Source organism: Enhydra lutris, unplaced genomic scaffold (assembly GCF_002288905.1).
Source record: "Enhydra lutris kenyoni isolate GAN:26980312 unplaced genomic scaffold, ASM228890v2 scaffoldscaffold63, whole genome shotgun sequence".
Classification (NCBI taxonomy): domain Eukaryota; kingdom Metazoa; phylum Chordata; class Mammalia; order Carnivora; family Mustelidae; genus Enhydra; species Enhydra lutris.
Window position 1 is genome coordinate 6,274,615 of NW_019154147.1, and position 288,358 is coordinate 6,562,972.

General features: G+C 38.1%; 7 protein-coding genes and 1 pseudogene across 12 annotated transcripts in view; 3 read left to right on the forward strand and 5 right to left on the reverse strand.

The window, feature by feature from the left end:
- The window catches only part of LOC111158830 (akirin 2), a 20,220-nt gene extending 4,571 nt beyond the window's left edge, over nucleotides 1–15,649 (forward strand). The window contains exons 2-5 of the mRNA XM_022521112.1: nucleotides 11,910–12,053; nucleotides 13,729–13,878; nucleotides 14,795–14,866; nucleotides 15,295–15,649. Coding sequence (XP_022376820.1) covers nucleotides 11,910–12,053; nucleotides 13,729–13,878; nucleotides 14,795–14,866; nucleotides 15,295–15,305 — 377 coding nt within the window. The 3' untranslated portion in view covers nucleotides 15,306–15,649. The remainder of the gene's footprint in view (nucleotides 1–11,909; nucleotides 12,054–13,728; nucleotides 13,879–14,794; nucleotides 14,867–15,294) is intronic.
- Nucleotides 15,650–22,457: 6,808 nt separating this feature from the next.
- LOC111158769 (origin recognition complex subunit 3) lies at nucleotides 22,458–84,408 on the reverse strand. Of its 2 annotated transcripts, XM_022521032.1 has the most exons (20): nucleotides 84,339–84,408; nucleotides 80,000–80,054; nucleotides 74,438–74,535; nucleotides 72,404–72,548; nucleotides 69,520–69,624; nucleotides 68,120–68,268; nucleotides 66,530–66,663; nucleotides 64,285–64,444; nucleotides 61,876–61,989; nucleotides 57,901–58,034; nucleotides 57,146–57,209; nucleotides 47,608–47,724; nucleotides 46,659–46,738; nucleotides 34,036–34,169; nucleotides 31,276–31,352; nucleotides 29,918–30,018; nucleotides 25,780–25,921; nucleotides 24,279–24,395; nucleotides 23,453–23,532; nucleotides 22,458–22,881 (listed from the first exon to the last, which is right to left on the reverse strand). In XM_022521032.1, exons 1-20 carry the CDS (start codon nucleotides 84,360–84,362, stop codon nucleotides 22,776–22,778), a joined length of 2,136 nt encoding a protein of 711 aa, XP_022376740.1. In that variant the 5' UTR covers nucleotides 84,363–84,408; the 3' UTR covers nucleotides 22,458–22,775. The 2 variants fall into 2 exon arrangements, with proteins under 2 accessions (XP_022376740.1, XP_022376741.1); XM_022521033.1 differs by lacking the exon at nucleotides 69,520–69,624 and having other exon boundaries at nucleotides 84,339–84,394.
- A 123-nt stretch (nucleotides 84,409–84,531) lies between these two features.
- LOC111158795 (arginyl-tRNA synthetase 2, mitochondrial) lies at nucleotides 84,532–144,364 on the forward strand. 2 transcript variants are annotated; one of them, XM_022521049.1, is made up of 20 exons: nucleotides 84,532–84,610; nucleotides 100,607–100,680; nucleotides 103,242–103,344; nucleotides 104,690–104,773; nucleotides 112,018–112,115; nucleotides 115,315–115,370; nucleotides 117,718–117,801; nucleotides 120,509–120,585; nucleotides 130,666–130,824; nucleotides 131,975–132,081; nucleotides 133,252–133,347; nucleotides 136,957–137,017; nucleotides 138,846–138,922; nucleotides 139,610–139,734; nucleotides 140,295–140,362; nucleotides 140,445–140,554; nucleotides 140,916–141,011; nucleotides 142,156–142,230; nucleotides 143,591–143,654; nucleotides 144,128–144,364. In XM_022521049.1, the coding sequence occupies exons 1-20, from the start codon at nucleotides 84,575–84,577 to the stop codon at nucleotides 144,212–144,214; spliced, it is 1,737 nt and encodes a 578-aa protein (XP_022376757.1). In that variant the 5' UTR covers nucleotides 84,532–84,574; the 3' UTR covers nucleotides 144,215–144,364. The 2 variants fall into 2 exon arrangements, with proteins under 2 accessions (XP_022376757.1, XP_022376756.1); XM_022521048.1 differs by lacking the exons at nucleotides 143,591–143,654; nucleotides 144,128–144,364 and having other exon boundaries at nucleotides 140,916–142,214.
- A 1,266-nt stretch (nucleotides 144,365–145,630) lies between these two features.
- Nucleotides 145,631–173,069, reverse strand: LOC111158796 (solute carrier family 35 member A1). 3 transcript variants are annotated; one of them, XM_022521050.1, is made up of 8 exons: nucleotides 173,004–173,069; nucleotides 171,237–171,414; nucleotides 155,863–156,022; nucleotides 155,541–155,693; nucleotides 151,578–151,644; nucleotides 149,196–149,372; nucleotides 148,620–148,754; nucleotides 145,631–146,562 (listed from the first exon to the last, which is right to left on the reverse strand). In XM_022521050.1, the coding sequence occupies exons 1-8, from the start codon at nucleotides 173,017–173,019 to the stop codon at nucleotides 146,435–146,437; spliced, it is 1,014 nt and encodes a 337-aa protein (XP_022376758.1). In that variant the 5' UTR covers nucleotides 173,020–173,069; the 3' UTR covers nucleotides 145,631–146,434. The 3 variants fall into 3 exon arrangements, with proteins under 3 accessions (XP_022376758.1, XP_022376760.1, XP_022376759.1); XM_022521052.1 differs by lacking the exon at nucleotides 149,196–149,372 and having other exon boundaries at nucleotides 173,004–173,043; XM_022521051.1 differs by lacking the exon at nucleotides 148,620–148,754 and having other exon boundaries at nucleotides 173,004–173,043.
- A 6,544-nt stretch (nucleotides 173,070–179,613) lies between these two features.
- Nucleotides 179,614–213,801, reverse strand: LOC111158836 (cilia and flagella associated protein 206). Its single transcript, XM_022521120.1, has 13 exons — nucleotides 213,655–213,801; nucleotides 211,266–211,378; nucleotides 210,598–210,681; nucleotides 208,684–208,774; nucleotides 206,985–207,173; nucleotides 205,785–205,943; nucleotides 204,116–204,324; nucleotides 196,805–196,924; nucleotides 195,306–195,504; nucleotides 193,472–193,612; nucleotides 190,617–190,810; nucleotides 187,208–187,348; nucleotides 179,614–180,071 (listed from the first exon to the last, which is right to left on the reverse strand). The coding sequence occupies exons 1-13, from the start codon at nucleotides 213,758–213,760 to the stop codon at nucleotides 179,841–179,843; spliced, it is 1,977 nt and encodes a 658-aa protein (XP_022376828.1). The 5' UTR covers nucleotides 213,761–213,801; the 3' UTR covers nucleotides 179,614–179,840.
- A 6,173-nt stretch (nucleotides 213,802–219,974) lies between these two features.
- Nucleotides 219,975–220,364, forward strand: LOC111158783 (annotated as a pseudogene).
- Nucleotides 220,365–263,189: 42,825 nt separating this feature from the next.
- Nucleotides 263,190–283,337, reverse strand: LOC111158820 (chromosome unknown C6orf163 homolog). The gene is made up of 5 exons (XM_022521091.1): nucleotides 282,767–283,337; nucleotides 278,401–278,495; nucleotides 276,919–277,026; nucleotides 270,703–270,905; nucleotides 263,190–263,685 (listed from the first exon to the last, which is right to left on the reverse strand). Exons 1-5 carry the CDS (start codon nucleotides 282,912–282,914, stop codon nucleotides 263,250–263,252), a joined length of 990 nt encoding a protein of 329 aa, XP_022376799.1. The 5' UTR covers nucleotides 282,915–283,337; the 3' UTR covers nucleotides 263,190–263,249.
- Nucleotides 283,338–287,034: 3,697 nt separating this feature from the next.
- Nucleotides 287,035–288,358, reverse strand: part of LOC111158821 (small integral membrane protein 8) — a 10,172-nt gene continuing 8,848 nt past the window's right edge. For both annotated transcript variants that reach the window (XM_022521092.1, XM_022521093.1), the window contains exon 3: nucleotides 287,035–287,480. In XM_022521092.1, the coding sequence (XP_022376800.1) occupies nucleotides 287,322–287,480 (159 nt within the window). In that variant the 3' untranslated portion in view covers nucleotides 287,035–287,321. The remainder of the gene's footprint in view (nucleotides 287,481–288,358) is intronic.

Genomic DNA, 288,358 nt, shown 5'->3' on the forward strand with positions numbered 1-288,358 from the left:
GCAAACAAATGAGATGTCTGTTAGAGGAGGCAGCATTTCACTTCAGATGTCATTTATATTGAGCCAGAAGTGTTTTTAATATTTTGTGGTTATTTAGACAGCTGTTAAATTGCTTCTAGTTTCTCAGTGGATTTGGCAAATAGACTGTTTTTAATGGTCTTTGTACTTCAAATTTTGAATGTGATATTTTACTTAGGACTGTGTATGTAACTGCAGTTATTTCATATTTCTGTGGATTATGCATTTAAGAATCGTGTGAGTTTATGGCCTTTAAAAGCAGAGCACAGTTGTATTCATTACTGAGCTATTTTATTTTGAAAGTAGAAAAATAAAGCTTAACTTGAGCACCGAAACACATAAGGTAAACATGGCTAGGTCCAAGAGTGGTTAGCTCTTCTTTAGTTATAGATGCTAATAGTTACCATGGTTGCCCCAGAAATAATTTGAGACGTAAAATATTTCTTTAGTTCTTGAATGGCTTTACAAGGAAAAAAAAAATTACACTGTGAAAGTACTCAGATCTTTTACTAAGTGTTTGATGGACCGCGGAGGGCACAAATGATCAGAAATCACTTCTGTTTTAAAAGGTTGTGAACAAGAGATTCTGTGGAAGTGCCTAGTTTTGTGGTATTTTTTCTGTTTGAAAACAAACTCTTGATTCTCCCTCCACTTAAATCAGAATGATAACATGGGTTAGGTTTGGACCGCTTGGATAGGTGGGTCATAAAACTAGATAAAAGTATTGGGGTTCTGGTCTTTTTAAATACCTATAACTAATTAACCAGAAAGTTATGGTCTCTGCAATCTTTGCATTAACATTGTGCCAGTGTTGTTGACTCACAGATGTTGTCTATGCATATGTGAAACCACAGTGAATTTCTTGCCTTTGAAAAGACTACTTTGAAAAAGTGTGAAGGGTGGAGTACTTGTTCAAACCTATATGATCCAGTCTGGCATCAGCAGATAGTAAAGAGATCTGTAACAAATGAATAGAGTTCAAGGGGCGCCTGGCTGGCTCAGTGGGTTAAGCCTTTGCCTTCGGCTCAGGTCGTGATCCCGGGGTCCTGGGATCGAGCCCCGCATCGGGCTCTCTGCTTCCCTTCCTCTCTCTCTGCCTGCCTCTCTGCCTACTTGTGATCTCTCTCTGTCAAATAAATAAATAAAATCTTTAAAAAAAATGAATATAGTTCAAGAGATTCATCTTTAATTTTATTGCTCAGCTAACCAATGTTTCTCAACTTCCAAAACACACCTGGGAAATGTGATCTATCAATATCAGTCTTGTAGCAAAGACTCTTAATAGGAATTGCCCCCTGGATTTTGAGGGGTTATGGTGGGTTATATGGGACTTGTATAATCTGCATGTAACCCCAAAGGTATTCTTATCTGCCTACCTTCCCTCTTAGTTAATGTCTTACCACAAAGTTTTAAGAGATTTTTGTCAAATTTATTTGTTGAATTAATCAAGCCCTGGCATTTCCCAAGTTTCTTAGAGATGCTGAAGTTTTATTTTTTATTTTTTATTTTTTTAAGATTTTATTTATTTATTTGACAGATCACAAGTAGGCAGAGAGGGGGAAGCAGGTTCCCTGCTGAGCAAAGAGCCCGATGCGGGGCTCTATTCCAGAACCCTGAGATCATGACCTGAGTCGAAGAGGCTCAACCTAGTGAGACACATAGGCGCCCAGAGATCCTGAAGTTAAAAAAAAAAAAATTCCTTTCTACCCCTTATTCTGTGCCAGTTTTTCTTTTTTACATTGTTTTATGACAATATAGCCACAATATGTGACAACATGTAGATTGTGACCCAAACAAATGAGTAGTAATAAGAAATGAAGCAGTTAGTTTTAAGACTAAACAATACTTTTTCTGGTATTTATTTTGGGCATTTTGATTAGAATTTTGCAGTATGCCAGATTGTGTGATCTTTTTTTGTGATAGTAGGCTTATTTTGGTTAGTAGTGTTTTTTTTTTTTTGTTTTTTGTTTTTTTTTAAAGATTTAATTTATTTATCAGAGATCACAAGTAGGGAGAGAGGCAGGCTGGCAGGGGGTGGGGGAGAAGCAGGCTCCCTGCTGAGCGGAGAGCCCCACGAGGCACTTGACCCCAGATCCTGACATCATGACCCTAGCCGAAGGCAGAGGCTCAGCCCACTGAGCCACCCAAGCACTCCAGTAGTAGTTTTTAACCTTCCAGCACTAGGACTGCTCATAATATGCTTGTAGTTTGTCTTAAGGGTTATAACTTACTTTCCTCCTCCCTTTAAAAAATCAAAAGTCATTAGTTTTTGTTAAATGTCATAGGCAGATTAATCCTGAAATGAACTAGTGCTTTGCAACATTTTGATTTTAGTAAAATTGTAATCTTTGCATTAATAAATCTTTTGGGTTTGACTTAATTTTTAGTTTCTAGGTCTATTCATGTACCTGGTTTTTCTCAACATTATTAAAAATATAAATATTTACTTCAGAAGCCCCTTGTTCAAACTTTTATTGAACCTCATTTGAGTTCCAGATAGTGGTTAACCAAAGAGTTTCTCAAGGGACTGATAGAGCCATCACTGTGGATGCTTTATTACCTAGCTAAACTTGAATAAAAGTATTGTAATCTTTATGCTTTATCAGTATTATCTATTTTAATTCCTTGTGAACATTCATCTGCCTAAGCATTATATCCACCTTCCGCAGCACAAGTATTGAAATTGATTTACTAATCACTTAAAGTGATTGTTTTCTTTAAGCTGAGAGTTGAAGCTTATTTATTGGTTGTTTCTGAAATTGTCTTAGTATATGATGTATATTCTGACTTTGGTTTACCATTCATTTTCATTTCCATTAATGTTAATTCTTAGAACACTGCCTCCAAAATTCAAACTAAACGTTGGAGGGGGGGTGTGTGTGGAAGAATTGGTTTTGTTTCTTTAAAAAAAATATATATGTATATATATATATATATATATACATGTATATATATATACTATATATATATATGTATACATGTATACATACATATATATATATATATATATATATATAAAATACATATGTTGTTGAATTGATCTAGTAATTGAAAAATAGGATGTAGAGTGGAGGGATGCCAGGGTAGTGCAGTTGGTTAAGTGTCTGACTTTTGGTTTTGGCTCAGGTTGTGATCTCAGGGTCCTGAGATTAAGACCTGCCCACCCACCAGAAGGGAGTGGACTTGAGATCTCTCTCCCTCTCCCTACACTTACCACCCCCCCGCCTTGCTAACATATATAACTAAATCTTAAAAAGGAAAGAAGAATGTAGGGTGGAATTTGAAAAATAGCAGAAAGCTAGTTTTTCAAATAGTACTGTTCCTAAACTTTGCCTTGTTATAGAGAATTGCCTTGTTCCTGTTACTAAAATACAATTCTCTGAAAGAAAAACTTTCTAAGTGGTATAATTGGTTAAAAGTACAGGAAGTTTTAGGTTGACATGAGAGAACAGGGGAACCTGATGTTCACTGTAACAGCCATCCTTGGCCCAAGGTGAAATGGTACATTATCAGAGGCTGGCACTGTCGTAATCAGTCCTGTATGTGTGGCAGTGCTGAGCTACCAATTCAGAATAACTCCCCTTTTTAAAACATTAGTAAAACATTTCTGATTAGATACAGATGCCTGTCCTAAGAGGAGGCAGTTTAGAGATGTTGAAGTATTCCTTACATAAATATTTGAATGTAGCATGAAGATTTTTAAATAATTATTCTCATGAGTGATCACAGTTTTAGGGCTCTGGGTAGATGAGAATTATGCACTGCTTTGGTTACTATTGACTTATTAGAGTTTGAAGTTTAAGGGTATGAAGTATCAATAATACTTAGTAATCCCTCTATTCTGACATTCTGATTTTTTAAAAATCAGCTTTCCTCCTTGTGGATTTACTGTAATTTAGGTACTCATAGAATATCAGGTAGGTACTGTAGTAATACAGTACTGGGGAGGGCAGTAGATGTTGAGCTTAAGCCCTGACGTCAGACTTGGCTCTGTCTTGTTCGAGTTGTGTGACCTTTCAGAAGACACTGAAACAAAGCCACATTTTCTTTATCTATACAATAATGCACATGATGACAGTAATACCTGCCTCCTAGGATGGTTGTGAAGATTAAGAGAGAGCATTTCCTGTCCCTGAGTGCTGAAGAAAGTCACAGTGGGGCACCCTCAAATGGGACATTTTATGCTGTCCAGCACTCCTGTCATTTCAGTGAATAACCATGCCTTCAACTTCATGAATAAAATAGAAGCCATCTAATGGCAGCTTCTTCATTTTTCCCAGTACCAATACCACCAATATTTGTGCCTATCCTGTTTTCCTTTTAATATCACTAAGGACGTTTAAATGAGCACTTTACACAGTAAGAGAAAGCTTCCCCTTCTTGAGGGAAATCTACCTTCTTGATTATTTTTCTCTTTCAACTGGACCTTTGCTTGTGGCTTTAAGTATTGTCAAGACTTCCATTATAAAATAATGAAACATCCTTGTTTTCCTCCAGCAGTAATCCAGATTCTTTCACTTGAAAAACAAATTCAGAAAGCTTTCAAATAGCTCTTGTCAAGTCACCAGTGATTTCCTTGCCTTATTATCAATCCTCATCTTGTTTCACCTTCCTTACAGCATTTATACTGTTCTCCCACTCACTTCTTTTTAAATAACTTTTTTTCCTTCTGTGACAACACTTCAGTTTTGATTGCTGTTTTTATCTGCCCATTAAACTTAGGAATAGCTTAGGTTCTAGTTTCAGCTGCACTCCTCTCTAGCTTAATTGCTCCATAGCAATCACATGCATGCTACTGACTTTGTTTTTCACTTACAGACGAAGTTCTAATTTGTATATTTATTCAGATCACTCCTCTCAGTTCCGGTCATGGTGAATTGGACCTTTTATTGTTTTATTTTTTTTTTTAAGATTTTATTTATTTATTTGACACAGAGAGAGAGATCACAAGTAGGCAGAGAGAGGAAGGGAAGCAGGCTCCCTGCCTAGCAGAGAGCCCGATGTGGGGCTCGATCCCAGGACCCTGGGATCATGACCTGAGCCGAAGGCAGAGGCTTTAACCCACTTAGCCACCCAGGTGCCCCTATTGTTTTATCTTTCCAGAAGCCATTGCTTCCCCCAGAAGTCAGGATTTTTGTGGAATGTGTTGACTTTTAAATATTCACAGCTAATTTACACACTATATGGGTTAAACAAAAGATGTCTGTGGACTTCCAGTCACTGGCTTCTGGTATGAAAGGTAGTCTTAATTGCTTTTTTTAAAGCAGATGTAATAGAAAAGTAAATGCATTTGTTCACTGTCAATCACATAACATGAATTTCATATTTTAAGGAAGATGTTTTAGGAAAAATGAATCAGTATATATTTGATGTAATGAGTAAGTTTATTTTGATTTACAATCAAGTTTAAATTGTTTATAGAGTATTTTCTTACTAGAGAGGGACATGTCTAATTTTGAACTACAGAAGCCATGCGGGTTACAATGGCAAATATTTTTGTACTTGAAATAGTCTGCTGTTACTGCTTTCTTTCTTCCTTCCATTTCCCAGAATGTCCAGTAATGAATAAACCAACCACTTCACTTTTTGATTGTCATAGTGGGGGAGTTATTATTTGAAGGAGGGGATAGAATCATGAATGCCCATAGTTCCCAGGCAAGTAATGAAAATGAGTGAAGTAAACTGCATGGGAATTCATGAATTCCAACATTGCTACTGATCTGCAGCATCACCTGGAAACACAGTAGAAGTGCAGAATTTCAGGCTTCATCCCTCATCGTCTACAGTTTAACAGAGTCCCTGGTTGGTGATGTACACTTTAAAGTTTTAGAAGCATTTGAGAATTTCTGCCTGAAAGATAGCATCCATTGTTCAGCTGAATTTTGTACATAGTCCAGTTTTCCTCTCTTAACAGTAGCCAGAAATCTGACTTTTAACTAAAATCATGAACTTTTTAAATGTTGGCATAAATTCATACTTCTTTTTAAAAAGAAGCTTATTCAGGCCAGACATACCTTTGGGCTCAATTTACCCTGTGTATCATCAGTTTGCAATCTCTGGTTTCCAGGTAAACTATAGCTTACCTGTGTGTGGCGGGGGGCGGGGGGGCTTTTAATAAGTAGTTGTAGGAGATGGGTTTGTTCTTCAGCCTGATTGTGGTGCCCTAGAGTCCTCCTCAGGGAATCCACTATCTGTCCTTCTGGACCTTACCTTGTTTTCAGGGCCATGATTAACTGTAATAGAAGCTGGACTATATGTTTTCTGTAGTATGTATATTTTGGGTTTGGGATGGTTCAAGTTCCCCTTTCTCTTCCTTGTTTACTGCTTTTTTGGTTTTCCTAGATTGTAAGCTATTTGAGAAGATACTTAAAGATAGTAAAGAGCTAAACAATAAAAACAACAAAGTTAATATATCCCTTTAAAATCTGGTGTAATAGAAAATAGAGGTATGAAACAATAATTACTGGATATCAGGGAGGAACCTCCTGCTGCATGAGCGTTGTTGGACTCCATGCATTAGTGACTCCCATTGTGCAGTTAATTTGTAAAATTTATACTTAGACTTGCAGCGTTTTAACAGATTGAGTCATCTATTTCAAGTAAGTAATCATTGGCTATTATAGTACCAGTGAAATAATAGAATTTGACCTGTAGTGATTATGATTTTTCTTCCTCTTGTGGGAGGTAAATGAATGCCTCTTTACAGTAAAATATTATGTATTGTAAGCTTAGAATCTAAGTTGCTTCTGAAGCATTGTAGATAATACTCTAATGTTTATATAATTGTGTGCAGGTATATTATGCTTATTAGGATCCATGTTAATCCAAATAGAAATTAAAACTCTAGATATCTAAATTTGACAGTCTTGTGTCAAAATTTGGTTCCAGGTCCCTTTGATGTAGTAGTAATTTTAAAGTGAATTAAAAATGCTGTCAGCTCATTCTTTTTAGTTAGGTAGCTCTTGGCTGAGTAAGAACATTGTCCTTAAGATTCCTTCAAGGAGAACATAAGAACTGTTTTAGATTTCTGGACAGATATCCTGGAAAATAATTTATTTATAAAGATGGGCCTCCATAGCAGCTGTTAATTGTGTATGTTTTAATTTCTAAAGTAGACATGGCAGTGTCTAGTATGTAGTTCAGAAATCTAGATTTGGTTTGCTACTTTATTTGGGGCAGTTCCTTATTTTTAGGTGTTAATGGCTCCTGCAGGTTTTCCATTTCATTTGTGTCCATGCCTAAAACTGATGATCTTTAATGATTAATTAATTTTTAAAAAATATTTTATTTGTCAGAGAGGACACAAGCAGGGAGAGCAGCAGGCGGAGGGAGAAGCAGGCTCTCCCTGCTGTGAGCTCAGGAGCCCAATGCAGATGCTGGACTCCATCCCAGGACTCTGGGATCATGACCTGAGCCAAAAGCAGATGCTTAACCGACTGAGCCACTCAGGTGTCCCTATTTTATTTTTAATCCCACTGTTTGAGTTATCTTTCTAGATGAAGTTTCACTTCATTTTTTTCAAAGATACTCCATAAAGAAATGGCATGTAAGGTACAAAATGTCTTATATTCCTCAACTTAAAACTGTTAATGAGACCTATTATCTTTGATTTACTAATTATGTCAGTAGGAAAAAGGCAAGTCTGTGCAGGTCTGGAGCAGAAGTTTAGTTTCACATGTCACAGATCTCTTTTTTTTTTTTTTAAAGATCTTATTTATTTGACACAGAGAGAGATCACAAGTAGGCAGGGGGAAGCAGACTCTCTTCAGCTGCTCAACAGAGAGCCTGATGTGGGGCTTGATCCCAGGACCCTGAGATCATGAATGAAGGCAGAGGCTTAACCCACTGAGCCACCCAGGCGCCCCCATGTCACAGATTTTTAGATCTATATCCTAGAAAGGCATTTGCTTCTAATTCTGTATTCCTCCCTTTGCTCTCAGTTTCATCTTGTTGCTGTTTCTCTTATCTGTGTCAACAGTTATTAATCCCATCAACTGCTTTCTTCTGTTTGTATTGACCTTATTGTGTCCAGTCTTGCTTAGTAATCAGTGGCAACCAAGAAGAATAAAACAGTTTGGGAGTAGGCTTAATGTTGCCACAAGGCCAGGCTTTTTCTTTTCACATTTACCTAGGTACTTTGCTGTTTTTGTTTCTTTTTTTAAACATTCCAAAGGAGTAAGTGCTGGCTCATTGATAATCTCTCATCTGTTAAGGAGAATTTTATTGGCAATCTTAATGGCATTTGCTAGGTACGGGAATGAAAACGCCTACAGAATTTGTCACAGAAGTTGTTGATACTTTCATATAGACGTAGTACAGTGGAAAAAAGTCTTAGTATTTTATGGTAAAAGGAGGATATAGTTTTTAGGATTTTGAAAAGGGATATAACAGGCATTTGTGGTGTAGTTATGATGATAACTGTGTATTTTGCTCTGATTTGTTGCAAATTCAGTCTATGCACATAAACCAAATAGGAAGGTTGCATTATTAAACTGGAATGTGCAACTGATGTATAAATGAAGCTTCATTTGACTTCCTCTTTAATGGAGCATAAATTGTGTTGGCAACACCATGTCAGATACTACATGTACTTGGGATAAAAATGTCACTTTCCAGTTTGATTAGAGATGGCTAGATTTAAGTAGTTTAAGACTAAGTAGACATTAGAACTTTATTGATGAACAGCAGAAGACCTTTATCCAGCTGGCATAAGAAGCAACTTCAGTCAGCCAGTATCTAGGTTGAGTTTAGAATGTAACTTGTGGAAAATTTCTTGAATTTTCTTGGAAAAAGAAAATTTTCCAAGGAAAAAGAAAAAAAATTTCTTGGGAATTTATCTAAGAGAAATGACTTTATCCACCTGTAGACTTGTACTTGAATATTCATAGTAGCCTTACTCATAATAGCCCCAAATTGGAAGCAATCCAGATGTCCATTAAGAGATTAGATAAAAAGATTGTGTTTGTCTGTGTGTGTATAAATACACACAATGGAGTACTAATTAATAAAGGAAGGACTTACTGATTCATGTAACATTATGATGAATCTCAAAAGCTGAGAACCAGATACCAAAATCTACACTTTTTATGATTCTATTTATATGAAATTTTCAGAAAGGAAAAAAGTTTTTTGAACAGTGAAAGATGTATTAATATTGCAGTGATAATAAAGGTGAAGGTGTGAGTAGGGGCGCGTGGGAATTTTTGGGGGGTGATAAAGTTTTTTATTATGATTATGATGGTTTCAAGACCTATGCATTTGTGAGAAGCTGTCAAATTGTACATTTAAATTGGTGAATTCATTTTGTAAATTATACTTCAAAAATTCCTTAGCTTATTATTTCATCTCTTAAGTATTAGATGGTGTGGAGGTTTACAAAGTTAAATTTTAAAAAAGTTTTACTACATCTTAATCCTAGGCTAGATCTTGTTTGAGACTATCAAATGAACAAATTGAGTTTGTCCAGCTATTATTTTGTTACATCATAGTTGTGCTTTGATTTTTTTGTGAAGCAAAAGGAAGACTAACATAATATTAAGCAGTTGTAAAGAATAAGTCACATAAGAAATGTTAAGGTCAAGTTACTCTGCATCTAGTACATTTGAAGTCTTTGCTTGTGAATAAACTTTAGGATGCTTTATGTACATGGCCCTTTCTTATCAGAATGGTGGTGGCTTTGATCAGAAAGTAGGTAAGTAAGTGAAGCTTGCTGTTAGAGACCAAAACATCATTACTTTTAAAACCTTTTAGAACATTGCTACTAAAGAGTTCTGTTATTTTAAAAAAATGATATCTGTGTTTATCCTGATAGTTTTGCTGGACCCCTTATGAATCTCAGGAAACCCATTTTTATCAAAGTGCTTAATAACTGTTGAGTGCTCAGCCATTTCATTTCACATTGGTAACTTCATTTTTAAATCATAGACTATTTCAAATAAATGGAAAAGGACTGAAAATGACCATTTTAAATATAAACAAGTGTTAAGAGTCTGAAAAGTGTTACAGGTTAAGTATCCCTTACACAACTGTCCAGTGTGTTTCTGTGGTACTTAAGCCACAGATTCATGTATATGTAATAGGTTTGTTTATGCACAAAATTTACATAAATGGAATCTTCTTCATTGGATGTATCTTTTTGCAACTTTTGTTTCTTTTTTTTCCCTCAGTTAAAATAATGAAATTGGCAGAATCTAGAATTTTAAGGGACTGATTGATGTTTCCTCAGAGCCTTCTCTCTCAAAACCCATAGAAGTTCTTCTTACTAGACAAACAATATGATGGGAGAAAAAAGATGAGAATTAAGTATATATCTAAGCAAACCACCAGTATTAAATTTTTTTTAAAAAGGATTAGTTTCATCTTACATAAATTTTTAGACTTCAGCTGAGTTTTCAGGTCATTTTTAAATTAACATATTATAGAATTGATTGCTAAAATTAGACTCCCATTATTATTATTTTTTTTTTTTTAAGATTTTATTTATTTGTCAGAGAGAGAGGGAGAGAGAGCAAGCACAGACAGAATGGCAGGCAGAGGCAGAGGGAGAAGCAGGCTCCCCGTCGAGCAAGGAGCCCGATGTGGGACTCGATCCCAGGATGCTGGGATCATGACCTGGGCCAAAGGCAGCTGCTTAACCAACTGAGCCACCCAGGCGTCCCTAGACTCCCATTATATTTATAAATCATTTTATTGCCTGATCATTTTTGTTTAATTTTGCTTTGGATTGGGATTAATAAATACAGGATGTGTTTTCACATGGATAATCTTGTCTAGGAGATGTGTGGTGAGAAAGTCTGTTTCAAGGGAAGTACACTTGAATCTCGAGGGATTTTCTAGAGAGTCTAAATGGGAACTGTTTTTTTTTTTTTTTTTTTTTTTTTTAAAGCAATGTGGTTTTTTTTTTGTTTTAAGATTTTATTTATTTATTTGACAGACAGAGATCACAAATAGGCAGAGAGGCAGGCAGAGAGAGGGAGAGGAGGAAGCAGGCTCCCCGCTGAGCAGAGAGCCCGATGTGGGGCTCGATCCCAGGACCCTGAGATCATGACCTGAGCCGAAGGCAGAGGCTTAACCCACTGAGCCACCCAGGCGCCCCTAAATGGGAACTGTTTTGACTTAGAACTCTCTCTAAAATGAACCATACTTACCTAAAGGATATGCTTGATAGGATTTTACTGGTTTGGATGATCGTGGTGGAAGATAATGGCACTGTGGTTATAGTGGTCCTTAGTGAGTACCTTTTATGTACCAATCCCTTTACATGGGCTTTTACCCCCAAGATTCAGAACAAAACTTTTCGCTGTTAATACTGTAATAGTCACTGGTTCTGCTGAGTTTAATATTAATGGCCATGACCAATTTAATGTGTGATAATTTTTTATTTCCCATCTACTCTGTCATTTTGTTGACCTACTTGCTGTCAGTTCTCACTGTTTGTGCTTGTATATACATAGTGCTCCCCACTTCTAATTATTTATGGTCTTTGAGAAGACTGTTTAACAGTTCTGTGTGATGAGTAAGGGGCCTTTGAATTTGGGATTTTTAAGAATCTGAGTGAACTGAAGTAAACTAGAAGTTCATAAGACTCCCTTATCTTTACATTTAATGAAAAGCTTAAATTTATCTTTCGCTAATCAGTGCTAAGAAAGAATGGTGTTATAGAATAGCTGAGTTCCGGGTGGTGTGTATGTGCTGTTTCTGAATGAATTCCCCCCATTAATGTTGAAACAAATTCTTCGAGAGCATCAGTTTTCTGGATATTACTTGAAGAGAATATGTTCAGTGGATTAATTGTACTAAGTAATTGTTACTTATTACAATTAGTTACCCTATGTTACCCATCCTTTTTTAAAAATTCATAGTTTTTTTCTTGCCCCCAATTTTTTTTCTAGAACAAATTCTGTACAACATAAAACAAGAGTATAAACGCATGCAGAAGAGAAGACATTTAGAAACTAGTTTCCAACAGACAGATCCATGTTGTACTTCCGAGGCACAACCACATGCATTTCTCCTCAGTGGACCAGCTTCACCAGGTAATAATAAACTTAATAAGTGAAAGGAAATGTTATTTCATATGGGAAAAGGTGATTAAAGTTGTTTTTAATCACTCAAGCTTCTGTTTCTCCCCTTTGGTTTTTAAAAAATATTTTTAAAATAATTCATGATCTCTTAGAATATGGCACAAATTAAGTACTTGGTACCTGGATTCTTACTACTCAGAGATGTCCACCTGGATATAATATTCCCCTAGTGGACTTCACCATAAGTGATATGACTTGTAGCCTTCATTAAGAAAAAAATACTAACAATATACCATGTATTTCTCTGTTAAGTATTGATCTACCTTGCCATGGTTGAATACTATGCTATTTTATGGACTTCCCATAATTATTTAACCATTAATGAAGATAATCAGACTGAATTTCTGGTATTAAAAGCATTTACAAAAATGTCCGTGTACATATACCCTCACACACTTGTTGTATTAGGATAGATTCTCAGAGGTGAAAAGTGGCTCTTCTCTTCAGTAAAATTCTCAGCAAAATAGGTTTCTTGTGACCAAAGTTGCCTACCCTCCTCCTCTTCCCTCCCAACAGGGATAAGAAAACCTGGCAGAATAGAAAAACATTCAAGGGCTGCTGGCTGTCTCAATAGGTAGAGCATTCACCTCTTGATCTCAGGACTGTGAGTTCGAGCTCCATGTTCGGGGTATAGTTTATTTAAAAAAACACACACAACATTCAGAAGCTATAAAATAGTCAAATAAAATTAGAAGATGTATAATTGTTCAAAACTAAATTCTGCAGTACTTACGGGTGAAATGTTAGGGGAGGTGAGAGTAGAGACTTGACTTAAATCAGCAGGAAACTGAAGTTCATCATTCTTTTAGTCCATTTACTTCGATCAATTAACTGGCAGCCTCAACTAACAAAGCTAGGAATTTGAAAGTAAAGATAGCCTTCATAGTTCTAGATTAAAGCTGCTGTACTTTATCTTGTGATAGCTCTAACAAGCATAATTAACTGGTCCCAGCCAGGCAGGTTTCAAAAAACAAGTGAAAAGAGGAAAATGGATAGATACACATAGTAGGACTATTGATAGCAAATAAGTGTATTTGAGTTTGTATAAAAATATTTGCAGCATTGTTAAAATGGATACGTGATGTCATAATCCTGAGTTATCAAAACATTAATTTCTCAGATATTCTTTTCAATAAATGAAGAATGATGTTTTTGGAAAATCAGAGTCCTTTAGTGCTTTAAGAGGAATGCATTCTGAAGAAATCTTTTATATCAAGTATCACTATCTGATTATGATGTGGCTGTTTGATTAATAATCTTTAAGGACTGAACCATAAAATTTAATGTTGAATATTAGGAACATATTCTCAGTATTTATTTTTACCAAGCAGTCTCCTAGCTGTTATCATTAATTAAAAAACAAAAACTTTCTTTTTTTGTATCTTGTTTTGTATCTTGTACTTTTCTCCAGTCACCTTCAGACTTTTTACCTTATAATTTGATCATGTACATTTTGCTTTGTTTTTCTACAGTTGTAAGCTGCTGATAGGACTAAACCTGTTTTAAGACTACTGATAGAAAATGCTTTTATGAACATTGGAAAGATCCAAATGAAACGTCTTTGGTTAGAAGGTACTTTTTATGATGGCTCTAAATCATGTGCTTTTTCTGTTCATGTTTTACATAGGGACTTCATCTGCAGCATCCTCCCCATTAAAAAAAGAACAGCCCTTATTCACTCTACGGCAGGTTGGGATGATCTGTGAACGTTTGTTGAAAGAACGTGAAGAGAAAGTTCGAGAAGAGTATGAAGAAATATTGAACACAAAACTTGCAGGTATGAGATGAGCTTATTTTGGACTCTTCCAGAAGCTCACTGTAAGAAATGCATTATTTTCCACGGTCCTTAATGTCTTAATTCATTACCTTTTCTATCCACTGGTTACAGTATGTTTCCTAAGAACCAGTTGAATTTCAGTTCAAGAAAGGAAATGAGCCTTCCTGTAGCTCCTGGTCCTTCTTAGTGACCTCAAGAAATACTATTAGTTAACCTTGCAGATCAGCAACAGTATTAATGTGAACTGGATTTTTCCTTTGATATTCCATGCTAAAAACTTGACTTTGGCTATTTACCTCAGTTTTGTTTTAGATTTTTAGACTACATCTTTCATGGTAACTTTCCCATCAGCCTAGACACATTTATTGTATATGGTCAGTTAGGATTTTTAGTCCTGATTTTTTAAGCCAGACACTACTGGGTATTGATAAGTATAAGCTTTATTCTAAGTTGTTAAATGAAGGTGCTAATATAGGCAAGGAATTTGCTTAGTTATGTAACATCTTTTTCTGTGACATCTCATTAGGTTACCATGTGGATGTTTTTAGACATACTTTGTTAAGCTTTTGTTTTCCTGTTCATAGATCACTTAAACTTTCAGAGTAGAAAGATACCTTTTTATTTCAAATCCTTTATTTTTAATAGGTTAAGAAATTACTTTTAATAGGTTAAGAAAAGGTTAAGAGGGACAATCTATACATGAGGTCATGTGATTTGGACTAAAATGCAGTTTTTCTGACCAAGTTCTGCTCTTTCTGGTAACACTACTATTATTATTTCTGAGGTTATGTGTTTGATTCAGAGGACCAACTTATTTGTTTCACTGTACATACTAGATTTTTCAGTTTATCTGGCTCTAATACACTGGAGAGTATATTTTGCAGATCATGTAATTGATATGTACCTTTATTTATAGAACAATATGATGCATTTGTGAAGTTTACGCATGATCAAATAATGCGACGATATGGAGAACAGCCTGCTAGTTGTAAGTATTTCATCTTTTTTTAAAAATTTTTTATTTTTTTATTAACATATAATGTATTATTAGCCCCAGGGGTACAGGTCTGTGAATTGCCAGGTTTACACACTTCACAGCACTCACCATAGCGCATACCTTCCCCAGTGTCCATAACCCAACCACCCTCTCCCTACCCCCCACCCCAGTATTTCATCTTAGAACTGAATGCAAAACCATCTTTTAAAAGAGAAGACATTTATTATAATTACCTACATACTCAAGAGAATTTAACAGAAAATAATGGGGAAAAAGGCTGGAGGAAATAGGCAGTAAAATTTTACTAAGGTTTATTTTTGGTTACTTAAATATCTAGGGTAGTGTTGGGATGAAGATCTGGTACGTCTTTGAATTTTGACCTGGACTTTGCACTAATTTTTCTTTTCCTCCCCCTTTAGATGTTTCATGAATCACGTTTTCTGCATTTGTGGGCTGCCTTGTTCCTTGTTGAGTTGTTGCAAGAGGTCCTAATTATGACATGCAGCAATGCCAATACCCCCCTGTGAATACAGGTTATTTCAAGCTTTCGTCAGTGGCAACCACTCTTAGGCAGCAACTGGTTTTGGAAATTTCCCTGATGTCAGTACCATCTGGATGTGGACCTTTGCTACCTGTATTAATGCCAGTGGCCTCATTTGCTGTATCATTACAATTTGGCTTCTTATATTAATATGTTTGAAAAGGATTAAAGCTGGTATTCTAAGAACATGCCCTTCACTGGTTGTGTAAATAAAACTGTAGAATGACACTTCAGATGAAGTTAGTGTGATTTTAATTGTGCACTACAACCAAGCTGTAACCAGTTATTAATAATTTAGATGTAATCCCAGAACATTATTAAGCAAATAGCCTACAGTACTTCCTGTGAAATAGTGAAGGAGGGAGGGCATTTCTGTATTCCAGGACTTCTTGGGGTTTCAGAAAGGGTTTCTAGGATTTTTTTTTCTTAAATTTTCTTATTTTGGGGTAGTTTTTATTTATTCTATCAGTCTTTTTAAACAAATGTTTATTGCTGCATTTTTTTTTTCCCCCAGTGTGTCATTGTTTTACTGCCCTTGTAGTACTGGAATATAGTTGGAAGAATAAAACGTTTACTTCTAATCTGCTTTAATGTATATAGATGGGTAGTATTTGAATAAAGCCAGTGTTTTAAATGTAAGCATTTTCCAGAAATCAATGAAGTTAATTTTCCAATGATTTAAAAATCTTTTCATATACCAAATAATCTAAGTTATGAGCGCTATTTTCAAAAACTGAGTTCTGATTCCAAATTGCTTATAACTGACTGCATGATAGAATGTTACATAATCAGTTTTAACAGCTATAGGATTTTTACCTCCAAGAGAGCAGTATAATCCAAGTCTGTGTTTTAAAGGATGATAGATGAAAGCATGATTCAGCACATTTAATTCCCTTTCCAAACACAGCTTTGTTATAATGAAGTGAGCAAAAAATGCTTTAGTGATTTCTTTTGTTGAATTCTTCTAGCATATTTCCACTAATTAAACCAATCACAAATGTACTAGGGCATATATATTTATAATTGACCTAATTAGTGGGGGAAAAAGGATTGTTTTGCCTTTTTAATTTTGGTGATTATACTTCACCAATTCTTTTGTTTAAACAAGGCCAGGGCTTGAGGGCTTTCACAAGGTGCTCAGATAATTCATATGCCCATTAAATGCTCGAGAAACATTGGTACAGTGCAGGGTAGCCATAAATAAGGTGGATAATTGTACCTAGTTGTTTTTTTTTTTTTTTAAAGATTTAATTTATTTATTTAACAGAGAGAGAGAAAGAGATTACAAGTAGGCAGAGCAGCAGGCAGAGAGGGGAGGAAGCAGGCTCCCTGCCTAGCAGAGAGCCCAATGCGGGGCTCGATCCCAGGACCCTGAGATCATGACCTGAGCCAAAGGCAGAGGCTTAACCCACTGAGCCACCCAGGTGCCCCTGTACCTAGTTTTAATGACTAATTGAGATTCTCAGCCTCAGCACCACTGAGAGTTTGGGCCAGATCACTGTGGTGGGAGTCCTACTGTGCATTATAGGATTAGTTTAGCAGCATCTCTGGCCTCTACCACTAGATGCCAGTAGCACCCTCCAACCTGTGACAACCACAGATGTACTTCCAGATATACTGCCAATGTGGAAGGCTGAGGAAGGAAACAGTCCCTGGTATTTATAGGGGAACGCACGCAATAAGTTGGAATATGGACGAGTGGGAGAAGAATGAATATAAATACATTTTATCCCTTAACCCCAGTAAGGGCAAAAATAATCAACACTCAGTTTTCACATAGACTTAAATTTATGAAAGAGCTGGTTTTTAGACTTGGAGGGCAAGATATACTAAAAGGAAAATCAATACTGGCAATCTCAATGGAGCCACAACTAATAGTTTTAATTCTAAATTCAAGTTGGATCAAGAATAACGTTTTTCTCCACAGCCAAATTTCTGCTTATTATCTTACCAAAAAGTCCTGGCTAATAGGCTACTTACTGGTTATCAGTAACTGTGTGAGGGAATGCCAGAAAATAAAAGATAAAGGCAACCTTTTGGATTTAGTTGTAATTAGATGGACCCAGTAAGTTGAATACTCTAGTCCAAGAACCAACCACAGTTGATCTCCATGAGAAAGATCCTACTAGCTACCTAGGGATTCTAAATTCCCAGAGATCCCTGAAATTGCTTTTTATCAGATAAATAGCTACAGAATTCCATGTGCTAACAGTCATTCTTTTAGTAAAAAGTAGTACTGGTATGGTGCTATACTTAGGTTGCTATGAAGTGTTCAGTAACTCCCTGATTAACAAGGGCATGTGACCAGGTATAATTCTTTGTATTTTTGAGCAAAAATAGGCATATGCAATCTGAGAAGACTAGATATTGGAGATTTAGAATATCAAAATTATCTTTGACCTAGGGCAAGAACTTCTCTAAAGAAAATGGTAAATAAATAGGACATTGTGTCAGCAATATAAACTGGAGAGCTATTAGGAAAAATTCCCAGGTTCCAATCTTAGACTGCTTTAGAAGTGTGGAGGAGAGGACTGTTGGAATCTGTTTAGGTGATCTAAGTACCCAAGGCTGGAAACAATTCTTTGTCTCATTTGGGTTTTCTTTAATCCCTTACTTCAATTTTATATAGTAGCTGGTGTTAATAAGCAAATATTCTTCTAAAGCACCTAATAGCATGTCCCTTGTCTATTCCTAGACATGACTTTGCAGTTCTCTGTTCCTACATTTGCCCTAGGTAAGGAGCGTTAGATTCAAGCCCCTGTATCTTTCAAAGACAGTGTTTTCTCTGTACTACATCTATTTTCTACTAGATCATTACCCAAAGCACAGAAACATGCTATTTAAAAAATCTCCTGAGGGGTGCCTGGGTGGCTCAGATACTTCAGCATCTGCCTACAGCTCAGGTCATGATCCCAGGCCCGGGTTGGGTGCCCTGCTCAGTGGGGAGCCTGCTTCTCTCTCTTCCTCTGCCATTCCTTCCACTTGTGCTTTCTGGCTCTGTCAAATAAGTAAAATCTTAAAAAAAATCTCTTGAGGGGTCCCTGGGTGGTACACAGTTGGTTAATGTCTTGGTTTCAGTTCAGGTCATGATCTTGGGGTCCTGAGATTAAGCCCTGAGTCAGGCTCTGAGCTCAGTGAGGAGTCTGCTAGAGTTTCTCTCTCTTCCTCTGCTCCTCCCTGTGCTTGCTCACTCTAAAATAAGTCTTAAAAAAAAAAAAAACACAAAACCTTGATCCTCCGATCCCTCTACTAGTTACTACTATATTTTTCTGCCCTATAACCTTTACAGCAAAAGTCAAGAATTTTCTTACCTTCCTCTGTTGCCTCTTTTCACCATCTTCTTTTATTAGGGAAAAAAATTCATAGAAAAGCTAAAAGGACAATCCAGTGATCTACTTAAAGTGAAAAACTGTTTTGCCATATTTATTTCATATGTATATATTTTAAACTTTCAAAGTGCACATGATTCATCTAAGAATAAGGTGGTTTTCTTATATAGATACCATTATTCCACTTAAAATACCTAATTTAATAAGCAGTCCATATTTAGATTTTTCTCATTTGTTCCCCAAATGTCATTTGCAGCTTTTTATTCTCCCCGAAACAGGATTTGATCAACTGTGTTTCTGAAACAGCTAGACCTTTTGGCTTCTTGAATGTTTGTGATGTCAGTAATTCAACTTATATCGCTCTTAGCTCCCTGTAATAACTAAAAGTTAGGTCTAATGTTTTTATTCAAACCTTTTTGTAAGAGTACATCCAATGCTATGGTCTTCATTTACATCACATAATGTATACCTTTCCCAGGACTACTGATAGTTTGGACATTTGTTACGTCATCTGATACCTGTTCCCTATCAGACATTTCTCCACTGTTCTATTAACCACAAATGATTTACACATTGCTAAATCTACATTTGACCTTGAAACACTCTTCAGTTGGCTTGTAAGATACCACATTTGCCTTGTAAGATACCACATTTGCCTGATTTTCCTCCTAATTTATTGGCTGCTCCTTCTTGGTCTATCTGGTTCTTCTATGTAACTGTTTTTCCTTTTCCCTGCTCTCAATTTCCCAAGTGTTAAAACGTATGTGTCCCAGAGTTTGGCCTTGGGCTCCTTGCCTCCTCTTTTCATACTCAGTTTGGTGATCATATCTAATCATAGAGATGTAAGATTATATTCACCTCTCTATGGAGACATTTCCACTTGGATATCTAATAGAGGTCTCAGAACTTGGGTCTAAAACCAAACTTATTTTTGCCTCTTAAACTGTCCCTCCTGATCATCATCCCCAATCAGTTAATGGCATCTCTATTCTAGTTTCTCAGCCAAAAAACAGTCCATCTAATCTTGGTTCCATGTGAAGTCTCACCATCTATATTATATGATCATGTCCTATTCAGTGATTGCCTAATTGGTCCTTGTTGCATCTGTATCTCATCACCTGGGATATCCCACCCAGTCTGTTCTCATACAGAGTGATTGTTTAAAGGTCTAAGTCTTTTACTGAGAGGGCTTCCTAAGTAAAAAAGACTTAGTGGTCTACAGGGCCCTAAATTACATGTACTCCACCCCACTTTATTTAATTCTAGTCTCACCTGTTCACCCTGCCTATCCCTCACTGGCCAATTTTTGAGTTCTTCAAAAACTTACCTCAATGAGACTTGTTGTGACCACTGTTTAAACTGTAGCATGATATCCTGGTTTTTGTTTTTTGTTTTTGTTTTTTTCCTGTAGCATACTATATAATCATCTGTTCTGCTCCCTCTGCTAGAATGCAATGAGGGCAAAGATCTTTGTTCATGGAAGCGTACAGTGCCTGGAATAGTGCCTCAAGCATGGTATGTGCTCAGTAAATAGTTTCTGAATGAATTTCAAATTACTTCAGGGTTTTCAGATTAGTAGTTCATTGAACAGAGATTTAGTGGATCAGAATATCCCATTTGTAAAATATTTTGGAAGAGGTTTTGGATGAGGTTTGGATGTAAAGTATTAAGAAATAGACACAGAATTGAGACGACTCTTAAAACAGGGCTGGCTTTGAGGGGTTTGTGCTCCATAATCATCACAACAAATGGGCTTCATGACCTTTAATTTTGTAGCATTTTTGGGTATTCACTATAAAAACAGAAGAGTTTCTATCCTGCTCTCTTGCCTAATCTTTAGTAAGAAAAAGTGGTTCACTATATGATAATGCATTTTGGGAGTATGAATGCAACTAAGTGCCCAGCAGGGCTACTACTACTTGGCAGGGCTACTACTACTTGGTGTGCCTCAGAGGTCAGTCTGGTCTGTAGGAAGCCAGTTCCTCTGACTCTTAACTGTGTAAGCATTTTGCTATACAAATCTTGCTGAAATTCGTAGTTTTGGGTTTTTTTTTTTTTAATTTTATTTATTATTTATTTGACAGAGGTCACAAGTAGGCAGAGAGGCAGACAGAGAGAGAAGGAGGGAAGCAGGCTCCTGCTGAGCAGAAAGCCTGATATGGGGCTCGATCCCAGGACCCTGGGATCATGACCTGAGCCGAAGGCAGAGACTTTAACTCACTGAGCCACCCAGGCACCCCAAATTCATAGTTTCTAATCACAGTTTTCTCTGGTGCCTACTGGGCACCATTTGAAAGCTGGAAAAAATCACATTGTAGACATTGATGGTGTCTTCATATTAACAAGCAAGAATATTGGAAAACCTTTCCCATCGCCGAATGCCTCACTTAAATAGGCAACAGATGGAAGATGCTCTAAGTCACTTATAAGTTCTTTTCCCCAGATTTTATTAACTGTTAATCAAAAATGAAACACGTGAGAGGACACTTGACTGGAGGGGAAGGACTATAGAATATTGAAAAAAAAAATACAGAGCGAGTTGCTGTGAAGATAAGTCATGGAGACTTCACAGAATAGAAATGGATTCTCTGTTATAATCATACCCATTTGGCAGAGGCCTTTAACACATGGATTCCAAAGTGTCAAAAGCCTCTATTTGTCCAGTTTCTTCCTATATGGTGGTGATGTTTGTGTTTGCATATCATAAACTTTATTTCAAAGCTGATAGCTCTTTGTGCACATATGTACATGTATTTACTGCTCAGTAAGAAATCCTGGCACCTTTTAGATGAAGATGAGAAGATATTTAGCTCAGAGTAATGCTGTTTTGGTAATTGTCTTTCTCAGAGCTCTACAGGGCTAGATGCTTTCTCTTCTGGCATGCGGTTCTTTATTTCTGGTACCTTGGGATTTCCCTCTTTTTGAGCCTGGCAACATCTGACAATTTGTTTTTGGAGCAGGAAAAGGGGAAAGCAGCAGTTAACCACTAATGTTGTCTCAGCCCATCATGTTGCCAGAGGACAAAGATGCTCTATACTATATATGTCCTTTACACTCCGGAAGTGAGGTTTAAGCTATCAAATTTCTTCATAATAAATTTTAAAATAATTAATTATACATTAAATCTGTCCTCAAAGCCCATACACAAAAAGGCCTACAATTACATAGCACTAATGTTTGCGACCCAAAATAGTCCTTAATGAATTTGGATGTTTTCCTTGCGGTCATATCTGCGTGATAATTTTGGTAAGTTAGTGAATATTCAAAGATATATCCCAGAATTCTCATGGGAGTAGAATATTAAATAATGCACTTGGGGGTATCTTTGTTTCACTAACTTGATGAGTTCTTGTCATGAAGAGATCCATCCAGATGTCATTTCATTTGGGTTTTACTTTTTCCTCATTTGGATTTTTTAATATTGAGATGTAATTTGTAAAGGTCTTAGAGGCTGTACAACTCCATGATGGGTCATCCTAAAGTAGAATATTTACTGCCTTTAAGCATAAAGGTAAAGAGCTTGGGATTTTTTAAGTTTTTAGGCTAAAAACAATGGGGCAGCAGAGGCAGTTTTAGAACCTATATAGTCACCTAGGAGAAATCAACCTGTAGGATATTTATCTTACTTACTACACAACTTAATAAAGAGAGGAATGCCAGTCCAAGAAGCTGGGGGAGCAAGAATGAGGGATAGTAAATCAAGTGTAACACCTGGATAAAGGAATTTATTACCATTGTAAACTATGTATGCTCAAGAACAATTTATAATTTAGTAATGACTATGAAGATTACAGTGATAATGTGGGAGAGGTTTTAGTTACAATGTAAGCATGTCATTTGCTGGGTTCTGAAGTACTCCAAAGGTGTCTTGATATATTCCTGTTTGGGGTTAACAGTCTACTTTCTGATCAGACAGTACACAAGTATTACACGCTTCTTGCCAGCAGTCTTCTGGTGGTATGTAAATATGACTGGTCTCCTTTTCTCTCTTAAGCTTAATGTGGTATTTCTGGCTTCATTCACTGGCTTTCTAGCAGCCTCCCCATGTTAGCCTCGCCACATGGTCAGTCTTCTGTTTGGTAGGTTTTATAAATCCTAAAAGTTCTAGTTCAGAAACAGCTCTAATAAACCGAGCACTGGAGGCTATGGCTAAGGAAATTCACCATGTTACGTTTTTTGACATAAAGAAGTTAAAGTCTCAATGTTAAAACATGCTTTGTTAAACTGAAGTACAGTTCAAATACATATGCTAAATTAAACTATAATCCTTACTAGAAAACATCAATGTAATTACAATCCACTTTCATTAAGACATGAATGGTAAAGTACCTAACGCTTACCTAATTCTAATTTTTCATAACACTATGAAAACTGCTTCCCCTTTAACTTCTAAAAGTATATAATCACCATAGAAAAATATAGAGAATTTAAAAATGACAGTTTTTGGACATTTTTGCTGAATTCTGGAGTATGACCTTGATAGAAGTTTTAGACCAAATATTTTATATTTGGTCTCATTTTAGATTAAATTTGGAATGGGTTTTTAGAAACAAGTTATTCTGGGATGATATGTATTAGTATTAGTATTAACAAGTAATAAGATTGTTTGGAAAAAGCCTTTATAAATCTATTGTTGGTCTAGAGAAACTATAAACTTATATTCCATGTATACTCAGACATTACAGAACTGGTTTGTTAAAAGGATACTGGATAATTTCATTCCTTTCTTCTGAGGTTACAGAACTTGCATCCATTTTTTCAGCAGCTGTCACAACTGTTGCAAAGGCCTTTTCAGAGATGAGACAGAAGAAAACAAAAATCTTTACCATTGCCAGATATTTTATATTGCACTTGATGACTCTAAGGAGCCAGGTCAAGCTGCTGGAACTGATAGCTGGCATTTTTTAAATATTCCACCAAATTTCAGATTCTCAAAACTTCTCATTCTTAGAAGGTGCCAATTACACATATTTTTAAAAGATGACATCTGTTAAGGCCTTCAACAAAGTTAACTTTGTAATACTCTTCTGAGGATGGAAAGAAATTACTTATCTTAGTCTTCCATTGCCTTGCCAAGTATTCATTGTACTTCCTGATTGCTAAATCTGTTGTACAGTTACTCCGATATTTTTTTCTTTTTTGTGATAAAGGAAAAGCTAGTTAATAATACACCTTTGTTTTGTGGAAAAACAGAACCAACCTAAACTGTATAGTTTTTGCTTACTGTTAACTGTGGGGTTAGATCATGTACTTATTTTGACCTGGCATGAATGCAGAATTGGCTTGGTTGAGGAGTGTGGAATGAGAGTGCAGGGGACTTGGAGTGAGACTATTGAGCAGTTAGCTACTTTTCTGGAAGAGATTTTACAATGTGAGGTGATTTATGCTTCCCAAACAAAAGAAAAGGGCATTAAAAACAGAAAAGAAAAAAAAAGATGAAAAGATGAGTTCCAAAGTCCCCAAAGTATAAGAACCCTAGCAGAACTGTCACCGATGATTAGACAAATAGCTTACTCTGTTCGCCATGACCTACCTCTGACCAGTCCACAAGGTTGATTAGCCTGCTACACTCTAGGTGCAGTTTATATGCTATGCAGATGTCTGGGGCGACATTTGGAATGCAGCCTTCTTCACTCTTCAGTGCTTCATTCTAAAAACAACAGTAAACTTAGATGACTACTTTTTAGAGATGATCAGGAACAGAAGCAGACATTAATGAATCCCCAAACTAATTTAGTAAGCCAGTAAATGAAGTCCTTTTGGTTTCCTTTATTTAGTGAGTTGTGTCTGCTCCCCAATAGTTACCTAGTTCTTGTTTAGAATTAGGTCTTTGTTATAATCCCCTTAGTTCCTGATCACTAGAAGAATACCTGGGATCAGAAGAAAAGCCCATTTTTCATTTTAAGCAAATTATTAATTTTTTATTTTAATTATACACTATTAATTTCTGAGGCTCTACTGTATTTCTGGTTTCTGTAAAAAGTTTATGGACTTCCTGGGGATTTTCAGTAAAATGCCACTTCCAACATTTGTGATTATAGCAATAATTACAGCCTATTAATACCAACACATCACTACCAAGGCTCTAAGTTAGCTCTCCGAGAAAAGACTAGGTTGTCAAATGCTGCAGATCCTAAATAATCCCTATAAAAACAATCAGTGTGTGTGTGTTTTTAAAGACTGATTTATTTGGCAGTGGGGCGGGGAGCAGTGGGCAGAGGGAGAAGGAGAAAATCCTCAAGGAGACCTTGGACTGGGTGTGAAGCCCAACTCACAACCCTCAGATCACGACCTGAGAGGAAATCAAGAGTGATTACTTCACCGACTGAGCCAGCCAGGGGTCCCAACAATCGGTGTTTTTTTAAATTTATTCAAAATCCATGGTTATTGAGAAAGTGTCTCACACATACATACACACAGAGATTGTAATATATCCTCCTAAAGACTCCTAAAATCGCACCAGATCTCTTCTGTGACCTTCCATTAAAGAGAAGAATTTTAATTTGTGGTTTATATAATAAAAATATTTTGTGCTTTAAATATAAAATTATTCAAGCTCTCCACTACCACCATCATTGAAAACCACTGACTTATATTTTCCTATTCAGTATTAGCTTGTAATGCTTATGAGCATGCTAACTTGGGTGCCTTTTTGGAATAGGAAACCAGTACACTGGAACATTCTTCGTAGATTTTATGGAGTCTAAATAATTTTTTGAAAAAACCTGAAACGGGCGCTGGGGTGGCTCAGGGGGTTAAAGCCTCTGCCTTCGGCTCAAATCATGATCCCAGGGTCCTGGGATCAAGCCCTGCATCTGGCCTCTCTGCTCAGCAGGGAGCTGCTTCCTCCTCTCTCTCTCTGCCTACTTGTGACCTCTGTCAAATAAATAAAATCTTAAAAAACAAACCTGAAACAGGTATAATCCTGTACTGCCAACTCCCTAGTCGTTAGGACTGCAAATCTACAGTATTTTTGTGGTGAATAAAGCCTGGGGTGTGAACTAAACTTCCAGAGTGATGAATCTGCTTCTTACCTTGAGATAATAATAAGGGTTGTTGAGCGCAGTGTGGAGGGCGATTCTTGGCGCCGCGTTCAGATGCTCCCGCAGGGTGTGGGCGGCGCTGAAGTACACCACCTCGTGCAGGGGCTGTGTGTCTGGTGGCAGAAGGTATTCTCTGAAACAGCCAAAGTGAGGTGTCCGTTTTTAAATAAGCACACATTTATGTTCAGTATAACATCTTTGTCAATCCTCTATGGAAGACTGAGCAACGAACTTAAAAAGCAAAATCAACAACCAGAAACAAACAAATGAAACAAAAGCCAAAGAGCAAAGTTAGTACAGGTTCACTCAGAATTGTACCTCTTCCATGTAGTTTGTAAAACTCACGTTCACTTGAGTTTATGAAACCGTATTTTAGTTCTCAGTTAAACCTTTAGGAACGAATGCACCTAAGTCACACTTCTGCTCAAAACCTTAAAGCCAGAATTTCTTAAGAGTATTAATGAATACTTTCTTAAAGTAATTATTTAGAAAACTCAGATAGCCACATTCCTTACCACAGCAGACATTTAACTCTCGACAGTGTTTAAAACACGCCTCAGACCTAGAATTAAGAATTTAGGAAATTCTTTTTGGATCACAGAAAATGTTTTAATTGATATGTTTCACAGAAATGGTACCTGGAAGGTTTTTGTATGTTAGAATTAAATTTTACTTTAAGAAGGCAGAAAAGGCTATAACTTTTAGCTTTAGAATATTGGAAAACAAATTGTTCATTAAAATTTCAGTTAAATCACTGTAACTCGGGTTTTTTCTCCAATTTATGAGTTAGTTGACAACCTAATTTTAATGAAATCTGAACTTAGGAAATAAAGCATTAAAAAGTTCACTTTCAGTGTCTAACGAGCCCATGAGTTTGCCTGTGCCACGACAGTGACATCACTCTTGGGTAGCCTGGAGGGAGGAAATTGGAAGGGAGAAACTTCGGCAAACACAACCCGAAGGTAAGAGTAATATGTCGCGGGGAGCCTGGGTGGCTCAGTGGGTTAAAGCCTCTGCCTTCGGCTCAGGTCATGATCCCAGGGTCCTGGGATCGAGCCCCGCATCGGGCTCTCTGCTCAGCGGGGAGCCTGCTTCCTCCTCTCTCTCTGCCTGCCTCTCTGCCTACTTGTGATCTCTATCTGTCAAATGAATAAATAAAAAAATCTTTAAAAAAAAAAAAAAGAGTAATATGTCGCTAGCTTGAGTAAAGTAGTTAACTCATATGCCTTCATAAAGATTTGGGGCTTAGTCCAGTACTGGGCTTTAAATATTTTGGCCACATGATGGATTTCTGTCAGCTCCTTTTCCCACCAAGTGCAGGCAGAACAAAGCAGCTGCCTCAGCCCATGCACCAGGAAAATTACCGTCTTCCTCTGGATCCTAGATTTTTCCCATCTTGGGAGAAAATCCCACTCCACTTGTTCCACCTGTGTGGTCAGTGGCTTTGAGGAAGAGAGGAAGAGGAGAGGTATTAACCATGTACCTCACTCCTCCCCATCTCAAGAGAACTCCTGGCCCCTTGCTCATTTCCACTTGTAAATGCTGCTGCTCCTTCTCTAGAGTTAAGCAGAATAAAGCCCACTTGCAAAAAAGCATATGGTTTGACTTGGCCCTAAGGATTCAGCATTCTATACCATATATACCATTCTATACCAATTCTATACCAATACTATAGCATTCTATAGTACTGCTAACTAACCTCTTACTCAAGATTAAGTTAATTTAGCGGTAGCCTATAACATGGGTTTTGTAACATCAACCGCCTCCCTAGCCAGCTAGCTACCCATTTGTAATTTCTGACTGTAAACTATTCTATACCAACCTCAGGCTGTTTCTTCCCAATCACTATAATGACTGTCATTAAAAGACCCCATTGAAGTCCTGCTATGTAATAAGGACTGGAAATCAAACAAGGCAAGCAGAGTCAACTTCAGAAAAATTATCTCACATTTGTACTCTCTGCCCTCTTTAGCATCTTTAATGTTTAGAAATTTAGGTAATTCCTGAGGCAAAAGGACTTTCTGGATCTCATCGAAGAACCTCCATCAGAGGCAAAATAAAATATTTGCCTATGTTTTGTTCACACTGGCTGCTACATTAGTTGGCCACCACCAGTGACAAAACATCACACATGAGAATTTGTGTCCAACTGCAAATGCGGAGATGAGCAGAGATCTCCTGCAGCTTACCTGCTGTGAGAAGAAGTAAGCAATGAGCCCAGCACTAGAGCACTGCATGGTGCTCATTTTGGATTCAGATCAGAGTTCACAAACAAAAGAGAGATGGTTCTGAGGAAAATGGGTAGGGACCACTTAGTATCAACAAGGGCTGCAAAGCTGAAGCTTGTATTTTGATGAAAACAGTAATGCAGAAAGTAGCACTTTTATTCTCTGTTCTCAGGAGTTTCATCAAGAGCTGCTCACAGTGAGCCGGGAAGCCTGGCTCTTGGAGTCTATTGCTTGTATTTATCTTTAATGAACATCTTTTCTCCAGGGCTCTAAGCTCTGTTCAAACACCTGTGATGTGGCCTCCTTGGAGAAAGTCAGGAGAGATGGAGAGGCACTTCTGTTGGTCATCTCCAGACCAGGACTGTGTGACTTTCCCTAAGTCCGAGCTTCTCTCTGGGTTTTAGCTGCCACATGTCTCCTTAGGTCTGTTTTAGCTCTAACATGCTACAATCCCAATCTCTTCCTGCCTGGGAGAGTCAATCTTGATAAAATAGTAAATCCTGGTATGGAAAACTCTATGATTTCACAACACAGCACAATTTAGTCATGCTCACCTTTATTCAGTAACTTCTCAGAAAGGTTAAAAAGTCACACACAGGTGGAAGATCATGGTCAAAGAGCAAAAGGAATGGTTGTCTGATTTCAGAGCCTTCAATTTTGGATTTGCGGGAATTCAGAAAGGAACCTGGCATCTGGCCTACAAATTAAGCTAAAATACACTATAATTTTTTTCAGCAATAGCAATGGTCACAAGTTGGTAAAAGAAAGGAGCCAGATACTTGGGCAAGAAACTACAAGAACAGGAAAGCCCAGCAGGGCAAGGTTAACTGTATGAGTTCTAAAAGGTCAATTCTGGCCAGGACACAGTTCAGCATATTGCATTGCATCACTCATACATGCCACATTTCTCACTTTAACCTTCCTTTTGTCACACTTGGTTGATCATCTGGACCTCCTCCATGGCATTAGTAATTTCTCTCCAGTGATTAGGAACAATGAGCCTGTTCCTACACTGTCCTAGAAATGGAAGTTTTCACTTTTAAGAGGACAGGTAATTTATCAGAAAACTACTCTGTCTTCAGTGACTGAGCTGTTCTTTTCAGTACTTGATTATATTCAGTGCCTAGCCTGCTGTTCGAACTGCTGTTAAAACACAAAAGCAGCAATGACAAATAAATTTTTTCCTATTTTTTAACTATTAAATCATTTTGTTTTTCACATTTCTCTTTTTCCTATAGCACGTCCCAACTGCTCGAAAGGCAGCCTTTAGGTGGGTAATTTCACACACCTACATAAAACTGCCTTTTGGGAAATCTGTGAATTAGAATGATCTGGGTTTCCCAAAAAGGAATCCTATTTTAAAATACAGGCAGAGCTAATGGACTTCTAAATTACTATGAGTACATTTCCCAACATGAAGGTAGTCCTCATAAGAGGCACTGCTATTCCTTAGAATGAAAGTCCTTTACTCGGGATAAAAGAGGACATTATGGCTAGCCTACTCTGTCTTCTGGGCTTGGCCCAGATCCAGCATTCTCCCAGCAAAGACAGAACAAGGATAAAGTGCAATGCAAACATTCTGTTACTAGAAAGGGGAAAGAACACTCACTTTCTGTTTCCACTCCCATCCCACCCCCCAGCTCCAGCCTAATGAACTAGATCAAATTTGAATTGTGTTCTTCAACTGGCAATAAAGGATTGAACTAGTCATTTGATCAGACATCTTAATAAGGATGAAAAATGAATCAAAATTACAATTCTCAGCTGTACAGAGGGACCTGAAAAGAATAAAGCCTAATCTAATTTAGGAGAAAGTGCCCTGGACTGGCTATGGACAGCTGTCACTCCAGTGTTGTTGGGAAAACAGCCTGACTTTTAGCTTTTAAGAGCAACAGACTCACCTCACCAGACTTTCAATGAAGTTGACAACTTTTTCTCTGAGTACTTCAAACCTGGTCTGCTTCTTACTTGTTCTTCTTAATTCCTTCATTTCCAATAAGGACTATGAATGAAAGAACATATTCTTTTTGGTGATTCTGCAACAGAAAAGTCCTCACAGGGAGTGCTAGGTCCATAAACAGAATGTGTAGAGAACGAATCAGATCAAAATGGGTTTTGATTTTTAAGGTCTAGAAAGAATCCCTCCTAAGTGTCTTGCTTCAAATATGTATCAAGTAGATTTTCAGGAAAAGAGAAAAAGGATAGCTCACTTTATTGCTATCATGGTAGAGTGCCACCAATCCACAACCCCATTACTTCAGTTAAGAGAAAGACTTAACACTCAGAGAAAGGCAATTATCATATGATCTCTCTGATATGAGGAATTTGAGAGGCAGGGCAGGGGGTTGTGGGGGGAAGAGGGAGAGAAAAATGAAACAAGATGGGACCAGGGAGGGAGACAAACCATAGGAGACTCTTAATCTCAGGAAACAAACTGAGGGTTGCTGGAGGGGAGGGGGATGGGAGGAATGGGGTGGCTGGGTGATGGACACTGGGGAGGGTATATGCTATGGTGAGTGCTGTGAAATGTGTAAGCCTGATGATTCACAGACCTGTATCCTTGAAACAAATAATACATTATATGTTAATAAAAAATAAAAATAAAGAAGAGACTTAAAAGAAAAAGAAACAAAAACAGCCTTAGCCTTTGTCCATCTAAATAGAATAAATTCAATGTGTTCTGTCTTGCTTTGAAAGCTTATTCTACATTTATCATAACTTGGTATTATGATACAAAGAAGGTTCTTTGCTTTGACAAAGAAGATCATAAACTTAGAAATATCTGAAAAAGATTATGTTGGACATACTGTGGCTCAGTTTCTCCTCTCTACTGAATATGCATTTTAAAAAAATCAAGAAAAGTATCTAAAATTAATGGATTAGGCTCTTTTGGGTTTCTCTGACCAAACAACAACAACAAAAAAATACATCAGATAAATAATTAGATTCCTTTTGGCAACAGTGTTCCCATTTTTTCCTTACTAGTAGTTGATTCTTTTTTTCTCTCTGAGGCTAAAGAACAGTTCCCCCCTATGTTGGCTAGTAAATTCCTCTCCAGTAAATTCCACCCTTCATAAATACAGAGTGAGGATGGCAATGGACCAGATAAACAGGATGCTCAATTTATAAGTGAGTTACAAAATCTGCTTTGTTGCTGGTTGTGGTTTAAAAATTAAAAAGAAAAACATTTAGGCAGAGCTAATCTAGAGCACACACTGAAAAAAAGGAGTGCCAAGATGCAGTTGGAAGGAGAAGTTACCTTCTGAAGATGATAGAGGTCTGTCTTCTGAAGCCCCTTTGGCTGTGACCCAGAAATATCTTCTTCTTCTTTGGCTTCTAATTTTTAATAGAAAACCAATATATAGCAACTAGGGTAAATCCAGTCAAGTCAAAGAGAACAAGTATTTCTACTACTCCAAGGGAAATAAAGTTTCATCTATTTTTTTCCAATGTGGCAAGGTATCAAGGTCACATCAAATTAACGATTTCCCCCAGAAGCTGAAGGTCTATAAATATTACATAATTATGTCGCAGAGATGGCTTCAACAAACCAGCAACTGAATTTTAAAAACATGACCACAATGAAAGCAAAACAAAGGTACATACAAAACCCCATAAGCCAAGAGCAAAAAACTCCAATTCTTTGTGCTGTTATAAATGGCTTTTTAAGAAACAAATTTAAACTGTGTTCCTTTGATTATGCCAAGACTGTAAACAACACAAACACACACCCTGCAAACCCAGCCTCAACCTTCCAATTCACTATTTTTGACACAAGGCTACTTGAGTATGAAAGAGGTAGTGTGTAAAAGACTTGAAATAATCTACTAAAACAAAGTGCACTATAGTTCTTTTGGCAAAAGGAACAGAAAACCATATCTGGTAAAAGGTGTAGTTGTGCTTCTAGAGGGCATGAGGCTCTAAGAAACACTTTCCTCGTAAGGGCAGGTGTTAGGAACCTCACACTCACATGGCTTATTTGGACCAAATCTAAGACAACAGGATGCGACTGCAGAATCTGCATCATTCTCAGTCAATTTCGCCATGATGGGTAATTTCTGGCTCAAGAAAGATACAATTTAAGATTAAAATATCTAATAAATTCTTTGTCCCATTTCATTATCACATAGCAGAGCCTTAAAAATAAATCTGATATGACATTCTGACCTACTTAACGCTCCAAATGTAATTTTAAACCCAGACTATAAAATGTAGCAAGTGTTAAGGAACCAGAAATAGCATACAGCCAAATATTTGTACTTGTCCAATGTGGGGAGTTTAATTTCACTTTATTATTAACAATGTGTCATTTTGAGAATAAAGAAATACAGATATTTCTTCAAGACATTGGTTTTGCTCCAACTTGTAAAATTCTTTACCTTTCGAATGGTAATGATCTTAACCTCCAAACTTTCTATTTCTAAAAGCTGCATTCCTTTATTATTTAGTATGCCACAGAATTTGTTTCACCAACTTGTTAATTTATTGTGATATCTGAAGTTTTAATTTAGACAAATCTGAGTCCAATTTTGTAAAAGACTGAAATTTACCTAATTTACTTATATTAAGTCTTTTACCTAATTTGTGTCCTTAAGGGTGTCCCCTCACTGTCCTAGTGGCCACGGTTAAGGGGCATTTAAATTATGAATGAGGGAAAACAAAACAAAACAATGAGTTGGTTTAAGAGAGGTGGGCTCTAGCCGGGGCACTAGCACTACCTACCTGTGGGATCCAGAGCAAGTTACATTCTCTTCCTGGGCTTTAGTTTCTGTTTGTAACCAAACTCAATGCTCTCTATGATACTAATTTCTAGTCCTTTAAAATTTTATGACTTGAAAAATGGCTTGGCTCATGCTGTACTGCAAAAGAGCAGCGCCTACAAAGAACCTGAAGCAAACCCTCTTACTATTGTTCTTCCTCATTCTGGCTGCTCAGGTCACTCCAGGCAAGCAAACTGTCTCTTCGTCTTCCACTGACTAAGCACTCATCAGGTACCTAGCATGGCAGCTGTGGACAGATATGGAGGGAGTTCGGCAAAAGCAGTTTCCTTTAACCCAAAGGATTCTCAAGACAAAGGAACCCTTGCCAAACAGAGAGAGGATTGATACAGACATTCCAAGCGAAGTATTTTCACCATGCCACGTCCCATCTATGGGCTTACATACCAAGCTGCCTCTTTCCCTCACCTCCCAAATTACAATTTCCCTCTAGGGGGAAGTAAAGGGTGCACACTTGTTTTGTTTGTTTTACCAAAAGAATGCCATCCTTTAGTGCCAGAAAAGAGCAAGAGCCCATGAATGGTCAGGATCAATCCATGGTGCCCTATCAGAACACAAAAGTCTGGCTACATTAGAAAACAGAACCTGATTACCTATACACAATCAGGCTACGCCTGCACTCAGCAAACAGAAATGATGGCGTGGCAGTCAGGCATAATCAAGGAAACTATAACACTCCAACACTGGGGGATGCCAGGCTGCCTCAGTTCGTTTAGGACTGAAAGACTCCACTTTTCATAAATCCGATTAAAGCCGACCTCGTGCATATTTTGGTAATCAGCATACCAATGAGCCTCATTGCTGTGAAAGTGGTTCACAGCTATTATTTTTCAGGCTTACAAATGATTTATGCAGTGTTTTTGAAATCTATAAAGAACTTGATTGAAATGCTTAAGAAAAAACATCTAAAAGGAATCCTTAATTATGATGCCCTGCTACTCTCTCCAATCTTTTTGATTTCTTTTTGTTTTTTTAAAGGTAAGTCCTCTAAACTGTCTGTCTGGAGGAAGAATTCTTTTTTTCCTGCCCATTTGATGCTTTTATTGTTTAAACCAGATCTGGAAGAGAACGATTTGCCTTATTTGTACTGGTCAGGATATGACATTCTGAGGGTTGGTATGCTGACTGTGAACTACTTCTATCTCTTCATCTCTGAAACATCAAAAAGTGGGATTTTTCCATGTTATTTTATTTAAATGACTGTCATAACCAGTAGAATTGGCAAGATATTATATTCTCACCATCAAGACTCTGAAACTGGGCCAGAAACTCCTCTATTCTCTTTGCTGTGCTCCCAAGCTGCTTTTCAGAAGAGGACTTAAAAACCTGGAAACATTTCTGAAGTATGGCCATCAGTTCATCCTTTGCCAACATCCTGGAACAGAATCAGTGACAGGAGATATACTATAACTGGAAAATTAATATACTTAAAAAACACTGTCTGCATATTAAATGTTTCGATGGTGTAAATTCTTCACTAGTAGCTACCAAATTTGGGGGAAGAGATCTTCTTCAACATACGTGACATTTCAGAAATATTTAGAAAAGTTCTCATGATGAAACCCAACTTAGAAAATGTACAGCGTTCCGTGCTCACAGCCTGACAGCAGCACGTACACTACGTTTGTAATATGGACCAAGCTACTAAACTCCTCTGACCCTTGGTTTCCTTATCTATAAAATGGAAATAAGAATTCACGTATCTCACAGGTTAGACAGAAGCTTAAAAATTAAGTGAGAAGATGCATTTGAAGACTCTAGCACAGTGCTTACCACCTAGTAGACATTTAAGGTTAATGTTCCTTTCCTTCAGCTCTAAGTATGAGACAGAATGTCTGCTGAGGATACAACACACAGGCTACATTAAAGTTTGTTTGAAAGGATAAAAAAAAAAATCACAATCATTTCTCTAATTATTACCATTTTAGTTATATTTTACATCTTCTATGGGCTTTATGAACATCAGTCAGTAAATCCACTAAACTTTAAAAGAGGTAAGCAATTCTCTGTGTTTTATATAGCACAGGTGGAATGGTTGTATAACTCATTTAAGTCCACAGAGGAGATCTTTGTTAGAAACGGAGAGAACACAGATCTTCTAAAATTAGGATCCCGTTCTCAGAATCATTAGGATATCTCCACTAAGATCATATTCAGTAACAGAATGAAATGGAATTAGGTCAATATTAGTAATCATTAAGTGCCATGACACAAGTATAAAAATTATTCTCAGCAAATGGACCTAAGTAACGAAGACTATGATGAGTGTAAGTTCTTACATTAATCATGAAGGAACACTCAGACAGATCCAGAATGTGGGCCATTCTACAAGATAACCATCTTAGGTTTGACATTTTTCATAATAAAAAACCTGGGAAAAATACTAATATTACTAAGTTAGCTAAAAGATATAAAACTAAGGGGCGCCTGGGTGGCTCAGTGATTAAATGTCTGCCTTCAGCTCCGGTCACGATCCCAGGGTCCTAAGATCGAGCCCCGCACTGGGCTCCCTGCTTGGCGGGAAGCCTGCTCTCCATCTTCCACTCCCACTGCTTGTGTTCCCTCTCTTGCTGCCTCCCTCTGTCAAATAAATAAAATCTTAAAAAAAAAAAAAAGTATAAAGCTAAGTAGACTAAGACTATTGAGAAATTAAGCTGATTACTTCAACTAAAATTTAAACCCAAACCTAAAAATTAAAAAAATGTCAAATAGCCAATAAATATGGAAACTGGTAGGTAGGAGTGGACAAAAGTAAACTTCTGCCCAGTTTTAAGAAAAAGTACAAAATCTTCTCTTTCCTCCTTCCACAACAATAAAATATTTATCCAAAGTATTAGTAATCTTTATCTGGGAATGAAAGGCAACTAACAGGTCGAAGAAAATTAAGCCAACACATTTACTTCTTAATTACATTCGACATGATTTAAAATGTCTAGCTTTCTGTTGCCTAGATGGAATTAAATTGTTGAGAGTTAACTCAAAGTCAGATACACTTGAACAATCTGTTATACATAACCTTTAGCCCTACTCAAATAGCCAAGATCAGCATTTTCCAGGTCCAAGGAACCACCGGCACAGGCTTGCTGGGAGGGGCAGCAACCTGAGAACTAGCGGCCCAGGCTGTAGGCAGCCACACCTGGCATCTGTCTGCAGCTTAGAGAAGGGAGTACTGAGGTAGGCAAAGCCCAGCCCATTACTCACTCTCAGAGCACAAGAAAAATGGCATTAAGTCATATAATTTCGAAATCAAACTTTATAGTCATAACTTTTAATGTGGCATTTGCTTGGATGGGGTAGATCCTTCACTTCAGATGTAAACTTCTAGGAATTCAGAAAGTTATTACTCTTTTTATTATTAGCCAAAGACAATGGTCTCGTAGTTTCCAGAGTAGCAAAAGATCTTACACTTATCCAAGTACTCTTTGGTTTAGTATTAAACAAGACTTGAAGTAAGGCTAATTAGAGCTAATAATGTGATCAACACAATAAAATCATTAATTAAATTTTTTCAACCTAATTATACGTACACAAAATCAGCATAAACCTGCCTATCATCACTATTATCTAACATCATTCTAGAGTCTAGTTGCTACAACAAATTAAGAAAAAAGAAGTGGTACAAGCATTAGAAAGGAAGATGCAATTTATTATTTGCACACAATGTTGACTGTAAGGTTAGGAAATCTAAAAGAACTAAGTATTAAAGAGTGTGAAGGATGCATGGGTGTAGGACATGTATACACATACACCTGTGTCAGGGTCTCACATGTACATGTAATGCATTTGATACAGAACTATGTAATGGAAAAAGGGGCATGCTCAAAATGGCAACAAAAACTATAGAAAACGCAGCAATGTATTTTACAACAACTATGTAACACATATAACAAAAAGAAAGCCCTGAATAAATGGACATTTTTAAGTTCTAACCCCCAATACTGTATAGAAACAAATTCATTCCAAATTAATCTATACCTTTAATACATTTTGAAACAAAATTCCAGTGGGTATTTCTTTAAAACCCAACAAAATTATTCTAAAACATATCTGCAAAAATAATCATTCCTAAAAAGGGGGAACAATGTGTATATACTTGAGTGTGTGTAGTAGGGCTATGAATTTATCAAAAGGGGTAAGATACAGCGATTAAAATCAGACAGTACTTTGTAGGAATGGACAGGCAATAGTGAGAGTAAGAGTCTATAAAGAGCTTGAGGACCATATGGGAATTTGATCCCACAGCATTTCTAATCATGGGATAGGATGTACTGGAAATAACTAGTTTGAGAAAAAGAGATTACTACACCTCTTATTACATCTATTTCAGAGAGAATAAAAATGCACATATGACATGGGGGTGGGGAAAGAAGCAGTCCATCAATTGTAAGATACTAGAAGAAAATAAAGATATTTAACCCTTGTAATATCTAGGATCAGAAAGAGTGTGGGGAAACAAATACTGACATATTGCTGGCACAAGTGTACCTTGGAAAAATACTGTTATTTTAGACCCAGAAAGTCTGTATGTAGGTATGTACTCTGTGGAAATAATTATACAAACATATCAAATTATTCAGCCTTGGTGACTACTGTTAACAGTGAAGAATTAGAAAGAACCTAAATACAAACTGATCTGAACCAAGTCTGGCTTGGCATCCACGTACCACACCTCAAGATACAGTGTCCATGGTAGACTATTAAATGCAAAACACGTAACTACCACAACAAAAACCAACCAAATTCCACAAAAATCCAAAATTGTGTAACATCAAATACAGTATGACTTAATACCTGTTGGTGCCTGGAAAAAAATCTGAAAAGTACAAATTGCAAATGGTAAATGATGGCCTTTGAAGTTATAAAACACAAATGGCAGTATCTGAAAAGCACTGTTATGTTTTCATTTAGATTATTATTAGAATGACTCCAACCAGCACTTTGGACAAACCAAACTTAACTGAACAAAACTAACTAAAAACTAAAAAATGAAAATTTTATTCCTGAAAGCTTGTTAATATATACTAGCACCCCAAATACAAAATTAAGGATTAAGTCTAGCCACTAGACCAGCATTTTTCAAACTGAGTTTTCAAAATGGGTTTTAACAATTAGGTAAGTCATAAAACCCTTACTTCTTTCCTTCCCTCCTCCCTTCAGTGAACACTTATTAAATGCCTACTACACACCAGGCACTGTTCTGGGCATTTGGGATTCATCTCATGAAGACCCCTGTCTTCATGAAACTCATATTCTAGCAAAGGGTTGAGGGGGAGGGGTGTGGGTAGGGCACAGACGACAAACAGTATCTATCTACCTCATATTACTATATATATGCTAAAAATTGGTATTACATACAATTAAGGGGGGGGAAAGTTGGGAGAGGAGTAGATGGGTTTCAATTTTAAAATGATTACTAGGCCTCACTGAGAAGATGACATTTGACCAAACATGAGAAGGAGGCGAGAGAGTCAGCCATATAAAATACTTGGCAGAGAAAACAATTCCTGCAAAGGTCCTACACTGAGTGTATGTCTGCATGTTCAAGAACATGGCAGCCAAGGTGTCTGAAGTGGAAAGAGAGATGACCAAGCAGTAGGAAATGAAATAAGAGAGGTAATGAAGGGCTAGATCATGCAGGGTCATTATGGTACAGACTGTGGCTTTTACTCTGAGTAAAACGGGGAGTTAATGGAGACTTTTGAGCTAAGGAGTGATATGTATTTTAGAAGGACTGAGCTAACAGCTGTTTTGAGAAAAAACTGTAGGGGAACATGTATGGAAGCCAGGGAAACCAATTCTGCGATTTTCCAGGTAAGAGAACAGTGACTTGGATAGTGGTGATACCAGTGAGGGAAGGTGGCGAGAGGAGGTTTGATTCTTGATACATTTTGAAGGCAGAACCCAAGTTTTTGGTTTTCAACAATGAGAAGGATAAAAAGACCACTGAAAGATTTTAAGTTTAAAGGGAAGATCAGGCGTTCAGTTTTGAACATGTTACCATTGAGATGTATTTTGGGTATGTAAGTGGAGACTTTAAATGGGTACATGGAGTAACAGACTTGCAGTCATAAGAAAAGTGGGCTTTCGAGTAAGCTCTAGCACACTGTAATGTTAAGGTATCAGGGAGAAGAGAAACTACCAAAGAAGACTGAGAAGGAGCATGCAGCCAGGTAGGAGAAAAACCGAGTCTGGGTCCTGAAAGTCATTAAGGGAAGGCGTGATGAACTGTGTTAATGCTGATAACAGGTTAACACAAATGAAGATGTAGAACTGACCATTAGCTTTAGGAACATCAAGGTCACCAGTGACCTTAATCAAAGTAGTCTAATAATAGAGCGCAAAATCCAAATCAGTTAAAAAGAGAATGAGGAGAGAGGAACTAGAGACAGTGTGACAATGCTTTTGAATTCTGGCAGATCCCATTTAGCATTTAGCTTTAAAAGAAAAAGAATAAAATCGAAAAAAAAGTATCAGAATTAAAAAGTGTGAAAGCCACCCCACTAAAGACAAAGGAAAAAGCACATTAGGATAGGTCACATTAATGCTGAAAAAGAGCTATTTAACTTTAAACAACCTGATTAAGTGATTTTTTTATCACCATCAGGTAAATGATTCAAAAAAGGCTTGTGATACTTAATGTGTTAAAAGCTTTATGGGTTGTCATAAAAAAAAGTTTCCTTAACTAAGAAAGGGAATCATTTAGCAATCATTAAAAACAATCATCCTTGAGGGCAATGAGTGTTCTGCCTCATCATGCAGAAAGCCAATAATTCCTGGTTAAGTACTGATTATATAAATGTCTGATTGAGAACAGGCAATAAGGAGAAACTGGCCAATCCATGGCTAATGCAAAAATCCTCTAAATAATGAGTTCTCAGGCTTTAAACAGACATTTTCATTAATCAGCTTCAAAAATTCAAACCTGCAAATGTATCGATGAAGACTAGAAGAAAACAAAATAGCTTACCAAAAAACCATACTCACAGAGATTATCTTCTTCAAAGACAACACAACAAAGCATCTGATATGGTAACAAGTGAAACAGAAACCAAAAATATGCATAATTCCTCCCAACCTTGACATTTCATGTTAGATGCTACTTCCTTTGAGAAACTGCTTGACCTCCTCAGTGAAGGTTCACTGTCCAGCCTGTTAGCTCCTTAGCACCTGAGACCTCACCCACCACGGCACTTCTTACTCTGTATTCTAACTGCCTACTTGGCCACCTTAATCTCTCACTTGACCAAAATTCAGTGTAGGTAAGGACTAGGGTCATCTTTGTAATTAGATCAGTGGTTCCACATGGCAAGCATTTAAAAAAACCTTTTTTGAATGGATGAACAAGGCAATGGCCATACACTGATAGTTTGACCTTAGGCCTTAGGGAACAATAGTTTCTCTACTGACAAATTGGTTCAGGTAGGGGAGCACTCAGAAGTTATAGTGCCCTTTGTGGGAACTATGCTCTTTTATGTATGTCAAAACGAATAAATTAAATTATATCATATGGTTAGAAACAACTTTAGTAAACTAAAATACATACATACCTTATGATGCACTACTTTTTAATTTTTATATATCATATTTATTTATATTTCTTTTTAAAAGAAAAAAGTTGTCAAATTAAATTTGATTAGCTATTTCTGAGTTTTTAAAGTAACATTTCTTAGCTACCTGTTCATTTTCTAGCAGAATAGTACAACACCAAATGTTTGATAAAAACTTAAAATAAATTTTCAGATCTTTTTTGTCTCTTAAAAAAGCCACTGCTCACTACTAGCAGTGGAGGACCTTGTTTCATTTCAGAACCAATCTGAGATCACTTCCCTCAAGCCATCTAGCTTCTCCACCAATAAAGCCTTTTCTTTTCCTTTGATGGCTTCATTTTTCCCCTCAATTTTGCATACTCCATTCTTATTCCCCTTTATTTTCTAGAACAGTGTTTCTCAAAGTGTGGTCCTTTGGACTGATTACGTGTCCAAATGTGACGGAGTGCTTGTTCAATGCAGATTCCTTCTGCCCCACAGCCAGGTTCCCAAGAGATTCCGAATCTCTGCGGAGAGGGCAAAGGAATACATGTTTTCTACACCTCCGCTGATTCTTATGCACACTAAGGCCTGAAAATCAGTACTGTAAATACCACGACTATCAACATCTTTTGCTACAAAATGAGCTTCAACAATTCAGCTGTTTGATTTTACCCCAAGTGTACACATGACTGTGGAGGACCTCATGTGACGCCAGTTCAGAACTGGCAATCCTTGTTCTAAGAAAGAAATTACATTTTAACTGTACAGTCTCATATAACTGCTGCATGGACAAACTTTGATCCTCAAAAGTTAAATTATGCTATTGAGGAAGCATCCCCAAGACTGTGGAGCTGTGCTGTGTTTCCTGACAACAACTTCAAATGTCATCTAAAGCTGATCTGCAAAATCAGGAAACAGTGCATTATTTAGATTCCAAATCTCTAGTCTCTTTGAACTAAAGTGATCAAATGTTAATATTATTACTTGGGTCATGTTTTTTTAACTCAATGAAAGCTGAGCTGACCTGCTAATATATTACTGTTTAACTCAAAAGCCTTACTCAGAAATCAGAGTAATTTCTTTCAGCCTAAAGTAAATTCCTTCAGCTGTCAATCAACTCCAGTTTACAAATCTGTTTCTATAGCAAACTTGTAAGGTTACACTTGGGATAAGCGGACTAGACACTGTAGCTCCTTTCATTTAGAGGTCGACACTCTGTGCCAAGATGCCTCATGTTAGAGTAGAACAGGGGTTTTTGTCCACAGATGCTTGCTTGACTGGTTCACTTTAGTATCTGTGCTGTGTTCTGAACATGAACTACTGGCCACAAACCCACAGAAATTACTTTTTATATACCTCTCAAATAATTGGAATAGGGCTGAAAAATGGACTTGACTTTGAAGATTCAGATTTAAATTCCAGCTCTGTCAACTGCAGAAAAGGTACTCAATGTTTCTGTCTCTGGTTTCCTTATTTGGAAGAAAATGAGATAATCTTTGATGAGTAATTCTCAATTATAGGGCAAGGGGCAGAATAAATTCCCTAAGACGGGCACACTTGTCATTTCCCTCAAGCCAAGGATCACTGCCACAGCAACGCATGGTAACTGATGTGCAATCGCAGTATTCTTCAGGTCCAGGTATTCCATTGTGTTCCTGTAAGTCAGGGACTTTATGACTTTTGTCAACCCTTAAAACCTTATTACTGAAGCAAGGATTTTTGAATTTTAAGAGTCTGAAAAATTCTTCATCAAGTGTTTGATTTCGTTAAGAAATTTTCTCCAACAGAAAGGCAAATTTTTCCTCTTAAGTTCTTTCACAGCTGACCACAAAAAGCCCAGGGTACTCACCTAGCTCACTGCTGTGTTAGCAACATTTTTACCACTTCCTGTTTGCAAATGGTGTTTTAAGTGAAATATATCCTTATATAATGATACATGCTCAAGTGAAAAATTAACCAACTCATATCCTGTATGGGGATGTGGTCTTCATGCTCCAAGAGTTGACTGAAAGAAGAAAGTCTATGGGAGACATGTGGAACCAATGCACTCATGTCAAATTATGACCTATTATAAAGACATACCTGCATGCTTCCCGCATGCACACCAATGTCTATTGCACACATTTTAAAAGTAACTGTGACATAAAATTCTGTCTTTTCCTACTAATGAATACGTGACATTTCCCCCATTATAAATACCTTGTAAATACATTTTAAAATTGAGATAATTAGGGGAGCCTGGGTGGCTCAGTTGGTTAAGCACCTGCCTTCAGCTCAGGTCATGATCCCAGGGTCCTGGAATTGAGCCCTGTGTAGGGCTCCCTGCTCAGCGGGGAGTCTGCCTCTCCCTCTCCGTCTGCTCCTCCCCTCTGCTTCTGAGCTTTCTCTCTATCTCTCTCCAATAAATCTTAAAAAAATAAAAATAAAAAAATAAAATTGAGGTTAACATGTTAATGTGTACAACATAAATGATTTGATATTTGTATACACTGTGGAATGATTACCATAAGTCCAGTTAACATCCATCATCACACAGTTATACAAACTTTTAAGATCTACTCTCTTAGCAACTTCCAGGTATGCACTACAGTGGTATTAATTACAATCATACTATACATTACATCCCCAGGGCTGCTTTATTCTACAACTGGAAGTCTGTATCCTTTGACCGCCTTCACACATTTTGCCTACCCTGCACCTCTGACAAGCACTAATCTGTTCTCAGTATGGAGTTCAATGTTATGGCAGGACTTCCTTCTTTTTAAGGCTGAATAACATTTGTGTGTATGTGTGTATGTTTCTTTATCCATTCATCAACTGATGGACACTAGTATCCATCGGTGCTGATATCTTTTTGAAATAGCATTTTCATTTCTTTCAGATAAATAACCAGAAGTGAAATTGCTAGGTCAAATGGTAGTTCTATTTTTAATTTTTTGAGGAATCTCCACACCGTTTTCTATAATGACTGCACCAATTTACATCTCCACCAATTGGGCACAAGTATTCCTAACAATTTGTGAGATGTGGGGTGTTACATCCTAATAGGTGTGAGGTGTTATTTCACTCACTATGGTTTTGATTTGCATTTCTCTGGTGATTAGTGATGCTAAGGCATCTTTTCATGTACCTGTTGGCTATCTGTACATCTTCTTCAGAAAAATGTCTGTTCAGATTAGATCCTCTTCCCATTTTTTAATCCACTGTTTTTTTCTATTGAGTAGGAATTCTTTATGTATTTTACATATTAATCCCTTCTCAGATGTATGATTTGCTAACACTTTCTCCCATTTGATAGGTTGCCTTTTCATTTTGTTGATGTTTTCTCCTTCACTCTGTAGAAGCTTTTCAGTTTGATATAGTCTCATTTGCTTATTTTTCCTTTTGGTGTCAAAGCCCAAATATCATTGCCAAAACCAATGTCAAGGACTTCACTTATGTTTTCTTCTAGTTTTGTGGTTTCAAGTCTATGTCCAAGGCTTTAACCCATTTTTGAGTTGATTTTTATGAATAATGTAAGAAAGTAATCCAGTTTCCCTAATACCATTTGTTGAAGAGATTGTCCTTGCTCCATTATATATTCTTGTCTCCTCTGTCATAAATTGTCCATACATGTGTGGATTTATGTCTGGGCTCTCCATTTTATTCATCTATGTGTCTTTTTTTAAGTCAATGCTATACTCTTTTGACTACTACAGCTTTGTAATATTGTTTGAAATCAAGAAGCATAATGCCTCCCCACCGGTGTTCTCAAGATTGCTTTGGCTATTCTTTTGTGGTTCCACACAAATAGCAGGAATTAATACTTTTTAATGGTCACAAAATATTTCATCAAGTTAATCTATGGTTAAACATGTCAGTTTCCAGATAAAAAGGATTTTTCAAGAGAAATACTGCATTTAAGGAACTTAACAAAAAAATCAAGTTGGAAATGTTACTAGACTGTTTCTAGAAATAGCGCCTTAGTTTTTCTTCCCAAGTGACATTCAGTGATCATTTTCATCTTATTTTCTCTCATGACTTGAACTGTTTGAAGATAGATGATGAGAATGTCTGGTTTCCTATATTCAGATGATTCCGACTTAGAATGCCTAAACTGACAAGTGTCCCTGATTCCTTGTCCACAACCAATCTGCACAAAAGGGAAAAGAAATCCAGTCTGGGGAGATTTTCAGATTCTTGTAGTGCCCGGACTCTAACCTGTCCTTGCTGCACCTGCCATATTTTATCCTTAGTGCTTTTTTATTCCTATGTTTCTGACCTCAGCTTAGCCAGATGACTGAAACTTCACTTTCTATTTGTTGTTTCTGCTTTATTCAGATCCCCAAATCCGTATTTTAGATCTTAGCAAAGAACAATGGAAGATACAATAGCTGTGAAGTCAGATCTGGAATAGAATTCTGGTTCCATCAACAGCTAAGAGATCTCAGGCAAATCATCTAAGCCCTATGAGTGCTTCAGTATCCTGAGTTGTAAAGTTTGGATAATAGTATGTACACAAAGGTGTGCTTACATTATTAGGAAAATGTACTGGAAGTTCCCAACACAGTGCCTGACACACTGCAAGCCTTCATAAACAGTCGTTATGACTGTCACCATTACTATTATTGCTCATGTTTTCTTACTCTAGTTTGGAACTGGCCTTGGCATTCTTGATCCTTGAATTGTATCCCAAGATTACCAATGCCAGAAAGTACAGAAAGAAAAGAACAAGCCCCTCTCTGACAAAGGAATCTATGAATTTGAGAATACTCAACTGAGAAAGGAAGACAATCAATAATCACAAAGATTAAAGAGGAAACTCAGCAAGAATCAACTGGGTGTTGAGACAGGCATGTTGACTGAATAAAAAGCAAACAAAGTCTCAGTTGACATATAGAAATACACAGAAATCTCTTACTGGCATTTTAAAAAACGAAATAAAACACAGCTTTTCAGGGGCAATCTAGTTTCCATGGGGAGTTATTTTTCCAGATAGCATAAAATTAGCTTCCTATCTTACGCTGCACCTGCTAGATCACTAACATTTGTATTATTAAGTCTCTGGACTTAAAGTGCTTTCAATGTGACTTTTCCTCCTACTGTGCCCATCTGTTCTTTTCTTGTGGGCCCAGAGGAAGCCAAGACTTAATAAATATTCAGTTCTCAGACTCTTCTTTAAATGATATTTTCATATAAGCATTTATATTCACTGAGGAAAATTTTAAGTCTGTGGGCAGAAACTTAACTCACATTTGATTTCCCTTTTCTCATTATACAAGTGCACATTAAGACTAAAAAGTCACCATATATATAAGAAATAAAGCCAAGAAAAACAAATGACTATTAACTTTAAAAGCAAATTTGTCAGGGTGGTAAGTGATCTCTGCTTTCTGATAATACCACCAAGAAAGCTTACTATTCACATAATATTAGGTAAATAATTTATGATATCCAGTGTTCATGCAGACAGGGCCATCTCAGATGGGCCAATACCATCTAAGATGGCCAATGCTTCATTATTGCTCCTCATATAGTTCAGCAGTGACTGCCTTCACAGGATGCATTTTACCCAGCAATGCTGCTCCTCCACCCATCCTGGTCAGGGCCATGGTGAGCTCTATTTTCCCTGCCAAGACATCAAGCCAGTAAGATTAAAATTATCCATACCTGGTGCTCCTGGGCAGTGCAGCTGGTTAATCATCTGGCCCTTGGTTTTGGCTCAAGTCATGATCTTAGGGTCAGAGATTGAGCCCCACGTTGGGCTCCACGCTCAGCTCAGAGTCTGCTTAAGACTCTCGTTCCCTCTTCCCCTTCCTCACCACACTCCACCCACTCTCTCCGCCTCTCTAAAATAAATATAAGTAAAGATTTCACTGTTGTTTCTATCTGTGTTCTTACCAGCTGTAGCAGAAAATATCACAAATGATTAACTTTCTTCATGTACCCTGTTCTCTGAATTCTTTGTCTTACTGAGATAGGTATCTGCAAATGCCTCTCTAGCACCTATCCAAGGCAACAATTCTTGATGCACTTTATGCACTCTAAAATAAATAAATAAATCTTTTTTAAAAATAAAAGTATCCATACCTAACCTAAGCTCTCCTTAGGTAGTGTCAGTAGTTAAACACTCCTTTTACTTTAAAAATCACAAGTTCAAAAACAAGGTACAACCAGCAAAGAAATGGATGGTTGTTACATTAAAAACATCATAAACCACAGACATAAATTCAACATATATACAGATATTAGACACAACATGGCTACTTATGAAACCCCTTGCAGGCAGAATTCTGGAGGAGGCTGTTACTTATTGGCAGGCTTACAGCAGACAAAAAGAAAACAGACCCAACTACCTTAGCAGCTGGAAGGCTGACACATACTCCTCTGAATCCCATATGTTCTTTTCTAAACAAGTGCAGTACAGCTCTCTGATCTGTAAGTAAAAAGTACACTTGTAAGGAACCAAAAGTGATGTACTAAATTGTACACTACTCATTTGGCAAAATCATCAATGATCAAGACAAAAAATAAATCTTATTAAAAACAACCATTTTCTTTAGATGACTACAGACTGGGCATATATCACATAGTCAGGCTTTTTAAGAATAGTATTTACATAAAAGCAAAATGAGACTATATTGGGATTGGCTGATATCACTGATCACACTGCGATAAGAAAGCAATAAACTTGGTATGTGATTATTAAAGAGAACGCTTGATGGCAGAAATCATCTTTAAATAAATTATTCCTGTGTATTTATATTTGTTCTCTAAGTGTCTGAGTGAAGGATGCAAAGATTTAAGAATATAGAATTACCCAATAACATCCACTCTACAGATGGTTCACAGGTTTCTGGTATGACACAAAGGCCAGTGGAGCATAATTCTGCAAGCACAGAAGTGCTGCCTCCCTTTCAGTTTCTGGTGTAATGCAAGGCTAACCATTAAGCATTCTCAAACAGATTCTTTCCTCTATTTCAGTAAGGTGAGGGATCAGCTCTCTTGGTATACGTGACAAGGAAGCATGAAAGAAAAAAAGTTAAAATGCTTTAGGACAAATACAGTGCAGAGAGGCAACACCACTGGGATTCATGTGGCTGTTTCTAGTTGCGGCCATCAGAACAAAAAATATTGTTTCAATTACCAGTAATGTGTACAGCTGGAATGGATTTAGACTGTGCGTTCAGTGCATGATTTGGATCCATTTCAAATTCTGATGCCTGAACTGAATACTGCTGAAATCAAAGCAAGAAACTACTAATATTCTGACTGCAGAGATTCTAAAGACGAAGTTTTGGTTACCTGTCGACCCAACGGATACTTGGGAAGAGAAGAGGTGAACTGATGAAGACATCTCAAAACCAGGAAGTAATTTGAATGGTAAACATGTAAGTTTTCGAGTAATGATTGTGTCTCCGCCTTAAAAAAAAAAAAATCACAGAACACATTATGAATACATAAGTCAGTAATTAAAAGAATAAAATCTACTTGATGAATATGTATAATTTCTGGAAAACTGACGAGAGAAGACTCAGAAGTACAAATTAACCTCCTCAATTTTGAGAATCAGTAATGCACACAAAATCCAGGACAAAGGCTGGGCATCTCTGACTTAGTACCAAGTCTGGGGGTATCTTACACACACCAAAACTAATACCGCAGTTTCCCTCTGTCTACTGCACTGCCATTGTAACTAGGTTCCCAGAAATATAAGTGTCCAAAAATGCACCTTGCTAGATGCCTGCCTGTGCCAGTCAGCTGCTGTGTGCCACAGCAAGGCAGGCCCATCATCCTCTACCTTGTTGACATCAGAAGGGTGAGGAGGTCACCAGGGAGTGCAATACCAATATAATTAACAGTTCTGAGGTTCCACTTACGGTCTATGCTTTTCTGAAAGTACTGGAAGAACTGTGTTTCAAAGGGAAGAAAGGAAGACTACAGAAGAAACACCAACAGGTGATTCTGATAAATCCCTGCCTTTTGTTGAGAATTCCAATACTGGCTTTATTCAGTCTACCATTAAGAAAAATAGGAAAATGAGAAATCCTGAAGCCACTAAGCTTCATAATTTATACTTCAACAAGTATAATATGAGAGTGTCTTAAGAAACTGATAGAATAACTAATCTCACAAATCAGTTTCAAAAGGGTTTTTTGGGAGCTGTGTGGAATGGAGTATTATGTTTTCTAGAACCTTCTGAAATAGACTTTAAACATTTAGAAATGACTTTAAAACATCACCTCCTAGCAACATCCACGTATTTCTCAGACCTCAAATACTTCTATAACTGCTTCATCCTGTAACATTTTCTTAAGAGGATTATGATCTGTGTGGTCTTCACATTTTTTTTCTTCTCTAAGAAGTCAGTGAAGGACTTTTACTGCTGGGCTAGGTTTTTCTACCCCAGTAAAATCTTGCAGATACCCATTATTTTTAGCAGTCAAGCATGCAGAAAGTAACACCTAGATATCAACAAATTCAAGCAAACCCAACCTATATAAAGCAACAAATCTGATATATTTTCCTAAACTCTAATACACTTAGAAATCAATTCCTTCACCAGCAAGCTAGGTTATTACCTGGAAGCACAGGGCAAATGAAAGAAAAGCTTTTAGTACCAAAATGCTTCTCCTCCCAGTATTTGAGTTAGTTGGCAATTTCAAAAATCTAGGTTTCCTATTGTAACAAAGGGCATTTTAACCACCATTGGGAAAGTACATTTTAATTCTAATTTTACAAGCTATAACATAGAGGGCGCATAAAGCCACTAATTGTTTGCCTTAATGTATGCCTAAAAAGCTTTTAAACAAAGAAAGTATTCTGGAGAGAAATGAATCTATGAATAATAATCGCTCCTCATGCTTCTCCCACTACCTATTACTTTTGCTTTGTGGAGTGACTGCATGCACAGATAATGGGTGATGCAGTAGAACTGAATTCACTGGGATGAGGAGAGAAAAGAAATACCTGACACTGTGCGGGTAATGTTGCACCCAGGAACTATGCCTTGGGTAAGGGGAAGATGAGGACTATGCACAGGCTCTTTTCCCAGATGGTCTCAGTCCCTGCATGCTTCTATGTGATATCCCTGTGTCCATGGAATTCTAGCGCTTCACACATGTTCTGTTCTGTTCACAGAGCACAGCAAACTATTTCACCGGATGCTCAACTGAGGAAATGGAGTTCTCATTCCAACAGTGGAAATAAAACTGTCTATGCCAGACTTCATTAGAGACGATCTGTTATATCCTACTAAGGGATTTTCAGGAGTTATTTTGACCATCTCACACTTTCATCTTATGCTCTGACTTTGGGACCTACTCCCTATATAAGTAAAGATTTCACTGTTGTTTCTATCTGTGTTCTTACCAGCTGTAGCAGAAAGTATCACAAATGATTAACTTTCTTCATGTACCCTGTTCTCTGAATTCTTTGTCTTACTGAGATACGTATCTGCAAATGCCTCTCTAGCACCTATCCAAGGCAATAATTCTTGATGCACTTTATGAATACTTCATAGGTTGTGACGCTGAGAAAATTCTCCACTCAATACATTACTGCAGCATCACACTATGCATATGTAAAAACAAAGCCTGCGGAAATAGTAATCCTCCTTTCCATTCATTTTCTCCTCTAGCATTATTGTTATACACTGGCCATAGTTGCCACTGTTTAATTTCATAACTGTATTTAGGATGATTCTTCTCAGAGATACACTTTGCCTAGTAATATTATTTCCCAAAGAGATATACTTTCTTGTATTCTTGAAACACAAGAACTTGTAGTCTTTCCTTCTCTGACAAAGAGATGTGAACCAAAAGGTATTTCTCTTATATCAAATAATCCAATACTCCTTGCTCATCCACAAACATCCAGGCACGCTCCAACCTCAGGTCCTTTACACTTGCGGTCTGTCGGGAATTCCCTTCCTCCAGATTCCTGCATGGCAAGCCCTGCAACCTCCTTTAGTCTATAAATTCACCTTCTCAGTAAGGTGAATTTAAAATGTCAATGTTGTAGGGCCATGTGGGTGGCTTAGTCTGTTACGCGTCTGCCTTCAGCTCAGGTCACGATCCCAGGGTCCTGGGATCTAACTCCAAGTTGGGCTCCCTGCACAGTAGGGAGCCTGCTTCTCCTTCTGCTATTCCCCCCACTTGTGTGCTCTCTCTCTGTCAAATACATACATACATACATACATACATACATACATACATACTTTAAAAAAAGAAGTCAATGTTATCTTGCTGGATTTGGGCCACATTTACTAATTTTTCAACAAAAGTCAAAAGTCTGAATTTGTAAGTAAAATGTCTCAATTTGTATAGTTAGCTTGGGTTTTTATTTTTTTATTCTTAATTTTTATTTTTTTAAAGACTTTATTTATTTGACAGAAAGAGATCACAAGTAGGCAGAGAGGCAGGCAGAGAGACAGAGGGAAGCAGGCTCCCCGCCGAGCAGGTAGCCCGATGTGGGGCTTGCTTCTGGGACTCGAGGATCATGACCTGAGCTGAAGGCAGAGGCCTTAACCCACTGAGCCACTCAGGTGCCCCAATAAATAAAATCTTTAAAAAAACACCACCACCACCACCACTATGGACCTACTAAAAAAAAAACCACATTAATATCACACTGTGGTTGCCACTCAATGTATTACTATACATTTTATATGTATAATACATTACTCTACACCCTTTTAAATCAGCCATCTCCAATCACATCAATCCTGTCTGCTATTCAGTCAAAATCATTCACGTATTATTGTTTACTAATACGACAAGGCCTCTGTTGTTACAGAGCTTGTTACTTCCTTTGGAGGGGAAACCAATGACTATGTAAACTTAAATATATACATGGTAAAGAAAATACCATCAGATAGAGTTACATTTACCATGATGCTTAGTTTTTACAATTCTCTTCTAATTTTCATAGTATTTATCACTTTTGTGTCCAGATCTTAGGTACAGGGTGAAGAGTAACCCCAAGAAGATTTAAAGTATGTAATAAAGGCTGTACATTTTTATAATGTTCTTTCAATCAATTCACTCATAACTAAACACTTGCAAAACAAACATTGGATTTTAGGAAGAGGTATCAGCTGTCCAAAAACACAGCACTTTTTCAGTCATCCTCTTGCTAGAATTAAGCATTATTTTTCTCGTTAGAGGAATTTTGGCTGACAGCATTTGGTTCTCAGTGTCTTCTCATGTGACAGCTACCTAATGCAGTGCCAAACCACAGCTCTCCCCCAGCTCTAGCGTGGCGGGAGCACTCATCCTCTCATCTGCCTGGCTCTCCCTGTTCAGTAGCACTTGATGATCTGAGCTGCCACTTCCCACCCCATTACTGGGCTAAGGCCTCGCTCATCTGATCACAAGTAGTAGTTCGTTTTGCAGTCATTTTCTTCCTTTCTTCTCTTCTCCTTTTATTATTTTTTTCTAATAGATTCTAATAGATTTTCCCCTCCTCTTGCCCTTCTTTTCTAAAGAAATCAGAACAAAGAGGTGGAAGCAAAGGTAAAAGGCAGGTTTCCATCAAACTCATGACCTAATTCTGTGCCTTTTGATCATGAATCACCACAAAAAGCATATTAAATGGTGAAAAGAAATTCTTGCTCTACCACTGACTTGCTCTGTGACCTTAGTTTACTTCCTCTCTCTTGGCTGCAGTTCTTCATTTGCAAAATGAGCATACTGAATCAAGTTATCTTTCTAATAGGAATAGATTACAATTCTAAAGGGTCTGAGACTTACTTCCTACTCTCAACCAATTTAAAATCTAGCTCGGTACATACGGAATAGATATGTAAAACATTAACAAGTCAGAATAATAAAACTTCCAACTGTCACTGGCAAGGGATTGGATCTAAATTTTCTACATAGCATGAAGTTGAATTCTTTAAGGGTTGAAACCAAGCCAAAAAGCTTTAGGGAAGATTTGAATAAAAATATACAAACTGATTTTCTTATATGAAATACATGAAATTAGTCATTTGTTAAATATACTCAGCATAATGTAACTTCTTGACAAGACAGGATCAACATGAATAGGAAATCATTATTGAGAGTGTGACTGGTGTAAACAGCCCATGATTAAAATGGACCTAATCCTAGCTATGGTGCTGGAACTAACTTTTTTTTAAAAAAGTCTTTTGAAAATAGTGTGTGTGTGTGTGTGTGTGTTTATGTGTCTATGTAAATGACATTGGTATATATCCATATTCATATACAATACACACCTGTGTCTATTTGGTGGGAAGAAAGGGGATATTTCCTGTTCTGGCTTGAACATGAGCAGCAACATGCAGTGCCGCATGACACCCGGCTGCCGGGCTCTAAAGGGCAAATCTGCCTCAGACCACGTGGTTTTCTCTTGTAAATCAACTTTGCTGTTAACTTGCTACAGTATTTGAAAAGCCTATTGCTCATTTCTCGAACAACAATAATATAGAACCTCGGGCACCTTCTCATCAACTTACACTAATTCTTCTCAACAACTTATTCTTCAATGAAGTGTCACAGACAATGTGAGGCTTTGATGTCAGGTCTGGGTATTAATGACAGTTAGATAGGCAAGTTAATTTATCATTTTGTGACTCTCCTCAGTTACACAAAGGGATAAAAACATCTGTCATATGCAGTGGCTGTGACTCAAAATGAAACAATGCATAAAAACTATCTCTACTAATTGGGAAAAGCTGTTAATATTCTATTCCCCCAAAACATTTGTTCACAGAAAGAAAAAGAATTTCTCACTATTCAAAAAAATTTCCAGTATTTCAAGGCCCTATGTTTCTTACTACCAGATAATAATTATGCAAATGTGGTATGAGGCCACAATCTTCTTCAAAGCTCTCCTTAATTTTGGACTTGAAACAAAATTTCAGGCATAAGCGATAATAAAAGTCATATCTTTGTAATTACGAAGAATTTGAAAGTTCTGTTTAAGGCATTTGACAGCTTAATTTCTCATGAACAACTGTTTCTTAAGTTAAAGTTTTAAGTTAAAAAACAAAAAAACCTTGATTACTAGAGCAACGCTATGAGGCAAAAACACGATAAAATTACATCCAGGAACTGCTCCTGCTATTCCACCTAAAACCCATAGTAACAATTTACCTATCTTCAATTAAACATATGCACTAAAATAACATTTTAATGAGGAATCTAAATAATTTAACTCGTAAGAAAAAAATTACTACTAATGTGTTTAACGAACAAGTAAATAAAATCACAGTGTTTTAGAGCCAAAAGAAACTTTAAAGACTATCTGGTAAAACTTCTACCATAGGATTTGAAAGCTACTGAGTCATTAGTGGGAGCTTGTGCAAGCCTATTTGGCTTAAACTCAGAAAAACTTGATAACTGTCAGAAGACACTTTTTGGCCACTGTATCCAGATGCACTGAACATCACTCACGAGACAGACTACTTAGAAATGAAAGAACACACACAGTCTTTAGTCTTTTGTCAGCTATACATGGTCTTCCAAGGTTGTGCCTTTGTTGAACTTCCAAGTGAATCTTCTACAAAGGTTTTATGGTTTAGTCAGCTGAATTTTTAAATTTAAAAGTATACTCTCAAAAAACCCATGATGTTTATGAAATACAAAGTTGGCATAAAGTTTAAAAGCTGTAACTATGAAACTGAGTGTCCATAATTCTAAAGGAGTTTAAGGTTTTTTTTTAACATCTTGAGTCCAGTCAGAGGATAACTGAGATGAGTCATTTAAGTTAAGTGAGAATTTAGATTAGTTCTAATTTAAGAAAACAAGGTAAGGGAAAAAATAAACATTTCCTTCTAGACAATCAGTTCAATTCAAGTGGTTATCAAAGAAGGTCTTCAGACCAGCAGCATCAGCACTACCTGGAACCTTGCTAGAAACACAAATTCTTGGGGCCCACCTCTGAGCTACAAAAGTAGAAACTCTGGGAATGGAAATCAGTGTTTCAACAAGCCCTATGTGATTCTGATACACGCTAAAGTTTGAGAGCCACTGGTTTAGTTCATCAGGGTGGAGAGCAAAGTAGAATCTCAGGGCAGAAAGAATCTAGATACAAATATACTCTGAGGTCTAGGTCTTCAGAATCTGAGCACAGAAAATTGGTACAAAGTGACAAATTTCACAGTAGGCATGTCAATATAACTACATAATCTATACAACCATGTAACACAAGAGTATTACATATAATATGTATAACAATACGTAATATATAAAACTGTATTGATCTTAATTTTTATTATAGTGAAAAGTAATAACAATATTTATGATTACCTTTATAAACATTTCATTATGTATTTATTTTTAACTCACTCTCATTTACTGAACAGACTTTGACTATCACTAACCCTATGAGGAAATCACACTAGGAACTACTGTCCCATTATTGAGGCTTAAATAGGAGGAGTGATTTTTCTAAGATAAACCTGGCTAAGGAGTAGCTGGAATTGAAATCCAATATTACTGAGGCCAAAATCAGGATCTTCCCCAATATCATGTCATATCATATTATTATCATGCAGTTTTTTCTAATTTCTTTTACAGTGGAAAAATACATATAAAACTTGATTATGGGGGCACCTGGGTGGCTCAGTGGGTTAAGCCTCTGCCTTCCGCTCAGGTCATGATCCCAGGGTCCTAGGATCTAACCCCAAGTTGGGCTCCCTGCTCGGTGGGGAGTCTGCTTCTCCCTCTTCCTTGGTCCCTCCCCGCGACACATGCTCTCTTCTTCTCTCTCTCTTAAATAAAATCTTTAAAAAAATTGATTGTGTTTTAAAATAAGCTATAGAGAGAAAGCATTATAAGAATAAAATATACAAAGATTACTTTCACTCTAAACTATAAAAATCAATAGATAATGAATTATTTTCACAGATCTCATCTGTCCTTTGAATTTAGCAGGTAACCTGCCCGTAACTTTCTTAGGATAAAGATACAAATCCTTGTGCACCTTCATATTTCTCACTATGTAAATCTCAAGAAAATATACCTTTAACAAAGTATGCAATCCTAAAATGAATACAGCAAAGGTAATAATGGACAGCGCTGCTAAGTGCACTAGGAACAAGTACAGTATAAATAAATGCTCAGAAAATACATGAAAAGTTACTGAGAAGCACAGATAAATATCAAGATTTTTCTACAACAGACCAACCTAGAGATTCTCTCCCTTTATCATCTCAATGGTTAAAGGTACTCTTTAAAAATCTATTCCTGGCTTCTGAAAATATACTCTCACAGGAAATGCACTTAGTAACTAGTGGACTCAGCAGAGAGCTAATCCTTCTAATCTTAAAACTCAGTAAACATGCACACATCCCTTTCCACTGGTTTTACCAGAACAGCCTGCACTAGGATTTGAAAACTTCTTATTCTGCTCTAAAAAGGCTATAGAGATTATTAAAGTGATTATCAAGCCCAGTCTAGAAGTGATTTTTTAATATGGGCCAGCGTGGATTCCGCATTAGAAATAATGTTTCAAAAGCCAATGTCCAGTGTCATATTGTATGTCAATTATACCTCAATTATAAAAAAGTCATTCTTAATTTTTTTTTAAAAGATTTTATCTATTTATTTGACAGAAGGAGACACAGTGAAAGAGGGAACACAAGCAGGGGGAGCGGCAGAGGGAGAGGGAAAAGAAGAAGCAGGCCTCCCACCGAGCGGGGAGCCCAACGTGGGGCTCAATCCCAGGACCCTGGGATCATGACCCGAGCAGAACGCAGACACCTAACGACTGAGCCACCCAGGCGCCCCAGGCCATTCTTAGTATTTTTTGAGAATTTACAAAAAAGGAGGTAAGTCAGTATTCAGAGCTATACAGCACACATACCCTCTAGGAACTAACATTCTTCCGTTCAAAATTTGAAGATACACATAGGACTAGGGCTACTTCAATCTCATCTCAATTTTATTATAATTTTCTACAACTTCTTTCCTCAAAAAAGGCATGAAGAGTATGAAAACAAAGGTGACACTACACATTTCTAGTTGTCCATCATTAAGGGACTTACTAAGTAAAATGAAGGTCCATTCATTCCATAGAGTACTATACCACTCTCAACATTGATATGGAATGATTTCCAAGATGAAGTGCAAAACAAAACAAGGTGCAGAGCAGCGTATACAATATACTTATCTTCTGTTAAAATAGGGAATTCCCACAGTACATAATGTTACTTGTGTATATGAAGAATATTTCTGGAATGATGCATAAGAAACTAGTAACACTGACTATATCTAGCAAGGGGAAGTGGGTGGTTGAAGGATAAAGGTGTGAGGAGCTGTTTTATCTTTGCCTTTTGAATTATGTACCATGCCCAAGTATCATTTATTCAAGAAAGGAAAAAAACCCTCCTTCTTTTGCTATTCCCTATGTTGAATTGCTAACTCTTAATTTTCTAAGTTCATCACTTCTTTCCTGGCAGTGTATAATCAATATATAATGGTACCTTTTCAAGTCAAATCAATAGCCACTTAGCAGTGGGTCCCTAAAGTACATGGCTTCTATATGCCTTTATTTATGACAGCTTTTAAAAGAACACTAAAATGAGATTACCTGCAGATTCCAAGACTGCTATGTGGAAACAAAGTTGAGATCTAAAAATATTTTCGAATTACACCTGTAGTTAACACTTTTTCCTCAATAAAAAAGGTCATCTTAGAACTAAAGTTTTGTGTCACCTTCAAGTCACATTCCTATGATTATGAAGACCCACTAACTCACTGTGAAAAGCATATTAGGATGGACAGATATGTTTTATAAATTCACTGAATAAACATTATGTATATTTTGTTTCTCATGAAGAAAAAAGAATAAAACTGAAATGCATCCACATTCCTACCTTCAAAGATCTCTCATCAGTCAATAGTGCAATTTGCTTTTCTGAAGATTGCTTTTCCACGTACCTAAAATTTTCACCATACCATATACCAAGAGAGAAAATTAAACATTCTAAAGATCTGAATATCATATAGGAAAAAGAACTACTTAGGTGGTCACATTCTTTCATTTATTCTCAAAAATAAACTCAAGATAACAGTCATGGTTTAATGGTAATTTCTAACTCCTTAAATCAGCTAGACTTCATAATCTAAGGATCGAATCATAAACAAAAGTCATAAACTCCAGAATCAGGAAATGTTATTTATAAAAGTAACCCTGGAGGGGCGCCTGGGTGGCTCAGTGGGTTAAGCCGCTGCCTTCGGCTCAGGTCATGATCTCAGAGTCCTGGGATCGAGCCCCGCATCGGGCTCTCTACTCTCTAGGGGAGCCTGCTTCCTCCTCTCTCTCTGCCTGCCTCTCTGCCTGCTTGTGATCTCTCTGTCAAATAAATAAATAAAATCTTAAAAAAACAAACAAAAAAAAAGTAACCCTGGAGAACATGCAAATCATGTCCCTTTGTAAAAATATTTTTCTTTATGCTAAAATTTCAAAACCAACAAAGAAATCTCACAAGCGGAAACAGAGGATTTTATTGTGCTCTAAATAAAAAGGTTATTTTTCTTTTCCCCACTTCAAAAATAGCTAGATCTGAGATCCTTTATTTTACCCCAACCTCTATTATAAGATGTGTTAAATATGCACTTCTCTTTTTACCTCCTAAATGATGGAAGACGTCGGATGTTTTCACATTGATTATCTGATAAAAAATTTATTCTTCTCTTGGCTTCTGGGAGATTACAGCATAGAACACTGAGGGGCTGGGAGTAGAAATGTTCTAATAGAGAAAGCTGAAAGAAATGTGAAGATTAAAAAAAATGTGAAGATTAAATATATTTGTCATATTTTGGCAGTAAATCTTTTGCCCTTTGTCTACTCACTTTTAAGGTTTTGTTTTTCTTTTAAACAGTAAAAGTATGGCACTAATATATCTAATAATGTCATAATAACACTGCAAACAATGCATAAATCATTCTGTATCTTTAATATTTTAAGATTCCGATATTGTGGACAAGATCAGAAAACTGTAATCTCTGAAGTATAAACCAGAAGAAACCAATATAAATGGATAGATTAGCTCTCTACAAAAGCAACTTACTTACAATAACAGTAAATGTTATGGGGATGGGACTGGGGTGTGGCCTCAGAGTCTAACAGATGCCCAAATACTCACAAGAAAACACTCATCTAAAAACAGTGAACAAATCTGGTCTGCTGAATAAATAAAAACATTACAATGGTAGAAGCTTTGCCTACTGATAAAAAAGAAAAATGAAAAATGAGGTATGGCTAAAGAAAATATACCTTTTTAAACTGAATTTTATTTCATGAGAAAAAAATGCTACAGTATCTGGTAGTAAGTGTTATAGTAACTAGAACGCTGTGGTCTCTATAGTACAAGGGGGAATGATTTTCCAGATTCTACTGTAATTCCTAAGATATATCTCACAAGACTATCCAAACGTTAAAAACTCTAAGCAACCTTCTCATGACCAATTTGGTTTAGTTTTTATACCTTGATACCAGAGAAACAGTTCCCTAGATACGGGACACACACATTCTTGGACTGGAAAATAAAATTTCCCATTACAAATGAACAAATTAACATGCTGGCTTACATACTTGTATTAAGGTATTCGAGCTTGATCCTTCCTGGGTAAACTGATAATGAATTTCTGAGCCTATAAAGCTGAGGACTAGATACCCAAGGCTAGAGGAAATCCTCTAAAATAGTTCATTCTGGAGGAAGTATAAGGTTGTAAGGCAGAGCCAGCTTAACTAAGAAACAAACACCAAACAGAAAGTAATCGTTCGTGCCAAGTGCTAAATTATTTATGCACATATTAGCAAAATCACATTTCTTATATTTTCCAGTGATATTGTGATAATATTTATTCCAGTGTTAACATCACTTTTTAAACATCAGAAAAGTAAAAACCAAACATGGAGAAGGAATGGGAGGAAGTCACATGAGTTATAGTAGAGCTGTAAGTTAAGAACCCAGTATCACTTCATTACTTTGTCCAAGTGTGTTCTCAACATCTAGGTCAACCAACAAGTTGGTTAACATATTCATCCAATGAAGGAAAACTTAAACATTTAAAGAATGATTATATGCCCTACTGTACCTCCTAAAGAAATCAGGACTTACACATATTTCCTACCGATGATTAAGAAAACTGGCCAAATGGGGTCTTAATGGCTCTACCACTTATTAGCTGTGTGACCACGGCCATGCTTCTTAACCGGTTTCTTCACATGCAAAACTGAGGGTATTAGTACCCATTAATGAAACAATGTAAATACTTAGTAATGTGCCCAGTATACAAAAGAGGTGCTCAGTAAATTATGAGGAACCTATAAAATCATCTAATCTGATCCCCTATTTTATAGATGAGAAAACTGAGACCCAGACAGATTACATAATTTGGTTATAATGTCCTCTTCTTCACTTGCTTTCTCAATGTGGAGACTACAGTTTCTATTTCCTAAAACTCTTCTCCTGACTTCAGTGTTACTCTGCTTTCTATTGCTTTTCCTTATTTAGTCTCCTTTTCTATTGCTCTCTCATTAGCTTGCTGTCAGGTTCTAATCTTGGTCCTTTCCTCACTCCTCTGGGTGATGCCTCATCCTCATTACCTGACTTCACCCACCACCTTTTAATGATAAATCCTAAATATATCTATTTTTTGTTTCAGATCCTTCTTCTGAGTGCCAAATCTTTCTATCCAACATACCCGAAATTAACCATATACAAAAAGAAACATATCCTTTTCTAATTGGCTCTTCGCTTTTTATTAACATGTATACTAAATAAATGGTACCAACCTCCAATCCATTTGCCAAGCTAGAACCTGTGTGTGTGTCACCTATGCTCCTCTCTGCCACAACCTATCACCCACTTAATCACCAGGTTCAGTCGATTCTAGCTCAACCTCAAATCTGTTTCCTCCTCTCATTCCACTATCACTACCTTAAGTTAGCCCTTGTTTTATCTTGTCTAGAAAACTGTAATAGTCCTTAAACAGATCTCTCTCCCTGTACTGCTCAGCCTTTACCTAATGCACTTCCCATTTTAACCTGGTGAGCCCCTATTCTTTAGGCTATACTTCTGTTCTCTTATGGACTCTCTAAGCACGTTTCTTTCATAGCACTGACTACTGAGAACTGTAATTATGAGTTTCCTCTTCTGCCTCCTTCACTAAACAAACAAGCAATTTGAAGGCCGAGATTTCCTTGTCCTCTGTTAAAAAAAAAAAAAAAGTCCCTTTCTCCTTACCCACAAATATTAAGAATCACTGGAGTGCACAGGGAAGGACGGGAAGGAGCATAGATCTTGGCTTACAGTAGGCTTGTAAATAAATACTTTTGAGTAAAGAAATGAATGAAATAAAATGTATGAGAGAGGCCAGTTAGAAATGTATTTCTCAGTATCATTTAATTTCACACATTGGTAAGGTAAATGTTTTGTTGCTTTAAAATACTCTTTTTTAAAAAGTCAAGTTGAGGGGCACCTGGGTGGCTCAGTCAGTTGAGCATCTGACTCTTGATTTTGGCTCAGGTCATTATCTCAGAGTCCTGGGATCAAGTCCCAGTTGTTGGGATTCCCACTCAGTGGGGAGTCTACTTGTCTCCTTCTCCCTCTACCCTTACCCCTGCTCTCACAAGCACACACTCTCTCTCTTAAATAGATCTTAAAAAACAAAACAAAACAAAACAAAACTCAAGTTGAAAAAAAGATACGTATTAGCCATAAGAGAGCACTGCAGTTTTATATGGAGGAAAATATGTATGAGAAATAATTTACAACGTTAAGGCACTACACAAATGTGAGGTATTACCATATTGTACTTCTACACTGAATATTACTAACGTACTGGTTTCAGGAAACTTGACAAAACTGGCATGTATTTATAATGACTATATTTTGCTAAAGTATTTTAGGTAGTTGCCAAGAGAAGGAATTAACTTTTAAATAACTGGATAATGGGGTCCTTTTTTAGATTAGAACAGATGTTATGAAGAAGCTGAGTTCACAAATTTTCTTCTGGCAATTCAAGAAACCTCAGTCAAAATGTATTCCCAATACATAAGAATATAAATGAATAAACACAGATATATGTGCAAGGGAGAGCAAACGATGGCCCCCATCTATTTTGTATGGCCCAAGAGCTACAAATGTTTTTCATACCTTTAACTGGTTATTTAAAAAGAAGAAAAGAATATCCAACAGAGTTGTAGCATACAGCAAAAACATTTAATATCTGAATCTTTACAGAAAGTTTGCTGATCCCTTATATATAGCATCTCTTAGGTAGAAAGTATGTAAGCTTTCAACAGAATCTAAAAAAAAAAAAGTCCCTTTCTCCTTACCCCCAAATATTAAGAATCACTGGAGTGCAGGAGGGGAAGGAAGGTGTCTTTCCATTTTTGACATCCTAATGAGTGCAATTCTCTACATTTTGCTGCAAGGTAACAAAGGAATGATAGAACCTAGAATAATATAACTGGAATTATTTTAGAATTTGCCATTTAAAATGCCTTATCACATTAAATAGTTTGAATATGCAAATTAATGCAAATTAGTTAGAATCAGCTTATGAACTTTCATACCCATTAGTGTCTTCTCACCTGAAGTCCTTTTATAAAGTTTTGAATTGAGAAATCATGATACAAAAAGATGTTGGTCAGAATCTGTAACACTTTTTCACTTAGTTTAAAGGGAAACTGAGTTGTAAGAAGTAGCTGAAAGAGACAAAAGGGGAAGAAGATACACTCCTTATTAGTCTTTACTCTTCATCAGTATCTAGTATACATAATGAGGCAAGGAATGATACTATGACATATAACTATGAAAGCTATAATAGTAGCTAAGCTTCTTTTTTAGATCAAATTATCGACCAAAACTTTAAATTAATTTACACAACAGTCACAAACCAAAAAAAAAAAGCTATTCATACTATATCTTCAGAATCAAAAATATCCATCCATCATCTTCCACCCAATTGCTAATTTAAAAAAATACAATCTATTAACTATACAATCCCTTTTCTCCTACCAAAAGCCACTGAAGAAGCTATAGGTTTTGGCAATTCTTTTTTTTTTTTTTTTTTTTTAAGATTTTATTTTTTATTTGACAGACAGAGATCACAAGTAGGCAGAGAGGCAGGCAGAAAGACAGGGGGAAGCAGGCTCCCTGCTGAGCAAAGAGCCTGATGCGGGGCTCGATCCCAGGACCCTGGGATGACCTGAGCCGAAGGCAGAGGCTTAACCCACTGAGCCACCCAGATGCCCCGGTTTTGGCAATCTTATTATAAGACTTCTTTTTCATCTCTACTGATACACAGTACTGAAGAGTAACACACTAAGTACCGTTGAATGAAAAACACCAAAATAACAGATGTCTATTAAAAAAATGTAAAATAGCTGAATTTGTGCTAATTTTCAATGGTTTATAGCAAAGAATTTACCTCTGAAAATGAAAAGTCATACTAGGCTTTTAAAACAGAAACAGTTATAGAAGGCCAAATGCATTTGGCCACAACTAATTTCATTTTTTAAAAAATTTATTTATTTGAGAGAGAGAAAGACAGAGAAAACAAGTTACAGCATGGGGAGGAGGGGCAGAGAGAGAGAGAATTCCAAATAGATGCCACGCGGAGCACAGAGCCTGACGCGGGGCTTGATCCCATGACCCTGAAATCACCACCTAAACCGAAACCAAGAGTTGGATGCTTAACCAACTGCACCACCCAGGCATCCCAACCAAGCAATTTTAAATACTGTAGCTGGAAAAATTTTCCCCAAAGTATCAGTACATTAATGGATACCACCTTCATGGGAAAAAGATGAAGAAGCAGTTAGTAAATAAATGGAAGGTTGTCAGGTGCCTGGGTGGCTCAGTTGGTTAAAGGTCTGCATTGTCTCAGGTCATGATCTCTGGGCCCTCAGACAGAGTCCCGCATCAGGCTCCCTGCTTAGCAGGGAGTCTGCTTCTCCCCCTGCCTCTGCCCCTTGGCCCCTGCTTGTGAGCTTTCTTGCTCTCTTTCTCTCAAATAAATTTATAAAAAAAAAAAAACAAAAAAAACCTTTAAAAAAAAAATGGAGGGTTGTCATTACCTTCACAAGCAGCACAAGGCACACCTTAAAAGAGCTGAGCCTAGGGGCACCTGGGTGGCTCAGTGGGTTAAAGCCTCTGCCTTTGGCTCAGGTCATGATCCCAGGGTCCTGGGATCAAGCCCCACATCAGGCTTTCTGCTCAGCAGGGAGCCTGCTTCCTCCTCTCTCTCTGCCTGCCTCTCTGCCTACTTGTGATCTCTGTCAAATAAATAAATAAAATCTTTAAAAAAAAAAAAAAAGAGCTGAGCCTAGCAAACAACTTGTGGAAGGTCATTACTAATTCAGGTAGAAACTCAGAACTAATACTAACTTAGGTAGAAAAATAGAGCTAAAGTCTAAGAAGTGTTAGTATTTATTTTCTGTCAAGAGTAGCAATGACGGGAAAGAGTCCATTAAAAATTACAAATTATTTTACACAAAACAGAAGAGTCAAAACATTGTTACTGTTCTTGGGAAGTCATTAAATTCTATTAAAAAGTATTAAAAACGTAGAATTTCCCATTGAGTAATGACTGATTCACAGGTAGGTAGATATAGTAAGATACAATCATTCTTTTTATAAAGCTTGTATTTTGGGGTGTCAGCTCAGGTCACAATCTCAGAGTACTGGGTTCGAGCCCCGCATCAGGCTCTCTGCTCAGTGGAGAGTTTGCTTCTCCCACTGCCACTCCCTCTGTGCTCTCTCTCTCTCTAGCTTTCTCTCAAATAAATAAACAAATCTAAAAAAAAAAAAAAAACTTTATATTTTATCTGAAGAGGCAATACTGTACCCTATTAAAATCATTACATACAAAGAAAAGTGAAGATATGTTCAATATCATATTCTGAGAGATGAAGAATGTTATCACTAACATTTATATTTATAATCTATTCTTGGCAGTCTTTTCATCCTATTTCACTGATACAGTTTTTCCTTTTTACCTTATCAAGTACTGTAGTCAGATGCTCCTTGCAGGACAAAGACTGGAATAGTTCTATGCACAAAAGAGATGAAACTGCATGAGGAAGCAACCGATGGATGATAATAGGAGATGTGGCAATTCCAAAAATGAGTATTAGTGGAAATTCATGTAGATGTTGACTAGTTTTCAAAGGAAAATATAGAAGTGGGATTTCATTAGGAAGTATATTTCAATACATCAAATTTCAAATTAAGACCTTTATTTGAACGCATACAGTGTAAGACACTGCTGAGGAGTTATCATTCCAAATACTCAAATTTTCTAGGTCACACAGTCCCCTCTATTAAAGTAATATAGTTCTTTCCCACACATTCTAACTCTGAAACTGCTCTATTAACAGATCCTCTCATTTTCTACATAAGTATACAGAGGTCCAGATGGATCACATGCCTCCCTGTAAGGTTATACAATCTCAAATGTTAGAAGAGTTAGGTATCATTCAAATTAACCTCTCAAAGTTTGAGCCCTACCTACAGTCCTCCTAACAGACATCCAGCCTACGCTTTGAGAGTTCAGTGACATGTAATACACAAACTTTCAAGGTAACTTATTCTATTTATCCACATCTCTATCAGACACCAAGTCACCCAACCATAAATAACAGCTAAGAGTTAGGAAACTTTCCTTACACATATGTAAGACGTATTTTTAAAGGATACCATTTAAAAATGTTACATCCTTTCCTTGAATTCTTAACTCAAACTTATTGGACATGATTTATTTTGAGCATTACCAGTATGAACACAAATGACTTCCACAGAGTTAAAACAGAACAATCTTTGAGAGCTATTGTGGGTCTGAGCCCTTTGTATCATGGCTGATGACTTTGCCTGTTCTTGCCTATTGGCTACTGTTTTTCGGTATTATAGCAATACCCAGTTCTACCTTCACAAAAGTACAGTGCCTGGATTCTGTTACTGTTGTACATTCTTCCACACCTCCTCACATTCTTGCCACAACTTTGTGGCAAAAGTAGCCACAAATTTAAGCTCCAAAAAAGAACAACTCTTCTGTCACTTTCTTATTCTGCATTTTTTTAAAAGACTTTATTTATTTATTGACAGAGAGATCACGAGTAGGCAGAGAGGCAGGAAGAGAGAGAGGAGGAAGCAGGCTCCCCGCCAAGCAGAGAGCCCAATGCGGGGCTTGATCCCAGGACCTTGGGATCATGATCCGAGGCCCAACCCACTGAGACACCCAGGTGCCCCTCTTATTCTGCATTTTTAAAGCATGTAAAGCAGTTTGGTTTTAGCATTAAGAGAAGTCTTAGGATTTAGAAATCTTAGTTTCAATAGGGAAAAAAAGACACCATTAAAATAGGAATTACAAGTATATTAGTAAATTGTAATACAATATAGCTTTAGGCAAATGTAGCTATAACTATCAAGTAAGTTTATATATAGAAAAAGTCAGAATAAATTACATCCTTAAAAATGTACCATGGGGGGGGCGCCTGGGTGGCTCAGTGGGTTAAAGCCTCTGCCTCCAGCTCAGGTCATGATCCCAGGGTCCTGGGATCCAGCCCCACATCCGGCTTTCTGCTCAGCAGGGAGCCTGCTTCCCCTCCTCTCTCCCTGCCTGCCTCTCTGCCTACTTGTGACCTGTCTCAAATAAATAAACAAAATATTTTTTTAAAAAAATGTACCATGGGAAATACAAGTCACTGGATTTTAAATAGGGTTAGTTACTTTAATTATGAATCTCACAGGACTGCCTTGAAAGTCCAATGAGACCATGAAAGTAGTTTCTCACTGTAAGTATTATATAAGATAATGTTATTTAGAAAACGTACTTGCTCAGAAGAGCTATATGTAATTCAGAGCTTCTAAGGGTGCATAGGTATCAGAAAATAAGACCTGACAAACAGATCTCAATCTGGAGTAGTTTATCCACTTAATGCAAAAGTAAAAGACAGATGACCTTGGTGAGAAAACTACATTTTATACTGCCTTACATGCCAATTAAAAACTGTTTAACTTTAGTCTTTTGATCTCCTTCTGGGGTAAAAAAGCAAATGAAAATCTGATAGGAGGTCTTTGAACATTGAATTACAAGGAATTTGTAATCAGTCTGGTTTCTATCCAATTGGTATTAAGATTAAAATGTCATTCATTTTCTCTGGAAAAGGTGCTCTTCAAGTTAAAAGTTATATGTTTCCTTAATAAAAAGAATTTTATGTAAAAGCCACGTGTTATATGATCTACCTGCTAATAATTATGAAGTCCTGCAGTACTTTTGTGGTGAAGCTTTCCATATCCTTTAAGATAAGCACAACAGGAGGAGACTGCCATTGGCTAGAAGAAGTCCTCTTTTTCCTTGGCATTTTTGGATCTGTCTTCTTTTAAGCCATTGTGAAAAGAAGGAGTTAACAGTAAGCCTTACCACCCAAACGATGCTACAATGCCACACGTTGATATATCTTCCTTTATATTTTACGGTAAAGCTGTTCCTTTTATTTCTCCCACATAATAAAAAGAAACTCATTTCAACAGTTACTAGCAGAATCTTTCTGTGTCTGACATGGGAATAATAACCAAGAAGAAAAAGTTTCAGTAAAATCTATAACTCATATGAAATATTTATTTCTGCTATCTGAGAAAACGACAGAAAAAAGCACTGGGAGAAGACTTTCCATAGATTATCTTTTCTGTTAATAGAATGTTTTATTTTGCTTTGCTTTAAGGTGAAAACAAGTATTTTTAAATAAAAAGCACAATAAACTACTCGCTGCTCTGCTACTGTTAAACTTCAAGTTGAAAAGCATCTTTAATATCATCTGGTCCAATCCCGATCTTTTAAAGACATCTGACATAAACTGAATGTACATTTGATATCTACAAAATTTAAAATTGTGGATCAAATTAAGATATTATGATAAGCATTAGACCCAATTTTATCCCTATATAAAGCAAAATGAAAACTTCACTTATGAGTGACTTCAGCAAATACCTTTATCAGAAGTCGCCACAGTATTTTTTTCCCATACTCTGGCTACAAAGCATCGTGAACTGCAGCTGTGGTTCTATGGTGCAGTTCTCTGTGAATCACCTAGGTGATCCATTTTCACCAGGGACTGTCATGGTAGAATGAACTTCTTTTTAGCTATCTATTTGTTGAATATACTTTACTTATAAGACCATTTATTCCTAAGAATTCTAAATGTGGAACAAATTAGGTTTTTTAAAAAATGACTATTTCTCATTGGACTAAGTTGACAGTGGACACTGGCAGAATAGTTCTACTGCACAAAAGCAAATATTGAGGGACCTAAGAGATAATACATTAGAGTTATAGCCATTGTCACAGAGACAGAATCTAGAGCAGAACCAATTCCTGACATTGTTTTTGTCGCTAGATGACATTCACCCGCAAATAAAATGGCTTTGTAAGAACTGAAACACTTATCAGGAATTAGACTGCATACTGATAAAAGAATACTTTTAGGGGCGCCTGGGTGGCCCAGTGGGTTAAAGCCTCTGCCTTCAGCTCAGGTCATGATCCCAGGGCCCTGGGATTGAGCCCCACATCAGGCTCTCTGCTCAGCAGGGAGCCTGCTTCCTCCTCTCTCTCTGCCTGCCTCTCGGCCTACTTGTGATCTCTGCCTGTCAAATAAATAATTTAAAAAAAATACTTTTAATTTCTAACAGCCTTATGAAAAATAAGTAGCTACTATTAATAGCTGCAAAGCATAAGCATATTCTTATTAGAACAAAACAGTGCTATGTTTAATATAATTCTAAGCCTTTTCAATCATATGCCAATTTCCAGAGAGAAAATTGTCAGTTTACACTTACCTGTGTGACATTCATATACCAGCTAGAAAGAGAATCCATTGAACAATGTGTCCTTTTCTGGGCAACCTGAATACTTCCCTCTTTGGAGTCCTCATCTACACAGCAGCCCATCAACTGTGAAGCCAGCTTTTGCAAAAAATGTTTTATATCTGCAGAATAGGTAAAAAAATGTAAGAAAGCTTATCTCTCTTTAAAACAAATATGAAATAGCTGAAAGTTCTTGATCAGTATATACATTTGGGTAGGATGTATTTTTCTATACTTAACATTAACATAACACTTAACATATTTACTGTTAATGTTCGTTAGTATCTTCTCTTTAATATTTAAATTTCACTAATTCAGACTAACACTAAGCCAAAGTTTATGTTTATTGTCCACAATAAAAGTGTTACCTAAGCAAATGTGTAAACATGAAAATTATGAGAAACAATCTATATTTAAATCACACTAGACAGTGAAAGGTTTTTTGTTTTTTTTAATTTTTAAATTTTTATTTAGTTATTTATTTATTTATAAAGATTTTATTTATTTATTTGACAGAGATCACAAGTAGGCAGAGAGAGAGGGGAAGCAGGCTCCCTGTTGAGCAGAGAGCCTGATGTGGGGTTTGATCCCAGGACTCTGGGATCATGACCTGAGACGAAGGTAGAGGCTTAACCCACTGAGCCACCCAGGCACCCTGACAGTGAAAGGTTTTTAAGGCCCCTAAAAAAAAAAATCAGAAGTGTTATTTACATTAAGTTATTTTACTGATTATAAACCTTCCTTAGAGTCATTTTAAAAGATGTCCTAGGGGCTTTTATTTAATCAGTTCTAGTCAGTTTATGATTATGAAAGTAATATAAGCACATAAAGTCCTTATGTCAGTTGAAATCTAAGCCCCTTTTACTCCATTTTACATCCTTTATGACTCAATGGCTTCGTATACCTAAGATTGGCTCTGGTGATGGACTATTTTTTACCATGCTGGTCTTTCAGAGTAGAACAACAGGGTGATTTTGAGGCTGTGAATATGAACCTCTACAGTCGGACTAAATAAGAGCTGCCAAATCCCCAATCCTTAATTCTCAGCTCCCTGTCCCAAACTTTCCAACTTATTCAAATTTTACTGCGTTAAGGAACACATCTCATAAAATGCCTAGACTATTGCTGACTGTGAAGTTAATCTGGCAGGATGGAGCTAGAATAAATGAAGTAAGAGGTAGCAAAGAGTCCTGCAACAGTCATGATTACTGCCATAGGCAATAAACCTCACCCTGCCAAAAATGTAGCGCCATGCTCTTCCCACAAATGAAAAGGGATAAAGAAAGCTAGAGAGAGAGAGAGAGAGAGAGAGAGAGAGAAATACAGAAGGTCAGAAGAGTTCTAACAGCTCACCAAGATTATTTATTCTGTACCTGGACAATCTTTAGCTTGCAATGAGACTACATACGGAGTGACATTATTCTGAAGGGCTTCTGTTAGACTTCTGAATGTTAAATCATGATCTGTTACATTCACACCTATGGAATAATAGATCATTATTACACCATCATTTGTATTATTAACAATTTAACAACCAACAAGGCTAACACATCCAGTGAATTACTAAAAGTACTTTTAAATACAATTAGTAACAGAAACTGAAAAAATATATACTGCATAAATGAAGAGACCTCCACTGACAATAGATACCTGGAGGCATACATAATATTTATTTGTCAGAAAGGGTATATTGCACAACTTCTCTTTAAAAAAAAAGTTACTGGGCGCCTGGGTGGCAGAGTGGGTTAAAGCCTCTGCCTTCGGCTCAGGTCATGATCTCAGGGTCCTGGGATTGAGCCCCACATCAGGTTCTCTGCTCAGTGGGGAGCCTGCTTCCTCCTCTCTCTCTGTGCCTGCCTCTCTGCTTACTTGTGATCTCTCTCTGTCAAATAAATAAATAAAAATCTTAAAAAAAAAATAAAATAAAAAAATTTTAAAAAAGTTACTGAGGATATGTAGTTAACCCCTCAATACATCTCAGGATGTTACTCTGTCAAATTCATAAAGAACTCTTAAAATAATGATTCAAAACTAAGTGATATGTATTCCAGGCTCACTGTGACCCTAACTTAACAAGCGAGGAAAATCTAATCAGTAACACTATTAATGATTGTTGTAGTAAATATAATAGGTTAAGTATACAGTAAGCTAATTTCTAAGGGAAGAGCCTAAAAACGAATAAAACTTTAGGTCCTTTAGGTATTTACTAAGCCGCTCATGTTCTCATTTCCACAAATCAGAGTTTAGTGTTGAGCATGCAGTTATCTGAGTTAAGTGTAATTTCCCAGCTACACTGGAAAAAAATCCTGACTGATACTTTCCTTGACATCACAATCTGTGATTTCTAGAAAGTGCTTTGGCACTTAGGTGCCAACAGCAAACATATCGAAACTGGTTGATAATTGGTACTATAAAACTTCAACTAGCTAGAAGAAAAACAAAAACAAAAGATTCAGAATCCAGGCCACAAAGAAACAAAAAATTTTTTCCTAGGAGAGCCAATAAATGAAAATGCTGGCAGGTTATTTTTAAATGGACATATACCTTTTTAAAAATAGAAAATGTACAACTGTGCTTAAGCATTCTTTGACTATAGATTTTTTTTTTTACAGTATCAAAATGATATTCCTAGCAAGCATTATGGTCTATGATTGCGATACTGCAACTCTGAAGGAATTTGGGAGGTTAGCAAAACCAGGTTTAGCTCATCTTTCATTGACTGACTTTACAAGCTATTTAACATTCTGTTGCTTAAAACAATGGACTAGAAACAAAAAATCAACAATGTCGTTAACTAGGAAAATGTTCTCAGACAACTGACTTTGAAATACAACATTTCCACTACCTTCTCTTTCCCTTTTGGCAGTAGGCAGAGAAGGGACTTAAACAGTGCTCTCAACAACCTATCAAGCCATTGCTCTTGACGATGTTTTCCCCACTCTACCTCCAATTATTATAACCTGGCATGGAGAAACAAAGCACCAAACAGTACAATCCGGTCATCACTGCACATCAGTTTCTCATCCATAAATGGAAAGGGTTTTGAAATTAAGTAAAGCTGCATTGAAAAGCTGTTCAAATTATAAAAATTATATAAAATTATTATAAAAATCATTCCCTGTGTGTTGTTACTCATACTCGTCCTGGGATCAGCAGTACAGGCATCAGCATGAGGGCGATTATAAATGTAAAGTTTCAGGCCCCACCTCAGACCTACTGACAAAAACCTGCATTTACTAAAATCCCTTGGAGGCTTTTGTAGGTACACTGAATTTTGACTAAGTAGTGCACTGAAAATCAGGAATGAGATCTAGGTAATGAACAGTATTTTATTTTTTTAAAGATTTTATTTATTTGACAGACAGAGATCACAAATAGAGAGGCAGGCAGAGAAGCAGGCTCCCTGCTGAGCAGAGAGCCCAATGAGGGGCTTGATCTCAGGACTCTGAGATCATGACCCGAGCTGAAGGCAGAGGCTTAACCCACTGAGCCACCTAGGCACCCCGGTAATGAACAGTATTAAAGGCAGTATTAAACAATAAAATAAGTCCTTATCTCAGTGCCCGATAGTTCAACACACCTTGCATAAATAACAAATTGTAAGTGCAATGAAGAGTACATTTGAAATCCAAATAAATCCAACTTTCTTTCTAAAAGGAATAAGGAAATTTGCTAGTATTCCAAAGAAATTTTTTTCCATTATCCCTCAACCAGATGTTTCGTTAAGATGGGACATTAATGATGGATATTTAAGTGCCTAAGAAATTTACAATCTGCAATTTGAAAGCAGTTTATATATAATTCATCTAAACCCTGTTCTAAACAATTTAAAATAGTACTATAAAACAATCTAATATTAATAAACTAAGAACAGGGAAATCAAATTAAGGTCATAGATAATTCCACTGAAGAGACAACTAAAAAAAAAAAATCTATTTACCCACCAGTGTTTATTACGGAATTCAAATTTCATATATTCTCATAAAATAACTAAAAAGAGTAACACAAATATACTTCCTCTTCATTTTTCTGACAAAAAAGGTGAGGAGGAAACTAGCTAATCCTGGATCAATTTCTCTTCATTTACTGATGTATGATCAATATAAAGAACTTTTATTGGTTTTGAAAGTATATAAAGCTAACTATAATTAGTTTAATTCTTTAAGAGACAAAACAGGTTTATCAAACTAGGTTATTCTCCATTATTCTCAACAACAAAACCACTAATTATAAAAACAAACATACACCCATACATACCTAGAATAAGAGCAGCAGTTGGAATTTCTCTGAGTTTTATCTGACAGCCCCAGTCTCTTGAATTCTTCTGAAATCCAGAACAAGACTTTTGCAGAAATTCAATTAGACTATTGAACAGGTTTTTATTTAATTCCTCTTGTAGTTGCTATGAAGAAAACACAAAACTTTATGAATTATTATTAGTAGTAATCTGATGCATCTTTCTAACTTTGGCAAAGAAAACTGTCATGAATTCCAAGGATTACATGTAAAATGATTATTAGATGGAAGAAATTTTTTTTATTTAATTTTTTTTTTTAAAGATTTTATTTATTTATTTGACAGACAGAGATCACAAGTAGTCAGAGAGGCAGGCAGAGAGAGAGAGGAGGAAGCAGGCTCCCTGCCGAGCAGAGAGCCCGACGTGGGGCTCGATCCCAGGACCCTGAGATCATGACCTGAGCCGAAAGCAGAGGCTTTAACCCACTGAGCCACCCAGGCGACCCTAGATGGAAGAAATTTTTAAAAAAAGTTTTTTCCTTAAATCTCCAGTCTTTAGTACTTTGGACTCCCTCACTAAAAAAAACTCATTTAGTCATTCAACAAACATCTACTAACCACCTTACAAATGAAAGGTAGTCTTTATCCTAAAAAAATGGGGGACAAAACTGAGCAAGAACATTTACAATTAAAATACATTGGGTAGAGTGCTATGACAAAAGAACAGCACCACTCAACTTAAGCTGAGGAGGTGACATATTTGAGTCAAAACATTAGAGCAGGGGATGGAGGAGGTGATCATATGAGGAGGAAAGTTAGAAGGAATGGGGTGTAGAAGAAGCAAGGAAGGAAGCACCAAGTACCTGGGGAACCACAGTCAGAGCTAAGCATCAAGAACGTGAGAAGTGGTAGGGAATGAGCCTGGACAAATAAGCAAGGGGCTAGGCCTATAAAATTATACTTGATGTTAAAAAGTTAGGATTTTAGCCTGTGGGGAGAACCACTGAAGGAATGTGAAGTAGAGACTGATTCCATCAGGGTTAAGATGCGTGAATCAGACAGCACTGTGAAGGGGATGGGGGAAGCTGTACTGGCAGTGAGGTGGGAAAACTCCTGCAGCCTGCCACAGGAAGGACTTTTCATCCCAAGTCATTGGCCATGAGTTGGCCAATGGTGCCATAGGGACTTAGTGACAGACCTGCGGGGTTTGACATCAATGGCAGAGACAACAGTTAGGAGGATCATCATGATCCAGGTTAAGAAATGAAGGCCTAAACTGGAAAGCACAAACTCAAACACTTTCAAGGGTCACCTGGAATACATAAATGAGCAAAGTCCTAGGTGGAAAGCAATAAAGAGTAGTGGGAAATAGTAATAAACAAAGTCCATAACCCTCCCACAAGCATTAACAAAACAAAAAAAAAAATACAACACTGTATTGGTCAAACAAAACAAGTTCACTCAAGATGTTGACCCTAGAGCTACAAATCTGCCATAGCAGAGAAATTATTTCAGAGCTGGAATACAAAGAACATAGGAACTGGACAAGGATGAGGGAATGAAGTAGTTTAAAAATAGCTTGACTTCTTACTTATATAACTGAATGGATAATTTATTTTTTCCTTAAGATTTTATTTATTTATTAGAGAAACAGAGAAAGCATAAGCAGGGGGGACTAGCAGGCAGAGAGAGAAGCAGGCTCCCTGCTGAGCAAGGAGCCCAATGTGGGACTCAATCCCAGGACCCTGGGATCATGATCTGAGTCAAAGGCAGACAATTAACTGACTGAGCCACCCAGGCATCCCTAAATTTAAAGAGCGCCACCACTTAAAAACTGTGAGGACTGGCAGCTATTAAAAGTATATGTCCCAGTACCTGAAGCTATGCTTACTACTTGGAACATGAGTGATTTTTTAGAACATACATATTATACTAAACTAGCATTACCTATGTTTCATCAATAGTCTTGAAAATTGATGGAAAGGAAGATGGAAAGGAACAAATCTGAGATTTACATTATTAGAGAAATACGAAGTCATTAAGAAAAGTATTCACCTCAGTTTCAGATTTCATCTGTTGCCATATCAACTGATAAGTTTCAAATCGAAGCTTACCATCCTCAGACTCATTTTTCCCTTTATTAAAATAGTCCCCTAAAAACACAGAAAGAAATAGGTCAGTTTCTTTTTTATATAATAAAAGTTAGAAAATCTCTGTGCAAAGTCACACAGTAAGGGATGGGACTAAAATATTTATCAAAAATACATATATTTGGAGACAGGTAACATTCAGTATCCTTTATATTTAATTTTATTTATGTCTTGTATTTTTATTATAGTAATTGTATCTATAAGATTAAAATATCTTTAATTTTTAGGTTATATTTCTATCATGTACTTCTCTATCATGTACTTAAATTGTTAACAGCATTTAATGGATTTGGTTTGAGACAAAAACATTTAATATTAACATATTTTCATTATTTGAAAGCCTTGTATACTTTGCTTCATATATTTGCTCTGAACTCTCCTTTATGAAATGATTCTTACCATGATTCTTGTTCTTTTATTCAATTGACACAGATTAGCCCAGCCTTCTATTTAGTCTGTCTATATTATTTTATATGCTTTTTAATGTTTTCCTCCAAATGGTTAGCCATTCATCAAAACACAATTTATCAAAATACCAGTGGTTTTCAAATTTCTCAAACCACGATCCACATTAAGGAATACATTTTATATCATAATTCAATACACAGATGTTTAACAGAAACAAAAACAAAAGTTCCACAAAATAACACTTATCATGTGATGGCAAATGTTTTCTATTCTTTTTTTAAAACTATTATGACTAGGTTGATTTCATGACGCACACTTGGGCTTTAACCTTCAGTATGAAAACATTCACTTATTAAATAATCCATCATGTCTCCCACTGATTTGAGGTGCTCTTTTATCTCAGTATTTAAAAATGCACTTGCAACTATTTTCTAACTTCTTTTTTTCTACTGAATCCAAGTCTAGTCCCACAGCTGTCCTGAACTATCTGAAATCATTAAATGATTGGAGCTTGCAGTACATTCACATACGGAATAATTCTAGGTCTCCCTCTTACCACCACACATAATCATTCTTCTTCAAATTATTTTAAGCCATTCTTTCAAATAAATTTTGCCATTGCTAAAAAATAATTAAAATAGTATTTTGACTGGATAAAATAAAATGGGTAGGTTGATTTGGGAAGAAATGATATTTATAATCTGTTAGAAAATCTACATCCAAAGCACTACAGGTTTCTTCTTTTAATCAAATATTTTACATTCCTTGTAGTTTTCTATTCTCTTATATTTCTTATTGTTTACTGCTAGGTATTTCATTGTAACAACTACAACTTTTAAAGAATTCAGTGAAAATACATATTTTGTTCCTGATTTCACTGAGAAGCCACTATCATTCTACCATCAAGTTTTAATGTTGGCTGGTAATTTGGAATAGATTCCCTTTTAGGTTAAGGAACTTTGTTTCTGTTCATCGTTGACTCAGAATTTTAGGCAAATAGTTTTTAAATTTATCAAAAGCCTCAGAATATACCGAAGTCATTGTATGGTAAAAAGATAAGAGAGGCGCCTTGGTGGCTCAGTGGGTTAAAACCTCTTCCTTCAGCTCAGGTCGTGATCTCAGGGTCCTAGGATCGAGCCTCGCATCGGACTCTCTGCTCGGTGGGGAGCCTGCTTCCCTCTCACTCTCTGCCTACTTGTGATCTCTGTCTGCCAAATAAATAGATAAACTTTACAAAAAAGGGAAATATACCATTATTAAGAGACAAAGCAGGATAATAAGGTAACCTTAAATAGAACAAAAAGTCATTTTACTTTGATAATGAGGAAAACCATATAAAATGTTAAAATAGCAAATCAAGACATTCATTTTTTACTTGCTATAATGTGGCACCAAAATACTAACCAAAAAACTGTCAGAAACTGGGAAGTAACAGCAGCAGGACAATTCAACTTGTTACCATGACTTCTCTCAGCCATTTATAGATCAGGAAGGTAAAAAACCAATCAGCATTGAGAAGATCTACAGAATACAAGCTCTCAGTTGACAGGTTCCATCCTGCTCCTACGCAATGCTTGACTTCAACGCAAACATCTCCTACAGGGCCAGGGCCACCATCCATCTCAGTCTCTCCAGACCACTCTCTCTCTCCAGGTCCTGCCCAGTCATTTTCATGGATGTACAGTCATCCATAGAACACAGACAAGAGGCAGAGTTACCAGTCTTCTCTTAGATATGTATCCAAGTGTCTTCAAGTCAGGGGACAGATGGTGGGCAAAATGCAGGGCATCTTCCTACTTCTTTAGGCAATCTATTTCAAGAATTGAAGCCAGTGAAGGCAAGTGCTAAAATCTGGATATGTTTTCCTTATTCCTACACCATCTGTTTTATAATCAGGGTCAATTCCTCTAAGATTCTCATATTGGAACAGTATCTATTGGTCTTAGGTCAGCCCAATTAAAACAAAACAAAACTAATGTACTTAAAAGCAAAGTTCAAATTATACAATTAAATATATTAGGTTTACTAATACTAAAACTCTGAACAAATCTTAATAAATTATAGCTGAAATTCAACAGAAAAAGTTCTAAGGAAACACTCACCTCATATTATGAGACATAGTACGAAGTAATGGTTAGACCAGAGGTTCTGGAATCAGACAACTGGGTTCAATACTAGCACTATCACTGAGAAAGTTCTAAGTATCCTCATATTTTAACGGAGATACTTATAATAGATTCCTCACAGTGTGCTGAGAGGATTAAACAAAGTAACACATACACAGGGCTTAGAACAACCTCGCACATAATAAAAACTCAATAAATCCTAGCAATTTCATTAGTTGTAATGATATCGCTGGTAATACTAGATGTCATTTCACGCTCTGTATCCTTCATAGATAATGGGAAATGAAACTTGAATTTTCTCTAAAAATGAACTACTTCGAGTTTAGCAGTCTTTAACATTAAAGAAATATGTTCACAAGTCCATCACTTAAAAATACTTTAAATTGTAGCTATTCTTTGTTCACTATTTCTAAGTCTATCACTGTCACTTTTTATTGGGGAGGAAGCAGGGAATACAGAAAGTTTCATGTTTCTTTGAGACTAAGGCTAAGAAAGTGTAGAACTTAAGATAATGGTTTATTCTGTTAAGGAGAAAATGGATTCTTATTATAAATCATATTCCCTACCCTCTGGTCCCCTCAATATGAACCATCATTTTATTATTTGCTCCTTGAGCACAGGTTTCTTATCTAGCTGGTCCCAAACTGAAGGAATAACACCCTAAGATCTGCATCATGCGATGATTTGGAAAAATCCTATTCAATAACTACACGTTCTTTATTTCCTTAGCCATATAACAATATAGTTCAGTTTTTCTTTTTTAATTCAAAGCTAGTACATACATATGCTTAATTCCACATAATTTTTCCATCAGAATTAATTTTTACAGTACTGAATATTAAGTGTAAAGAATAAGCCTGTGAGGAACTTTTAGGTTTCCTTTTCTAATTTAAATTTAATTAACATATAGTGTATTATTAGTTTCAGAGGTATAGTTCAGTGATTCATCAGCTGCACAGAACACCCAGTGCTCATTAATGCCCATCACCCAGTTACCCCATCCCTCCACCCTCCTCCCCTCCTGAATGCCCATCACCCAGTTACCCCATCCCTCCACCCCCCTTCCCTTCAGCAACCCTCAGTTTGCTTCCTATGCTTAAGAGTCTCTTATGGTTCGTCTCCCTCTCTTATTTCATCGTCTTATTTTTCCCAGGTTTCTTCTACTAACCAGAATCATGCTGTATGTACTGTTCTTTGATGTGCTTGTTGGAGACTCAGCCTAGCACACTCCTTTGAATCCATTATATAGTCCACAGAATTAGTGTCTTTGTTCAAGTTGCTTCATTCTGCTGTTATAATTTTGCCCACTTTTGTACACAAACTTGAGCACAGGGGCTGGAATTTGGGGAAAGAGTGCCAGTTTGACCCTTGACAATCTGAAGTGTATGAAGGCATGGTAACTTGGCATTGAGCAGGTGGCAGGCCGAGTCTGATGACTCGGGCAGGAGTTCAGCAGGACTGTGAATTTGGGTTCCACAGGCCAATGGCATCATGTGTGACAGGGACATTGCTTGTTTGCTTTTAACTTTTGTTTTTCTGGGAAATTTTATCCCTCCTTCTATTCTAAATGAAAGCCTTGCTAGATGGAGTATTGTTGGCTATAGATTTTTTTCCTTTTAGCACTTGGAATTTATCATGCCACTCCCGTCTGGCCTGCAAACTTTCTGCTGAAAAACCCAGCTATTATTTCTTCAGACAAATCTTCTGCCCCTTTTCTCGCTCTTCTCCTTGTGGGATCCCTATCATGCGACTGATGCTTGACAGTGTCGCTGAGTTTCCTGGATCTATTCTCATTCTGCGTATTTTTTTTTTCCCCTGTGAGCAGCTTTTAAAAAATTACTAACATCTAGGTACCGCTCCCAGAGATTCTGATTCAACTGGTCTGAGATGGGGTCTGGGCATTAGTATCTTTAAAAAGTTCCCCAAGTTGAAATCTAAATATGGTCAATAGATTATACCAATGTTAAGTTTCCTGGCTGTGATAACTGTCACCAGTTACCCAAAATATTACCACTGAAGATTACTGGGTAAAGCGTACAAGGAACTCTCTACACTTTCTTACAGCTATATATGAAAATCCAATTATATCCAAAAAAACCCAAACACAATTTTTTTTTATAAGTTCCCCAAGTGATTCCAATCTGCACCTACAATTGAAAACCAGTACTATACACATTTTCTGGCAGTAATGTCATGATTTGTTTGAAAAAGTCAATTCTTTCTAGTATGACCACCAAACAGGTTATCTGGAAATGAATGAAGAAGGTGAAAAAAAAAACAGTATTTTTTTTTACGTTTAATTTCATTGAGAAATAATTTACAAATGATAAAATATGACTGTTTTAACAGTTTAATGTGTCCTAACAAAAGTATATACTTGCATAACTGTTTCCTTGATCTAGAAAACATTTCCATAAGTCGAAAAAAGTTTCTCTTGTCCTTTTGTAGTCAACTTCCCCTACCAACACTCCAGGAAATCACTGACATTTTTAAGACTGTCTCTCTCTGTTTTTTAAATTTCCTTCTGAGTTAACCTTATTACTTTATTTTATTTATATACGTTTTTAAGTAAGCTCTATGCCGAATGTGGAACGTGGGGCTTAAACTCACAACCTGGAGATCAAGGGTCACACACTTTACCATCTGACCATCCAGGCACCCCTAAGACAATCAAACTCTTTTGAAAAACAGGGACATATCCTTTGAAGAAAATCTACTCTCTAATTTGCCCTTTGAAGGTATATTTGGATTCCCTTTTAGACTGAAAGTCTGGGATGTACCTTATCCCTTTCACTACACCTTGGAACACAACTGTTACATCAAGAAGGTAAGTCAGTCAAATTTAGACAAGAGAATTACTAATTTAACTAGGGTTAGGTAAATTTAAGACTTAGGGGAGGAAAATTAGCCAATTCGATATTAAGACATCTTACCTACTGGCACAGAGATCTTTCTCTTCTTGAAGTTTGGCTTAAACACAAAGCAGCCCTTAAAAAAATAAAAGAAAGGAAGAAAAAAGCATAAAGTCAAAGTATCCAAGGAACAGATAAATCCAATTAACCAAATATTTTATGGATAAGCAGATTTTTTTAAAAAGGCATTTCTTTAAAGTGCTGAGAAATTCTCTTTTATCTGAATTACAGCAGGAAAATTCTTTTTTTAAAAAGATTTATTTATTTGTTGAAACAAGATGGGATTGGGAGGGAGACAAACCATAAGTGACTCTTAATCTCACAAAACAAACTGAGGGTTGATGGGGGGAGGGGGGTTTGGAGAGGGGGGTGGGGTTATGGACATTGGGGAGGGTGTGTGCTATGGTGAGTGCTGTGAAGTGTGTAAACCTGGCGATTCACAGACCTGTACCCCTGGGGATAAAAATATATTATATGTTTATAAAAAATAAAATTTAATTAAAAAAAAAGATTTATTTATTTGTTTCTTTGTGGAGCGTGTATGAGTGCAGAAGCAGTGCGGAGGAGCAGAGGGAGAGCCAGAGAGAATCCCAAGCAGCTCCCTGCTGAGTGGAGACCGGAAAGAGGGGCTCAATCCCAGGACCCTGAGATTATGACCTGAGCTGAAATCAAGAATTAGAGGCTTAACCCACTGAGTCACCCAGGTGCCCCTAGCAAGAAAATTCTAAATAAGGGGACTATCCATTTCTTTCTCCTCCTTCCCATGGGATGCTCATCTTCGATTTTACTCTCAGGGAGCTAATCTAAATGACAAAGAAAATATAAACTGATGAAATTTAAACCCAGAAAGGTTCCATTTTTATAAAACCCAGAGAAGGAAGAACATAAGTACTATTAAAACGAATAACACTCTCTCAAAAGAAGTATTTAATTAAACTTCAAGTATCCATAACGTGGTCAGGACATAGATAATTTGGCTATTGTTTCATCTTATATACCTTCTTTATCTGATAAGTCTTATTCATCTGCGCTGGGAAACCTTCCTCAGTTCTCTAGTTAGAATTATTCCTTTCCCTAAGATCTCACAACACTTAAAGGCCTTTATTTTGTTTTGTTTTAAATCACTTTCACTGTATATCACAGTTATTTAAGGGTCTGTCTCACCAAGTAGTTTGTGAGTGCCTTCAGAGCACAGGCTGCATATAATCCATAATTATTTCCTCACTGTCTAGGACAGGCATTAGCATATATATTAGGCAATCAGTATATGGAATGAATGCTTGCCAAGTAATTTTCCTGGTAATCTCCTAGCTACATTTAGCTTCATGTTATTATTTGGCTAGTGATACATAGCCCCCAAGCTACTGGTCCTACATTTATTCTACCAATCCTAAAACCATGCACCATGTATGGCTTCTTAAAGACTACCATTTTTATGGAAAATGAAAGAAAGAATGAAAAAAATATACCTAGAAAAAGTCATCTCAGGACAGTGCTAAAGAAAGCTAGGCAAATATAAAGTGGCCATTTGGATAACAGGATCCAAAATAAGTTCTGTGCCTTATACTCTTGCATCTGCAACGAGTGAACTATTGAAATACCCATTCACATTTAGAAAAATCTTGTAGTACCACAACAAGCTTGTCATTGACTCCCTTCTATATCCACCTGCAATTCATAAAGGAAAAGGAGCTAAGAAGGAGTGAGATATACAAGGGCCCAGAATAGATCCTAAGGTATGGCAGGTAGTAATATGGTTAACCACTTTGAACTGCTGATCAAAATGATGGTATTTGAGAGAGAAGCATTCTAGGAGGAGAGCTAACAGGTAGAAAATATGACAAGGAAAAGGAAGTTTAGATAGGTTAAAAAAAAAAAAAAAGCTAGCAGTTCTATGAGCTCCTGAAATAGTCCTTAAAGAATCTTACTGATACAAGTTCCCCTTCATAATCATCTCAATACAAGCATTTCTATTATAATGCCATAAATGCTTTCCTGAACAATATCTCACAATTCTTGCAAGATATACAAAAATATGAGCCTTATGCAATGAAAAGGATTAGACAGCAGACCTCTCATCAAAACCTATGGAACTTTACAACCAGCACAAAACAGAAACAGTACCATTCCTAATAAAAAATACTAGTGTAAGAGAACTGCAACTACCTTCATTTTGACCTAAAACTCTCCAATAATTAAGTTCTTCTTTATAGCTTATCTTTTTTTTTTAAGATTTTATTTATTCATTTGAGAGAGAGAACACAAGGAGGGGGGGTGGGAGAGAGAGAGAAGCAGACCCTGTCAGGGAGCCTGACATAGGGGTCAATTCCAGGACCTGGAGACCATGACCTGAGCCAAAGGCAGGTAGGTGGCTAACCATCTGAGCCACCTAGGCACCCCATCCAGCTGATCTCTTAACTCAGGCAAAAGTTCCAGTGGGCACAGCTTCTCCTGATGGTAATGGAAACTAACCACTCAATCAATAAGGTCTGTCCTGAGACAGCAAGACCCCGCCCACGACTGACTCCAAGACAAAGATCAACCTGACCTCTACTGCCCTCCTTTGTCCTACACCTTTCTCACATAAACCTGGAAATATTTTCAGCACTTTGCAGACCATCTTTGAGACTCTAGGCTGCTGTCAGAATTCTCAGTGCTGGCCTCACTGAAACAAATTCCGCTTTCTTTCTTTTTCTTTCTTTTTTTTTGGTGAGTGAAGTGATAGAACTTTATTAAGTAAAGACACAGAAAAATCTCCCAAGAGTGAGAGGGGTACCAATAGGGTTGCCAACAAGGACCTTTAGGGTTGGTCTTTCATAGAAAGCTAACCAGGGAACATAAATCTTTTTAAAATCTCTACTGGTAACACCATCAATGGCTTATTTCTTTTTAGGGGTTGGTTATTATTTGTTGGTCACAGGTGATTATCATAAAGCACCCCCGCCCCGCCCCAGCACGTCTAGAGCGGGGTGGTCCTCCACCCCATTCCTTTCTAGTTTCCCTACCACTCATTTCTCCGATTTAGGATTTTGTCGGTAGCGAGGGGCTGAAGGTGGTCTGTTTGGGACCCTGGAGTCAGGTGCTCTTTCACCCCTGTAACCAGGTTACACAAGCACAGTTAAACCTCTTCTGGCATTTGCACCTAGCATCATAGTCAATATACTATAGACTTAAGCTCTATAGCTTTAAGTTCCCCTTTGATACTAGTCTCAGAAGGCACACTTTCCCATAATTCTAGTTTAATTTTAATCAGAATTAAAGATCATATCCATGGCAGAGCCCTCTAATCTACTGTTTTAACGTAAGGAGAAATGAGTTTGTAGTTTTTTCATCTACATTCTCAACTTTATCACAGCTTGACTTCAGCAGCTCCTGGCTGCACTCACAGTATTACTAACGGTCTTACTTGGGTCTGTAGCAGTGCTGTACAACTGAACTTTTGGTAATGAAGGAGAAATATCATGTCTCTGCACTAATATGGTAGTCACCACCACATGTGGTTACTGAGCACTTGAAATCTGGCTAGTAAAACTGAGAATATGAATTTCTTATTTAATTTTAATTAAAACTGAAATAGCCACATGTGGCTACTGGCTACTTATATTAGACAATTTATCTTCTTACCAACCACACTATCACGTCTTCCTGAAAGCCCTGACCATGTAAGGTAGCCCATATGAGGTCTATGTGGTCTCCTCCCACACACACACACACACACACACACACACAACTTTTTCATTCTCATTTTTCACAAGGTTTCCTCTCTGATTATACTAATATTTCAACTTCTTTGATAGGTCATCTTATTTCTATCCTCTGGGCCAAAGAACATGTCATTCCCTATGCTAGAACAGTCTCCCTACCCCCAATCCTTTGCCGAACTGCTACTTTTTTCAGGTCTCAGCTAAAATGTCCCTTTCTCCAAAAGGCTTTCCCAGACCCCAGGCATTCTGCTAACACTTAACCACAATTTGTTATCATCAGCTCATCTGTGTTTAATGTCTTTTTTGAGCGCAGTCTATTTTGTTTACCACTCTATCTCGTACCTAATGGAATGCTTGCTGCACATTTATAAGAAAGAAAAAGGAAGGGACAGGGGGGCACATCCTCGGGGGATTCGACCTCCACAAACCAGAACTTAAAAGTCCTCCCGGCCAAAACAACTAAGGCTGGTCGGTGTCTTCGCTCCCCGAGCAAAACTGACCTCAACTGCATCTAGAGTAAGGACGCTTCGGCTCAGCCCGCCACTCTCTCCCCTTAAGCCTGTTCACTGAGGCCTACGTAACCTCTGCTACATCCCTTTTCCAAAAGAGAAAGAGGCGAGGGCCGAGTCTAGTGGGCGTACCTCCTCCCCACGTACCTTGGACACCGAAGAGGTGGCCATGGTCCTAGCGGCCCGCGGGATTTGCAGCTGCACTCAGGATTTCCCGCGCTCCCTTGCGGCAGCAGGGCAGAGGTTAGTGGCGGGCCACGCGGCTTCCTGATTGGTTGGCAGAATCCTCCTCGTGAGCTTCCGGCGCGCATAGGCGGGGCGTACAGAGGAGGGCGGGGCGAGGATTGGGCCAGGAGGTTGATGCGAGTTTCGTGGAGGCGGTCATGGCTTGTGGCTTCCGCAGGTCCATCGCCTGTCAGGTACGGCCGGGAACTGGCAGAAGGAGCGGAACCCCCACCCCGGGTCAGCCCTCAGTCAGCGAGAGGGGGATTCCACGAAAACCCTGTTTCGGTCGCCTTCTCCCTCTTCTCTGGAGCTGCTCGAGCTGTGGAGGCAGACCAGGTGGGGGGTCAGCCATGCAACCCAAATCTGTTTTTCAAGGTGAAAAGTAAATCCTGAAAAGCAGATGTTGCTTTCCTCAGTCCTTTCCACCTCAGAGATTTATAAGCTTGACCCTAGTGGAAAGTCATTGGGCCATGGTTAGAATCCTTTAGAAATTAGTGTTCCTTACAATTAGTGAAATTGCTAATGGATCTGAATCTTCATTCGAAAGGATCTCATTTAAAAACTGGTCATTTGTCTTGCAGTCATTTTGGTCGTCTGTCCTAGCATTCTTTTTAGTAACTCCAAAGGCAACGTGAGAGGCTGTTTTTCTTGATTCAGAGTCCTCTATGTGAACAGCTCTGTAATAAAAGGAATAAAACACGTCAACATTAGATTTCAGCAAAAACAATTTTTGAAATTCATCGGCCCCTTTTGGAATTTTGCACAGAAACTTTCTATTGACAAACCCATTTCCTTTTTTATTAATGGACATATTAGTGGACGTATTCTGCCTGGTATATAATTTCCCTCAGCTCATTTTTATAGTATTTCTGGACTTCCGTGGGAAAATTCCTCTAACGTGTCTTTGTGCTTATAGTCGTATTGCCCCATCCAATGCCGGCTTCTCAGATACCACCCAGGACCTTCTGATAGGACAAAGCTGAGTTTATGGTTTACTGGGGTAAGAAAGAATACTTCAACAGAGTGTGGTAATTTCTGGGAAGTCAAGATCAGATTTTTCTTGAGAATCTGAAGTATGGTTTAAGGCTGGTCTTCCAGTGGCCCAGGGTGAGAGGGCAGGGGAGTGGAGGCGATGGCTTGATTACATACTGATCTTCACAGAAGGCAAGGGAGTGCAAAGAATCTTAGGGTACAAAACTGCTGGTGCTTTTTCTTGAAGAATTGGTTTTTCAGCAAGTTCTGTAATGAATAATCAAGCTATTTGTCTGGGCAGGAGTTACAATCAAGACCAAGAAACAGTAAAGTCATTCTAATGTAGACAGTAGGATATATCCAGAGTAGGTAGTTTTGGACCTCAGTGTCCAGCTGTGTTTGGAGGGGGAGAGGTAAGATGGTTTCCTTTCTCACCCTATAGGTCAAAATAATGCCAGGACCAGAAACATTTTGTGTTTAGTTTTGCAAAGGCTGTATTCTTCCTTGTAAAGAAGTTAAGTTGGAGAAACAGGAACTGGTATGTAGTGTGTATTTGTGCTAGTTGCTTTACATTCACATTTAAGCCCCATGATGACCCTATGACATAGAAGTATTAACCTTATACAGTTGAACAGACTGAGATCCAGAGATTAAAAACCTACCCAAGGCTAGGTCATGGTCAGTAAATTGAAGAGATGGTTTATGAACAGGGGTCTAACTTCAAAATCAGCCCTTTCCTGTATGTTGTGCTATCAGTTTATGAAGACAAGAAGCACAATCTGATCATTAAACAGAATATAATAGATTTCTCTGGCAACATAAACTAAGCAAATACATATTTCTCCAAACATGGAGTCATTGAAGGATGACCTGAAATGAAGTTAAATAAAAATATGTACAATACATATCTTTATGAATAAGGATCGTTTGCTAGTTTAGGAGTGAAGGAATGTATTACATGACATGGCACATTCACTCAGCAAATTTTTACAATGAATCTACATTTTTCTAAGCACTATCATCAGTCCCAAGGTTTAAAGTGAGTAGAATATGGCTTCTGTCCTGGCATGGCTCTGGACTAACTTGTGGAAGCACATGTATAAACAGTTAATTGCAATACAGTCTGTAACCAGTGTATTAGAAATGTGTGAAGTGCTAAGGGAATATGGAGAAGACAGCTTCCAAATGTCAGGGAATGCTTTGTGGAAAAGGTAATATGGGGCCTCAGTCCTGAAGGAAGGATGGATAGGAGTGTGTACCAGTAGTAGGGTGAGAGCTTGGGGTGTGGTAGGGTATTCCAAGAACATCATATGTGTGGACAACAGACCCATGAGAGAGCGTGGTGTATGTTCACGGAACCACAGTATTTGGATAGGACTGAAATTTAGAGTATGCCTCTTGGGCCTCACTTCAGCAAGTCCTTTGGACTCGTATCTTCAAAATAATATCTTGAATCTTTCCATTCTTTTCCATCCCTGTTGCCCTTTCCTTTCCTCACCCCAAACCCAGCTACTATTATCACCTATGTCATTTGCTTATAACAGCATTCTGATGGGTCTGCTTCCATCCTTGCCCTACTTTAAATACATCCTCCTTATAGCAAAAAAAGTGACTTCTCAAATGTAAAATCATGTCACTTACTATTTAAAACTGCATTGCAAAACTATACCAGAACCTTAACATCTTTCTTTCCAACATCCATTCATACCACCCTATTCTTCCTTTCTGCAAGATCCTAGCCCCACTGTAATTTTGCTTTTCTAACAAAGCAAGGTCTTTCCATTCCCATTGCATAGATGATTCCCTGTGCCTTAAAGGAAATGATTTTATATCATGACCCTTTGTGCTAGATGGAAGTTTCACAAAACAGTACTTAAAATGTATGTGCATTCTTTTCTGTACTACATTTTTCAGAAAATCCTGGTTGGGACTCACTGAATTTATTCCCAACTGACAACCTGTAGTTTGAAAGGTGTGTCCTCCCGTTGCTCTCTATCTCAGACCCTTGTTTGCTTCCATCATAGCATCTATAAGAGTTAATAATTATTTCATTTGCTAATTATTATTAGGGAATTCGTTATTTTGTTTTATTTTCCTTGTTTTGGTGTGTTTTCTTTACAGGCTTCATGAAGACAGCATGTTTTATTCACTATCACCAGCAGAGTGCCTGAAACAAAAGGCTGTTTATACATATTTAAAGAATAAGTCAACTGTTGTGATGTAATATAAAGTTTGCAGCTTCACCAAATGAGTTCATAATTTTAAAGCTGTGAGATAAAAAAAAGTGGAAAGGACTGAAATCCATTTGTGTGACTGACTCACTCTTGGCAGGTTAATTAACCCGTCAGCTATAAAATAATGGTATTGAGTCCAAGTTTACAGGATTGTTGCAAGGATTAATGATGATGATGAAGAAAACAATAATAACTATTGTTTGTGGAATATCTCACTTGTACCATGCAGTTTTGCTGAACTTCATGGGGCTATTGATAAGATCTAATGACATGTTAACAGAAAGTGCATAGAATCAAGAACTGTGAGGGGTTTGTGACTTTACCCTACTAGTCTATCACAGTTCCATAGGTGGTGGCAGAAAACGTGAGTTCCCTGGGTGAGAGAAAAGGATTATTCACAGCAATAGTAGTAGACAGAGTGTCAGCATTTTCTTTTATCAGTTCCCCAGGCCACTCTTTTAACCACAGGGTGATGTGAAGAAGGTCAGATAGATGATATGTGCACAGGCCAGGTGCTCTGTCACATAGAAGAGGGATCCTTGAGGCTTTGAGGATGGGTAGTAAGCATGTTTCCCTTTGCTCTAGACTGGGACACTATTTCTGTCTTACAAATCTGTTTGCTATATGAGCATCCTTGAAAAAATTTTATGCCTGCTTACAAGACATGCAGAAACTAGGAATCCCAAAGAAATTTGTCTCCTGTCACTTAGGACAGTGGTGTGCACACAAAGTGTATTTGATATTATCATGTTTAATCTTTTCAGTCATCCTATTTGTAGCGTTGTCTCCGTTTCTTAGAGGAGGACACTGACACTCAGGAAGATGAATAACTTACTGAGCAACAAAATTGTCGAGTTGAACTACTAACCCAGCTTTTTGACTCAAAGCTCGAATTCTCTTTATTATGTAGAAAAACCTTTGTAAAATGTTCCCCACTGTATTTGGCTCAGAAACATAATAATGGAATGTAGATTGTTTCTTCAGTTCCTTTTCATTTAGATTTTGATGTTAAGTTTAAAACATCCAGCTGAAGGGCGGAAGTGTGGCTCATTCATTTGAGCATTGGACTTGATTTCAGCTGATCTCAGGGTTTTGAGTTCAAGCCCTGTGTTGGGTTCCACACTAGTTGTGTGGAGCCTACTTAAAAAAATAAATAAATCCAGGGAGTTCTTTTATTTATTTATTTATGTTACTTTTAATTTTGAGTGTCAGAATTACAGAAAAGTTGTGATAATAGTGCAAAGAACTCCATGTACTTTCTTACCCAGAGCCACCAATTATTAACATTTTACCACATTTGCTTCATCATTCTATCTATATATATTTCCTGTATCACTTGAGAGTGGGTTTCATAAAGCATGCTCCCTTAACCTGTCAATACCTAATTGTTTACTTCTTTTTTTTTTTTAAGATTTTATTTATTATTTATTTGACAGAGGGAGAGAGATCACAAGAAGGCAGAGAGGCAGGCAGAGAGAGAGAGGAAAGCAAGCTCCCTGCTAAGCAGAGAGCCCGATGCGGGGCTCGATCCCAGGACCCTGAGACCATGACCTGAGCCGAAGGCAGAGGCTTAACCCACTGAGCCACCCAGGCACCCTAATTGTTTACTTCTAAGAACAAGGCTTATCTTACCCAGCATGGTATAGTCATTAGATTCACATAATACCATATAATACTTTGATTTAGTGTATACTCCATTCCAGTTTTGCTAATTTTTTTTCAGTATTTTTGTCCAGTATAGGATCACAAGCTGCGTTTAGTTGTTGTATCTTAAGTGGCCGGAAGCTCTTCTCATTAGTTTATATTTACATAATGTGCTAGAAGAGGTATACTGCTAACTGTCTTACTGAATAGAAGACAGGATTCCTTGACTGCTGATGAGTTCTGTTAGATTTCAGGTGTGGCCTCAAGGAGCAATTAAATTTGATGACCAGTTGTCATCTAGTAAAAGCTGAAATAGTTGTGTGGGGAAGATACTCATCCGCATTCGGGTGAACAACTGGACTGACTGAATGGTCTAAATGTATATTTCGCTTCTAACCTGTTCTCACAGGCCCACCAGCATTCAGTTCTGCTTAAAACTGTAAGTTCTTCAAGAGCTGTGCTAAATTTCTTTCATTATAGATACTTGGTAATAACTTGTCTTCCAAGTCTTTTGGAAAGTTCTCTTCTGAACTCTAAAGGTTCTGTTGTTACCTGGTTTGCTGCCAGTTTGAGTCTGAGTTAAACCAGACCTGTATCTGAAGAAAGTCTGTACAGTGTGGGAGTGTTTGTGCGTTGGCTCTTGGTGGCAGATTTGTACACCAGACCTGGTTACATCAGAATCAGAAGTAAGGAATAATCAGGGATAATAGACAATTTAAGTAATTTAAGATCTGGAAGAGTGAATAACATTTTAAGAATTTTAAGACTTGTGGCCTGTAGACTGTCATATGGGTTAAAATGCAGAGCTAGGGGAGCCTGGGTGGCTCGTTGATTAAACATCTGCCTTTGGATCAGGTCATGATCTCAGGGTCCTGGGATTGCACCACATGTTGCGGGGGGTGTCCCTGCTCTGTGGGGAGTCTGCCTCTTCCTTTGCCTCTGTTCCTCCTCCGGCTCACATTCTCTCTCTCACAAATAAATAAGTAAAATATTTTTTAAAATGCAGAGATAATTTTCATATGAAATGCCAGTTTTGCTACCTATATGTCTGATTGCTAAGGCATAAGGATCTCTTTTTCATTAGCAAAATTAGATTTATTTAAAGATTTTGCTTATTTATTTGACGGAGAGAGCAAGAGAGCACAAGCAGGGGGAACAGCAGAGGGAAAGGGAGCAGCAGACTCCCTGCTGAGCAGGGAGCCCGCTGTGGGACTTGATCCCGGCACCCTGGGATATGACCTGAGCTGAAGGCACTTAATCCACTGGTGCCCGAAAAATCTGATATTTTGTTAAATTACCAGAGACTTTGATCTTGAACCTAGCAAGTTTAACTCCTAATTGAATTTAGAACCTGTCTAGAACCAGAATGAGAGGATTTTTTTTGGCTTTGTGTTCAGTACTTGGATATTTGGGGTACAAATTGTGTGTGCCTAATGGAAAAGGAATGGTTGATTAACATCCTGGTTAATTAGTGTGCTTTCTCATATTGGGTACCCTGGAAGTCAGAGTCTGTTAGGATCTCTGATGTTACGTTGCCAGATCTAAGATTTATAATTGTGTCTGGTACATTGTAAGCACTGAATACGTATTAGTCATTATTATATTACACATTAGAATCTCTGATCTTAGGTTCCCAAACCAGATCTGGCTTATGTGGATTTTCATTTTTTATACTCTCTTAAATGTTCTCTTTCAAACCTCAGATTTCCTCCTTATTCATTTGTGTTAGTTTGTTTGTCAAGGAATGTTCTTAATATTTTGTGGATTTTATTTCTTTGTTAAAATTTTGAGTTTTATTGTTGTGGTCTTATCTTCATTGAGTAATTTTTAGCATATTTTATTCTGTAAAATTTTTTTCTTTTCTTTTTTCTTTCATCTGTAAAACTTTTTTTTACTGTTCAAGTAGGTAGTTATCAATAGGCCCATGTTTTATTCGTTGGTAGTCCTAGGTCCCAATGCCCGGAGAAACAACTTTTTCTGAAGGGGAAAGAAGAAATCCTATAGTTAAGGAAAGTTGTAGGCCACACTCTCATCAGAGAAAGCACTAAATCCGAGCTCAGAGACAGTTAAAGACAGTCTTACTATTTCCAAAATAATTCACGACCTGTAAGAACCTGGTGAATTAAAAACCATGCTCTCTGACATTTGACCACTTGACAGTAGTTCTTAATTTTTCTTTCTTTTTTTTTTTTGTGCCCCACCTATTTGAAAGATATTCCTATAATTAAAAACACTCACTAGCCTGGGCCCTGAGTGGTAACTAAGCAGCTGTTCCCAAGCCTAGTTTATAGACTGGAATCACCTGAGAAGCATTAAAAAATACCATAGCCCAGGCCCATTGGTCTGGGTGACATAGGGGCCTTGAAGTTCAAAAAATCATCAGGTGGTTCTGATGTTCCTTTAGGCTTGATAACCAGTAACCAAGGATGACCAGGAGACAGAAAGGTATAGTGTCGCAGCACATATGGTTGCCACACTTTACTGCACACTGGAATTAACCAGAGAACTTTTTAATATCCCGTTACCCAGTCACACCAGAATATTGCATGTGGAAGTCAGGCATCAGTGAGCTCTAAAAATCCTTGGGTCATTCCAACGCGCAGCAAAATGTGGGAACCACAAGTATAATGATTAAGAATGTTGACTGTGGAAGACATAACGGGTTTAAATCCAGCCTTTCCTTTGATAGGTATATAAGTTCTCTGTGCCTCCTCTGTAAAATCTGGAAAATTAGTTACCTTTTAGTCTTGTCATTAGAATTCAATGAATTAATGTGTAGTGTTTAGAATTGTTTATAGTAAAAAAAGAATTGTATATAGAGTTTAGGATTGTATTTGGTACACTGTATACATTCAATAAATGATAGTCATTGTTACATTATGTCCTCAGAATTCTGAAGTCACGGTATTTTGAACCCCTTTTCCACCCTACTACAATCCCAGAGGCTTTATGAAGGGGACCTAATTATTATCCGTTATCCAGGTGAACGTTTTAACCCCACCTGAAGTGAGGTAACCAGAAAGCTACGTATCTGAATCATACAACTTAATTTCCAATAGGAATCTTTTTTTTTAAAGATTTTATTTATTTATTTGACAGACAGAGATCACAAGTAGGCAGAGAGGCAGGCAGAGAGAGAGGAAGGGAAGCAGGCTCCCTGCCGAGCAGAGAGCCCGACACGGGGCTCGATCCCAGGACCCTGGGATCATGACCTGAGCCGAAGGCAGAGGCTTTAACCCACTGAGCCACCCAGGCGCCCCTCCAATAGGAATCTTTTTAACAGTACTTTTATAAAGTTGTGCTCTGGTAAAGAAAAAACATGCCTCATTTTTGCAAAAATAACTGTGGGGTCATTGTAAAGAATTAAACCAGAAAGGTAAAAGAATTAAAAAAAAGAAAAAGAAAAAACCGTCCCCCATAAATAATCATTACTAACATTGGTTGACCTTTATTTTATATAATATTTCTTTGCGGATATACAGGCACAATAGAAGGAATACTGGATGGATAGGTTTTTATTACAAAAATTCGGCATATTGTAATGAGATTTTATTTTGAGGTGCTTTTTTTTTTTTTTAAGTTTTCTGATAGAAAATGTCCAACTGCTGGGGTGCCTGGGTGGCTCAGTTGGTAAGTGTCTGCCTTCCGCCCAAGTCATGATCTCAGGGTCCTGGCATCAAGCCCCTTCTTGGGTTTCCTGCTCAATAGGGCGTCTGCTTCTCTCTCCCTGTGCCCCTCCCTTCTGCTCATGTTCTCTCTCAGATAAATAAAATCTTTCAAAGTAAAAGAAAAATGTCCAACTACGAAATGTATAATAGTATTGATTCCCTATGTACCCATGACCAAAATGCTATTTTAAATTAAAAATATTGTTTTGCTTGAGTTTAAAGAAAAATAAATTAAAAAATGTAATTCATAGAGTTATTGCTTTATTTCTGAAATGAGTCCTCTACTTTATGAAATGAGATTTTGAAAAACATTACAGTTTGTTTTGGTTTAAGATTTGTTTGAGAGAGCAAAAGAAAGAGAGCAAGCGCGCAAGCATTGGGAATGGCAGGAGGAGAGAAGCAGACTCCCCACTGAGCAGGGAGCCTGATGCAGGCCTCAATCCCAGGACTCTGGGATCATGATCTGAACTGAAGGCAGATGCTTAATCAACTGAGCCACCTACCCGCCCTGAAAAACATTACAATTTGAAGTCTTTTAAAAATTTTTTGATTATTTCAAGGGCGCCTGGGCTTAGGTCATGATTTCAAGGTCCTGGTGATATGGTTTTTGGAATACAGGTGAGGTTCAGTGGGTGGAGATCTGGAGTCTACAACCAAGAAAGAACTCTTGAAACGTCTTTGGTGCAAAATGGTGGTTTTATTAAAGCATAGGGACAGGACCCGTGGGCAGAAAGAGCTGCGGTACCAGGATTTTGAGGAGTGGCTGATTATACTCAGCAGCTGGGGAAGTAAAGAAAAAGAGAGGTTTGCAAGACAACTTTCACGTGCTAAAGAGGACCCACGTAGGAGATACCAGAGGTCTTGCCACCATCAAGTTGAGGTTGTTTTCCCCCTCTAGCAAGGTAGATCCTTAAAATAGGTGGGAGATTCCTGGCAGAATGTTACACTCATGTCACCTGGGAGTGGGGGTGGGTGGTGGGGGGAAGGTGCAAGTGTCTGCTTAGCTTTGTCTTCAGCTAGCCTTCTGCTTCCTCATTATTGGGTTGGGCCTCATGTTGGGCTCCTTGCTCAGCAGGGAGTCTGCTTCACCCTCTCCCTCTCTACCACCGCCAAACATGCGCACATACATTCTCACTCTCTCAAATAAAATCTTTAAAAATTTTGATATTTCGTATTTAGATGGTATCAACACTTGCCATTAGACGTGAGGATGTTTTTGTAGTTGGTATAACTTTCCTCTGCATTTCTTAATTTGGGTACCTTTCTCAAAGTGTGTAACACTTACTGTCTGTTAACCATATCTGCACAACTTATTCCCTATGCATTTTATTTTTCTAAGATTTATTTATTTTAGAGAGAGACAGAGGGGGAGGGTGTGGAGAGGACAGAGGGAGGGGAAAAAGAATCTCAAGCAGACACCCCGCTGAGTGCAGAGCCCAAGACTCTAAGATCATGACCTGAGCTGAAACTCAAGGAGTCAAGACACTTAACCGACTGTGCCACCCAGGTGCTCCTCCTATGCATTTTATATTGAATTGGGTAAGATGCTTACCACCAGTCCTGTTCCTAAGGTATGGCTTAATTGGCTGGATTTCTTTATAAGCAGATTTTTCAGAAGAGCTCATAGTACTTTTTTTTTTAACTTGGTTCTTTTTCTCTTTATTTTTTTTTAAGATTTTATTTATTTGAGAGAGAAAGATCACAAGTAGTCAGAGAAGCAGGCTTCCTGCCAAGCTCCCTGACAAGCAGAAAGAGCCAGTCTGAGGGCTTGATTCCACGACCCTGGGACCACAACCCCAACCGAAGGCAGACACTTAACTGACTGAGCCATCCATGCACTCATAACTTATTTATGTTTTGTTTTGTTGTTTTTGTTTTGAAGAAATTTTGACTTCTTAGATAAAATAACCCTAGAAGTATCAAAAGGTGGTTTAAATCATTAGAAAATTAGCATGTTTATGGGGCACTGGGGTGGCTCAGTTGATTAGATTAAGTGTTGGCCTCTTAGCTCAATTCAGGATCTCATGGGACCTAGGATCAGCCTCAGGTGGCCCCACACCCAGCTCAGGAGGGAGTCTGTTTGAGCTTCTCTCCCTCTGTCCCTCCCCCAACATGGGTCCCTGTGCTCCCTCTCTAAAATAAGTCTTAAAAAAAAAAAAAAAAAAACACGTTTAGAAGTAATATCAGAAATCTTCATTTTAGAAATAAGGCAGTAACACCAGATTATCTAGTTCTGAATCAATTTTCCAAAGACAGATATGGCGGATGCAAATGCATACAAACAATGTTATTTTAAAGTTTAGCAATTTTCATATGTTGGCAATTCAGATTAAAACACAGGTGAGCAAGTGAAACTAAACATATCGCTTTACAACTTTTCCTGTGAAGCATCTAGTCCTATATAATATCATTGCTAAGTTATTCATTTTAACCAGATCATGATCTTTGTGGTTAGGTAATATGGCTACAAAGTAAACTGCATTTGTTTCATCCCTGGAGTTTTCTTGGTTGGGTGCTTTATTTTTTGAAATTTCATAACTTAAGCAGGATGTATCTGTGTTGAGTTTTCCAAATTATATTTTCCTGACATAGTAGTTATTTTGATTTGTAGCCTTTTTTTGTAAAGATCTTATTTATTTATTTGAGAGAGAGTGAGAGAGAGCATGAGAGGGGTGGGTTATCGGGAGGAGCAGATTCCCCACTGAGCAGGGAGCCTGACTTGGGACTTGATCCTGGGACTCTAGGATCATGACCTGAGCCAAAGGCAGTCATTTGACCGAGCCACACAGGTACCCCAGATTTTCTTTTTTTAACAAAATATTTAATCATGGAGAAAATTATAGTTATTATGTACCCATCACCCAGTTTAAAAAACTGTTACCATTAAAATCTTCTGGGTACCCATCCCTGGCTGCAAACTCTTTCCTCCCGTGTGAGGTTTTGTGTTCATTGTATCTGTGCATGTCACTACCTATGAATGTATCCCTAGATAGTATTCTTTTACAAGTTAATAAAATTTATGTGAGTAGTAGTCAAAGTGTAATCATCCTTTTACAACTTGGGTTTTTTGTTTCTTAGGCTCAATTTAAAAAAAAAAAAAGATCTATCCATAATTGTGCATGGAGATCTAGTTCTTTTATTTTACTGTTGGGTGTCATTGCAGCAGTATGCCACAATTTAAATTTGGTCCCTTATTTCAGGGATATTTTCCCTTTTATTGACTGTTAGGCCCTCCCATCACTTTGGTCACACTTCTGGTACCCGCTGCTGCTTGTGTGACCGCGTGTGCTTCCAGTCACTTACTGCGAATAGCACCTCATCTAGTCTAAAAGCCTGCTGGTTCCAGCCTATACTCAGCTCAATGTGGCAGTTAACATCCTCAAGAACAGCTCTCAGTCCATGGGGAATGGAAGCTCTTGCTTCCTGTTTTTGGGTAGACCATTTTATTAGACCTTGTGTGTGCTTGGAAAATTAAGCCCCAGGGCATACAGCAGTAACCTTGTCAGCACAATCTTAACTTTTCCTCCTTCCTTCTCACGCTTCTCAGTCTGTCACTTGAACCCTCAGGAATCGCCTCCCAAATAAATTACCTGCGCAAAGTTCTTTTCTCAGGCCGTGCTTCTGGGGGAGCTGAGATCTCTATCTAAGAATACTTTTTCTTTTTCTTGGCTTTTGTTCCTTCGTCTCTATACCTTGTGACAAGAGAGACCAAGAAGCCCTGCTCTATACAAGACTGCTCCATTCTTTAGAACCTTCTGCATGTTTTCTTGGCTATCACTTTTTGAAGAGTGTGGCTTTGGTTTTTTTCTCTTTATCATTATGGTATATACTGCTGGAGAACCACTGTACCTATCTTCCTGTCTGCTTGCTTTCCTGCTCTTTTTCTGCTTTAGGGACACCAGTTATCATAAGGTTGGATTATCTTATACCCAATTTTATTTCTTTTTCTCTGATTGCTTTCAATTTATGTTTTTTTTTAATCTGTATTCTCTGATTATCGTAGGCCTCTGTGTCATTATTTTCAGTTATGAATGTTTCTTAATTCTATAATAAAAACGTTTAATCATCAACTTGTCTATTTAATTTTTAGACTCCCTTTTATCTTTTTCTTTCAGTTCTTACTGTATTCACAAATCTTGAAGCACTTTTGATGAATACCTTTATATTCATTTGGTTGTATTTTTCTAGACAAGAGTTCTTTGATCTTTTGTCCTTCCCTCTCTTCTCCTCTCCCCCACTTCCAGTTTGTCTGCTTGTTTTCCCTATTTTTCATCTTGCACATGCCTGACAGTCCTGCCCACACTTTGTTTGTTCCTGCATTGTGTGGGTGACTTCACTCTCCATGTGAGATTTGTTCTTGGCCCACGTTGCTTTTGTGATTACAAAAATATAAATTCAAAGGCTTTTCCACGCTTGTCTCTCCGGTAGGTTCTGGTGACATGTATATATTATTCCTGAACTCTGACCTGACATACTAAATTTTGCTTAGGTAGCTCTGATATTTTTTCACCTTCCTGTAAAAGTTCCTCCTCTGATTCTTGCTGCCCATACAAAACCATATCGAGATCTCCATTTAATTGGGGAATGTGTTGTTGTTTTCATTGGAGAGAACTTTAGTGTGCTGCCCTAGAATCTTCATTTCTGAAAAGTACAGAATTCACTTCTCCGTTTTACTCCTTCTCTCCCACAGCTCTGTAGCCTCTCCCTCCAATCACAGATGAAAAAAATAATGGGATTCATTTTTTTCCTCTTCAGCTTGGAGTATTGATGAGAATTGTTAATTCAAGTTAAGAGGCTTGCCAAACAAGGCTGCTCCATTCTTCTTCACAAGTTGTGGTTTGTCTCCTTGGCTGTCCCTTTTGAAGTTTGTAACTTTGGACTGTGCCTATCCTGTTTGTTGCTGGAGAACCAACCAACCAATCTGCCTATGTATGACCTACCTTCCTTTCCTTTCTCTATTCTTTCTTCCACCCTTTCCATTTTAATTTGATAATGGGTGGAAGTTGGGAGTTGGGAGATAATGTAAAGAAGGCTTCATTCCCCTACTTATCCCAGAGTCTTTTAAGGTTTTTTAAATTTGTTTTGTTTTTAATTATGGGAAAATACATACAACATAAAATTTACCATTTTAAGTATTTTTAAGTGTGCAGTTCAGTGGCATTAAGTCCACTAACATGGCTATGCAACCATCACCACCAACCCTATCCAGACTCTTCATTTGTAAAACTGAAACTCTCTGCTCCTTGTAACCAGTGACTCTCCATTTCTCCTTTTCCATCAGTCTTTTTATTTTGGTTTTCTAACTTACATCATATAAATATGTTTCTGTGCCTTTGGGAAACTGCTATTGAAGATATTTTCTATTTTGATATTTAAATTTTCGTGAATATAACTTGGTCTTAGAATTTACTTTTAGGAAAAGTTTGTTGCCAGGCAGCACTGTATTATATAGTTAGATTCCTTTTTGTACCTTGGTTGCCAAAAAGCATAGTAACTATCTTGACCTTGAGTTTTCTGGTATGATTTTATACCTCCATTTCATTTTTATGTGTTAATTCCCCTCAGAGCCTTTTTTTGGAGCAACAGAGATATAATAAAAGAAATAAGCAATTCTTTTGAAGATTTTATTTATTTGAGAGAGAGCGAGAGAGAGCACAAGGGGTTGGGGTGGCTGAGGGGGAGAGAGGAGGAGACTCCCCTACCAGGCAGGGACCCCAGGATCATGACCCGAGCCAAAGACTGGCTGGCACTTAACCCGCTGAGCCACCCAAGCACCCCAGAAATAAGCACTTTTTAAGTAATTTTTAGTTCATATTGGAAACAGAATTTTTTGTGTGTTGCTCATTTGGATGTAAACATTTTATTACCGAAGTTCAAAACTTATTTGTCAGCTGAAAAACGTTAAAATTGACCTATATAACTAAGTTTTGTATTGTTTTGTTTTCCAGCAGACTTTATATTTAAGATAGGCATAAAATCTTAGTGGTTATGGTAAGTTTGGGAGACGTTATGTCTGTTAGGGTCCGTGACCAAAGGAGAGAGACTGATACAAAGCGAAGGACAAGCAAAGCTTTATTTCGCGCCAAGCATCGAAAATCAAACCTGCTGGTCAGGGCCGCCTCTTACAGAGAGAGTGACGACTCCCTGCCTCACAGACTAACTTTTATAGAGCAAAGGCCATGTGGTTGAGCCTGGCCACACACAGGTGGCCAATGAGATTGCAGCACACAGAGAAAGCTGCACAGTCATGCTAGGTCACACACGGGTGGCCAATTGAATTACGATTCACCCCATAGTAACTATTTGAACTAGCCTATCACTTTGGTCAGAATTGGCGCCCAAAAGGCAGGGCCCACATTCCTTGGTAGCTAGGGAGACAGTATGCGCGCTCCACTGATTGGATGTCTCCACCTGGCCCGACTCATCCCTGGTATTTGGGCTCTGTTATCTCCACCTGACCTGAACCGCCCTTGTATTTGGGCTCTGTTATCAGGGACTGGTTGACCATATTTTACTGGTTTCCCGGACTTGCTTTTAAGTAAATTCCCCTGGAGGGGGGCAGGGGGCAGGGTCAATTTAAGTTTTACTGCATAAACAACAAAATCACTGCTTAACCGAGATGAAATCGCTCTGGCTAAGTAGGCCCTTACAATGTCCAAAATAAAACCTTAATTTTAAAAGAAGAAGAGAATATTTATCACATGCTTATTGTGTGACACATTTTTCTTAATCCTTATAAGAACGCTTTTTTTTTTTTTAAGAGTTTGTATTTATTTATTGAGAGAGAATGAGAGAAAGCATCAGAGTGGGGAGGGTCAGAGGGAGAAGCAGACTCCTTGCTGATCATGGAGCCGAATGAAGGACTCAGTCCTGGGACTCCAGGATCATGATCTGAGCGGAAGGCAGTCACTTAACCAACTGAGTCAACAAGGTGTCTGAGAACCCTAGTTTAATAGATTATCCCCATTTTTCATACGTGAAAGCTTAAGCTCATTTATGTAAGATGGCTTTCCCTTGGACTTATAGCTAGTAAAAGTGGACCTGGAATTTGAATCATTTTTTTCTTTTTTCTAAAAGAAATTTTAATAGAACCTCTCTTATTGGTGTACCTATATTGGCAAGAACTCTTTGTAATATAAACATGAACTGTTACAGCCTTTATTCTATAAATGTGGTGGAAATGTTTATCCACTCCTAGGAAAATGGCCTAAGGAAATAACCTTTTTTGTAGAGGCTTTTGTAATGCAGTTTCCAATGACTAGAATTTAAAAATGAAGACTGTACTCTGAGACATGAATTCAAAAATCAACATATACTAAGGGGCACCTGGGTGGCTTAGTTGATAGGGCATCTGACTTTTCATTTCAGCTCAGGTCATGATCTTAGGGTCGTGAGATCCATCCCTGTGTGGGGCTCTGCACCAAGTTGGAGCCTGCTTAAGATTCTCTCTCTCTCTCTCTCTCTCTCATAGTTTTGGGTTTTTCAGAATGTCAGGTAAATAAAATCATATACTATATAGTCTGTTAACAGAGTTGGGTTTTTGTCACTTAGCATAGTGCATTTGAGGCTTATTTAAGTTAAGTATCTGAATATTCTTTTTGTTGAGTAGTATTGCGTTGAATCTGGTACAAATTATTAACAATCTTGCCTTTTTTTTTTTTTTAATGTTCAGCTTTCCAGAGTGTTAGATCTTCCACCAGAAAACTTGATCAAGGCAATATCTGCAGTTCCAATTTCCAGAAAAGAGTTAAGTATTTGTAACAACTTAAAATGTTGCTGACTTTGTCACTATGCAAAAAAAAAAAAAAAAAAAAAGTTCAATTTACAGAATAGACCTTGAAATAAACCATAAAATACGTTGTAACCTGTTATTCCCATTCACTTAAATAGTGAAATAAAATCTGTATTTTACCTATTTTGACATGGCACATTAAATTAGTACTCTTATGGTGTTTGATGTTTATGCTATTAATGATAATTATGGCAAAGTCTTTAAGGAAAATTAGGAACAAGGTCAAAATTTAATTCTGTGACAGCAAATAAAAGGACTAATATTGCAGTTAAAATTTCAGGGTTTTGGGGGGTGCCTTGGTGGCTCAGTCAGTTGGGCATCTGCCTTCAGCTCCAGTCGTGATCCCAGAGTCCCTGCTCAGCGGAGAGTCTGCTTCTCCCTCTCCCTCTGCCCCTCCCCCTGCTTCTCTCTCTCACTCACTCTCTTAAAAAAAAAAATTTTTTTTTTCAGGGTTTTTGAAGGGATTTTAGAGATTATACACTATCTGATGCTTGAAAACTCTAGTGCTGTATTTACCTACCAGGGTTTTTTGTGGTTTTCAGGTTTTTTTGTTTGATTCCATTTGAGAACGCCTGGTGATAGAAAACATATAACCCTTAGTTCCTTTCTTGGATACAGGAAGATATCTTTTATGAGATTGGTCCTTCTGACTGATGCTTCTTTACCATTTGGCTAAAAAAAAATATGTACTTGGATAAAATGCCCTCTCAGTTAATTAATAATGACAAGAAATTAGCTACATAGTAGGCATTTAAGCCCAAAGCTTTGGGAAGATATAATTATCATTACCATTATGTCTGAATATTTTGTCTCCTTAACTTTGTCAGGATTTCAGGAGAGGGTAGGATGAAGATTATTGTTCCAGGAATAGACAAAGAGTAAGTGGAAGAGGAAGAGAAAGGCTACATTTGGCCTTGTTGAAAGAAAGCATCTTTAAAGTGTCCTGCTGCAGCTTACTTTACATTGAGTTCTAAGAACAAAGGCAACCACAGACCAAGGGGATCTTGTAATTACTCATCTATTAAGGTTATATTTGAAGCCATTTACCTATTTCATAAAATCTATAAATGGCATTTTGCATAATAATAAAATAATAATGAAAATCCCTGCTTTTTATTTTATGTGTCAGGGGCCTTTAATAAGCTAAACAATCTTGGCCCATCTTTTTTTTTTTTTAAGATATTATTTATTTATCTGACAGAGAACTAGAGAGCATAGATAGAGCATCAGGGAGAGGGAAAAGCAGGCTCTCCACTGAGCAGGGAGCCCGATGTTGGGCTCCATCTCAGGACCCTGGGCTGATGACCTGAACCCAAGACAGCTGCTTAACCGACTGAGCCATCCAGGTGCCCCTTGGCCCATCTTTTGAAAAAGATTTTCTTTACCTGCCTGGAGCTCCTTTGGGCAGTTCTACTTTAATGATACTATATTTCACTATACCTTTGGTTTATAGAGAATAAATATTGGGAAGGATCTCAAGAAAAGTATTTTTTTCTTCTCTCTCTCTCTCTCTCTCTCTCTCTATATATATATATATATATTTTTTTTTTTTTGGAGAGTGAATACATGAGTGGGGTGGCAGGGGTGAGGGAGAGCGCAGAGAGAAAAGGAGAGGAGAATCCCAAGCAGTCTCCGTGTCTAGCTCAGAGCTGACACTGGACTCAGTCCCACAACCCTAATATCATGACCTGAGCCAGAATCAAGAGCAGACACCCAGCTGACTGCGCCACCCATGTGCCTCAAGGCTCAAGAAAATTCATAATGGTCTTTGTTGACCAGGTGGCTTAATGTGATGTAAAACAGATATCATAAGATATTTTAGGCATATCCCTGAATGTCAAGAGTGATAAAAATGAAGTCATTTGTACCCCCTCTAAAATAGGTCCTTTTGTTTCAGTGGCAGTGGGTTAAACAGTGGTTTAATCACTTACTGTGCCCATGGAATCTCATTTTCTAGTTCCCTTTTTTTTTTTTTCTTTTAAAGATTTATTTATTTATTTATTTGGCAGACACAGCAAGTGTTACCACAAGCAGGGGAAGAGGGAGAGGGAGAAGCAGCCTCCCACCAAGCAGGGAGACAGACATGGGGCTCAATCCCAGGACCCCAGGATCATACCTGAGCCGAAGGCAGCCACTTAACAGCTGAGCCACCCAGGCGCCCCCTCTAGTTCCTTATTAAATGTCAAAAGATGTTTTAGCTGGGTAATTACCTAGATGTTTATACATCAGTTAAATTTTTTATTACACTTTGAACTACCTATCTCACAGAGATATAATAAAGTTACAGTTAGGTATTAGAAGAGGAATAGAAGATGAAGAACTTTAGAAGATAAAGTTCTAAATAAATACAAGTTGATATTTCTAATTTCTTTGCTTTATATTTTTAAAGCAAAACCTTTTCCTTCTGATAAAATTGTATTGAAGAATCCATAATGGTTAGTTGTTACTGTTGTTGTTACACTAGTAATGTTTTTAAGATATTATAGCTTTTTCCTATTTTGTTTTCTGTCTTTAGAGAAGTAGCTGATTTTCAGCTCTCTGTGGATTCTCTATTGGAAAACAACAATGACCATTCAAGACCAGATATTCAAGTTCAAGCCACAAGACTGGCAGAGAAGGTACTTCAGCACTATTATCTTTTTTAGACATTATAACAAACTTAGTAAAGAAGAAAAAACTCTGCAGGCTATCTCAGGCATAATAATGAATTTAATAGTGTTTTTTTTGTTCAAGGCACCTTGGAAAATACAATTTAAATTCATTTTAGCCATGTGCTATAAGGTTAAGATGATTTTTCAAATTAGCTATAAAGCATTCCTCTTGAGCTGACATTGTTCAATTTTTTGATTAACTACTTACAGGAGGACTGACGTGTTAATTAAATTTACAGATTGAAGCTGGATGGACTTCTGAATTTAAGAGAACAAGCTTGATAAATTAGAGCAGTGGGTTGCAATTTTTAAAATGAGTTTCTGAGAAGATGAGCATTAAAATATGAGAAAAAATGATTAGGTGTAAATAGAATCATGATTACAGAGAAGAAGTGGCTAGATAATTTAATAAACTCATTCATTTCTAATTTCTCTGTTGGGTTTGGTATCTAAAAGGGGAATTGAAAGGATTGTAGAGAATGACCAAATCTAAATTACTAATGTAATACCATAAAAAACAGGGGTTTTAAAATATGGTTATTACATGTGACACAGGCTTCTGGGCACACTGAAGGATTGGAACAATGAAAGTCACTATCATAGAAAAAGATGTGTAAAGAATGAGTATAATCAAAGAGCTTTGGTAGCTGAGTAAATATTTATTTGATCAGAAAATCAACCTAGATTTTTATCAGGAAGTACACGAGGAGTAGAATTGTTCTGATTATGGTATTTAGTTCCTTCTCCCATATCCTGTGAGTCTCAAATATAAAGACTAGTGATTCCTCAGTGAAAACAGGTATCTCTTCAAGTTTCACGGATATATCAGGTGCTTAGAAATCTAGTTGGTTAAAATTTTAAGGTATATTCAATGAAGACCAAGTATTTAAATGATACCTATTTTTTGTGTGGGTACAAGTGCTGGCGGCGTAGGGCCTGACAGAATTAAATGTCCTGTGGCTCTCTGCAAGGTGGGTGAGATAAAAAGAGTTCACTGCATGTCAGGGCACATCAGGTGGGAGGTGAAGTGATACTGGCTTCCTTCCTTGTGAGGTGGAGAATTTGAAGTGAGAGAATGGGAAAGAAGAAGAGATTCTGAAGATAGAGTAGTATTCTAGGCTAGAAAAGGAGGAAACTTGTCAAGTGATAGAATTGAACAGATTGTCATTATATCCAGACCTGGGCCTTAGCCAGAGATATGATGCACCTGCTGCGTTTGGACTCCAAAGTGATAGTATTAAAACTACAAATATCATTACACTTGTTTTATAATATATTTAATTTTACTTGATTTTTTTTTTAATCTTTTCAGCTAAAATGTGATACAGTGGTGAGCGAAATCAGCACTGGTCAAGGGACTGTAAATTTCAAAATTAACAGAGAACTATTAACAAAGGTAAGAATGGATTATGTTCCAGCTATGCACCTTTACTCAGTCTGATTTAGCTACAGTGGTTTTCCCCCAGTTCTTAAACGTCGCCTCCTCTTGCCTCAAAACCTTACCCATTCTGATTCTCCTTCCTGGAGTGCCACCCCAGGTTAACTCCTGCTTACCCTTCAGTTCTTGATATTTCCTGGGCTGTGCCTTTCTGTCCCCTTTGTTTATGTGCTCTACCGTCAGTGGGTAGCTCTCCTTTGCAGAACTTATCATAGTTGGTATTATACATCTTTTTATTTGATTAATGCCTCTTGCCCTTTAAACTAATTTCTGTTAGGGCTTATAGCATCTGTTTTTCTCTCTGTTGGATCCGCAGCTCCTAGCACAGTGCCTGGCATGCAGTAGGTGTGAGATAACTATTATTGAATAAATTAATGGACTCTATATTGAATACCCAAAAAGTACTGCTCGTTTTGGCTCTCTGGTAGTCTGTAATCTGTTGGTAGCATGAGATTTATACAGATGAAACTATAAGATAGCTTATTCTTTTAATAAAACAAGTATTAAAACAAAAGTTGGATTGATACAATAAGCATAAGAAAGATAAGAAAACTCAGGATGGCCTGGAAGAGTTGGAGAAATGACATAAAGGAACTGGGTCTCGTGTAAGACTGGAGGACAGGTAATCCTGGATAGGCAGTGGTATGAGATCTTTCGTTGAGAGTTTCATCTCAGTTGAAATTGAAAATTTATCATAATGCATGCTTTAGGCTGTTATTTTGTTTTGTTTTTTAAGAAATACTGGTTTTGAGTTGGTTAGAAATGCTGCAGTCTTGAATTGAAAATTACTATAAAACCAAAATTTCTAATATAATTTCTCACCAAGATTATACAGATTATAGACATTTGCCCATCTGCCCTATCAGTCTTCCAAGGGAGAGTTCGTGTTAATATGTTTGCCTCTAGATCCTTGAATTTTTTTCTTTTATCTTTTTATCCTTCGTACTTCAAAGAGAGATAATTAACCAAAATCAGTCACAAGGACAAAAAGGAAATTTGTTTTGAGCTTGTTGAAAAGTGTCTGCAGTCTGTTAGGCTCTTGGTTGGTAACATTTCATGTCAATTTAGTAAACCATTGAGTCTAATTTACCATTTCTACATTAGTACTCTTTCTTCCGATTATGATCCCAAGTATATTTTTTTAAGATTTTATTTATTGGGGCACCTATGTGGCTCAGTCAGTTAAGCATCTGCTTTCGGCTCAGGTCATGATCCCAGGGCCCAGGAATCAAGCCCCATGTTGGGCTCCCTACTCAGTGGAGAGCCTGCTTTTCCCTTTCCCTCTGCCCCTCCCCCTTCCTGTGCTCCCATGCACTTGAACACTCTCTCTCTCAAATAAATGGTAAGTAGATAAATAGTTATTTATTAGAGATAATATTTATTTGTTAGACGGCATGAGTGGGAGGAGGACCCCAAGACTCTGAGATCATGACCTGAACCAAAATCAGGCAGTTAACTGACTGAGCCACCCAGGTGCCCCAACAATCTCGATTTTTTTTTTTTTTCAAAGATTTTATTTATTTATTTGACAGAGAGAGAGAGATCACAAGTAGGCAGAGAGGCAGACAGAGAGAGGGGGAAGCAGGCTCCCTGCTGAGCAGAAAGCCCGATGCGGGGCTCGATTCCAGGACCCCAGGATCATGACCCGAGCTGAAGGCAGAGGCTTTAACCCACTAAGCCACCCAGGCGCCCCAACAGTCTCGATTTTTATAGAAGCAGAAATGCAGCTCCCCACAGTGCCCACCAAACTTCAGTCTAATTCATAGGCAGCAGTATTTTACCTCTTTTATTTTCCCTGAGATGGGAAAATGTACTAGTAGATGATGTTGCTTTACAGCCAGCTTGACTGAAAGAGATGTGTTTTATATATCAAGCAAGGCATGTGTTTACTTCTTTTAAAATGTCAGTGGCCAAAAAAAAAATAAATAAAATAAAATAAAATGTCAGTGGCCACGAATTTTCATGCTTTATTATTACAGTGAACAAGCTATGAGATTTTCTCTGATTTAAGAATGCACACTAGCTTGCTTATTAAAAGTATTCCCAGATCCTTCTCAGTTGACAACACAGGGACAAGATCTAGGGCTTTGAGGTCTGGCTACTCTTTATCACCTGGAAATCCTCCCTCACTGTAGCCTTGAATGCCTGGATCTTAGTGTGATTTTTATTAAAGGAACAAGCAGATTGCTCACAGTAGCCCTGCTCATACATCCTAAACTAGTGAACACCCATAGTCAGAAAAAGGAATATTGAATGTGCCTGGTTAAAAGTTACAGTTTTTTAATGATAAGCCTTGTTTGCTCAAAACTTAAATTCTTCTACATCTGGCTTCATTATTTTCAGGTTTTAAAGAATGGTCATTTGCATGTATAATGAATTTTTCAGATCACATCAGGAAAAAAATTCAACCCTTTGGGACCGTTATTAATACATATTTTTACATATTAAAGTCATCAAGATTGACATGTAGCCAGTGACCTGTGTCCGAAACTTACTTTTCAAGCAGGGAATTATGAATTTGTCATTGCTTACACATGTACAAACTTAGCCTTGCATAAAACGTATCTGTTTACGCATTGCAATTGAATTAACACTGGCAGCCCCAGGAATTGATTAAATGTTAGCTTAAGTTTGGATCACTAACTGCGGCAGTATAATGTCTTTGTGTAAATCATCCTCAAACATAGGAGACTAGAATGTGAAATTAAAGACAGTAGGAACTGCCAAATCATTGGAACTAGATAATGAATTTTTCAAAACCATAAGGTGGTATGACCAATTCATACATCGTGAAGAGCTGTCAGTTTGGTGTCAAGCTTCTGCCTGTCAGTAGCTTACAGATGACTTTCAAAAGTAATTTAAGGGGCGCCTGGTGGCTCAGTGGGTTAAAGCCTCTGCCTTCGGCTCAGGTCATGATCCCAGGGTCCTGGGATCGAGCCCCGCATCGGGCTCTCTGCTCTGCGGGGAGCCTGCTTCCTCCTCTCTCTCTCTCTGCCTGCCTCTCTGCCTACTTTTGATCTCTGTCAAAAAAAAAAAAAAAAAAGAGTAATTTAAAATAATAGTTAATTCATTTAAGGGGAGAAAAAAAAATATGAGTTTAACTAAAAAGGAAAAAGGCAAACAAAATCCTCTTTTTTTAGTTGTGCCTTAAAAGTACACAATGGATAACATCATTTTTATTTTACATGTATACCTGTATTTTTTCATTTGCCAGATTCAACTTTGCATGCTCTATTAAAAAAACTTAAGGAAAAAAAGAAAAAGAGATACTAATTTAAATGGCTCTGATTCTGCTCATTATTTTGCTAACTGAGATTAAGCCAGAAGGCAATAGACGCATTCAAGTCACATGTCGTGCCAAGTGGCTGCGCACATGGAAGGAATGAATGATTAAACTCTTTTCAAGGATTGACCAAAAAACAAATAGGTAGTAGTAGCTTCTGTAGAAGTTCTTATAAGAGCATCTTATATTTTAACGTACTTAACGAGGAGTAGATGGACCTCTAGCTTATTCATCTATCGGAATATCAAGGAACTTTACTAGCTCACTGACATTCTATAGTTTAAAGCTTTTGCCACAATTTAATAAACTTTCTGTTTATTATTTGCCACAGACTATGTTACTGAAATCTAAAGATAAAGTGGCATGTGTTCTGCCCTCAAGGAGCTTATGATCTAAAAGAAAAGCATAAAAAATATCAGTGTAATGTGTAGTGGATATGATAATGTGATGCATGATACAGTGGAGGCATGTGTAAGCCGCAATCCAATGTAAAGAAAGGTACACGTAAGTCTAACTTGAGGAGTGAAGAGGTAATCTTCAACTGGGCAAAAGTGGATGCCACTCTTAATATCGGGGTTGTGGATTCAAGCCTCATGTTTGGTGTAGACAGTCCTTTTTTTTTTTTAAATAAAGATTTTATTTATTATTTGATACAGAGAGAGAGAGAGAAACAGTAGGAGAGGGAGAGGGAGAAACAGACTCCCACTGAGCCGGGAGTGACGTGGGGTGCGATCCCAGGACCCCAGGATCATGACCTGAGCTGAAGGCAGACACTCAACTGACTGAGCCACCCAGACACCTGGGTATAGACATTACTTAAAAACAAAAAAAAATTTTTTTTTAATCTTTAAAAAAAAAAAAGAAAAGACAGCTATATCTGGGAGATATAAATGCAGGCATTCAGGCAGAGAAGATAGCCTGGGCCAGAGTACAGAAGGTCAAGAACATGGCATTGTCTGGAAATCAGTGGTGATAGAGTATGGTTCACACATAGGATGACATGGGGGAGGGTATGAAATTATACAGTGTGAAGGGCCTTATATGCCCTGCGTTAGAATTTCAGCTTTTTCCTCTGTCATCATTTTCCATGGTGTGTTATGTGTACCACAGGTGGTATGCTTGATAATTTTTTAGTATTACACTAATAAAATTCACCTCATTTTAATATTGTATATTTATTACCAAAAAAATAAGACCCTAATACTTCTACCTTATGGTTTTTACGGATGTTATAATGTGCCATTTAACAAACCAGTTTTCTTAAAATTATGAAACAAAGGCAAAATGCATGTAAAGTAAAAAACCAGAAATTGATAAAATCTTTTAGATGTCTTGGAATTATTGAAGGGTTTAAGTAGAACATAGATCTAATTAAATTTACATGTTATATAAGGAGATAGTTATGTATTATTGTTTTGTTGTTTTTGTAGTGGTATAGCTGACGGATGATGAGGTTCTAAACAGGACAGAGGGGATAACTATAACGATAGGCAGTGGCAGGTGCAGGATTTGGTGATTAATAGGTGGTTGATTATGAAGTTTGAGGGAAAAGGGTAAATCTTAGGTACTCCCGGGTCTTTGACTTGGTTAGCTGGGTGAGGCGGTAAAGTTCATGTAGATGGAGACTGCAGAAGGAAGAGGAGTATATTCCATTGCACATCTCAGGCACTTCAGATCTTGGAGTTGGACATACCAGTCTGTGGCACAGGAAATATTTTATTAGGTAAGTAGTAGTTGAAGTCTTAGGACTTTATACCTAGGGGACGTATGAAGTAAGGAGCTAGAAGCAAGAAGGAAGCACAGCATAGGGAGTGGGGCAGCAGGCAGTGGAAAAGGAGCCTGCAAAGGAAACTGAGAAGTAGAAGTCAGTAGAGCTTAATACCCTTAAAACCAAGGAGGGTCAGTGGTTGCAAGGAGAGTAGTCATCAGCTAAGCTGATGTTAGAAAAGTAGTCGCCCTGGGGAGGGCGGGTTAGGGTGGATGATCAAAAGGGACTCTAGACTTTTGCCTTATTCGTTTAATTTTTTTTTTATTTTACAAAAAAATGTACTCATAAAAGTAGTACTGCATTAAACAATTTAAGCATTCAGTTAGGTGTGGCATTCTTTTTTTTTTTTTTTAAGATTTTATTTATTCATTTATGAGAGAAAAAGCACAATGAGGGAGGAGGGGCAAACGGAGAGGAGAGGGAGAAGCAGGCTCCCCGCCTAGCACGAGCCCGATGTGGGGCTCCATCCCAAAACCCTGAGATCATGACCTGACCTGAAGGCAGACACTTAACTGACTGAACCACCCACGGGCCCCAGGTGTGGCATTTCTCATTCTAATTTTGAGAGCCCTTAGAGTGAATAGTAGAAAAGGAAGCTCTAGGTAGCAGAGGGATCAGATTGTCAATGGAAGGTTTAGAAGTGGGGCATGTAAGATAGTCCTTCATTAAAGTTGCTTTTTTTGTTTGTGCTAGAGAAATATCAATGAACTAAGGGTCATTTTTTCAGGGAGAGCTTAACTTCCTATGATTGCCTTTTGTGGAATCTACCATCCATTACATATAAAGGGATGGAAAGTGACATGGATGGGTAGAATGTTAACTTCAGAATAATCTGACTCTGAATTCCTCCTCACTAATATTTACCTACCTACTTGCAGCCTTGTCAGCTATTGTCTTGGAGTAAATAATTAACATTTAATGGGCCCCTGAGGTATAACAGGCACTGTTCTCTTTAATGTCTCTATATGTTAATCCTTTCTTTCTGTGTCCTACTATATAGTGTGAGTGAAAGGAATATTATTTCTTCTGTCCTTGTACAACTACATACTGTTTCTGAACCTTAGTTTTTACATCTATTAAATGGGAAATGTCCATTTTTAAGATTGTGAGGCTTAAAGATAACATAAAAGCATCTGGACTTTAACCGAGCACTTTGTATGCTTCTTAAAAGTATTGCTTTGCTACCTCCTGCTGCTTTGTCTGCCTTTTCCATTAAGTGAGCATCTTAATAAACTCTTAAGATAGTAAAATTCTTCACATTGTAAACTACATATTTAGGACTCAGAATCCAGTTTGTGAAGTAAAACCAATGTAAGAGTAAATAGCCCATTACAGTAAATTCAAACCCCTAACTAAAAAATAAATACATTTATAAATAAACACATCACACCATTAGCAAAAAACAAAGTATGAATTTTGTGAACCATATAACCTATGTACATTTCTAGAAATGAACCTGGAATATGTTTCGGTTGTTTCTGTTAGTTTTCCTTGTTTTTTGTATATGTAGCCAGTAGGCATTTGAATTAAAATTTTTTATTTGTTTTCTACCATTTCTTGTGATCCTTAGTAATACAAAAGTAGCAGTGGCATGCAGTAGTTAACACATTAGCTATGGCGTGAAAAAGGTTTTGCCATGTAGCCTAATAGAGTATGATGGTGAGAAAGTTAACTTCTCTGTGCTTCTCTTTCCTCATTCATAAAAAATAATACTTATCTCCTAGGGTTGTTGTGAGGAATAAGTGAGTTAATACATAGGAAATGCTCAGAACAGTGCCCAGCGTATAGTACGCATTCAATAAGTATTAGATGCTCCTTCTGGTTTTGGTGTTACTATTTGCTGTGGGACTTTCAACAGTTATTTAACCTCCCTAAACTTAAGTTTCTTTATCTGTATAATATCTATATCATTGGTTCCTGTAAGAATGAATATAGGTGATGTATAAAAAGGGCACAGAGCCCCCATAGATGTTAGTTCTGGTTATTACTGTTTTGACTAGCATTAGCAACAGAACATGGTGGTGCTGACAATGCTGTGAAATTCTGAGATCTGTAAATTAGAATGAGTAAATGAAGTAATTAAGAAAATCGCAATTTTTTTTCTGTAAATTCCATGTAAATTCTGTAAATTCCATGTGTTTTACTTTTCAGACAGTACTACAACAAGTAATCAATGATGGCTCAAAATATGGATTAAAAAGCGAGCTTTTCTCTGGTCTTCCCCAGAAGAAGATCGTGGTTGAATTCAGGTGAGTGCCTACTCATTTTATGTGTTGGTTAGTCAAGGTAGCTGGGCAGGTAAGTGTTTTACCATTATCATCTGGGGCCTCAGGATATAACACATGGAAAAACAGAAAACCAGTGAGATTATATTATTTTCTTAATATTACAGTGAACTGATCACTGTACCATGAATAAAAATTTTAGACTCCAATAAAAAAAAGTCTGGTGATTATGGGTTTTTTTAATTAAGTATTTAATAGTTAACTTTTTTTTTTAGAAGAAGTACTTATTCCATCTTTGTAGACTCTTAAAGCCGAGGTAATGGTTACTACCATATTAAGAATTTTAAAGTAATGTGATTACCAGAGAACAAAGCCTTTGTAGTATTTGTAATGTATATTTTTTAAATTACAGAAAACTAGTTTTAAGTTTTAATATGCCTCTAAATAATTCTCATTACTTCCTGTTGCACTGTCAGTATATCTGTCTAATTTTTGAGCTGTTTTTAGGCAACCAAAACAGAAAGGGAGTACTTTCAGAGATAGCTGACCGGTTGACAGCTCATGGAAAAGATCAGAGATACTATATTGTAATTTTATTTGCCTTCCTAAAAGTGAACGAGTCTTGATGAACTGTTTCCCCATTTGGAAAGTTAGAACTTGCTGTACCCTTTTATTTTCTTAACTATATATTCCTGTGGAGAATTTTTTAAAAAATGATGAGGGAATTATTTCAGATTTCCTAATTCTTTATTATGACTTATTGTGGTAACAGACTTAGTTATGGTCAGCACCCAGATAACCAGAGGCAAGAGAAGGTTTTATATATTCCTCACTTGTACTGTCTCTGCCACTCTCAAAAAAGACAGACTCTCTGAGATTCAGTAAACTTGTTTATGGTAAGGACTGATGGTGAGTAAACTCATGCTCCTATGGAGTAAACAGATATTATGGATAAATCTTATACTACCATTACACCCCAATCATATTTTAAGTTGAGTTTAGACATTAGTTGTATCACAGAGAGGAGAGGGACTTCATGAGGTCATCTTCACACCAGAGAGGAATTGCATGAAGGCCATCCCTCAAAGAAAGTTGCCTGCTCTTTTCCCTCAAAGAAAGTTGTATAACAAGCTACTCTAACATTTAATACAGGAATTGACAAATTTCAGCACATGGGCAAAATCCAACCTGCCATATGTTTTTGTAAATAAAGTTTTATTGGAACTAGGCTTGCACTTTCATTTACATGTTGACTACAGTGGCTGCTTTCTCATACTACAGTGGCAGTTGAGTAGAATTGAATGGAACAGTTGAGATAGAGATCAGGTGGCCCACAAGCCTAAAATATTTACTGTCTGATTCTTTAAGGAAAAGTGTATCAACTCATGACTAGTGTCTTGAGACAACCATTTTAATGTTCATGACCCTGTAGCTCTTGAAATCATGGATGGCTTAGCGCAGTGGTTCTTTGACTTGCATGTTGTCATTTGTAGTTCTGGTCATGTAGAGACTGTACTGGGGCTAGAAATCCAGGTGACTCATTTACTTGTCTGGCAGCTTACCTGAGGGCTGGCCAGGCATCTCTCTCTCTCCTCAGTGTCTCTCAGCTGCCTTATTATTTTTATTTCATAGTATTTTATTGTCATTTTTTTAAAAACAACTTTGTAGGAAACAGCACAGAGGATCATAGGGGAAGAGAGGGGAAACTGAACAGGAAGTTATCAGAGAGAGAAAAACCGTAAGGGACTCTTAACTAGGGAACAAACTGAGGGTTGCTGGAGGGGAGGTAGATGGAGAGGATGGGGTAATTGGGTGATGGGCATTAAAGAGGGTATGTGAAATAATGAGCACTGGGTGTTACACACAGCTGATAAATTGTTGAACACTACATCTGAAACTAATGATGTACTATATGTTGGCTGATTGAATTTAAATAAAAACATCTGTTACCATGAATAATTTAAATTAAAAAATAAAATCTACTTTATTCTGCTTATTTTGGTCCTCCTTTTCTTGTTTCTTAACGAGAACCTTAGGTTACTTACTGGTTTGAAACCTTTCTTCTTTTCTAATACATTCCACGCTATAGATTTCTCTGCTTTAGCTCACAGATTTGCTATTTAATTTGCTAGGGGTAAACTTGTTTGTTCTCATTCTGTCAGGGATCACAGTCCTTCACCATCCAGTTTATAAAACTAGTGTTTCATATATTTTTCTGGTTTTATGGTTGTTTAAGGCAGAAGGGTAAATCCCATCCTTATTATTCTGTCTTGGTGGGAAGTGGAAGATTCCTTGTTTTTTAACCTATAGAAGGACATTTGCTTTCTTCCTCAATAATGATTAAATGAGCATTCTTGTAGTGTCATAATTTCACAATTGTGCACATACTAATATAGCATCAAGTATTTAAATTATAATATCCTTTATATAAGTCTTTAGAAATAGATCAAATTAAGTTCTCATTTTACTACTTTTATCTAGCTGTGTTCAAGTTAACTTATTATTTTCTAATATTGAGAAACCTGTGTTAAATTTTCAGACATATGCAGAACATAACAGTATAATTAAGTCCCATATCCTTTTCACCAGATTCAAGAGTCGTCAAGATATTGCCACATTTGCTTCATTATCCTTTTTCCATGTTGCTTTAGTCCCCTCATCTGTAAAGTAAGAGATGAGGGCACCTTAGCTCGCAACTCTTAGGAGAATTAAATGGGTTAATGTATGTAAAGTGCATGAAACTGTGCCTGTCAGGTAGTGAGTGCTCTAGAAACATTTGCTGTTGTCAAATTATCGATTACAACTTTTGATAGATAATACCCAATGTAAACAAAATTTCTTTGGGGTCAGTAATTTTTTAGAGGATAAAGAGTTTACATCTAGTACACAAAGTTTAATTCCTAATAATCTGCATTGTTTTTGTGTCAGAAAAATATCTCTGAATTTCTTCATCCTTTTTATCAATCCTTAAATGTATCTTTCCTAAGTGTGCCATTCTCTGTGTATGGTACTACCTCATGAGTGACAGGATCAATTTCACTAAGGATGATTCTTTCTGAGTTCTAATTTATCATTGCTCTAAATTTCTAATTTTTCACTTATCTTTGCCCTAAATTACCAAAGGCCTTAATCCCCAATTGTGTTAAACTGTGGAGGCATGACCTAGTTGATTTTAGAACTCTTGTTCTTAGAACAGAAATATAACTTTTGGAATTACTTGCAGTTCACCCAACGTTGCCAAAAAATTTCATGTTGGACATTTGCGTTCTACCATCATAGGTAAGTGTCATTAGTTTCATACAAAACACGACTTTGGGGCAGTATTTTATAATGCATTCTAATGGTTTAATGCTTAAATAACAATAAGACAAAAAACAAAGTTCAAATTTATATGAGCTTGATGCTAATTAAATATTACATAAAATGGGAAAAATTGGTTTAGAAGTAAAAAAAAAAAATCGTTTCAAAACCAAAAGGTTAACTCAAACTGATTTTAACTGTTAGGTTTGTTAATAATTTTAACTTTTTAAAAATATGTATGCATATAAAGAAGATCTGAAAGATGCAAAATGAAGATAGTTACATGGGGATGATAATAATCCCCCCAGGTTTTTGGTTCATATACTTTGTTTTAAAAAAAGAAACGGTGTTATATATTAATTATATCTCAATTAAAAAAGAAGCTCAGTCTCAATCATTTGAGTACTAACTGGAGCATTCAAGAGTGGAAATTGAAATAAGACTGTTCTAAGAAAGATTGCTATTGTACTTCATAGTTGTAATGCTTCAGTGTAGATGTATATGCTAAGATTTTCATTTATTTAAAACATGATGTGATGCAGTAGCCCAGTTTGAAACTGCAGTTAGAATTGAAAGAGACTTTGAAGTTTCTCATCCAGTGTTATCTTCTGGTATGCAAATCTATTACATGCTTGAGGGAGAGTCATTTAACCTGTCATTTGAATACTTTTAAGAGTTGAAGCAGCCCTTACTTTGTGGCATAGATCATTAATGAACTAGAGTCACCTGTCATTGTTGGAAAGATCTTGTGGGGCATTTTAAGAGAGAAAATGACAGGACTTGATTTTAAAAAGAATATAAAAAACATACTATATATGAAAAGCTACTTACTCAGGCCAAAAATAAATGATGGACAGAGCATAGTAAAGTTGTTTGAAAGTTGTTAAGGAAAATTTTGGACCAGGAAGAGAGAATACTGGGAATTCATTTACCATGTCTGAAGTTTTCATGTATTAGTTCAGTTAATTTCACAACAGTCCTATTTGTTAAACCTGTTAACTGTGGTCTATGGAAACTCATATGCCAAAAGTAAATTTTCCAAAATCATTCCAAAAGCCTAGGTTTGTGTCATTTGGTTGGTTTGTAGGATAATAAGTTGCTAATTTAAAAATTAATTAAAAATAGGAATATAGTTTGAGTAGCAGCTGAAGAAGGTTGCTGTTGGAACTACGTATGTAGACTGCGAAAGTCTAAAAGTAGGGAAGCTAGAAAAGTAGCTGTTGTAATTTAAGTCAGATATGTATATTGGTGAAGGATTATTTGCAGAAAACTAAATCCACTGTTGGAAAAGCAAGCAAGGATTTATTACAGGATACTGAATAGTTTGCAAAGTTGTTGGAAGTGCTGAAGAAGTTTTGGATTAAGTAACCTAAATGACTCCCAAAATCGTACCATAGAGCTTGGTCATGAAGAGAGCTTCTGCCTTTTCTGCAGTCCCTTCCTGTGGCAACCATGCTATCACAGTCACAGGAAGCTGCCATTAGACCTGTCAGGCTTTCTAGAATTCATATTAGCAAAAAAGGCAGCCCCATATCCTTTCAGTTCCCGTGGAAGTCATATGACAGGATACTGTGCTCTCTACTAGTGATGCCACCAAAAAAAAAAAAAAAAAAAGCCTCCACACTCCACAGCTATGCTTATCAGGAAAAAATAGAAGTAGCTCCCCCTTTCACTTCATTTCTGCCTTCTAAGTCTCATGCACAGTGTATCTGAATGCCCAAACGTAAATGACTCCTGAAACCCTAACTGCAGGAGCTTCTGAGAAATGGAATTTTTAGGTTTCCAGCCTCTGCAGCAGGGGAGGGCACACTAGGAGAGTGGAGTGGATGCTGAATGTCAAACCAGTGTCAGCAGTATAAGAAGATGAAGTTCTTGAACTCCCTGGTACTCTTAGGGAGCAGGCATGAGGAGACAGACTTAAGTGATTCAAAGAAGGAAGAGTGAGCTATCAAGAAAAGACACAGTATGGCTCAGGCTCTTTAAGGCTTAGCCAAATTATTTCTTGTTAATTACTGAGATTCTGTTCTTTTCTGTCTTTGAAATTGTTATTCTAACTTGTATTCCCAACTCCCATGGATGTTGCTGAAAATACTGTTGTTGTGAAAATTGTGAGATTCTTTGGAATAACTAACTGCCCCCAAAATAATTCTCTACTCCCTTTCCTAATGTAGATGAAAACACCATAATGAATATTTTAGTAAAAAAAATCGAGTTGGTAAATTTTGTCAAAAAAAATTTTCTGTGTTACGCTTTGATAATACAGAAGCACATGGTTCTTATGCCAAAATGGATAACAAGAATGAGAAACTATTTTGTTGATTACTAGGAAATTTTATAGCAAATCTCGAAGAAGCATTAGGACATCAAGTAACCAGAATAAATTACCTTGGAGATTGGGGCATGCAGTTTGGTAAGTAAGTCTGAGATTTTATCTTTCATTTCACTGTTAAGTTTAATTTCTTTTAATATTACTTGATCCTGACAGAATATAGGCAGAATCCATGGATAAACTAGTGCCTCCTACCTTTTTTTTTTTTCATGGCTCTTTTGCATAAAGATTGTTTTCTATTTGTTAGAGTAATTCTCACTACACAGATAAGTTTGAGAGAAGAAACTTCACACATTCAGAGAAATACCTAAAAAATACAGGCTTTTGTGGTTTTATTAAAGAAAAGTAGCTTACATTTGTCAAATGCAGAAGTGAATGTACCAGGAAAGCAGTAAGTCTAGCTATATATACCCTTCTCAACTACAGCCCTGCCATTTTTAGAACAAGTGAAGTCCAGCCTCCCTGGGCCATCATACATGGAGGGTTATCTGTTAGACACTGAGCCAGTGGCATAGAGGAAAAAGAAAGTGGAATACTTTGGCTCCTTCTTAAATTGTACAGTGGCAGGGGGTCAGAAAGGAGTAAGACCCAAACAACTGAATGCCGTAAATTATCTGTAATGCCGTGAGTTTACTCAGAACCATTCCTTGCTCATAATAACACCAGTAATCAAGGAAGGGCAAGATAAAACGAAGTTGCTAAGGTAGTAAAGTACTGGTAGTAGCATGTGAAATGCGAGCTTTTCAAAACCTTTGGCAACTACTGTGTGTGTTTTAAGATCCAGCCCTTGTGTCACACAGATAGACCCTTGCCTCCATCTCACATCACTATGTTTCTAGTATCCAGCTGTACTCAGATATGCTTGTATGTAGTCTGTTCTTAATTTGTGTGCTTCTCTCCCCTGCTAGCTGATATATTCCTTGAAGGCATGGACTGTGTCTTCATTATTTTTGTGTCCATAGTGCATGGCATATAAGAAGAACTAAGAGTGATGAATGAATCTGTCGTGGGAAGTATTTTATAGTACTAATCCAAAAGAAAGACTAGATAATATTTTAAAGCTTCTATAAAGTGCGGCGTGCACTGCCAGTTCTAAAGTTCACCGATACTGTTATGTTCTGTCGTATCTAGTGAAATGAAATCAGTTTCCAAAAGACAGATTTATCATGATCTTCTCTTTCATTTCAGTTAATAAAAATCTCTTTTAGACTCTAAAAAGGGTAGAACTTAAACCAGTTATCAGTGCCATTAGTATTCATTGTGGGGGAATCAGAAAACATGCCCTGCATTTTAAAGACCCACCTGCAGTTCACAACAGCTGGTAGTCAGAGGTTTAGGCTTGAGGCTCAACAGTCAGATTTAATAGATGGTATCCACTTTACATTAGTTTAACCGATTTATGCATTTCGCAGGCATTAGCAAATATGGTGATTATGGTATTCTTTAATTTTAGCTTCAGGATTTTATTATTGCAGTGTTTCTCTAAAGGACTGCTATGGTTAATGATCTGTCACCATTTCCATTATAACCATCATTGTTGAAGAGTTTTAAATTTGGGCTGTTTCAGCTATCTCCTATTGAAAGTTGGCAGATAGTTTCTAAGCACAAAATTAGTTTTTGAAAATATATTAGGTTGAATGTTAAATGGAGATTGGCCTTTACTTTTCCTATTTCCATTTTTTAGATACTCTGGGCATCTTTCCACATTCTGCTCCCAAGACCCTGAATCATAATCACATTTGTTTCTGCTTAAAGTGAATAGGGCTGGTACATTTTTCTTTCATCCTTCTATTCTGTCTAAAGCTCCAAAATATTTTATATCTTCATGTTCAGTAGCATCCTGCTTTCTGCTGAGCCTCTATAGAAAAATAATCATCAGCAAGGCCCCCAACAATAGCTTCTTTAGATCTGAAGCTTAGTAACTGATAGAGTTGTAGAAACAGATTGGTTTTTAAAATAATTAAACAACCTTTTGTTGTTCTTGACCCCAGGCTGCATATATCCTTTCAAACTGAAATCGTGGTCGTCTTTTAGCAAGAATATCTTAAGAATATAAGTACTCATTGTCTGTTACCTCAATTATTATTTAAAAAAAAACTAAGATTCAAATTAACACTAACCCTGAATGCTGGAACTTATCATCAGAGACCCAAAAAACCCCAAAAAACCATTGACAAATAAGAGACAAATACATGGCCAGATAAAAAAGAATTTTGTTGATTGGCCACCTTGAATGGGAGAGGTAATCAGGTATGTTTTGAGTTTTATCTTTTATTATTTTCCTTCAGTCATTGGTTTAAGAACTAATATTAGAACACCAAGCCAATTTCTACCTTTGTTTTATTTTAACACCTACAAGTTTAGTAAGAAAGTTCTGAAATCACTTCCCATTAATTTGTTTTCAGAAATTTTAAACATCCAGTTTCTAGCATCATGATGTCCTTCCCTAGGAGAGCTGTTTTATTATGTCTGCTAGGGAAGTGTTAGGCACTGTTAGTACAAAGACAAGTTAGTCCTAGACTCTACCTTTTATGAGTTCATAATCTATTGGTGTCTGTGAAGTTAATTGCAGTGATCTATTCAATATAGTGAATTTGTGGTTTGGAACATTGAATTGAACTTACATGAGTTTATGGGGTAGCTGAAGATGATAGCGTATGTTTGCAGCACTCTCAGGACATATAATTATGAGAGCTTGATCTTTTGATACAACTGAACCTGTTCCCTGCCATGTCTGTTCTCTACTATGCCATTTTATAATGTTTTCATTTATGGATTATTGTGATAGGTCTTCTGGGAACTGGCTTCCAGCTGTTTGGCTATGAAGAAAAACTTCAGTCCAATCCTTTACAGCATCTCTTTGAAGTAAGTTGGCAAGAAAGAAGAGTGGAAAATGTCTTAACTTTGTATTTTCAGAGTACTATGCAGATTAATTTTTAATCCCAGAGGTTTTAAAAAACCTTCCTTAAAACAGGGAACTGAAACAATTGAAAATGTTTTTAGTTTACTAGGGAGTTCTTTTCCTTTTCATATCCAAGTGTTTGTCTTTTATTTCTGTTTTAGTTGATTTGGGACAGTATTTCTCTAGATATAGAGTTGTCTTAGAATAAACACGTAAGACAATAGCTTCAACACAAATTTCTTTAATTTTTTCATCAGTTGCTATGTAACTGTAGCTGCCTTCATGGCAATAACTATAATTCATTTAGAATTGAAAAACTTGAGTATATACTTTTTCCTCTTGGTCAGCTGTGGTTGGGAGGGTACACATGTTTCTCTGAATTTGTGTGTGCTTTTTTTCAAAAGCTCCTCCTGGCTTTTGCCCAGTGTGAACTCCTTCCTTTTCTGCCTCATTTAGTCCTTGGGTACTTTGATTCTTGTCCTCAGTTTTTCCTGAAGTTCATTAGTAAAGGTCTTTCTGTCCAATTAATCTCCAGGGATGTGTTTCCTTTTCATCATCCTAGTTGTTACCTCTGCTGCTTCTGGACCTCACAAAAAGAAACACCAGTACAACATTAGCTGTGTTGGTGCTGTACGGGGAATCGACTAAAGCTCTCATTCCTGTGTGTGAGGAAGAGCACTTAGCAAAATAATGCTTTGCTTCTCTAGCCAGTGCTATCAAGAATGCTTCATCATTTTCCTTTTTTTTTTTTTAAGATTTTATTTATTTGACAGACATCACAAGTAGGTAGAGAGGCAGGCAGAGAGGGGTAGGAGTAAGCAGGCTCCTTGTCAAGCCTGATGCCGGGCTCGATCCCAAGACCCTGAGATCATGACCTGAGCCAAAAGCAGAGGCTTAAAATCCATTGAGCCACCCAGGTGCCCCCATCATTTTCCTTTTTGATAAGTGATTTTTCTCCTATGGCTTTGTAGTTAAATTTAAGAAAAATCACATTGTAATGCTTAAAGATCTTTAAGGGTTTATAATTACCTCCTGAGTCTGGGCCTGCACTGTACTATAAATGTCTACGTTTTGATTTAGAAAAGTAATCAAAAAGATTTTTTTTCTCTTTTCCATTGAGTTTTACTGATAAGCAAGAGTTTTAAAATTAATAATTCTTTATGGATGTTCATAAGTAAAGCATGCCACCTTCGTGCCTGGAATTTTTATTGTATTATTTTCAAAACTTGGAAATGGCAAGTATTTTTTTTACCACAAGGTTAATGAACCTTTCTTCAGCTCTGGGCCAACAGAGACACTGATGCCACAGAAAATACAAATACTTGCTCAGAGCTCTTTTGTCATTAGGAGAACATTTTTAAGAATTTAGAGTACATTTGAGTACTCTAAAATTTGAGAGTTCCTATTTTCCTCTTTCTCCCACGCTACCTCAGGGGTTTTATTTAATCCTGAAAATAGTAAGTCATTGTTGCTCATAATATTTTAAATATTTTAGTAAAGTCTGTTTCAACTCCATAGAAACTTAAATGTATGTTTCTTTCTATTCAGTGTACTACAGATCCCCAGGGTTTTGAGACTCATAAAAAGCGGGAGATTGCACCTCTATATAGAGGTTGTTAATTGATGGATGCACATAAGGAAGGAACAAGGGCAGAGGCACTTCTGTGAATACCTGAAACCTCGAGGAACAGTGACATTGCTTTCATTAAGTCTTCTTTTGCCTAGAAGCTTCATAGGGAAGCAACATGTATAAACAAAAGAGAACAAGTCTAATACACCCACCTTGCTGTTTATAATAAAAGAGAGAAATCCATTAGGTGCTAACTGGCTCTCTTCCTCCTTCCTTTGCAGGACAGAAAAAAAATGCAGAGCCTAAAGTGGCAGCCACCAGGTTATTTTATCTTTGTACTAATTTTTGCAGACCCAGTTTTCATTTTAAAATTATAATTGTCATTACAGATTACCTTCAACAAAAACATGTAGCATAAATGAGGAATTTTTTTTTCTTTCTCTTTTCTGAGCTTTAGGCATATATTAATAAATTATTTTAGCCTGTTCCTAAAAGAAAACCTGTACCTTGGTTGGATCCCTGGTTTTTCCCTTGTGAAATTATAGTTAGTTGTAAGCTTTTTGAGAGGAAGGACCATGTTTTCCTCATATTTTATTGCCAGCCCCATACATTATGCTTTGTGGTTAAATTTTGAGTGAATTTGATCTTATGGATCTTTTTGTCCCTTTATCTTCTATTTAAACTCTTCACAGTGTAGGGAAAGAGAGTACATACCTCAATATCATAAAAGCCATTTATGAAAAACCCACAATTCTAGATTTCATTCTAGAATTCATTCTAGATGGGGAAAAACAGAGAGCTTTTCCCCTAAGTTCAGGAACATGGCAGGGATGTCCACTCTCACTACGGCTGTTCAACATAGTACTGGAAGTCCTAGCCTCAGTGGTCAGACATCAAAAGAAAGAAAAGCATCCAAATTGGCAAAGATATTGAACTCCCACTCTTTGCCAATGATGTGATATTTTATGTGGAAAACCCAAAAGATTCCGCTTAAAAATTGCTAGAACTCATACAGGAAATCAGTAAAGTGGCAGGATATAAAATCAGTATGCAGAAATCAGTGCATTTCTATATACCAACAACAAGACAGAAGAAAGAGAAATTAAGGAGTCAATCCCATTTATGTTTCCACCCAAAACCATTAGATACCTAGGAATAAACCTAACCAAAGAGGCAAAGGATCTGTACTCAGAAAATCATAGAACACTCATGAAAGAAATTGAGGAATACACAAAGAAATGGAAAAACGTTCCATGTTTATGGATTGGAAGAACAAATATTGTGAAAATGTCTGTGCTACCTAGAGCGGTGTACATATTCAGTGGAATCCCTATCAAAACACCATCAACTTTTTTCACAGAACTGGAACAAATAATCCTAAAATTTGTATGGAACCAGAAAAGATCCCAGATAGTCAAAGGAATCTTAACAAAGAAAACCAAAGCTGGTGGCATCACAGTCTGGACTTCAGCTGTAATCATTAAGTTGTGTAATATAAAACCTATTGTGTAGCTCTAGGGAAGAACTAACTATTGTAGGATACAGTAGTTACCATTCCTCAGAACCTGACTTCATTATGTAGTGTACTGATGAAGAACCCAAGGGCTAGACCCAGGATTCTAGCATAGGCAGTCTGGCTCCCAAGTACTCACTGCATTGCCATGCCCTCCACTGGCATTATAGAATGCCTTTGTGGCCCTTCATTTCCATTGGTTGTAATTACTTACATAACATTTTCCTTTTTCCCATCCTCAGATTGCTGTACCAGGAACACAATTGATAGTTTACTTGTCACGGTTTCAACCTTCCGGAGTATCTGTTTTGAATTTGGCTGTGGCCATCCAGTGGCCATTTGTGGCCTGCCTCCCTCTGAATGGCACCATGATCAGTATCCCCCAGGTTCAGTTTCTCAGTTTTTGTATATAGAAATTACAGAATAAGTTTAGTATTTCCTTTCTAAGATGAAAATATTTAACACCTATAATCATTTCTCTACTGAATTCCATTTTTTTGCTTTGCTTCATTACAGTTTTTCTGTGTACTAAAGTCATTTTGTTCCCCATGATGTCTGGCTGTATTGTGTGTGGACTTGGGACTTCTGTTGATCAACATGTAAAACCTTTTATTTAGATTTGTTGTCATGAAATGGAGAAAGTGGTTTTAGAATAGTTTATCCTGGGTGGCTCAGTGGGTTAAGGCCTCTGCCTTCGGCTCAGGTCATGATCCCAGGGTCCTGGGATCGAGACCCACATCGGGCTCTCTGCTCTGCGGGGAGCCTGCTTCCTCCGCTCTCTCTCTCTGCCTGCCTCTCTGCCTACTTGTGATCTCTGTCTGTTGAATAAATAAATACAATCTTTAAAAAAAAAAAAAAAGAATAGTTTATCCTCCCTGAATTAGCTAATAAGTTAAATAACTAATATATTTACTCTTTAGAATTCACAGTATTGGTCAAAAAACCATAAAAGCTTTGGAACATGTATCAAAAAGCCTTTCCACTTTCAAAAAGTAATTCTTTTGGTAAAAAGTTAATAAGTGTTAAATCCAAATCCTGAGTATTTGGATGTCATCATTTGCTTTTTTACCTGTTCTAATGATAACTTTTCTCAAAGTAATTTCTCTAGGTTTCTCCTAGGTTTAAACTACTTAAATGGACCTCCGGGCACCAGGGTGGCTGAGTTGGTTAAGCATCTGACTCTTGATTTTGGCTCAGATGGTAATCTCAGAGTTGTGAGATCTACCTCCGTATCAGGTGCCTGCTTAAAATTCTCCCTCTGGGGACACCTGGGTGGCTCAATGGGTTAAGCCTCTGCTTTCGGCTCAGGTCATGGTGGAGCCCGGCATCAGGCTCTCTGCTCAGCAGGGAGCCTGCTTCTCACTCTCTCTGCCTGCCTCTTTGCCTACTTGTGATTTCTCTCCTGTCAAATAAATAAATAAAATCTTTGGGGGAAAAAAAAAGATTCTCCCTCTGCCTCTCTCTCTCTCTCTCTCTCAAAAAAAAAAAAAAAAAAAAACATACTTGAATGGACCTTGGTAACATCTAACACTGTTTTAAGAAGGTATAATCCAGTTGTTTTTTTTTGTTTGTTTTTTTTTTTGCTACAGAAGTTTTTAGGACTTGACTCATTGCATGTTGCTTATTAATAATGGATTTTGATAACCATAAAAATGACTCTGAAATATGAGCAGCCTCTCATAGAAAAAATATTATGCCAGTAAGTATGCATTAGCACTATATCCTATCACTGGCATTCATAAAGGTAACCTGATATATTAACACAATAGTAGAAATTTTCTCTTAAGTTCATAATGACCCCGGAAGTATTTGTTATTTTACCCTTCCCCTTTTTTAAAATGATTTGAGATAATTACAGTGATGGGCATTTAATTAAAAAAATAGAAATTCAGAGGATAATATATTAATATATTACTAGGTAGCAGTATATTAGAGGTTTGACCCTGAGTTTCCCCATATAAGTAGCAAAAAAAAAGTGTGTAGAAAATAGGGCAAGATCAAAACCCCAAATTCATGAGTGATAATAATTACTTGCTGTCACCTTTTTAAATGTGGAATCGTATCTGTCTGTCAAGAGACCATATTTTTCCTAGCTTTAGATTCTCAAAAAAAAAAAAAGTTTCTCAAACTTAAGAAAATAATTCAAGACTAAATCAATTCTAGACATAGGGGATTATTTATGCAGTTAGAAACTTTTATAGACTTGAATTCAAGAGTTCTTTATTGGTCAGGTCACGTTACTTTTCTTCAGAGAATGGGACTGTTACATTGGTGTGTATTTTACTCATTATAATGCGTGAAAGAAATAGCTCCTAAATTATAAGCCTAATTGAATTTGAACCCAGCCACACTTTGACAGTGGTTTTAAGAGTCAGCTTAAGTCTTTGTTGAGTGTTTCTCATCTCCAAATCATAAAGTTCCCCAGGCTCTAATGTGCATCTCAGGATGGGCATGGAGGCCTTTCCTTGTCTTCAGTTCACAGTGGTCTTCACTGATATACCCAGTATCCAAGGCTATGTAATGACCTGGAGACACACAGCTCTGCTTATATGACCAGCTTCGCCTGGGAGATCCTAGCTGTGGCCCAATTCTACAGGCCTAGAGATCAGCCTCCCTGTGTGGGGATACTGCAAACCATTTCCCTCAGAGGGCCCCCTGCCACCCCAGCAACAGCTTTTTTTTTTTTCCCCCTTCCCCTGGGGCTGTTTCCCCATCCCCTCGTCAATCTAGGCAATTCTCCTTTCCTCTTTCCTGGCAGCATTTCTGCTCTACCATTGCTCTTGACCATCTTCCCCAAAGCCACTAGCCTTTATCCCTAAACCTTACCCTTCTAAGGGTTACTACAGTGTCCATTGTCCTCTGAGAGTGTTGTTAGAACAAGGATGGGAATACTGAGCAAGGCCAGAGTACATGTTAATAGCTCAGTAATTATCACACCTCGTTGAAATGTGCAAAAACCTTTTTTTTTCAGCATGAGAAATGTGTAATACTGTGTACTATTACCTAATAAACACAAGAAGTTAATTGTTATCACCCTTGAATAAAGGGATAAGATGTCATGGATATTAATAAAAACAAAGAATAAAAATAGGACATTCCAAATATTGAAAGAAGATGAATAGGTAGTAAAATGCTAATTATATACTGATAATGACATACTAAGGAGACATACTAATGACATACAAGGAGAAACTTGATAATCACTTCAAGTTATTTTTTTAAATCTAGCAAGTTTTGATTTTATTATTAACTGATATATTGATCTTTTAAATTATAACTATTATTTGTTTGAATTTCTTTAATATTTAGTTTAACACAGTTCTATAAGAAATTTCTCATCAAGAAGCAGCATTAAACTAACAAAGAGCTTGTTTTAGTTATAATCATGAATTCATTTTTTTTTTCCTAAAAAATGAGATAGAAATTAAATGCATTTTAAGGTAGAGGACAAATACACAGTTAACAGTGTCTTTAGACCTGTTTAGAGTCTAATTAATGCTAACCATTCTTAGCAGTTATTCTTTGTTTTAAACAAAAATAATCAGGGTTAGGGTTAGAGCCCTGTACCAAAGAATAAACTGTGTCTGTGTTGATAATGGTATTCTGGAATCAAATTTAAGACATTAAAGGATATTATATGCTATTTTATTTTTTGCACTTATATCTTTACATATGGACAGATTTTCTCAAGAGCTGACTATAGTTATCTTAATCAGTTAAATTAGAAATAAAATGTCATGTGCTTTTTGGGAATACCAGCATCTAGAAATAGTGAAAAGGGTATTATTCCTTTAAAGTCTTAAATAGTTAATTCTATAAAGGAAATAGAGCTCATTTTTGCATTCTGGTAACTAAAAAATTATTTCCATCCTCAAGAACATTTTGCCTAAGCCACATTCTTATTATTAGATCCAAATTTGAAATTTCCTTTTTATTCCTTTTGTGTTTATACCTAGCCTCAAAAGGAAGCTATCTTGAAAATACATACATTTTTTTTTAATGCATACATTCTAAGCCTAAAAAGCTTGTGGTAACTAAATTTAAAACTGTCTGTAACTTCAGAAATATGTAGTATTAAATTTATCTTGTGAAGGAAAATGCATTTTCTTTCTAAAATGGTGATGAATGTTAATAATTACAGTTTTATATTGTGCATTTACAGGCAGATTGTTAAGTGCTAATTAAGGGTCTTCTATTGTTCTGCTTGATAGTGTCAGTTGATTTTCAGTAATGTTTGGTTTATAACTGCAAATTGCTGAAATGCCAAGATTCCTCAAGTATAAGTGAGGGTTTGGTTTTGTTTATTTTGTTTTAATGATTTCTATTTTAAGTTTTAAGAAAGGGAAGAGACTCTGGTAAAGTTTTTTTCTAAAAATACTCTTATCAGTAGTTCACATGCATATTCGATTTTTAAATGTTGGCTATGAGTGTAGAGTCCTAGATTTAAAAGAAAAAAAGCCATTTCTGAAAATAAGGATATTTTATATATGTTTGCTTTTAAATGGTGTATGAACATGGGTGTGTGGTGGGTGGGTGGGTGGGTGTGTGAGAGAGATTTTGAACCACAAATCATAGAGACCTATGTATGCCTTTGTTCCTATAGGCTGAAGTGTTGAACAGGTGTCACTAGGTAGATAGGTCATTCAAAAGTCAAGAGGTTTGCAGTTCACTATCTTACAGTGACTCTGTTTTTCCACACCTTGCCAAAATCATCTTCTGTTCTTATTCTGGACTTATTTCATGGGAGCACATGGAAATTAATTTCCTATGATATGTGTGTCTGGTCTCCGAAGACCACCACCAAGTTTGGTAACTCATTAAGAGGACTCACAGGACTACACGTATAGTTGTACTCACAGCTATGATTTATTACAGCAAAAGGTTGCAAAGCAACATCAGTAAAGGGAAAGGCACATGTGGTAAAGTCTGTTGGAAACCAGGTCCAAGCATCTGAGAGTCTTTTCCTAGTGGAGTCACATAGGATACACGCAGGTCCTCCTGCAACAAACTGCGACAATATGCATGAAATGTTGTCTGCCAGGGAAGCTCATCAGATGCTCCGTGCCCCAAGTTTCTATTGGAGTTTGATCATGTAGGCACCCTCTGCTTAGCATGTTCTAAAATGCCAAACTCCCAGAAGCAAAGCAAGTGTTTAGCATAAACTGTATTGTTTTCATAGTTTAAGCACAGTGACCTGCTCGGTGGAAACATTTCCCAAATCCAAGTTCCCAGATGCCAGCCAAGGGCTAACCTTGCAAACAGGACATTTTAAGGATAGCAGTCTCGGGTCTGCTATATATTAACTCTTTCTGCACAAGGTGCTTTAAAGAGGAAAAAAAAGGAGGTAGTTTTAACTTTTGGAGGGAATATTTATTAATCTCTGCCATTCCAGTAATTAACACAAGCCATCTAATGAAAAGTAAGGCATTTGACCCTGACATAAATGTTTAATCTCCTGTTCTTTTGTTGGTAGTATCTGGTGGGTATAAACCACATTACAGTTGTCCCATTGTTCTCTCCAGCAATAAAATCATTTTATCTGCCATTGATATTTTGATGATATTACTGTAATAGTTTAGATGCCTCATGTTTCTTTGGTAATTTATTTGCCAATTTTTATTACTTTTGTGCTACTTTAATAGCTTTCTGGAAAAAAAATATAAGGAGAGTAAATTTATCATTCATGTTTTATCCTGTAAGTAAAATCTTTTGTTTTTTTTTGAGAGGAGGAGAGAGAGGGGAAGGGAGGGGGAGAGACAATCTTAAGCAGGCTCCACACCTAGCGCAGAGCCTGACTCAGGGCTCCATCTGACAACCCTGAGACCACCACCTGAGCCGAAATTAAGAGTTGGATCCTTAACCAGCTGAGCCACCCAGGCGCCCCCAGAAGTAAAATCTTTACAGTCTATATGTGTAACTTCAGTACTACTTGAGGTGCAAAGTTGATGTTTCAATATCATTTATAAACTTGCATTTTGGAGACTGGAATACTTTTAACTAAATTGTGAACACAGAATCATAGAATTGGAAGAGCCCTTAATAAGCAGTCCAACTCCATTCCTGTCATTGGGTGGGGGCAGAACTAAACCAGCCAAGACAGATGCAAAAATACTCCAGAAGTAAGTGGTCCACATAGCTCTCAGGAGCCCAAGTGGGAGTGTAAGTAAGCCAACTATCCAAAGGTCTGACTAGATCACCTATTTTGTTATTCTTGCAGATTTAGAGAACAGTTCTAAAAATCTTTCTTAAAACAACTGCTGGATCAATCTTTGGCCTTGTCTTAGCCAGATTGAACCATTCTGCTTTCTTTGACCTTTTCTCAGATAAGTTGCAGCAATAATAATTTGACTTTTTTGTTAAAAAAAGAAGAAATGCAGGGCGCCTGGGTGGCTCAGTAGGTTAAAGCCTCTGCCTTTGGCTCAGGTCATGATCCCAGGGTCCTTGGATCGAGGCCCGCATCAGGCTCTCTGCTCAGCGGGGAGCCTGCATCCTCCTCTCTCTCTGCATGCCTCTCTGCCTACTTGTGATCTCTCTCTCTGTCAAATAAATAAATAAAATCTTTAAAAAAAAAAAAATGCTAACTTAATCTAACCCAGGCATCTGTGAACTTGGAAGGGAAGAAAAAAATTAAGCATTTTATTTTCCCTAACTTTGATCAGGTATTAGCATTTTCTTCCATTATTTCATCACAATTTAAAAAAAATAATAATGAGATAACTATTTTAGTGTATTATTTCCTTTATAAGCATATATATTTTACTTTATGCATTTAGGAACATTTTGAGAAGGGGTCTATAGGGTTCAGTAAAGGACCATGGCAAAAGAATAAAGAAAGGTTACAATCTGACGAGGGCAGTTGGCTAACCTTTAAATGAAAATTCTCAGGACTGTGTTTTGTTTTTTTCCATTGAAGGTAACAGTGACTAATGTACTTCATTTAATGTACTGTTGTGCTTTTAGGTTTATGTACAAGTTAATAAAGAAGCAGCAGATGATAAAAATATAGCAAAATCTGCACATGAGTTCTTCCAGCGATTAGAACTGGGTGACACGCAAGCACTTGCACTGTGGCAGAAATTTTGGGACCTCAGCGTAGAAGAATACATGCGGATTTACAAGGTGCCTCCCTGCTCTCCTGCTCTCCTGCTCTCCTGTGATGGGGTGCAGCTCTTGACGGTACTATCGAGTAGTGAAGTTGCTTCCTTTTTTTTTTTTTTAAATAGGCTCCACAGCCAACATGGGGCTTGAACTCAGGACCCTAAGATCAAGAGCCATCTGCTCTACTGCCTGAGCCAGCCGGGGGCTGTATAAACTTACTTTTAAAGCTTGTGTTTTAAAACTAGATTTGTCATTCAGTTGCAAATTGGGATTCAAATACTGTTCTTTGGGCTGGAATTTAGAACCTCAAAAAAAAAAAAAAATCCTGTGAACTTCACAGGCAAACACCAGGTGGCTTCTGGTATTTGTTTCAGTCTGGCTTCTCTTTTCTCTCTTCTGTTCATTCCCTCACTTTTTCTTAATCGTTTTTTTCCCCTTTCACTTCCTTAGGGCTGTATGTGATGCATTTAATAAACATTTTAGGGGGTGGGAAAAATAAACAGCGAATAAAGAAAATACAAGTCTTTCTGCCATGGACTTTATGGTCCAGCATGGAGACAGCAAATTAACCAAATTAAAGACAATGGAAATTGAGCAACATACTCAGTCTGTTAGGTGGGAATGATGCTATGGAGAAAAATGAAGCAGGGAAGGGGAGGCAGAGTACGCTGTCTGTGGGTGGAATGAAAAGAATTGAATTAAAGAAACCCATACAGCTGGAGTAAGGAAGCAGGGCAAAGAGCAGAAGGAGAGGAGCTTAAAGAGGTTGTAGTGTGGGGCATGGTGTGGGACATTCTCCAGGGCTGTCCATCTAGCTTCTTGCTGCGATGGAGATGTTCTGTGATGTGCTGTCCAGCACGCCACTAGCCTTGGGTGGCTCTCGGGCACGTGAAGCGTGAATAGTGTTACTAAGAGACTAAATTTTCAATTTTATTTAATTTGAATACCCACATGGGCCTCGTAGCTGCCATATCAGATAGCCCATTACTATTGTAGGACTTGACTGATGTAGGAGGAGTTATTAGAAGGTTTGATGGTGAAGAGTGACCTGATCTTTATCTAATTTCTTGTTTTCCCCATCTGTGTAACAGACTGTAGAGTAGCCCATTTTATCTGAGGGCAAGGTAATAGGACATTTAAGTAACTTTCTTTTGTTTCTGAACCCTTTTAGCGTCTAGGAGTACACTTTGATGAATACTCTGGAGAATCATTTTATCGTGAAAAATCTCAAGAAGTCTTGAAGTTGCTGGACAGTAAAGGACTCCTACAGAAAACAGTGTATGGTTGGGTTACTATTCTTTAGTAAAGTTATTTCTTCTTTGAAAAAAATTGGTATTGGTATAGTCTTTCAGGACAATAGAATGTGGCATGCAACCTTCCTGGCATTTTTTTATAGTGCTTTTTGCTGTTCAAAGTACTTTTCTACATATAGTCTGCTGCTGCCATGACAAAATCCTGGTAGGCAGGAAGAAAAGCTGTTACCTGCTCTTCACATGTGCAGAAACTGAAGCACAGAAAGTACAAGCAACTGGCCTCCTGTCACACAAGCTGATCATGATATAACTGGAAAAAGGAACTTACTCAACCCTGCGTTTTATTAAAAAAAAAAAATACTGTGTTCAGAATGGATTTAAGGCACCTTATCTAAATAGGTAGAACACAAACTTTTGAAAGAGTAAAATGAGGAAATCCGGAAGCAGGGGCAGAAAAACTAATAGGGAATCAGGAATGATAATGGCATGTCATATAACACATATTGGGATGCTGTTTCCTTACTGAAGAAAATTTCTAATTGAACTTTGAGCTTCCTGTCAGCCAAACAAAAAGAAATAGTACTGGTCATAGGCGCCCAGGCATCTGTAAAAAAAGCAAACCAGTTGCTTAGAAGTGCCAGTTTTCATAGTACCAGAGAGTACTTTGTCTCATCATCTTTATGAGGAAGTAATGGATGATGTGGTTCATAACACCCTCAGTAATGTCTGTTAAGGCAGATTCTTAGCTTGCCATATACAGATTCTAATTTTTGATAAGATAGGGATGACAGTAACAAAATTCCGTGGTTTATTATGCAAGTATTTTTTGGCATGTTAAAAATTAACCCAGTATTTAACTCTGTAATTTGAACTAGAAGAATATGTTTCATGGTTAAACTGCGGTTGAAATCTCATTTTTCAACTGGGGATGTTAAAGACTTACCTAAGTGCCCTATGCAGAGCTACAGAGTTTAGAAAGGTAGGATAACCAAAAATTAATGACATCGTACCTACCCAATCCTAATAGACTCATGGTTAGATTCCTTCTTGTTTTTCTTCATTGTTGGTTATACTGCTTGTTGTTACTTAAGTTATAAAAAATAGCTTCTGGTTTGCCAAAGATAATGTTATAGATACTGTACTTTTAAAGGTCTTAATTTATTGTTTCTTCAGAGTTACCTTTTCATATTTTTAGACGAGGAACAGCTATAGTGGATCTTTCTGGGAATGGTGACCCCTCCTCAATCTGTACCGTAATGCGGAGTGATGGGACTTCTCTCTACGCAACCAGGTTTGTAACTAACGTGGAGCTCAACATCAGAATGCATATGGCTTCATGTTCTTTATTGTAGCGTCAGTGCTAAAACAATCATTTTATCCTCAAAGCTGTTATTAAATCCTAGTTTCTAAATCTCTTGCTATCATCACTTCAAAAAATATTTATTGGATTTCTATTTATTGCCAGTTATAGTTCCTGGAAAGTTTTGATACCGTCAGGAAAGTGACTGAAGAAACTATTTACAATTAGTTAAACATCATAGGATTTCCACAGTTGAATACATTGTTCTACAAACTGTAAAACTGAGATACCTTATAATTAACTATAAATATTTTCCAGTTGCACATTGGCAGGAAATGTATACTAGAAGGTGGTCATAGTGGCTCAGTGGTGTCCTCACTCTGTTAAGACCGCCTTAAATATTAGTCCTCATTCTGACAGTGGTAAAATAGGCCAAGGGAGAAGTAGGCCATGTGGAAAGGAACAGTCTCTGTTAATCAGTAAGATTGGATTTATCAAGCACACTTATATCTGGGACAAAGCCAATAGGAAGAAGATAGGACCATAAAAAAGGCACACAAGCAGCACGGCCATACTCAGGCTCTTCTGGCAGAAGGCTATGGTGTCTTCCAGGCTGGAGTTTTATATTGGATCATAAACCCACTTTCACAGCATAGTTAAAGAAATGATATTGACTGCTCTTATTAACTACTGCCATTTGTTCCAGACAGCTTTATACAACTCTCTGATTGCCTTAGAAAATTGATCCCTTACTTTGTTACTTTTTCTACATTTCCCTTCATCAGTTCCATACAGGTGGAGTTAGGAAGTAAGAAGAACCCATGTATGTAAGAAGTACATTTCTTTTTGTAGATTAAAAAATAATAGTAGAAAAATATTTTGTGCCAGCCAGTTATTGCTGGACAGATTACCTAAAGAAATCCTTGAGCAATGGCTTTAAGAAATGTTTCCACTCAGATGAGACACTCCATGTCATAATGATTATAGCTGTCCTGATTTAGTTATCTTTTTTGGGCTAGCCTTCATTAGGTCTAGATTTTTCTGTGTATTTATCTTAATACCTATACTGTCTTTTCTCTTTGGGAGAATAATTGTGTTTTTTGCCACTTGTTGAAATGTTTGATTTTTCATCTCTAACTTTAGTTTCTGTGCTTATCAGTGGGTTCCTTATAGAATGCAGCTATATATGTGGATGTGAATTATAGGAGTTTGTTAGAATAGACAGAAGTGCGGGAGAATATTGACAAGAGCTCGGGATGAGGCTGGAGATCTAGAGTTTTGTCTTAAGACCACAACTACCACTTACCCTCCCTGAGCCATGGGTTCCTACTTTGGAACAAGAGGCATGAACTAAATGACCTGGCATTCCTTCCTGCTTTCAAATTCAGGTTCTACAGACTCAGCTTAAAGCTTTTTCGTGTATTCTTTTTTTTTTTTTCATTGGATCAAAAAGGCTTCTCTTTGTTTTTTCCTTGGCTCAAACCAAAAATCCAATAGGGGTATATATTTGTGGTTTCATCTGGGAGATAATCTATACTGGTGTTTCACAACCTTTTTTTCCTTTTTTTCATTATAGCCCTGCTCTCAGGAGCCTTTTTAGCCAATTTTCCTACTTCCCCACCTCATGAAATTTTATTACAGATACCCTATATATCTGTGATATAGCATGCATGTATGTGCTTTATATGTAAAAAGAATAAGATTTGGGGGTGCCTGGGTGGCACAGTCAGTTAAGCATTTGACTCTTGGTTTTGGCTCAGGTTGTGATCTCAGGGTTGTGAGATTGAGCCCTGAATTGGCTCTGCAGTCAGTGCAGAGTCTGCTCAAGAGACATACTCCCAGTCCTTCTGCCCACCCACGTGCCACTTGCACGTATTCGCTCTCTCTCTCTCAAAATAAATAAATCTTAAAAAAAATAAAAAGGTAAGATTTTGTTGTTCCTCAACAGCCAGTTTTTGTCTCTGTTGCTAATGCATTGCTCTATGTTATATCAGAATTACAAGGTGGGAACTAAAGACATTTTGATGATCCCCAACACTTCAAAAGATCTGAGAACTTTTTAAGTCTTCCCAATGTTATATTGTTAACCAGAAATAGTTTTCATTTTAAATTTCAGTATTCTCATAGTCGACTTGAAATTTCATAGTTTATGACTTGTTTTTTCATTATTTCATACTAGATGCAAACTGAGTCTTTCATACTTAGAGAAAGAAGGGTTGAGTTTTTGTCAAAGGACTTTATGGTCTTTCACATTGCTTTAGAAGGTATTGCTTATGACTGATTGGAGACCTTGAAAGTCCTTCATAGTATTAACAGAAGGGTAGCTAAAAGATAGTAGTATAGCTGCCACATTATTTGTGTTCTGAATATGTTCTTTTTTAAAAAGATTTTATTTATTAATTTGACAGAGAGAGGTATAGTGAGAGAGGGAACACAGGCAGGGGGAGTGGGAGAGGCAGAAGCAGGCTTCCAGCAGAGCAGAGAGCCCGATGATCCCAGGACCCTGGCTAGGATCATGACCTGAGCTGAAGGCAGACACTTAACGAGTGAACCCACCCAGGCGCCCCTTGAATATGTTCTTTTTTTTTTTAGATTTTATTTATTTGTCAGAGAGAGAGATCACAAGTAGGCAGAGAGGCAGACAGAGACAGAGGGAGAAGCAGGCTCCCCGCCGAGCAAGGAGCCCAATATGGGACTCAATCCCAGGACGCTGGGATCATGACCTGAGCCGAAGGCAGCTGCTTAGCCAACTGAGCCACCCAGGCGTCCCCCCTTGAATATGTTCTTTAAGAAAGTGTACTGCAGGGACGCCTGGGTGGTTCAGTTTGTTGAGCGGCTGCCTTCGGTTCAGGTCGTGATCCTAGGGTCCTGGGATCGAGTCCCACATCTGGCTCCTGGCTCAGCAGAGAGCTTGCTTCTCCCTCCCACTCTGCCTGCTGCTCTCCCTGCTTGTACTCTCCCTCTCTGTTAAATGAATAAATAAAACCTTAAAAAATTTTTTTCTTAAAAAAAAAAGTTTTGCTGCAGGGTGCCTGGGTGGCTCAGTGGGTTAAAGCCTCTGCCTTCAGCTCAGGTCATGATCCCAGGGTCCTGGGATCAAGCCCTGCATCGGGCTCTCTGCTCCTTGGGGAGAATGCTTCTCCCTCTGCCTCTGCCTCTCTCTGTCTCTCTTTCTATCTCTCTTTGTCTCTCATGAATAAATAAATAGAATTTTTTTTAAAAAGCATACTGCAGAAAAGTGACACTTAGGTAATTCTTTCCAGTAGAGGCTTAATTAACAAATCATTAAGCATTTACCTACAGGTACTTTGCCTGGAGTTATTTTAGTTAGTACTACCACTCCCAGAGCTTATATTTATTTATTTATTTTTTTAATCTTTCCACAGTACTTTTATTATTGCTTTTCCCCAAGCTATTTTTACTACTATTACTTTATATCAAAGTATGGTATTGGGATTATGTAATCATGGGTCGTATACCTTAGGCATGGGATAGTAGGACTTCTTAATTAGAAAAGCCTCATTAATATTAAATAGTTAAAGCAAATTTTTACCCAGATCTGCTTAGTAACTCTTAATCTATGGCCATTTTTTTTTTCAGAGATCTTGCTGCTGCTATAGATCGAATGGACAAGTACAATTTTGATGCAATGATTTATGTGGTAAGTAATCACAATAAAAAACAGAAGATTATGATCTCTACCTCATGAAAACTGCAAAGATGGAAATTATATACCATGTTGAAAAACTTTGGAAAATAATTTTGTCAAAATATAAAAGGAATTCACTGTTAAGTTTATTTAAGGTGGAAACCACTATGTTAAAAACAAAAGTGAAAACATTCACATTGCTTCATGATTAAAAAAAAAAATTACTCAAATCAGGAAAATGGTTATATGAAATGAATATGTACAGGTTACCATAATGTACTTTTTAAAAAGTAACTTTAGGGACGCCTGGGTGGCTCAGTTGGTTAAGCAGCTGCCTTCGGCTCGGGTCATGATCCCAGCGTCCTGGGATCGAGCCCCACATCGGGCTCCTTGCTCATCAGGGAGCCTGCTTCTTCCTCTGCCTCTGCCTGCCATTCTGTCTGCCTGTGCTTGCTCTCTCTCCCTCTCTCTCTCTGACAAATAGATAAATAAAATCTTTAAAAAATAAATAAATAAATAAAAATAAAAAGTAACTTTATTTTTTAAAGATTTTATTTATTTATTTGACAGAGAGACATAGCGAGAGAGGGACGTAAGCAGGGGGAGTGGAGAGGGAGAAGCAGGCTTCCCCTGAGCAGGGAGCCTCAATCACAGCTCAATCCCAGGACCCCAGGATCATGACCTGAGCCGAAGGCATACACTTAAGGACTGAGCCACCCAGGTGCCCCAACTTTTTATTTTAAATATTTAAGCCTCGTGAGTTTTAGAATAGTACAGAGTTTCCATGGACCCTTCACCCAAGCCTTCTCCGAAGATAGTATCTTCCATAACCATAGTACTTTGTCTTTACCAGGAAACTGACATTGGTAAAGACCTTAGTTAAATTCCACCAGTTTGGGTGCACCTGGGTGGCTCAGTCAGTTAAGCATCTGACTCTTGATTTTGGCTCAGGTCATGATCTCAGGGTCCTGAGATTGGGCCCCACATCGGGCTCTGCTGCTTCTTTCCCACTCTTTCCCTTTGCCCCTCACCCCGCTTGCGCACACTCTCTCTCCCCATCTCTAAAATAAATAAGAAAAATCTTTTAAAAAATTCCACCAAGTTTTACATGTGCTTATGTGTTGGCCTAATATGTTGGGGTGGGGGTTGTGAAATTGTGTCATGTGTAGATAATGTAACCATCATAACATTCGGAATAGACAACTGTTCCATCATGAAATAAACTCCCTCTTGGTGACCACTTAATAATTGCCCTTTATCCCCTACCGTAACCCCTAGCAACCATTGCTCTGTTCTCCATCACAACAGTGTTGACACTATGAAAATGTTACATAAATAGAATCACAGTAGGTAATCTTGAGATTGGCTCTTCTCACTCAGCATAGTGAATGCCTTGAGACCCACCCAGGCTGTTGTGTGCACCACTAGTTTGTTCTTTTATTGCTGAGGGTTACTCTGTGGTCTCTTCCCTTTCCTTCCTCTCCAGGTGCCACCTCCCTTTCCCCTAAGAAAAAAAGTTGCCATTAAATAACTTATTAGAGCTGAGCTTCATCCTTCTTGGGGATAAAGGTCATGATAGCTGAAGGAGAAAGAATTTAAATAGAATACTCAAGAGATTAAAGTTCATCTTCCCTCATAATTCAGTGAAGTGCTACAGATCTTACTTTCTTCTCTTGTAGAGCACTCAGTTTAGACCTTCTGCTGCTGGCATCTTCTTTGTGTACTTACTTAAAATACATCAGTGGACAATGAATCTAGTGTGTCAAAACTCAAATATTTTTATTTAATCCCCACCTATTTTTGTAGGTTAACTTGTCACTTAAATTTTTTTTTCCCCAAGACAGATAAAGGGCAAAAAAAGCATTTTCAGCAAGTGTTCCAGATGCTGCAGATCATGGGATATGACTGGGCAGAAAGGTAATGTCCGCATGGTTTGTAACTGTCTGCTCACGATCGTTAAGGATTTGTTAGGTCAGCCAAGTCCCAAAATATACCAAGTTGTTGAAGGTCATCATTCAGATTTCACTTCTTTATTTCAGGGTATTAGTGTAGAAGCAGATTTTTTTTTTACATTAATTTATGTCCTGGTTATATTCATTTCTAACTTATAAACATTTAATAAATATCTTTATTAGACATCTGCTCTCAGTGGCTTGATTTCCAAAATTCTTAATCCCTCGTTTTTATCCACCAAGACAACTAGTAATTTAATCAGCTCTTAGTGATTATCTCTATAAAATGAAGCTGTGTGTTTAACATCTTTTGTGGCATATGATAAATCGCATCCTATTTATTTATTTATTTTTAAAGATTTTATTTATTTATTTGACAGAGATCACAGGTAGGCAGAGAGGCAGGCAGAGAGAGAGAGGAGGAAGCAGGCTCCCCGCCGAGCAGAGAGCCTGATGCGGGGCTCGATCCCAGGACCCCGACATCATGATCTGAGCTGAAGGCAGAGGCTTTAACCCACTGAGCCACCCAGGCACCCCCACATCCTATTTGTTAATTTTGAAAAGTCCTTATATGAGAGTTGAAGTTTGGACTGTTCTCTGAAAGTGTATAATTATATACTTGGATCATCTGTTCTTTTCTCTTCCATTTCAGGTGCCAGCACGTGCCCTTTGGAGTGGTACAGGGAATGAAGACTCGAAGAGGAAATGTTACTTTTCTGGAAGATGTTCTAAATGAGATTCGATCGAGGATGCTCCAGAACATGGCTTCTATTAAGAGTGAATTCACTTTATTGTTGCGGTCATAACTTAGACGCCCCTTGGATGTTTTGTGGGACTTTGGTGCCATGCAGTTTATTTTGACCATCATCCCTCTCTTCACTTTCCCTAACCTTGTCAAAAATAGCTTGCACTAATTAGAGATGCCAGAGGTTTTAGACTTGCCGCTTGGTGTCATTCAGTTTGATAATCTGAATTGATATGACCCTAGGCCTCTTTTCATGGGCAGCTTCAGCCTTGTCATTCCACTCTTGGGGTGGTTATGTGAAATTCCCATGTTATGTAATAGGAAACAGGTCACAAGTTCTCATGACTTTGTTTAACCTTGGAAAAGTAAGTACCAGCTTTATCTAATGTCTCATAAGGGATATTTATGAGAAATGTGAATTTGTGTTTCTTAGCTTTATCCAAGGTAAATTAGCCTAAATGAGGAAAGTAAATTGCCTGCCGTGAAGCTATTTGTTCTTACTGGCAGCATATATTTTTGGCAGATTTTATCAGAATCCCTGATTCTCTGCGGTTCTGTGTAAGTTAAAGATAGCTGCCTCTGTCTGTTCCAGCCACCAGAGAACTGGAGAACCCACAGGAGACTGCAGAGAGGGTTGGACTCGCCGCACTCATTATTCAGGTCTGTTATGATTGCCTCCTGTGAGACCCTTCTGTTTGCTAGAACAAACCCCAGTGCTAAAAATGTATTCTTGTCATTCTAGGACTTCAGAGGTTTACTCTTATCTGACTATCAGTTCAGCTGGGATCGTGTTTTCCAGAGTCGTGGGGACACAGGCGTCTTCTTGCAGTACACGCATGCCCGCCTCCACAGGTGAAGGGCATCTGCTGGGAAACGCTGAGCCTCCCCAGGGTGGGACTGGGCTGGTGTGCTCTGAAGATCCAAGGTCCTGTTTGCTGGGCTTCTCCAATATCTCACATCCAAAACTAGTTAGAAGTATAGTGGACCACCTGTTAGGTTTGGTTTTTAAAATACTTACTGAGCATCTCTGTCAGAGGTGCTTTTATGTATGTTGCCTTCTTTAGTACTCAGAATAACGCTGCCAGAGAATATGCTCCCATTTTCAGGGGGAGAAACAGAGTTAGGAAAAATTGAGGCATTGTGACAAACTTGCAGTTATATGTCCTTGGATGACTTGTTTAATCCTTTATTGTTTTTAAACTTTTGAAAACAGTTTGGAAGAGACTTTTGGATGTGGTTATCTAAATGATTTCAACACTGCTTGTTTACAAGAGCCACAGTCTGTTTCCATTCTCCAGCATCTTCTCAGGTATGATTTTCTAGTCTTATTGAGTCTGCACCTGCTTAGTGAAATGACTGTTGATGGTTTGCTGACCACTGACGTGAACAAGCCAGTAGCTAGCTCCTGGCCCCCTGCCACCAGTACCTGCCCTTTGAGGGAAGACAAAGGAGGACACCGTCAAGGTCAGTCCTTGGGACTTAAAAATATCACTGCTGAATCACTGCAGGTGCCTGACATCCTCTGGGTCATGGAATGAGAATGGAAACCTGATAAAAGCATCAACTTTTAGTTTTGGGAAGGATCATCTTCTCCTCCCCCTCTTGGACAAGTGAAGGAAACCTCTGCCTGCGTGCGGCTTCCATGAAACTGTTGAGTTCCTCATCTGCCTCATGGTTTCCGTTGACAGTCTCAAATACATACCTACTTGGTGCCCCGACACTGAGCAAGAGATCACGCCTTTAAGCTCTTACAAGCATTGTTGGTGAAGCTAGACTTGTCAGGAGATACTAATCTCTGGAAAGGATGTGGGTAGTTAGCAAGGCACTTTTCTCTGATCACCACACAGTGGTCAGTGGCTCCCTTCTGGGATCAGAGGGGTCCGTTTTCTCACCTTTGACTGATTTGTTAGAAAATAAGCCAACCTGGTTTTCTGGCATTGAAGGTAGACTCTGTTTTGCTAGTTTCTGTTTTGCTAGTTTCTAGATTATGTTCCTAACATGGCTGTAAGCTTTATATGTTCAATTTAATAGCCTGAGTCATTGATCTAGGCTAGGCCCAAGAGATATCAAAATGATTTAGAAAGTACCTGCCATCAAGGGATTTGTAAGAAAGATGTGCCTTTACCTTCAAACGCACACAAGGTCTTTTTTCATGTACCTTCTACTCTTCTTTTAGAGAGAGCAAGAGCACGCATGGGGCAGAGGGAGAGAGAGAGAAACTTAAACAGGCTCCATGCTGGGCATGGAACCTGATACAGGGCACGGTCTCACCACCCGAAGATCATGACCTGAGCCGAAACCAAGAGTCAGATGCTCAACCAACTGAGACACCCAGGCACCCCATACCTTCTACTCTTACTGGTGTTTAGTCAACCTTACATTGAAGATCTTAACATCTTAGCTTAGTAGTCTTAGTCTTCCCTTGCCCACTGCTCCTGTTGTGTTTCTTTTAGGTTCGACGAGGTGCTTTATAGATCATCTCAGGACCTTCAACCCAGGCACATTGTCAGTTATCTTCTAACTCTAAGGTACTTCATAACCTTGCTGTTTTCAGGTATTGAAGACATGGGAGACCTGATCTGACAAAGGACCTTTCTTTCTTCTAAAGTTTTCCTATAAACAAACCCCTTGGCCTAAAAAGTGAAATGCCTTAAGTTGAATTAAGGAATTCTTGCTTCATCTTTGCAAATCAGCAGTTAATATTTATTCGTTCAGTGATACAAGGTGCAGTCATTACAGTCTGGTGGAACCAACAGCTTTGTCACAGGTAGTTACATAACAGCACAAATGTGTTAGGATAGAGTGGACCTAAGAGACTATGTTCGGGCACTCAGTGCAGCCTTGATGGAGGAGAAGGGGCTTCTCGGAGAAGAGGCATCAGTATTAATCAGGAGAAGCAAGGTGGCAGAAAAGGAAGAAAAAGCCCAGATTTGCTCATGCTACATTAATGGAACTAGACGCATGGTCCTGGGAGGGGTGAGAAATTTTAGTGTATAAAGCCCTTTTGCATGTATTAAGGCATTTCAGCTTATTTTCAGGGCATTGGAGTCCATAAAAAGACTTTGAATAGAGACACAGAAAAATCGGTGAGCTAGAAGGGTAGAGGATGAATTGGAGGGCAAATCAGTTTAATAGGAATTTCATACTAGCTGTTTCAGAAGCTCTGACTATAAGGTATTTTCTAGAGCAATGTTTGTATCTTTCCATAAACCTATTTAAGGAAATACTTGCTTTTACTCAAGATTTACTGAAATCAGATTTATTGGTACTGTTTTCTTGATTATCCTTTTTACCTGTCTTCCCCAGATTTAAGTATTTTTTTTTCCTTTAAACTCTATAGTCACAGAGAAATAAAGAAGCCAGAAAGTCTAATTAAATGTCTGTTAATCATTGAAATTAATGTTGGAAGCATCATTTCTCTGGCATATTATTCTGTTTGCTGCTTCTACCTAAATAGAAGAGATACTTTAGAGAAGAGGGGCCAGTGTGTGTGCAGCTGCCCAATAACTAATCTTTACCCTTCCTCCTCACCGTACAGAGGGGGAATGTCCATGCCATGTTATAGCTTTCATCCTAAAAGATACCTGAATGAGAAAAACTAATTTTTAGAAAGGAATCCCCTATCTTTATGAAGGAGTGAAATCATAATCTTAAGTTCTTGAGATATTACAACCAAAATCTAAAGTTGGAGTTTAATGTGTTTTACTTTTCCTGTTATAGAAAAGCAGATGAATTCAAGTCTCAACTTTCAGTGTTGCACACATCCTTTACTGGCCCTGGGCTTTGATTTCCTTAAGTTGAGGGAGTAAGATACCAAGGTTATGTGTTATAACAGGAAATTGCTACTGGTCTTCATTTTCATCTTCTCTGGTCTGTCTTCCATTTCAGTCATCTTGCAGCTATGGCACACAAGACACTGCTTATAAAAGACAGTCCTCCCGAAGTGGCTGGGGTATGTCAAGTGTTTTCTGTGTAATCTCTACATCCTCTTAATATTACTGAGTCAATTTTGTAAGTGTTCCTAAAATAGCATCTTGTGGTTCAGCTACAGTAGTGTTCTTATGGACTCAAGTGGTAATTAGAATTGGACTGAAACAATCAGTTTATATACTTTCCAACACTGGACTATGAAACACATCTTCCTAGGTCAAGTGTTCAAGTGAAGAGTTCCCCTTATCTGAAGTTAGACTTTGAATAAGATAATGAATGATCCTGTCACTCTCACTCCCCAGCTCTTGGGTACCAGTCATATTATAAGGGATGCTAGGAATTTGTCTTTCCTCACCAACAGCAAACCCTGAAGCACTCTGAGATACTGTTCCTACTTTAAATTAGAAGAAAGTTAAAATTACTTTTGAAAATGTTCTTTATTCACTTATAATTAGCCTGTTAGTGAATTTAATCATTCTTTGTTTTATTTCTTAGGCGAGACTTCATCTTTTCAGAGCTGTGCGTTCTGTCCTAGCCAATGGAATGAAACTTCTTGGAATAATACCTGTATGTAGGATGTAATTTCTAATTAAAATAGCTTTCTAAATATGAAGTGAATTCTAGTTATCTATTCTTAGATGCCTTGTTTAGAATTTAAACTGTTATTCTGTATCAGAATCTATATTTTAGTAAGCCTAAGTGATTTATCAACTTATTAACTCTTTTATCTAAAAAAAAAAATCATTTGAGTTCCCTCCTGATCAGTAAGTACAAAACAGTTTTATAAAACTAACTCAAAACTTTTAAAATTCATTGCAGTCTATTGGGGATAAAAGATTAGATTTTAAGCTCCAGCTTGAGGTTTTCACAGCATCATTCTTTCAGAAACTGTTCTTGTAAGTGAGATTATCTCATGTTTGCATCAGATAAAATTGATAAAAGCAATTTCAGTTTTCTTATAATAATGGCTGGCTCTGAATCAATTTAGGGAGACTGAATTAAGCCTTTTTGCCTATACAGCTGACAGCCACTCCCAGAGAACAGATCTCATACTTTTCTTTCATTGATCTGTAAAGGTAACTCTTACTGCATGAACTTGGGAACGGAATAGATTTGAATGACAGGGAATTATTTGTACACATATTATACTAGGATCTTTTTATAAAAATTTGTCCCATCAGTTAAACCATAATTTGAAATGGAATTTCTTAAGCCATCTCTTCCGTGTACCTGCATATTGGTCAGGGATATTTTGTGTGATTTGTTCAGGTAACATAAGTTGATGTGGTCTGTTCAGTCAGTATGGCCATCCTCATCTGCCAGTATTCCCATTCAGACTGCTATCACTTATCGTAAATGCTGCTACTAGAAGTCTTCTGAATATTAGTGACAATCTACTTTTACGAATAGAGAAGGAAATTATCATGAACCAACACTTCTGTAGTTGAATGAAGATAGTTTTATATTGGCAAGTGGTACACCTTCTTAGTCCTAGAAAAGACTCATCCACGCAGTCTCAATTTTAAATATGTAGCTTCCAGATTACTAATTTTTACTCAAAGTATCATTATTTCCTTAGCACAAACCAGCCACGGAATAAAAATGTACAATTGGGACATGTTTTTCATGTCCTGTATCCTTCTCCACTTGTTTGGAGATCATATCCAGATCTGTGGTAGCCACCTCATTTGAATTCACCCCTCTGAATCTTGAGTGAAATGACATAGGGACAGTGAAGATTAGGGCCTAGTGTCTGCAGAAGCAGCTCCCTGAAAAGACTGTACATTATCTCCTGCAGCCTAGAGCCCTACTGCCCCGATTGCCGTCCTTATAAACTCCGGTTTTCACTGACGAAGACCAGCCCAGAGTTGGTTTATATGCAACCAAAGAACCCTAAAATTCCAACACAGAAAAAATGAAAAATTTAATATTTTTGGTTGTTTTACATTTTGCATTATCTTAATGGTTATAATCACAATACAAAAAGTGATACAGATTTCATATAAATAAATTAAGTTTATTGCTGAATTTTCCCATTAACATTATAGAAAATTTTTTAAAAACACAGAAATTTCACAAATTGACAGCCCAATAGTTTTAAACATACTGTATAAAAAAAAGTACAAAAGTGACATTAGAAATATTTTTTGAAGAAAAGTAGATCATCTAACCGCAAAGAAACATGAATCCAGACAATGAATGGCACAAATACAGCACTTACAGAAGTACTCATTCACCACCTAGAAGTCATTGTCCGCATTATGAAATAGATTCAGTTTGAGAAGTTACACATTCAGTTTGCTTCTGAACTAGCCTATCTTGGTTTTGCCTGTCTTTTGTAAGAAAAGAGCTAGGTCATTACTGCTGCTGGGATGAAATACTGTACATGAATTGGAGAACAAGGAGGGAATGGTCCTTCTCCCCTGGTACCAGAACAAGAAAACAGTTCGTACAGAAATGGCTTTGGCACTTGAACCTTTAACCTTGTCCCAAACCTTGTTACTTGAATATTGTATCCTCACGTGATTTTTTTTTTTTTTAAACACCACACCTCTCCATACTTTTTATATACATTATATGTACAATAGTAAAATTCTTTCATTCTAAAACAAAACAGCTTGACCCAAAACAGGCCATATTAAGTCTTTGTAGCAATTCACTCAGATAGTTTTCCTCTTAGTTCTTATGACACGGTTAACATATTGTTTTTTTGTTTAAGCTACCTTCTGGGATTGACTTAAGGCTCTAGTTTAATGCAGATAGTTTCTTTAGTCTTGGTAGGAATCTCTTTTGAGGCTGAAATCACGTACCACCAACTCTCTCTTTTGAAGCTATTTCTCCTTGTTGGATGGATGTAGTGTCTTGTCTGGGTAATCCATAGAGATATATAGAAACACATACAAGAAGAGTGCCCAGGGCAAAGGTGAGTGCTGAAAAGAATGGAAAAAAAAAAGGCTTAATATGTATTTGTGTCCTTAAGATTATATAACGATAATCAATTTTAAATTTTGAAATTTTAAATTTAAAATGTTTAAATCTTTCAATTATAGGTCTGTAGCATTAGATCATATGGGAAATAGATCTAAGTGTTCTATTTTTATGACGGTAAGGTTTAGAAAGATAATCAACTCTAGCTACCCATCCCTCAAGCCATCCTTCCTCCACCCTCACCCTTATCTAACCCCCAAAAAAGGTACAATCAAGGGACTGACTACGTGCTTTTCAAGAACACAGGTATGCCTGTCCTGGACCACTGACAAAGACTGTACTAACTTCTCTATATGCTAATTTAAAGAAAAGCAATGGAATATGGCTTTTCCATGGTACTAAAAACCTGCAGAAGTTTAGAGTTAAAGGTGGTTGAGCAGAATTCCAGGTTAAATGACCAATGACTCAAACCAGTGAAGATCTCTGAATAAGAGATGAGGTGGTGATTTACTGAGTACAATTCCATTTTCTGTTAGCTTTTTTTTAAAATTCCTAATCCTGAAAATCAGGACATAAGAAATTACAGCTTGTCTAAAACTTGACAAGTAAGCATTTTATGTATAAAGTGTCGGACACTGCTCACCGGGGAGCCTGCTTCTCCCTCTCCCTCTGCCTACCACTCCGCCTGCTTGTGCTTGCTCTCTGTCCAGTTAAATAAAATCTTCCAAAAAAAACAAATCTTCCCAAAAAAGCTGAGCAGGGAGCCTGATGCGGGCTTGATCCCAGGACCCTGGGATCATGACCTGAGCCATAAGGCAAATGCTTAATGACTGAGCCACCTAGCACCCCAGAATAAATAAAATCTTAAAAAAAAAAAAATAAAGGAAGACTGCTAAGATGTTCTAGTTAATTTCCTTGACCATCAATAAGGACACTGACTGAAAGCATAAGGATTTGTTGAGCTAAGGAAGGATCAGAACTACAATTAAAAGTTCACCCAAGTCAGGTAAGAAATACATCTATGAAGGACCTATGAATACTGATACTGGAATGGTAAGTGGTTGGCCTCCTACAGAATACTTACTATGTGCCATGCACCATTCTAAGCACTTCACCTGAAACAACCCTAGCAGACTGCCAGTCCCATTGTACAGATGAAGAAACTAAGCCACAGGTTAAGTAACTTCCTCAAGGCTGCACAACTAAAAAATGGTATAGGCAGGATGTAAACCATACTATAAGATGGTTTTTTAAGATTACAAGCTTGGCATTCCTCTATTTGCATTTATATCAAGAATGAATTTTAAAATCAAACATAAATATAGGTCAGGTTTCTTTTAACATCAATATTTAACAACTGAGTATAAGTGATCGGTAAAGAAAATGATTATTACGGCACCATGGAATGTTAAATCAACATCACTGCCTAAACAATTCAGAAGCCAACTTAATGCTGGGTGCAGGCTATAAGAATATATACTAGAAGGACTAGCACAGTGAGGGTGCCAGAAAGCCAGCTACAGTAATGAAATTTGTATTAATTACATATTAAATGAAACAAAGATATTTTTAATTAAGATTTGGAATTTGCGTCAAACTAATTTATACCCAAGGCCAAAAGTTAGGAGGGTCCAAACTCAGTTCTGTTCTTTCTTTATCATGGAGAGCCTTGTTTGGGGAATGATTCCTCGCAGTAGTGCAGTGACAGTGAAGTCCTTGTACTCATTTCCCCACATAGCTAACCACACTGTATTCACCCAAAAGTAAGAAGTACTCAAGCTGTCTTGGATCTCAAACCTGGGAAATGGGGAGCTTCTGACTATGAAAGAACTCCTCCGTAGCCTTCTCACTTTCGGTAGAAACAGCACCCGCCCCAGCATAAGCTCGCGGACCGCTGCAACTACCTCAGTACTGCTGACCCACGTCCCATACAACTAGAAACTAAAAGAATTTCGGTAAACGCTATATGACCAGCTGCCATATTTAAGAGTAGATGAAGTGAATCAACAAGTGGGAAGCTCTTCTACGTTAAAAACTTCAAATACAAATGAAGACATACTTATCTGTAACCCAAAAAGCATCACTGAAGCAATAGTAGAAAGGACAATGGCGGCTGCTGCAGAAAAGCCCTTCATGATATTGTCTGTGTACTTGACCACAACAGAAGTGTAGAGGCCTCCAACACTTGCAAGAACTTGTATACACAAAGAAATAAAATCTTAACACTCAAATAATGAAACATTCTATGATGTTGAGGCAATTTTCACCCCCAGAGATGTCATACTAATTTACCTAGGAAAATACTATTTTCCTTGCAAGTAGCCATCTGAGAGAGTTTGTACTAAAATCGAGTAATAGTTCCTACAAAATAACATTGTTTTTCACATGCCCAGAGGGCTATGTGGTCTACTACTAAATTGTACACATTTATTGCTAACACATTAGATACTTCTCATTGTGAAGGCAAAATTGCTTTGGGATAGCTATGCCACAAAAGTCAGTCAATAAAACCAAAATTACATTTTCAAACCGGTGTTCACAGTACCAGAGGAATAATTTCAAAATGCTATAAAGGCTTAAAACAACTTTTTCTGAAAAAAGGACTACCCAGAACTTTTAATTCCTGGATACTTACAAATGACAAACCAGACATAATATGTGTAACCAAAGAAAAATCCTTTTTCGTTAATTTCAGCTCCATCTGACAAGTAGACGCCAACTAATGTCACAACAATCCCTGATAGATACATCTGAATGTTTCTCACCCAAAGGGAAGTATCTGAACTCTTTAATACTTTTTCAAAATATACTCCTGAAAAAAAAAGATAGGCAAATATGAAAGATACTACTAAAAATTAATTTAAAATGCCTCTCATTTAGAATAACAATAACACAGGTATGATAATATAAAGTATGTGATTCAGAGAACAAACATCAAATGCATATTTATTTTGTTGGTTGTGACGTGGCATATAAAACATTAGCAATGTATATTTTTATAGAGCATATAAATTTAATAACTAAGGAAACTTTCCAACCCACATTTAACAGGAGACTCAAATTATTGTTAAGAACAGTTTCTGCCTTTATCATAGCAGTAAGATAGATCACAGCAGCTCTCTGTTAATGCCAATTAAGAGACTTGCTCTGGTCAGCTGGAAAACTATTAGAGTCAATTATCTTAATCATATCCCTGTAATATCTGCCCAGTAATGAAAACTCCCAGCTCTGCAAAATAACCTATATAATCACCACTTGGGATTTTTTCAGAGTAACACAACCAAAATAAAATTTAAATAAAACTTGCTGAGTGAAGCCATTTTCCTTTAAAGTACGGTTCCACAAGCCAAGTTCATACACAATGTCGGAAGGACCATAAACTCCCTAAGTAATACATTTTGTGTCTCCATACATTTTCTTGGGGTTGAGGTCCATAGTGTTTTCCAGATACTCCAAAAGAGCAAATGACTCCTCACCACATATACCCCAAATCACATACCACTGCTCTAAGTTTTATACTTAGGGGGTATATGGGGACATCAAAGATTTTCATTAAAAATACCATGTTAATTACAGACTTAAAAACTGCCAAATAATAACTAAAAATTCTAATGAAAAACAAGATTGTTTTTTGATAAATGTGTGTTAAACAAAGCCAGAAAATGGACAAACATATAATGGCTATTCCTATTCCCATGTTTTAATATTCTATCTGGGAAACCCACTTAATAATTACGTGCTCAGTTATTCCAAGCATAAAGGAATATTAAACCACCCACCATTTCCTAAGTTGTGTATTGAAAGGTTGAACTGAAGAGAATGCTGGACACAAACATTTATTTATTCACAGTAGTGCCAAAAGTCTAGTAGTGTATTTTTTGGGTAACTCAGTTTTTGTTTCTAATTTGCTGGTTCCTAGAATACAAATTTAGCATGACACTATCATTAAGTATATTCTTGAACTTGGATTTTTTTCCCTTATCACATGTAGAGCAATATTTCACTTCCATATCCTGCCTACTTTCTAGTAAAAAGAATCCTAACTCTTGAAATAGCACAAATAAAGATTAATAATAAAAACACAGCTATAACTAATACACTCTTTATTAAAAAGAACTTTCAGGGGCACCTGAGTGGCTCAGTCAGTTGAGTGGCTGCATTCGCCTCAGGTCATGATCCCAGGGTCCTGGAATCGAGCCCTTCATTGCATTCAGCTCCCTGCTCAGTGGAAGCCTGCTTCTCCCTCTCCCATTTCCCTGCTTGTGTGCCGTCTCTCTGTGTCAACTAAATAAAATCTTCTTAAAAAATTTTTAAAAAAAGAACTTTCAGGCTTTTCTCTGTTAGAACTATTTCTAAAAACACATATTGCACTTGACATTCATACCTTGTCTCTTGGTTAAGTGGAGGATTTCTTGTCCCTACACATAAAAGACTCTGGACTCTCATGTTTATTTGATGTTAGTGACTCTGGTTCTCCTCCCTCCCTTTTTGGCTGTTTCTTATATGTGTTAATTTTTCTGAGGTGTTCTCCACCCCAGCCCCCCTTTTCTCCCTACTCCATAATTCCTAATCTGTTAAAGCAGAGGAAGAACTTGAGGTTAACAGGGAAAATCAGATACTGAGCTGGTAACATATACCCTTTAAGGAATCTTGCCTGAAGAAAGTGCCACTTCCAGGAAAATGGAAAGAGGTACTTAAGCTTTCTCACTGCTAACTTCCTCCATTTTCAGAGGTTTCTGTTCATTTACTTTTGGGTTCTTAGCTGGACGGAGGATGGTAAGCATGACGTATGTTCTTAGGTAACTAAGTATGAAATCGGGCTGAGGTCTGAACTGAAACACTGCCATTCCATATATTTCCTGAAAGTAAGTAACAACTGGCACAAAACTCAGTAAGTAGGAGAATAAGCCTATGGGAATAAAATTGTTACAATGAAATAAGATAAACTAGATCCCTACTTAGAGCTTAATGTTTTTTAAAAAATTTAACAGACTAAAACAATACATTTATGATTTACCTGCAAATCCTGAGCACAATACAGCAATAGCTACAGCACCAAACCCTAATAAGGGATTCTGTTCCACCTGCAATAATAATGTTTTGAAAGTTATTAGTGACTAACAAATAAATTCATCTAAGAGAGTAAACAAATGACTACAAAAATCTGTGTTATGTTTCTCTGGAAAGGATATGCCACATCAGACACAGCTATCCTATAGAATAAAACAGAAACAAAGAAAAGGCCATCCCAGAGATTAACCAAAGCACTTAAGATACAAAATGTGTCCCCCAAACTGTAGCCATGGTGAATACTTACCAGAACACATGTGCCTGTTTCCTAACAGCAATAGGTACCCTAGCACAGCAGTTTGCATAGTCAGTCTGTCACTTAATTTTAACTTCTGCCACCACCCTCAGGGCCCTGATAGCCTCAACCATGGAAATGATAACAGTTTACCTCATTTATTCCCTAACATATTACATCCGTAACAGGATGACATAACGACTTTTAAGCTTTCCTACTTTACTGAATTTTTATCAAATGCTAACACCTTACTTGCTTTGTACTAGATATACTTCTTATATACTAAATGAATAAAAAGGAAGATAATAGGGGCGCCTGAGTGGCTCAGTGGTTTAAAGCCTCTGCTTTTGGCTCAGATTATGATCCCAGGGTCCTGGGATCGAGCCCCACATTGGGCTCTCTGCTCAGCATGGAGCCTGCTTCCCCTTCTCTCTCTCTCTGCCTACCTCTCTGCCTACTTGTGATCTCTCTCAAACAAATAAATAAAAAAATCTTTAAAAAAAAAAGGAAGATAATAGGGACACCTGGGTGACCCAGTTGGTTAAGTGTCTGCCTTTGGCTTGGGTTGTGATCCCAGGGTCCTAGGCTGGAGTTCCCCCATCAGCAGGGAGCCTGCTTCTCCTGCCTGCAGCTCCCTCTATTTGTGTTCTCTCTCTCTCTCTCAAAAAAAAAAGAAAGAAAAAAATGAAGATACACAGTTCTGGTTCTTAAGTAGTTCATGGATAGGAGAAATTGACAAGTGAATATAATCATAATTCTGTGCTAAAAGATACATGTGTATGTGCCCTAACATTTCAACTTTATTTCCTCTTTCTTCCCTAAACTAATCCTCGGGCTTTCATCAGTCTTTCCTCAGAAGTAAATACTATCTCAATAGTAACACTGAAACTAAAGAGCTGAGATACAGGACTATACTATGACAAGAACATACCTTATTCAGAATATAAGAGAGTATCGCTTTTTGTTAAATGAGAGAGAAAGCTTGGTAATAAGTGACTGCAGCTGTTACTGCTACTGTAGATTACCAACAAAATGCTAGAACAGAAGACTTAACTTGAGTTTAATGAGGATGCCTGGGGGCTCAGTCAGTTAAGTGTCCGACTCTTGATTTCGGCTTAGATCATGATCTCAGTGTGGTGAGATTGAACCCCGTGTGGAGCCTGCTTAAGATTCTCTCTCTCCCTCTGCAACCCCCCACTGCATGCATGCGCTCTCTCTAAAAAAAAGTTTAATGGCCACCACTGGAACACAATATGGCTTCCCTAAAACTGAGACATACCAAATTTCCTTATGAAGGGATTCCTGGTTAGTGTAAGTGATGAGGGGATTCCATAAAGACAGTGTTTTGCAAGAAATCTGACAGGTTTACATAGTATTTTTGTGAACAAGACAAATGTAGTGAGAGTAGCAGTACAAGTCTATTTAGAGTTGAGTGAATTCTCATACAGCAAAGTGCTAACAGAATAAAATCAAGCTAGACCAACAACCAATACCAGCTTAACCAGGTACATGAATGAGCTACCTTAGAAATATCCACCAGGCACACTTGGGTCTTAGTTGACGGCACCTCTAGCCAGTATCTTGATTACAACCTTTAAGAGACCTCAAGCCAGAACAGCCTCAACTAATGCACCCTCAAGTTCCTGGCAGGCCCTTTAAAAACTATGAGAGGGAAGATTTATTAAGCAAGAGGGAAAAAAGTCCAGCTAAAGAGAGATCTAAAAGTATAGCCACAGAACTCTTGTCCTGTCCTAAATTTTCAGAGAAGACCTAAAGACACATTTCTCAAATCTGTAGAACACATAACATGCAAAAAACCTAGTAATGGATAATAAAGTCTGGAAAGACCTCAAAGACCTGAACACTGAACCAAAACTAACAATAAGTTAAAAATATCCTGCATTTTGATTTAGAAGCCCACTGCACATAACACATTAGCAATAAACTATATGTGTGTGAAACAACTTTGTGTATAGTCAGTTACAGAATGGCTATCCTCTCCGCAAAACCTACAGGCTAATTTAACAAGTCTCTAGTATTCAGAACAAAGGAAGGACTTCACAAGTTACACCTCACACTGTTCAGTCAACATCTAGAGACAGTGGGAAGTTTTAAGACTACTGAGGAACAAAAACAAATGAATGCACCTAGAAGAGAAATACAAGGTAAGTACTGAGGCAAGCCAAGGATCAAGAAATCTTTAGAAACTATTACAGAAAGAAATGGGCAACTGGGTGGCTCAGTCGGTTGAGTGTCAGACTCCGTGCTCTTCTCCCTCTGCCTCTCCTCATGTGCTCTCTCTCTCAAATAAATAAAATCTTAAGCAAAAAAACAAAGCTGCCTCAATGGGGAGGAAAAAAAGACTTGGACAGTGGTGGTATGACAATGTCCTCAAACATTCAAAGGATCATTATATGGAGCTAAAAGGAATTTGAATTATTCTGAAAAGAATAAAAACAATAAGGCAGTTACAAGAAACTACACTTTGCTTAAAATATTAAAGAACTTTATATAGTGACCCAAAAGTAGGAAAGCTGCCCTATACTCTGCTTTAGCTTACTGAGCTTTTCACATGTGTTAGCTGTATGACATAGACCTAACATCTTTTCTAACGGTGTGAAGTATTAAAGTTCATATTAAACTTCTGTTTGCCTTACTTCCCAATAAATTGTTTCTCTGAGGGTCTAAAACTGAATTAAATGTGCGGTGAATATTTGGTCACTATCTTGAAATACCACCAAGAATATATGCATGTTTAAATATCATGTCAAAATAATAAATACTCATCTAAACCTCATTTTCCGGGGTGGGAGGGGGACCTCCACCTAGTTTTAGGCTTTAGACTTCCTACTTGCACAAGCTCTCTTGTTCCTCCCCAGTCTCCTTATATGTACAGGAGAACTGTGGTCTTTTATTTGCTAAAAGGTAAAGAGTATTTGGCTGTAGAGGGAAACTCCAAAAAGGTTATTCACTGGAGTTCCACTTCCTAATTTTCTCTGGGAAAATAATCTATAAAGTATGTTACACTTTAAAAAGAGATCAGGTATGTAACTTAACATTTAACTCTTAAACTGAAAATTAGGAAGGCACTTTTGGCCCTATTTTAGTCACTGATTATCAGTAAAAACTCTACTACCCCATAATCCCTACCACTGACAGTGGGAGTATGTACAAAAAGATTAAAAAAAAACAAAACTTGAGTTGAGGGAAGAGATGAAAATTAGATGGAGAAAACCTTGCTCAGCATTCTTTACCAGATGTCTAAAAGAGGCCTGTGAGTTCTGAACATACAAACTATGGAAACTGGCACAAGTCTAGTCACAGGTTAGCTGTTCAGTGTGTAACTTTGGACAAGTTACTTTACTTCTGTGGACTTCAATTTTGTCCCCATAAAACAAAGGGGGTTGGTTATATTAAGGTACCTTGCATCTCTAACATATTTTATGCATATTCCCCTCCAGAAGACTAAAGGGGGCAGAGAAAAGACCAACGAGTCATATTATCTTTCATTATCATAAGGGAGTAAAAATAAGAAAAGCCTATCTGTAGGGCAAAGGTTATTTTCAGTCAAAGAAATGGAATTGTGCTACATTCATCAATGTGACTGTCTAAAGCGTTACAAGACTTATTAAAGAAGTCTTCTAGTTTAGTTATGGGGAGCATTTTGTTTCTTACCACAACTTTTGTAGCCTGGGCTGGTTCCCACTGTACAAGTATGACTCCACCACACAGCATAAAAACTGAAACCCACTGTAATTTGCTGAGTGTCCGGTTTAACATTAAAACAGTGCATAAAGCAGTGCAGGGAATCTTCAACTGATAGGTCACCTAGAAACAAAACAATGAACTGATGAACGCGTTAACAGTCTCTGACACAAATACTTGATATTAACAGAATTATGGAGAAAAAAATATAAAGTGATAAAGCATTAATAAAAATCTTTAACCGTAAATTTTTAAGATTCTACACTTTTCGTTGTCCTTTACCTCCACTTACCTGGTATACTGCTGCATCCAGATTGCTAAGAGCTAGGAAAGCCATATTGTTCTGAACAGCATACACTAATGATGGCACACTTAACTTCATCAGTTCCTTGGGGCTCCCCAAGACATTTTCTCTTAAAGATGCCTTGAATCTACCAGGACTACCAGTTTCTCTTTGAAAACAAAAGGGTGAGAAAGAAAATTAAAGAGCATCTACTTCTTTTTTAAGATTTTATTCTTAAATAATCTCTACACCCAATATGGGGCTCAAATTCACAATCCTGAGATCAAGAGTCACCTGCTCTACCAACTGAGCCAACCAGGCGCTCCAACAGTGTCCTTTTGATAAGCTTCCTTCACACACAGAATAGCTGTATTATGTTAGGTCCATTGATGTAATTTAGCAAATTTATTTTGTTTTTATAATTTTCAACTAATGTTAGATTCAAAGAAACATGCCAACAACTGCATAAAAGGAAAACAATTACAAGTTTGATCTGGGAATATGACAATTAGGTTTACCATCATCAACCTCTGGTCAAAGCTCCAGGAGTTTTGTTTTTTTTTTAAAGATTTTATTTTATTTGACAGAGATTACAAGTAGAGAGGCAGGCAGAGAGAGGAAGGGAAGCAGGCTCCCGCTGAGCAGAGAGCCCGATGTGGGGCTCCATCCCAGGACCCTGAGATCATGACCTGAGCCGAAGGCAGAGGCTTTAACCCACTGAGCCACCCAGGCGCCCCAAAGCTCCAGGAGTTTTTAAGCATATTAAATAAGACAGGAATCCAGAATTGCTGATATTACCTATAAAAATTTAAACCCTCCCACTTTAACTGCCATTATATCAAGTTCACCCTTGTTATTTTAATTAGGTTGCATATCTATTTTTAAAGGTTTTTTTAAATTATAATAGATCTAAATTAAAACAAGAGAAAGGGTTTTGTACTTAGGGAAGTCACTTGAAATAGGAACTAAGCAATTCAGGTCAATATTCTTTGTAAATTAGAGCAGTGCTTATGAAACAGACAATAAATCGAAGCATATTCCCATAAAACTGAAGTAACTATAAATTTGCAGGAAATAATTTGCTAATACCAACAAAAGTAAACTATATTTAATATACAGAAAGTTTGCTACTTGATGCAGAGTGATTATACATGCTCTTAACTATTCTTATTTGTTCCTCAGGAGGAACAAGCTAATGTGGTTATTTCCCCTCTGGAAAATTTCCTGGGGAAAAAAAAAAAAAGTTTTGTAATAGCATCAGCAGCAAAAAAGGGTTTTTAACAAAAGGGTCCTAACTGCAGTTCACAACATCCTTAAGAGACAGGACCATGATATTTCTGTGGGGAGAAAGATCTGTTTCAACTCAAAGCTAGTAACAGTCACAGTGAACCTCTACTATGTTAACAGGATCAACAGTTATTAACTGAATTTTGTCATATTTAAATACTGCAAAAATAATTACACATATTCTGAAGGAGAGCAAAAAGTCCACAATGTCAAACTCATTACCTATGCCTATCCACTGTAGTACACCCCCAAGAAAATGCTTAAGTATGACAGGAAATTTGGCCTAGGTCATGAAAACAAAAGACATCCTTCTTCGTTACAGGTCTTCCTCTGTTGCCAAATTCAACACGCTCTGCACCACAGTGGTGCATCTATATGAAAAGGAACGCACACAACCTGGGGGGAGACTACAAACTCTTCCAGAAGAAGGAGAGAATCCCAAAAAGAGCACTACTGAGAAAAATAACAATAACACATCTTCCAGAAACACTAGTAGTCATTTACGGTTCTACTATTAAACAAAAATAATCAATTCTAAATATACTACAGCCTTGAATATACTATAAAAAGGACCATATAAAAACCAAAGGCGATTTTTTCTTCCATTTTCCTGCTCTGATGTTTGCTTAGAAGTCAAATCCTTTACTAAGTACCTTTTGTTAAAAGCAAATGTATTGCGATGCCTGGGTTGCTCAGTCAAGTGACTGCCTTCATCTCAGGGTCCTGGGATCAAGCCCCACGTCAGGCTCCCTGCTCAGCGGGGAACCTGCTACGCCCTCTCCCTCTGCAGCTCCCCTTGCTTGTGCTCTCTCATTCTCTCTCAAATGAATAAATAAAATCTTTAAAAAAACCCACAAAACTAAATGTATTAAATTCAATTCTATAAAATGATATTGCTAGATAAGAAAAAGAGCAGGTATAATCAAAAAGCACATACAAAATTTCTTTAGATATAGTCTCCCAGTAAATTTCATATTTGAACAATTTGTTTTGATTTTTATCACTGTTATAGAATCTATGTGCAACCTTTTGTTACCCGAAGAAATTCTGCTGCTGCCTCCCCCCACCGCCTCCCCCACCCTCAAATTTCCTAACAACCACTGAAACCAATTCTTTCTGAACTACGTTTGGTCAAAAAGTAGGCCTCATTCTTCCAGCTTCTGACATGACAAGAACTACTAGGAGGTATAATCAATTCCTTGGCTAGTTACCAAGGCACTGTGCAAAATGGAACACAGAAGTTACTCATGAGCTTAAAGTTAAATCTTATTTATAAATTTCTTATCATCTGTAAAGTTAAATATGATTAACTCACATAAAGGACTTTGAGGCCTAGATATAAAAACCAATAATGAGGCTATTTGAGGACAAAAATACCCATCATACAAGGGACATGACTTTTTTTTTCCTTCCTATAACCCTAAACCCATTACAACATGGGTACAAAGAGGCAGTCAAAAATGTAAAACCCAGTGTTACAGACTATATTAGAACAACAGTATTTCTGGTCTTCTGGAAGAGTGACTGACAAACAGTAGGAAAGTTTGAAAGGAAACAAACAAAAGGAAGTCCAAAAGGTTAAGTAAATATTTGGATCTAACGTTACATGTAGTAATAAGTTATGAAAAAATATAAACCAAATTTTAGCAATAAAAAGAAAATGTAAACCCAGCAGGAGAAACAGAATAGGAATGGATAATCTATAATGTAATAAGTATTTGATGGCTATATTATTCTAGGTAATAATAAAAAATAATTAAAATAATAATTTTTCTGGAGTAAAATATTTTCTCCAGTCTTACATAGTGCATTTGCTTTATTACTATCCACACCCAAACTATAGTACATTTACACATCCTGCTAGGTTTACTTAGTCTTTATAGACTGGTGAATAGCAAACAATAAAAAGTTGACTTTGTTCTAAGACAATGTAAAAGCTTTGCACTTCCTTTTCTTCATCCCACAAGTGACAAATTTAAATAAAAACTACCACTTTTAATAGCTATGATAGCATTTAGTAATGCATACAGCTAACTGGTAATTTTCCTGTGAACTGCTGTAGTAACTGGTTTGAAAAACCAAAATATTTTAAATGTTATACTGTTTTATGTTTCAATCAGATTATAACTTAGAAACTGGTAATTTATAATTCAAATAATTTTTAAAATCAACTTAATCACATATAGAACTTTTGCAACATCAAACTGCAAATCTGTCCCAACCCCCCAAAATAGGATTTAGTAATTTCCTCTTCAATTTAAAAGTGATCTGATGTAATCATACAGATGCACAGCAGTATATGTAGAAAGACGCAAACAACCTTGGGGCACATGGGTGGCCCCAGTTGGCAAGCAGCTGCCGTTGGGTCCTGGGATGAACCCCTAGCCCCACATGGGGCTCCCTGCTCAGCGGGAAGCCTGCTTCTCCCTCTCCCACTCCCCTGCTCATGTTCCCTCTCTTGCTCAAATAAATGTCTCTGTCAAATAAATAGAATCTTTAAAAAAATGAAATAAAATGAACTGCAAAAATCCAAATGCCCATCAGCAGAGCTTAGTATATGCAATACATCTTAGCACAATACAATACCTGTAATAGAACACCATGCTGCTCTTAAGAAGAATGAGACATGTCTATGAACTGACATGGAACAACCTCTAAGATAAAATATTTAAGCAAGGGGGAAAAAAGTTAAGTGGAGCACAGCGTATATCAGGTATATATGCAAAGTACATGTAATTAAAATTCACCAATTAGACCATGTAAATTTTAAATCTTACTGAAGCAGCCATTCATTAATTCCTCCCTGCACTCCTTTTCTTTCAGTTCTAGCTCACTGCAATAAGTATAATTTCATATTCCAAAAATTACTGTAAATTATAAGTAAAATCAACAAGGATGGGAAAACCTAAAATTAATTATAAACAAAACCTGTCAGTTTTTTAAATGAATAACAAAATTACACAAAAAAGAGAAGTAACCCAAGTATTTTAAGAAAGTCTTTTTTACTATGTGCTCTAAAACTAAAGGCAAAAAGAACTACATAAAAATACTGAACTTTAGTTTTTTTTACAGCTGTATGTTAGAAACTGAATCTATTTATGTACCTGAAGATTGAGCAAATAAATATCTTAAGGATAATGGAAGCTAGACTTGTCACCATTAAGGAAGTACACAAATATGAAAAGGGAAGTTTAAAATAAACTCTGGTATTAGATCAGAATTATAGGTATCAAAAAATCTATAACTCATGTTATACCCCCAGACATATGCATATACATACAAAAGTACAGAAATAGGTGTATATGGACACACATATGTATATTTCCTGCCTCTACTGAAGGGGCCAAGAAGCAACGATACCCCAGAAGCAACGGGCATACCTAGTGTCTAGATTATGTGATTTAGTGATTTAGTGATTCTAAATATCACTCTCCAAAAAAAGAAAAAAAAGGAACAAGGCTTCTTTGAGAAATGTACGATTTCAGGGCTGGGGCAGGTAAAGTAGAAGATAAGCCTTAAATATCTTCCTATGCTAAATAAACTGCTCAAGGATTGATGAAAATATGAAAGAAAAAAGAAAACAGGAAGAAGCGTAAGAAGATCCCACTGCCCTGAGATAATTTTAGCATCAAAATAAATAATGATAATGTATTCCAACCCATACAATGAATCCATGAATATACATTCTGTGTGTGTGAGAGAGACAGAAAGAAAGGGAAAGCTTCTTAGAGTAGAAGGTCAACTAATAAAAGTACAAGGAGTGATGGAATTAAGAAATTACCATTTGGCAACATCAATGGGTAATAATCTAAGTGAAACTGATAGGAAAAATGGTATTGACTTAGCTATGAAGTATCTCTCCACAAGATATTCATTAATTACAAAGAGAAAATTGACAACTTTATGTGGAGAAAGCCAGAAGGCACTTTCATCAAATCAAAATAAAATTACCAGCGATGGGCAAATAGATTGCATGCCTGATGATACAATGCATTGAGGACACATCATTTCTGTGATATTTCTAACCACAAAAACAAAAAATACAACTAAATTTAATCATAAAAAGCTTTCAATAAACATAAACTGAGGGACATACAGACTATGCTCTTCAACAATGTCAAAGACATGAAAAAAAGAAAGATGGAAGAACTGCCCCAAATTAAAGGAAGCTAGAGATATCACAACTAAATGTCTTCTTTCACTACTAAAGGACATTAGGGCAATTGGCAAAATTACCTAAGGTCTGTCAATTAAATAACAGTATTGTATAAATACTGATATCCCAATTTGGGTATCTTATGATTAGGTAACAGAATGTCACTGTTTTCAGGAAATATGCGCTAAAATTTAGGGACAAAGGGGCATCTTATTTAAAACTTCTTCTCAAATAGTTTGGGGGAAAAATGCACAAATATATACAGAGAAAGAATATAAAATATGCATGGGCAAAATGTTGGCATTCAGAAATAAAAAATAAGAGAAAAAGCAAAAAATAAAATTGAAAATTACTGAAATGTCTAACAATGCTACCACTTTCTTATCTTTGTCCTAGCTAATCAAAAACTACTCAATTATTTCACTGTTCTGGAAGACTGGTAATTTGAAAATTAGAGATCAGGGAACATCTTCTAATCCTATCACTGCCAATCACTTTCTAGGTATCTTTGGCAAATAAATCTTTCCTCAGACTAAGATTTCTCATCACAGAAGATGAAATTATACCTACAACTAAAAGAGAGGTACAAGACTGAAAATGAAAACTGGCTGTATTTACCTGCATGTTTCCCTCTGAGGGGAGACAGGAAAGAATGTTTCCGTAACACCATCGCTCTGGCAGCCCGCCACTCTCAACAGCAACAACCCTGAATGTCTGAATGCAGCAAATTTAGTTGCTGCAATCTTAAAAGATGTTTGGCCTTTTACATAACACATTTTGACAGTGATTAACAGATTGTATTCTAGAGTGTAGTTTCTTGCTTTCTAAAGAAAAGAAGTTAGATATCGGCTCATTGTGTTTTCAATAACTCATTTTTCACAACAGTGCTAAAAAGAAGCACTATTCTTGGTTTTTCTAAGGCGTTTTAGCTTACAACATTATACATTGTAGCCATATTTTCCACATTTAATGCCCAGTTTTCTTGGAGACCACACCAAAGTATGCATTTCTCTGCCTCCTGTTCTCTTACCACAATCTGAAAGATGTGTTTTTACTATTTTCCTGAAGAAATGTAAGTTTAACCCATGGTCGTTGCTGCCCCAATACATATTGCACTACTCACCAAAGCAAATCTGTTTCCTTTAAAAAGTTAAATATCCTAAACATATCACACAGAAAGTTTCAAGTGAATTTCACTTACAATTTATTTTTTACTATATATAAATTGGGCAAAGAAAAGATTTGCAATTAAAATTAAGCTGTTGTCTTCCATTGTTTCAGCAAGTCAGCCATACCCTCCAGACTATAAAAGTTTTTTATCAAATAATACCCATGCTTCAGGGGATGCAACCTCAATACTACTACCCCAGGAAAGGGGAAAAGGAAGAGAAAGAACCAGAGAGAATGGGGTCTCTGCCATGTGACCTGCATTGCCAACATGACTTCTTCTTTTTTTTTTTTTTTTAATTTTATTTTTTATAAACATATAATATATTTTTATCCCCAGGGGTACAGGTCTGTGAATCGCCAGGTTTACACACTTCACAGCACTCACCATAGCACATACCCTCCCCAATGTCCATAACCCCACCCCCCTTCTCCCAACCCCACCTCCCCCCAGCAACCCTCAGTTTGTTTTGTGACATTAAGAGTCACTTATGGTTTGTCTCCCTCCCAATCCCATATTGTTTCATTTACTCTTCTATCCCAATAGGATTCCCTAGGTATACAAACTCCCTACCACCTCAAATCCTGAGAAACTGCCCATTCATTTAAAACATGAGTCTGGAACCTTGCTGATCCATTTGGTCAGGTAAAATTTATTAGGCAGAGATTATATTAATTAGTCCCTTATCAGTCTCAAAGTTCTGACAAAGAGATGAGTGACTAGACTTTAGATCTCCAAAGCTCACCAGGAACCATCTCTGGAGCAACTGCCTCTGCTTAAATTCTTAGGACCTAAATATTCTAATTTACCTAATTTGGGCACTTGGTTGAAGTTACGCTTACCTTAGTCTGCTTAACTTAACTCATAAAATTGTAGGACACTGCCTCAAACCAGACTCTTGTTATTTTTAAAATAAGCTGACTTCCGTTCATCTAAACATACTGCACCCAGTATTGTGTTCCTCTTTATGTAGGTTCTGTGGTTTCTGGTTGTTTGGTCCAAGAAATAGGAATCCTTAAGGTATATGGAGTTAAAGGGCATTGAAAATGAGAATACTTTTATGAGATTACTCTCTTTTGACAATCTCTTCTAATCCCATGAGATTAAATACTCAATGTGATAAAGACATCCATATTTATTTCTCCAGCCCAGACCTCTCTTCTGTGTTCCAGACTCATCCATGCAACCTCCTATTCTCCATAGCCCACTTGGATGTCTCAGAGGCACTAAAAACTCTATATTGTATCTACCCAAAATTAAATTATTGATATCCCCTTCCCTAAAATCTGCTTTTCTTCCTGCCTCAGAAAAAAGTAACTCTATTTACCCAGTTTTTTCGTATGAAGAAACCTGGATAGGATTCTTATCTCCTCCCTTCCTCACCTACTGTACTTGATCCTCATTATGCGTGAGTTCTGTATGTGCGAATCTGCCTATTTGCTAAAGTGTATTTGCAACCCCAAAATCAATATTCTCGCCGCTCTTACAATCACAGGCAGACATGTACAGAGAGGCCAAAAATGTGAGTTGCCTTGCTTAATACACACATTCCCAGCTGAGGTAAAAAAAAAAAAAAAAAAAGACAACGTTCTGCCTTCTTGTTTCAGCTTTCATACTGTAAGCAAATGTAGTCTATTTAGTGCCACGTTTTCCACATTTTGGGGCTTTCTGGTGGTAATTCTGCTGTTTAAAATGGCCCCCAAACATACTATCCAAATCCAAGATAGCTGTAATGTGCCTTAAGGAGAAAATACATGTTAGATAAGATTTCTTTAGGCATGACTTACAGTGCTATTGGCTCTGAGCTCAAAGCTAAAAGATTAACATATATTAAATAAGATGTCTTTAAACAGGAGCACACATAAAACAAGGTTATATACTGACTGGTTGATGAAAATGTTGTGACGTGAGGCTCCCAGGAACCTAACACTGTTTTCCCCTAGGAGCACTAGATCAATATTCACTCCTTCAGTGTCTATGGTGACTTCATAGAACATAACTACTATGAAAAATACAGATCGACTGTGTATCCAAACCCACCACCAAGTCCTACAGATTCTCCTTCCAGAACACAACTCAGATCCATTAGCTTCTCTTCATTCTGGGTTGTCATAGTAGGCCATTATGTCTAGCCTCTAATAAGCTTCCTTACTTCCAACTCTTGGCACTCTTCTAATCCATTCTCTCAGAGATCAATGTGACTCTTAAAGCAAAATGGATTGCCGTGGTTAGTCCCTGAATTAAACCATTCTATTATTTCCAAATGCATCTAAATCCAAAATTCTTCACAGACCATGCATGGACTTACTCTTGACACCTTGCAGACCTCACCTGCTTCATCTTAGCACCACTCCCTTCTCACAACACTGCAGACGTACTGATTTGCTGCTGTTGTTACTTAAGAGTCAAGAATTTTTCTGCCTTGGGGACTTGAAATACACTGTTTTCTCTGCCTTCTCTATTCTCTTTTCCTACACAACTCCTACTCAATCTTCAGGTCTAGGTTTAAATGTAACTTTCTCAGAGAGAAAGCCTTCCAACCCAAATGGAAACCCTCTATTATACTTACTTACAGTATCCTCTATTTATCCTTAACACCACAAATTTATTATTTGCTTAATATCTGGTTTTTTACTAGACTATAAGCTCCATGGGGACAGAACGATGCCTTTGTAGTTTTGCAACTATACTTCTTACATCTGAAACAGTGTTGAGCACAGAACTAGGGCTTGATAAATGACTGAATGAATAAATGAATGCACCTGACTGTCTCATTACATCTTTTAATAACACACTGAAACAGACATAAGTATGACCATGTTTAAAATGTTTGAAGGGAAACATATTGTTTGGATATGGCAGTGATCTGTTTCTCTGTAAGTGAACCTTAATTATGAGCAAGACACTAAGAATTTCGAGAAATTTCCTGAGTCTCTGTCCCTATCTCTACATAGTATAAAATGATACGTACTTTAACAATTAGCCATGACTAAACTTATTACTGAGCAAAGAGCATTACTGTAGAGACCATACTAAATAAACAAACAGCTGAAGATTGATCTATGAGGTAAAGCTCTGCATAGTTCAGATAAAACTGAAGTTCAGAAATAATATTTATGTCAACTCAATAAAATTACTACACTTTATCATAGGGATAAAGACTGGGAAGAAGGGAAGAAGGCTGTACTTCCCTTAATAATTTTTTTTTATTATTCTCCATTTAAATAGTAGTTCAGGTTTTTTTCCTTTTCCTGCCCTCCAAAATTTTCAAATCAGAATTTGGTAACATGTCTACTTTTTACATTAACTTTATTTTCACAATATGGGAGAAATTTTACTTTATCACCAGGATCTAATTTTTTCTTACTTTTTCTTCTCTGAAGAGAAGATTTTTAAGATATAAACTTTTAGTTAATTCTAATATAATTCTTTCACATTCTCCCACAATGTCCTGAAATTGTTATCCTCTCTGAAGTGATAAAGGATTGCTTCTAATTTGAAAACAAAATCTAATCTCTTACCACAAATATTTTCTGATATTTTAAGTTTCTCCATCACAGAAAATAAAGCAGTAATATCCAACCTGTACTTTTGACAAACTATATAACATCCTATTTGCCTCTGAACCACTTTAAGTTACCAGTCTTAATAAGTGTACAAAGAAATGACAGAATGAAGAGTATCTAGAAAATCTTTTACTTCTTTGCAAACCTCACATGATTAAATAAAAAAGACAAATATAAAGTTATTGGGTCTTTCATTTGCTGCAACGCTTAACTGTTCAATTCATTTTTAGCAGCCCAGAGTCTGGCCATGTATTTTTTTTTTTTAATAAAGATTTTATTTATTTGTCAGAGAGAGAGGGAGAGCGAGTGAGCACAGGCAGACAAAATGGCAGGCAGAGGGAGAGGGAGGAGCAGGCTCCCCGCCGAGCAAGGAGCCCGATGTGGGACTCGATCCCAGGACGCTGGGATCATGACCTGAGCCGAAGGCAGCTGCTTAATCAACTGAGCCACCCAGGCATCCCCTGGCCATGTATTTTATTCGTCTTTTCCATATCCCAAACTGTTTCCAACTGGGAACAGTTATTAACAGCTTATTAATATAAGCCAGTTGTCCCTTCAAGATCTAGAACCAACTTTGAACATTTTCACTGGGTATCTTTCCCAGATAGCTGGGCTTTAGTTTCATTATCAAGGGTCTCATCACATACTGCTAAAGAAGCACCAGCAGTGTCCTTTCATTTCATTTTGTAAAGATCAATCTGTGACTTCCTACATTGAAATTATTCTCCTTTCTCTTTCACTTTTTTACCATTCTAAGAAATGGGCATTCTTACTATTCTAAGTAAATTGTTTATTCCAAAAAATAAAATATTTTCTTGTTATGAATAGCAGGTATTTAGTTTCTCCCAACGTGTTTTGAATAAGCATATGAAAATTTACTAACATATTCTCCATAAAAATTATATTCACTTTAAAATCCAGCAATTTCGGGGTGCCTGGGTAGCTCAGTGGGTTAAAGCCTCTTGCCTTCGGCTCAGGTCATGATCCCAGGGTCCTGGGATCAAGCCCCGCATCGGGCTCTCTGCTCAGTGGGGAGCCTGCTTCTCCCACTGTCTGCTGCTCCCCCTGCTTGTGCTCTGTCTCTGGAACGCTTCCGATATCTGTATATTTGTCTTAAAAGAAGCCAAGCCTTAGGATTTTATTAAACTCTTAGATTGTTATGTAGAAGTTGTTGTAGAGTTTTAAACGAGATTTTTGCCTCTGGAACGCTGCCTTTTAAAGGTACAATAAGACCTCCCGTTTACCTGGCATTATCCAGAATGAAGAAAGCCTAATTCCCACAAAAAGGAATCTTGTTAAGAAACTGTTAAAGGAAAAGCATTTGACAAAGTACAGCATCCCTTCCTGATCAAAACTCTTCAAAGTGTAGGGATAGAGGGCACATACCTCAATATTATCAAAGCCATCTATGAAAAACCCACCGCAAATATCATTCTCAATGGAGAAAAACTGAAAGCTTTTCCGCTAAGGTCAGGAACACGGCAGGGATGTCCGTTATCACCACTGCTATTCAACATAGTACTAGAAGTCCTAGCTTCAGCAATCAGACAACAAAAGGAAATTAAAGGCATCCAAATCGGCAAAGAAGAAGTCAAACTATCACTCTTCGCAGATGATATGATACTATATGTGGAAAACCCAAAAGACTCCACTCCAAAACTGCTAGAACTTGTACAGGAATTCAGTAAAGTGTCAGGATATAAAATCAATGCACAGAAATCAATTGCATTTCTCTACACCAACAACAAGACAGAAGAAAGAGAAATTAAGGAGTCAATCCCATTTACAATTGCACCCAAAACTATAAGATACCTAGGAATAAATCTAACCAAAGAGACTAAGAATCTATACACAGAAAACTATAAAGTACTCATGAAAGAAATTGAGGAAGACACAAAGAAATGGAAAAATGTTCCATGCTCCTGGATTGGAAGAATAAATATTGTGAAAATGTCTATGCTACCTAAAGCAATCTACACATTTAATGCAATTCCTATCAAAGTACCATCCATTTTTTTCAAAGAAATGGAACAAATAATCCTAAAGTTTATATGGAACCAGAAAAGACCTCGAATAGCCAAAGCAATATTGAAAAAGAAAGCCAAAGTTGGTGGCATCACAATTCCGGACTTCAAGCTCTATTACAAAGCTGTCATCATCAAGACAGCATGGTACTGGCACAAAAACAGACACATAGATCAATGGAACAGAATAGAGAGCCCAGAAATAGACCCTCAACTCTATGGTCAACTAATCTTCGACAAAGCAGGAAAGAATGTCCAATGGAAAAAAGACAGCCTCTTCAACAAATGGTGTTGGGAAAATTGGACAGCCACATGCAGAAAAATGAAATTGGATCATTTCCTTACACCACACACGAAAATAGACTCAAAATGGATGAAGGATCTCAATGTGAGAAAGGAATCCATCAAAATCCTTGAGGAGAACACAGGCAGCAACCTCTTCGACCTCAGCCGCAGCAACATCTTCCTAGGAACATCGCCAAAGGCAAGGGAAGCAAGGGCAAAAATGAACTATTGGGATTTCATCAAGATCAAAAGCTTTTGCACAGCAAAGGAAACAGTCAACAAAACCAAAAGACAACTGACAGAATGGGAGAAGATATTTGCAAATGACATATCAGATAAAGGGCTAGTGTCCAAAATCTATAAAGAACTTAGCAAACTCAACACCCAAAGAACAAAATCCAATCAAGAAATGGGCAGAGGACATGAACAGACATTTCTGCAAAGAGGACATCCGGATGGCCAACAGACACATGAAAAAGTGCTCCACATCACTCGGCATCAGGGAAATACAAATCAAAACCACAATGAGATACCACCTCACACCAGTCAGAATGGCTAAAATTAACAAGTCAGGAAATGACAGATGCTGGCGAGGATGCGGAGAAAGGGGAACCCTCCTACACTGTTGGTGGGAATGCAAGCTGGTAAAACCACTCTGGAAAACAGCATGGAGGTTCCTCAAAATGTTGAAAATAGAACTACCCTATGACCCAGCAATTGCACTGCTGGGTATTTACCCTAAAGATACAAACGGAGTGATCCGAAGGGGCACGTGCACCCGAATGTTTATAGCAGCAATGTCTACAATAGCCAAACTATGGAAAGAACCTAGATGTCCATCAACAGACGAATGGATAAAGAAGAGGTGGTATACATACACAATGGAATACTATGCAGCCATCAAAAGAAATGAAATCTTGCCATTTGCGACGACGTGGATGGAACTAGAGGGTATCATGCTTAGCAAAATAAGTCAATCAGAGAAAGGCAACTATCATATGATCTCCCTGATATGAGGGAGAGGAGATGCAACATGGTGGGTTAAGGGGGTAGGAGAAGAGTAAATGAAACAAGATGGGATTGGGAGGGAGACAAACCATAAGTGACTCTTTAATCTCACAAAACAAACTGAGGGTTAATGGGGGGAGGGGGGTTGGGGGGGTGGGATTATGGACATTGGGGAGGGTATGTGCTATGATGAGTGCTGTGAAGTGTGTAAACCTGGCGATTCACAGACCTGTACCCCTGGGGATAAAAATATATTATATGTTTATAAAAAATAAAATTAAAAAAAAAAAAAAGAAAGAAAGAAACTGTTAAAGGTCTGAGATTTCACCCTACTTGCAACCTAACAAGTTAAGCTGCCACAGTATCACAGCCCAAAGAATTAATTTTTTTAAAGATTTTATTTAGTTGAGGGTTTATTTTATTGAGAGTGCATGTGTGCCCTAGAGACACAGAGAGCACGCATGCACACCAACAGAGGAGAGGGACAGTCTGAGAGGGAGAAGCAGACTCCCTGCTGTGAGATGGCAACCTGAGCAGAAGGCAGACACTAAACTGACTGAGCCACCCAGGTGCCCCGAAACTCAAAATATATTAAAGCTTGCCACCATGTGGCCCCAAGTTATTTTTCTCTTCCTTTCTCCCTCCACAAACCACTTTTAGAGTATTTTTTCACATGATTTATGTCATCGTGTGTGTATTTACTGGCTTATTTTCTCTCTTCTAAGCCTAAGCTCCAAGCAAGGAGAAACCATATCTCTTTCATTCAGACTCATATATTCAACACCTTTTATAAAACCATAACACAGAAATCAATAAGTATTTGTTAAATGAAATTTAAAAGTGCTTATATGAAATTTGTTTCTGTCTAAAAGCTCACACACACGCTATTCCTCACTGGTACCCTGCTCTCACGAACTCACATCTTGAAACCTATATGAATTCTCACCTGCCATATGACCCAGAAGGGTCCGCATCTCATAAATCTTTCCCCAATGCTATATCCTACAGAATTTTACTTAGTTCTCACAACCCTATATTATTTTCTGCAATTAAAAAATAAAGAAATTAAAGCTTAGAGAGGTTAAGAGATGTGTGCAAACTCATAATCCCAGTGCATCTAGGTTTTAAAATTAAGTCTGTGTCATTCCAAAGCCCCTATTCCTAAACCTCTCTTACACTGCATCCTTAGCTAAAATGAGTCTCATACGATGTTACGCATTCAAAGCCCAGTGCTGCCACATACTAATAAAAGTGAGCAATAATAATAATGAGTGAGTACTAATATTGAGGAACCTCAGATGCTGTACAGGTAAAACAGGGGTATAGTTACCTTAAAAATGTATACAGATTAAATTACATGATTTATATGAAAAGCACTTAGCACCATGCCTAGCACTTATAATGCAAAACATGCAAGAAACATTAACTATTATTATCATACATGCCTCTAAAACAGAAGTCAGTCATTCTTTTCTGTGAGGGTCAGATGGTAAATATTTTAGGTTTTGGGAGCCACACAGTTTCTGCTGCAACAAAAAGAGGCAGAAAACAGGGTTTGGCCCAAAGGTCATAATTTGTCAGCCCCCGGTTTAGAGCAGAGTTCTGCAACCTCAGCACTACTAATACGTGGGGCAGGATGATTCTCTGTTGCAGAGGGCTGTTCTGTGCATTGTAGAAAGTTCGGCAGCATCCTCAGCCTCCACCCAGCAGATGCCAGTAGCATCACCCAAGTGGACACAACCAAACAAGATCTCCTGTGGAGCAAAACTGCCCAAGTTGAGAAACACAACTCTAGAACAATTAAATGTAGCTTGAATTTTCTAATAAAGGAATACCTTAACTAAGTGGAAAATTAACAATTTAACATACTAAAAAATATTTATACTCACTTAGCTAAAATGCCCACACTTAGCAGTAACTTTATAACTTCTGTGATACACACGGCTGTGGTTGAAAAGTAGAGTTCTCTGTCTGATGTCCTTGTGTATCTTAAAGCTATGGTATAAGCTGCGGCCACCAGGGTCATCACTGCCAAGCAGTATAACTTGAATAATAAACTGACATTTTCTGGAAAATATGTGCAACAAAGGTATTATTTAGTAAACAGCAGTATGTATATAGAAGTTAATCTAATGTTATACCTCAAAATGCTTCCCAATTTCAAGCACAAAATATTTTTTAAAACCCATGGCATTTAAAAATTTATTTCAAAACAATACTTTCCAAATACATGAACATAAACACGCACACATAAAACACAGCTAACTTTAAATAAGGTAAGCAAAGATTTTGTTCCTGAGAATGCCACAACTGCAAGATTATGTAGCATACTGACACTAATTTGGGATATAATAAATTACATATATTTCTTTCATTTAAAAGAGAAGATATATTTCAATATATCTTTATAATATAATGTTAGCATGATACATTTATAGTGGGCATATAAGACTTTTGACTAACGCACAACAAATACTTAGTGACATTAAACCTACACCTGTAAATTACTGCAATTTACAGTATTTATTTCAGATGAATTCTGTTATTTTGAAGTTTTGTCCATCATTAATCTTGCTGTCCCCATCCTATGTTATTAATCAAAACAGTTCTATTATTTCCTGTGTTGCTACAAAAAGACTCTTAAGGTTGGACTTACTTGAAATGGGAGAATGCCTACAATGCCCCTGGGCAGGGCTTTATAATAAACGTGGGTTCCCCAACCAGGAAAATAACTTGGCACCCATGCAGAAAAATACCCTTTAAATATTTGTTTAACATTTATTCAGAGCTGAAGCTAAATGTTCTGTGCGAGAGGGTGGAGAAGGAATCCGGGTGTCGCCCAACCTGTCCTAGCTACAGCTCTGAGGTCCAGAAATTCAGGTCTGTTCCTAACTTACTTACCCCACTCAGCAAAACAAAGTGCTTCGGGGTTATTCAGAAGCAATCTCATGAAAAGGCAATTAGTCATCAGATATGATTAATGTGCCATCCCTGGGGGGAAAGCGGTGGATCTCGCCCTCCACCCAAAATATCAATGTGTTCCTTCTAACCACGTACAACATTCTCCAGGGAAGGAACTCTGTTAACAACTGCTTTCTCCATCTCGTTAAGGTTTCAGCGCTGTTTTAATGCCCCAGTGATGTTTTCTGTGGCTGTTACAGGGACCAGCCGCTGCTTGGGCTCCGCGCCCGGAGCATGCCCTTAAGCCTCTGAGCATCCGTAGGGCAGAAGGCGCAGAAAAGACCGCAGCCGCGACGACCCCGGCCCGGACAGAGTACAGTCCTGCCTGTCGCGGGGTGATGCGGGTCCAGCCCCGGACCTGCGCTCCGGCCCCTCTCCCTGTCCGCCGCAGCCCGAGCTTGTCTGAATTTGGTTCCCACCCACTGCAAGCTCGTCGGGGCAGGAGCGGTCTCGGGCAGCCAAACGGCCCAAAGCGGAGTCCGGCTAGGGCAAGACAGCCGCAGCAGGAGGCTGTCTGCCCCGCGCCGCCCTAGCAGGCGGCCGCGCCGGCTCACACCACAGAGCGACTCCAAATAAACTCCTCCTGCCCGAAGCCTCCGCCTGGCCCCGGGAGCCCCGCGGGAGCGGACAGGTGGTGACGTTCGCGCGCCACCGCCCCCCGCGGGCTCCCCCGTCCTGGCGGCCCCCAACCTCACCTCTTGGGGCAGCCATGGTTCCCCGACAGCCCCGCGCGGAACTGACGCACACCCCCTCCGCGCGCAGTCCTCGGGACACCCGAGACCGCCTCCTTGTGGTCATAGAGACGAAAATCATTCGGCCTAGAGCGCCTCGTCGGCCGACCGTCAGCCAACTTCCTGCCCAGCCTGGCACCAAGATTAGGCTCAGCAATCCGAGCTACCCCCGAAAATGGGAAGACCCGGATGGAGGAGAGGCCTTTACGGTCTAGTCTGTGCTGACAAGTGCATAAAACTCGAGTCGAAGGCGTCATTCTGTAAACTACATCTCCCGGCCGGCTAAGGAAGCCGAGTCAAGGGAGCAGAGCGTTGCCTTCTGGGAATTGTAGTCCTCACCAAGGAGATGTGGCAGCAAATAGGACTTGGGTTAAGAGTTAGTGATTTACGCCTGTCCAAGCTGTTTAGAAACCCTCAGAACCCGTAAAGTAATCGAAACTACTGTCGGCAACTTTCGTAACTTCCACCTTGCTCATTACTTTGTATTGTTACCTCTTACTTAAACTTGACATGATTTATGTTATTTTTCAGAAGTCTTGCGGCTGTGTCCTTATTGTCAGCATTGTCATTGATTATATTTACTTGGCCAGACATTCTAACTACATGATCTTCTCACAACAAAAGGGCTTCAAAAATGTCAGACGTGTCAACAGGCATTTACTTCAACCGCTATAATCTTCACTTTCACTGTAGATATTAGCATAAGCGATGCTAGAAATAATTCATTGGCAAAATGAAAGGCTTTCCGGATATCACGCGGATTGGTTAAAAATACTATAAAGGTACATCAGTCCTTATAGAAACAGGGATACAAGAATCTGAGAGACCCAGAAGCGTACACCTCCTGTAGCACCATCTTTCCCTAAAATCACTTTTTAGAGGTTTGAGTGATTGTTGTACACAATTGCCTTATCATTAGATATGCATACACGCAGATAAATCTAGTCTACTAAAATTATTGGAAAAATTTGCATAACTTATTAGCATCACATTACTATTAGAAGAAGCTTTGTAGAGTCGGACATTTGATTAATCTCATTTTGGAACACTGTTGGACCTTCCCTCTATGGGGTTGTGTGTGTGCTCACTGTTCCTTCTTACCTCTTCTTGTAATTGGTACATTCACTATTGCATATGTTCTTACACATACACTTAAAAAACTCACGGCCTTCTCTGAAATTAATTTTAATAATAGAAAACATTCCAACATACATTCCTTCTTTTATTTTATAACTACAGCTTTGTACAGTTTATCTCTTCCCATTTTGGAGTATCATTATGGGGGCGCCTGGGTGGCTTAGTGGGTTAAAGCCTCGGCCTTCGGCTCAGGTCATGATCCCAGGGTCCTAGGATCGAGCCCGGCATTGGGCTTTCTGCTCAGCGGGGTGTCTGCTTCCTTCTCTCTCTCTGCCTGCCTCTCTGCCTACTTGTGATCTCTGTCAAATAAATAAATAAAATCTTTTTAAAAAATGGAGTATCATTATGGTCTCAACTTAATTAAATTTAATTATTCTCCTTTTGATGCTCAAGTTATGCCAATATGGCCCTTGTAAGCCTACTTCTTTCTTTACTTCTGCACAAGGTTTTTAAAGCATTCTTTATTTCTGGCAACAAGAGGTTCCAGCCAAACTTAATATTTCCCTGTCCTAGGTCATAGAATCAACTACACTTCAAGGAACTATGGTTCTTTCTGGTAGAGAATAGTATCTCTCTCTCTCTCTCTCACACACACACACAAACTGATTATAATTAGGGTGGTAGGTAAAAGGCTGTTGGGCTATTTTTTGTGACATTTCTGGTTCATATAACATATGCTACTGAATCCTACTTTTCTTAATAAATTTTAATTGCCCAAAAGACTTCCTACTCCATTGGCATGAACCTTGACTAGATTTTGATGTCTTCTAACCTGTTCAGCCCAAGACCACTAGGGACAAACCTACATTTAGAGAGAATCAGGATTACTGACCCATTCCAATGAGGGAAATCTCACACCAGAGAAATTGTGTGGTATGTCTCGGGAACAAAGAGTTATAAAATCTGGGAGATGGTTAGACTTGGGTGAAATTTAAAGGAAGCAGTGTTTTGATAGATTTGAAGCAGAGCTGTTTATAAAGAAGTCAACATCAGATCTGGACTGAAGAACAGTGTCAGGATCCTGTTTCTCAAAAACAACAAAGTTACAGGACGTGGACTATCATGTTCAGGAGCCCCTGAAACGAAGGCTTTGCTTCAAGGTTGGAAATTGAGGCCACTTCCTTGTGTCAAAGCAAAAACGGGCCTGTCATTCCTACTGACAACAATTTCAATAACAAGGTTCCTAACAGCGGATGCTTTCAGAGAACAAAATGTTTCACTGCGTTAAAAAGTAGACACTCAGTAGAGGGTGTGGTTATCATACTGTACTAAGCATGCCCTTCAGAGAAATATTATTTCCTGTTACCTTTCCAGCTGGCGTTTCTGTTTATTATCCCAGCCCAATGAATGGCCAGCAGATATTTGCACTCTTTACATTTGAGCTAAATTTTACTTATTCATTCTGAATTTTCCTCAGTCTTGGAGGAAAATCTAGTGACTTAGTGTGCTTCTCTTAGGTATGACTGGCCTTCTCTACAGCTGTGGTTATTGCAAGAAGCAGTCATCTTCAACATGTGAACCATAGGGTCATTTTTGCCCTATGATGAACTAACCTGACATGTCTCAAACAGCTACTGCTATCGCCACCTGAAACCCTGATGTTCCCGACTGTCATTACCAAGCTGCAATATTTGCCTTGAAATCCTGCTCACTTCTATATCTGATCAGACATCAGAGCTACCCTAGTCTCAATGAATTATATAAAAGGAAGCCATTTCTCTATCCATTGGTACTAAAGTACAGCTGTAGCCTGTAAAGTAAGCAATACCAAAAGGCTTAAGGAAATTATATTTAAATTCAAGGATGTAGCTACATAACAGATTATTAAAAGTGGTGAAGTTTCAAGTACAGTAAATCATTAACCATAAAGAACATTTAGGCAAATGCAGACACCTAAACATAATTGTTCCCATGACAATTAAAGCATATGTTTCTCATTCTGCTATTAAGAAAATTACATCCCAATTTGCTAGGTTAGTATTTTAAAACAATTCTTTCCTATGGTGTAATATTACTAAAGACACACCAAAAAGAACTGTTGCATTTGAGAAAGTTAAAAAATACAAGGAGACAATGTAAAATTCAATGTCTAGACTTAAAGAGCAAAACATGAGTAACACATCTAAACATTTCTTATTGGAGCTTAAAGCTCCCTTGCCTCTGCTTCCTTTTTTAGCCACCATAATCTCGTTTTTCCTGCCAAGCAGTACTGATTTGTAGTCTGTACATATTTCTACCATTTTCTGCTTCCTACAATTTTACTTCTACTCAAGCCAACTCTATTAAAACGGAGCTCAGCAGTTGCCTACTCCATTGACCTTTTCTCGTTTCTCATCCTCTTCTGTTTATCCATCAGACATTGACTGAAAGCCATAATGTGCCAAGCATTATTCAAGGCACTGACTGAGAACTTGAAACCAGAAAGTGGGCAGAGTGAGGATGGTAGTGTGGCAGAATGAGACACTGGAGACTCCCTCCTTTCTTGGCTAACATTAACCAAGCACTTAACCATGTAAATGCTTTGCATGGGTTAACTCATTCAATCCTCTTGCCAGCCCAATGGGTTAGGAACTGTTAGTATCCCAATTTTCATGATGGAAAAACTGTAGCAGAGAAATATTAAGTAACACAGCTAATAAGTAGTAGACCTTGACCTTACTTCCTTGACCACAGAGATTCCTTTATGTCTTTTTCTACTACTCTGACTGCTCGTTGTTCTCATTTTGTCTCTTCCTCCTCATTCTATTCCCATTCCCTTGGGGATAATGTCCCAAATTACCTTTGTCCGGTTCAAATTCCAGTCACCTCTGCTTTATTATTTTTGTCATCCCTTAGACACAATTTTTCTAGCACTGAATGTGTTCTCTTTTTTGATCAACCAGCTCCTCTTCCCAATTATCCCCTGTCTCCTAGGGCAGACACCCTGAGATCATACTGTGATTTGTTCTTCCTTTTCCTGAGATGTTCTATCTTATTCATTAAATCTCACATTTGCCCTTCATGTCATCCATAATCCCATGCCCTAATTCTTGCAACAGCTTCCTAGTCATCTCCCCAAACATAGCATCTCCCTCCCACAATCAGTATTCTGTTCAAGAATCTGCAATGGTTTCCTAATGTCTGACTACAGACAGGCAACATATTCCTCTGTCTGGCTTTCAATGTTCTCCAAAAACTATACTAACATGACTTATCCAAATTTATTTCTCACCACCTCTCAAAAAATAATCTTTTTCCTCCGTTCCTCTCTCTCTTCTTTTCCAAAGACTACTCTGCTGCTGAGCTCCTTATCAATTCCCACCTTGACTATTAAAATAATGACTCGACCAATATCCTGCCTCCAGTTTGTGCTTTCATTTATTCCCTTTTTCTTCCTTCATTCACTGACCAACATACTATACAAATGCCAGGTATAAAAGTGGCTAGAATACTGTTCAAATCTCAAGAAATTTACAGTCTAACAGAGAAAATACAGATGACCACATGTATACCTATTGACTTTAAGTACAATACTAAGGGAATAAATAAAATCTAGCCAAAATCCAAGGGAAAAAGCAATTCATTCTCCCCAAGGTGATGGGAGAAAACCTTCACTGTAAAGGTAAAATCCAATCAGCCTGTTTGAGGACAAACATAATCTCGTAGGGGTGCCTGTGGAATACATTCCAGGCAACAGTGAAAAGCAAGAGCAGAGGATGATGGTATTAAAGACAATGACATAGTTGAAGAGTTTGGTTCGACTTCCCTCATACGTACAGTGTAGGGAGATAGCAAGAGAGGAGCACCAAAGGAAACTGGAAGATAAATGGATATATTCTGAAAAGTCTTACATCATATGTAAGGGAGTTGTTCCATTATCACCTCTGTAATAGAAACGAGTCTTGGTAGGTGTTTAAGTGAGGGAAGCAAAAATTGGGAGAAAGAGACAGGGTGACGGTGATTAGATTTATATGTTAGAGACATGCCAATGAATCAGGTAATAGGACTAAGTCCTAAACAATAGCAGTGGTGGTGAAAACAGAAAGACACAGACAATTCAAACCAAATCAACAGAGCTTGATGACTTATTAAATGTAGGTGTATTAGGACAAAGGCAGTTAAGAAGTTTTAAATGTCTGCTACTGAGTAGACAGTGAGGCCTTTGTACAAAGGGAGGAACAAGTCTGTCTGAGAAAATGAGTTTGGCCTGCAATCTGCTGAAATGGGTGTGACCATCTGAGGAGGGTTCCAGCATGTGGCGGGATCTTTAGAGAGCACCAGAGCTTGGGTGAAGGGTCAAGATCCCAGCGGAGGGCCCTTTGGTCTAGCTCCCTTCATTCTGGTTCTGTTGTACTTACCAGGCAACCTTCTGATACTAAATTGAGCTTTTCAAACTGGGTGTGGTATTTTTATTATTTGGAAATTTTATTTTCAGCCTTAACTTGATAACCCAGAATTATGACTCTCCAGCCATCCTTTTCCGTGTTTAGGAATCTTGCAGAATCGAACGAGGGTGGACGGAACAGATAAAATAAAACACCTGATGTTGTAAATTTCAGTGTTGTCTCTCATCCTCCCACCACCTGCAAGGCCAGATCCCTGCCACCCACCCCTACCCCCCGCTCCAGGCCTTGCCTCAACAGCCAGGCAGCCTATCTTTAACATCATTTTTAAACTACAGATATGAAAATCATGAACACTGAGAAGTAGGTCTCTTCGAAGTTTACCTTTATGATATATGTGGAAAATGGATTTTGAAACATATTCATATTATAAATAACATTTAACCTACATAGAAAATGAATTATGAAAGCACCTTAAAAAGTCACCAAGGCAGGAAAAAATATATTAAATATAAACGATCCCCTTGTCATTAAAGCATGTTTAATGGTCCCTCCACCTGGGAGTCTTTATTGTCCGGGAGTTGGTATTAGAAGTATGTAAGACAGTAATAAAACAATAGCTCTAAAATTCAGGTACCAATAAAACACATGGGCCCTAAACACAACTGCCAGTGGGCTCAGGCCGATAAGGCAAGGCAGCAGTAACAGGGACTGGACATGCCTGGCCTATGAAAGAGCACAGCTGATCCTCACAGGAATGTTAGTCAAGTACTGTCAAATATTCTGATTTTTTTTCCAGTGGGCCAGAAATCCAGATTTTATGTAAAATTTCCAGATTTTTAAAATTCATGTGGACCTCTGCTCTAATTATTCCAAATTAGAGAGGTCTTATTATACCTCAATTTAATCCATGTTAACATTCAATAACTAATGAGGCTGCAAATATTGACTAGACTTTAAAATTGTAATGTTTAACATTAAATAGGATTTTAGAAATAAATAAACTTCTATCTCAGTCATAATCTTATAAATATATTAATATCTAAAGAGCATTACAATTTCAGTCCTCAATGTCGCCAAACTTTTTCTGGCAAATAAAAGCTGAGTGGACAGAGTTTTACTTTTCAATTTTAATAGAACGCAAAATGTGTTACAGGAAACAACTTCTAGTTTTCTGTAGTAGGTTGACAGTGAATACACACGAGAATCCAGAAAACACTCACACAACTGATGAATGTGCCAGACCCACAAAATTAACTAATTTTCAGGGACGCAAAGATACTTGTCAATATTGGCCTCCGGTCATAACTTAGTAGATCTCCTTTGAAAATTCACTCTGTAACTATGTCTCATCAACAGCTCTAGTTAAGTTCACCTTGACCCCAGAGGTGACTTTACCCTGTCCTCCACGGAGACCAGCTATATAAATCTGGGGCCTGGGCACTCGACTGCTGCCTTCTCTCTTAGACTGCGTGCCAGCATCCTTGGGTGGGTACACCTGTGAACAATTTTCTCTTCTCATGTGACTGAGATCAGTTTGTACTGAGTGAGTAGCTTTCTGACGCAAATTGGCCTAAAAAGAAAGAGAATATACAGGAATTAGCCCATCTCTAAAGAACAAATATCAGCCTAATCTTTTTTTCTCAATCCGCAAAGAAATTAGCCCTCCAACACAGCATTTTTCTACAAAACATTAAAACATTAGAAAAACTAGAGCATTATAAAATCCTTTGCCAAGATGTAGAAAAATACATGAAAGGTTGAAAATGGGCCCAAAGAAAGAACATGCAGATTCAAACTTAACAGTGAGCTCAATTATTTATTAGTATAATCTTCTAATTCCTTCACTATTATACTTTGAGATTCATACCACTTGGATTTTTCTGCCATGCTTGGTTTATTGTTTTAAAAGATAAAAATTTAAGATTTCCTTTGTCTTTTTTAAATGGATCTCACCCAAAACTTTTCATATAAAAAGTTCTAATGTCTTTAGGTTATATTTTACAGTATTCTACCTCTTGCTTACTCTTTTCATGGATTACTAGTAAATATGAAGTTAAACAGATTACTCAGGCTGGGAAGCAAAGAGGAGTTTAGAAAGAGGAAACTAGGATTTGCTGAAGCAATGAGGAAGTCCAAGGGAAAAACTCAGAAGCATTAGAGCCTGTGAGTTAAAAAGTAAAGACCTGGAATGAGAGGAAACATTTCAGATTTTGAGACACTGTGGGTAAGTGAGAACTGAAACCATTTTCCCCCCACACTAAGTTTTCTGTCTACATTAATATGACTTCACTATTCCATTATCCTCATTAGCAGGATTTTACCATTCCAAGAGACCCCTGCCAAAGCAAATAACTTGACTGTTCACTACAGAACATCCTGAAAGACACACCTTCTGTCCTAAGCATCAATACAGGTATTACGCCCTAACATTCTTTGCACCCCTGCCCCATAAATCTTCACCCCCGATTCCCATCAATGCTGAGCTCCTTTTTCATGATCTTTACCCAATCCAATTCAAGCCTTCATCCCATCCCCTGACCTACCCTTGGCATTGAAAGACCTGCCTTCCACACAATACTTCCCATTCTCAATAAATTTTGACCTTCCTCTTCCCCCTCAAGACACTTCCAAGGCTCTCCTGAGATGGTGGTTCCTACTACAGCTTTAAGTAATATACTCAGTTTTGTCCTATCAACAGGATGTACCAGTAATATATGGGGAGCTGGCATTCAACATGATCCACTAGGTCTCCAGTGGGAAACAGAGTGAAGTGGAGACTGAGGAATGGGAAGAGAGGGCTTAATCAGTATGCAGTGCAGCCCCACTGAACACCCCAATCTCTCCGCATTTCTAGTCCAGACTTATGTTGGCACCTCTACCTCTCATATTCAATCCAGCCATCACTCCCCCTTCCCCTTTGCCTATTCATACCTCAGACCAACTTCAAATGTCACTGAAGTCAACTTTTTTTTAATTTAATTTTTTGTGTGTTCCAAAATTCATTGTTTAAGCACCACACCCAGTGCTCCATGCACTACATACCCTCCTTGATACCCACCACCAGGCTCACCCAATCCCCCACCCCTCTCCCCCCAAAACCCTCAGTTTGTTTCTCAGAGTCCACAGTCTGTCACGGTTTGTCCCCCCCTCTGATTTCCCCCATCTTACTTCTCCTCTCCATCTTCCAATGTCCTCCATGTTATTCCTTATGCTCCACAAGTAAGTGAAACCATATGATAATTGACTATCTCTGCTTGACTTATTTCACTCAGCATAATCTCCTCCAGTCCCATCCATGTTGATACAAAAGTTGGGTATTCATCCTTTCTGATGGAGGCATAATACTCCATTGTATATATGGACCACATCTTCTTTATCCATTCATCTGCTGAAGGACATCTTGGTTCTTTCCACAGTTTGGCAACTGTGCCCATTGCTGCTATGAACACTGGGGTACATATGGCCCTTCTTTTCACTACATCTGTATCTTGGGGTAAATACCTAGTAGTGCAACTGCAGGGTCATAGGGTAGCTCTATTTTTAATTTTTTGAGGAATCTCCACACTGTTTTCCAAAGTGGCTGCACCAACTTGCATTCCCATCAACAGTGTAAGAGGGTTCCCCTTTCTCCACATCCTTTCCAACACTTGTTGTTTCCTGTCTTGTTGATTTTGGCCATTCTAACTGGTTTAAGGTGATATCTCAATATGGTTTTGATTTGAATCTCCCTGATGACTAATAATGATGAACACTTTTCCATGTGTCTGTTAGCCATTTGTATGTCTTCTTTGGAGAAGTGTCTTTTCATGTCTTCTGCCCATTTTCTGACATGATTATCTGTTTTGGGGGTGTTGAGTTTGAGGAGTTCTTTATAGATCTTGGATATTAACCCTTTGTCTGTACTGTCATTTCCAAATATCTTCTCCCATTCCGTGGATTGCCTCTTGGTTTTGTTGACTGTTACCCTTGCTGTGCAGAAACTTTTGATTTTGATGAAGTCCCAAAAGTTCATTTTCGCTTTTGTTTCCTTTACCTTTGGGGACATGCCTTGAAAGAAGTTGCTGTGGCCGATGTCGAAGAGGTTACTGCCTATGTTTTCCTCTAGCATTTTGATAGATTCCTGCCTCATATTGAGGTCTTTTATCCATTTCGAGTTTATCTTTGTGTATGGTGTGAGAGAATGGTCGAGTTTCATTCTTCTATACTTAGCTGTCCAGTTTTTCCAGCACCATTTGTTAAAGAGATTTTTTTCCAGTGGATTTTTTTTCCTGCTTTGTTGAAGATTATTTGACCATAGAGTTGAGGGTCCATATCTGGGCTCTCTACTCTGTTCCACTGGTCTATGTGTCCATTTTTGTGCCAGTACCATGCTGTCTTGGTGATCATAGCTTTGTAGTAAAGCTTGAAATCAGGCAACGTGATGCCCCCAGCTTTGTTTTTCTTTTTCAACATTTCCTTAGCAATTCAGGGTCTCTTTTGGTTCCATACAAATTTTAGGATTTTTTGTTCCAACTCATTATTGTAGGGGATCTTAACACTCCAGTCTCAGTAATAGACAGATGATCCAAGCAGAAAATCAATAAAGAAACAAGAGCATTCAATGACACATTGGACTAGATGGACCTCATAGATATATATAGAACATCCCACCCTAAAACAATAGAATACTCATTCTTCTTGAGTGTACATGGAACTTTCTCCAGAATAGATCACATACTTGGTCACAAATCAGGGCTCAACCAATACCAAAAGACTAAGATTATTCCCTGCATATTCTCAGACCACAATGCTTTGAAACTGGAACTCAACCACAAGAAAAAAGTATGGAGGGAATTCAAACACTTGGAAGTAAAAGATCATCCTGCTTAAGAATGTTTGGATCAACTGGGAAATCAAAGAAGAACTTAAACAATTCATGGAAAACAATGAGGATGAAGGCATATTGCTCCAAAATCTATGGGATACATCGAAGGCGGTCCTATGGGTGAAATACATAGCCATCCAAGCCTCCCTCAAAAAAAATGAAAAACCCTGAATACACCAACTCTCTTTACGCTTTAAAGAACTGGAGAATCAACAACAAATTAAGCCAACCCCACATACAAGAGAGGAAATAATCAAGATTAGAGCAGAGATCATTGAGATAGAAACTACAGATATAGTAGAACACATCAACGAAACCAGAAGCTGGTTTTTTGAAAGAATCAATAGGGTTGATAAACCACTGGCCAAACTGATCCAAAAGAAAAGAGAGAGGACCCAAATTCATAAAATGATGAATGAAAAGGGAGCGAACATGACTAATACCATGGAAATAGAAACAATCATCAGAAATTATTATCAACAGTTATATGCCAGTAAGTTAAGCAACCTAGATGAAATGGATGCATTCCTAGAAACCTATAAACTTCCAAAACTGAATCAGGAAAAAATTGACAACCCGAATAGACCAATATCTAGTAACGAGATTGAAGCAGTGATCAAAAGCCTCCCAAAAAACAAGGGTAACTGGGTGGCTCAGTCGTTAAGCATCTCCCTTTGGCTCAGGTCATGATCCCAGGGTCCTGGGATCAAGTCCCACAACCGGCTCCTGGCTCAGCAGAGAGCTTGCTTCTCCCTCCTACTCTACCTGCTGCTCCCCCTGTTTGTATTCTCCCTCTCTGTTAAATGAATAAATAAAACCTTAAAAAAAAAAAAAACTCCCAAAAAACAAGACCCCAGGACCTGATGGATTCCCTGGGGAATTCTACCAATCATTCAAAGAAGAAATAATACCTTTTCTCCTGAAGTTATTTGAAAAAATAGAAACAGAAAGAAAACTTCCAGACCCTTTTTATGAAGCCAGCATCACCCTAATCCCCAAACCGGGCAAAGACCCCACCAAAAAGGAGAATTTCAGACCAATATCTCTGATGAATATGGATGCCAAGATTCTCAACAAGATCCTAGCTAACAGGATCCAACAGTACATTAAAAAGATTATCCACCATGACCAGGTGGGATTTATCCATGGGATGCAAGGGTGGTTCAACATTTGCAAATCAAACAATTAATGTGATAGAACAAATCAATAAGAGAAGAGAGAAAAACCACATGGTCCTCTCAATTGATCCAGAAAAAGCATCTGACAAGATACAGCATCCATTCCTGATTAAAACCCTTCAAAATATAGGGATAGAGGGAACATTCCTGAACTTCATAAAATCTATCTATGAAAAACCCACAGTGAATATCATCCTCAATGGGGAAAAGCTGACGGCCTTTCCTTTGAGATCAGGAAAACAACAAGGATGCCCACTCTCACCACTGTTGTTCAACATAGTACTAGAAGTCCTAGCAACAGCAGACAACAAAAAGAAATAAAAGGTATTCAACTTGGCAAAGAAGAAGTCAAACCCTCTCTCTTCGCAGATGACATGATACTTTAATTGGAAAACCCCAAAGACTCCACCCCCAAACTACTAGAACTCATACAGCAATTCAGTAATGTGGCAGGATACAAAATCGATGTACAGAAATCAGTTGATTTCTTATATAACAATGAAAATACAGAAAGGGAAATTAGAGAATCGATTCCATTTACTATAGCACCAAGAACTATAAGATACCTGGGAGTAAACCTAACCAAAGAGGTAAAGGATCTGTACTCGAGGAACTACAGAAAACTCAAGAAAGGAACTGAAGAAGACACAAAAAGATGGAAGAGCATGCCATGCTCATGGATCAGAAGAATAAACATTGTTAAAATGTCTATATTGCCTATCCTTTCTATACTGTCCATACTGCCTATACTTTCAATGTCATCCCAATCAAAATTCCATCGGTATTTTTCAAAGAGCTGGAAGTAAACTTTTATTTCACTTCTGTTATACTACTTACCAAGAGGTACTGAAATATTTTTAGCGTATCAATGTCACTTGCTAGAAGATTAGCTTCTGAAGAACGAAGTAGGGATATCTATGTTACCTTGCATATGTCCGTTGGGCTCCAGTGAGTTTAGTAAATAACAGAAAAGAACATGGAGATGGAGCTTCATGAACTACAGAAGAGTAACTGATAGCAATATTAATGGAACAAAAAGGAAGCTAATCCTTCCTCATCCCAGGAAATCAAGGGACTGAAAAGCTGCCACCAGAAAGGGGGGCAAGAAAAATGTCAAGGTTGGTGAAAAGCCTATAAAACACTGCATATACAAACGGACAAAGGCTATACCTTGTAAAACGATAGAACTCTCCCCCACAACCTCTGTAGCCATAGCTATCAGCACAGAACAGGCAGGACTTGGCCAGCTTCCCTATTTTTTTGCTGCCTCCACCTTTCAATTAAGGACCAACCTGAGAAAGCCAATGATACCCACCAAACTAATCACATAAGATCCCCCATTTTGTGTTAGCCCACCTCCAGTTTCCCCATGTCAACAACCTCTAATCAGAAAACTCTTTAAACCCTTCCCCTATTTTTTCACTATCAAGCTCTCCCTCTTCTCCCACCTGCTTTGGAGCTTCTGCCAACTACAGGTGATGGTGCTTGACTCCCTTGCTATAGGAAACTTTGAATAAATAGCCTCTGTTCCCATTTTGGTAAGTCTTTGTTTATTTCCACACCTGATTTCAATCGAAGAGATGGACAAAATATACTAAGAAAAGGCTACAGATGTGAAAGAGTTTCCTTCATACTCTAAATACTTGTTTAAAATGACGAGGTACTGTAGAAAGAGTTAATGGGAGGAATTCCACGGAGTCAGACATGGATGAGAGTTTCAAAGCCATGCTTTGAGGGCAGGCACCTCTTATAATTAACATGACTGAGAATCAGAAGGATAAGAGAGCTCAGTGCGTGTAGGGAAGATGTTGACAACAAGAGGGGACACTATCTGGGATATAATAGAGGTAAAATTCTGCTCCTCAAAAAAACAAAAACAAAAACAAACAAAAAAAACCCACAAGGGTATACTTCCATGATTAGAGGAAGCTGAGAGTGCTTTAAATACTAGACCCTCATAGATTAGCACAATAGATGGGTATAGAAAGAGAGAATGAGCAACTACCATTGTTGTAGTTACTGGATGGTATAATTTGAGAATAGTTTCATCCTTCTCTATATGCTAAAAATTAGAAGACAAGCTTACAAGGTAAAGCTGGCAAATTTATATGCAAAGAACTCTGTATACAACTCATTAGTTTATATAAATAATTTAAATTACTAGCTCTATGAGTAATGATACATTAGAGTTCCCCAACCTCTAGCTCTCGGCCTTAGTGCCATCTTCTTGGAAAACCCTGCACCAAGCAAGCCAAGTGGAGGAAGAAGCAATGTGGAGGCTGAAGTGAGAAAGATGAGGCAGAGGTCCAAGTAAACAGCTAGGTTGTACACCCATGGAAGCCACAGGAATAGACATAAGGAAAGCCAGAAGCCAGGGACGCTGGTACAAATTGTTGGACTGCGTGCTGACTTTCTAGAACTTGATTCAGTGGATCTAGAATATCCATTGCCATTAGATCACAACAATCACCTTTGAGAGACCTACCTAGCTCATACCAAAACTGTCCCTTTTGGTCCTATGCCGTGGACCTGTGACTTGTAGGACTAATTCTGTTTTCGTATGTGGCTGAAAGTAACATATATACAATAAATCATCTCTTCCACTGTCTTAAAGAAAAAAAAATCCCAAACCTATAAATAATTTTAGAAAATATTGTTACAAACCAATTTTATAGCTTTTCTTCTTAATTCCCATTCATTCCACTCATATGATCTCACAATTGTTGGTGGCAATATGTGCGTATCCGTCTGTGTGCTACTTTCAGACATTGTAATTGGTTTTATATGTTTGTCAACATCCTTCATCTAAAGAAATGAAGTTTTGTAATTAGTACTTATTTAAAAAAATAAGCATTACTTAGGGATAACTAAAAATATTTAGCTATGACAAAAAGATTAGAAAAACAAGAATTTTTAAACATGGAATATACTCATAAAGACAGCAGAGAAAATAAGCCTGTAGTAGTGAACTAAATGAGATACCTTTCCTGGGCATTATGGATTTCTTTGTACCTGACTTTGTGAAGTTAATATGGGAGGTATACTTTGGAAGGGGAAAACCAAATGTCACTCATTCCTAAGTCAAATGCCCCTCTCAAAATTGGTAGCATAAGCGAATAGTTTGTTGAAAACTGACAGTTTAAAATAGCCATTAAATATTAAATATGAATCACATTTGTTTAAAGTATCAAAACATCTTTAGGATATATCTTTTTTTAATGATAGTTGATGATGGGATTTTTAAAGTTTATTTATTTATAATCTCTACACCCAGTGTGGGGTTCAAACTCATGACCCCAAGAAGAGAATCCCCTGCTCTACTGACTAAGCCAGGCAGGAGCCCCTAGCATATATCTTGAACCCAAACTATGCATACTCAGCATATTATCCAAGGTGGATATTTCGATTTTCTGCTGTGTCACTCACAACCTCACTGTTAAAATATTAAATATTAATTCCAGGCTAAACAAGATATGATTATACTGTATATGAAATTGCTGGAGGGGGTGGTAGATGTCCAAAGAACTCAGATCACAGTAAAGAGAAGGGAGAGAAGACTGGCTTTTTTTTTTTAATTCTAGTATAACAGTGTTATATATTTGTTTCAGCTGTAGAATACAGTGACTCAATAATTCTAAACATTACTCAGTGCTGCTCACGATAAGCTTTACTCTTGATCCCCTTCACCTATTTCACCCATCCCCCCACCCACCTCTGCTCTGACAACCACCAGATTGTTCTCTATATTTAAGAGTCTGTCCTTTTTTCTCTTTTTCCATTATTTTTGTCTCTTAAACTCCATACATGAATGAAATCATATGGTATTTATCTTTCTCTAACTGACCTATTTCACTTAGCCTAATATCCTCTTGATTCAACCATGTTGCAGCAAATGGCAAGATTTTATTCTTTTTTATGGCTCAGTAATATTCCTGTATATATATATGTGCCACATCTCCTGTATCCATCCATTCAAGATTAGCTTCTTACTCCAAGGGGCACCTGGATGGCTCAGTTGGTTAAGCATCTGCCTTCAGTTTGAGTCATGATCTCAGAGGCCTGGGATCAAACCCCTTATTGGGCTTCCTGCTCAGCAGGAAGTCTGCCTCTCCTTCCCCATTTGCCTCCCCCGCCACCCCCACTCACGCTCTTTCTCTCACTCTCTCAATGAAGAAGAACTTAAAAAAAAATTCTTATTCCAAATCAAGCAACAGATAATCATTGATTGCCCTACCATTTAACATATCATTTTTGCCTTCAAAATGATGTTATGATATAATTAGAGAGATAAAAACATGCTGCAAGATGATTAGCAATATAATAGAATTCAAGTAAATGGCTAGTAAATAATTATAAGAACTACAGCTCTGAAATATGAAAGTCACTGAGGAAGAGCTGGGAATTAAATATATAGAAAGGGAAAAACAAGACCAATTAAATGGCTGGGGGAGGGGAGGAATTGTTCTTTAATGGAAAACTATGCATTATCTACTTATAGCACACCTTTCTGATGATCTGATTCTAGCCTTTCACTGTCTTCGAGGAATCTTACAAGTCTGTAAGTTATATATAAGTGGTAGCAAGGCCAAATAATTCTTGTCTATAGACACCCAAATTCATAATTCCTTCAAGGTTTTTTAAATAGAACTTGGCAATATAATTTTCAAATTTATAATGGAAAGTCAAGAGTCAAGTATAGCCAAGATACTTTAGAGAGGAAAGAGTGGGAGAACTTAGTCAACAGGTATTGAAACTTATAATAAAGCTCTAATAAGATATAAGTAGGAATTTTTTTTAACTGAAAAATTGAATAGAGAACCTAAAAATTACGTCTGTGCGTATAAGACACTGTAGATGTAGGGAAACGACAGAGTATTGAACAAATAATCTGGTACAATTCACTACTCAAATGGAAAAAAAATTAAAATTAGATCTTCACCTCCCCCTAAACATAAAAATCAAATCCAAGTCAATTAAAAACTTGGGTGTGAAAGGTAAATCCAGATTCATTGCAAGACAATGTAGCAGAATATTTTTATGATCTAAGATACTTGAGGATTTCTTAAACAAGACAGAAAAGTTAAAGACAGAGAAAAAAGATTAATAAAATACATAACTTTCATTTGTGAAAAGACACCACAAAAGAATAAAAAATATAAAACTGGAAAAGCCTAGGCCAGTGGAACGCAGTCGAGAGCCTAGGAACAAAACCCTTTCCGTAGGAGAATTGTTAATTCAATGGAGGTGTCGTCACACTGAGTGGCATCGTACTGAAAAGCATATATTATTATTATCATTACCAGTCACTGCTGGGATCATGTACAGTTTTAGAAGTAGGCAGAGTAAAAAATATAACTAAAACCATTATGTTTTATTAAGACATACTTAATGAAACTACTAATTACTTTTAAAAAAACTAAGTAACAGGTACTTCTTATGGATGGGACAACCCAATATAATAAACACGAAAAATTATTGATCATTTCACTTGATTATTTTAATGCAATTCCAGTTAAAATCTCGGGAAGATTTTGGGGGGGAAGTCGGCAAATTTATTAAGAAAATTACATGGATATATAAAGATTTATGCCTGACTATCTAAGACAATTTTGAAAAAGTAAAAGGGAAAGGAAAGAGGTTACCCTCTCAGGTAATAAGATACACTAGGAAGCAATAGTAAGGAAAGCAGCATGGTACAGAGTGCGGAGTGCAGAGACAGACACACAGACCTGTTCTCTTACAGCTCTAAGTTATCACCTGTGTTATCTGTGCTAAGCTTCTTTAATTTTAGATAAGAAAATACTATAGTTTCAATTATTTATCTAAATGTAGTATTTCTCTTTCAGAGTTTTCCAGTCTAATTCATCAATTTGACTCCTTCACTTGTTTTCCTTATTTTCTATGGATTTCATTAGTGTCCCTCTTCCGGGATGAATCTCTTTCTGACAGTGTTAGCGGCCCTCTTCGGAGCCTGTCTCTGCCTGGACTTAGGAACCATTTTACAACAAAGTCTAACTTTAAGTTAACTGTACTTTTAAAAGTCATAAATTCTTAAAATACCAACTATGCTAACCTGAGAATATGGAATGAGGGTTTCGAACTGTTGATGAAGTTCCAGGAGCTGAATTAATTCTGCATTTTTTTTGGCCTTTTCTCTAATTAAACCAATATAGTTTTCAGGATTTTCTGCAAATAAGTATGCAGCATCTCTGGTATTGAAAGTGTAATACTTTTCTTTATATTTCAAAATCCCAATTGCTGGATTTCCTGAAAATTAAGAAAAGGAAACGAATTAGGCATAAAATATTAAGTGATTCTATGTTTGTAATACATCCATAAAACCATCCCCATATACTGCATATTTAACATATGACTTACACTTTTCATTTTGCTAAAATGGTACAATTTGCAATTTTAAATAATACATTTTATTAAATGATATTTTATGTGAAATTCATTTAAATTAATCTTAAACTATGGTTTATATAAAAATTTGCTATCCAGATATAAGATGTTTGAAAATCTTTTATGAGAACCACTTAGACATTTGATGGTTTTTTCAAATCTCCTTTAACTAAACTACTACAAGCATTGTTTTAAAAGTAATTCTATAAAAACGATAAAGACAGGACATCTTTTTCAAAATACAGGTTTCTTCTTCTTCTGTTTTTATTTAAGATTTTTTATTAAGTAATCTCTACATCTAACGAGGGGCTTGAACTCACAACCCCAAGATCAGGAGTCCCATGCTCCACCAATCAAGCCAGCCAGGTGCCCCCAATACAAGTTTCTATGTTAAGAGGTATTTCCCACTGTGAACAAATACTACATAAAATAGGAATTATTAAATATCCACATAATTGGTAAGAGATAGTAATACTGTCTTACTTATTTTTTCACGTGTTCAACAAAATGTATTGGCCCTATTCCTGGCATTAAGGATATAAAAGAAAACAAAGTTCCTGATCTCAGTAAATCAACAAATATACCATAGGCCAGAGAGTACTGCAGATAAAAAAAAAAAAAATTAAGCATCAAGCCAGCTAAACACATGGTAAAAGAGGGTGAGGTTGATATTTTAGATCGGGTGATCTAGGAAGGCTGAATAAAATGAAGGAGCAAGGTAGGTAGCTGTATGGGGGATAGAGTTTTCCAAGTTGAGGGAATAGCAAGGCAAAGGCTCTGAGGTGAAAATGTGTCTGGAATGTTCAAGAATAGCCAGAAGGCCAGTGGGGCTGGAATAGTGAGCAAGGGAGATTGGCTGGCAATGAAATCAGTGATGTCATGTGCAGAGGACCTCAACTGGTAAGCCACAGTGTCGCCTTGGGGTTTAAGCCACGTGGTCTGCAGTCCTGAACAGGAGGGATGTCCTACAGAATTCCTTTGAGGTAGTGCAGATTGCTGCTGCCCAGAAAATAATGTAGTAAATATAAATAATGTAGTAAACAAAGTTATCAGGACTCAGAGAGGATTCTGACACTCACAAGCCCTTCTACTTTCTTATTTCTCTCTTTTTATTAGAATCCTAGTTAGTAAGCTGGAAGGGTCCAAATAGACCTAGACTAGAAACCAGGCTCTCCTGAATCTTAGTCCATAGATTTTCCAACCACATCATGCTGACTGTTGTGGTCCTACAGCCATGTTTCTCTGTGTTTGTATCTCTCATGACTCCCTTCCCTTCTTATCTGGGCTGGATGCATGGATGGAGGGGGAAAGGGAAGAGAAGGGAAGGGAAGGGAAGGGAAGGGGAGGGAAGAGGAGAGGAGGGGAGGTGAGAAACCATCTATATTTGTCCTGTTTTACTCCTTCATGGCTCTTGACTGTTTCCTCCCCAGTATCAGTGATCCTCATGGGGCCTCCGAATACTATTCTCTCAGCTCCCTATGGTAAACCTTCTGTTATTGCCATTACGAAAAATCTAATAACAAAAAATGAGCCAGTATGTGTGTTCTCTAGCCTATGTATACACACAATTCCAAGAAATCCTTCTAATAAAAAAGCAATAAACAATTATGAAATATAAAAAAAGAAATAACAAAGAACAGAGAAAAGGAAGAGGTTAATGATGTAAGGTAAATTAGAAATAATTTTATCAGGGATGGCTGGGTGGCTCAGTCGGTTAAGTATCTGCCTTCTGCTCAGGTCATGATCCTAGGGTCCTTGGACTGAGCCCCGCATCAGGCTCCCTGCTCAGCAGAGAGTCTGCTTCTCCCTCTGCTCCTCCCCCTGCTTGTGCTTTCTTTCACTCTCTCTCAAATAAATAAATACATACATAAATACATAAATAAATAATTTTGTCAAACTCTTTTCACTCTAGCCCTAGCTGACTTTTTATTTCCAATTCATAGAGCACTTTTTGGGTAATAATTTCTGGCTTACTCTTTGTTTTGAGGAAGCTCTCGTAATATATACATCACAGAGAGATTTTATTTGATAAAATACTTGCCATTTCCTTAGACAGATCTGACTTATGCAGGAATCCTGATTTGTCAATGGACTGTAACCATAAAGTGACAGTGTATTATTTAATAGACATAACCAGCTAAATTAGTGTTGCTCTTTCAAGTAATTACTTTGGAAGATGATCTACTTTAGCAATGCCCTGTGAATTTCTGTAATCCTTCATTGGACCTATGAGTCATCAGTCCTTTTATGATACTGTGGCATCCATATTTCATTATACACACATTCCATCACTTATCATTTGTAGCCCCATTTCTTGGTTATGTCAGTCTACCAGATCATTCTGTGAGTACTTCAAAGATGAAGATGGTCTGGATCATCTTTGCAGCTCCTTTCTTAGTTCATCATCAGATCCCACAAAATTTTAAAAAGTGAGTAAGTAAAAAAAAAAAAAGTGACAACAATAGCACTTTATTCAAAGAAAAAAATGCGGAAGTGAAAGTAACATTATTTCCAACAATATACCTGGAAGGAGAAGACCATCTGTTGTAGCAAATGTATAAGGACAAAATCCACGACACTGAATTAACAACTTATCAAAATTTGCTGTTGTTTCTGGGAAAAGCCATTCTTGTTTTCTGAAATCTACCAGATGTACTCTATCTTCTAAAATGAAAGAGGACAAGAACAACTTCAATCAACGAGAAGAGTAAACAACCCAAGGAAATGAGCAGAAAAGACTGGCTGCTATGTGACTAAAATAGAGAGGGATCAACTTCATTCAAGACAGCAGAGCTCTCGTAATATACGAGGTGGCCAAATACTTTGAATGTGGTGCTCATATAATACTAGGACTATTGCTTCTTGAAACAACAGAGAACGTTCTGAGCAGAAAGATTCAAGGAAATATCTCTCAGTAACTTACTTTTGATAACAAGGTATCAATTTTTATCCTTTACACTTTATAAAATTCTTCCTAATGGTGGTTAGCTTACTTATTTACATGTGATAAACACATTGTCTAAATTTTTTTCTCCAAACAAAAACACGTACTTATAAAACTAATCTTCAAGGATCTTCATTCTTGCAATCCTACTACGCTTCTGGGCGGGGCTCTGTATCAAAACAGCGATGCCACAGATGTCTTTGTGGCACAACTAGAAGTAAATGCCAACGGTGGGGGAAGATAAACCTTCTTCTTTTTTCCTGATATGAATGAAATCCTCAAAACAGTGATGAGATGTGGCAAGTGTTAATTAAATTCTTTTAGAAGAATATTAGGTCTCTCAGTTCACTGGGATCAGTAACGTGATAGTGTCCTTTTGAATATAAAGTTGCAGCATATGGGGGAAACGACATATTAACTCCAAGATTGTTTTGCCAATGTGGTTGAGTTTAATACCTACTGTTGAAGTGACTTGAACTTTTCAATTTCATGTTGTATCTGTGTAGATATGTTATTTTAATAAAAGAAAAGGAGTAGAAAAAACTTGAACTGGAAGGATGCCTTTGAGTCTCTCTAATTCAGTTTTTAGGTTTTTTTTTTATTCTAATAGTTTAAGAATGGAAATAAGCACATCATTTTTATTTTCCACTTTTACAAAATTTGAATTTGAAAAGGAAATTTAGGGAGTAAATTATCTAGTTTCATTTTCTGGGAAAACCTTTCTAGGCAACAACTCCCAGACTCTATTTTGGCATTTCTCATGAACTTCAGGTTGCCTGTAACTAAGACAGAAGACACCAAAAAAGTAAAAAGCAGTTTGTTAATAATGACAGCCTTTCCATAAGAATCAGTGCATCTCTTAAAGGGTCTAAAATAAGCTCAAATTTACAGGGATAAAATTCACTGATTTATAAGTTTCAGCCTGACTCTGAGGAAGATATATGGCAAATAGCACTCCAAAGAAATATAGCTTTACTTGCAACAAATATGGCAAGGATTAATATCCTTTCCTACTATGAATCAACAATAATAAAATCATTAAGACTAAAATAGAAACGCATAGACAAGGAACATCACTATCAACTAAAACACTGACAATAACATTAAGAATGGTTATTATGGGATAGTAAGGTACTCAGTTCATATATTTTCTGTCTTCTGCATTTTCTATGATGAACATTAGTATTCTTTTAATCAAGAAAGATGCTTAATACCTTATCAAAAAGATAGAGCATGATAATTTTACTTTTTTTTTTCTTTAAATAAACTGCACCCAACGTGAAGCTTGAACTCATGACCTTGAGATTCAGGGTCCCATGCTCATCAGACTGAGGCCACAAAGTGCCCAAACCATGAAAATTTTAAAACAAAAGAGTGACTTCATTCTAGAGACAATTTGAAGATTTCTATTACCCAGGTGTTCTTTCACTCTAGACACATCAGTTTTCACAGTCAGCCCATCAAGAAGATTCTGCATGACCTTCTCAGGAAAGAGTAGTTCATGAGCACCCAGGAATGGTTCAAGGTGAGTTGTTAAATTACTGAGGACACTAATCAAAACAATTTCATCCTGGAAGCTAGTCCACAGGTTGGAAAGTGCAATGAAGATGGGCTGCAGAAGAGAAAGCAATGTTCAAAATGTAATCGTCTCATAAAATTATAAATCACGGTACTCATAACCAATTTGTGTTTATAAAGAAATAATTCTTCCTGAAGACAAGTCAAAGTCTCCTGAGGCTAAACAATAAAATCTACATAGCAACTGGACTCCTAAATTATGAGAGAAAGAAATCTTATATTTTATTTCAAAGCATTTTATCTTAGAGTGTTCATCATAAAGTTAATTTACCCAAAAAAGCCAAATATTTATGGACGCTTGACCTCAAAGAGTCAAGGGGAAATAGCTTTTTTTTTTAAAAAAAAAAAAAAAGGCTAAATATGACTCATTACTCTTAGATTTCTCTGGCTCAATCATGATTCAAAAGAACCTGGAAAATCTAGAGATACATCTTAGGGCATAGCTCGTGAGCTGCAAGTCAAAGATTTTAGGTCGGTGAGATAAAGTTTCTCATTCATATTAAAGGTCACTGACTTACAGAACAAACATAAGGAAATTAATCAGGCCCTACTAATAAGTGAAAAACTTAGCCTTTGTTTCTTGGTTTTTAAAACCTAATTATTAGAACTGGCTACAGAAAATTATCAGAGCCTCACAATGCTCTATAAAATACTGCATCTCTATAAAATACTGTATCTTACACCTCCTTCGGGCTACCGGATTTGCCCATAAGATGGTACAGATAATCAGAAAGTCAGTATACGTATAGGCCTGGTAAACACAGTGATTATCCTCTGTCTCTTCATAAAGGTCACAAGTTACACCACCTCTTTGCTGAAGGCAATTTTTTTTAAAGATTTTATTTATTTACTTGACAGAGATCACAAATAGGCAGAGAGGCAGGCAGAGAGGGGGAAGCAGGCTCCCTGCTGAGCAGAGAGCCCTACTCGGGGCTCGACCCCAGGACCCTGGGAACATGACCTGAGCCGAAGGCAGAGTCTTTAACCCACGGAGCCACCCAGGCGCCCCTGAAGGCAATTTGTAACCAGCCACTGTGAACATGTTTTCAACGCTGCATTACGGATCCATTCTGTTGCCACAGCCTTTACTGATACTATGGCTACTTTAATACATATCTGCATCTCTTTTAGTAGCAATTGCCTGCAAGGGGGATTCTCTCATCTGACTTACACTACTACTACAAAATAACCATAAAGAATGGGGTCAACATGTATAAAACAAATATTCTATTTTTAGTAATTAAATCTAATTATAATTACCTCTGATTCACTTGTATAGGATTCAAAGGTATACTCACCCTTAAGCAAGGTCAAAGTTGATGGCAAATACTTACAAAGACTTGTGATGTTGGGACAGCTGTCTTTGATTTTACAATCATTTTTAATTGTTCCAGTTGGGCTCCTAACTGCTTTATCATCAGTTCTACTTCTTGAGCACAGGTAATTATATCTGACTGCAAAGACAACATAATTTACATTAATGTTTTTATAATTTCACTATAAAAATCATGTGTTTTAAGCCCTACATGTCCTGAAGGTAAGCACAATGAGGGCAGAAATTCTCTTCTCCCTCATATCCTGAAAGCAAGAACAGTAGGTGCATATGGATGGTGCTCCAGAAACATCTGTTGGATGGATGAATCTTTTGAAATACAATGGCTACGATTCTTCAAAAGGAATCCTTTTTCTTCACGTATTCTCTGATACGCAGTATAATTGCATTCCTGAGAAGCAGATCCTCTGACCCAGATTTTGCACAGCTATTATTTTCCCATTCCTCAATAACAAAATGAATAAAGTGTTCCTCTGAAAACTATTTTGATACAAGGATTTTTAAAAATTACATCTAAGAGTGCAGAAAATCTTAAAAATCACATCACTGAAAGAAAAATAATGTATTTCTGATGTGACAATAGTAATCTGAAATTAAGGCATTAGGCTGACTCTGAAATAATTAGTAACGTGTATTCTTACTGTGTGCTAAGTATCATATTGAATACTTATAAGTATAAAAAAAAGGGTGAGTATAAATAGAAAAACCAAGATACTGAAGAGTGACTAAATTGCCCAAGGACACAGTTGAATAAGGGGTGGAATCATGGTTCTGTCCCAGACCGTCGGAAGCCAGAGGCCAGCTCTTACCCCTTATTTTGTACTGCCTGAGACATGACCAGAAATGGCAGTGGTATGGGCTTATCAGTACAGTGCAAAAGAGTGACAATTACTCGAAGAGAAAAAAATGCATTTGAGTCTTCAGACACTTGTAGTCAAACCACAGGGTTTACTAGACTATTTTTAAGCAACAAGTAATTACTTCATAAAAATATCAAATATTATTGTATTTCAACTAACAAAATTTTTTATTCACCAATGTAACATGCATCCTGTTTTAATTTTACCCATACTATTCTTTAAGCCTCTCCCTTCCCCTTGCTTCAGGCTCCATGTAATTCTGTCTATTCCATCTAGTAAGTTTCTCATCTACCCCATTGAATTTTTCCCCTTCTTTGTTAGTTATGTTTTAGAAATCAAATATGAAAATGGCACCCTTAAAGTCTCTTTAGATTTGTGCAACAGCAATAAGAAACAGAAATAAATCTGCATAAGCTCTTCAAAGTAAAATTACATTCAACACATAACTTCTTTAAGCCTATAACTAAAGGTACTTCCTCCCTGGAGCTATGTTTTCTTTCTTTCTTTCTTTTTTAAAATATTTTATTTATTTATTTGACAGACAGAGATCACAAGTAGGCAGAGAGGCAGGCAGAGAAAGAGGGGGAATCATGCTCCCTGCTGAGCAGAGAGCCCAATGCAGGGCCCAAACCCAGGACCCTGAGACCATGACCTGAGCCAAAGGCAGAAGCTAAACCCACTGAGCCACCCAGGTGTCCCTGGAGCTATGTTTTCAGGTACTCAGAGAGGAAGCACAAGGAAGTTTTTTGTTTTTGTTTTTGTTTTTTACTTTTCCTGATAATGACCTAAAACAATCATTCTGTTTACATTTAGCAAGAACTCATTCACTGGGCGAAGATATTTGCAAACAACATATCAGATAAAGGGTTAGTGTCCAAAATCTATAAAGAATTATCAAACTCAACACCCAAAGAGCAAATAATCCAATCAAGAAATGGGCAGAGGACATGAACAGACATTTCTGCAAAGAAGACATCCAAATGGCCAACAGACACATGAAAAAGGGCTCCACATCACTCGGCATCAGGGAAATACAAATCAAAACCACAATGAGATACCACCTCACACCAGTCAGAATGGCTAAAATTAACAAGTCAGGGAATGACAGATGCTGGCAAGGATGCGGAGAAAGGGGAACCCTCCTACACTGTTGGTGGGAATGCAAGCTGGTGCAACCATTCTGGAAAATAGCATGGAGGTTCCTCAAAAAGTTGAAAATAGAGCTACCCTATGACCCAGCAATCACACTACTGGGTATTTACCCCAAAGATACAAATGAAGTGATCCAAAGGGACACCTGTACTCCAGTATTTATAGCAGCAATATATACAATGGAATACTATGCAGTCATCAAAAGAAATGAAATCTTGGCATTTGTGATGACGTGGATGTGATGACGTGGATGGAACTAGAGGGTATTATGCTGAGTGAAATAAGTCAATTGGAGAAAGACAATTATCATATGATCTCCCTGATATAAGGAAGTTGAGAGGCAACATAGGGGGCTTGGCGGGTAGGAAAGGAATAAATGAAACAAGATGGGATCAGGAGGAGACAAACCATAAGAGACTCTTAATCTCACAAAACAAACTGAGGGTTGCTGGGGGGAGGCGGGTAGGGAGAGGGTGGTTGGGTTATGGACATTGGGGAAGGTATGTGCTATGGTGAGTTTTTTGTTGTGAAGTGTGTAAACCTGCCGATTCACAGACCTGTACCCCTGGGGCTAATAATACATTATATGTTAATAAAAATTTTAAAAATTAAAAAAAAAGAACTCATTCACAACTAGGTGTTGAAATATGTGTGTGTGTGTGTGTGTGTGTGTGTGTGTGTGTATGAAATACACACATATAATGGAATGTTATTCAGCCATAAGAAAGAAGGAAACACTGCCACTTGTGACAACATGGATAGACCTTGAGGGTATTATGCTAAGTGAAATAGGTCAGAGAAAGATAAATACTGAATGATCTTTCGTATATGTGGGATCTAAAAAACTAAAAATAAGAAAAAAATCCAGTATCATAAATACAGAAAACAGACTGGTAGTTGCCACAGGCATGAGGTGGGGGTGGGTGAAATGGGTGAGAGGGGTGAAAAGGTACAAACTTCCAGTTATAAGATAAATAGGTCCTGGGGATATAACGTAACAGGATGGTGACTACAGTTAATAATTCTGCATTGTATATTTGAAAATTGCTAAAAGAGTAAATCTTAAGTGTTCTTATCACACACAAAAAATTTTGTAACTGTGTGGTGAAGAATGTTTTTGCAATATATGCATATACTGAATCAGTACATTGTACAACTAAAACCAATATGTTATGTGTCAATGATATCTCAATAAAAAAGCCAGTTTCATTTAAGAATATCTTTGATGATGCAGTAAAAGTATTAATTTTATTAAATCTTGATCCTAAGTACAAGCTTTTTAATAATCAGTGCGATGAGATGAAAGTACCTATAAAACACTTCTGCTGGGGCGCCTGGGTGGCTCAGTGGGTTAAAGCCGCTGCCTTCGGCTCGGGTCATGATCCCAGGATCCTGGGATCGAGCCCCGAGTCGGGCTCTCTGCTCAGCAGGGAGCCTGCTTCCCTTCCTCTCTCTCTCTGCCTGCCTCTCTGCCTACTTGTGATCTCTGTCTGTCAAATAAATAAATAAAATCTTAAAAAAAAAAAAAACACTTCTGCTGCATATTAAAATGCATAGTTCTCTTGAGGGACTGAATTTTGAGCCAAACCAGCATTTTTCCCCCAGCAGAACATCATTTTTACTTCAAAGAGCAAATGACCAACAAACTCTGACTTTTGACCCTTAGAAATTTGGCAGATATTTTCTTGAAAGAAAATGAAATGAGTCTGTCACTTCAGGGAAACAACGGCTTTTGTTGCCAAAGATAAAATTTGTATTTTGAAAAACTTATATCTGCCACCTTGAAATTGACAACATCCTAACACATATTGCTAATGAGATCATTTGTAAAAAATAATAATAACAATAATAAGATTGAAATTAGTCCTCTAGGAATGCTATCACTTTTAAAAAAAAAACTTTTTCATAAAAAATTTTTTTTTCATAATGTGGTAAAAAAAAAAATGCTTGAGGAAAAAAAGCATGTGATGCCACCATGGTCCTTCCCCATTCCCTTTTATTTATTTTTTTTTTAAAGATTTTGTTTATTTATTTGTCAGAGAGAGAGAGGGAGAGAGAGCAAGCACAGGCAGACAGAATGGCAGGCAGAGGCAGAGGGAGAAGCAGGCTCCCTGATGAGCAAGGAGCCCGATGTGGGACTCGATCCCAGGACACTGGGATCATGACCTGAGCCAAAGGCAGCTGCTTAACCAACTGAGCCACCCAGGCGTCCCCCCATTCCCTTTTAATTGATAAATTTCTGATACTTTGTTCCATGGACATTTCAACAAGTCTAAAACAAGTACCAATTCCACCTGATTTTTTTTTACTTGCATTATCAGAAAAAAACCAAGAAAGTCCAGGGTTGTCTTGGTTTTCAATAGTCCAGTCCTATTCTGTGAATAGGCCCTGCAGACAAAGCTTAGGGAGAAGTCTACAAAAGTCTTGACTTACAGGGTTTTTTTGTTTGTTTGTTTGTTTTTTATTTATTTAACAGACAGAGATCACAAGTAGGCATACAGACAGGCCGAGAGAGAGGAAGGGAAGCAGGCTCACCACTGAGCAGAGAGCCTGATGTGGGGCTCGATCCCAGGACCCCGAGATCATGACCTGAGCTGAAGACAGAGGCTTAACCCACTGAGCCACCCAGGCACCCCTTGACTTACAGGTTTTAAGAAATGTTATGTGGCAAATACAGCATTTACTTGCACCATCACAATAAGCAGCTTTTCCTGTCTTTGGTGACTGCCTTGCACTTTAAAAGCCCACAGAGGATGGAATTCTGTTCTCTCAGCTAAGTCAACAAGACTGATCCCCCATCCCTCTTCTCTTTCACAATATCTGAATTTGTTTACTGCAGCAAGGTCCTAATTGAAAGAAAATAAAATCACTAACTACCCTACACAGGCCATAATTAAATTTTTTAAAAATGTTTACATAAGCTGCATGTAGTATTGGCAAAAGAAAATTTTTAAATCAAAGTCAACCCTTCAAAAAGCTGTATTAATATATTTGTTCAAATAATGTGACTTAAAAAAAAAGAATATTCACAGACACGAAAAATTCTCAGCGCAACATAAACGGACATATTTTATAACCTAGAGATAATACTGATTAAACCAACATCCATCGTGTAACTGTAACCTTAACTGTAACTAAGGTGGATTGATGGGAGAAGATTGAATACTTAAAAAAAAAACACAGAAGAAACACTGATTAAGCCAAAAAGAGTCAGATGATGAAGAGAACTCATTCTGACCCTGAAAGATGTTAGCAAGAAATAGTCATGAAGAGGGGAGAGATCAGCAACAACTTTCTCAACAGTATAAGCAGCAAAGGGCTTAGAAATGAGACACTGTCTAGAAAAATAAGAGCTCTCCAGTTCGTACTCCTACAGAGATAAAATCAGAGCTGCTCTGCTAAAGCCCTCACGATGATGCTGGTGGCATTAATAACCACTATCAGCATCAACATGATCGACAATTTATTGGGACCTTAACTACATGCCAGAAACTGGTTTACCTTACTTAGATAGTGTCAACTATCAATAACCCCATTTTACAGATGTGGAAACCAAGACACAGAGAAGTTACGCGATTTCATCAAGGACACAGATTTAGTAAGCAGCAAAGTTAGGATGAGGACCCATGCATTCTGGTTGCAGAGCCCACACTTGTCACTTATACCCTATACTCACTGTCCCTCTAGCTGAGAATGAGAACTCCAATGAGACTTTCAGACTGGAAGTTAGCTGAATATGCCCCATGATTGAAAGCTCTGAGACAATATGATTTAACATCCTTATGTTATGAGTGACGGTGTCCAAAGGTTCCTTTTTCTGATATCTCTTCCCAACACAGATTGTAAAATCCTTGGGCACCTGGGTGGCTCAGTTGGTTAAGCATCTGCCCTCAGCTTAGGTACTGATCCCAGGGTCCTGAGATTGAGCCCCACATCAGGCTGCCCAGTCAGTAGGGAGCCTACATCCCTGCTTGTTCTCTCTCACTATCTCTGTCACTATCTGTCTCTTTCTCTCTCTCAAAAAAATGAATAAGATCTTTTAAATAAAACTGACTGGAAAATCCTCTTAGTGTCTGACTAGTTATACAAGGCTGATGGCCACAACTCAGTGGTGGAGGCACACTTTCCCAAAAGAATGATTTGGTTTAGAACAGCTGATCTAGGGTCCTCATTTTTGAAGGCAACTGGATAGTGGGACAGCTGTGAGGACCACCTCCTAGTTTGTTGCAATGAAGTCATGTCACCCGGATTTTTATCTTTCTATTCTTTACAGTGGAGGGAAGGAGGCAGATCAAGTGCATCTAGAAGCAGTAACAAGTCATAAAGATACAAGTTAAAAACACATCCTGCTCTATCTTCCAAGACGTTAGTATTGACTCATATAAAGTCAGTCCACTGATCCTGAGTCTCACAGTTACTGGAAGGTAGAGGTTGTGTAAAGGTAAACAGTGACCCGTGGGATGAATGTGTTAATTAACTTGATGGGAGAAATTGCTTTCACAAGGTAGACATACATCAAATCATCACATTGTACACTTTGAATATCTTACAGTGTGCCAATTACACTTCAATAAACTAGAAACAAACAAACAAACAAAACACCAAAGAACAAAAACGTTGACTGATAGGAACAGAGCTTGCTGCCAAGAGGTAGTAACAGACCGTGTCCCCTAGAACCTTAGGGTGGAATGGGGTTGTTCCTTGATGAAAAGGTCCCTCAATCCTTTCATCTAGATACCTGTTTTGTATTTTGGGGATTCTGTGCAAGTTTCCATCTGAAAGAAAGTGTTCTGCCACTTTTTTAAAAAGTTTAAAAATCATCACTTTACCAAATTCTCTAACTATTTGGGGATACTGTTTGGCTTGCTCCTTAGATCTAAAAATATCAGCAATAAAAATCTTTTCAACCAACTTTTACAACAACAAATAATTACATAAATATTATTTGGGTGCCAACTATCAGCCCCAAAATACATTAGACACTTGCTCCGTGTGAAAGCGATGCAGTATTACTTAGACACATACACACAACTGCTTAACCCCAGCATGAGAGCAGTCATTCCACTGGGCACTGAAGAAAATCAACAACTAGAAATCAATTCCTACCAGCATTTTCCATTAAAATAAAAATCCAACTTCCCCATTTCTAATTCTGTTCCTGGCCTGTAGATGCATTATAAACTGAGCAGTTACGAAGGCTACAGCCTTTAGCAATGACCTGATTCTGCCTTTCGTGTAGGTCCGTAACCTATAAAGTGGTTGCCATGTATGGAAAAGGCCAAATCCTGACACTCACTCACCAGAATGATCTGCAGGAAGATCTCATACTGCCGCACATTGTACAGTGCTTCTTTTAACATGGACGGCTGAAGCTCCATGCTCAGGAGTGGGTTGCTGGCCGCCTTCTCAAGGATGGCCGTGTAGCGGTATGCCTGGTCCTGGGCAGTCTGAAGTTGGCAGTCGATGTGCTGCGTGGTGGCTTGAATTGCTTCGCGCAGAATGGCCGGCACTGGTTTTAAAAGGAAAACAAGAGATGTGAAAGAATCTACAAAAAGAAGCCTAGAAAGTGATCATAACTTGAGCATTACATTGAGTTCGTTTTTTTCTTTTTCCCCTCAACCAAATGAATAATAACAAGACATGTATTTCATGTGTTTCTTCCCACACCATGAAGGAAAGAGGGGGAGGGGGGGGACACCTGTCTGAACAAAAGCTATTGTCAGAATGATAACCAAAAGTTAGCAGGATCAGCTTTTGCCATTAAAATACAGAAGAATGTAAAGAACAGATGGGCTTTGGTATTATCTGCTACTGACCTTGGGTCTGTAGAAAAGATGTATTTTGTGATCAGGATACTGAAAAATAACAGAATAGTCTAGCAAGATAGGGAACTTTATAAAGAATGGGAACTTGACTTTCTAGAACTGTTTTAAAAATAGAAAAACTGACCCTATTACACTAGACAAGTGATCTAGTACAGACGTTAACACCTTATCAGTGGGCCTATGTAAGAAGTCCCTTCTCCTGAGCCCCTGATCAAATACTTCATGAGTGATTTCAAACTCATAGTGATGAATGCATTAAGTATAGAAGAGCACAGTAAATGCTCCTGCATTCGCAGATTTGCAAATATCTCCTCTTGAACCTTTCCATTCCATTAGCTGCATCAAGCACTCTTCTCTTCTCAGGGTGATTTTTATTTTTAAATATTTTATTTATTTATTTGATCACAAGTAGGCAGAGAGGCAGGCAGAGAGAGAGGAGGAAGCAGGCTCCCTGCCGAGCAGAGAGCCCGATGCGGGACTCGCTCCCAGGACACTGAGATCATGACCTGAGCCGAAGGCAGAGGCTTTAACCCACTGAGCCAGCCAGGTGCCCCTGATTTTTATTTTTAGATCACTGAGTTTTACTCCCTTTTGGTTATTTGACTTCAAATAAAGAACACAGAGCCCAACGAAGTGGAGGGGCTGGCCTTCAGGCATGTCCCTCATTCCTTCCACTGATTCACTCTCCCACACTACCTTCCTGGTGTTATAATTCTGCAAGCCTTGCTTCACAGAATTAAAAATTACTATCCATTATGAACAGTAACTGTACCTAAGGTAGAGTCAAAACTGCATACCTGAGAGGCACCTGGGCCACTCAGTCAGTTAAGCATCCAACTCTTGACCTCAGCTCAGGTCATGATCTCAGGGTCATGAGGTTGAATCCCACGTTGGGCTCTGTGCTGAGTGTGGAGCCTGCTTAGGATTTGCTCCCTCTCCCTCTCCCTCTGCCCCTCCCCCTGCTCAAATGCACTCTCTCTCCCTCTCTAAAAAAAAAAAAAAAAAATTGTTATAATTTAATTTAGAGACCCTGAATACCTTAAATCTAAGAATGCCAGTGAAATACTGTGCATTATTTTCCTCACTGTGCAAGTTAGATTTTAAACCTACATAACCTGCAGACTTAACCTAATGATATACCTACAGTCATCAATGCCTTCTCCTCCCTTTCCACAGTCTCGGTTAAATAAGCGAATCCCTGTAACAATCATGGTGAATTCTTTTAGTTGGTGTTCTTTGTCCTTCTTAGAAAGTGTTAGAAATGTCCCAAGCTCAGCCTGAGGAAAAATGCTCTGCAGGGCAGCTGAAACAAACCACAAAAAGCACAACAAAATGGTAGAATAAAGATACCAGAACTTAAATCACAGGTTGCTTTCAGCAGAAAGTTTAGAGGGGTGTCTTTATAGAGCTACTTACCTGATTCTTGAAATTGTTGATACCTCGTTACAGAATACATAGCAAAATTTATCACATATCAAAGCTGGGCTACGGAAAATAATGCCACTGCCTTGGGTCTCTTTTCAATAATTAAGCACCCATCAGTAATGTTTTGACGATGGGCATTAAAACAAGTTTTCTAATTAGGATTCTGAGGAGAAAAATCACTGTTTTAAAATAATTGTGGAGGAAAGCCATTAAAAGGCTAGAAATCTTGCCTATTCCTTACCTTAAATTAATAAAGTGGGCAAATACTTCCTAAGAATGCAACGGTGTCTCTTTCCATCATCTGTTTTAGGTGACAGATGCGACTCCTTTAATCAATACGAAATCTCCCTTTCCAGGGGTCCCCATTCCCCAGCCAGCCTGGTACTCTTAAAGACATTTATTTATTTGTTTGTTTGTTTATTTATTTATTTATCTGACAGAGAGAATGAGATATCACAAGTAGGCAGACAGGCAGGCGGGGGCGGGGGGGTTGGGGGGCGGGGACAGACTCCCTGCTGAGCAGAGAGCCTGACCTGGGGCTTGATCCCTGGACCCTGAGATCATGAGATCATGACCTGAGCTGAAGGCAGAGGTTTAACCCACTGAGCCACCCAGGCGCCCCTGGCCTGGTATTCTTAACCGCATTGTCAGTGTTTCTCTCATAAGGAGTGATGGGTCCCTGGATATGTGCAGCTCTAAGAAAACTAACAACACACATCTTCCAGAGCTGCTGCTTGGGTTTTAGAGCTAATACATGGTGGAAAAGGAGTCTAAGTTCTAACCTCTTACTTGTGCTGATTTTTTTTTTCCAGATAAAAAGGGAACCTCGGTCTTCAATACTTTGAATTTAACATCTTTTATAAGACACAATGTTCACACCTTTTTAATATGTGGAATGGAAATTATCTAGGTTTTTTACCTGTTGCCTCTCTGACAATCCTGATATCAGTAGGAGATCCCAGCCCGGAGCGCAGTAACACATAGCTGACAATCTTTCGGTAGAGGCTTTCCAATTCTTCTCTGGCACATGCTCTGTTATCTGTAATTTCTCTCATGACGGAGCCTAACCTAGACTCCAAGACTCGGTGGTGTTCTTCAAGAAATTCCTCTAAATTTGGCAAAAGACAATGTTCCATATATTTGATTTACAAATCTCACGTAAGAAAGTAGGACCAGAGAAGAAAATGTCTTGGGTATGGCAATTCTATGACACAAAGACAAGTATTTTCTTAAGGTGTACTAATCAGAATAAAAAACACACAGTGGCCAGCAAGGAACTTCAAGGCAACAATCTAGTAGGAAAGATTGACTGCGGCCCTTTAAATGGCATACTTTGTCAAAGTACCTAAGACTTTCAACATATGAACCAAACAGTTATATCTAAAAAGGCTGAAACCTCCTAATGAAGCAGAAAGTATAGAAAGCAATTTATAATATATAAATTTCCACATTATAATATATAAAATTCCACATATAAAATATGCATTTCCACATTATAAACACATACAGTAAAAATATACGTAGTATACAGATATTTACACATAACGTTCCAAGCACAAGTGGTATTATATGCAAGCACATACAGTAGAAATACACATGTATGTAGTGTAAATCTTCCTGTTCAATTATGGGTATTTTTATTTTAGTTCTAGGTAAATTTCCTTTGAATAGCATTATTGGTGATACGACGTGGCATCAAGAACTGTTTCCCTCTCCCCTCTGCATGATATGACGAGGTCTGGCCATAGGTGTGGCAGGAGCCACAATCTACCAGCAGTACAATTCTTGCAGTTAATTCAGTAAGACACCCCATTTTACTATTTCAAGGGCAATAATTCACGTATCAACCATGCACCGTTCACACCTATACTCTTACAACAAAAGCAGCTGAGAACCTTATGCAAATTTTAAAAATCTAAATTACAATTTCATCAATTCCATGATTACTTACCACTTTAACATCTCATTAGTATTAAGGAAAAAAGCAAGACATGGAATGTATGAAAGGAGCATAACTGGAAGTTCAGTACATGGAGGGAAAAAAGGACAACAAAAATCACCAAACGGTTAGTAACGATTGCATTACAGTGGGGCCAAGGCTGTCTAGGCCATAGAGGAATTTATTTTCCTTTTCCTCTTGTTGCCAGTGTGTCTTTGATATATGTATTAAACTATTTACCTAAGGAAATATGTTCTAATCTGAAATTTTCCATCATTCTTTTCATTTTGGTATAGTTTTCTAATTTAAGTAAGCATTATAAAATAATAATATAAACCAAAAGATACCAACAAGTTAGAAACTTTTTACTTCAATCGGCTGGTTGTTTTCATTTCTAATTATTGTGTATTATTAATGATATAACATTTAAAACATAATAGACTTGGAAACATAACTATTATAGCATAGTAATTACAATTTACTTTGAACACTCACACAAACCATTGGTGTTTTCTCATTTAGCATTTCCACCTTCACTGTATTCTTCAAAGTTGGAAAAAATTTCAAAAGATAGATTAAAAAATTAAATTGTTCATTCTTAACAAAGTAAAGCCTTTATTCCCTGAAATACAATAGGAATCTTTCAAAAAGGGTATCAAAATGGGTAGATATATGTTACCTCGACTTGTATAATTCATATCAAAGTAGACTTGCATCTTAATGGTGTCCAGGGATGGATTTTTACTATCCAACAGCCGAGACACACAAAGCTAGAAGAGAGTACCCATGAATGTTTCTAGTCATATTTTCTGAAATACTCATAAGTATTTTTTAAAGTTATTTTTCAAAAAAAAATTAAGAGAAACATCAAAGCAATGGTTTCTGTTATTTATCCACCAAAAATCCCTTTTATTATTATTTTCTCTTTGAGGACTTCATGCTTCATAGTTTACCCAACAGACAACATTTATTGAGTAATAAGTTATTTCCCTGAGATCAGTAAGATCACCAGAGGCAGGTGGCTAACAGCCTAGCCAAAGGCAGGAAACTTGACATCTTGGTTAGTCTAGGCCACCTGAATGTGGGTAAGTGCTCCACGAAGCTTACGCTCCTGTCTAGAGCTTACCGAGAGCTCCTCACTACGATTTGAGCCTTGAACAGCACTTCTTTGCTGATTCGGAGGATTACTTGCATTTTATGAAAAGCTGTTCTGCTCACAAAATTTCTCTAGCTTTGTCTTCTATTTCAAACAGTCGTCCTCTGGTCTTGTTTTCTCCCACTTTTCATCCCACATAGAAGGCTCATTCCACTTCTCCGCTGTGTCCCTTCAGATTAGACGAACAACCTGATATTTTCTTTTCTTTCCTCTCCTCCCCTCCCTTTCCCGTCTCACCCCTTAGGCTTTGTATCTACAGCTGGCAGGCACATCAGCACCCACCCCCTCAATGCACCTCCCTGAGCACCAACCAGGCGTTTTCTGGAGGGGGGGATGGAACGCAAGAGTGAGGCCTGGACACTGCGCCTTTATGGAGCCCGTCCGTGCACAAGGACTGTTCTAAACACAGACTTTACAAATAAAAAATTAGTTCGTCCACATGATTTTTTTAAAAAGATTTTATTTGTTTATTTGAGAGAGAGAGATTGAGTGACAGAGCAGGAGCAGGGTGGAGGGGCGAGGGAGAAGCCGTCTCCCCGTTAAGCCTTTGACTTCCAGCTCAGGTCATGATCTCAGGGTCCTGGAATCAAGTCCTGTGTTGGGCACTAGTCCCTCTACTCTTCTCCCTGCTCATGCTCTCTCTCAAATAAATAAATGAAATCTTGGGGGAAAAAAAAGTGAAAAAACTAATGTCATCTAAAATTCCTGCCTTTTTTGGGTCTTAAAATTGGTTTTCAGACACAAATCCTTGATTTCTTACTGAATTATTGGCTGTGGCTTCAGTGTTTCCTTTCGAATTGAAAAACAGAAATGACATTGAATCAGTAATTATCTGAATCTTAATTTAGTGCTATGTAATTTTATAGCATACGACAAGTCAGTTAATGTTCTCAGTGTAACATTAGATTAATAAAAAGATGTCTTGAAACTACAGGGGCAGACACTGCTCCCTGCCAGTATCCATACCCATCCTTCCTTAAGAACAGCCCCAATTTGGACTGGGGTAAATATTTGTTCAGCTGAAAAAAGAAAAGGAAAATCAACGTCCCAGGCCTGCTTACAGTATCATTCTGATCCATAAACATAAGGAGATGAGAAAACTTCTGAAAAAGCGATTACTTTCTGAATAGAAAGTGACAGACCCAACTGGCACACACATTTTGCCCTATGTTCTTTACCCTCATACCTATGGAGAGGTGGAGTAGCTATCTTGTAACCATGAGAGAAGAGCCGTATGCACAAAAGTGACCCAGGAAGCCAAGAAAAACCACTTATGCATCTCTAGGCTTTATGAGAAACAATAAATCTCACATTCGCCTGCACCACTGGTTCGTAGGGTTTTCTATCATGAGGCTGAAGGCAATAATGGCTCATACAAATATTGTATTCAGAATTACAAATAAATAATTTAAAATTTGAGAATTGTTGTATAATCACCTTAACAAGTTTCTGTACATCACTTTTCACGAGGGGTCTATCCATGTTAAAGCCATTACTTGGGTCTAAGACAACAGCTTTCACCTAAGAATAGGAAAGAACCTATTAAATAATTTTATTTCACATAATTATGAAACTAGTTTGTTTCCATTTTTTAAATTGTCTCCTGATTACTCAGGGTTCGACTATTCAGCTGATTTTCTTATTATCCAATTCATCAGCACCTTCATTAGAGGTTGAAGGAAGCAATAACCATCAAATTTGATTATGGTGTTCAAAAAATTATATGGAGAAATAAATTGAAAGCAGTGACTAGATTTTAAATTGGGAAACTATTTGAATATTTTATCATATTTTTATTATGTACTGTTAAACCAAAAGCAAGAATAGAGAGACCAAGGCAGTGAGTAATTTTTACAACAGTGAACAAAAATACATGTTACAACAATATTATCAATACTTCTAAAATGATTTAGAAGATCGGTCTCTATAAATCTAGAATGATATGCTTCATAGAAAAAATATTTTTCACTAATTTGTCCAACCATCTCAATATGTTTTCAACTGAATAACATTTAGGAAAGCTTCAAAAAATTTTAAGAGGGAAATGGGGACCACTTAAACCTATTTTTTAATAAAGCAGTAGTTCAAAAAATATTCATTCTTACCACAAAAGCAGCCAGAGTTTCAGAAACAATCTCTCCATGGCCTGCACATTCTTGTCCTATTTCTCGAATGATATTCTTTATAACACTTTCTGCCTGAGTGGGAGGCATCCTGGCTAAATAAAACAATGATTTTTTTTAAAAAATTGTATTTATATGTGATTTTTTTCCTTGTTAGATTTCTCATTATATTTGTAAAGAGTCATACTATTATTAACTAACTAGTATTTATTAGCATTTAGAAAAATTAAAAAACTGTTCTATATTTATTAAAATGAAGGAGTTTGTTGATGACAGAAAGAGCAACCAGGACTTCACATCGGGACTGAAATATTTCCTATTTTGTGAAAATGACCTAAGTAGAGCCATTTTTAAAACAGAGCTGGGCATTGTCCTCTTTTCTAAATCTTTGAACTAACCTAAACTGCCAACATTCCAAGAAGTCAGCAAGAGCAAGATAATCCTGGTTGAAAAGCATGATAAATAGAAACTTTTTGACTTGCGACTACTTTACCTGACCAATAACTGAAATACAAATCTAGCCCTGCTTGTCAGCACCAATGAGCTCTTCTTAAAAACAGCTTACTTAAACTTTTTTCTTCCATAAAACCCCTGAGTCCTGTGGAGGCCAAGAAAAACAAGGCTGTACCCACCTCGAGTCTAGCCCAATTTCTAGAGACAAATAACTCAGTTCCTTAAGCCCTAATGTCACCCTCCCCTCCATAAACAAAACTGAAGGAGGCGGAGGTAGAAGGAAAAGTAAATAAAGTTAAATTTCTTCTAAACCCAAATCTCACTAACAAGGACGCTTGATAGCAAGAATGTGACATTCCACCAGGAAACTCCCAATTGTCTTCATGCTAGTGCCTCATTAAAGGGAAAAACGGCCTTGACTTGATAGTAGCCAGGCCTTCAATATCCTGACAGTCTTCTTTACCCTGATAGCCCTTCTGAGCACCCCCTTTGTCCTCACCCACCACCGAGTCCACCCCTACTCTGCTTTTAAAAACTCTGACTGTGGTCTGGCTCGGGGTCCAAGTCCCTACTCCGTTGTGTCGGGTATACTTGGGCCCAGGCTTAAGCTTGTCAAATAAACCCTAGTGTGATTGCATCGGTGCTTGGCTCCTTGGCGGTCTCTCCGAGGCAAAAACTCGGGCATAACAAGTCCACCTCCTTGAATTGGCACATTATTTGGGTTTCTACTTAAATCTGTACATTCCCAACTGCGGTCCTTTTATGGCAAATAACCACTTTGCCTCTTGAAGTGGTTTCTGGTTTTTAGGTTGACATTTTAAATGATTTTTTAAATGATAGTAGTCACCAAAAGCATATTTATATCGTGATTTTTTTTCAAATGGAATGACTAAACCGTATTGGGGAGGTAGATTTAATGGGACTCTTGGAATATGGGACTCTTGGAAAAGAATTCTTGCTGAGATCATCTAAATTCTCATTCCTGCACAACCAAGTTGGAGTCTGGATTTCTAACTAAAAACATAAAATAAAAAAATAATAATAATTAAGCATATTATGTGAAATATGAAAATTCTGAAAGATGAACTCGTAGTTATTAAATCCATCTACTACAAATCAGTAAAGGGTGGTACGTCTTAAGGACAGAGTTTCCCGATCTTTCTAAGCATCAGTAACTGAGCTTTCTAAGCATCAGTAACTGAGGAAGTCCCTGCAGAGTCCTGTAGAGTCCCTGTAGAGAATAACAAAGGCAATCCGGGTAGATAGAGCGAACTCTCAGCATTATTAGCGTCCAGATAAGGTAGCACCTGGCATTTTGTCCAGTAGAACCAGACTGCCTGGGATTCGTGGTGACCTGATCATTTACTAGCTGAAACCCTGGGTATTTTGTTCCCCTCTCTGTGAGCCGGTTTCCTCTGAAAAATTGAATATGACTACTTCGCTCTCCCCAGAGTTGTCCCAAGTGAGTTCCACACACCTAGTGGTTAAAATAGTGCGTGGCAAAAAGTTAGCGCTTAAACCGGCAGCTTGCACCAAGTACTGTGTTAGCCGCGCGGGTGCGCGTCCATGTGTGCGCGTTCGCGAGCGAGGCCAGGCACTGCGTAGGGGGTGGCAACTGACTCCCCTGGGGACCCTTCCCCACCCCACTTCTGCCCCTCTCCGGATTTCTGGCCTTTGCGGTGCAAGCGGCGCCCAGCAGCGAGTTGGAGGTCCGATCTGCGGCCCTGGGCACCCCTGGGCGGAAACAGAGGTTGTTTCCGCCCAGTGCTGGCGCGGAGAAAGGAATTCTGACCGACAGTTAAGTCTCAACCGAGGCTGCACGGGGTCTCCAAGCCACGGGGGCTCTGCCTTCTCCCCACGCTCCCTCCTCTCGCGGTACACCTCGGGCGGAAGGGCGCAGAGCCCCGAGTGGGCTCACCTTGGCTTAAAGAGTTAGAGCCCAGTCTATCCGATTCTTTCCCTCTGCCGGGCTTTGCGCTGCCTTGGGGCAGGCTGCGGTTTTTCCGTGGGGGCCCAGTAACCATGGAGATAGGACGCTGGGGACGGAATGGGTGGGGCCGGCATGGGCGGGGCCAACATGGGGAGGCGCGGCTGGGCCCAAACTCCAGAGGATGGGCAAGAATTTTTTAAAAAACAGAAACAAACAAAAACATGGAAGGTCCCAAACCCCAGGTAGAGAAAGACAGGTTCACTACCGGTTAGTGGTTAAGGGTGTCAAACACAAGATTTCTTAATGATATTTACTTGTGAGAAAATTAATAAAGAGGAGCCTCACTAAAAGCAGACTTGGGAGGCTGGAAGGGGAGCCTGGAAGGGGGAGCCCCTACCACTCCACATTAAATTATAGGAAGAATTGTCAATTACACACCCCAACAAAAGAATCCTCAAAACGAAAGAATCATCAATTACAGGCCTGAACAGGGAAATACATATATAGTAGCCTATAAGAAATTGACTACCCCTGCAACTCCGCCAATGAGGAACCTTCATCCCCCTGAACTCTTCCTTTTCTCCATGGACTTTTATTGAAAACAACCCCTTCCAACTTTCTCTTTCTTCTCAACAAAGGAACGTTCCTTTCCTTTGTTGGATTTGCCTATGGTTTTGTGTAACTCTCTTGTTCCAAATTGCAGTTGTCTGTTATTCCTAAAAAAAAATTTTTTTTGCTAGTAAACCAACTGGCAGCTTTATTTTTAAGGTTAACACTTGCTGGTGTGGGAACCTATATAGTCTTTAAAAGGGAGCCAGGGGGAGGCACGAGCCAGTTTGGAGAGGATGGGAAAATTGAGAGGTTGTATTGTTGAATGGAGTTTATATAAAAGTATCTTGTTTTAAAAAACAAAAGCAAGGGGCACCTGGGTGACTCAGTCAGCTAAGTGTCTGCCTTCAGCGGCGGTCCTGGGACGGATATGTATTGGACTCCCTGCCCCTCCCCCACGCTTTTCCCTCTTCCTGTGCCTGCTGCTCGATATGCCTGTGCTCTCCAGAGGGCGGCTCTCTCTCAAATAAATAAATAAAATCTTTTAAAAAGTAAACTGTATTAAAAAAAAAAAAAAAAGCAAAAATGATCACTATTTAATTTCATCTCCCGTTCCAAGAAATCTGTAACAAGATGGTGTAAGATGCTGGAAGAGAAAACCGCACATTCAGGAAGTACACGATAAGGACCACACCCTGACTGGAGTTGAGATAATGAGGTTTCATTCCTTAACAGTAAGGTTCATTAGGTCCACCTACTAACCCGAAGTAACAGGGGATTAAACCTGCACCAGAAACCAGTATCAACAAAGTTCTATTTTTAAACCAGCTATTGCCAGTAAATTTTCTCAAACAGCAGAGGAATACAGTTGACCTTTGAACATCCTGGGGGTTAGATGCCCTGACACCTGCCTGCCTGTCCCACCCCGAACCCCCTACCCCGGCATGGAAAAATGGTATATAACTTTGACTCCCCCAAAACTTAATTACTAATAGCCTACTATTAACCAGAAGCTTACTGATAGCATAAACAATCAATTAACACATCTTACATGTTGTATATATTATATACTACATTCTTATAATAAAGTAAGCTAGAGCAAAAAATATTAAGAAAATCATAAGGAAAAAACCTTTACAGAGCTGTAGTATATTTATAAAAAGAATCCGAATATAAGTGGACATGCATAGTTCAAACCCATGGTGTTCAAGTGTGAACTGTACAGAATATACCTTGCTTAAGGACATCCTCAGGTTACTAGGAAATGAATAAACACAAAAATGCACAAGTCATAGTATAAAAGGATCTTAAGTTATTTTTCCCCTTCTAGAAAATTTTCCTACAAGGTAGATGAAGCTTGTGCAAAAACAGATGTGTGGAGTAGCAAGATGCATAATAGCAAAACATTAGAAATCTAAACACCTGATATTTAAGGAATGTTGATAAAGGGAAATATTAGGCAGATATTAAAAATAATGTGAACAAAAACCTTAAGAGTTTGTCTTATAATTTTAAGAGCCAAATGCAAAATGTATATCCAGTATGACCTCAATTATATTCCTATATATGCATATGTAATATACACATATATAAAGTGTATTAATCATTTACTAGTATAATTAACAGTATTTGGATCTGAGTAAGGGTAAGTTATTATTCATTTGATTTTATTTACTATTTGAGGATGGCTAAGTTATTATTTTTTATGTCTTTATACCTTTCTAGTATTTCTAGATTTTCTATAATGAATATATATTATCTATAAAACAAAATGAAGAAAAAAATAATGGGGGGGAGGTGCTAGCTATTTGTAGAGACTGCGTCCAATCTGGAAATTCTGAATACACAAGGTAAAACAACCAAAAAGAAAGTGAAACAGCAAAATTTTAAGTGGTGATATCTAGGCAATGAGATCATGGCTGTTATCTTCTTTATAGTTTAAGATATCTGCCAAAATGTCTTTCATGAGCATATATTACTTATAAATTAGAATATTAAATATTTTTAAGATGTTAAGAATAATATCATCATGTTAAGTATAATTTTAGATGAATAGGCAAATCCTGGCACAAATATTTCCTGAATGTGTCTGATGCTGCTCACTGCCCATTTAATATCAATTTTCTTTTCTTTCTTACTAAACCTGCTTGTGCGATTGCATTGTGAAGGACAGTGTTCTGTGCTGAAAAGAAAAGAACAGGGTATCTCATCCCCCTTTCAGCTAGGGGTGGTGGCATGTGATAGGATACTGGCAGGTGAAATACAAGTGAGTCACTGGATAGGGTGTCAGAGAAAGCCCCATTCATTTTATGTCTGTCTCCTTTCCTTTTCTTCGTGCTTGAAATGAGAATGTAGTAGCTAAAATTCCAGCCTTATGGTGAACAAGAAGATGAGGACCACACCTTAAGGAGGGTGGAACAAAAACCGCAAAGGAGCCTGGGTCTCTTCCCATATTATAGAGCATCCGTATCAGTCTTCTTGACTAGCTACCTCTGGACTTCCCATTACATCAGAGAAAATAAACCTCTACCTCATTAAGCCATTGTTATTTAGGTTTTCTGCTACATTCAGCCAAATTCAAACCCTAACTGCTACCTACAACAGATATGCCTTTAGAAATATTATTTAGCCTTTTGTGCTACACTGAATCAGTGATTCTAATTCCTCACCCACCCTGGCATGCACATCCTTACTATGGACTTGTATTCTTCCTCCCCCTTTGACTTTGAGCTTAGCTATAGGACTTGCTTTGCCCCATGAGATATGTGGAAGTGACAACTGTGCCAAGTTCAAAGCCAAGGCCTTTAGAGACCCCACATTTCTTCTTTCCTTCTTGAACCTGTGTCACTGCCGTGAGAAGAACACAACTTGACTAACTCTTCCATCCCAGGAGAATAATGAAAGAATAATGGAGCAAAATTACCTGAACCAGTCTTTCAGTGGGATATCCAGCTATCCATTTGGTATTGACCTAGATCAGCCCAACTGCAGACAACCTGTAGATGTGTGATAATAAATTAACATTGTCTTCAACCACCAAGATTTTTGGTAGTTTATTATACACTATTATAGTGATCGCAGTTCATCTGTAAACATCTCAACAGTCCAAATTTCTCATTTATAAAATATAGATAATAATAGCATCTACCTCACAGAATTAAGCATAAAATGAGGTAATACTTATAAAACATTTAGTATATGTCTGATATAAATAAAAGGATCATTAAATTTTTGATATTATTATTATCACTTTTATCACTGTTATTATTGAAAAAATCAAGTGTGAAAATATATTTTGTATTCCCATGACTCACTGGACTTCTAGTCCTTATAGAACTAATTTTTCCTAGTTTTAACATAGCAGCAACTTAGAAAGAAACATGCAAGACCTAGAGTGCTTCCAGAGAATCTTGTTAGAAAAAAAAAGGTAGGAATTGGATATATTTACCTTGAGAAAAAGATAGCATGAGAACTGTTATCAGTTTTGTTTAGAAACAAAGGACTTTAAGTTTCAGAACACCAGAGCACAAACCTACATTCTGGAGTGGATTTAACTTAACATAAATAAATAGAGCTGTCCAATTGTGTTGGAAGTCATACTAGACAAAGTAAGCTCCATTTTATGAAATGTTTTTATCTCAAAATTAAAGGATTACCTTCAAGAATGTTGTAGACTTAAAAATCCACAGCTAACATCATACTCAAAGGGGAAAAAAATGAGAGTTTTCCCCTAAGATCAGGAACAAGACAAGGATGTCCACTCTAATCACTTTTGTTCAAAATGGTTTATTTATTTATGTTAAGTTAAATCTACTACTGAATGTAGATCAATGGATAGATCATTCATACAGAAAACCAGTAAGGAAAGAGTGGCTTTGGGCACCTGGGTGGCTCAGTTAGTTAAGTGTATGCCTTCAGCTCAGGTCATGATCTCAGGGTCCTGGAATTGAGTCTCAAATTGGGCTTCTCCCTTTGCCCCTCCCCCTGCTCATGCTTGCTCTTTCTCTCTCAAATAAATAAAATCTTAAGTAAATAAAAAAATAAGAAACAGTGGCTTCGAATGACACATTAGACCAGGTGGACTTAACAAATACACAGAGCATTTCATCCCAAAACAGAAGAATATATGTTCTTTCCAATATATGAACTTTCCAAGTTCTTTCCAACATAGAGCATTCTCCAGAATATATCACATGTTAAGATACAAAACAAGTTTCAATAAATTTAAGACTGTAATCCTATCATGCATCTTTTCCAACAACAATGGTATAAAACTAGAAATCAATTACAAGGGAAAAAACTAAAACCACACACACACAGAAGCTAAATGACATGCTACTAAACAACTGATGGGTCAACAAAGAAATCAAAGAGGAAACTAAAAAATACCTCAAGACAACTGAAGATGTTTAAAAGCTCTGAGACGGGCACCTGGGTGGCTCAGTGGGTTGAGCCTCTGCTTTCGCCTCTGGCCATGATCTTGGGGTCCTGGGATTGAGGCCTGCATCGGGCTCCCTGCATGGCACCGAGCCTGCTTCTCCCTCTCTCTCTGCCTGCCTCTCTGCCTACTTGTGACCTCTGTCTCTCTGTCAAATAAATGAATAAAATCTTAAAAAAAAAAAAGCTTTGAGACACAGTAAATATATCAAAGAGTAAAGTTTATAGTTATATAGGCTTTATGTCAAGAAACAAGAGAAAATCTCAATCTAACCTTACAATTAAAGAAACTAGAAAAAGAAGAACAAAGCTCCAAATTCATAGAAGAAAATAAATAATAAGGATCAGAGTGGAAATAAATGAAATAGAGACTGAAAAAAAAAAAGAAAAGAAAAGGTCAATGAAACCTAGAGTTGTTTCTTTGGAAAGATAAACAATATCAATAACTCTTTAGCCACACTCAACAAGAAAAAAAAGGGGAATTCAAATAAATAAAATTGGAAATGAAAGAGAAATCACAACCAACACCACATAAATATAAAAGATTATAAGAAACTACTATGAAAAATTATATGCCAACAAAGAGGACCACCCAGGAAAAAAAATGGATAAATTCTTTTTTCTTAAGATTTTATTTATTTATTTATTATATATTTTTTAATTTACCTATGAGATAGAAAATGAGTGAGGGGGAGAGGGACAGAGAATCTGAGGCAGACTCCATGCTGAGGAAGAGCCAACATGGGGCTTGATCCCATGAATGCAAGATCATGACCTGAGCTGGAATCAAGAGTTGGACACTTAACTGACTGAACCACCCAGGCTCCATGCCCCCAAATGATAAGTTCTCATAAATACCTAATCTTTTAAGATTGAGTTAGGAATAAATAAAAACTTTGAACAAACCAATTACTAGTAATGAAATTGAACCAGTAATCAAGAAACACACAAAGGTTCAGGACCAGATAGTTTCACAGGTGAATTCAACCAAACATTTAAAGAAGAGTTAATACCTATCCTTCCCAAACTATTCCAAAAAATTGAAGAGGAAGGAAAAGTTCCAAATTTATGCTACAAGGCTAGCATTACCCAGATACCAAAGCCAGATAAAGACACTACCAAAAAAGAAGAAGAAGAAGAAGAAGAAGAAAGAAAGAAAGAAAGAAAGAAAAAGAGAAAGAGAAAGAAAGAAGAAAGAAAATTACAGGCTAGTATCTCTGATAAACATAGATGCAAAAGATCTCAAGAAAATATTAGCATATCAAATCCAGCCATACATTAAAAGGATGATTCACCACGATCAAGTGAAATTTATTCCAGAGATGCAAGGATGGTTTAATATCTTCAAATCAGCCAACTTGATACATTACCTCATCAAAATAAAGGGTAAAAATCATATGATCAGGGGTTGGGTCCCAGCAGAGATATTGGTAGCTGCAGCAAGTCAAGGGATCCAGGCCAAGCTGGGCCTGCAAGAGATTGGTATCCACTTCACCAGTGCTTTCTTGGCAGTCAGGGTGTCAGGGAGTTTACCGAGAAACATAATATGGAGCTGAAGAAGGCAAACCCAGACCTGCCCATCCTAATATGCAAGGTGCAGCACAGTTCTGGAGCCACAATGCATGTGGCCAAGAGAAGAATGTCTCTTTGAACAACTCAGTGCTGCTCAGGTAATCAGAGCCCTGGAGAATGTGCTAAGTTGCAAAGCCTGAGGCCTCCACTAAGGATTAAGTACAATGGCATCACAGCCTGGGCTTTGCTGTGCTGAGTACAACGTAGGAAAATACGTTCTTTTTTTTCCCTTATAAAGCTTGTGCTGAAAAATGTGATCCCAGGATATTCTTTTCCTCATTCTACCCACCGCCCCTTATTGCACAACCACTGAAGCAGAAATAAAGTTTTATTTTGTTCATCCAAAAGAAATCATATGATCATCTCAATAGATACAGAAAAAACATTTGACAAAATTCAGCATCCATTCATGATAAAACTCTCAGTGAAGTGGGTATTGAGGGAACATAATTCAACACAATAAAAGCCATATATGACAACCCCACAGCTAATGTCATTCTCTTTGGTGAAAAGCTGAAAGCTTTTTCTCTAACATTAGAAACAAGACAAGGACACCCACTCTCACCACTAGCCATAGCAATCAGACAAGAATAAAATGCTTTCAAATTGGTAAGAAAGAAGTAAAACTGTCACTTTTTGCAGATAACATGATACTTATACAGAAAACCCTAAAGACTAGGGCGCCTGGGTGGCTCAGTGGGTTAAGCCGCTGCCTTCGGCTCAGGTCATGATCTCAGGGTCCTGGGATCGAGTCCCGCATCGGGCTCTCTGCTCAGCAGGGAGCCTGCTTCCCTCTCTCTCTCTTTCTCTCTGCCTGCCTCTCCGTCTACTTGTGATCTCTCTCTCTGTCAAATAAATACATAAAAAAAAAAAAAAAAAAATCTTAAAAAAAAAAAAAAAAGAAAACCCTAAAGACTCTATCTAAAAACTATTTGAATTAATAATCACATTTAGTAAATTTGCAATATACAAAATTAATATTCAGAAATATGTTACATTTCTATACACTAATAACAGACTAGCAGAAAGACAAATTAAGAAAACAATTCCATTTACAATTGTATCGAAAAAAATAAAATACCTAGAAATAAATTTAACCTAGTAGGTGAAATACTTGTACTCTGAAAGCCATAGGACATTGATGCAAGAAACCAGAGACAACACTAATGGGAATATACATCATGCTTATGGACTGAAAGAATTGGTGTGATTAAAATATCTGTACCACCCAAAACAATCTACAGAGTCAATGTAATCCCTATCAAAATACCAATATTATTTTTCAAGAACAAGAACAGAAAATCCTAAAATTTGGGTAGAACTACTAAAGATTCCAAAAAGCCAAAGCAGTCTGGAGAAAGAAGAACAAAACTGGAGGCATCACACTCCCAGATTTCAAATTAACAATGGGACTAACTACAAATGGGACTGCATCAAATTAGAAAGCTTTTGCACAGTGAAGGAAACTACCAATAAAACAAAAAGAGAAGCTATTGAATGGGAGAAGATATTTGCAAATGATATGTTTGAGAAAGGATTAATATCCAAAATATACAACAGAATGCCAAAAAGACAAACAATCTGATTAAGAAATGGACAGAGAACCTGAACAGACAGTTTTCCAAAGAGGATGTAAAGATGGCCAACAGACACATGAAAAGATGCCCAACCTCATTAATCATCAGGGGAAGGCAAATAAAAATCACAATGAGATATTACATCATTCCTGTCAGAACAGCTGGTTTCAAAAAGACAAGAAAAAACATGTATACAAGGATTGGAAGAAAAGGGAACACTTGTGCATTGCTGGTGGGAATGTAAATTGATACACCTACTGTGGAAAATTGTATACAGGCTTCTTTGAAAATTAAAAACAGAAATACCATATGATCATGTAATGCTACTTGTGAGTATTTACTCAAAGAAAGTGAAAACACTAATTTAAAAAGATATATGCATGCCTATGTTTATTGCAGCCTTATTTGCAAAAGCAAGATATGGAAGTAACACAAGAATCCATGGATAGATGAACAGATGAATACAATGGACTATTACTCAGCCATAAAAAAGAATGAAATCTTGCCATTTGCAATCACATAGATCAATCTAGATGGTATTACACTAAGTGAAAAAAGCCCAACAGAGAAAGATAAATACTGTATGATTTCACTTCCATGTGGAATCTAAAAAACAATAATTGAACAAACAAAACAAAATAGAAATAGACTCATAGATACAGAGAACAAACTGGTGGTTGTCATAGGGGAGATTGGTAGAGGGATGGGTGAAGTGGGTAAAGGGAACTAAGAGGTACAAATTTCCAGTTAGAAAATAAATAAGTCACAAGTATGCAGGTATGCAAAGTATAGGCTAGAAAATATAGCCAATAATACATGATGACAAATGATGACAGATGATAACTGCATTTAGCTTGGTAAGCATTTCATGAGGTATATCAATGTCTAATCATTATGTCATACACGTGAAACTAATATTGCATGTCAACTATACATCCAACAAATAAAATTATTATTTTTTTAAAAGATTTTATCCATTTATTTGACAGACAGAGACCACAAGTAGGCAGAGAGGCAGAGAGAGAGGGGGAAGCAGGCTCCCTGCTTAGCAGAGAGCCCTATGTGGGGCTCGATCCCAGGACCCTGAGATCATGACCTGAGCCGAAGGCAGAGGCTCAACCCACTGAGCCACCCAGGCGCCCCAAATAAAATTATTTTTAAAAATCTACATTTCTTTATGATTATTAACTATCTCTAAAGGTAAAAAAGGATGGGCAAAAACATTTATTCTTTGTTTCCCCTCTTTATCTCCACCACATGAAGCAGCCAGTAGAGAAACAACAAACCTTAGGATCAGATTTTCACCTCCTTAAATCAAGGAGAAATTGAAGTATGAATGGCCTAAATGCTCCCATAAAAAGACACAGGGTTGCAGACTGGATAAAACAACAGGATCCGTCCACATGCTGTCTACAAGAAACACACTTTGAACCTAAAGATACATACAGACTGAAAGCGAAGGGATGGAGAACCATCTTACATGCAAATGGACCTCAAAAGAAAGCTGGGGTAGCAATTCTCATATCAGATAAATTAGGTTTTAAGCTAAAGAGTGTAGTCAGAGATAAAGAAGGACACTACATCATCCTTAAAGAGTCTATCCACCAAGAAGATCTAACAATTGTAAATATTTGTGCCCCCAACATGGGAGCAGCCAACTACATAAACCAACTGTTAGACAAAATGAAGAGTCATATTGATATGAATACCTTAGTTGTAGGAGATCTGAACATGCCACTCTCAGTAATAGACAGATCATCCAAGCAGAAAATCAATAAAGAAACTAGAGCTTTGAATGACCCATTAGACCCAATGTACCTCATAGATATATACAGAACATTCCACACTAAAACAACAGAATACTCATTCTTCTTGAGCACACATGGAACTTTCTCCAGAATAGATCACATACTGGGTCACAAATCAGGACTCAACCTATACCAAAATACTGAGATTATTCCCTGTATATTCTCAGACCACAATGCTTTGAAACTGGGATTCAATCACCAAAAAAAAGTTTGGAAAGAATTTGAACACTTGGAAGCTAAAGACCATCCTGCTCAAGAATGTTTGGATCAACCAGGAAATCAGAGAACTTAAACAATTCATGGAAACCAATGAGAATGAAGCCACATTGGTACAAAACCTATGGGATACAGCAAAGGCAGTCCTAAGGAGGAAATACATAGCCATCCAAACCTCCCTCAAAAAAATTGAAAAATCCAGAATACACCAACTCTCTTTACATTTTAAAGTACTAGAAAAGCAACAACAAATTAAACCAACCCCACGCACAAGAAGGGAAATAATTAACATTAGAGCAGAGATCAATGAGATAGAAACTAGAGATACGGTAGAACACATCAATAAAACTAGAAGCTGGTTCTTTGAAAGAATCAACAAGATTGATAAACCACTGGCCAAATTAATCCAAAAGAAAAGAGAGAGGACCCAAATTAATAAAATTATGAATGAAAAGGGAGAGATCACAACTAACACCAAGGAAATAGAAACAATCATCAGAAATTATTATCAACAGTTATATGCCAATAAGTTAAGCAACCTAGAAGAAGTGGATGTATTCCTGAAAAGCTATAAACTTCCAAGACTGAAAGAGAAAGAAATTGACAACCTAAATAGACCAATATCTAGTAATGAGATTGAAGCAGGGATCAAAAACCCCCCAAAAAAACAAGACCCCAGGACCTGATGGATTCCCTGGGGAATTCTACCAATCATTCAAAGAAGAAATAATACCTTTTCTCCTGAAGCTATTTGAAAAAATAGAAACAGAAAGAAAACTTCCAGACCCTTTTTATGAAGCCAGCATTACCCTGATCCCCAAACCAGGCAAAGACCCCACCAAAAAGGAGAATTTCAGACCAATATCTCTGATGAATATGGATGCCAAGATTCTCAACAAGATCCTAGCTAACAGGATCCAACAGTACATTAAAAAGATTATCCACCATGACCAGGTGGGATTTATCCATGGGATGCAAGGGTGGTTCAACATTCGCAAATCAATCAATGTGATAGAGCAAATCGGTAAGAGAAGAGAGAAGAACCACATGGTCCTCTCAATTGATCCAGAAAAAGCATTTGACAAGATACAGCATCCATTCCTGATTAAAACCCTTCAAAATATAGGGATAGAGGGAACATTCCTGAACTTCATAAAATCTATCTATGAAAAACCCACAGTGAATATCATCCTCAATGGGGAAAAGCTGACGGCCTTCCCTTTGAGATCAGGAAAACAACAAGGATGCCCACTCTCACCACTGTTGTTCAACATAGTACTAGAAGTCCTAGCAACAGCAGACAACAAAAAGAAATAAAAGGTATTCAACTTGGCAAAGAAGAAGTCAAACTCTCTCTCTTCTCAGATGATATGATACTTTATATGGAAAACCCAAAAGACTTCACCCCCAAGAACTCTTATAGCAATTCAGTAATGTGGCAGGATATAAAATTCAGTAATGTGGCAGGATATAAAACCAATGTACAGAAATTAGTTGCTTTCTTATACACTAACAATGAAAATACAGAAAGGGAAATTAGAGAATCAATTCCATTTACTATAGCACCAAGAACCATAAGATACCTGGGAATAAACGTAACCAAAGAGGTAAAGGATCTGTACTCAAGGAACTACAGAACACTCATGAAAGATATTGAAGAAGACACAAAAATATGGAAGACCATTCCATGCTCATGGATCAGAAGAATAAACATTGTTAAAATGTCTATATTGCCTAGAGCAATCTATACTTTCAATGCCATCCCAATCAAAATTCCACTGACATTTCTCAAAGTGATAGAACAAACAATCCCAAAATTTGTATGGAACCAGAAAAGACCCCAAATCACTAAGGAAATGTTCAAAAAGAAAAACAAAGCTGGGGGCATCATATTCCCTGATTTCAAGCTTTACTACAAATCTGTAATCACCAAGACAGCATGGTACTGGCACAAAAACAGACACATAGACCAGTGGAACAGAGTGGAGAGCCCTGATATGAACCCTCAACTCTATGGTTAAATAATCTTCGACAAAGCAGGAAAAAAAAAATCCACTGGAAAAAAGACAGTCTCTTCAACAAATGGTACAGGGAAAATTGGACAGCTATGTGCAGAAGAACAAAACTCAACCATTCTCTTACACCATACAGAAAGATAAACTCGAAATGGATAAAAGACCTCACTGTGAGGCAGGAATCTAGCAAAATCCTAGTAGAGAACGTGGGCAGTAGCCTCTTCAACATTGGCCACAGCAACTTCTTTCAAGACATGTCTCCAAAAGCAAAGGAAACAAAAGTGAAAATGAACTTTTGGGACTTCATCAAGATGAAAAGCTTCTGTACAACAAAGGAAACAGTCAACAAAACTAAGAGGCAACCCCTGGAATGGGAGAAGATATTCAGAAATGACACTACAGACAAAGGGCTGATATCCAAGACCTATAAAGAACTCCTCAAACTCAACACCCAAAAAATAGATAATCACATCAGAAAATGGGAAGAAGACATGAACAGACACTTCTCCAAAGAAGACATAAAAATGGCTAACAGACACATGAGAAAATGTTCATCATCACTAGCCATCAGGGAAATTCAAATCAAAACCACACTGAAATACTACCTTACACCAGTTAGAATGGCCAAAACCAACAGGATAGCAAACAACAAGTGCTAGAGAGGATGTGGAGAATCTCTTACACTGTTGGTGGGAATGCAGTTGGTGCCGCCACTTTGGAAATAGTGTGGAGATTCTTCAAAAAATTAAAAATAGAGATGCCCTATGACCCTGCAATTGCACTACTGGGTGCTTACCCCAAAGATACAGATGTAGTGAAAAGAAGGGCCATATGTACCCCAATGTTCATAGCAGCAATGGGCACAGTTGCCAAACCGTGGAAAGAGCAAAGATACCCTTCAACAGACGGATGGATAAAGAAGATGTGGTCCATATATACAATGGAGTATTATGCCTCCATCAGAAAGGATGAATACCCAATCATTGTATCAACATGGATGGGACTGGAGGAGATTATGCTGAGTGAAATAAGTCAAGCAGAGAAGGTCAAGTATCTTATGGTTTCACTTACTTGTGAAGCATGAGGAAGAACATGGGGGAAACATGGATGGGACTGGAGGAGATTATGCTGAGTGAAATAAGTCAAGCAGAGAAGGTCAAGTATCTTATGGTTTCACTTACTTGTGAAGCATGAGGAAGAACATGGGGGTCTCACCACTGTTGTTCAACATAGTACTAGAAGTCCTAGCAACAGCAGACAACAAAAAGAAATAAAAGGTATTCAACTTGGCAAAGAAGAAGTCAAACTCTCTCTCTTCTCAGATGATATGATACTTTATATGGAAAACCCAAAAGACTTCACCCCCAAGAACTCTTATAGCAATTCAGTAATGTGGCAGGATATAAAATTCAGTAATGTGGCAGGATATAAAACCAATGTACAGAAATTAGTTGCTTTCTTATACACTAACAATGAAAATACAGAAAGGGAAATTAGAGAATCAATTCCATTTACTATAGCACCAAGAACCATAAGATACCTGGGAATAAACGTAACCAAAGAGGTAAAGGATCTGTACTCAAGGAACTACAGAACACTCATGAAAGATATTGAAGAAGACACAAAAATATGGAAGACCATTCCATGCTCATGGATCAGAAGAATAAACATTGTTAAAATGTCTATATTGCCTAGAGCAATCTATACTTTCAATGCCATCCCAATCAAAATTCCACTGACATTTCTCAAAGTGATAGAACAAACAATCCCAAAATTTGTATGGAACCAGAAAAGACCCCAAATCACTAAGGAAATGTTCAAAAAGAAAAACAAAGCTGGGGGCATCATATTCCCTGATTTCAAGCTTTACTACAAATCTGTAATCACCAAGACAGCATGGTACTGGCACAAAAACAGACACATAGACCAGTGGAACAGAGTGGAGAGCCCTGATATGAACCCTCAACTCTATGGTTAAATAATCTTCGACAAAGCAGGAAAAAAAAAATCCACTGGAAAAAAGACAGTCTCTTCAACAAATGGTACAGGGAAAATTGGACAGCTATGTGCAGAAGAACAAAACTCAACCATTCTCTTACACCATACAGAAAGATAAACTCGAAATGGATAAAAGACCTCACTGTGAGGCAGGAATCTAGCAAAATCCTAGTAGAGAACGTGGGCAGTAGCCTCTTCAACATTGGCCACAGCAACTTCTTTCAAGACATGTCTCCAAAAGCAAAGGAAACAAAAGTGAAAATGAACTTTTGGGACTTCATCAAGATGAAAAGCTTCTGTACAACAAAGGAAACAGTCAACAAAACTAAGAGGCAACCCCTGGAATGGGAGAAGATATTCAGAAATGACACTACAGACAAAGGGCTGATATCCAAGACCTATAAAGAACTCCTCAAACTCAACACCCAAAAAATAGATAATCACATCAGAAAATGGGAAGAAGACATGAACAGACACTTCTCCAAAGAAGACATAAAAATGGCTAACAGACACATGAGAAAATGTTCATCATCACTAGCCATCAGGGAAATTCAAATCAAAACCACACTGAAATACTACCTTACACCAGTTAGAATGGCCAAAACCAACAGGATAGCAAACAACAAGTGCTAGAGAGGATGTGGAGAATCTCTTACACTGTTGGTGGGAATGCAGTTGGTGCCGCCACTTTGGAAATAGTGTGGAGATTCTTCAAAAAATTAAAAATAGAGATGCCCTATGACCCTGCAATTGCACTACTGGGTGCTTACCCCAAAGATACAGATGTAGTGAAAAGAAGGGCCATATGTACCCCAATGTTCATAGCAGCAATGGGCACAGTTGCCAAACCGTGGAAAGAGCAAAGATACCCTTCAACAGACGGATGGATAAAGAAGATGTGGTCCATATATACAATGGAGTATTATGCCTCCATCAGAAAGGATGAATACCCAATCATTGTATCAACATGGATGGGACTGGAGGAGATTATGCTGAGTGAAATAAGTCAAGCAGAGAAGGTCAAGTATCTTATGGTTTCACTTACTTGTGAAGCATGAGGAAGAACATGGGGGAAACATGGATGGGACTGGAGGAGATTATGCTGAGTGAAATAAGTCAAGCAGAGAAGGTCAAGTATCTTATGGTTTCACTTACTTGTGAAGCATGAGGAAGAACATGGGGGAACATGAGGAGAAGGAAAGGAAAAGTGAACTGAGGGAAATGGTGGGGGGGAGATGAAACATGAGAGACTGTGGACTCTGAGAAATAAACTGAGGGTTTTGGAAGGGAGGGGGATGAGTGGTTAGGTGAGCCTGGTGGTGGGTATTAAGGAGGGCACATATTGCATGGAGCACTGGGTGTGGTGCATAATAAATGAATCTTGGAACACTGAAAAGAAAATTAAATTAAGATGAAAAAAAAAAAAAAAACTGGGGAGAATTTGAAACTTTTACTGCAGACTCCCAAACATGAGGTTCTGTGCTTTCATGTATTACAAAAGAATCAATATTATAAAAACATAAAATGAATAAAAATTAAGTCAGTGAATTCTATTATAATCAAATTAAAGCCTCTATAAAATAAGTGGAAACAGCCCATGGTTCTTTCTTATGGTAGACCGTAAGTTCTCATTTTTGTGAGGAGGGAATCTTTTGGACCCTCTTCCAGGATTGCTGAAATTATAAAAGAGCTACATTCCACTTTAAGCAGCTGTCTTCTTATGACCAAATAAAGGGCTAAGAGCCCTCAGATTATTTCACTTCATTAGTCTCTCTGATGGGGAGGGCTGGCCTGCCAGTTCCTCTGGGCACACTGCAAGTAGTCATGTATCACCTGGATTTCTCACTCCACACCAAGCTCATTAGCTCTGACACCAATCTGCTCTCCAAACTAGCCCCTCTCTCTGCATTCTTTATTGGGATGAATTGCCTTTGACTTAATAGCAGGCCCAGTGAGTTAAGCAGCCCCAAACCTACTTTGGGTAACCCTGCTTCTCCCTCCCCCTAGTGCTTCACACTCAGATCTGTCCTAAGCTTAATAAAAAAAAACCTTTTTTATTTTTTTTAGCAGCACATCTCATATTCATTCTACTACTATGTTCTACCCGAGGCCTGTTACTAGAATCTCTTAAAGGTTTCCTCTGTTTCCAGCCTGCTCCACTCCCAGAGGCAAAGATGATCATATAAATCCCTACATAAAATCCCTACGTATATTCCCTTGAAGACTTCCCATTACTTACAGAAGAAAATTCAACTCCCCTTGCATGGGATGCAAGTTCCTCCTTGATCTTGCCTCTTTATCACTAGACCTGCACTTTTCAGTATGGTAGCCACCAACCACATGAGTCTATTTACATTTGTTTTAAAGATTTTATTTATATATTTGAGAAACAGTGAGAGAGAGAATGAGCTGGGGGAGAGGCAGATGGAGAAGGAAAGGCAGACTCCCCTACTGAGCATGGAGATTGAGTCGGGACTTGATCCCAAGACCCATGGATCATGACCTAAACTGAAGGCAAACACTTAACCAACTGAGCCACCGCAGTGCCCCGGGAAGGTAGATCTTTTGAAAAGAACAGTATTAGGTTTACAGAAAAATTTAGCATAGAGTTCTCATTTATCCTCTTACCCTTCTCCCCAGTTTCTTCTACCCTTGCATTAGTGTGGTACATTTGTTACAACTGATGAGTCGATATGATAAAATATTATTAATTAAAGTCCATAGTTTATATTGGGGTTCATTGTGTTGTATATTCTGTTTTTGACAAATATATAATGATAGGTATCCACCATTACAGTATCATATCGAATAGTCTGACTGCTCTTAAACTCCCAAGTGTTTCACCTATACATACTTCTCCTCCTCCTTCCCCAGTTCCTTCCTCCTCCCCGCAACCCTTAGCAACCACTGACCTTTTTCTGTCTCCCTAGTATTAGCTTTACAAGAATGTCTTATGGTGCAGGTTTTTTCAGACAGGCTTCTTTCTTTCTTTTTTTTTTTTTTAAAGATTATTTATTTATTTATTTGACAGACAGAAATCACAAGTAGGCAGAGAGGCAGGCAGAGAGAGAGGAGGAAGCAGGCTCCCCACTGAGCAGAGAGCCCGATGCGGGGCTCGATCCCAGGACCCTGGGATCATGACCTGAGCCGAAGGCAGAGGCTTTAACCCACTGAGCCATCCAGGCACCCCAAGACAGGCTTCTTTCATTTAACAATATGCATTTGAGTTTCCTCCATGTCTTTTCCTGGTTTGATAGCTTGATTTCTTTTTAGTATTGAATAAAATTTCATTGCTTGGATGTGTCACAGTTTATTTATTTATCCATTGAAGGACATCTTGGTTGCTTCCATGTTTTGGCAATTGTGAATAAAGCTGCTATAAACAGAAGGGTACAGGTTTTTGTGTGCACATAAGTTTTCCACTCCTATGGATAAATACTAAAGAGTGCAATTACCGAGTCGTATTATAAGAGTAGGTTTAACTTTCTAAAACACTGTTCAACTATCTTCCAAGGTGGCTACCTCATTTTGCATTCTCTCCAGCAACAGTGAGAGTTCTGTGTGCTTCAAATCCTTATCTGCATTTGATATTGTCAGTATTTTGGATCTTTGCCATTCTAATAGGTGTGTAGTAGTATCTCATTGCTTTAATTTTGCAACTCCCTAATGACATGTGATGTTAAACATCTTTTCAAATGCTGCTTGTTATCTGTATATCTGTTTTGGTGAGGAGTCTGTTTGTATTTTTTGCCCATTTAAAAAATCAAGTTGTTTGTTTTCTTGCTGTTGGGTTTCAAGAGTTCTTTGGATATTTTGAGAAATAGTCCCTTATCAGATATGTGTTTTGCCAAGATTCTTCCAGTCTCTGATTTGTCTTTTCATTCTCTTAAGCAGCTCTTTTGCAGAACAGAGTTTTAAATTTTAATGAAGTCCAACTTAACCAATATTTTTCTTTCATGGTTGTGCTTTTGGTGCTTTATTTAAAAAGTTATTGCCAAACACAGAACACCTGGCTGGTCAGTCAGTAGAGCGTGCAACTCTCAATCTCGGGTTCATGAATTTAAGCCCCACATTGGGAGTGGCATCTACTCAAAAGACAAAGTTAAATTAAAAAATAAAAAGTTATCTCCAAACCAAGGGCACTTAGGTATTTTTCCAGTGTTATCTTCCAGGAGGTCTTACAGTTTTGTACAGTTAGATCTATCGTCCATTTTGAGTTCATTTTTGTGACAGGTTTAAGGTTTGTGTTTATTCATTTGCTTTTCTGTTCCCGATGTCTGGTTATCCCAGAATATTTTTTGAAAATTTTATCCTTTCTCCTTCGAATTGCCTTGGCTCCTTTGGTCAAAGATCAGTTTCCTGTAACTGTGTGGTCTCTCTATTCTATTCCATTGCTCTGCTTGTTTATTCTGTGACCAGTACCACACGATGTCTTGTCTGCAGTAGCCGTGTAGCAAGTCCGAAAGTCAGGGACTGTCAGTTGTTCCATTTACTTTTCATGTCTTTTCATCTCTTGCTATGCGAATTTGGACTTCTGGTTAGATGTTGAATAGTAGCAATGGTAATACCGAAACTCCATTATTTTCAGAGAAATGCTTTATTATGACATTAATCATAGTACTTCCTGAAAATAAATACCTTTTTTGGCGGTAGGGGCAGGGCTTAAGAAAGTTCCCTGCTATTCCTTAATGGGGATTGCATTTTTTTTGGAAAGCAATAAAACTACTTAATTTTGTAGAAAATATTTGTAATGCATTGTTATTAACAAAATTGTGTTCTTAAATACATTTTAATTTTTTTAACACTTTAAAATTTAAATTCAATTAATTAACACATAATGTATTATTGTTAGTACAGAGTACAGGTCTGTGATTCATCAGTCTTATATAATACCCAGTGCTCTTTACATCACATGCCCTCCTTAATGTTCATCACCTAGTTACCCCATCCCTCCACCCCGCCCCACCCCTTCAGTAACCCTCAGTTTGTTTCCCATGATTAAGAGTCTCTTATGATTTGTCTCCCTCTCTGGTTTTGTCTTGTTTTATTTTTTCTCTCCTCCCCTATGATCCTGTTTTGTTTCTTAAATTCCACATTTTAACAAATATTCCAAGTTATTCTAGTTCAAGTGGTCCAGAGACACACACTTTGAAAAAAAAAATTAATATGAAAGAAATACCATGTCTGGCAAGGAATTGCCCATCTTTTCAGCACCATATACAAATTCCATCTTTGACTCTTGATGGGTCATGATACACGTGTATATTAGACACTTTAAAAAATAGATTAGCTATGTTGGTGACTGAATAAGAAACATGACTTAAAATACCAAAAATGTTGTCATAATTTATTAATACTTACAATTTTTTTTTACCAGTATTAGAATTGCTGAAGATTTCTAGTACAATAAACTGCATATAATTGCATATAAACACAATCAAGATAATGACCCTCCCGTCCCAGGGTACTCTCTTCTTGTAATTCCTCCCTTATGCTCCTGTCTTAGGCAACCTACTCATCTGCTTTTTGTCTCAATAGATTAGTTTGCATTTTCTAGATTTGTATATGAAGGGAATCAGACAACATGTATTTTTTGCTTGTCTCGCTTCTTCAGATTGCATAACTGTTTTGTGATTCATCCATGTTGTGTGTATCAATGGTTCATTCCCATTTATTACTGATTAGTATTTCATTGTATGGATAGACCATGATCTTCTTATCACTAGTAAATCCAAGTTTTTAATGGGCTAAAAATAAGTCCTACCATATAAAACTTAAAATCATTTTCTTACTTTTCATGAAAATATTTGTCCAATTTTTGTTGGTGTCTACAGATCAGTTAAAATCTACAGATTAATTTTTAACATCTTTGTAATAGTGGGTCTTTCAATCCATGAACACGGTGTATTTTTCTATTTTCTTAGTTCTTTAATTGCTCTCAATAATATTTTGTCATTTCCTGTATATACATGTGGTATATCTTTTGTTAATTTGAGGACCATTGGAAAAGTACTGGCACTCAAGCCCCTCTCCCAGAGATTCTGAATCAGTTGGGCTGGTGTAGGGTCTGGGCATTGATACTTCTCCAAGATGCCCGGGTGTTAAAGTGTGCAGCCACAGTTGAGAAGCACTGCTTTGGAAACCTCTCTCGAGGCAGACATTAATCTATCATCAGTATTCTTGAGGTGTTGTCATTCACCTAGTTAGAAACTGTTTACATATATTATCATCCAGCCTTGGCCCTTTATCTCTAGAACCTATCGATGTTATCTTATTTGGAAAGAGTTTTTGCAGGTGTAATTAAGTTAAGGATCTTGAGATGAGGAGATTACCCCAGATTATCCTGGTGGGCCCTAAACACCATTCCAAGCATCCTTATAAGAAAGAGAGGCAAAGGAAGATAACAGACACACACTGAAGACACTGTGAAGAGGGAGAGGTGGCTACAAGCCAATGGATGCCAATGACCTCCAGAAGCTGGAACAGGCAAGGAAAAGATTTTCCACTAAAGCTTCAAGAGGGAATGTGGCCTGATAAGTTTTTTAGCTGTAAGAGAATAAATTTCTGTTGTTCTAAGTCACTTCATTCATGTTAAGTTGTTACTCTACCCCTAAGGAAATCAATACACGGCCTTTTCAGATAACATCTGCTCTTCTAAACCTACACACATTGAGTATTCCCGAAAAGAAACATATAAATTGACTGAATAAATTGAGGCTTTGGACATGAACAGCTGTGTGATCTTGGAAAAGTTACTTAAACTCCACGAGTCTTACTTTTCTAATCTGGGCAATAATGCCTACCCACTGTATGTTTCTTGTGACGATTAAATTATTTAACGTACAGAAAGCCCTCGGGAGAGATCGTGGAACAAGGCTATAGAAATTAAGAAGTGTGAACAGTGGGGTGCCTGGGTAGTTCAGTTGGTTAAGCATCTCTCTTGCTTTTGGCTCAGATCATGATCTCAGGGTGGTGGGGTAGAGCCCCACTTCCGGCTCTGCGCTCAGTGGGGAGTCTGCTTGAGGATTCTCTCTCTCCATCCCTCCACCCACTCATATGCACATGCTCACTTGTGCACTCTCTCAAATAAATAAATCTTAAAAAAAAAAAAAAGAGGAAGTGCTAAACAGTTATTGTAGGGAAAAAACTCAGAAAGAATGGGATATAGCAGGTAGAGTGGTGGGTGTTTTTTGTTTGTTTTGTTTTTGTTTTTTGAGGAGAAATATCTCTTTTTCTAAGACAGAGTTTTAATCAGAGGCACATAGGGAGCTTCTAAGGCTTTGTGAACCTGATACTATCTTCAAAGTGTTGTGCCCATGAGCATTTTTTTTTTCTGGAGAGAGGGTGATGGTTATATCAGATCCTCAAAGAGTTTTATGATTCCATAAAGGCTAAGGACTGAAAAGGCTGAAAGGGTGAGAACAGAGCGTGCCGTGGTGAGGACACGCCTGCTTCCCGACACTCCAGCCTCACTTTCTCCATCTTCTCATCGAAACAAACTTCACAATTATCATGTTGGGCAGGGAGGCCGAGCAGCACAGCACAGTAGTGGAACCAAAGACTAGCTTGGGGACAATAGCATTAGATTCATCTTACTTCTCCTCAAAACACATCTAAGTAGACAGAGCAGTGTGCTATGTGGATACAGCTTCAAGACAAGCCCTCAGCTCCTTCCAGTGTGTTGCTGCCCCAGCCTAGCTTACACAGAACATTCTGGGTGCAGCCATCAGAATAAATAAGATAGTCAACAGTGCATGTGCCGGGAAGGGAGACTTAAGCTGGCCTACGGAGGCAAAGGTGGAATTGAAAGACCAGGTAACCTTTCTTGTTTCCGTGTTTTAGAAAACCATAAAAGGAGGAGTTGGAAGCAGAGGAGTCCTAGGTAATCTCCCAACACTATAATCCTGTTATTTTAAATCTGCAATGACCCAGATGTGCTCCGTTTGCATACCTTCTCCAGCAGTACCCCGAGCAGAGGACACTAGCAAAGGTCAGATTGATGCGGAGAAATGGTACGGGAAAATGTGCCAAGCTGGCCAGGTTGGAGCGGAGTTTACCAAGCATGGATTTCAGGAGGTCCACTGGGCAGAAAAAGAGACTAGTCCTATTACTTCTGCTACGGAGTGAGATGCAGCTGAAGTCTGTGGAGTCTAAGTATCAAGAAAGGGTGAAATGAAAACTTCCTGGTGTCTGACCAGTGCTGTCACTAAAACCGTACTCCCATGTTGGAATGGTTGGAAGCCCCAATTTGTGCTGTCTACAGCGTGTATAAGTGAGGCACTGTTAAGGCTGAACAGCAACCTCTAAGAGGGAATTAAGGGAATACGTCCTGCCAAATGTGTGACTCTCATTCCCAGGAAGAACAATACCCAGGGTGTGACCCTCAGAGGTGAGCATAGTTCCTAAAAAGGAGGCTCCTCTGCTGCATTAATATCATCTTTCACACAAAAAAATCGATGCAAAGGATTATTTCCCAACTCAGCCCCCATGATACACGATACGTGGCAGCCACAAGAAGGACTGAAATGATTCCTACCACAGTGCTTCTTTCCTTACCGGTATGTAAGGGAACCATCTGCTGTCAGAATAGGGTCCTCCAGATACAAATTCTTCCATTTCCCCCTCCAGCTACATAACGGGGTAAGCTAGCTCCCTGCTAGCTTGAATTCTGTAGAATTCAAGAAACTAACATGAGATCACTGTCAGGGAGAAGTCACTCACAGTCCCCTGTCTCTTTTGCAAGACCGAAAATATTCAGTAAGTGCTTAAATCCTTTTAGGACATATTGTAATTCTCAAAGGGGTTCTGTCATGCTGAAATTAATAAGGTAGTCTGTAATAACAAATGTCCCTGCCAATTTCCTTCTTAGTGTTTTTGGTAATACTATTCCTTCCTGAACTTATCTTTGCCTGTCCCCACCCTACCCAACCCACAACCTCGGCTCAGGTCTTACTTCTTTCGTGAAGGCTCTGTTATTGTTCCAGCACATGGTGGCCTCTCCTGGGACCTCTGCTCTGTCTCCAGGTCCCCACTCCTGTCCACACTTCATCATCCACACACTGCCTCACAATAACATACGCTAACAGCCAGCATTTACCACACGTCTGCACTGTTCTTTATTTTATTAACTTAGTTCTCATAATAACCTTATGAGGTGGTTACTATTAAAATCTCCATTTTGCAAAAGAAGAAATTGAGGTCTAGCAAGGCTAAAAAAAATTTTGCCCAACATCATCAAGCCTATTACAGTGTGGCCACCATTAAACCCACATCAGCTTTTCGGATGTGTTTGTAAGCACCCAGAGGACAAGAACCATGTAAAATGGTTTGGGAATTCTCACAGTGCCTAACCTAGCGCTGGGATCTTACGGGCTGACGTCCAGAGTTTTACCACAGTTTACTAATTTTACAGGAAGTCAGAAGATCCAGGAAAGAAGATCATTTTGTTCCATTAGTCAGGCTGATCAAAAAACTAGTCTGGCGGGACGCCTGGGTGGCTCATTCGGTTAGGCGGCTGCCTTCGGCTCAGGTCATGATCCCAGCGTCCTGGGATCGAGTCCCGCATCAGGCTCCTTGCTCATCGGGGAGCCTGCTTCTCCCTCTGCCTCTGCCTGCCATTCTGTCTGCCTGTGCTCACTCTCTCTCCCTCTCTCTCTCTCTGACAAATAAATAAATAAAATCTTAAAAAAAAAAAAAAAAACTAGTCTGGCAAGATACTATAGTAACAACAGAAACTTGTACCGAGGATGAGCTATAAGCCCGGTGCTGTGGCAGGTATGTTTATATACTAACCTATTTCACCTCTGTATACGTCATTTCAGAGTGGTAGAGTTATATAGATTTGATTATTGAGGAAGCTGAAGCACAGAGAGGTCAAGTAACTTGGTTGAGGTCACTAACACCAGCCCATTGCCAGTCCGCACGCTATCATCTCGCATTTACTATGGAAGAATGCTCATCTGCAAAGGAGTTTAGAAATACTGAAGACTATCCAATGAGGAAGATGGACTTCCCCATAGAATCCCAACTCCCGGTATGCAGAAAGGGTGCGGGAGGGAGGCTCTCCACATAGGCATTGCACAGTCCCGAGGCGATTACTGCTTACTGCTGTCAGCCTGAGCTGGCCTCAGGGGGGCACTGCTCTCCTTTCAACACCTTGCTTCTACACGTTTCCTTTTAAAACTCACAGTGATCCTAAACCAAGGCTGGAACATTTCGGTTAGAATTTACTAAAGCCCAGAGTAATAAAACAAAGAAAGAAAGAGCAGAGCAAAGACCATAATGGGCTTACAAGATGTGTCCAGCTCTCCAAGGCTTAAACAAAATGGGTTCTTGACCTGCCTTCTGGCTGAGGCTCTGTTCTTGTGTTTACCCCACAGAAGCACTCACCTTGCACCTCTTCTCTAAGTCAGGCCCTTAGAGGGCTGGGTCCAGGACAAGTCAGACTTTTCCGTGGGGTGACACAGAACTCAGATTCCCGTTTCCTCCACAGATGATGGACACTGGCATTGAGCGCTCTCTTGGGGAGATGATTTCTGTCTAGTCACTCCCTCTAAATGAAACCTGTGTTTTAATTTTAATTCTTAATTAAAAACATTTTTTAAAAGATTTTATTTATTTATTTGACAAAGAAAGAGACAGCGAGAGAGGGAACACAAACAGGGGGAGTGGGAGATGGAGAAGCAGGCTCTCCGCTGAGCAGGGAGCCCCACATGGGGCTCAATCCTAGGACCCTGGGACCATGACCTGAGCCAAAGGCAGACACTTAACAACTGAGCCACCCAGTTTTAAACATTTTAATTTTTAAATGTTTATCTATTTATTTTTGAGACCTGTTCTTAAACCTCAACAGGACATCCTAAATCTAATGTCTGTATAAGATATTTACAAGTACAGTTGTAGGGGGCCACAAACCAACTCTTTTCTTCAGGGTGTCAAACAGTGAAGAGAACTCTCACAACAGAATGCTTGAGAGATTAAAGAAAGCGACGGTATGAATGCCCTCCAGCCAGGAACACATCTGACAAAACAGCACTTGCCTCTGCAAATGAGTTTTCCCATGTGCATGGATTAGGGGGTGGTGGTGGACATTGTTTCTAGATAGCGTAATTTGAGGTATTAATGACTGGGAGATGGCCCAGAAGACTACATGGGGAGATAAAATCGAGGATAGGACATTCACAATCACTTCTACTGAGGCTGCCTCCAAATCTGTCCTTCTTGCCAGGAGCCTGATGACCTTGAGAATCCCAGACCCATAATTGTAGATGTTTAAAAAGCTATCCATAATTTTATTAAATACCTGTTTAATGCTTTTATTTTTAAAAACCAACTCTTTCTGACCTTAGCAACACTGCTTTCTTTACCTAGAAGTGTATTTTTTTTTCCCTGGGCTTGCCATTGGGATCGATTTGGTCTTAGCTTCTAAGATATGGACTCTTGTGTGTTCCAGCAGGTCCTTCTAACATAGCACCTGTCACAAGTATAAGACCCTGCAGAGTCCGTGGTTATTGATGAGAACAGATGAAACAGTTTCTTCCACTCAAAAAATACTTCTTTCTGGTCATTTACAAATAATGTTATCCATCATGTCTAATTTATAGATGCACCTGTTTTCTAAGATCTTTTGCAGACATAATACCTGTGATATCTTTACATGAAGTAAAGATCTGCAAATTTGGCCAGCCAGCCAAATTCATCCCCCTGTTTTTGAATGACTTGCAAGCTAAGAATAATTTTTGTATTCTTAAGTAGTTGGGAAAAAAACCACAAAGAACAATAATATTTTGTGACATGTGAAAGTGATATGGAAGTCAGTTCTCCGTGTCCGTAATAAAGTGGGACTGGAACGCAGCAGCGCTCATTATCCCTGTGGTCTTGGCTGACTTCGCTCTACAGCAGCCAACCTGAGTTGTCACAGCAGAGATGGTGTGGCCTGAAAAGCCAAAAATATTTTGTATCTGGTCCTTTACAGAAAAAGTTCAGTAACCCTAACATTGTGTAACTGACTACCGTCTTTGGTGCATAAGCTCTATCTTCATTCTTTTTCAAATCATTGTAGCGATTTTACAGATAAGGAAATAAGAGAACCAAAGAGGCCCTAGAGAGCCTGAACTAAAACCCTTGACCAAATCACTGAAGCTCTCCAAACCTTAGTTACATCACTTACTAAAAATTGTGCTGACCTCACACAGTCGTGGTGACAGGGAGAGGAAATGACACGTGCCAGGGGTCTAACGCTGTGGCTGGTGGAAGGGTTGACTAAACATAGCTATTTTTATTAGCTAATAATATCATTAATATTATTAAAATTCAGATCTTCTAATTTAACCCAGTACCCTTTTCACTGTAATAAACTGGACACCCCCCAAAGAAAAAACAGAAATAGGTTCTATAATCATTGATTGTTTTATCAAGACTTGAGATAGTTTCCACTCACTCTCCAAACATCTGACACTCATATATCCTCAAGTTTCTACCAGTGTGACATCATAATGGCCACAGATGGTCTTTGGGGAGATGGATACCACTTACTCAGGAAGGCCTTATGACCATTTCTCCTCTTCTGATCTGTCCAGGGAGAATAAGGACGCTCCTTGTGCATAACTGGAAGCTCATAGCAGGTAACAGACATGAAGGTGCTTTGAAAACTGAAGTGTCTTCGCAGTAAAATTGTACATCTACAAAGCCTTTTGCAAAAGGAGGCGATTCCTAAGCCTGCATTCTGTTCATAGGCTATTGAGAGTCTGGTCATCAGGTGAACTATAACCTTAATTGCACCCCGAGGTTCTCTTTACTCCTTGACTTGGAGAGGAGCAAGAAGTACTTAGCTCAGAAGCTTGGAGAGAGTGCCAGTGATGGAAGAAGAGAAGTTGTCAGCAGAGGAAAGTGAACAATTAGGGATCTTCTGAAGTTCCTGCCGGCTGTGCACCTAACCACTGCCCACCCCGGGTCTGTCTCAATGGACCCTGTCTACCTCCATCCCTCTGCCTTCCTTCCTCCCCCATCTTCCTTTCTCCTTCTGTCTTCCCTGCTCCCTTCTATCTCCATCCCTGTGTGCCATTCTGTCTCTCCTCCTCTCTTACTTTGTCCTCAAGAATGTCATCAGTTTTTATACAATAAAATACTTCTATTCCATGTCCTTAATGTTATATTATTCTTCTGCTCATGTAAATTGTTGTTTCATGTTACTTGAGATGAAAGAGATAAATAGGACTTTATTCCGCTTGCCAAGATGAGCCCTGGGTGATATACAGAATCATTATATGGCACATCTGAAACTAACAGAGCACTGTATGGTAACTACTGGAATTTTGAAAATAAGCACATAAAACAGGACTTTATTGTTTACAAAGTTCTTTCACATGCATTACTTTGTTAATCCTTGGGTCGTCTCAAAACCCCACTAGAAAACAATCTCCAAATTTAAAAAACACATAATGATAGCAAAAAGCTTTCATCTATTTTTTTTTTTTTTTTTTTTCTGAACAGGGAAGTGTCTCTTGACTGAGCAAAAGAGCTTCCTGCATCGTGAGTTTGGAGCATCACTTGGTTGATTTAGCTCTTCGTTTTCCGACTTTACTATGAATATCTTTCTCTGATCCATTTTGAAGATATTCATGATTATGATACTATCAAGTAAACTCCTAATTCTGTAGCATGGTATTGGAGGGCCTCCCTGATTACCCGTGACCGCTCCTCTCTGTGTACCAAATGGTTTACATTTTCCTGACTGTGCCTTTCCTCATCAATACCTCTCTGCTTAGATTACCGTACCTTCTTCTCACCGAATCTGCCAACGGAGACTGAACTAGTCCTTCAAGGCCCTGATCACAATGAGCCTTTACATCTCTCTCAACTCCCAGAGCCCTTTGTTCATGCCTTCCCTGAAGCACTCCCTCGATCTGGCATCGACTCCCTCGATCTGGCATCGTGCTGTTATTATTATTGTTTATCAACCCATCATCTCCTGCTACTCTCTGATAGATCTCTGTAATCCCTGCAAATTTAGCACAATGACTGGATACAATAGGTTTTCCACAAATGGTTAGTGAATGACCAAACCTACCACCTCCAGCCTAAATTCTCGACACAAGATAAAAAAAAAATTGGATTTTTAAGGTTTTCATTACATTGTAGGTAATGAAATCACTTTCCTCATTTAGTACCAGACTTCACCTCAGCATTTTTGACATGAAGTTCGCTATGCCACTGCTAGGTGTTTTTCCATCTAAAATCAGAGTTCTGGGAAAAATGCAAACCATCTGCCATAGACAGTTATTCAAGCACGGCAATCACACAAGGATGAGGCAAACATGACTACGAATCTGATGATGACCTTTAGGATGGATTTAGACTTTGCAAAAACTGTTACAGGACCTCAAGCCTAGCTTTACTGTTAGATTCCAGTAATCCAGGAAACACTCCGAATTATTTATTTCTCTGCAATGGGTCATAAAATATGACATTAGCATCCTGGAAAAAAATTACATTTGAATCCATTTATAATTGAAAGAGAATATATTTGATGATATTTTTTTGGAAGCGTCCCCTCTACAGAGAAAGTAGGAATGGGTTATATAATCATTTATTTTAAAATGTTAATGGTGTTTTATTAAGACTCAAGATATCTGATCCACTAATGTCCTCAAGTTTCTGCCAAGGTGACATCATAATGACCACAGATGGTCCTTTGGGAGATAGATATCACTTAGTCAGGAAGAAAATACAGTATATTTTCAGCTCAGATTTCTTAGCAACATGAGGTATTAATTTTGTTAAAAGCCATTTCCTCTAAAAGCTACTTTTTTTCCCTTTTCAAGTTCAGCAATTCCCCCCAACACCCAGACTTTTTCATGTTTCCTTTTAAAGGTTTATATAACTATTCCTCATGACTTTCTATAAACAGACACTCCCTTTTTTCTGTTATAAGGTTTTTTATGTTTATGTAGTTTTATTTTTTTTTTTTAAAGTAAACTTTACACCTAGTGTGGGGCTCAAACTTACAGCCCTGAGATCAAGAGCCACATGCTCTACCGACTGAGCCAGCCAGGTGCTCCAAGGCTTTTTATGTTTAAATAGAAACAAATACTAAATTGAGTTTAGATAAAACTGGAGCCAGGAAAGCAAGCTAGGTGGCTTGGCCCTTGGAATATGGAGGGAAATACGTGCAGATGTGTCCATGAGGAGACACATAGGAGAATGGCATCACTTTTCCCGGCTTCTCAATCCCTGTCTCTCCCTGCAGAAAAGTTCAGGGTCCCTGAGAGCTTGCCTAGAAACTGTTGGAGTGCGAATGCAAGCATTCCTAAAATGGACCCTAGTGCTATCCTTTGAGATGAAATGGGGGCTAAATATTCAATAATATTCCTCAAGCTGAGTTCCTGGTCCCCCCAAAGGGATAAACTGTAGGTTAAATCTTTAGAAATACGACTTGTGGGTAAAAGCTGGTTGATTTGTTATCGATTACAAACCATGCCAGAGGTCTTCCTTCTCATCTTCATGGGTAGACTCTCAGTAATACCCCTAAGCCCTCCCCAGCTCTCTCTCAACTCTTCCCCTGCTCCTGGCACAAGTAAATAGCTAAGTGCACATTTAAGTTTAATCATAGAGCAGCATTTTGGGTGAAAACCATATATTTGAAGCAATTTAGAAACTCATCTTAGGCAGTTTGCCAGAGAGTTAAAACATTAAACTCTTCCTTCTAGGTGCTCCATATCATCACTCAGTTTTTTTTTTTTTTTTTAAAGATTTTATTTATTTATTTGAGGGAGAATGAGTGAGAGAGAGCATGAGAGAGGAGAAGGTCAGAGGGAGAAGCAGACTCCTCAAGGAGCTGGGAGCCCGATGCGGGACTCGATCCTGGAAGTGCGGGACTCGATCCTGGAAGTGCGGGACTCGATCCTGGAAGTGCCGGACTCGATCCTGGAAGTCCGGGATCATGACCTGAGCCAAAGGCAGCCGCTCAACCAACTGAGCCACCCAGGCTCCCCCATCACTCACTGTTTTTATCAAGGTTTGCAAGCTGGCCATTTTCTCTGAGGCACTCTGCCTATAACTCCTGTAGTTATATCCTAGGTAATGGAGCCTGAGAGAGAACACAGGTTCGCGGGTTTTTAATTCTTAATGCAGAAGTTCTTAAACTTAGTTCCTGATGAGGTTAGTGTCTCAATAATTTTTTCATGGCATCCCTAGGCCAAAAGAAGTGGTTAACTATTCCAGACCTAGGCCATAACAAGCACCTAATAGACCTAAACAACTCAACAGTAATAGCTTGTATGGGGCTGACAAATGTCATTGTGTTTCCCTTGAAATTCAAAAATACCCTGCTTCACCCCTGTGAGTTTGCTACCGTGCCCTAGGGTGACTTGGCACACAGTTGGGGAATGAGGTCTTAATGTTTTAGGGCATTTAACAAATAATCCAATTCCAATTCATATACCTTTTCCTTATGAAAAAAAAAATAAATAAAAACTGCTATAATTTTACATCTCTCTGGATAATAAAATGGTGATGTGTCAATATGGATAGATCTCAAAAACATAATGGGAGAGGAGAAAGGCATAATGTGAGGTGAAAATGTGTCAAAAGAATGTATACAAAATAAGAGCATCTGTTGAAAGCTTCTCTCTTAAGTATGAATACGGAAGTGTAGTAAAATGAGGACCGGAAGGGCGTCACTCAGGAGAGTGGTTATCTCTGAGGAGGGGAGAAGATGGGACAGCAAAGAGAGTAAAGAAGACCCACATTTTATCTGTGCTATTTTATATGTGTCATTAGAATAAATAATGCAAACATGACCTTCTTATGGACTGAATGTGCTCCCCCAAATTCATACATTGAGAGTCTAATCCCCAGTGTGGTGGTGTTGTCTGTGGGTGGGGAGTTCCAGGTAGTAGGGTCATGAGGATGGAGCCCTCATGGATGCAGCTGGTGCCCTTATCAAAGAGACACAGACTTTGCTTTCTCCCTCTGCTCCATGCCATGGGAGGACACAATGATCAAGACAGCTATCCACAAGCCAGGAAGCAGGCTCTCACTAAACACTGGATCTGCTGGGGCCTTGATTCTGGACTTCCCAGCTTCCGGGACTGTGAGAAATAAATGTTTGTTGTTCAAGCCACCCAATCTATGGCAATTTGTTATAGCACCTTGAGCTGATGAAGACAATGACCGAAAGTTGACATGTTAATTCTGGGAAGTGGACTACCTATATGTATTTCTTATGAGTCTCTGTACTTTCCTATATTAAAACAACACACAAAACAATCACAGAAACCAGAAAGTACTGAGCAAGAAATATAAGAATAGATCAGGCACTATTTTTTTCCTATGTATGATCAACTTTTATCTTCAGCTATTTCATTTAGTTTTGGATCATAAAATAATTCTGAATCTTTCCTGAGGGTCAGAATAGCCATATGATACCTACTTACTCTATTGTAGTCAGAAACCACAGCAGTTGTGCTTTATAAAATTAGCTGCTTATTAATCCTAATAAGGTGTAACTTTTTTTTACTAATTAGTTCCAGGAGACAGATTTACATTCAAATTTAATACATTATCGTATTAAAGAAGAGACCAGGGGTTCCTGAATGGCTCAATAGGTCAAGCATCTGATTCTTGGTTTTGGCTCAGGTTATGATCTTAGGGCTGTGAGACTGAGCCCTGTGACAGGCTCCCCATTTAGACACTGGTGGTGGGGGGGGTGGCGCACGTTGGCTTGAAGAGTCTCTACTTCTGCCCTCCCCTGCAAGCATGCGTGTTGTCTCTCTCAAATAAATAAATAAATTTTTTAAAAGATTTTATTTATTTATTTGACAGAGAGAGGCAGCGACAGCAAGAACACAAGCAGGGGGAGTGGGAGAGGGAGAAGCAAGCTTCCCACAGAGCAGGGAGTCCAATGTGGGGCTTGATCCCAGGACCCTGGGATCATGACCTGAACCAAAGGCAGATGCTTAACTATCTGAGCCACCCAGTTGCCCCAATAAATAAATCTTTAAAAAAATAAATCAGGTGACAACATAGCATAATATAAATAAATAAATAAATGAAGGAAGTCAGTCAGAGAAAGAAAAATACCATGAATTCATTCACATGTGGAATTTAAGGGGAAAAAATACCCAAATGAATGTAGGAGGAGGGGGAAAAAGAGGGAAAGAGACATAAGAGACTGTTAGCTATAGAGAAAAAGCTGAGGGTTGCTGGAGGGGAGGTGGGCAGGGGAGGGGCTAGATGGGTGATGGGGATTAAGGAGGACACTTGTGCCAAGCACTGGGTGTTATATGTAATGATGAATCACTAAATTCTACTCCTGAATCCAACATTACACTATATGTTAGCTGACTAGAATTTAATTAAAAACTTGAAACAAATATCTATCTATCTATCTAAATAGATAGATAGATAAATAAATAAATCAGGGACTCCTGGGTGGCTCAGTCAGTTAAGTGTCTGCCTTCAGCTCAGGTCATGATCCCAGGGTCCTGGGATCCAGCCCCACATCAGGCTCCATGCTCAGTGGGAAGCCTGCTTCTCCCCCCTCCACCATTTTTGCTTGCCCTCTCTCTCTCTCTCTCTCTTGCTCTCAAATAAATAAATAAATATTTAAAAAAATAAATCAATCAAAGGACATAGAGGCCATATCTTGATATTTTTTTAAATTTCAGTATCTTATAATATGGTAAATGTTCAATAAATATCTTTGGAATCTGTGAAACTAATTTGTCCTTTTCTCAACATTAAAAAAAAATTAGCAATGAGAAGGAAACTTCTAAACATAGAAATGTAGCAGTTTGATAATGTGACCGTAGTTTTTATTATTTTTTAAATGTGATAAATTCAAATGGTTCAAAATTAAAGCCTTAAACTGATATGCAATGAAAATGAACGCTCCATTCAACACTTGATCCCCAGCCACTCAGTTCTCTCCTAATAGGCAACCCAAATGACCAGTTTCTGTGCATATGTCTGGAAAAGAAATATTTTATATGTGTATAAGCAAATGGATATATATCCTTTTTTTCTCTGTTTATACAAATAGTAACATACTCATATTCATAGCTCAAAATACCATCTAGAGATGACATTGATTAGGTGGTCATTTGAATGTCTAATAAATATTTCAAATTCAACACATGCAAACTGAATTCCTGATCTTTCCTCCAAGCAGGCTCTGTCAGCCATTTCCCATTCAGTCCATGGCACCCCCAGCCTTGGGGTCGCTCAGCCATCCTTGACTCCTCTTGTTCACATACCACATCCAGTCTGTCAGGAAAGCCTGTTGGCTACTAGGAAAACATTTCCACAATCTGATCACTGCCTACCACCTCCTCTGCTATCACCCTGGTGACGGGCACCAGCATCTCGCACGAGATGAGTGACCCCGCCTGAGCTCTCTCTGCCTCCACTGCTGCCTCCCACAGGCCATTCTCCACAGATCACCAGACAAAGGCTTTTAAATCTGAAGTCATACAATGCCACTTAGTGCCTCAGATCCCAACAGGGCTCCTCGTTCCTCAGAATGAAAGTCAACCTCCTTACACAGCCCTGCACTAATCTGTCTCCCACTGTGTTCTTCACCTTCTTCCTACGACTCTTTCCAGATCCTCTCAGCTCAACCTGGTCAGCCTGTTTCCACACCAGCAGACATATTCCCACCCTAGGGCTTTTACTCTAGCTCCCATTCCTGGAACTCTTCTCTCAGACACTCTTAGGGCAGATGCCCTCACCTCCTTCAAGCCTTTGTTCAAATCTTGCCTAATAAGATTTGACCATGACCATGGCATTTTTAATAGTACACATTATCTTCTTCTCCACCCCCAACCCCCTGGATCTTCCATACCCTTCTCTACTCTTTCTTTCATGCCCAGAACTCCCCATTCCTGATATACTACTATATAATGTTCACGTTTGTGGTTTACCGAATGTCTCCTTTAACAGAATGTAAGTTTCACTACAGTTAAGATCTTTGTCTATTTTGTCTATTTGTCATATCCCAAGTGTCTAGTGTGATGCCTGACACATAGCAGATGCTCAAATGTATTTGATGAATACATGAATGTATAAACAGATTATACTATGCATATCATTTGCACCTTGATTTTTTCACTAAATGACATATTCATTCATTTCAACAAATACATTTTGAAATCCTGGAAATTTTTAATCAGCACGTACAGTCTTTCCTTTTTTTTTTTTTTTACAGAAGCTTATTATTTCATTGGAATTATGTCATTAGAAAAAGGGTCATAATTTACATAATTCATATAACTGGTTCTGTTTAGATTGATTCTAGTCTTTTATTTTTGCAGAAGAATACTGTAATGACAATCTGGTTTGTGTGTTATTTTACATGCATAAGAGTATCTGTAGGGTAAACTGCTAGAAGTGAAACTGCTGGGTCTAAGGGTATATGCTTTTTAATTTTAGGAGGTACTAGAACTTGTACCAAATTACATTCCCTCTAGCAATGTATGAGAAAGTTTGTTTGCTCACACCATCATCAAAGCAGCTTATAATCTTACTATCTTTGCCAGTCTGATAAGTAGACAATTCTCAATGTAGCTTTCATTTGCATGCCTCCTATCTTGAGTGACTGGAACACTTTTCCATAGGTGTAAATGTTGTTTGATTCTTTTCTATTTCTATGGGGTTGTTGATCTATTTCTTATAGCTTCCTAGGAGTCCTTTGTATAGCAGAGCATTAACCCTTTGTCCATGAGGGGAAGTGCAAATATTTTTCTCTGGTTTGTTGTTTGTCTTTGGGCCTTCTTATGATTTTTGGCAAATATTTTTCTCTGGTTTGTTGTTTGTCTTTGGGCCTTCTTATGATTTTTGGCCTAGAAGATTTAAAGAAAATGTTTTTATGAAATTGAATGCACCATGTTTACGCATGCTTTTTTCTTCTGGGTTTTGCCTCAGACAATCTGAGTTATTGAAACATTCTTACATGGCTTCTTCTAATACTTTCACAGTTTCATTTTTACTTTTGAACCTTTGATCCACTTGAAATATCTCTTGATGTGCTGAGACAGGAATAGATAACTTCACTATCAGTACCCACTTACCCCCAAGCCATTAATTGAATAGGCCTTTTTTTTTTTTACTACTTCAAAGTGTCATCTTTGCAATAAGCTTAAAGCTAAATTAATGTGACATTAAGGAGATTCAAAACAAAATATTCTGTCATTTGGGACAACATCCGTATATTTTCCCTATACACATATCTTATTCTTAAAAAAAAAAAGATTTGCTTATTAATGAGAGAGAGAGAGAGAGAGCGCACCTGGGGGGTGAAGTAGACGGAGAGGGACAAGCAGACTCTATGCTGAGCACAGAGCCCAACACAGGGCTCCATTCCACAACCCCGGGATAATGACCTGAGCTGAAATCAAGAGTCGGACACTCAACCGACTGAGCCACCCAGGCACCCCATATTGTATTCTTAAATTCTATTCTGTGCCATTAAGTCTTGTGTCTCTTCATGCCTCAGGACTACTGTTTCATTTTCTCATGGTATATAGCGAAAAGGCCAGTACCCATCATCACAAGTACTCTCAGAATTTCCCTAAATACTCTTGCTGCTTATTTTTCCACCTGAAATTTAGAAACAGCTTGTCTACTGCCTCTCAGAACAATGCCAGGACCGAGTCCAAGATCGACAACAAAAGCAACAGCAACAACCGTGTGATATCTCTCTGGGTTTCTATTACATTCATCCTCTCCAGCTCTGACCTTCACTATCGCCATTAGCATATTGAAATCCCTGGAAAACAGTCTTTTCCTGTTCTGTCTCTGAGCTAATTCTTACTGGAGTTTTGGTTGCAGATGCAAGCATAGTTTCATCTCCATAACCGCCTTAGGCTGTTGTTCTGGGCTCAAGCCGGCAATCCTGACATCCTTCTATTCATTTTTTCCTTATCAGTTCATGCTATAGCATAATTTAAAGTGTTTTGTTCAAAATCACAATTATAAGGGACTTATCATAATACACCTTTTATTAACTTCTTTTAGACAGAAGTCTTATAATCCTGAAACAATTTTGCAGTCATTCCAATTCAAACTGCATGTTATGACTCTGTCCTTTAAATTTTTAAGTATATTTTCCACTTGAGTTCTTAAAGGTTCAGAGACACGACTGGTTTCTATGCAACCACTCAGGGCAAGGACATACTCCCTCTTGCTGCTTTCCAGTCCTTAGTGAAGTGCTTAACATCTGTAGTCAATAAACATACTCAACAGGATGAAAGAGAAAAAAAGAATTGGGTAAAAGAATTTTAAAATAGCTGTCAGCAGGATTTTCATAAGATTAAGTTTTTAAAAGCTAAAATAAAAAAAGTTCTACCATCATAGACTAAATACACTTTAAAATCTGCAAGCAGTAGGACTATAATTCACACACACAAAGCACACACACAAACACATAGAAGGACTGAGGAAATAAAATATAATGAAATCAGTACATCCTACAATTTAGAATAAATGGTTTTGAGATCTGCATGAGAAATGCAGAACCATATGTGTCTTGTGGGCTCATTTTTATAGGGATGAAAAATAACCAACATTTGGAGTACTTCCTTTCTCTCAGGAACCATGCTAAACATTCTACTGAATCCTCTCCAAGACCCTACGGTCCAGGTTCAATTATTATCTATACTTTGTGGGGGAAACTCTGAGCTTTAATAAGCAACTTGTCTAAAGTCTGGCAGTTACTAGCTGGTAGATTGAGATTTACTCCTAGGAAGCTGGACCCCAGATCTCTATCCTGTTACAAGACACAAACAAGATGTTAGAACGGAAGCATTTGCAGAGTTCTTCCTAAATTGGATAATTATAAGTGATTTTTTAAAATCAGCTTTATAGAAGTTTAATATATATAATAAGATTCACTAGTTGTGTGCATAATTAGATACACGCTAAAAAATGTATTCAGTGATGTTATCATCACCAAAATGATAATATTGAACATTTCCATTACCCTCCAAAACTTCCCCCTCTGCCTTTAGAGTTGATAATTTTACCCCATACTCCCTGGCTCCTGGCAACCCCACTGGTGTCCTTTCTGTCATGAGAGTTTTTTTTTTTTTTTTTTTTTTTTTGAGAGAGAGAGAGAGAGAGTGAGAGCCCAGTGGGGAGTGAAGGAGAGGGAGAGAGAGAATCTTAAGCAGGCTCCATGCCCAGCAACGGAGCCCGATGCAGGGCTCGATCTCACAACCCTGAGTTCATGACCTGAGTTGATATCAAGAGTTGGACTCTTAACTGACTGCCCCGGTGCCCCTTGAGGATGAATTTTTAAATGTATTGTAAAGCACTTAAGACTCATTATGTTGTTGTTGTTGTATCTATCAGTAGTTATTACTTTTTATTATATAGTGATATTCTATTGCAGGGGTATGCCACAATTTGTTTATTCACCAGTTGATGGACATCTGGGTTATTTTTGATTTGAGGTAATTATGAAGAAGGCTGCTGTGAACATTTGAATACAAATACTTGTTTCAACGATGTTTTCATTTCTCTTGAGTAAGTACTACAAATATGACTTCTAGGTCCTATGGTATCATATAGTCATCTGATAAGGTTCTATTTATCTTTATAGAAAACTTCCAAATAATTTTTCAAAGTGTGTGAACCATTTTGTATTTCCCCAAGCAACGGGTAAATGTTCTAGGGACTCATATCCTTGTCTACCCTTGGTATTGTCCATATTTAAATTTTAGGCATGTGTGTGTTTGTATGTGCGTGTGTGTGTAGTGTAGTGGTATTTCATTGTGTTTATTGAAGGCTTATTATGTATCATGCATCATGCTATCCACGGGGAATAAAATGGTTAGTAATACAGAGTTGGTTCCTGCACTTATAGAGTTTAAAGACCAGAGGAGAAGACAAATAAGCAATTATGACAGAAAATGCTACACAGTGTTGTGTAGCATGCCTCCTAACACAAAAGTCTGCCAGTTTCCTTCCATCAACTCTTTTTTCCCATAATCAAAACATTTAGATACAAAGTTGCTTGGAGAAGTAGAAAGAAACAAAAGACTTTAGTAGAGGTGATTTTAAATTCCATATCGAATACATTCTTATACATATTAACTGCTCTGTCAGTATTTACATCCTGAAAATCAGTTTGAAAATACACACTCTTTTAGACCTCTGGAGACTGGTAACCTGATGTTCCTTAGAGCAAAGAACCAAAAATATAACCATAGTCTTATTCCTGATCTGTGCTTCTGGTATCCTACAGAATTAGTTCTCTGTAGACTGATACTACTTGTGAAGTCTTTGAAAAGACCAGAAAAGTGTAGTCAATTTTCCAAACACTTTCGGAGGATACACAAGGAGCTCTCTAGCTTTTCTGTCTGGAAGACGAGGAAGACACGCTCTCAGAGCAGTCCATCCCTGCAGTCAGTACAGTGCTACCTGAGCAGAGGTGACTGCAAAGCACAATGTGAACCAAAATAATGGCAGTTCTCCCATGAAGAGAGAGAACTAGGGACAATTTCACAGAAGTGGCATCAAGGTCCTGAGTGAATTATTAGGTCCAGAGGTAGGATGGAAGAAGTATCCAGGTAGAATTAGTCGGGTATATGGCTACTTGACCTTTATTAAGACATAGTCTTCCCAGAATAGCAGACCAGTACCCCTTAGATGTCATAGAAAATTATCTGAACTAATAAAATAATGATAAAAATCTGGTATCTAGAAATTACTCCTTTCAAGCAAGCATACAGGAGAAAAGCCCTCCCGGAAAATATGGACTAGGTATAGCCCCCTATTTTCAGTTTACCAAGGCTGATTTAATCAGTTCTGAACAACTGAGCAGGAAACTAGTCCATCATTTAGTAGGAAAGAGCGAAAAGATAGCAATCAGTGTGAACAATAGTGTAATTAAGAGACGTCAACTTGGCAAGGGTACTTAATTTGAAGTTTACAAAGCTCTCCTTCCAATGTGGAGGACTACAAAAGGAAAGAAGGTAAGTTTTTTTCTTGAATGAAAGGACCCTCGGTTAGGAAAGAAAGGGAGAGTAGCCTAATTTGGTAAGGGAACATAAGCTTTAAGCCAATTCTCCTAAAATTTCAACAGAAGCCAATACAATGCATATTCCATTCCATTAAACTAACATCCACACTTACGAACTGGGACTCACCCGAAAATCCACTGAAATGTCACTCCAAGTACCATTACTTCTTTTTGAAATGGATTTTCTTTCGCTCTTTAGCCTTAGGGAGGTCCTCAGGCTTGGAAGACTAATCCTTCTCGTTTTACAAGTAGATGCTGTGTGAGCATAAGCACTCTAAGAGATGAATTTTCCCTAGCTGTAATATCTACTTCATAAGATTCTTGTGAAGTAAAGTACGTCGAGTTCTTAGTATAAGTTGGCCCCTAATGAAACAAACAAACAAACAAAAATGTATTAATCACCCAGTCTTTCTGGCCAGGGTACTGTAGACCTATGAAACACAAAAAGATACCCTTTAGCAGTTTGGCTTAACTCAGCCTGTTCCCCGGAACACGACCTCCATAGAACCATCTTCTCACCAGTAATGTATCTGTGCATCTCAAGATGTCTTGAAGCATTATTTTCTTTTTACAGTAAGGGGTGGGGTCCCTCAAGGTAACTAGAGAAAGAAGGCATATGGGAAGATAGTTTAACTGGTAATAAAAATTGCACTATGAACAAAATAAAACACAAAATTCAAATCCTAAGCAGTTTGGAAAAATCATGTTAATGGAATATTCAAAAGAGAACAAATTTGAGTTGCCTGTTGGTCCTTTTATACAAAGGCTGAATCGTGAAGCCACCTAAGACTTCCAGATTTTTCTTTTTCCTATGTGGTCTCCGGTTGTTCCCATTTCAAAATGGCAGCTATGGCTTTCCAAGGAAATGTTCAGGAGGGAAGCTCCCTTGGTGGTAGGTCACTAGGATTCCACAACCTTAAAACACGCATATAAAGACTCCAAAATGAAATGTAGCTTCCAGAGTCCTCCGCTAGCTGTTAGAGGCAGGCAGGTCCATGGATGCATGCTTCCCGACCTCTTAGCCCCAAAGTCAGTTTCTGGCTGTCTTTTTATTTATTTTTTTAATTATTATTTTTTTTTAAAGATTTATTTATTTATTTGACAGAGAGAGAGACCACAAGTAGGCAGAGAGGCAGGCAGAGAGGGTAGGGGGGGAAGAAGGCTCCCCACTGAGCAGAAAGCCCGATGAGGAACTCAATCCCAGGACCCTGGGATCATGACCCGAACTGAAGGCAGAGCCTTTAATCCACTGAGCCACCCAGGTGCCCCTAGCTGTCTTTTTAAAAGAACCCCTCAACAGATGCTGTATTTATTAACTTAGAAAAAGCAAACCACTTGTCAATTAACATAATCTCAAAGCCTTGATTGTAAATGATGGTGAGATGACTAGCACCGCCAAACTTACCATATACTGCAACCAACTTCTCGAAGTGGCAACACTCCCCGCCCCCCTTTTTTTTCCCTGGTGGTTCTGTAACCGAGAAGTTGATGTTGTGTTAGGAACTATCCAGGCCCATCTGGAAGACCCAGGTGACCAGCAGCTCAAGGTCTAAGTGTGGCTGGCAGGTGTGGAGTAGCAAGAGGGTGGAAAGCAGCCAACGGGGCCAGGAACACATGATGATGGGGCCCCAGAAGAGAGCAGAAGGAGAGAGCAAGAGCCAGAGAGCAGAAGGCTGAGAATTTCATCATGGTTTTAATTCACATTTCCCCAATACTAATTTTGAATAGCTTTTCATGTATTTAGTTGTCATTTGCATATTTTCTTTGGCATATTTTGGCAGGGGAAGATTGTTTGTCTTCCTATTGAACTGTGAATGTTCTTTATATTTTCTGCACTTATGACTTTAATTAGATATATATTTTCCAAATATTTTTCTTCATTTTGTGGCTTGCTTTTTTAGTTCAAAATATTTTCTAATTTAACTTATGCTTTGTTGTGATACATGGGTTCTTTTTTTTTTTTTTTAAAGATTTTATTTGTCAGAGAGAGAGAGGGAGAGAGAGCGAGTGCAGGCAGACAGAATGGCAGGCAGAGGCAGAGGGAGAAGCAGGCTCCCTGATGAGCAAGGAGCCCGATACGGGACTCGATCCCAGGACGCTGGGATCATGACCTGAGCCGAAGGCAGCTGCTTAACCAACTGAGCCACCCAGGCGTCCCTGATACATGGGTTCTTTACACGTTGTTTAATTTCCAAATATTTAGGGATTTTTCAGATATCTTTCAGTTACTTCTAATTTAATTTAAAGAATGTATTTCAGATACTTTCAATCCCTTTTTGTTGGGACTTGTTTTTTGGCCCATTTTATGGTCCTTATTTATGAATATTCCAAATATATCTGAAATGTTAATTAGCTCAACTTGCCTAGTGTTGTTCATGTTTTCTACCTCCTTGCTGATTTTCTGTCCTTTTTTTATCAATTAGCAAGAGAGGATTATTGAAGCTTCCAACTATAATTGAGGATTCATTTATTTTTTTCTTCTAGTCTATCAGTTTTTGTGTCATATAATTTGAAGCTGTGATATTGAGTAAATACACAGGGTTGTTATGATCTCTTGATCAATCAATCTCTATCATTTTGAAATGTCCCTTTCTTCCCCTGGTAAGACTGCTTGTTCTTAAATCAACTTTGCTGGTTATTAATATAGTCATTCTACTTTTCTTTTGACTAGTGTTTTCATGGTATTGTCATTTTCCATCCTTTTACTTTTAACATGTGTGTCTTTATAGTTAACTTGGATTTCTTAGGGATAGTATATGGTTGTCTTACTTTTTATTTTTTAAGATTTTATTTATTTATTTGAGAGAGAGAGAGAGAGATTGATCATGAGCAAACAGGGGGAGGGAGAGGGATAAACAGACTCCACGTGGAGCACAGAGTCTGACTCAGGGCAATCCCAGCACTTCAAGATCATAACCTGAGCCAAAACCAAGGGTTGGATGCTCAACCCACTGAGCCACCCAGTGGGTGGCTTTTTTATCCAATCAAACAATCTCTGTGTTTTAATTAGAGTGTTTGGACCATTTCCACTGAATATAAGTAAATCTGCCATATTGATATTTGTTTTCTATTAATCTCACTCTTGTTTTTTCTCTCATTTTTTGCCTTCTTTGGATTAATTGAATATGTTTTGTGAATATTAATTAAATACATTATTGGCTTAGTTGCCTACACTTATCTGCCTGTCATTTTAGGGGTTGCTCTAGGCTTTACATTTCACATCTTTAACTTACCATGGTCTACCTTCAAATATTAAACCACTTCACAAAGCTGTGTGAGAGCCTTACTACGGTATGCCTCCATCTTCCTCACCCCATTTGGTGTAGTTGTCGTCATAAGTATAACTTCTACATACGTTATAAACCCCACATCACACTATTTTTTCTCTAGCCAATTATAGATTAAAATGAGGAAAAATACCTTTACTCGCAGATTTATCACTCCTAGTGTTCCTTGTTCCTTCACATAGATCTTTTTATCTGTTATCACTTCCTACGGCTCAAAGAACTTCCTTTAATCTTAATTATATTGCAGATGTGCTAACAATAGATTTTCTCAGCTTTTGTTTGTCTGAAAAAGTCATCATTTTGCCTTCATTTTGGCAGAACTTTTCACTGGGTGTAACTGGTTTTGCTCTTCTCTCAGTACTTTCAAGATGTTGTTACATTGTTTTCTGGCTTCTTTCCCTGTCATTCTTTGTTCCTCCACAGGTAAAATGTCTTTTTCCTCTGGTTGCATTTTAGCTTTTTTTCTTTATCACTTACTTTCAACAGTTTGATTTATATGCTTCAGTGTGGATTTCTTTATATATTTTTTTGCTTGGAGTTTATTAAGCTTAATAGATCTGTGGCTTTATACTTTCCTCAAATTTGGAAAATGTTCAGCTATCATTTCCTCAAATATTTTTTCTGCACCTCCCACCTTTTTCCCCCTGAAACTCCAGTTACATATATGTTAGGCTTTTTTTTTTTTGTAATGTTGTTCCACAGGTCTTTGAGGCTCTGTTAATGTTTGCAGTTTATTTTTTGTTTTTGTTTTTGTTTGTTTGTTCTTCAATTTGCATCATTTCTATTGCTATAACTTCAAGTTTATCTTTTACTCTTATTCCCACCCAGGATATTTTTCATTTCAGATGTTGTATTTTTCATCTTTACGTGATTTATTTGAAATACACACATACACAGAGAAAGACAGACTGAGGCACTTGTACCACATACCACTGTTCAAGAGAGGCCTTAGGTGGTACAAAAACATGTCAGCTTAACTCAGTGGATGCTGACCTGCACCACAGCAGTCTCAGGAGACCACGCTGCCACGGCAGGCACTTGATCCCTGTGTCCATTTCTCCAGGGTACATCACTACCTCCTCCCCATTGCAATAGACCCTGTTGCTCCTCCTTGGTGCAACCCTGCCCTTTGCACTCACTTCAGTACCCTTCTTCACCCTCTTCCTTAGCCTTCCTGGTATCTCCCTCCTCCCCAGTGCTCTGCTCTCACACTCCACTCCCAGGCCATCTTTCTTCAACCCAGGGTACTGTCTCAGTTCCCAGCCTGAAGCTTCCGCCAGCCTTCTACTTCCTCAACGTACATCACCATCTTCTTTTCACCCTTTTCCCAGCACTGAAAACTCATTCCTCAAGTGCTCACAGCCTCAGTCAAACTTCGGTCCCTTATCCCAGTTCTTCCAAATCAACCTCAAAACCTCCTGGCCACCTAACCTCCAAATTCCATTCATACTTCTATATCCAGCCTAACCTTTCTCCCTCAGGCTGGAATTTACCTTGTTGAGGTTCTGTACCCATCCCTACCAGATTCCTGCCCACTCTTGTTCTTAGCCCCTGGGGTCATCATTACCTGCTCTGTCTGGCTTTAACACTTCAGCTCTGTTCTGCCAGTCTCTATGAGGCCATGATGCTTCCTTTCTTCTCTCTTTCTTCCCAAAGCATGATGTTTATGTTAAGTAAAAAGTTATTTAAATCAAATATCAGGTAAATAAGACAAAAAAGAGTTCTTAAATATGGGGAAATTATGATGATGGTATGTAATGATGTCTTTGTTAGTTGATCCAAGGAGCTTAAAAAATCTTATGAATACAAAGGGGTATCTTTTATTTTCACTTAAGGACTTCAATAATAACCTCTTTTCTTTCTTTCACCTCTTCACTTGGAAAGGAAGATACTAAATTGTTTTTACTAATTATTCAGAAATTAAAGGATAAAATGCAAAACAAAATGAGAGATAATTCTGACATTTCCTTAACAATATATTGTGCATATTGTTATGTTGCAAAGTTAAGGTGAGTCATGAAGTCAAGATCACAAACACACTTCGAGTAAACTGAATTACTAAATCCTACCTGTTTGCCAAGAAGTCTTCTTGGGGTATCAGTGTCCCTTTGGAGGCAAATAAAGGCCTAGAGATGAGACACAGGGGGTGACTTGGACATACCCCTTGGGAGACTGGCTTGCCTAAATTCCTCAGCAATAAAACAGTGGGGTTTAGTCTCACAACTCATCCACTGAGTTTTCTTTTTAAAATATTTTTTATTTATTTGAAAGAGAGTGAGAGAAAGAGAGAATGTATGAGCAGGGGGAAGGGAAAGGGAGAGAGTAGAGGGAGAGGAAAAAGCAGACTCCTTACTGCGGGGCTCTAGTCCAGGACCCCAAGATCATGGCCTGAGCTGAAGACAGATGCTTAACCAGCTGAGCCACCCAGATGCCCCACAATTCACCCTTTATATTTGGGATGTTCCCTGGCTAAAGTCCACTGAGTATATCTGTGAGACCAGAAAGCATGAAGCCAGACTGAGCCTCTGGGGCTGCCTGGAACTGAGTGACCACAGTTGCAGGACTTTCTTTTGTATCTTCCTGAGGACTTCCCCAGAAGCTGCGATTCTCCTTGGATTTCAGAGATCCCAGAGATCATATTTCATCAGATAGGAATCTGGTGGCCTGAACCAACAGAAGAAACAACCATCTACTCTTGGCCACCTGACAGCTTTGAGAAGACAAAACTATGCAAGAACTAGGAAAATTCATCCTTCGGATTGTAGAAGTCACTTTACTAGGAACAAAATTTGCACCAAGCCATTCCTTCTCTAATGTGGACAGGACTTAGCACTAAGCAAGAACATCAGATAGAAGGCGACTCGGGGTAAATATTAACACCTACCAGTATGGTACAACATGAATTAGGAAATGGGGCTATGAGCACATTATTGTTGCTTCCCCACCCCTTGACAACATTGTAACACATGTATTCACCATCTTTCTATTCATTTGGCTGACCTCTCCAAAATTAAAGACTACCACCTAAGTCATGGACCAAGAACCCAAGCATCTAACATAGTATCTGGCATCTAGTAGGTTGCTTCCTGATGCATGCTGAATAAACAAAGTAATAATTAATATCCCATTGTCTCTATATGTATCCCATAAATTTCTAGAGATTGTAGTCTCTACATTTTAGAGATTCTAGAAATATGATTATTTTTAATTGAGATTCATAACTCTGTAATTCTATTATGTAATTAAGTGATATTCCTTCAGATGCACAAGTGATAAAATAGCCCTGCTTGGGAACCTGGAGTTGGGAGTGAGGGGACAAGAAATATTGGTGCAGTATAAAGTGACAGGTCAAGGATACTGCTTGGCTCTGGAGTTTGTTATGAGACCTCAGCAGAGAGTCCTCTATGGTCTTTGGTCCAGCGGTGGGAAATAGACACCCAAATAGGTAAGAAGGAAATAGAGCTATGAGAAATAGGAAATATCATATATTGTCAAGAATTTTTAAAAAGCAGATTGAGAGACTTGGACCCTCAGAAATTTTAAGATCTAACAGGCAGTTGCTATACACAAAGGGGTAATTTTAACTTCATTCAGCTCAATAGTAAAGTGTTCATATTGGAAACTAACTAGAGTAAAACCCACTTATTTTCAATCTTGCAATTTGGAATCAGATAGCAATTGGTTGAATGCATCCCAACTTCTCAAATAGGTGACCTTATACAGAATGCCTAACCTCAAAGTGCCTGAAATTCTTCATCCTGTTGCTGTGAGGCAGAAGTGGAATAATGCAGATGAAACACTCACTCACTGCCTGACTTATGATAACCGGACAACAGATGGTGATGTTTCCTCTCCTTTCCTCTTCTGAGTGATCTCGGCCAAGCAAGAAGAGTTCCGTCAAACTCCTCTGATCTGTAAGTGAACCTAAGTTTTGCCAAATAATGTCTACCTGGTGTCCATGTAAATCAGGCCCCCCAAACTAAATACATTTAAACAAGCTTTAAATAGGTCGAGTGAAATCCAAGTTAGAGTGATTTCTTTGTAACATCAAGATCCACTGATCACTAACTAGCCCAACTCCTGTGCTTTCTGACTAAGCTGACTGGGGGTTTCTCCAGCTCTCCTAGGGGTATTGTACATCTGTTTTCCAGCCTACAGATCTATTTTCTCCAAAAGCAAGATTTTTTTTTTTATTTTTTTAATTTTTTTGGTGAAATGACTTCTAGAAAATTAAACTGAAGTTACTTCTTAGGATCCCCAGATTAAGTTCCCAGGTGGCCTTCAGGAATTAATATATCTTCCTAAATAGCAGAGAACATGGGAACTGCATGCACTTTTTTTTAAGATTTTTTTAAAATTTATTTTATTTGACAGATAGAGATCACAAGTAGGCAGAGAGGCAGGCAGAGAGAGAGAGAGGAGGAAGCAGGCTCCCTGCCGAGCAGAGAGCCCGATATGGGGCTCGATCCCAGGACCCTGGGATCATGACCTGAGCCGAAGGCAGAGGCTCCAACCCACTGAGCCACCCAGGCGCCCCATGCATGCACTTCTATTGTACAGGTAACATCTAAGACAACTAAGAAAAATGCACTCTTTAATTTCTCCTTAAAAGAATTCTCCAACACTTTTACAATTTCAATAACTCACATGGGGCTTAGTATCTGAGGTCTGTAATGGTCTCTTTAGGGATTGTACTTGAAGTAAATGATACCAGGAGAGTTAAGTGTTTTCAAGTTAAGTTATGCTAAAAAAAAAAAAAAAATTGGTTCACTCAAAGAATCTTTCTTTTTGAAAATAACCCAATTTAGTCTCAATCAAGTTTCCCTAGAAAACCTTGGAGTAAGGCTCCCACTGAGATTTCAAAAACATATCTCACTTCTAATTTTCACTTAACTTGTAGAGTCTCACCTTTGAGCTACAGGCAATTGATCTCTGTCCAGAACCCTAAGGGGAATCTGTCCTTCTTGACTTTGGAATGGTGGGAGGGAGTATGCCCCTCCATAAATTCACCCTTGGGGCTTAGTTATCTAGGAAAGCTCATTGAGCATGTTTGGGGAAAGTTGTCCAGTTCTGCTCCCCTTCACTCTTGGCTCCCAAGCATGGCCACTGGAACAGTAAGGGTTCTGCACAATAATTCAGAATTGCCCTGCTACAATTCAATGTATTTTGAAAGCAATGCATGACTGGTGGCTACTTAGTGTTTCCACAGGCACTAAATTAGGCTGATGTGCTGTAACTGTGAAAAACACATGGGCTTGCCGTCAAACAATTCTGTGATCTTCAGCAAGTGACTTTGCTTCTCTGAGTCACAGGCTCCTCATTTTCAAAATTGGGGTCCTCATAGGTATCTAACAGAGTTGCTGTGAGATTTCAATAAGACAATGTTAAGTAAGGAGCCTAGTGCGCTGTCTGGTGCATAGTGCATGCTCAGAAATGGCTATTGCTATATTTTCCATTGTGTCATTTTTTAATCCATCAGGATCATCCTTATCAGTGTCATAGAAACAAGAGACTACTGAGGGGTCCCACTGAATGTGGCACTTGAAATATGAGTTACATCTCATTTTTAGTCTGCCCTCAGCCTTTCCTTCTTTTTAGGGGAAATTATGCAACCACTTGAACTCTAATTCTCAGGGCTATATTATCTGGGAAACATTCAAACCTGGAAGAACTATGGGTTGAGCTGATCAAATCAGGTGAAAGATTTAGGGAAGAGCAAAGATGATGTTCTCCCAGTGTGACTCTGGGAGAGGTAAAGCTGAGTGAGAACAAGGGAAGTGAAAGAAGAGCCTCCTGCCGTGGTTGGTGCTGACTCCAGACTCTAAAGTAAGTGGTAAATGGGGGCCTGGGATCAGACAGTCTGTCCTGATAGGATCCCCTGTGATTACTCCTATGACAGGAGGATGATTAGCACTTTGGGGAGTGGAGAGGTAAGTTCTCTGGTGGGTCCAAATTGCTTTTAAAACTCTAAGGAAGCTGTTGTTTGGGATTGGGGTAGGAGAAGGGACAGCAATATTGACAAGGAAAATACTAAAAACTCAGCTAATTTAATGTCTTCCAATCTGGATGAAGACTGAGAAGGTAGGTTCCTTTTTGCAAACCAAAAATACATTGTTGGCTTTCTTTTCATGTTACTCACTACGTCACTGATGCCAAAGTTGTCATGCTGAACTGTGGCCGAAAAGTGAATCCCTTCAGAAGACAGTTTCCTTCTGTTCCCTTATGGTATGCACTCAGATGTGAATCTGGTGGGTGACTCCAATAACTCAGATACCACAATCAGGTATAAGATCCTTCGACTTTCAGGACACAAAAATGATGCCAGACAGAGAGAACACACCACATTCTTGTCCTCATCATAGAATCCACCCAGACACACACTTGCAGAGAACCAATGAGGCACGAAGGCCTTGATGTTCAGGCTGAACAAAATAATGACTAAAAGAGTGGACTCAAGACCCATGCTCTCTTGTTGTGATCATTACAAGCTGTGTGACTTTGAGAAAGTGACTTAACCTATCTGTGACTGCGTTACTGGTTTGTACCTTACACACTGCTGTGAAAATGAGTTAAGTCCTCTTGTGTACCATGTTCAGCGTGCCAGCCCTCTCCGAATTAGCTTGCATAGGGTTCCCAGAATTTAAATTTTATCCTATTGAATTTGAAGGAAATTGCTTTTTTTCCTACAATGCTATTGCACTTCACCAAATAACGGTCTTTACTGGAAATTAGCACACCTCTCCACAATAGGAACAATCTAAAAACATATCCCTTTACTTGTTTTTAACTGCAACAAACACTAAAATAGCTACATGTCTGATGTAGGCAAGAATAAAGCCAATTACAGAAATTTGTTTGGACTTCTTCCAAGAAACTTTCCCCCTTCTAATTAGTTTTGATCCCTCTCACTGTTTTCTCTCCTCAAAAAGACTTAGAACTCAATGTAGCCTGGCATGTGCTTTTTGAGTATTTTGGTTTTCCATCAAAATGCCAGCAGCCCAATGGTACCCTGCATATAACTAGGGATCAATAAGTGGTTTTTTAGTTGATTTATTTAGTCTTTGGAGCATTGACTTTTGTAGTGAAATTTCAGTCAAAGACTTCTAATCGGGAGTTGTTTCATTCTCCTGAATAACAAGACTGGAAGGTGTTTTCTTTCTTTCTGGTAGAATAAAATCTGCATGTCCTGGCGAAAGCTTAGGAAATGTATAATTGATGTATTTTTGAAATGCTTCCCTTGTTTCCTGTAATTCCTCCTCCAGGAAATCTTTCCAGTTTGTCATAATGCCTAGTTGTTTCTCCATGGACAGCAGCTCCCCCTGAGTGTCAACAAGTTTATCCATCACATTTCCAAGCGTGGTCTTATGTGTCTTCTCTGCTTCTTGAAGCACTTCCTGGACCTCTTCTTGCTTCTGTCTCTGAGCCATGCAATAGTACACGTTCATCTCATGTTCTTTTTCTTTTATCATTTGGTTCAAACTCTTGCTCTGATCCTTTATAGCTGTTATACCAGTATTCAAAATTTCCTCCATGGCTTTTCTAGAAAAGATAGGGATTTAGAAGTTAGATGGGTTAACCACTAAAAACAAAGCAACGTTGTCTTTTGCTTCAGATGTATGAGAAATTGTGGCAGTGTTCAGATGAGCCATCAGTCTGAGACAGGTTGGTAGCGATGAGCTTTTGGATTACACTAGCTGTTAGCAATCCAAAATCCTTTTTTACGAAGGGAGATCGCCCACTGTCTTCCCTGCCGCGGACTAGGGTGAGGCCTACTAGCCTAGTGTCTGATGGTAATTTTAGAGACCTGAGTCCTTTGTGGCCAGAAAAACATGAATGCAATGTGATTAAAAATGAAGAAATTGGGTCAGAGTTCCAAACCACTAGAGAAAGTATTTCTATCAATCCAGCTACTTCCCTTTAGCCAAAGGGGAGGAAACTATACTCACAGTTTTATCTGAACAATTCTCTATGATAGCCACCTCAGACCTTTTGGTCTCAAAACCTTTCCACTCTTAAAATGACCAAGAAACCCAAACAACTTTTGTTTGTATGGTGATACCTGGCGAAACTGACAGTATTAGAATTAAAAGTGAGACATTAAAAAATATTTACACATTTATGTAAGATATGATTAAATCTATTAAATGTTAAATGTAATTAACTTACCTTTTTATGAAAAATACACTTTCCAAAGTGTATTTCTCACCAAAATTAAGAAAAGTGGCATAATTTCATATTTTTTGCAAAACTCTGCTTGTCTGGCTTAATAGAAAAAAAGATGGATTTTTCATATTGTTTCAATCTGTTGTTACATCACATGTCATAAAATCCTGGAAAATGCCATTCTGTACTCATGAGCTAATGAGAGTGAAAAGGCAAATAATATCTTTGTATTATTAAGAAAATAGCTTTGACCTCAGGGACCCCCTGATAGGGTCTCAGGGACACTGAGCATTCTTTGGACCACTCTTGGAGAACCACCACTAATGAGTTCACAGGCCTCTGGTTGTAATGTATGCAACTATATGTAATTCATAGCAGCCAACTGTGTTGAATTCTTACCATGTCCCAGGCAAGTAAGCAGATGAGCAACCCATGCATACATTAGCTCGTTTCCTCAAAACGAGTCCATGAGGTGGGCCTATGATTCCGCCTGTTTTACTGATGAGGAGACTGAAGCTCACAAAGGTTAAGTGACTTGCCTATTTCACTTAATCAGTACAAGGGGCAAAATGAGCAACCCAGGCAGTCTAAGTCCAGGTCAAAAGCTTTTAGCCATTGCATGCACTTTTTGTGGACATCTCTGCTTAACCTAGTTTCAGAAGAACCTCCCAAGATTTGAGAATAAAATAACTTACAAATGTTGATTCAAATATGTATGATTGTTCCTGAAAATCCTCACCCTCTGCCTCTGAGTCTAATACAATCTTCCCAAGACTTAGCACCTTCCCCATCTCCTAACTTCTAACCTCCAAGATGCAATTCTCTCATTGTCTCTGATTCTTTCAACTTGACTTTCAAATGTGACAGACTTCCCCAATCGTGAGGTAAATATCAGTTGTCCTCAGCCTTTGTGGCTGCTATGCACTATTTCTCTCCTCTCTTTTCTCACCAGTTAGGCTACATCTATGATTAATAACAAGGGTTAATATTTACTGAATTGTACTGTGTCCAAGGGACTGTGTTAAGCATTTGACATCTATTACATCTCTTAATTTTCATAATAACTGAAGATTGTACAATTTTTATTTATTACCTCTAATTATTCCCATGTAAGAGGGGAGGAAATTGAGGCTTAAGGAGAGTTATTGTTCAGTGACACAACTGAGCAAGTGGGAGAGCTCCTGCCCTTAACCATGACCTGCTGCAATAGTGTGAGAGAGAATTATAAATTTTTTATCAGGAGGACAACACAAGGAAAGTAACATTTTAGAATTATTGTTCTGGTAATAGTGTTTAAACTGAAAAGTAATGGGGTGAAGTAGAGAGATGAACTGGTACTATATTTTGCAACATTCTGGGTGTGCAATGATTAGGGTCTGAATTAATGATAAAAAAAGAAAGGGGCAGGAAGAGGGAGAGAAGAGGATAAGTCCAAGAAATATTACAAAGCCATAAGTGCCAGAGTTTGTGTTGGCAAGGATACAGGGGAGGCAGAAAGAAGAAAAATCCAGACAAACTTCCTGATTCTTAGCCTGGGTCACAGGAGAATGGAGGTGCCATCAAAAGAAGTCACACTGTGGCCAGAGCCAGGAGGGAGCCTCTACACACACCCTGATGTTTTAGTCTGATGTTTCATAGAATCTTCAGGATTTTGGAGATGCTATATAAAGGTGGCAACTAGGGACTCTGGGGCTTTGATTAGGAAGAACTGGTAGGATGCTTCCTTGAGCCAGGTTCAAATCTCCACAGAGGAAGTGGTACTCCTTCTCAGGAACCACAGCTCTGTCCCATGCAGGTGCGAGCTTCCTGCTGGCTTTGCCTGGTTTTCTCCCGGCCCACACAGAGGATGTATTCATCTACGCGGCCAACTAGAAGGCGCCACCAGAGCTGGTCCTAGGTAAAACTGCTCAAATAAAGTGCATCTTAGATGACTCCAGCTCCCATCCTCTGTAGTACCCACCTCACCCCACCCCACCCCACCACCGCCACCCTGGCCTAAAACACCTTGCTCTAGAGATCTCTTCTCACTAAAACGATCTGGTATTTTTTGAAATGTCCTTTCCAACTTCTCTCAGCTTACGTCAGAGCTTGAATTTCTGATCCGGTGGGATTCACTCCTTTTGGTTTAAGGTCAGAGTATCTCTGATCTTAATTCTGATAATTTCCTTGAAATCATGGAATTGAAGCCAGGAGGAAAGTGGGTGCAGGGCATGGAGAGATGGTCTGGAGCACCCATTCCGCTCCCTATTTCCCCGTCTGGCATGGTGTCTGGTGTGTATACAACAGGTAACCAATAAATGAGTGAAAGAATGGGTAGTATAGATGTAGTTCTCCCCAAAACATATTTTATGCCAAACAATTAATTTAAAAACAGCTAAATTAGAGCATTATTAAAGCTTGAAATAATTCATGCTTAAAAAGGTTTCTTAGCATAAGTAAAATATTCATCATAAAAAGTCAATTCTTGTGGTTTATCTAAAATATTTTTTGATTTATACAAATTACACACAACATTTTTTTTTTCTCAAAAGAGGGCCTAGAAATCATATTATATGGGAAAGGAGTAAAGGAACTGGCTTAGTACTCTTTGTTTTTTTTCTTTTCTCCTCCAAACGAATGCTTGGACAGTCTTTCTCTCTTCTGAAATATCTGGAGGATCACTATGCACTGGGGAGAGGCAGAGTTAGAAGCCAGGTGTGGATGTGAGGATGAGACCCAGCACATTCTGGATCCACATTAGGAAGCACATGACAAGTAAGGCATTCAGCATTTTAATCAACCACTTCAACCAACTGTAAAATTCCTGGGACAAAAGGAATCAGGAGACTCACCAGTGCCTGGTAGGCATCCAGCAGAAGGAATGGCAGGTTCAACTGGATGACCTCCAATGACCCTCCTGACATGACATGAGCATTTATCCTTCTTTCTCTAAGTTGTGAGGTCTATCTGCCTTCTCTCACTTTATGAGGCTCTAATCTTGGGATTCAAAATGACACACAGTATTTACATGCAGTGCTGGCTAGAAATTGAATAATTTTAGTGTGTGTTCATATATATCTATAGGATTCAGACTGATATTTTATAAAATGGGTTCTCAGAGAAGAAAACTAGATTACTAAATAAAAATAGAATCTAATATATAATAATCCAACCTCATTAGACTCTTGAGGAAAAAATAAAGCATGGGAAAAACCATACTAGCAGCTGACTTGTGCTTTGCTCTATTTAGGGACTCTCTTAGCTTTCTCTCTGTGTGTTTGGGAGGTTATTGAAATGGTACAAGATATATTGCTCACAGGTTTAAAGAATAATATCAGGCTGTTCCTTCCCTTCTACCTATTAAGTGAAGTTTTCATTTTCCCTATATGTTGCTAAAAGCACACTTTTCAATCTCCTCTCTATGTCCATCAGTAAAAGTCTTGGTTCTTAAGATAATAAGGACCAATGTTTCATTTCTCCATTTCTTCAATTCCTAAATTATAAAGGGATTTGTTCCCAAAATTCATTTGTACATCAAGTATTTAGAGTGATACTGAACATTTGCCTGATGAACCCACAACAAACTATTAACCCATTTTTTCACTTGAACTATAGCACTGTTAGCACTATTTTAATCAGTTATAACCACGTGTTTGGAGGAAAATATATTCTAACTTTCCACCTGGGAACTTACTGCACCCTGGTCTTGCAGGAGGGCTAGTGATATCCCCAACTTGAGGTGACAGGCATTGCATAGGTTTAGTGGGGGGACATCTCCAGAGGCCACCCCTTAGTGGCACATCTATATCTCAGGGTTATTCTTAACCTTCCCTTGGTTCTGCCTCATTACACTACCTACCTTCCCTCTACATGTTTGTTGGTGCTGCTCTCACTCTTCCCAGTCTTTCAAAAATGGGATCTCCTTCCCCTTTCTAAGGCCCAACCCAAGACTAACTGCCTCCAACAAACCTAGCTTACCACGTAGCCAATACACTTGATCTTTTCAGGACTTTCCCAGCATTTATGTGTTCTTTCTACCCATCCATCTAGCCTTGGTCTATGGGGTAACCATGCTTTAGTCACTACACATTTTGAGGAAACACCCTTATTTCCTTGCAGCAGAACTCAGGACCACATCCATACAAGGCACTTTATAAGCTCTGGTGAAATGAGCAGGGCAGTGTAATGGAAGGTCATAAACTTTGGTATGGGATAGACCAGGGTTCACAATGGGCCCTGTCACCTCATCTCTATTGACATTTGGCAGGTTGCTCACTCACTCTCTTAAGACTCAGGGACTTCATCTGAAGATACAGAGGATGACAGAATGCCTTGGGAAGGGATATGAGAATTCAGTGAGAAGCACACAAAGGGCCTTGCATGTGCTGCATGTTAACTAAGGGTAGCTATCATTAGGAATTATAGACATGAACACAAAAATTCCTGAGCAATCACTTCATTCATGCCTTTGTCCTGGGCTAGAAAACACTTAGAACCTTTCTAAGCAAAACTTGCTTGCTTGCTCTCTTCTCTCCCTCCCCTCTCCTTCCTTCCTTCTTTCCTTCCTTCCTTGATAATCACCACAGTCCACAAAAAAGTTTTCTGTGAATTTAGCATATTTATCATAATATGTAAATGTTCTGAATCCTTAATTCTTCAGTGGAAGTTTATAGTCAAATAAAAGATCTACAGTCAAATTCTAAACAGTGGTCCTTCTCCATATATTCATTTCTGCAAATGCCCTAAAGAACACTGGAATCCAGCAATGTCTAGAAATAAGATCTGATGTGCTGCAGAGTGGGTTCAGCTAATTGGAACAAATTCGAAGCTTTGTTTAATAAATATTTAATGCATGCATAGCATGTGCCAGGCTCTCTTCCAGGCATTTGGAATACATCGATGGAAAAAAAAGACATTCTAGTTGGATATTCTTAAACAACAGACATGGCCATTCCCTAATTTTAGTCAACTTATTTAATAAAAGGCAGCCATCGAAAATCTTCTATTCAACCCTCACAGAGGAAAGGGCCAGAGGTTGGTGGGGCGGGGGTGGGGGGGTAGGATAGTGAAAGCAGCAGAGTGGAAGGAGCAGACACTGCAGGTGTGTGAGGAGTAGACCCAGGAGGAACAGACCTTTTACAGGAGAGACAGAGTTCCTGCAGATGGAGGGTGGGGAGAAGGGAGAGGAGGATACAATCTTTCACTGCACTGGACCGCAACTCATTTGGGCACCACCACCTTCTCTAACTTTCTCCCAGAATCCTCTTTCACCTTCGTTTTCCATCTCAACAATGATTTATAGCCTGTGCATGAAGGAAGGTACCACTGAAACAGTCACTGCTGCAGCCTTCACTCTTATTTATCTGCAAAATAAACATTCTATAGGATTTGACCTTTGGCCCTATTCTAAACAGTTCTAACAAAGATTTTACCCATTAATCACAGGTACATTTGTTCCTTAAGTCAAAGAGCAAAGCAAAACAGACAAGTCCTAGAATACAAGGCCAAACACAGCGATTTCGGTCTTGGTTATGTTGCTGAAGCTGCATGATCTTAGGCAGGTCACTTAGTAGCTGCAAACTGTGGTTTTTCTCTTGGTCCCAATAATCACTAGGGATCCTGACTGCTGTTCTGCTGAAAGTGGCCAATTCCATTAAATGTTCATTGCACACATAAAAATGGTTACTTTGGTATTCTTTTAAAAAAGTGATCTGATTTATGTAGAAATTATTTCTGATTATGTACAAATATAAAGACGGAATGTCAAAAGGGCACAGAAAGACCTGGGCCCCATTATTTAAAATGAATGTCCCTGGGAGACAGGGAGGGTAGTTAAGCAGTGAGTCAGGACTTAGCATGTTTTGCCCTATATATTTCCAAGTGTCAATTCCATTTACAGCATGTATTACTTGTGTAGTAAGGAAAAGACCAAAAGTAACACAATACATGCTGGCATATGATATCAGCTAACAAATGTAAAGATTGAATTTATGTGTTTATGGGGAAATATTTCTTGATTCCTCTCCTCAGCCTCTTAAAACTGGAGATACAGAATGCAAAGCACATTATTTAGGATGGTAGTTATCTCTTGAGTGGGGGGAGAGGAAGGAAATGTGATTGAGGAAGAACACATGGGAGCGCCAGAAGTGTTTGCAATTTTCAGTCTCTTCAGAGGAGTGGTATGTCCTTGAATATTCATGCTATTTTTCTTTAAACTACACACACACACACACACGCAAACACATTTTACAATATATTACATATTGTTCTCTATGTTTTAAATACTCCATAATAAAAATGTAAAAACACAGAACCTAGGAAATATCCACCTATGTGCCTCAACCTTATAGCCCTTGCTCCGAGCTGTTTTGGCTGGAGTAAGATACTGATTTGCAAATGTGTTCTCTGGAATACCTTTTCTGGGCCTGCATTGCTTCTTGGGCCATCTGTCTCTCTTCAGCCCTAGCCTTCTCCACAGCCTGGACCTTCTCCCTGTGGCACTCCATCATAATCCTCTGGATTCTATGCACCATGCGTTGTTCCGCAGCCAAGTGTTCTCTCTGTAGTGTGTCTTCCATGTTTTGGTGCTCTTCTATCTTGGTTTTGGCTGCCATTTCCTTAAGCAACAGTTAAATAGGTTGAGATGTTACAGCTTTGATTTATTTTTATTTTTACTTATTTTTTTAAATATATATTTTTGGTTTTGTTTTAAGTGGGCTCCACAAGAGCCCAATGTGGGGCTTGAACTTATAACCCTGAGATCAAGGGTCAGATGCTTAACTGACTGAGCCACCCAGGTGTCCCTAAAGCTTTGATGTTTAAAAATGCACACTAAAAGGTTATTCAAATCATAGTTCATCAACCTGATGGAATGTGCTCCTGTGAACACTGATGATTTAAAAGACTGCGGGGGCGCCTGGGTGGTTCAGTGGGCTAAGTGTCCAACTCTTGATTTCAGTTCAGGTCATGATCGCTGGGTCATGAGATCAAGCCCCGCCTTGGGCTCCACGTTGGGCACATTCTCTCTCTCCCTCATGCTTTCTCTCACTCTCAAATAAATAAATAAATAAAGACTGTGTATAATATGGAAACTTTCATTTACACAATGTTAATACCAGAAATGTTGCAAACCATAAAACATAAATATTTATACAAGTAATATTGGAATATTCCCTAATATGCAAAAAGGAAAATAGATCTTTTTTTCTTTGATTGTCCAAATATTCTATAATATCATGTTAGAGATATATAATATGATTCTCCTTTAGGAAGTCAATCCTGGAAAATGACAGAAATAATTACTATGTCTCCCAAGTGTCTCCTGGGTACGAGGGAACCTGAAGGTCAAGCAGCTAACAGTTGCCCATTACTGTAGTCACAAAAGCTTGTCTGCTGGTCCTCTTGCCATCTGAGCATTCTAGCTCATTAGCATTGAGGGGCCCTTTCTCTTTCACCAAGGGAACAGGAACAAGAGCTTCGTTGCTCCAGAGTAGAAGGACCTGTGGATGCCTTTGCCCAAGTAAAGACAGGAAGCACTAGTCAAACCAGGACTCAAGAAAAACAGATTCTCAAGGAAAACCCTGTAACCATTTTGGAAATGGCTACTAACTGCACTGTGTGCCAGGCACTGTGCTAGGCCCATATAGTACAAACACAAGAAGACTGGGATCCTCCTCTTTGAGGACTCCGTGTCTAATGCAGATCTAGAGGAAACCAGCAACTTAATCATGCAGAGTGTTTTAGTAAAAATGCAAGAAAGGAGGAGCAATGAATTCTGTCTAGAGTTTTCAAACTTTCAGTTAAAAGTAAATTTTTATCTCTATTTTAAGGATAACGAGAGGGCATAAAGAAGTTATTTCACAGAACTAGGAACAGAAACAGGATTCTCAATGACAATTTCTTGCTTTATTGCTGGCTGTGATGCTAGGGTCTTCCAAGAGATTCATCAATTTATTTTCATTCCAGAAACCCTGTACAATCTTCTAATCACAGTGAGGATGTCTGCTTGCTTTCTCTCTTTCTTTCTTTTGAACTCTGTGTCTCAATGGAAACTGTAACTACTTTAGCTTTTTAGAAAAAAAGTGTTTCAACAATTAAAATATTTGTTAGATTTTTTTTTTAAAGATTTCATTTATTTATTTGACAGAGACACAGCGAGAGAGGGAACATAAGCAGGGGGAGTGGGAGAGGGAGAAGCAGGTTTCCTGTTGAGCCAAGAGCCCAATGCAGAGCTCTACCGCTCCCAGGACCCTGGGATCATGACCTGAGCCGGAGGTAGTCACTTAACCAACTGAGCCACCCAGGTGCCCCAAGACTTCAGTTTTTTCAAGAGAAGGAATGTTTTCAATCTCCCACTTTGGCTACTCCAAGGGAGACAATTTTAAAAAAGGAATAAAACAACAAAACAATTTTAAGAATCTCTCCAGAGTGGCCTCAGTTCATGGATTTACAAAGAAATGTTAAAGAAAACATTGGCTGTTTAGAAATGCCAGCTAGGTTTTCCATATGCAGAAGGCTTTGTCTCTGAGAAGACTAGAACTTTTTGATGATAAAACATTTTACGTGGAAATACTTCTAATGTCTTTAACATTTATCTTACTTCATAAAAAAGAGTATAGTGAACATATTTTAACCCTTCTTGATGACCCAGGCTGGTAGATAAAAGAGAACAATTGTATTGAGCTAAATACTTTATACTATACTTAGTAATTGTTCAAGTTATTGGGCTACTTGTCTCTGTTAGAAATGATCCCAGACTGCTTTGCTTTTTGAGATCTGATATCTGATTTTTGAAATTTTTTCTTATTCTTCACATGCTATTGTGCTGAGGACCCTCTTTCCATTGCTGTCTGTGAGCTCCTTTTTGTCATTTCTGGTTTTAATCTATTTTGGATTTGTGACACTGAGCAGCCACATCTGCTGGGTTCAGGCTGTCAAGTAAGTGTAAATAACATTTGAGTGGGGAATGGAGAGGTTCTGCTATGAGTAATAAGCCTGAGTTTCTGTCTTGTAGTCGGAGGCTTTATTTAAATTCCTCAGGGATATTTTAAATTATTTCTGGGTTTTCAAGTATATTCTCAGTAATTGAGATTGCTGAATGGTTGAGTTTTAGATAGATGAAGGAGTATCATAAATTATTTCTATTTGAATCACAGAATTTTAAAATGACACTCCAGCCCTTAATTTTGGCTGGGTTCTGAACTGGGATTCAAAGAATTAAATGAATCCTTCTTTTATGTAATAATGTATTAAAAGCAAAATCATTTTACTGCCTCACAAAGTATGTGGAATATATATTTAAGGTTACAAAAATAATTCAATGACCGACTGTTTGGCAGTGTTCATATTCAATGGAAAATCTCCCAGTTAAATTACTTTTACTGAAATGCATTTTGAATAAATCAGCTCATATATTGAGATATTGTAAGAAACAGCTTCGTGAAATCCATCATATTTGCTGCGCTGATGTGTGACAGACATTTATGACACGATGTCTCCCTTAGGAGAAGTTTCTCTCAGCTATCACGTGTAGGAATATCTGGGCCTCTCTGAGTATCTGATTTGGTTTTGCCTAATGGACATGTTGATTCATGGCACTTTCCTCTTTGCACTGACTGCCAGAAAGTTCAAGGCCCAAATAGTAATAATTGCACAGGAACTGATGCATATATACACTTTTAAGTTTTTAATTCACTCCTGACTTCATTATATTTTCTACTCTAATTTTCCCTTAGCTTCCATGTTATCATTTCGTTTTCAATATCATTGTATTTGGAAAACATTAATATAAACAAACGTCTTTACAAAGTACTACCTACCCGTCGTCCATTGGATAAGATCTTGAAATTTTGTTTAACAGCAAGCACCGAGACTTACGCCAAGTTCTTCTTTTTTTTTTTTTCTTAAGATTTTATTTATTTATTTGTCAGAGTGAGTGAGCATAGGCAGACAGAGTGGCAGGCAGAGGCAGAGGGAGAAGCAGGTTCCTTACTGAGCAAGGAGCCCGATGTGGGACTCAATCCCAGGACCCTGGGATCATGACCTGAGCCAAAGGCAGCCACTTAACCAACTGAGCCACCCAGGCATCCCAAATTCTTAATATCATAAGAGAGTAATACCTGGTGAGATCTACGTATCTGAATTTAATGGTATTTGGTTTTAGAATAGCTTGGTTTTCTGCTCTTCATACTGGCGACCTCAAACTGTAATACATGTGAGAATCAGATGGGCTGCTGGTTAAAAACCTAGCCCCTGACTGTGTAGGTCAGGTGGGGCTTGGAAATCTGCGTGTTAAGCTCCCAGGTGAGTAGACTCTAAAGTAGGTTGTTCATAGACACCACTTGAGAAGCAATAATGATGTGTATGTCTGGGTACCCTAAGTTGAAACAATCCTATGCATCCCTCTAAAGACAAATCACTCCTTCGTTACACTAAAAATATCCGTGGGTGCCCAGATGGCTCAGTTGGTCAAGCATCTGCCTTCAGCTCAGGTCATGATCCCAGGGTCCTAGGATCAAGTACTGTGTCAGGCTTCCTGCTCAGGAGGGAGTCTGCTTCTCCCTCTCTCTTTCCCCCACCCCCACTTGTGTGTGTGTGCATACTCTCTCTCTCAAATAAATAAATAAAATCTTTAAGAAAATACATCCTGGGGCACCTGGGTGGCTCAGTGGGTTGAACCACTGCCTTCGGCTCAGGTCATGATCTCAGGGTCCTGGGATCAAGCCCCACATCAGGCTCTCTGCTCAGCAGGGAGCCTACTTCCCCCTGCCTCTCTGCCTACTTGTGATCTCTCTCTCTCTGTCAAATAAATAAATAAAATCTTTAAAAAAAAAAAAGAAAAGAAAATATGTCCCTGAGATGGCAGTATAAATGTGAATTCCCAAACCCTAGACGAATATTTTAGAAAGGTCAACCTCCTTCTAACTTTTCCCCTTCACATCTTCTTAGGAATTCTACTTCAGCACCAAGTGTATCAACTCCAGGCAAAGGCTATATGGGGTACAATCAACATGAGTTCCTTGAAACTGGCATCACAGCTTGGTCATCCTTGTATTTTCACAGCCTAATGCCAAGAGTGATATTCAAAATGTATATTCTCTGACAGCAGCACTGGTGCAGGGGACTGAAGTTCCCCCACTGTTTTAAAGGGTTGCCCCCTTCATTGCTGGACTGGGGGAGGTCTTGGAGTCTGACGGAGCAGCCAGGGAGACTGGAGGGGGGGATCGTTATTTATCAACTGATAGAGAAGTATTTAAATACTTAGAGCCATACCGGCAGATGCCAGTAGTGCAGCAGTCCATGTAGATGTGCTTAAATGCTCTTCATGTCTTGAGCTAAAAGAGGGAATGGGCGGGGAACCCCTGCAGCCCACTTCTCAGGGACCACGGCCACTAGAGCCAAGCAGGGAGGATCCTGGGGCAGAGCTCCTTTTCCTGCCAACAAATTTCTTGAGGACAAGGACAGTCTATTTAATCTCATCTAATACCCATCTGATATACAGTAGGTGCTCATTACCGAAACAATGAATAAATGGGCTGGTAGTCCCTGAATTGTTTATTAGTTCTGTTCTTATTAAGTTATTCTGAATCTGGGGCCAGACTTCTGCCACCTTCCCTCCAGCCTCTGCCCATAAATCATCGCATCTACACCACATCCTGTCCTGTCCCTCCCGTGGCTGCCATATGAAAACAGTTCTATATCCTTTTTCTTTGATCAGATTTTGTAACTGAGGTACTTAACTAAATAATGAATTCCTGGACCTCTGCCTGGAAAGCGGGCCAGTTACCTACAGTTGTGTGCTTAAACAAGATCCAGGTTAGAAAGAGGACCCCTCATTTTATGCCCTCTGGTGCTGCAGGAAATACTTCAGTAACAGCTTAGGGTCCCTCTAGGCACTGCAGTAAAAGCAAATTGAGGGAAGAGGAGGCAATCAGAGAGCTTGGGAGAAGGAAGAAAATAGCCTACTTCCTTTGTTTGGCCCCAACTTGAACACTTGCTAAGTCAAGGCTCTGTGCTAGACACTGGGCTAGAGCGGGAATGAGAGACACGCCTACTGGAGGCTACTGTCATGTGTGGGGCAGAAGTAATCACGCAGGCTATTTAACTGCAATGTTGACGGGTGAGGACCGCTGTAAAAGGGGACAAGGTGTCAAGGCAGTACTGTGGCAGGGAAGAGCTGATCAGGTAAAACTTCCCTCAAGTTTGAGCTAAATCCCATGTTTGAGCTAAATCCCATGAAGTGGGGGAAGAACATTCTGCAAAGACCCTGAGGTGGGAAGGAGGTGGTGCATTCAGGCTTGAGGACCCAAAAAAGGGCAGTGAGAGAGAAGGGCTGGGGCAAGAGATCTGGTGGGTAAAGTAGACGGGGTAGCTCCTTTGGGCCTTGAAACCCCATAAAAGTTTGGATTCATCACATCAGAGACCATGGGATTCTCCCACACCCATCCATCACCACTGCTCTCATCTGTGAGTTCAGCATCTCTTCTGTAAAAATCCTGGGTCTCCCATCCAACCTCCAGGAAACATCCATCGAGGTTTTACATATTTTGTTTTTTCTCTCATTCGTTTGCCAAAGCTTTTAACTAACCTATGTACCCTTAAAAAAGACAACAAACAAGTCATCATAAAAACCTGTAAATCTTTTTGGTGTGCTTCTTTCAGAATCTGAATATCAATTTTGTGTTGGTTATTTGCTTCCTCAAGTGCTTTCTCAACTGCTTGTTTTTGACGTTCATCAGCCTTTGAAAGAAACAGCCCATATGTATTAATATTTATAATGTATAAACTTACATTAACACAAATTTTTAACATTCACTGGAAATTAGCAACCACGATGGGGCCCCTAATTACTTGTTCTGTTCCCATCTCAAATCTCCCACAGCAAACTGGCTGCCTCAGCCAGAGATGCCTTAACACATCCCCCAGCTGATGGCTAACATCACTATTCTGTGAATTGTTAAAGAGAGCTTTACTGTAAGCTGCTGAGCTGTCTTTTCTTTGGCACTGTATTTCTTGCTTGACTGACTGTCAAAGGAATGTGTGCTCATTCCAGAAAATCTGGAAAATACAGAGAAGTGTAAAGATGCACAAAGCTAGAACTTGCAGAGAAAGGAGGCTGAGCACCATCCCTGACCTCCATCAGACGTTCAGAAAGAGGTTTTATTATTTTATCTGAAGAGAATGCCTAGATCATTAGATATGCTGACATACAAACTGGAGATTACTCATAAAAGCATTGCTTTGTATTAGGGTGTATAAGTAACAGGTTGCAACTGATTTGAATTTTACTCTTATTGATAAAGAGAGATGACTACTAAGGCTTTTTATTCATATTACCCTTTGCACTTGGAACATTTTGCACTTTCAAAGTACTCTAATACAAAGCTTGTGCTGGCACAGATACTGGACAATTCTAACACTCTTTGTTATGATATCTATGTTATAAAGAAACTGAGAATTAAGGTTCCAAGCACTGTGGCTTGTCCTGGTCTCACAGAGATTCTCTTTGGGAAGTTGTTTATTCTGTCTATGACTGGAAGAAGTAGGGGCTGAAGGATTGAGATTTTGCTTCAGCTAAGTGTCTGGGATCTGACTGTGAGTCCCAACACACTCAAATTACCATTACAACCCTCAGCAGTCACAGGGACAAGGTATCAAGGACTTTGGAGAGAATGGAGCAAGGAGAGCAGACCATAATGCAGAATTTGGCAAAACTAGGCACTTGGTCAGGGGTGTTACACACCGCACAAATAGAAGCAATAATAAGCAATTATCAACAAGGATTTTTTTTTTTATGTTTTAATCCAGTGAGATTAAAGTAAGCAGGAGTCATCCACACAGAGGGGCAATTCAGAAGGAAGCTCCTAATGGCGTCTGCTTCTCACTAAACACCTCCTGTGTTCCAGAACATTATTTCATTGAACTGTCAACAATCCTATAGAATCTTACTGTTCCTCTTTTACATGTGAAGAAGCTGAGACTGCAGAGTTGAAGAACTTGCCCAAGGTCCCACAGATAACCAGGATTCAGTCAGTTCTGCCAATGGTTTCAGACAAATCCAGAGAGTGAAAGAACCATAAACATGCATTTAGGTTGATATCCAGCTTCTTTTACCTGAACCCATACGTCAGCTTCTGCTTTTGCAATAAGTTCTTTGAGTGCGGCCTCTTGAAATTGCTCTTCTTTACTCAGAATATCTGCCCCGATACCTGTGTATTTGAAGAAAAACAATCACAAGAATCCACAGGCTGTTTTTTCCTTTTCACTATCACCTAGTTATTAGTGTTCTCTAAAAGATATACCTTTTAGATGTCAATCTTTTCTTTAAAGATACCGATGAAAAGGGTAGGTTTTTCCCTAATTAATGAGGAGGGAGCTCACAGCATCGTTGGGTCTGGAGATAGTCTGTTCCCTTCCTCACACTGAGGCCACAAAATAAGCAACTGGGGAAGTAAAGTGGCAGAAAACAGCACATTCTGTGGTCCCAGAGCAGAGCAGTGAGAGATTATTAGAGTGATATTAGCACGTTATCCTGCTCCCCTCTCTCTGCCCTGATCTGGGTGCTGGTGTTACCTCCCTCAGACAAGTGGTAGCACAATGCTCTCTTCACTCTGTTGCAGGCCTTTCTTCATGTGTAGGTCTTCATGGTTTAGCTGCTTCCATTGTGGAGTGAGTAAGCAGGTAGCTGTTTAGTACTTCTTGGTCAATTATCTCATTTAAAGTCCACATGATAATATTCCCATAATAATAGCCTCTCTACTTAGACAAGAAAATAAAAGCCAAAGGGGTTAGAGGATGACATCGTACCAGGTAGCTAGGGACAGAGCTAGACCTGCAGCTGAGCTCCCTCTTCGCCTGCCAGAGCGGACCATCATGTGGCTCAGGACCTGCGTGCAGGCGACCAGCCTTCTCAGTGCTCAAGTCACACACAGCGTCATCTTTTCCTCAGTCTAAACTCTTATCATTCCACTTAACTCTCACAACTTAGATTTACTGAATTATTAACTTTTCATGTGTTTGGGTCTTGACGATCAACTTCTGAAAATTACAAAACATATCTTATATTACCATGTCTCTCTCCTGATGTCTGGCTTGGTAATAAGTACAGAGAAGGCATTGTGACTTTACGTTCACAAAGTCATTGTGAACATATGTGTTTGCCCAACATCTCTGCTCTCCCTCTGGTAACAGGACCCATTTCTCTCAACAATGTTCCTCTCTCACATCAGGTTGTTCGGGGCGGGACTGCAAATCACAGCAGCCAATCTACTTGACCCATTATATTGTCACCATCTTCCAGGCCACACAGTTGGCCCAGGGTTGGGCACACACTCCAGCCTGGACAACCAGGCTCCTCTTTAGGATTTTATGTAAGGATGTGAGGAGAACATAGCTTTTTCCTCTGAGATTTCTAAGCTGGAGGTAATAGGCACTTAGAGCAGTTTGGGACACTTCTACTCTTTTCCCAGCTGCTGGAATAAGTCTGGCTGGTAGTAAATAATTAGGCCAACTCATTGAGAACAAGCGTGGATAGACTGAAAGCCCTGGTACTGGATCCTTCTTGGGTTTCTCTGTTAAAGGGTCAAGGAATTTTCTTTTATGCATAGTTTGAGTTGTATTTCTGTCACCTGCAGCTGAAAATCCGTGTTTGATGGCATTAAGAGTCTTGCTATTAGATTAGTGAATTTAAGCACATAGGGCAGTGACTACTATGGTAGAGATGGGCATATACTACATAGGCTCAACACTGTGTAGGTATGATAATGAAAGATCTAGGGAGAAAACTGACTAAGCATGGACCATCAATGTACTAAAACTTCACAAAAATGCGATACAACTGTGGGCTATTACTTTTTAATGCTTAAATTTCATTATTTTATATTAATTGTTCTCAACCCTGATTGTACAACAGGATTCCCGCATAGCTTTAAAAAAAAAAATACCTGGAAAGGAAGACTACTAATACAAAGAACAACTTGGATGGATCTCAAGGGCATAACGCTGAGTGAAAAAAGTCAATTTCAAAGATTTACATACTATATGATTCTATTTATATAACATTCTCAAAGGGATAAGATTATAGTGATGGAGAACAGATTAGTGGTTGCCAGTGGCTCAGGGTAGGGTGTGTTAAGGGGTAACACAGGGAGTTATTTGTGGTGACAGAGCAGTTCTCTGTCCTGACTGTGGTGATGGTTACGTAAGCCTACACGTGATAAATTTCATAAACTATACCAAGAAAAAAATGAACGTAAGGTCTGCACCTGAGTTAACAGTATTGTTCCAATACCAATTTCCTGGTTTTGACAATATACTAGCATTATGTAAGATACCAATGAGAGAAACTGGAGGAGTACAAGGGAACTTTGTTCTGTTTTTAAAACTTGCGAGTCTCAATTTCCAAATGAAAACCTATTAAAATATAAAACAAATATAAAAGTATAAAAAGGGGCTCTTGGGTGGCTCAGTGGGTTAAGCCTCTGCCTTCAACTCAGGTCATCAACTCAGGGTCCTGGGATAGAGCCTTGCGTCAGACTCTCTGCTCAGTGGGGAGCCTGCATCCTGCCACCCCCCCCCCGCTGCCGCCTGCCTCTCTGCCTACTTGTGATCTCTGTCAAATAAATAAATAAAAATCTTTATTTAAAAAAAAAATCATTAAAATAAATAAATAAATAAATAAATAACCAACACATGCTGAAGCCTGATTCTGAAGGTTCTAATTTAGTGGGTCTGTATTAAATTAAGTCCTGTGACTCTGTATTAAGATATCTGTAGTAAAAACAAATGTTTTAAAAGCTGTGTGAACTGGGGCACCAGGGTAGCTCAGTCAGTTAAGCATCTGACTCTTGATCTCAGCTCAGGTCTTGATCTCAGGGTTGTGAGTTCAAACCCCATGTCAGGCGCCACGTTGGGTAAAGAGCCTACTTAAACACACACACACACACATACACACACATACGGGACATCTGGGTGACTCAGTGGGTTAAGCCTCTGCCTTTGGCTCAGGTCATGATCTCAGGGTCCTGGGATGGAGCCCCATATCAGGTTCTTTGCTCAGCAGGAAGCCTGCTTCCCCGTCTCTCTCTGCCTGACTCTCTGCCTACTTACAATCTCTCTGTCAAATAAATAAATAAATAAAATCTTTAAAACACACACACACACACACACACACACAAATAAAAGCTGTGTGCACTGCTATGGTTGAGAACTACTGACCTATGCAATATTTATTTAACATTTATACAGACATTTCTACATGCTCCTGAATTTATTTAAAAAGAACAGAGAGGGGACGCCTGGGTGGCTCAGTTGGTTAAGCAGCTGCCTTCAGCTCAGGTCATGATCCCAGCATCCTGGGATCGAGTCCCACATTGGGCTCCTTGTTCTGTGGGGAGCCTGCTTCTCCCTCTGCCTCTGCCTGCCACTGTGTCTGCCTGTGCTCGCTCTTTCTCTCTCTCTCTGACAAATAAATAAATAAAATCTTTAAAAAAAAAAAAAAAGAACAGAGAATTTTGACTCTTTTGACTTATAATAGTCAATCACAAATAGAGGTCACTGAATATAAAATATTAATTTCTAATTAGTTAGATTTATCTACTTAATGTTTGGATTCAGATATCTCAGAAGGCATAAGGAATCAATCTATAAACACACATCTAAGAATGGATATCCACTGTCAGGGCATAAAAAGTTAAATCATTTTAGACGTTATAATTAATGTACTGAAAGTTAAAATCAGTTTTGGTGTTGACATTTATAGAGGATGATTCCATATCTGATCTCCCCTATACTATAGTGTTTTCAAAAGATTCTCCATTCTTTAGCTTCTCATATTTTCAAAGATCAGGAGTGAAATCAAATCACTAGTTTACCAGGTTACATGAAGAGAGGATCAGAGAAGTATTTTGAGAGCCCTTAGGAAAACATTTTAAGGCTCAAAGTCAGACTGCAAACTCTGATGGGAAGAAGGAGAGAAGCAAAACCTGTGATGACAATCTGATTTGCTTAGACAGTAAATAGTCTCAGGTTATTTCCACGTTATCTACATTTATGTCACCAGCTACTAGTAAAGGTTATAGTGTCACCACCTATTAAGGTGTTACTTAGAGGTATTTCCTCTCCTATGTGTTAGGAAGGTGCCCAAGTATGGACAAGGGCAAAAAGAACTTCCATGTACTATTATGTATCAACAAATATTTCATCAAAGCCTCATAACCAACCTACAAATAGGTATTAACATCCCTATTTAATATAGGATCCCTAACATCCCTATAACACAGACTGAGAGGCTAAGTGTACTGTCTAAGGCATACAACTGGTCAGCGGAGAAGCTAGTTTTCAACCTACACTCTTCTCGTGCCAAACAGACACCCCTGTAAGACAAGCAACTTTCAGAAGACCTGGTAAAAGTCTATACAGCAGAAAGAATGATACATAATGCTATCAAATATTAGAACAAAGTAAAAGAGCATTCACTTACCCAGTATATCTTTGTGAGTGTAAAAGCGGGTCTTAAATGGCTTGTATTCATGGATCCGTTTGAAGGTTTCCCCAAAAGGAGCTGGTGGAATTATTTTATTACAAACAGCACAGCAAACAAAGCTTGTGTAATTCGGATTTCTGATCATAATTAAATTTTAGATGTCTTTTACTATGTGCAGTTAAAGTACTCTTATGATATGAAAAAAAAAGTTTTAAGAAAAGCTAGAAGTTTAAGAAAGCTGTTAGAGGTTCAGGGTTTTAGGACAATGTTAGAGGTGTAAGAATAAAATGATTTGCCATGATTAGGTAGTGGTTATGTGCCTAATGGCAAAGAATGGTTCTGAAAGTCTTTGCCACATAAGGTATGGGCACTGGATTTGGGAAGATTTAAGCAGTGGCTCTCTTCCAGACTCTAGAATTAAATTGTTAATTTACTTAGCAACTGTTGCTAGGTAAGACAAGCTTTGCTCATAAAAGCAACTAGAAATAATGACCCAAGGAGCATGGTATAGCTATTCATTTCCCAGATACTCTGTACGAGTTTCCTTTTGCTGCTGTAACAAATTACCATACATTTAGTGATTTAAAACAACACAAATCTGGGGCGCCTGGGTGGCTCAGTAGGTTAAGCCGCTGCCTTCAGCTCAGGTCATGATCTCAGGGTCCTGGGATCGAGCCCCGCATCAGGCTCTCTGCTCAGCAGGGAGCCTGCTTCCTCCTCTCTGTCTGCCTGCCTCTCTGCCTGCTTGTGAACTCTCTCTGTCAAATAAATAAATCTTTAAAAAAAAAAACAAAACACAAATTTATCCTCTTGTGGTTCTGGAGGTCAGAAATCCAAAATCAATCTTACGAGGCTAAAATTAAGGTATTAACAGGGTTGTTTCCTTCTGGAGGATTTAGGGGAGAGTCTTTCCTTGCCTTTTTCACCTTCTGAGGCAACCAAATTCCTTCTCTATCTCACATCACGTAGCCTTTTCTACCCGTGTGCATGATGACATTGCTTCTTCCTCTGATCTTCAGCCTCCTACTTACAAGGATCTCTGTGACTATATCAGGCCCATATCGATAATAAATGTAATTTCCTCATCTCAAAATCCCTAACTTGATCATATCTGCCAAGTCCCTTCTGCCATATAAGGTAACATATTCACAGGTTCTAGGAATTAGGATCTAACCATCTTTGGGGGTGGGGTGGGACAGGGGAATCATTATTCAGCCAACCACACTTTCTTTGTTCTTTTTTCCCTTTCCTTCCTTCCTTTCTATACTTTCTTTTAAATGGTTTATTTAGGGGTGCCTGGGTGGCTCAGTGGGTTAAAGCCTCTGCCTTCGGCTCAGGTCATGATCCTGGGGTCCTGGGATGGAGCCCCGCATCGGGCCTCTGCTCAGTGGGGAGCCTGCTTCCTCCTCTCTCTCTGCCTGCTTCTCTGCCTACTTGTGATCTCTGTCTGTCAAATAAATAAATAAAATCTTTAAAAAAAAAAAAGAAAGAAAGAAAATGCAACTTTGTAAGTTTAAAAAAAAAATGGTTTATTTAAAGAATTGATTTCTTTTAGGCCAGCAAAGGAAAGAACTTAATTTTTTTTCAGGTTATCTATAAATGTGACGTTTTGGTGTCATGAAGATAAGATGGGGAAACATCACAGTATCTTAAAGGAAAAATTACTTTCCTTTAGTCAGCACTCAAAATTAATAAGCCTGGTTTTTAAAATCACATAGTTAAGTAATTTGGTGTCCTTGTTTTAAAATGGAAAGTCCTGGGCGCCTGGGTGGCTCAGTGGGTTAAAGCCTCTGCCTTCGGCTCAGGTCATGATCTCAGGGTCCTGGGATCGAGTCCCGCATCGGGCTCTCTGCTCAGCAGGGAGCCTGCTTCCCTTCCTCTCTCTCTGCCTGCCTCTCTGCCTACTTGTGATCTCTGTCTGTCAAATAAATAAAATCTTAAAAAAATAAATAAATAAATAAATAAAATAAAATAAAATGGAAAGTCCTGCATCCCAAGAACCACCTCCATGCCTGAAAAACTAGGAAAAGATTGGTCACCCTGTGGAGGATCAGGCTACAAACCAATCAATAACAACACTGTTTATTCAGGAAATGGCTTGAAAACCAATTTATCAACTGAACAGCTTGCTCCTCTGGGCAAATGGCTCTTCTTTCCGAACAGACTACTTCCCTGGGCAAAAAAGTCACTTACCACTTTTTAACAGTTTACTTACCAAGACTTGCTTCAAGACCTAATCTATTATGTTACTGAGTTTGCCAATCTCAACCAGATTCCCACACTGAAAGACCTTCCTTTTACGTGAACCCTGACTCCAAAATGCTGTGCATCTGATGCCCAGACCATCCCCTTCTCAGACACAAGTGACTGTGTCAAAGTGGCATTTTCCCCTAGAGAATGAATGAGAACCTCAATACACACTCAGGCAGCCTTTGACACCGTGCGTACACATGGCCTGTGCCATGTGTAACTTGTAACCACCCTGTAAAAAAGTATCATAGTTAGGTTACTTGTTCCTAAAATTCAGTGTGATTGTTCCCTCCCGTTATTTTTCATAGCTGTGCACCTTACTGAATCCACTGCATAAATGTCAACAAATATTTCATTATAGCCTCATAACCCACCTGCAAGATGGGGATTATCTATGAGAGAATAACCCAATGCAATTGGAGTTTTTCCTTGGGGAGAAAAAAGTATATTATACTGAGGTCTGATGTTTTTATTTGATTACAACCAAATGTTATCTATTCTAGTTTTTGTAAATCAATGTCACAACGATATTATAAACATAAAATCAAATTTTCTTATGTTTATTTCCCAATAACCAAAAACAATGACACAATCCTATTTAATATAGGATCCCTAACATCCTTATAAGGAAACAGACTCAGAGGCTAAGTGTACAGTCTAAGGCACACAACTGGTCAGTGCAGAAGCTAGATTTTAACACATATTCTTCTCATGCCAAACGGTCACCCCTAACAGACAAGCAACTTTGATAAGAAGAGCTGATAAAAGTCTATATAGCAGAAATGACACATGAGAGTATGTATGTGTTCACATACATAGATGTCACATGGCTTAAGGTTGCTCTGTGCATTTTCCACTGCACTTCGCTGCTGCGTTGGTCTCTTGAGAGTTCACCTAACTACTATCTCCCTACCTAATATCAACTTATTTTGTTGAATAATAGAGGAATTCTAAAAGATGATGGTATGACATTACATGCATAAGCTGAAAATAGAAAAACACTAGATTAACAGCCAAAGTACACAGGGAAACCAAAAGCAAAAGATAATACTTTAAATTAAAAGGCATTTTATACCACTTAAGTGCATTTTAAACTGATGAAGTGTACTATATAGAGAGATGTAGCAAAGAAATATTTAGGGCTCAGGAATAAAGATTTGATTTAGTTGCATATAGATAACTAGTTAAACTCTTTAATATCTATAAATAAGACATAATTACATTTTCACATATCTTACAAAACTACAATAAAGTAGTTATTTGTCATCATAGTAGCTCATATGAGCTCATACATAGTATGAGCTACTATGATGACAAACTCTGCCAATGCAGTTATTGTTACTTGGTAATAATAAGTGAAAAAAAATTTCATAAGTGAGATTTATTACTGACCCCCCAATTACAGGGATTTGGAAAATAGGGTAAAAATCTATAAATGAAACATGTCCAAAACCCTTGTCAGAAAAATTTAAATTATATAAGGTAAACCCAGGAGAGTAAGAAGACCTTCTCTTCTTATCTGTTGAATAGTTCTAGTTTTAAAATAACAATAAGCAAATTTGGTTTTATGTTTTTAGTATCATTGTAACATTAATTTATAAAAACTAAAATAGATAATATTTGGTTGTAATCAAATAAAAACATATCTCAGTATTCTATACTTTCTTTTTCAAAGAAAAACTCCAATTTCATTGGATTATTCTCCCATTTACTCAGGTTAGTAGTTGAATGGGACTACCTTTTCAAAAGAAATAGAATTCTGTACCAAAAATAGCTGAAATAGAATACCAAAATATTTGAGTCATCTCTGACTCTGTAAAAATTATCTGTCTTGAATGTGGACTACAGGCTTTACAATAATTTACAATTTTTCTTTTTTTCTTTCTTTTTCATAAATACAGACAGGTTCTGTGCCAGGAAGAAAATGATCATTGCCTTTAAAAATAGCAAAACAAAACCCTCACAGCAGTTGCAAATACACAATTCACCTTAAAACATTAAAAATACCCTGCAAATCTGACAGCACTGGGTACTTTTATTATACAGAACTTAATAATTAACAAAACGACTTCCATTCTCCTGGCACTTTGATACGAGGACTTAATAAAAGAACAATATTGAGAAGCTCCCTCTATGGAAAAAGAATGAGGTAAGGAATACAGCCTTAAGGCCTGGCTGCAACTGCTACCTTCTTTCCTCATCAACACGTTCTAGAACAAGAAGCTGATACTAGGCACTCACAGTCTCTCCTTCAAAGATTTCAGAGACTTTTATGAAGTTCCATCTTCAGTATCCAGCACTATTAATCCCATTTAGATGTTCTCCTCCTCATGTAACTGTGTCCCTCACTATCAATTGCTTCATATAGGTCCTTGGTATTCTCTTGTGTTGCATGTAGATAACCAATATACGCCACGCAAAGTGAAAGGGTTATCAATCCGAAAGCCATTACAGGTTTGTTCTGCCAAAGGAAAAAAATGATAAATCCTCATTAAGACTAATAATTTGAGGAGACCCAAATCCGTTGCACTTTCCTCTTGATATACCAAGTCTTTATTACCACACTAGCACTGCTATGGTCTTTTCCCTTATAACAATTTACCCAGTTCCTTATCCAATCAACTTAGCTCCTGATAATTCAGAGATTAGAAAAGACTCCTGCTCTCCTCTCCAGTCTTTCTCCTGTGTACAGCCTGATCTCAGGCCTCCACCTTCGGGATGGTGGTTTCTGGGAGAGAGGCTAGGGAAATGAAGCACAGAAATGAGTCTGGTGCTCAGAGTTTTCACTGTTATCTGGGTGACATGAAGAAGTTGCTTAACGTGCCTCAACCCAAGCTTCCCACTGGCAAACCTCCAATTACTTAATCTTGTTAGGAAGTGAGGAATGAAGTATATATGCTATTCTTCTTGCCTAAGTTCATGGATAACTAACAAAAAGCCCTTCATTTTCACGTCATATATTTAGTGCAGTAAAAATGACAATGTATACACTCTTCTCTGGGAACCTACTCTATAACCTCAAGAAATTTAGTGATTGGGGCAGAAACTATGCTGTTATAATAATCTTGATTTAGTGATTGGGGCAGATACTATGCTCTTATAATAATCTTGATTAACTGCTGAAAAATCCAAGAACCTAAGAGACAAAGTGATATAACTTTGAAATTGGAAAAAAAAAAAAAATAGGAAAAGATGTTTACGACTCCGCAGAAATGTTTTGTCCTGTCAAGAGTATAACTCAAATCTTCCTTTTTGTGTTCACACTCAACAAATTAACGTTTCTTAAGATCAGTGTGAGTGCACAGTAGTGATACGTTTAAATTAGTATTCTCTGCTTCT

Coding starts and splice junctions, on each gene's coding strand:
- LOC111158769 (XM_022521032.1), bottom strand. CDS start 84,362: ATGGCCACCTCTTCGGTGTCCAAG. Junction 69,625..72,403: donor AACTGCTGCTCTTATTCTAG/GTATGTATGGGT, acceptor ATTATTCCATAG/GTGTGAATGTAACAGATCAT. Junction 64,445..66,529: donor GACTTCATAATTATTAGCAG/GTAGATCATATA, acceptor TTTGAAAACTAG/TCAACATCTACATGAATTTC.
- LOC111158795 (XM_022521048.1), top strand. CDS start 84,575: ATGGCTTGTGGCTTCCGCAGGTCCATCGCCTGTCAG. Junction 115,371..117,717: donor TTTGCGTTCTACCATCATAG/GTAAGTGTCATT, acceptor GTTGATTACTAG/GAAATTTTATAGCAAATCTC. Junction 139,735..140,294: donor GAACATGGCTTCTATTAAGA/GTGAATTCACTT, acceptor TGTCTGTTCCAG/CCACCAGAGAACTGGAGAAC.
- LOC111158796 (XM_022521050.1), bottom strand. Junction 149,373..151,577: donor ATTGTGCTCAGGATTTGCAG/GTAAATCATAAA, acceptor TTTTTTTTTCAG/GAGTATATTTTGAAAAAGTA. Junction 148,755..149,195: donor TTATGTCTGGTTTGTCATTT/GTAAGTATCCAG, acceptor TGTGTATACAAG/TTCTTGCAAGTGTTGGAGGC.
- LOC111158836 (XM_022521120.1), bottom strand. CDS start 213,760: ATGGTTACTGGGCCCCCACGGAAAAACCGCAGCCTGCCCCAAGGCAGC. Junction 210,682..211,265: donor AAACTCTGGCTGCTTTTGTG/GTAAGAATGAAT, acceptor TCCTATTCTTAG/GTGAAAGCTGTTGTCTTAGA. Junction 204,325..205,784: donor AGGAGAAGGCATTGATGACT/GTAGGTATATCA, acceptor TTTTAAAACCAG/TGCCGGCCATTCTGCGCGAA.
- LOC111158820 (XM_022521091.1), bottom strand. CDS start 282,914: ATGATCAGAAATCCGAATTACACAAGCTTTGTTTGCTGTGCTGTTTGT. Junction 270,906..276,918: donor CACACCAAAAAGATTTACAG/GTTTTTATGATG, acceptor CTGTTGCTTAAG/GAAATGGCAGCCAAAACCAA. Junction 263,686..270,702: donor GCAATGCAGGCCCAGAAAAG/GTATTCCAGAGA, acceptor TATCTTTTCTAG/AAAAGCCATGGAGGAAATTT.